At 40.5% G+C, this 227,194-nt stretch overlaps 3 protein-coding genes across 4 annotated transcripts; 1 reads left to right on the top strand and 2 right to left on the bottom strand.

Annotated features, from left to right (window-relative positions):
- Positions 1 to 2,433: 2,433 nt before the first annotated feature.
- LOC132823396 (electrogenic sodium bicarbonate cotransporter 1-like) lies at positions 2,434 to 119,681 on the bottom strand. Of its 2 annotated transcripts, XM_060837174.1 has the most exons (22): positions 119,226 to 119,679; positions 116,715 to 116,875; positions 114,690 to 114,842; positions 112,254 to 112,330; positions 109,524 to 109,681; positions 106,762 to 106,849; positions 98,726 to 98,880; positions 92,229 to 92,345; positions 88,234 to 88,408; positions 86,491 to 86,624; positions 79,439 to 79,710; positions 79,266 to 79,339; positions 77,897 to 78,088; positions 70,942 to 71,055; positions 61,837 to 61,998; positions 57,401 to 57,579; positions 44,472 to 44,544; positions 44,291 to 44,359; positions 28,876 to 29,049; positions 23,723 to 23,875; positions 13,192 to 13,256; positions 2,434 to 4,358 (listed from the first exon to the last, which is right to left on the bottom strand). In XM_060837174.1, the coding sequence occupies exons 1-21, from the start codon at positions 119,501 to 119,503 to the stop codon at positions 13,203 to 13,205; spliced, it is 3,012 nt and encodes a 1,003-aa protein (XP_060693157.1). In that variant the 5' UTR covers positions 119,504 to 119,679; the 3' UTR covers positions 2,434 to 4,358; positions 13,192 to 13,202. The 2 variants fall into 2 exon arrangements, with proteins under 2 accessions (XP_060693157.1, XP_060693158.1); XM_060837175.1 differs by lacking the exon at positions 28,876 to 29,049 and having other exon boundaries at positions 119,226 to 119,681.
- A 26,033-nt stretch (positions 119,682 to 145,714) lies between these two features.
- zgc:110540 (deoxynucleoside kinase) lies at positions 145,715 to 150,873 on the bottom strand. Its single transcript, XM_060836798.1, has 7 exons — positions 150,220 to 150,873; positions 149,135 to 149,250; positions 148,202 to 148,395; positions 147,462 to 147,609; positions 147,227 to 147,342; positions 146,957 to 147,056; positions 145,715 to 146,483 (listed from the first exon to the last, which is right to left on the bottom strand). The coding sequence occupies exons 1-7, from the start codon at positions 150,311 to 150,313 to the stop codon at positions 146,457 to 146,459; spliced, it is 795 nt and encodes a 264-aa protein (XP_060692781.1). The 5' UTR covers positions 150,314 to 150,873; the 3' UTR covers positions 145,715 to 146,456.
- Positions 150,874 to 163,174: 12,301 nt separating this feature from the next.
- hnrnph1l (heterogeneous nuclear ribonucleoprotein H1, like) lies at positions 163,175 to 179,821 on the top strand. Its single transcript, XM_060837172.1, has 12 exons — positions 163,175 to 163,313; positions 165,355 to 165,487; positions 167,845 to 168,000; positions 170,899 to 171,042; positions 173,370 to 173,508; positions 176,141 to 176,313; positions 176,693 to 176,773; positions 176,854 to 176,966; positions 177,517 to 177,652; positions 177,727 to 177,807; positions 178,696 to 178,800; positions 178,910 to 179,821. Exons 2-12 carry the CDS (start codon positions 165,397 to 165,399, stop codon positions 179,017 to 179,019), a joined length of 1,329 nt encoding a protein of 442 aa, XP_060693155.1. The 5' UTR covers positions 163,175 to 163,313; positions 165,355 to 165,396; the 3' UTR covers positions 179,020 to 179,821.
- Positions 179,822 to 227,194: the final 47,373 nt, after the last annotated feature.

The raw sequence follows: 227,194 nt of genomic DNA, 5'->3' as shown, positions 1-227,194 counted from the left end.
ATGGTTGTTATTAATTAAATTTCTAAGTGGCTCATGGTCAGCATTGCTGCCTCACAGCACCAGATACGCGGATTTGATTCCAGACTCGGGCGAATGTCTGTGTGGAGTTTGCACATTGTCCCTGTGTCTGCGTAGGTTTCCTCCAGGTGCTCCGGTTTCCTCCCACAGTCAAAAGATGTGCAGGTTGGGTGAATTGGCCATGCTAAATTGCCCATTGTGCACTAGTCAGAGGGAAATAGGTCTGGGTGGGTTACTCTTCAGCGGGTCGGTGTGGAATGGTTGGGCCGAAGGACCTGTTTCCACACTGTAGGGAATCTAATCTAAACTCTCAGTCGGTCTTACAAATGGCATATGCAGGACTTTTAAACCTGCAGGAACTGTCCTCAGTTGGATGATACTGCCCCTGTCAATGAGCTGAAAAACTGGTTGAACAACCCATATCCAAGGATGCAAAATTATTAATCTCTAATTCCAATCTGTTACCTAATACAGTAAAGCAACTTCCACAGGTTACTCTGTGTTGGTAAAGTTACTGGTATGCAGATGGTCTTCCCCCACCGAAGGGCTTATGCTCGAAACGTCGAATTCTCTATTCCTGAGATGCTGCCTGGCCTGCTGTGCTTTGACCAGCAACACATTTGCAGCTGTGATCTCCAGCATCTGCAGACCTCATTTTTTACTCGAAGATTCCCCCACCCCCACCACCACCTTAAAGTTTTGTTACAGAGCCATTAACACAGGCAGAAAGAACATGGGAAGAGAACCAAATACTAACTCAATTTCTTTGTAAAGGGACAATGTTAAAAATCACACAACACCAGGTTATAGTCCAGTGCTCTGAAAGCTAGTACTTCCAAATAAACAGACTCAGAGATGTACAGCATGGAAACAGACCCTTCGGTCCAACATGTCCATGCTGACCAGATATCCCAACCCAATCTAGTCGCACCTGCCAGCACCCAGCCCATACCCCTCCAAATCTTTCCTATTCATACACCCATCCAAATGCCTCTTAAATGTTGCAATTGTACCAGCCTCCACCACTTCCTCAGGCAGCTCATTCCATACACGTACCACCCTCTGCATGAAAAAGTTGCCCCTTAGATCCCTTTTATATCTTTCCCCTCTCACCCTCTAGTTCTGGACTCCTGACCCCAGGGAAAAGACTTTGCCTATTTACCCTATCCATGCCCCTCATAATTTTGTAAACCTCTAAGATCACCCCTCAGCCTCCGACGCTCCCTGGAAAACAGCCCCAGCCTATTCAATCTCTCCCTATAGCTCAAATCCTCCAATCCTGGCAACATCCTTGTAAATCTTTTCTGAACCTTTTCAAGTTTCACAACATCTTTCCAATAGGAAGGAGACCAGAATTGCATATAATATTCCAACAGTGGCCTAACCAATGTCCTGTACAGCTGCAACATGACCTCCCAACTATAACCTGGTATTGTGTGATTTGTAACATTGTCCACCCTAGTCCAAAAGCAGCATCTCCACATGTTTGTAAAAATAAATAGCAGCACAGTGGCTCAGCGGTAAGTGCTGCTGCCTCACAGTGCCAGAGATCTGTGTTCAATTTCAGCCTCAGGCACATTCTCCCCATGTCTGTGTGGATTTCCTCCGGGTGTTCTGGTTTCCTCCCACAGTCCAAAAGATGTGCAAGTTAGATGTTTAGCCATGCTAAATTGCCCATAGTGTCCAGTGATGTGTGGGCTAGGTGGATTAGCCATGGGAAATACAGGGATGGGGTGGATCTGAGTAGGCTGCTCTTTGGAAGGTCGGTGTGGACTCAATGGGATTAATGGCCTGCTTCCACACTACAGGGATTCAATGAATTTATGAAAAGCTACCTAAAAGTGTATGCTTGAAGTAACTACTTGTATCACTCTGAGGTTGACCTAGGTGTTATTTGAATATAGATGCCACAGAATTGTTGCAAACCAGCTGCAGTGAATTACGCGAGGACGATACAAGACAGGTGAGTGTGGTAATCCATGATAGCAGATCTCTGGCAGGAATAGGTACAAGCAACAGTAGTATAAAATTGAGTTATGTGTTAATATTTAAATGCCAGATTTGATTCCAAAAACTTTATAATTTATTCTTAGGATAGGAACATCATCGGCTAGGATAGCAGTTGTTGCCTATCATTAATTGATCTTGAGAAGCTGATGGGGAGATTCTGTATTGAACTCTTGCAGTCCATGTGATACAGGCACATCCATTGTGCTATTGAGTCCATTCAAAAGAATTATGGAGACTTGCAACCATACGTTTTGTGGATGGTACATACTGTTGCTGCTGTGCATTTGTAGTGGAAGGAGTGAATGTTCGAGATGGTGAATGGTGAGTCAATCAAGTGGACGACTTTGTCTTAGATACTGCTAAGCTTCTTGAGTATTATTAAGCACATCAGACGAAAGCGTAATAACAAGTTAATAATAGCCTTTTTTTATTAATTTGATTAAATCAACAATGTAAAAATCATGAAGAAAAGGGCATTCATTCTACATATGTCATCCACACACAGGTCCATACAAGGTCATGTTAACCAGCTTTCTCATGCTTTCCAACAGAAGCACTCAGTGACTGACAGTAACTCAAGGAGGTGAAAGTGGGTACTGCAGACACTGAAGATTAGAGTCAAGATTAGAGTAGTGCTGGAAAAGCACAGCAGGTCAGACAGCATCCAAGGAGCAGGAAAATTGACAGTTAACCGTCATAAATGAATGATTCTGTTCACACAATTGCAAGTCAATATGTTTAGGTTAATGAAACTGAAAATCAATGCATAAATGTAAATGTAAACAACCATGCTTCATCAAAAACATGCCAAACAATTCAAAAAATAATTTCAGAGTGCTTTAAAGATGTATCAATAATTTGGGAGTAGATTAGTTTAGGATATCTGGTCAGCATGGATGAGTCGGACCAAAGCGTTTCCATGCTATGTATTTCTGTGACTCTATGGCTCTATATAGCTGACGAAACATTCAGACCAGTAAATCTATAAATGTACTTATCAATATATATTGAATCCAATTCGAGACATCTGATTTCCAAATACCCATAAGTAAAATACAAAAGGCTAAAATTACATTACGCATTCTACACAGCATGATACAACACGGAAGTAAGCCAAAGGATCCATATAATCCGTAAATTACATTTGCTGCACGCACCCCCTACCCACCCACTGTGCAAAGGTACTTTTTTCCCTAGCTCCACTTCCAATTATTTTATTGTTACCTTAAGTTTGTACTCTTGCATAGCTATATTACTGAAAACAACATTTTTGTTTTAATCCTGAAGACCATTATCAGGTCACCCATAACCTCTGAGCTAACGGGGGTAGTAATGTTAAATTCTCAACTACGTGTTCACACATGCACATTCTCATCCCTGGCAACATCATAATAAATTTATAATGACAACAGCTATATTTATACAGCGCCTTTAATGTGATGAGATATCTCAAGAACTTCATGATACTATTACAAAACAAGACATAAAACCAAACTACATTGGTAATATTAGTTCAGACAACCAACAGCTTGGTCAAAGATATTAAGGATTGTCTTAAAAGTTGTAAAGTGAGGTAGAGAATAGGCAAAGCTTAAGGAGGAAATGGCAAAACTTCAGACAACTAAAAGACACAGCCATCATGAGTGAACCAATTGAAATCAAGGTTATACAGAGGCTAAAACAAAGAAGATTTCAAATAACTTGAAGGTTATAATTGGAGGAGGTTACAGAGATAGGGAAGGGCAAGGCCACAGATGACTTTAAAAGCAAAGATAAGAACTGTAAAATCAAGACAATACTAAACAGGAGTCAATGTAGGTCAGCGAGCACTGGGTGATGGGTGAATAGGACTTTGGTGCACATCAGGAAAAATGTAGGAAAGCTTTGGATGACTTAAATCATGAAAAAAAGTTCTCAGTAAGTCATGCTTCGTCTTGCTCATTAAAATCCTAGGGATTCCCTTGTATTGAAATGGCATCTAAATTATAATGCAAACCAAAATATTTCACTTCTGTAATATTTCATTGTCAGTAATTGAGTCCAACAAGAAGTTGTAATTATTTCAGTACAAGAATATACCTGACCACATAAAGATGACACTAACTTAAAACATCAAAATTAACTCTTTATTATGAATATGAACTTGTTCATGTTTGCTTTTCAATTCAAAAGAATAATGAAGGGTAATTTTGTTCTGTGCAGTGTAAAGAGAAGTTAGTTTTTGTTTTTAGACCAGAATAATCCTGTTTTACTTCTTCCATAGTTTTCTTTCCAATATCAGCATTCAGTTTGCCTTTCACTGTAGCCTTTACTTTCCACAGAGTAAATACCTATTAAAATGAAAACAGACAATTGCTTAGCCATGGAAAATATGTGATAAATTGTAAGCAGCAGTTAATCTAACTTTACACAAATTTAACATATTAGCATTTTGTTGACATTTGTTTATATTTTATCACTTGATAACTTTGAGAAATTTTGTTTTAGAGAGGGGGGAATAAAGCATATGTGTGTTATCCATTGAGATGTCCAATACAAACCATTTTGCCCTCCCGGAATTAGACCTAGAAGCTATACTGATAATATCAGAATCATTCACACAAGTATTGGTGATGATTCTCAGAAAACAACTGATTTTTTATTAAAACCAATCTCTCTACTTCACTAATGTCCTTCAAGGAATGAAATCTGCCATCCTTGCCCAGACTATACTATTTGAGACACCAGACCCAAAATAAAGAAGCTAACTTTCAATTGTCTGCTAAAATAACTCAGTTCACCACTTAGTTCTACCCAGCTGCTACAAGGAAGCATAACAAGGATAAATATCATGGATGGATTAGGCTCTTGTGGCACAGTGATAGTGTCCCTAAGCCTGGGCCAAGAGACCTGGGTTCAAGTCCCATCTGCTCTAGAGGTGTGAGATAGCAACTATGGACAGTTTGATTAGAAAAATAGGTAAAGAACCATAGATGGATTGTGCTCTTGTGGCACACTGGTACCATCCTTTCCTCTGAATTAAGAGGCCCAAGTACAAGTCCTACCTGCTCTAGAGGTGTGAGATAACAGCACTGAATAGGTTGACTAGAAAATAAAACCAGGGACTGGAGTGTTCTTGTGGTGCAGCAATAGTGTCCCTTCCTCTGAACCAGGAAGCGGGAGTTCAAGTCCCAGCTGCTCCAGAGATATATAATAACATTCCTAAACAGGGTGATCAGAAAATATCCAAAACTACAATAGTGCACTGCCACTTTCCTAAAGCCTGTAGCCCCTTCCCACAGAGTGCTACAGCAGAACAGCCCCAAAGCTTCAGGGAAGCTTACAAGATGGTTTTTCTCCCTATGCAATGGTGAACCATCCACCAATGGTAAAATGCCAGAGGTTGTTGGAAAAGGTTCTTAAGTGGTGTAATTGGTTTCTGGGGAGGACATCTGTCATCTACCTTTCCCACTATTGGTAAAATACTTTGGGCTGCAAAAAGATAACAGCGCTCCATTCCCTACCTTTCTTTACTATTCCACCACAGAACATTACAGATGGCCTCCTTCTTCAAAGATCACAATTATCCTTCCCACATTGTTGATGATGCCCTCCAGCACATCTCATCCACTTCCCGTACCTCCACCCTTGAACTCCACTCCTCCAATCGCAACAAGGACAGAAATCCCTGGTCCTCACCTTCCACCCCATCGACGTCCGGATACAATCGCATTATCCTTCACCATTTTCGCAATCTACAAACAGACCCCATCACCAGGGTATATTTCTCTCCCCACCCTTACACGAGCTCAGTAAAGACCATTCCCTCTGCTACTCCCTTGTTAGGTCCATGCCCCCACCCACCCCAATCCCCTCACCAACCAACCCACCCTCCCCTTCTGGTACCTTCCCTGCCACTGCAAGAATTGCAAAACCTGCACCCACACCTCCCCCCTTACTTCTATCTAAGAGCCCAATGAAGCATTTCACATCCATCAAAGTTTTACCTGCACTTCCACATGTCGTTTACTGTATCTGTTGCTCCTGATGTGTGGTCTCCTCTACACAGGGGAGACCGGACACCTATTTGCGAAATGCTTCAGAGAACGTCTCCAGGATGCAGCAAAAAAAACAACCCCACTACCCCGTGGCTGAACACTTTAACCCCCCTCCACTCCACCAAGGACATGCAGGTCCTGGGCCTCCTCCACTGCCAAACCCTTACCACCTAACGTCTGGAGGAAGAACTCCTCATCTTCAACCTTGGGACCCTCCAACCATACGGGATATATACCAGTCTCCTCATTTCCCCTCCTCCCACCTTATCTGAGATCCAACCTTCCAACTCGGCAATGCCCTTATAACCTGTCCATCTTCCTTCCCACCCATTCGCAACCCCCCCCCCCCCCCCCCCCCCCCCCCCCACTTCCAAATATCATCTTCACCCTCAACTTCATCTACCTACTACATCCTCAATTACCTTCCCCCCCAGCCCCACCCCCTCCCATTTATCTCTCAGCCCCCTTGGGTCACCCCCTTATTCCTGATGAAGAGCTGATGCTCGAAACATTGATTCTCCTGCTCCTCAGGTGCTGCATGACTGGCTGTGCTTTTCCAGCACCACACTCTTTGACTCTAATCTCCAGCATCTGCAGTTCTCACTTTCTCCCATTCACCTCCCACCATATCCCTAAGAAGGCTGGAAAAAATCTAGTTCATGGAATCAGGGCAACAGATGGACAAGAGCACACCAGCACTGTTTCCCCAGTCCACCTTCATTGAAAATGGTAACAGTGTTGGTTCAAAGCCATAGCAAAGACTATTGAGGTTATGAGGAACCAGGTGTGTTCCTAATCTGTATATCACTAAGGACAAATGCAATGAGGTACAAGCTTGACCAAAAATGTTCACATTCATGGGATTTTGAAGAAATGATGGAGGATCACATAACCAAAAAACTATCGGAAAGGTCCCAATAAAATCTTATATTTCAGAGAATAACTGAAATACTGAGGTAAATGATAATAAATTCTTAAGAGCTGTGATGTGCTTAAGAGCTGTGAAGTCCAACAGAAGACATGAATCAATTTTTGATATTTTGTAACACATAAAAAGAACTTCTGAGAAGATGTTAGGAGATAAAAAGGGAACTGAATTTATACTCCAAGTCTTGACAAACTATACTATTAACTCTAGAAGTGCTTAATTTGTTTGACATTTTTTGTTTAAAAATGTGAAATCTTGTCAAATTTCTGGAGTGAAAAAACAGCTATATCTTTGCTCTAGGAATAGCGAGTCTACATGTGCAGAAAGAGTTTTGTTATAATAATGTCAGCTTGCATGGAACTGGGACCTGATTCTAGGGTACCACAGATGTTGTCTCTCAGTATTGCTTGTATGTAGCCTTATAATTCCACATGATGAAAAAACTGCGTGAATCAGAATCCAGGGTGAAAAATGGCTTGACAGACCATAAGTTTTATTTTTGCTACTGTTTACTATTGTTGTCAATCAGAATATCTTTGCAAGTGCCTGCTAATGTGATTTTAACAAAAAAAAGACCAAAGTTTATTATGCACGAAAGAAAAAAGCTATTTTATACTTTGGTAGAAATATTTGAAATGGTCTTATGACACATATTACTATTAGAGATACAACTGTTTTATCCTCAGCTATAACCTTACATATATGCAAACCTCAGGGAATGGTCATTCTGTTTCCAGTTTAAAGTTCCTTGTTCAGCACATATCGACACAGACATCAAGTTTCTACACTTCTGTTATAAATTCTGTGTCTTACAATTGTGTACTTCACAACCACCTGATGAAGGAGCAGTGCTTCCAATTAAACCTGTTGGACTATAACCTGGTGTTGTGTGATTTTTAACTTTGTTCAGTGGGCACAGTGGTATTTGGTTTCTTCCACAAATCTTGACATTTCACTTTGGTCAGTGTCTGTTCCAAATTACCTTAAACAAACTGCTAACATAGCTCATTTATTTCTTAATTTGGATTCTTAAGACTCCTCTTCCACAGCCCTTTGATTCTGGAGATGTTCTATTGCTGACTTATAAGACTTCTTTTCAACCCAAACAGCATTAGAGAATACTAAGCTGACAGCATCTTTGTTGCCATAGACCTGTTCTCTTTGACAAAAGCATGCATACTGTCTAATCACCAACTTTCTGGATGGTTCTCTTTTTCCAAAAAGAAACTTGTTCCTGTATCTGTATCTGTCTCTGTCTATGGGGTGAATTTACATTTGCAGAATTGTATGTGCAGATACATTCTATTTTGTTCAAAAAGCACACTATCTGTAGGCAGTCAATATTTTTTATGATCCATTTGACATTTTATAAATTCGTACTTTGGAAATAGAAACAGTCTGACTCAAGATTGGAATACAGACAGACGCTAACTTCACACTTTAATGCATTGTCTGAACTGAGATATCACCTTTTTTGATAAAGCCTTAAGTTATCTCAGGAATGTGACTTGAAATAAGTTCTGGGATTTACATATTAATGATTCAAAACCGGCAACCCATTCTAAAAGATGAAAGACCGAACAGCAATCTAGGTTTGTTCAATATATCGCATCAGTTGTATGACACTATGATCTTTTGCTATAACTTCTGTGTCCTATGATCCTACTCCACTAGCTACCTGACGAAGGAGCAGTGCTCAGAAAGCTTATACTTCCAAATAAATCTGTTGGACTATACCTGGCGTTGTGTGATTTTTAACTTTGTCCAACCCAGACTGACACCGGTACCTCTACATCACTGTTTCCTTTTGTTATAGGACACCTTACTGCTAGGCAAGGATCCATTTTTGTCCTCCCTTCTACTCTTGCTTTCTAAAGTGTTGAAGTATTTTCCTCAAGGTAATTTTTTTTAAAAGTCTCAATTAAATGGATCTCATCTATTTTTCTGCAATCTTGCACAACCCACAGAACTAATCAAAAATGAAACTAAAAGCATATCTTCCCTTCTGAAGGCATGTAGCAAAGAAATAAAAATCAAACTTAAAGCTATACATGGTTCTGTCCATTTTAGAACACAAATTTCCAAATAATAATACTATCCTGTGAAACCTTATCACAACGGTTATGTTAAATAAAGCCTGTTAATGTTCTCACCTAAGTGCAGATCTTACTATGGTTTCTTCCAGGTAATAACTAGCTGTCAAATTTCCCTTTAAAGTTAATCATCTCTACAGATATCATGAGGACGAAGGTAACTAGATGCCATTGATTTAAAAAAAATTACCAAGAAATCCAGCAGGGAATTCATAAGAAATGTCTTTACTAAAGAAATGGTAAAAATGTTAACCTGACCACCACACGGAATGGGTTGAAGTAAATAATACGGATACTTTTAAGGAGGAATTAGACAAGCAACTGAGGGAAAAGGGGACAGACACAGTCACCGTCACCATGGTCAATCAAAAAAGATGGCAAGAGGCTCAAGCGAAGCATAGACAATAGTATGGACTTTTCTGGGCTGAATAGCCTGTTTCGGTGACATACATATTACATGGATGTGCTTTCCATCTTTTTTTACTATCTTCTATTGTGGCTTTCAGTCTCTCACACAAGAATAACTGTCAAACCTCTACTTGCTGCTGTTCTCTAATGTACTTGTATGAGTGCTGAAATATAATTTCGGGTGGACCTCTTCAGTTGTTCTGCTGTCAGACTCACATATTGCCTGAGCTCCATGCTTTGCCTGGGGTTCTCACAAATCTCTACATCTTGCTGACTGTGGAAGCTTTAAAACAAAAATCAGCTGACAGGGAGTCCAAGTTTAATTTCAAACGTACCAATGTTACAGTTCCTTCTACAGCCCCATGTCCCAGGTATATCTAAAAATGATTTGTTCTTGATTCTAATGACAACACTGGGAAATCGATTCTCACTCAAATTTACTTTCTCCATTTACTTTGATTGAACAAAAATATCTCCAATAGTTTCCATTTGAGTTGGAATGTTGCTTTCCTTATTCTTACCAGATAACATATTCAATTTATAAAGTACTCCCCACAAAGCATAATTTGTGTTAAAGGGATAAGCAATAGAGACAGCCATTGTAAATGAGTTAAGCAAGATCACAAAAGCTTGTCAAATGGAAACTTGAGTGGAAAAGAATGTATGTTGTACAGAAATAAGTGTATATTGGTACAAGTACAACTACAGCACAGCTACTTGGTCCTATGACCCTGCTAGTGGATTTCATGAGGCAACAATAATGTGTTTTTCACTCCAATGGAGTAACTTGTCTCTGGTGATCTTTCCTTCATAATGAGAAATCTGATCTTTGCTCCAAACTGACTCTTAAATGATTTGGCAAAGACCAGGAATTTGAATGGGGACTCAGTGTGATACAAATTAGAATTGCAACAGCATAAATGCTTGTGGAAAGAGCTGTAAATGATGAAAGGAGCCTGGTATGTTAATATATTTCTTAAGGTATTATTAATTACACTCATTACTAATTATTTTTTTCAATTAATATTCTAAGTGCAGAAGTAGACCATATAGCTCCATGAGCCTGTTCCACAATTCCAGTACATCATGGTTGATCCATTTGCTTGTCCTTGCTCTATATCACTTGATAGCTTCACCTCACAAAAATCTATCAATCTCTGTCTTGAAGACGTCTGCCAATCCAGTCATAATCTTTTGTAAATGTGATTTCCAAATTTTCATTTCCTTTTCTATCAACAAATGTTCCCTGATTTTAGTTCTATTTTAATTTAAGAATGATTCCTCTTTAGTTCAGGATCTTCTGAAATTGATTTTCTGCATGTACTCTATTGAAACCAGTTATTGCATAATTTTAACTGTTTCAATGAAGTAATTCCTGAACTTTCTCAATTGGCTTGGGTAGTGTTGTAAAACAGAGACCTAGGGGTTCAGGTACATAATTCTTTGAAATTTGTGTCACATGCTGGCAGGGTGGTGAAGAAGGTGTTTAGCATGCTTGCCTTCGTTGCTCAGACTTTTGAGTATAGGAGTTGGGACATCATGTTGAGGTTGTTACAGGACATTGGCGAGGCGTCTTCTGGAATACGGTGTTCAGTTCTGGTTCCCCTGTTTTAGGAAGGATGTTATTAAATTGGAGAGGGATCAAGAAAGATTTACCAGAATATTTCCACAAATGGCGAGTTTGAGATATAAGAATAGACTGGAAAGGCTGGAAAATTTTTCACTGGAATGTAGGAGGTTGAGGGGTGATATTATTGAGGTTTATAAAATCATGAGGACAGAGAAGATAAATGACAAGGGTCTTTTCCCTAGGGGGCAAAGTTTTAAAGTGAGGAGAAAGATTTAAAAAGGACATAAGAGGCAACGTTTTTACACAGAGAGGGGTTCACGTGTGAAATGAACTACTAGAGAAAGTGCTGGATGCAGGTACAGTCATAATGTTCAAAAGACATTTGGATAAGTTCATGAACAGGAAACATTTGGTGGGATATGGATCAAACGCAAGCAGGTGTGGCTAGTTTAGTTTGAGAACATGTTCGTTGTGGACTGGTTGGACGAAAGAGTCTGTTTCTGTTATATGACGCCATGATTTTAAATGTAAAGACAATGTCTTTTTATTTTTCTGTGTTTTTAATTGTGGACAAAAATAAGAAAGGAAATGCATAAACACCAATGATTGCTGAATATTTTGAATGGACGTAACCTGATATTCATTGTCAGCACTGTTTATATAGCTGCTGTTTCCAACAGTGTTTGGAATGTAGTTTGCAAATGAACTGAAGCTGTAAGGTTATATAAAAATTGAGCTTTGGTTGCCAGCAAGTCGTTGATTGGTCTGTGGACAAGTGATCAATTATCGATGATTCTGTCTCCCAACAGCTATATGATTGGTTTTCAGGTATCTGAAGAGTTTGGGGACTATGAACAAGATCATAAAAAGCCTTTAGATGACCACCAGTTCAGACATTCCTACTCCTCCCTGCAATAAAAGCGATTTTAAGCCTGAAGAAAACCAATTTATCTTCCCTCCAGCAGTTGTTGTAAGCTGTGACTTTTAACTAATAAATGTGAATCCGCCCATTTGCCTCTTGTAAACAAATAAAAACATCCGCACAAGACAAGGAAGCATGTTTTGATCAGCACAAGAATCATCTCAGCAGATGCTTGTGAGCAGAGACAATTGAACGTTTTTCCCTCTGTCCATAATGTACCTGTGCACATCTGTGTGTGCATGTTGTGCATGTGCGTGTATGTGTGTATGGCAGGAGCATTGGCTGAGGTGATTAGCATTTTAATTAGTAAAGTTACATGCTAATAGTTAATTACCTGTAGCTCAAGTCAATTTACTTATAATAAAGTTATTCTTGTTGCGTTCAAAAACCTGGTCCATACTTTTTGTACCCCTCGGAATAAAAGCAAGTGAATGAGGGAATTTTGCATGCTTCTATGGAATCCTTCACTTTGGAGACAACTCTGAGAATAGCAGGGTTTGATTTCCAGCAAGTTCACCCAGTCAAGCATAAGACAAGGGAGCACAAATCAAGTTTATGCAATTCATTCTGACTGTTATGCTGTGGCTTGTCTAAGAATATTGTACCTTTCCTGAGGCACATCATCCCAACCAAAACAAAATACTTAAATGGGGTCTGCAATTACTGAGTGAAAATGTACACTCTATTGTGGATTAGCAGTGTGAAGGTAAAAGATAATCAAAAGAAGATCAATTGCTATTGCCACACATTGAATTCACATGGATTTCTGCAAAACAGAATCATAATCCTTTTCACATGCCTGATCAATTTCCCTGTCTTGCCTTCTTGGAGCTTACACGCATGCATTTCTCTCTGCCTTTGCATTGTTGTTATTGAAAGATGGCACAGAAATTTCATTGAAAGCAAGAAACTCAAGTTCTAAGAACGCATGGTGATACAAATGCAATTAGAAACTTCCATCACTACATATGAAAATGTGAATGAAGTATTTTATAAAAATAAATGGATAGATTTTTGAAACATAGTTAGATTTATTTAATGACATGGCATACATCTGAATTTCAATTCAAAACTTCATTTACGTTAAGAAATGTTTTTCAGTGATTCAATATGATTTATTTTACTGTGAGACATAGTTTCATAGTTAAAAGGTTACGTGCACAAGGTATGCAGGTGGTGATGAACTGGATTGGTTGTTTACTTACCATCTTTTTCTTCAATTCACAGAGATATTTATATCACAACCTTTTTGTAAGTATAGATATTCAGACTAAAAAGGAAGAAAATAATTCACACTCAGTTCAACTTTAAACCACAATTTCATTTGTTTAGAAATGTTAATGTAATTCATACAGACTACTAATTCTTTTGATGCAGTTTTGTGTTTCATGCATTCCTCTGCAGTTCTGACAGCATTGATTTATACCAAAACATAGATCTATGGCATTTTTGTGAATTTATAAACCTTCACATGCAAGTTTACAAAGCCTACACATATCGCAGAATGATATGGTAACCTATGGGCAATTTTCAGATGGGAGTGGAACAATATTTTCATTCGTGGGATGTGGGCCTCATTGGCTAGATCCAAATTTATGTTCCATCACTATTTATCCTCATGACAGTGATTGTGAGCTGCATTCTTGAATAACTGAATAAATACATTCAAAATGCTGTCAGGGATTTCCAAGATTTTGATCCTGCAAATGTGAAGGAAAGGCAATACAGTTTCAAATAAGTTGGCCTGTGGCTTAGGGGGAACTGGTGGGTGATTGTGTTCTCAGGCATCTGCTGCCATTCTCCTTAAAGATGATGAAGGTCATATGTTTGGAAGGTGCTGTCCAAGGAGCCTTGGTGAGTTGGTGAAGAACTCCCTTAAGTGCCAGGGGCTTGGATGGGGGGAGTTTCTTAGGTGTGTCCAAGCTGGTTTCTCCAAATAATGTGTAAATAATCCAACTAGGGAAGGGGCCATACTTGACCTGGTAATGGGGAATGAGCCTGGCCAGATGGTTGAAGTTTCAGTGGAGGATCATTTTGGGAACAGTGATCATAATTCAGTAAGTTTTAAGTTACTTATGGATAAGGACAAGAATAGTTCTCAGATGAAAGCACTAAATTTGGGGAAGGCTAACTACTACAATACTTGGCAAGAACTGGGGAAAGTAGTTTGAGGGTAAATCCATATCTGGCATGTTGGAAGTTTTTAAAGGAGAAACTAGACAATTATGAGGGATTTCAATGAGAAGGATAGTAGATTGACATGGGCAGCTGGATGGAGAGAAAAAAAGAGCAAAAGAAGCAAAATGACCCACACAGATGGTCTTGGTTTTACAGTCAAAATATGTCATATTATCTTGATATCATTTTGAAATTTGTGGTTTGAACACTTAGTGTCACAAATTAAAAGCACAGGGTTGATCTTGTGGTATAGGATAATGGAATAATGGGTGGCTTGGCAAAAATTGGATAAAGACTTGTGGGACAAATTCAAAACAGTATTGCTCCTTCAAAAGGAAAATATTTCTTCACGTACTGGAGAAATTGACTATTTTAGCAACAGATATTGTGATTAAGTGTATACTCATCTAAAACTCATTAATTACATCAAAAATATTATATTTTTAAATACATGATATCAATTAATTTCTGGCTTCAACTTCATGATCTATTACTGACTTAAGTACATCAAACCTAAACTTGTAATAATCTGAATCATACCTATAAATTGAACTACAGTTATTTAACATTGTCGCAGAGTTACATCATTATTACAGCTCAGAAAGCCAATTGGCCCATTACGTTGCGCTAGCTCCTCAAATGAACAAATCAGCTAGTGCCAATCCCCCACCTTCCTTTTCAGATCATAATCCAATTCATTCTTGAATACCTTAATTGAGTCTCAGGCAGCAAATTCCAGAGTTTAACCACACATTTCATGAAAAGGATTCTCATCACGTCTCCACTGTTGCTTTGTCAATTAAGTTTTAAGTTTTTAAGTATGCCTTAAACTTGCTTTTCATATTATAACATGAAATATTTTCTTGTGAAAAACAAAATACAGAATATTTTATATGATTTGTTCTAAATTGATTTAGTTCTCAGGCATGTAATTTTCTTGAATGTTGTCTCTTGCCATCTGTTTTGACAGTTACCCCTTGGATCTAAACAAGCAGATCGACTGCTCTCAGGCCTTAAGTAAGCTCGCAATTCCATGTGTGAATACATTGGCTGCTGAGTGCGCATGTGACTGAACTTAATGCATCCACTTACACATCTGTCTGCATACCAGTGGACTGGCTGCTGTCTAACTCTGCCTGTAACTAGTCCATCTGCTGTCTGCACTTTCTCCAGTTGGCTGGTTGCTCAGTCAGGCTGTCGATTGGATATGTTTGACAGTCAAGTGTGTTTGACAGGCTGAATACAACTGGGTTGATTCTATCTTTGATTAGACAGAGTGGATCTCTCAGATCAGGTTGGCTGCATGTGACTATTTGCTGTACATAGTTGTGATGACAGTGTGCAACGTGGCTGGCCGTGTGACTGAGTTGTCTGCAAACTGAATGCAATTAAACTATGTAAAAGAGTGCTCTGTATTAGTTACATTCAATTTATATGTAGCTCTGTTTATTAAGGCCAAAGCCTGTTAATTTCGGGGAGAGATTTGCATGTAGATTCACGATCAAAGAAAGACAGATTGCGCATGTAATTAAATTCATGATTTTCTTTTAGCGAGGTTTAATTTCAAGAGAAATGAGTAAGCATTGACAAGGATTACAGAGGCTGTGCTGTTAACATTTTCTAGCAAGGATATGCTATTTTCCAGCGACACACTGTGAATAAAAATCTGACACCAGAGATTGTCAAACACAATGAGCTGCATTGCAACTAGGAACTCAGCTGTGAAACTGAGCTGACTGTCTGACACACATTCAGTTCAGGATTTAAGGGATCAGCTCTGTCGAGAGCTTAAATTTTTCTCAATTAAAATGTTGAAAAATATAAAAGCCTATTTGAATATAAATAGAAAATATTTCAATTGTAACTCGGAATACTGTGTTGTGTTCTTTTAACTGCGAGATGTGCTGTATTTTTAGGCCAGCCCAGTGCGAAATGAGCCAGAAGGGAGGGTGACGAGAATGGTTGTGCATTGCACTTCCCCCGTGCACCTCAGCAGGGTGGAAGCTGCCTGCAGATCAGAGCTACCCTATTTTATTTAGGCTTTCCTATTTTAATTAGATGTCTCTTTGGAATCGAATTCCAAAACTGGAACAATGCTTCTTGTGGTTTGCCTTAGCCATGTCATAAGGCAGTTACTGCAGTCACCTTACGGCCACTTCAATAAAGACCAAGTACAAGCAAGACTATTATCTCATGAGCCCACAACATGGTGTCAGGAGTGGGATGTGAGCCCATTCCCCTATAAATTTGTCAGAATCGAGCTGAGATTGAGTGTTAAAGACCTTAATAGAAGCACAGCTACTAAGGACGGGACCATAGGATTATTCAGACGCACAGAAGGCAACTAAAATCCAGAGGAAACAAAAAAGTAAGCTACAGAAGAAAGTACTGGATAAGAAATAAATGGCTGAAAATCTTCCTCTTCCAATGCCAACCAATAGGAAAGGTCATATGAAGCAGAACTGGCAGTTTTTCCACATACAAGATCAGAAAAACAAAATTGTAACACATTTAGTTTACACACTAGAGCACCTACAAGGAGCTACTCTTCCATCGTTGCTAGCGAGAGACTGTTACAAAGCGTATTCCACCCTTGGGCGGCACGGTGGCACAGTGGTTAGCACTGCTGCCTCACAGCGCCAGGGACCTGGGTTCAATTCCCGCCTCAGGTGACTGACTGTGTGGAGTTTGCACGTTCTCCCCGTGTCTGCGTGGGTTTCCTCCGGGTGTTCCGGTTTCCTCCCACAGTCACAAAGATGTGTGGGTCAGGTGAATTGGCCATGCTAAATTGCCCGTAGTGTTAAGTAAGGGGTAAATGTAGGGGTATGGGTGGGTGGCGCTTCGGCGGGTCGGTGTGGACTTGTTGGGCCGAAGGGCCTGTTTCCACACTGTAAGTAATCTAATCTAATCTTAATCTGTCCAAAAAACAAATCAGTAACTTTGAAAGCCTCTAAGGCATGCTTTGAACCGGAACTGATCACAACTTATGAAGGGTATCTGGAGTCACAGAGTCATCGAGACATACAGCATGGAAACAGAGCCTTTGGTCCAACTCATCCATTCCGACCAGCTATCCCAACCCAATCTAGTCCCACCTGCCAGCACCCATCCATATCCCTCCAAACCCTTCCTATTCATATACCCATCCAAATGCCTCTTAAATGTTGCAATTGTACCAGCCTCCACCACTTCCTCTGGCAGCTCATTCCATACACGTACCACCCTCTGCGTAAAAAAGTTGCCCCTTCGGTCTCTTTTAATTCTTTCCCCTCTCACCCTAAACCTATGCCCACTTGTTCTGGACTCCCCCACCCCAAGGGAAAAGACTTTCTCTATTTATCCTATCCATGCCCCTCATAATTTTGTAAACCTCTATAAGGTCACTCCTCAGCCTCAGACGCTCCAGGGAAAACAGCCCCAGCCTGTTCAGCTTCTCCCTACAGCTCTAATCTTCCAACCCTGGCAACATCCTTGTAAATCTTTTCTGAACCCTTTCAAGTTCCACAACATCTTTCCAATGGAAAGGAGACCAGAATTGCACGCAATATTCAAACAGTGGCCTAACCAATGTCCTGTACAGCCGCAACATGACCTCCAAACTCCTGTAGTCAATACCCTGACCAATAAAGAAAAGCATACCAAATGCCTTCTTCACTATCCTATCTACCTGTAACTCTACTTTCAAGGAGCTATGAACCTGCACTCCAAGGTCTCTTTGTTCAGCAACATTCAGCACCATTAAGTGTATAAGTCCTGCTAAGATTTGCTTTCCCAAAATGCAGCATCTCGTATTTATCTAAATTAAACTCCATCTGCCACTTCTCAGTCCATTGGTGCATCTGGTCAAGATCCTGTTGTATCCTTCTTCTCTGTCCACTACACCTCCAGTTGTGGTGTCATCTGCAAACTTACTGACTATACCTCTTGTAAGACCATAAGACATAGGAGTGGAAGTAAGGCTTTTCGGCCCATCGAGTCCACTCCGCCATTCAATCATGGCTGATGGGCATTTCAACTCCACTTACCAGCATTCTCCCCATAGCCCTTAATTCCTTGTGACATCAAGAATTTATGCTCGCATCCAAATCATTTACATAAATAACAAAAAGTAGAGGACCCAGCATCGATCCTTGTGGCACTCCATTAGTCACTGGCCTCCATTCTGAAAAACAACCCTCCACCACCACCCTCTGTCTTCTACCTTTGAGCATTCTGTATCCAAATGGCTAGTTCTCCCTGTATTCCATGAGACCTAACCTTGCTAACCAGTCTCCCATGGAGAACCTTGTTGAATGCCTTACTGAAGTACATATAGATCATATCTACCACTCTGCTGTCATCAGTCCTCTTTGTTACTTCTTCAAAAAGCTCAATCAAGTTTGTGAGACATGATTTCACACACACAAAGCCATGTTGACTATCCCTAGTCAGTGCTTGCCTTTCCAAAAATATTTACATCCTACCCCTTAGGATTCCCTCCAACAACATGCCCACCACCGACATCAGGCTCACTAGTCTATAGTTCCCTGGCTTGTCCTTACCATCCTTCTTAAACAGTGACACCACATTAGCCAACCTTCAGTCTTCCGGCACCTCACCTGTGACTATCGATGATACAAATATCTCAGCAAGAGGCCCAGCAATCACTTCCCTAGCTTCCCACAGAGTTCTAGCATACACCTGATCAGGTCCTGGGGATTTATTCACCTTTAAGTGTTCCAAGACATCCAGCACTTCCTCCACTGGAATATGGACATTTTGCAAGGTCTCACCACCTATTTCCCGACTGTATATATCTTCCATATCCTTTTCCACAATAAATACTGATGCAAAATACTCATTTAGTATCTCCCCCATTTTCTGTGGCTCCACACAAAGGCCGCCTTGCTGATCTTTGAGGGGCCCCATTCTCTCCCTAATTACACTTTTGTCCTTAATGTGTTTGTAAAAACCCTTTGGATTCTCCTTAATTCTATTTGCCAAAACTATCTCATGTCTCCTTTTTGCCTTCCTGATTTCCCTCTTAAGTATACTCCTACTGCCTTTATACTCTTCTAAGGGTTCACTTGATCTATCCTGTCTTTACCTGATATATGCTTCCTTCTTCTTCTTAAACAAATCCTCAATTTCTTTAGTCATCCAGCATTCCCTATACCTACCAGCCTTTCCTTTCACCCTAACAGGAATATACTTTCTCTGGATTCTTGTTATCTCATTTCTGAAAGCTTCCCATTTATCAGCCGTCCCTTTACCTGTGAACATCTCCCCCCATTAGCTTTTGAAAGTTCTTGCCTAATACCGCCAAAATTGGCCTTTCTCCAATTTAGAACTTCAACTTTTAGATCTGGTCCATCCTTTTCTATCACTATTTTAAATCTAATAGAATTATTGTCGCTGGCCCCAAAGTGCTCCCCCACTGATACCTCAGTCACCTGCCCTGCCTTATTTCCCAAGAGTTGGTCAGGTTTTGCACCTTCTCTAGTAGGTATATCCACATACTGAATCAGGGAATTTTCTTGTACACACTTAACAAATTGCTCTCCATCTAAACCCTTAACACTATGGCAGTCCCAGTCTATGTTCGGAAAGTTAAAATCCCCTACCATAACCACCCTATTATCATTACAGGTAGCTGAGATCTCCTCACAAGTTTGTTTCTCAATTTCCCTCTGACTATAATGGGGTCTATAATACAATCCCAATAAGGTGATCATCCCTTCCTTATTTCTCAGTTCCAACCAAATAACTTCTCTGTATGTATTTATCCTTCCTCAGTACAACTGTAATGCTATCCCATATCAAAAATGCCACCCCCCCTCCTCTCTTGCCTCCCTTTCTATCCTTCCTGTAGCATTTGTATCCTGGAACATTAAGCTGCCAGTCCTGCCCATCCCTGAGCCATGTTTCTGTATTTGCTATGATATCCCAGTCCCATCTTCCTAACCATGCCCTGAGTTCATCTGCCTTCCCTATTAGGTCCCTTGCATTAAAATAAATGCAGTTTAATTTATTAGTCCAATCTTGTCCCTACCTGCCCTGACTGTCTGACTCGCTTCTATTCTCAACTGTACCAGTCTCAGATTGATCTCTTGCCTCACTATCTCCCTGAGTCCCACCCCCCCACCCCCACCTTACTAGTTTAAATCCTCCCAAGCAGCAAGCAGCTCTAGCAAATCTCCCTGCCAATTTGTTAGTCCCTTCCAATTTAGGTGCAATCCGTCCTTCTTGTACAGATCACTTCTACCCCAAAAGAAATTCCAATGATCCAAAAATGTGAATCCTTCTCCCATACACCAGCTCCTCAGCTGTGCATTCATCTGCTCTATCCTCCTATTCCTGCCCTCACTAACTCAAAGCACTGGGAGTAATCCAGATTCTACTACTCTCGAGGACCTTTTTAAATTCCTGTCTAACTCTCTGTAAACTCCCTTCAGAATCTCAACCTTTTCCCTTCCTATGTCATTCGTTCCAATGTGGACAATGACCTCTTGCTGGCTCCTCTCCCCCTTGAGAACATTCTGCACCCTCTCCGAGACATCCTTGATCCTGACACCAGGGACGCAACACACCATTTTGATTTTTCACTGCTGGCCACAGAAACATCTGTCTGTACCTTGGACTAGAGAGTCCTCTAACAGAATTGATCTCTTGGAACCCAAAGTACCCCTTGTTGCATTAGGGCCAGTCTCAATATCAGAAACTTGGCTGTCCGTGCCACGTTCCCCAGTGATTGTGAATTGATGATGCCATTTGACCAGCTAGCTTGTTTTTTCTTTAAAAAAAGGGAAAGAATAAACACATGTATAAAATGAACTGGCCTAGGAAATTAATTGCAGGTTGATTATTGTTCAAAAGAAGACTGTAGATGTTTTAGTTCTGAAGATGCACTATGCTCAAAAGTTAGCAAATGTTTGAGAGTTAAAAGGGGCGATCACAGGAAGGCCTATGCCAACCATTCTAATAAAGAGAACATTGGAAAAAACATAAAAAGGAACCAAAGTTTGAATTGGCTTTAACTGTGTTTTCAGGCATAAAGGCTGTGACTGTGAAAGCTGCTGGAAGGAGGAGTTTTGGCTACTATCTAGCTATCCTCTCATTATCAATTTATTGAAAGTATGAAGATTAGAATACTAGTTATAAGAAAGAAATGAATATTCCTTGGAGCTTACTGGAAGCTATTTGCATTGACCAGTGCCATCACAATGTGCCTATGATACAATGCATCATTGAAAATGCTGAAGTGAACTGTCCAGTTACATCTCCTTTCGGTTTCTTTTAACTTATCCCTTAACTATATGTCTGTTTATTTGTGTGGGGGCTACATTCAAGGAAGTTTGGGTTTAGATCATGGACAGGAATTAGATTATCTTGTTTCGTATTGCACTGTTAAAGTTACTGTACTTATAATAAATTGTTAATATGTGTTTGAGCTATAAACCTGGTGTCAGATATCTTTCATTCTTTAAGTCTGGTTAGGAAACATTGGGCTAATTTTGAGAGACTTTGCATGCTTTAGTTTTACTGTGTTGTGAATATCGAGATAGAGAAGCTGATTTGATTTGTCTTACTACCCCCATATCATAACAATATTAGGACAGTATTAGAAGCAAAAAAATGTCCTTATCAAAATGTGACTGTATTAGCATAGCTTGCAGAATATCATGAATTTGCACAAGTTAAGGATGATCTAATTAAAGACAGGTTTGTGTTAGGCATATGAGATCCTACAGTGAGAGCATGTCTACAGAGAAGGCATGGAAAGCAACCCATTGTGAAGGCTAATGTTATGCCAATTCCCAAACTACACTTTCAATCGTAAAAAATGCTACTGAAGCCAGAGCAAGCATTCCCAAACTCGGTCCAGATCAACTATTAGTCCCATAGTTCAACAGCATTCCAACAACATAAGTTAACAGTTACCTCAGCAACAAGCAATTCGGAATTACACTTTCTGATTGTATCAGTTAGATGAATAGGCAATGATAATACACACAAACACCATTAAGAAACTGACGTGATTTAAAGACGATTAGACATCTGCAGAAACTGATGAGAAGAATGAATTATGAATACATAAGTACCGTTGTGTGCATAATGGGTAACTTAGATGACTTGTAGTGTGAATGATAATGCATGTTTTATGTCTTAGAAAGGGGATTGAAATGTGATGCTGTACAAATATGCCTCCTGGTTTACCACAGTTATGTGACCTTGACTACAAGGCTCTCACTGCAAACATCCACCTTACACTCAGTTCAATGAATGTTCACGACAAGCAAGACTATGAGCTCTCAGAAGTATTGACAGCCTTATCTGTACTGAGGTAGGATGCAATACAATTTAACTTCTGGAATTTTATCATACATGGGATGTGAAAAAGTTGGTGGCAGCATTAGGCCAGCGGAAGCCATTTTTGCACTTTCTTAAGGCATTTTGTGGACCGGAGGAGCAAGAGCACCAAAAATAGAAGCCTTGGTCTTCCTCCTCTCTGGCATTCTGTTTCCTTAGTCCCCATGTGTAACCTAAACATTTCCACCCCCTCCCTCCCCAAATTTACGCTGCTATCAGTTTTGATTAGCGTCAATTTCCCACTCAATTTCCCATCACTGGTTCTTATATCATTCCCACTGCATTCTGGCAGGATCGAGCACAGAGAAATATAAAGTGGATCTGGGCAACAGAATGACCTGATCCTCACATTCAAATACTCAAAGAGGTTTATTTGATGCCCTTCCCTGAACACAAACAAAGTTAAATTTGAGGCTCATGTTGCAAATATCTGCCATGTTCTCCTACATACACCTCACAATAAGATCTCTGCAACGCAAACATCAAATTTCACATAGAATTTTCTTACAAAGGTGGTTATTACTAGCTTTTCAAAGAGACAAAATTCTGCACAAACCTTTCCAGCACAGGTTGTAAGCACAAGGGAATTACACTTGGTCAATGTCCCTGTAGAAGAACAGTGCCAGTTCACTACTGAACAGAACTGCAGTGCTTAATCCTGGAATTTTTCTCATCACATATGATTGTCATCCAGAGCAATTAGCAGACATTTCTCTTGTGAATTTACCATAACAATTTCAACTTCAAAAATAGGCAAAATTACCTTCTATGTTCTGGAATAGTGCAGCGGTATACATATACATATAATATTTATCTTTACAAGTAATTTAGGTGTTGACATGAGAGATTCACAATAATTAGTATGATTTTTTTTTGGATAAGAAACATTTTCATGATACTGTGGCAAAGATGCTTTTAAATGATCATTTTTATATTGGAGCTACAGTGTGTTGTCAGATCACAACATGCAGATGGCAGAACTGTTCTCAGACACTAGAGAAGAGCCATGATTTAAATGAAATTCTAAGTTAGTGCTTGATACTTGAAGTAGCGATAAAATACATGTTGAAGGGAGATAATTGCTCAATTTAATCATCTCCTACTTCCAGAATGAGGGGGATTAAACTGCCACTAGATGGCTGCAAAGATCTCATGTTTCACATCTGTAAAATTTCTGTATTATGGTAAAATGAACAGAAAAATACTCACATCTTCACATTCATTGTTTGATGCTGCTTTCTCTGCTTTTTTATCCTCTAATACTTTGTTCTCTTTCTCAGGCATTGTGTCATCAAGCCAGCTTAGGTCATGTTTTGAGAAGATGCATTCCATTGCCTTTCGTACCCATACTAATGCCAGGAGCTATAAAACACAACATTGTTATTCAATAAAATTCTAATTAAACTAAAGAAACAACATTTTCATTTATTCTGTCAGAGGAAGTATTCAGTCAACTTATTGAAATGCAAAAGAAATCTTTGCAATAATAATTTTGACTCATAATATTAAGTGTAATTTTTAACCTTGATAATCATCAGAAGAGGAGCAGTAGGAATGTTCTTTTCAGCTAACAGGGTTTCAGTTCCTCGTTAGCTGCAAAACTTAAATATTTAATGGATGGCCAGATCATTTTATTCATCTGCTCAAAAATGAAATGAAACAAAACAGGCTTCTAGTTTCTAAGATTCAAAGAATTGTTAAATATGGGGAACAATTAAGTACCAGGAGTGATTTTGTTTTGTTATTACCTTGTTCTAGAACATGAATTACAGATTGGTTGCAAACATGTGGCATTCATGCTGCTGCAACTTTTACCCCTCTTTGGATGAATTTCCCTAATGTTCAGCTCACTCTGTGCTGCATAGGTATAGCTGCCAAAGAGTTCCCCAACAGTGGCTGTACCAGGGAGGTGCCATCGACAGAGAGGGTCAGTGCTGGAAGATGGCAAAGGAGTTGGCAACCTGTGTGCCGGACCTTTAAGGTCAGTGTTTTATGTTAACCTGAGTTCATCGGACAGGAGAATTGAGGACCTCTAATAACTTGATTAAATATGTACCATTTGTTGTGTCCCCAAGAGTAGAAGTGCTCAAGTATTAGCAAACTCTCATAACATGTTGTCCCCTTTAAAAACCCTCTGAATGGTGTGTGCAGCAGCCCCCTCCCTCACAGGTCAAGCATTGTCACAGCCATTTTCTTCCCATTGATTTCCAGCTCAATGTGAGCTCTTTGCCAGTGATTCCAAGCGTCATCTTTACTGTGAGTTCCTAAATATCCATATCCCTTTCCTAGTTGCCCATCCTGTAATCTCGTAGGAATCACATGTCCACAAGACCCCTCTCAACCCATTGAACCCATTGACTTTTGGCAACACCTGCCTACTCTTCTCACCAACAGCCTGGAATATAAGGTGATTGTGTCTTGTGTGATTGTTCATCTTGACCTCTGCCCTACTTGAAGCCAGGTTCCCCCCGAATGTGGATAAACACCCCAACCCATCAATTACACCGTTCCCAGCCATTTTGGTCTGGCCTCCTTCATCATCTTGCTGCCTTCCTTCACAATTGCTCTCTGTTTTGCCCAGAACCAGCATCCCCAGTCCTGAAGGTTGAAACACACCCCTCAGTGCCACAGCTGTGGCTGCTATTTCACTCCCATCACCTTCCCCCCCAAACCCCTTTCCATTTTACCCCGGTTTTTGAGGATGGACGACATGAAACTGAAAAATGACAAAAAACATTAGTGACAGGCAATGACCATCTCCAACAAGAGAGAATCTAACTATCGTCCTTCAACATTCAATGGCACTACTAATGCTGAATCCCTCACTATCGTCGTCCTGATTGCTACCAGTGAACTGAACTGGACTAGCCAGGTAAACACTTTGGCTACAAGAGCATGTCAGCGGGTCTGAACCTTGCAATAAATAACTCACCTGACTCCCCAAAGCCTGACCACCATCTACAAGGCACAAGTCAGGAGTGTGGTGGAACACTCGTCACTTGCCTGGATGAATACAGCTCCAACAACCTTCAGAAAGTTTGATACCACCCAGGACAAAGTAGCCCGCTAGATTGGCATCATATCCACAAACATCCACTCACTCCACCACTGACACTCAGCAGAAATGGTGTGTACCACCTACAAGATGCACTCTAGGAAATAACCAAGGCTCCTTCGATAGCATCTTCCAAATCCACAACTATGACTTTCTAAAAGGATGAGGGCTGCAAGTAAATGGAAATATCTACAGCAAGTTCCACTCCAAGCCACTCAGCATCCTGACTTGGAAATATTTTGTCGTTCCTTCAGTGTTGCTGGGTCAAATCCTGGGAATTCCCTCCCTAAATGCATTATGGGGTGACCTAAAACACATGAAATGCAGCAGTTCACCACCATCTTCTCTAGGGCAACTAGAGATGGGTAATATATCCCATGACTGAATATTTTTAAAAACCCTACTCATCTACAGCCTAAGCCTCAAGGCGAAAAAGCCTACAATTCAGCAGGGAGGCACTGATCTAGCAGTATTACTACTAGCCTATTAACCCATAGAAGCAGGTAATGTTCCGAGGACACTGATAATAACCCTGTAACTTCCTGTGTTGAATAAAAGAGTAACTTCACTACCTTCCAATCTAATGGACCATTCTTGAATCAAGTGAGTTTTGGAAAATTAAAACCAATGCAAACATCGTCTCACTAGCCACTCATTTGAAGACACTAAGGCTGTAGGCCATCAGGATCCAAACCCTTGTCAGCCTGAAGTTCCACCTTTTACCCAGCAAAGAAAGAAAGGAAACAAATTTTAAATAGACTGTGCAAAATTGCTCTGAGGTAGAGGGATCATGACTGAAGCTTTCTACATTCTTCAGCCTCACAAACGTATCAACCCCACCTTCTTCAGTTGCTTTTGCTGGCAGTTCCAATTTACCCAGAATACTTGGAGTACAAAACCTAAAATTCTGGAGGTGTAATGCAAACCATGTCGGGTCATCCTTGTCACCCTTAGCAGGTGAATTGTAGAGAGGCTAACAACATAAGGAGATAAAGCAAACCATTAAATTTGGTTGAGGTAATTCTACCCAAATGACATCCAGCCCACTTAGATGCAGGGAAAAGTTCTTGATCTTGACAATATGATAAAAAAGTGTGGAAATTTAGATTGAGGCCTTTACCTTATGGTTGATCCTAAGTATAATGTCCTTTGGACAGCAAGGCAATCAACTACATGGCTAGCTAATGTGCTTAACATGCCCATACAGGCGACTAATGTTGACACTTCCTACTTCTTCTTCCTTTCCTATTTCTCATCTACATGATGCCTCTCAGTATCACCAGAAATATATATTCACCTATATATTGGTAGCACCCAATTGTACATCAAGAACACCTTTCTCAATACCTCCATTGTCTCGAAGTGGTCTGCTTATCTGACACCAAGTCACAGAAATTTCTTCCAACTAAAGAGTAATGAGATTGACATCACTGTGTTTGGTCTTCATAACAAACTCTTTTCCCAAGCCATCAACTCCATCCTTCTCAGCACCCACTGTCTGAGATAGAACTAGACTGTTTACAACTTCGATGCTGTACGTGACTCAGTTACAAGCTTCTGAACATATTCTGTACCATTAGTAAGACCACAGGCAGAATTGTTTGGATTGACAAGGTCAGTGAAGAATGCACTTGAAGCTCCTGATGACCAATATGTAGCTGCAGACAGGCCTTGTGCCTTAAACTGGGAAGGAAGGTCCTTGTCAGAGAGTCTCTAACGCAGGCAGGAACGATAGCCACTGTGAGGATTACCACAAATCACACAGTGCAAAGTGATGGATGTTCAAAATGGAGATAGGCCCAGGGATCTCTGTCGGGGGGCTGACACAGGAGGTGCTGGAGATTCAAGTGGATGGGAGCACTCAGGACCTGAACAGGAAAGGAGTCCCATGAGGGAAATGCTTCCTGTAGGCTAACCTCCTGGAAATTCACTTCCATCCTTGACCTCCTTCCACAAGCCTAAAATTATAAAACACTTTGAAAGCAGCCAATAATTGACTTTTTACAAGTTTCTGTTACTGCAAAGGCAGAAAGGTTGCCCTTGTCCCATCTTTATCCATAAAAGTCAAGAATGGTTGGGAAAGATGTGCTTAGGCTGTTCTGTGGCAGCCATCATTTGCACTATACAAGTGCTAGCCAATGACCATCTCTACCATTGGAGAATATAGCAATCTCCCCTTAACATTCAATAGGATTACAATTGCTGAATCCCCAGTCATCAACATTTTGTGGTTTACCATTGACCAGAAACTGAAATGGAGCAGACACAAAAAAAACTAAAGTTACAAGTGCAGGCCAGACGCTGGGAATTCCATGGCAAAGACATGTGTATGGTGACACACTAAGTGATAATGATCCTGGAACATGCTCCCTCTAAGGGTAATGGAAGCAAAGATGATGAATGATTTGAAAAGGAAATTGGATAAGCACTTGGAGGAATAAAAACAAATTTTGCAGTGTTACAGGAATAAAGAACGGAATGGGACCGACTTGATTGCCCTACAGAAAGCTAGCATGGACTCAAAGGCCAAATGGTGTCCTTTTATGCTATGATGACTCTATGCTTAATTTCCCTTTTGACTCTTCCAAGTCTATCCCCCATCTCTAAAGCACAACTTAGGTGTATAATAGAATATCCTCCAATAAATTAGACAAGTGCAACAACACACAAGAAAGCTGACACCATCCAGGTTAAAGCAGCATGCTTTACTGACGTCCTAGCCACCTCCTTATTTACTTCTTTCATCATTGATGCACCATGTTCAAGATTCATTGCTGCAAATTCTAAAGGCTCATTCATCAGCACCTCTCAAACTCAATCTCTATTGCCAAGAAGAATAGCTGTAACAGGCATATGGGAACGCCACCAAGTTGCCCTCCAAATAAAACTTCATCCTCACTTGGAATTATATCACAGTTTCTCCAATCTTGATGGATCAAACTTCTGAAACTTCCTACCTCAAGGCATGCTACCAAAGGTATCCTACAATAAAAAGACCACAACAGTTCATCATCGTCACATTCTCGAGGACAATTACAGATGAGTAATAAATGCTGGCCTGATAGCAATGTCCAAATCCTATAATCAAATATAAGGATAATTGGTTCACTTTCTAGATAGGACAGCTGACTATTGTGAAGAGGATAGTTGAATAAAGAAAAAATTACATGATAATGAGTAAGTACTTTAGCATTCTGTCTCTGTAATTAAAATTACAGATGATTTTCCTGGCTAATTTTACAAATACTAAGTTCAAATTGGCTTAATGCATATTTATGTTGAAATTGTCTATGAAGTTGTTACTTACCATAACTGGAAATATGATTGCAGCAACTGTTGATTTCAAAACCCACAGCAGAACCAAGCACAAGATCTGAAGCAATGTGAAAAGGTGGACTCGGCGCAGTGGAACATGACGTAAGTAAATTAAGTCAGGCTGGTGTTTAGCTGGTGTCAACAGCAACTTCAACCTATCCATGAACTATCAAAAAAAGAGGAATTGCAGACACAGTTTTCTGATTATTACCATTTTTCAGCATTCCTTTCATTCATGCTTATTCTCAATTGCAACTTTTCTTATTTTTGCCAATGTTATCCCTTACAATCAATCCCCTGATTTTCTAACAATATTCTATTTGGTTGGATCGAATTTTCTTTCAAAATTCTTACATTTCAATGCTCACTTACCAAAGAAACCTTTAGTCTGCTGTCAACACAAATTAATTCACAGCAAACAAAATTATGTTTAATATTGAAATCTCTTCAGCAAGGCAGCAACATTAAAGTTATTGATAATATCATTCAATTGTGAATGATTTTCTCAAATGTAAAAATCTCAAAAAAATAATGTATATTATAGTATAGCAAACGTTCTGTGGGGCATAATCCTTGTGACAAATCTGTTGTTGCCCTCCAATGTTGATCTTGAAGTCAGTGAGAGGTCACCTAAATTAAATACTGATGACAGGCATTCCACCATGACAGTGCACCTTCCCATCCAAGGATGCTGGAAAATATGGCCTTCAAGTCCAGCCTGGGATAAACAAAGAGAGAAAGAGAAAGAGACTGTGTGTGTGTGTGTGTGTGTGTGTGCGCGCGCGCGCATATGTGAGAGAGAGGAAGGCTTCGCAAACCTAATGTGCTCCAAAAACAAGTAATTTTGACAGAAGAGAGCATATCATAAAAGTGGATCAGAGTGCTGCCCACTGCCTTTCTCCTAAGCTCATTGCAAGCACTTTAAACACAGCAAGTATGACCAGAGAGGAAAAAAGGGTAAAAGGAAATTACTGTGAAAGCATCCTTAAAACAGAAAACAGGTCGGAACTGCAAAACAAATGGTTGGACTGTGCAACACTATACTTATAATATATAAGATCAGAGTGTGACAGTATTGTTAAAGATAAGATGAAAACAAAACATGCCACACATTCAGAACAAATCTCTCAATGCAGTATAATTTGTGTGCAGTTTCTTTGCCTCCCCCAGGCCACAGGTTCTGAGTGAAACAGAAGTTGAATTATTTTATGGCAGTGTCTCCTGAAGCAGCTACTTCTGCTTCCAGAGAAATCCAGAAATAATTCCACCTTCCATTGCAAGAGGGAAGGTAAAATCACAGCTTTATTTTCACCAAAACGCTTTCATTGCAAATTGGAAACTGCACATTTACTAAATGTGTGTTTTTACAAAACTTCAGGTGGTTGTAAAAGCTGACTGCAGTAAACGGAATTCTTTCAGATGGATTAGCATTGAAACAGAATTTCCAACTGAATGTGCTTGTTAATGCATTGTGAGAATAACTTACCAACTGTGCTAAACTTAAAATTGAAGTTGTGGACAGAATTTGAGGAAGTTCTTTAGCTCAAAACTATTCATAACATTATTGTGAAGTATACTAAGTGGGAGATTCTGATTGCCATGATCCTATTACCATCCAGAGTTAAAGATGAATGAACAAGATTTTTAGTCTCTAAATATTTAGTGATATTTAGTAATTAGTTCCTGATGAAGGGCTAATGTCCGAAATGTCAATTCTCCTACTCCTTGGATGCTGTCTGACCTGCTGTGCTTTTCCAGCACCATACTCTCAACAACTATTTATAATGTTGAATCCCCTATATCAACATCCAGAGGGAAGCTTCTTCAGACTGGTCACATAAATAATGTGGCTATAATAGGTAAGAAGCTGGGAATTCTGCAGTGAGTAGCCCACCTGTCTCCCTAAAGCCTCTCCATTATTGGCACAAGTGACCAATGTGATGAAATATTCTCCATTTACTTGGAGCAAGCTCTAGCAACATCTAAGAAATGTGCCACTTTCCAGGACAATTGCAGCCCAATGGTTGGTAGCCCATCAGTCACCTTCAACATTTACTCCCCACACGGTGGACACACGATGGCAGCACTGTGCACCATTGAAACATATACAGCAGCAACTCATCAAGCTTCTGTCAATAACATCTTCCAGATATCCAGAAGACAAAGGTAGCAGAATACCACAACCTGCAAGTCCCACTCCAAGCTACACACCTGACTTAGAAACTATTCCTTAAGTACTGCTAGTTAAAATCCTGGAACTCTCTTTGTGTGAGCATTGTGAACATACTTCAGCAGTTCAAGGTGGCGGACCATTTAAGAACAATTTGGAAAAGGCAACAAATGCTGGCAACAAAAGCTAGTGATGCTCAGAGCTGATAAAAGAATAAAATGTTTTTAAAACATTAATTTGCATTTCCTGTCAGTTATCTGCCCTTCACAAAGGTCAAGTGTCAGTTCGCATTGTATGGTTCATGAATCTATGCCCTTCTGAAGCGAGAAATGTGATGTCATCAGTACATGAGTTTGACAGTACATCAATATAAACAGGTTATGGAAGAGATTTTCAAACTGCCAAGAATTGCTATCTGGCCTTAAAGTCGTCTTTCAGATCTTGCCCAAGTGTACAGCAAGGCTCAAAACAGATTGGCATCAAGAACTGGAAGGCAGTCTCAATTTGGATGCAGTGGCCACGCTGCAGTAATGAGTAAAGTTCAAGCAGCGTGTGTAGATGTGACAGGGCATGTGAATGTAGCCACTCTCATGGCTAAATCATGATGACACCAACTGTTAGACCAAAGCACATTTGGAAAGTGAAGCATGCAAATAATGTACATTCTGATCTGATCCTTTTGTTAAGTTGCTGTTTTCTTCATCACAGTAAACTTCGCCTGTCATACAGGAAACCTTGCCAATTACTGATATATCTGAACACAAAATATGCACTTGTGATTTTTGAGAAGATTTGGTAGCTCAGGTTGATGATGAGTATGTAAGTTAGCTCACTGAGCTGGAAGGTTTGTTTTCAGACGTTTTGTCACCATGACTAGGTTATATCATCAGTGAGCCTCTGGTGAAGTGCTGGTGGTATGTCCCGCCTGTCTATTTACAGGTCTTGGTTTTTTAAGGTGGATGATGTCATTTCCATTTTTTTTCAAGGGAAGATAGATAAGATCTAAATCAATGTGTTTATTGATGGAGTTCTGGTTAGAATGCCATGCCCCTAAGAATTCTCACGTATGCCTTTGTTTTGCTTCTCCTCGGATGTGAGTGATGTCCCAGTAAAAATGGTGTCGTTTGTCTGTATGTTTGGAAACTAGTGATAGTGGGTCATGTCTTTTGATGGCTAGTTGCTGTTCGTGTATCCTGGTGGCAAATTTCCTGCTAGTTTGTCCAATATCGTGTTTTTTTAACAGTTCTTGCATGGTATCTTGTCAATGGTATTAGTTTTGCTGGTAGTATCTAATGGATCCTTTAGGTTCATTAGTCGCTATTTAAGTGTGTTAGTAGGTTTGTGGCTATCATTATGCCAAGTGGTCTGCGTAGGCTAGAAGTCATTTCTGATATGTCTTTGATGTAAGGTAACGTGGCTATAGTTTTTGGTTGCTTTATGTATGCTTGTTTGGGTTTGTTTCTGAGGAATAAAACATGCATACTGTGATTGGGGTGCTTCTAAAGAAAGATCCAACAAACACTTCCCCAGTCATTCACATTTCAAAGCAATCCCTCTTGGGGATCAGTTTGTGCTGCATTTTTCAGGAGGGTGGCCTCCTCGCTTCTTCAGGCAGTATTTTTCCTCTTTTGTTGGCTGCATCATCTGCTTCAGTTACTTGCAGCCTTTCCTTGGCCTGGCTCCTCCATTTGTAGGTTGGTCTTCTGAAGGGCACAGCAGGCAACTATAATTTTACAGGCTTTGACTATTAGTTGAATCAAATTATTTTCACAATCCCAGGTGAATATCTGGGTCACACTGACCATGGTTGAGTCCAGTTGTATTGATGATGATGTGTTCTGCAGTGTTGGATTGTGTACAGGGTGGAGACTGAAAACCATGCTCATGCAAACTAATGAGCATTTGTTAAATACTTATATAATTTACAGAATCAAGGTTCAACAGGACTCTATTAGAACAATAATAACTCCATTTGTAGGCTGCTCTTTTGGAGGGCTATTTTACTCGCCTTAACTATTACTTGAAGCAAAGACATTTCCAATTCAGGATGTTAAGTGTGAATTTCACTTCATCCCAGGTGAATGTCTGGGTCACATTAGATTCCCTCTGAGCTGTTCTCCTTCTAGATGACACAGCTATCCTGATTTATAGTTGTGGAACATACCCTTGGTCTCCAAAAAATTTATCCCTGAGATCTTCCTTGTCCTTCAAATAATATTGGAAGGATAATACTGGATAAATAAAAGATGAAAGTTGTTTTTAAAGTGAAGATGATTCTGACCCTGTGGTCAAGGACCATGTGCAAACTGGTGGGACATCAATAGTTTCTGTTCACGAATGGTGGTACATTTGGGAAAAGGATAGGTATGAACACAAATGCTCTTTTTGGAATCCATTCATACGATAAAGTAGGAAAATTCCTTAAAGCTGCTAATTGCTTTTCACAGGAAATGTGTTGAAATCTCTGGTTTTGGTAATACCTGCTAGATACAATTATGCATTGATGTACAAAGTGTACAGAAATTTCTCCTGCATTTATCCAGAAGGTGATCTCTGCATTGAAGTTCAAGTCAGCAGCAACAGTTATAGTCAGTGACACAGCCGTCTCTGCTCTGGAAAAAAAACTTAGCTCTCTATTAACAAATGTGAGCATGTGGATGAATGTGAATGAAGTACCTGAAGATGTCGTGTCCTCTGCAGTCCTTTTTCCAGACTGAGCTAATGGAGAGCTACACTCGAGAATGTGCATTGTTTCATACTCTGGTTTTCTCCAGAACTATAGCAATACAAACTGCTAAGCTTTAACAAGCTATAAGAAAGACAAGCTCAATACTTTCCTTTGCCCAAGATTGAAACAGTGTAGAAAGAGCTATTAAGCAATGTAGCAAGAACTGCACAGTAATTTGAAAGGTAACAACTGAACTTTGTATATCAGGTAACTCTCACTCTCGCTCTCATATCATGTGGATGGGCCTTCAAGTGAAATGGAGTTGTATTAATGCAGGGACTCATCCAAAGCATTATCTGACGCACAGTGTCACAGGCAGCTCCCTTCATGTTTCACTTCCAAGAGAGATTCAACAACAAAAAAGAAATATTTTTGGGAACACATAATATCAGAATTCAGTTTAGGTCAAATTGGATACTTGTGAAAGACACACTCCCTGAATTCAGATCTACATACTTTCAATGTCCTACTCTCTCACCTTTTACAGATTCCTAAGTAACTGTTCCCAAAATAAGAAATAGTAAATGTCGGCAAAAAATTAAGTTAAGCCAACAGATGAAAAGCAAACACTTTAAAACAGGACAAAAATATAGTGGGAAATTTTTGAAAGCATAAGCAAGAAACTGGAAGTGGTGGTAGCATGGTAGTAATTTAAAATGCTGTGTAATGGAGTCAGGGACATTGGGTTGTGTACAAGTTTATGACTGGGTAAGACCAGAAACAATACTATGCAAATTAATGAACATATATTAAATATTTACATAATCTACTGAGTCAAGGGATTCAACAGGACTCTGTTAGAACATCTTTAGCCTTCCGTCACAGTTTCATGTGATTTAGCATAATCTGACTACGTGATGGTGAATTCTAACTATTAGCAGAAGAGCTGTTAAACCCTTAAACTTCAGCTTGCACCACAATTATCATGTTTTGAATTTCCCATCTCAACTGTGCTGAGTGGAGTTCAGGCAATTTTCACCAAAGTGGAACTTGGTAACTCAGCATTCCCAACATCTTACAGACTATCAAATGATCAGATGCGCTGCCCAAGATCTGAGAATAGTTTTGTTGCCTGGTTTCTTGAGCTGAAGAATGCAGAGTTGTACAAGGACGTCTCAAAGTGGGACAAAAAAAAATGTCTGGGGGTGGAGTGGGATGTTGGAGGGGAAAGAAAATAAATGATGTGTAAAGGAAGCCCTACTCAGAAAGTTGCTTCATTGAAGTTTTCCATATGAGATAAAACGTTACAACCTTTTCTTCAAAACAGTTGAAACTACTTAGTGAAAAACATATCACCACATTGCTAAATATTTTAAAAAGAAGTTGAGTGCAGAGAAGATAAATTCTCGGTTGCATAATGAACTGCAATTTTCAGTTTAATTCTACTGTTCTTACTAACAATTGTCATTTAAAGGGCTATACCAGGAATCTGAGCACACATTTAACATTCAGTTTGAAAGCACAAAAATAGGGCAAGTCTCTGATTGCTTCAGAGGGATAAGTATTCTATGTCTCTGCCAAGTGATAGCCCAGAGACATTCACTATATACATTCAAAGCAGTGTTTAATGGGGATGGCAGGAGTCTTTCCTCAAGGAAAGCCAGCCATATTATATGAAACTCAGACAGTTAACTGGGCAGTGGTAGACCTTCACTGGAGTCAAGGACACCAGTGATAGAGGTCCTGTCTGCCAAGAGTTGCTGATTAACAAAGGCTGATGGTTCTATGAATGGCAGCATCATCTGCAAGGTGGTGGTAGCTGCTGGTACAATACCTATCAGAGACCTAAGGGCATCACCATGGAAGAGAGAGGATGGGTTACAGGGTCAGCAGCAAAGGAAAGGGTGTAGGTCTCAGTGTGTGCCCCTCCCTTAGGCACTAAGACCCTTTGAATTAGGAGAATCTCCCCCCTTGGGCTTACTTGCCATGCTCCCCAAAAGGTAGGTACCCGCCCGATGTTGGGTTAATATCAATGCTATCAAAATGACGCCCAATTGTATTCCTGTACTCCACCAAATTCACCACAGAACTGGGCATTATATTTCCTCCTCATTTTCCAAAATTTTATAAATTAGTATAGTTTAAAGTAATGAAAATGACTGATAAGCTGAGGTGAAGCTGAGTGTCTAAATTGGAAGCATCTATCAATAACATTGTTGTGCTTAAAAGGATCTCTCCTATGAAAATAAATAAGCTTCAGTCCAATGTTTGGTTTATAATTCAGTTCTAGTTTGGAATAGGCTGTGAGCAGTCTTTTATATTTTTAGCAATAATACTTCATTATTTCCTGATCTGAATCATAAGACCACGACTGTACATGTACAGTAAGTTAACAACATAGCAAGATTTCAAGCATGAATGAAATGTGCACAAAAATCTTGATAACCATGACCTTTTTGAAAATTGACTGGAGAATCACCTAAAGGTATACATAAGGTTCTTGTGGGCGTACGTTTAGAAATATCATGTTTGGTAGAAACCTGTGGAAGTAGCTCAGATTATTATTATTTCCCTCAAATCTCCTTTCATTTGAGAAACAATAGACGGGCTATTCCTACAATGGTGGGTTCGCAGCTGACTGGGAATACCTTTGTGTATATACACCACTTTTTCCTATCCAATATACTCTTCCATGAAAATCTTTACTCTCTAGGTATTTGTTATGTATTTCTGACTGTGTTTAAATATATTTGAGATTAATCACAACTAACTCACATGTTCCTGGGTGTCAGCAAGCACAGTCATTTTGCTATTCTACAAGCTCCAACCTGCACAGTCAGCTCCATGTGTTTGGCCTTCACTTGGTTCATAGGCAGCCCCTCAGGATTAAGGATGACTTGCTTCCACTCTAGAGTTGTGGATGTGAGGTTCTAAACAGTCCAACGCTGGGTCTGTACACCCAGCCACAGGTGGGGCAGCTAAGTGGGATGTTCAGGTTTTCTGCTGTTTATGCTTAGCCTCCATCTGGGCCTGTCAGTGACACTGAAAAATGGTTAACACCTTTGCAGCTGATTCTTCTCCAGTTTGAGATGCCCAAATCTCATTTGGAATGAAATTTCCACAATTTGGCAGAAATATTACATTTTTCAGGGAGTCTCTAAGGATGGCCTGTTAGTGTATCCTCTGGTCTCCCATTAACCACTTGTAGTGATAAAGCTCAGAGAGTGACTTTCTGTGGGTCTTATGTCAGGCCTGCAAACAATGTAGTCCACTCAATGCAACGAGAAGTTTGCAATCCTACTGGTACATGGACAGTGTCGGGGAGATAATCCGAGTCCAGGTCCATCTTCCTGTGACATTACTCTCACCTGGGCTCAGCTACTATTATCCTGGAGCCAAGGTTCACTCAGTCCCAGCAGCACACAGGAGGAACTCAGTGGTCTTTGCTATACACCGACAAATAACAGACCTGAAATCCAATGCCCAGTTGTATTAAATTAATGCAAAATAACTGACACTAAAATAATAAAAATCAGAGATAAACACCCACAAATAACATTCCCACCCACTCACACACTTGTATGTAAGATACAGTCACTGGTTAATCAGCAAGGCCTCATCCAGTCTCACAAAGTCTCAGGGAAACATGAGTTAGACTGACAGCACCAGGAGAAAACTGTCCAAGTTGATGGAGTGCTCAAGGGAAGGTCATCCTCCACAAAGTAGAATCAATATCATACAGCACAGAAGCTTTGATTCTGCACTGACCAATCTACATAATCCCATTTTCCAGCACTTGGCCCATAGTCTTGATTGTTATGACATTGCAAGTGCTCATCTATGTACTTTTTAACAAGGTTGTGAGATATCCCATCTCTACTACCCTCCGAGGCAGTGCATTCCAGATTCACACCGCCCTCGAGGTGAGAACCATAATCCTAAAATCCCCTCTAAACTTCCTGTCCATTCACCGTTATGCCAAAGTTATGCCCCCTTGTGTTAACCCTTCAACAATGAGCAACAGCTGCTTTGGCCCTTTGGAAGAGCTATCAACTTTGTCCATGCCCCTCAATCTTATACTTCTCAATCAGGTTCCCCCTCAGTCTTCTCTGCTCCAAAGAAAACCACCTGAGCACATCAGCCTTTCCATAACTAAACGGCTCCATCCAAGAAATGTTCTAGTGAATCTCCTCTCACCCTCTCCAGTACAAATTATATCCTTCCTATAGTGTGAGGACCAGAATGGCACACAGTACTCCAGCTGTGGCCTAACCAAAGTTTTATATTGCTCCAACATAACCTCTCTGCTCTTACATTCTGTGCTAAGACAGATAAAGGCAAGTGACCATATGCCTCCTTAACTGCTTTACTAATCTATCCTACCATTTTGACAAGCACGCCAAGATCCCTCTGTTCTTCTGTGCTTTCTAGTGGCCTGCCATTCATTGGTGGCAAGGTGGCTCAGTGGTTAGCATTGCTGCCTTGCAATGCTAGGGACCTGGGTTCAATTCTAGCTCAGATGACTGCTTGTGTGAAGTTTGCACATTCTCCCCATGTCTGGTTTCTCCAGATGCTCCAGTTTCATCCCACAGTCCAAAGATGTGCAGGTTAGATGGATTGAACATACTAAGTTGTCCCTTGCTACAGGGATGTGCAGGCTAGATGGATTAGCCATGAGAAATACAGGGCCAGGGTAAGGTTTGGGTGGGCTGCTGTTCAGAGGGTTGCAGTAGACTCGATGGGCTGAATGGTCTGCTTCCACACATAGGGATTCTATGAGTACTTCTGTTTCATGTTACATATACCAACTCACAATTATTAGGGTTAAATTCCATTTGCCAGTAATTTGCCCATCCGACCAATCCATCTAGATCCTCCTGAACCTAAGACCTTCATCCTCACCCATCTGGCCAATCCTCATGTAATCTGCAAATTTCCACATACCCTTCAATCTCACCAATATCATGTGTACATCACAAATAATAAAGAACCCATCACTGATTCCTGTGGTAAGCCACTGTATACCAGTTCCAGTCATACAAGACAGTCTTGTACTACTAGCCTCTCTCTCCTACCACTGAGCCAATGTGCCCAGGTCACCTTGGTTCCCAAGTGCATTTACTTTTTTTTAATCAGTCTCCCATGTGGGACCTTGTCAAAGGCACAAAAACCATATTAACTGAACTACGCTCACCTACCTACCTCCTTGAAAGATTATGCCAAATTTGTTAGGCGTGACCTCCTTCTGAAAAAGCCATGCTGATTATCTCTGATCAAATCTTGCTTCTTCAAGTAGAAATTACTTCTCTCCTGCCGAATTTTCTGCAATAGTTTCTTTACCAATGATGTAAGCCTCACTGGTCTGTACTTCCCTCTTTACCACCCTTCTTGATAAATAGAATCATATTAGTTGTCTTCCAGTCTTCTGGCACTTCTACTGTGACCAGCGAGGAATTGAAAATTTGGATGAGAATCCCTATAATTTCTCTCTTGACTCCCACAGCAACCTGGGATGCAATTCATCTAGATCTGGGAAATTGTACACTTTTAAACTTGCCAAAATTTCCAATGCCTTCTCACTGTCTGTCAGTCTAGTCAAGGACCTCACGGTCCCTCCCTGCAAACCCTTTACCTCCATCCTCTTTCCCCAAAGAGGATAATTATGAAGTACTCATTTAACACCCAATCAATGTTCTCTGGCTTCACACACAGATTGTTCCCTTGGTTCCTAATAGGTTCTACTCTTTTGTTCCTGATTATCCTTTTCCCCTTAATATATGGTTACACAATCTCTCGAAACTATCTAGAGGCAGACTTGATAAGGGAGCTGAAGGTAAAGGAAACCTTAAGAGGCAGTAATCATAATATGATATAATTTACTCTGAGGGAGAAGGTGGAATCAGATGTAAAGGTATAAGAGTTGAATAAAGGCAACTACAGAGTCATGAGGGAGGAGCTGACCAGAATTGGCTGGGTAAGGAGCATAGCAGGAAAGGCAGTGGACCAGCAATAGCAGGAATTCTGGCAGTAATTCCAGAGACACAGTAAAAATTCATCCTGAGGAAAAAGAAGCATACTAAAGGGAAAATGTGGCAACCATGGCTGACTAGGGAAGTCAGGGACATCATAAAAGTAAAAGAGAAAGCATATAATGTGGGAAAGGGCAGTGGGAAGTCAGAGGATTGGGAAACTACAAAGACCAAAACAGGACAACGAAGAAAGAAATAAGGAGGAAGAAGATTAAATATGAGGGCTAGCTAATAGTATCAGGAAAGATTGCAAGAGTTTCTTTGGATATATACAGGGCAAAAGACAGGCAAAAGGGGACATTGAGCAGCTGGAAAACGATGCTGAAGAAATAGTAATGGAGAACAAAGAAATGGATGAGGAACTGAATAAGAACTTTGCTTCAGTCTCCATGATGGGATACACAAGTAATATCACAAAAATGTAACATAGTTGGGCGACAAATATGAGTACGGTGGCCATCCCCAAGGAGAAGGTGCTAGAAAAATTGAAAAGTCTGAAAATGGATAAATCACCTGGACCAGATGGGGTAGAGTTCTGAAGGAGATCATTGAAGAGGAAGTGAAGGTTTTAGTCGTCATCTTTCAGATATCCCTGGAGTCAAGGAGGGTCCAAGAGGACTGGACAATCACTAATGTAACCCTCCTATTTAAGAGGGGAGCAAGGCAAACGACAGGAAATGATTGGCCAATTAGCCTGACCGCAGTCGTCAGTAAGATTTTGAAGTCCATTGTGAACTATGAGATTTCTGAATACTTGGAAGTGCATGATAAAATAGGGCAAAGTCAGCATAGTTTCATCAAGGGGAGGTCATGCCTGAAGAATCTGTTAGAATTCTTTGAGGAAGTAATAAGTAGGTTAGACCAAAGAAAGCCAATGGATGTTATCTATTTGGACTTCCAGAAGGCCTTTGATAAGGTGCTACACAGGAGGCTGCTGAGTAAGATAAGGGTCCAAGGTGTTAGAGGCAAGATGCAAGCATGGATAAAGGTTGACTGTCTGGCAGAAAGCAGAGAGTGGGGATAGAAGGGTCCATGTCAGGATGGCAGCTGGAGACTCGTGGTGTTCCACAAGGGTCAGTGTTGGGATCACAAGTTTTCACTTTCTACATGAATTATCTAGATGAAGGAACTGAGGACATTCTGGCTAATTTTGGAGATGATACAAAGATAGGTGGAGGGGCAGGTAGTATTGAGGAAGTGGGGAGGCTGCAGAAAGATTTAGACAGGTTAGGAGAGTGGGTGAAGAAGTGGCAGATAAAATACCACATGGGAAAGTGTGAGATCATGCACTTTGATATGAAGAATAGAGGGATTGATTATTTTCTAAAAGGGGAGAAAATTCAGAAATCTGAAGTGCAAAGGGACTTGGGAGTCCTAGTCCAGGTTTCTCTTCAAGTAAACATGCAGGTTGAGTCGTAGTCAAGAATGCACATACAATGTTGTCATTCATCTTGAGAGGACTAAAATGTAAAAGCAGGAATGTACTTCTGAGGCTTTATAAGGCTCTGGTTAGACCACATTTAGAATATTGTGTGCAATCTTTGGGCCCCATAACTCAGGAAAGTTGTGTTGGCCCTGGAGCGGGTCTAGAAGAGATTCATGAGAATGTTTCCAGGAATGAAAGGCTTAACATATGAGTAATGTTTGAGGACTCTGAGATTATACTTGAAGGAGATTAGAAGGATGAAGGAGTATCTGATTGAAACTTTCAGAATACTGAATGGCCTGGACAGGGTGGAAGTTGGAAAGATGTTGGAAAGGAGAGACTAGGACCCGAGGGCAAAACCTTAGAGTAAAGGGAAGACCTTTTAGAATGGAAATAAGGAGAAACATCTTGAGCCAGAGTGTGGTGAATCTGCGGAATTCATTGTGGAAACCAGGTCACTGAGTATATTTAAAACAGGGATAGATAAGTTCTTGATTGCCATTGGGCTCAAAGGTTAGGGAAGAAAATGGGAAAATGGGGTTGACTGAATGGCAAAGCAGACTCAATTGGCTGAGTGGCCTAAATTATGTTCCCGTGTCTTATGGTCCTACTCCAAATTTTGCCTGCCAGTATTTTTTATGCCCCTCCTATTTTGCTCTCCTGTGTGATTTCTAAAGGTTTCCCCCCTGCATTTTCTATCCTCCTCTCAGGCCTCCATTGATTTGCTCCTTTTGTACTTTTTAAAACTCTTTCTCCTTCTTGTCCAGTCCTGAATATTCCTTGACATTCAGGCCTGCCTGGGCGTGTTTCTTCGACATTTCACCCTAAAGGAATAATTTACTCTCCCCATTCCCTTTTTGAACACACCTCACAGTTCAGCTGTGGATTTACCCACAAGTAGCTGTTCCAGTCTACTTTGGTCAGATCCTTCTTTATATTTTTAAAAATCTGCCTTCTCACAATCCAAAACCCCTTATTTTTGTTGCAGATCATCACTTTCCTTCTCTATAACAAACTCAAATAGAACGTTGTTGTGGTAACTTTCACTAAAATGTGGCCCCACTGACAGCTTGACCCCTGCCTGGCTTTGTTTTCCTAAGACCAGCACAGAGTCATCCCTAATTGGTTCTTTTATATGTTGACATGAAAAGATCTCTTCAAATCATTTCAAGAGTCTGCATACTATAAACTCTTTGCACTGTGCTATCCCGAGTAATGTTGGGAAAGTTGAAATCCCTGAACATGATCTTTCTATTACTGTTTCTGCATATCTCAGTGAATTGTCTATTATCTGCTCCTATTGACTATTACCTATTGACCATTTGGGAATCTATAATACACTTCTAGCAATGTGTCTGTCCCCTTTATATTCCTTCATTCCAGCCACAAAGCTTCATTTGAAAACCCTTCCAAGATATCATCCCTTTTTACTATAGTAACCAACTCCTTGATTAATAATCCTCTATTACACCATGCCCTGTCTCACCTGAAATGTGAGTTGAGTTGTCAGTCCTGTCTGTCTCTCAACCATGTCTCTGTGCTGACAACAATATCACAATTCCACTTGAGAGTGTGTTGCTGGAAAAGCCTCAGATGTGGGGCTCCCAATCTCATCTTGGTGAAGGGCTCCAGCCCAAAACGTTGATTTTCCTGCTCCTTGGGCTGCCTGACCTGCTGTACTTTTCCAACAACACACTCTCAACTCTGATCTCCACAATTCCACTTGCCAATCCATGGCCTTAACTCATCTTGCTTACCTGTGAAATACTCTCGACATTAAAGCATATACCATCTAACTTGCTTTATTCCTTTGAATTGCAACACGGCTGAGCTCTCTGTCCTAGCTCCTTTGCTATGTTATGCTGTGCCTCTACTGTACTAATTCTCTGTATCTCTCCCTTCACTGAATCATTTTTAACTCCTCCCAACAACACTGGCAAACTTATCTGTGAGGATGTTATTTCAGGTACAGACCATCCCACTTGTACACGTTCCACATTCCCCAAAAAGAGTTCCAGTCGTCCAAGAAAACACAATCTCAGTGATTTTGAATGAGTCTCCATGCCAGACCCCATGGCTTCCAGTTAGCCCCATTTTGTCACTGTGTCAATAACTGGCATTTTTGTCTTAGACTCATCAAATGCACTTTAGACTCTGAAGCCAGATATTCACAGTTAGTAACATATATATTCTGCCAACCAATTGGAAGTTAATACTGCAAACATCCTGAGAATTAAAAGTGTATTTCAAGTAAAAATAAAAAAACACAATTTGCAGACAAACTGCCTTCTTCCTTTGCATTAACTGTTCAATATAGTCCCACTTCCAATGTCTATCTTTCCTCCTAGTCTCTCTGCTCTCCGTACATTAGCAAATTACACACATTTCCTGTATCATATGTGGGAAATTCATTCTTCACATCTCTCATTGAATAGAACCTCCCCTTTTCTCAGCTCATCTTCCTCTTTATTATCTTCATGGGATATGGAAATCATAGGCAACATTAGAATTTTTTTTTTGGTCAAGGTGGTGGTGAATCACGTGCTTAGATATACTTTGGAGCTCAATCAAGTTACGTATCGGCCATTCTGAGGAAGATGGCAGTTTGTCCTTTCAGAGGGGTTTTGTGAAACAGATGGGTATTTGCAATAGTTCAGTTGTTTCACAATCATTATTGATTCTAGCTTTTTAATTCCAGATTTATTACAGTAAATTTAAATTCCCCAGCAATCATGGTGGGGTTTGAATTTATGTCTCTAGATTAGTAGATCCTGCATCTGGATGACTCATCCAGTAATCCTATAAATTCGTCATGACCTGAATTGATCTACAGAAGAAATGTACTCCCTGCCACTGGAAAAATGGCAGGGGACACCGATAAGATAATGGGCAAAGCACACTGCCATAGTACCCATTTTTACAGCCACCTCAGCAACCCTCTTGCCCCTAGAGACAACAAAAATTCATTCAAGATTCCAGTCAATCATAAAATGCAGATGCAAGTGTTTGTGGGTTTTAGTTTTCATTACAAAAAAACAGCATGCTGAATGGTTTAGTCACATTTTCCACTGGAGATAAAATTAATGCCTAGAAACAAAAGCTAAATTTGCTTACCTGAACACTGCTGAGAGCAGACATACCCATATACAGAAAGATTCCAAACAGGACTGGCAATGGGATATACTAAGAAGCAACAGAAATTAATTATTGATTGCATTTTTTAAAAACACTCTCAAAATTTAATTTTAATATTATTTATAAAGTTTAAATGTAAATGCTGTGGAATTATCATCACCTTAAGAATTGGAGCCAAACAGAGGGATACGCCAATGAGGATGAAAACAAGCAGCCCAGTCACTCTTTGCTCTCTACAAACATACAAAGGAATGAAGTAATACATTTAAACTTTTCCATTTAAATAGGAACAAACCTTTTCTAATCCTGGAATTTTATTTTTTTTTAGATTACTTACAGTATGGAAACAGGCCCTTCAGCCCAACAAGTCCACACAGACCCTCCGAAGAGCAACCCACCCAGATCCATTCCTCTACATTTACCCTTTCACCTAACACTAAGGACAATTTAGCATGGCCAATTCACCTAACCTGCGCATTTTTAGACTGTGGGAGGAAACCAGAGCACCCGGAGGAAACCCACGCAGACATGGGGAGAATGTGCAAACTCCACACGAGCAGTTGCCTGAGGCAGGAATTCAACCTGGGTCTCTGGCGCTGTGAGGCAGCAGTGCTAACCAGAATAGATTTATACAAATGAGAAATTACATTGATTTACATAAAACAGTGTCAATGATGCTATCTAAAACAAATTTGGCAAACCTTTGACCGTATAATTATCAACAAAATAATGGGGAGCAAAGGATTCCATTTGAAGTATCGAATGATGCATCTGCACTGGGTATGTTTTGCAAGTAATATTGACAATGAAGTTCTATTCCTGTCTACGGCATCCACTTGAAACTGTGATTAAGTCTATACGAATTGAGGGTCTAATACCTAATTCAGATCTTTTCCTAAAAGATCATCAAACTGAGAGTACCATGCACCATGTGCACTGTAGTCACTTTTTTTCCGATGAAAATAAATTGTGTTCAAACAAGATTAATAGAGCTTCCAGCAACATAGCACAAAAGTAAAAACTTGAGTGTGAAGCGAGAAAGAGAAATGCTTATCCCATCCTCAATTTAAAATTGTGGGCTGCAGATACCCTGTCACTCTCATTATTACCTCCTCTCACCCAAACCTATCAGAAGACAGCCTCTGAAATCTTGCTCCCAACTGTGGCCAGTAAGCTGTCTCCCAGCTATGATTTATGTTTACAGTTCACTGCCATATCCCTAGGCCAATTTATCATGATCTAATTTGTAAGCCATTATTCCTTACATTGATAATTCCCTTAACATTATTATAGAACTGGCTTATGAGCCCCACCCGTGGGACCTACAAAAAGGATTAATGAATTATTTAAAGTAAGAGCTGTCATAGTCTTGATACGTCAGAGCCTTCAACTTTCATGCGGTATTCACTGAACTTTTTCTTTGGTTGTCTCCATGAAGGCAGAGGTTTATGCTGGATGCAATTCTGTCAATAAAGGCATTTAATTTGAATCTTACTGGACTGAATTTTCTTTTCAACAGACTATTTGGTCCAAGCTCTGGGGTCCTGTGGTCAAATGTAGTGCCCTACTGCTACCGTATTTGAAACAGATACAGGGGAACAAGAGTAGGCCATCCACGTGTCTCCCCATCTAATTAAATCTTGACTGTTAAATCATGACTCAATTTCACCTGATATGCTAATGAACAAATATCTATTGTTGAAAATTCCACTGGTCCCAGTATCCACAGCTTTTGTGGGAGAATTCTAAATCCCTATTACTTTCTGCGTGAAGTCAAGAGCAGCACTTCAACTCGCCCTTAGGCATATTTTTTAAAACTTAATCACGTATGGAATTTTATAGGAGTCTGAGCAACATGGGCTATGGTGAGATTTTTAGCAGAATCAGGCAAGGGGTCTGGCAAAAGGCATGGACATTGGGAATAACTCGCTTTCTGTTATGTTTTGCTGAGCAATGAAGCAAGTTTCTCCCTGAGTAGCGGCAAATTGCCAAGTCAGGAAGATTATTGCTTTTTAAGTACCTTATTAATGCTCCAACTCACTTCATTAATATTCAGCTTCCTATCTTACTAAATGTGCTGAACAAACTACACATTGAGAAATCTTGAAATGGAAGTCAAAGCAGATACCTGGCACCATCAGCTCACTGCCTGCAGTGAACAGCCTCCATGTTGGTCAGCATGAACCAGCATAGAACATAGAAAAGTACAGCACAAAACAGGCCCTTTGGCCCATGATGTTATGCCGAGATTTAATCCTAATATAAATAACTTAACCTAAGCATCCCTCAACTCACTGCTATCCATGTACATGTCCAGCAGTTGCTTAAATGTTCCTAATGACTCTGCTTCCACCACCACAGCTGGCAACGCATTCCATGCATTCACAACTCTCTGCATAAAGAACCTACCTCTGACGTCTCCTTTATACCTTCCTTCTAATATCTTCAAACTATGACTTCTCGTACCAGTCAGTCCTGCCTTGGGGAAAAGTCTCTGGCTATTGACTCTATCTATTCTCCAGATAGAAAAGTCCGAGCTTATTCAACCTTTCTTCAGAAGGCAAGCCCTCCAGTCTAGGCAGCATCCTGGTAAACCCTATTTCTACCCTCTCCAAAGCTTCTGTATCTTTCCTATAGTAAGGCGACAAGAACTGTACACAATATTCTTGAAAAGAGGAACAACATTCGCCTCTTTCCAATCCTCCGGTACAACTCCTGTAGAGAGTGAGGAGGCAAATATCCTCGCCAGCGGCTTAGCAAACTCCTTTCTCACTTCCTGGAGCAGCCTAGGATATATCTCGTCTGGCCTGGGGTCTTATCAATCTTAATGTTTTCCAAAATTTCCAGCACATCAATTTCATCAATCTTGATCAGGTCAAGACTGTATCCCAGCTCCTCAAAGTTTTCAATCACAACAAGGTCCCTTTCCTTGGTGAAAAGCAAAGCAAAAAACTCATTTAGGGATTCCATGCACAAGTTCCCTCCTCTATTCCTGATCGGCCTAGCTTCTCCCTGATCATTCTCTTATTCCTCACATATGAGTAAAACGCCTTTGGGTTGTCCCTAATCCTTCTTGCCAAGCCTTTTTTGTGCCCCGTCCTGGGTCTCCTCAGTCCATTTCTGAGCTCCTTTCTAGCAAGCCTGTAATCTTCTAAAGCTGTGCTAGATCCTTGCTTCCTCCACCTTATGTAAGCTGCCTTCTTCATTTTGACGAGAAGCTCCTCTGTTCTCGTCATCCAAGGTTCCTTAATCTTACCTGTCTCAGAGGAACAAATTCGTGCATCATTTGCAACAACTGCTCCTTAAACAGTCTCCACATGTCTGCTGTGCCCTTTCTGTGGAACAATTGCTCCCAATCTGTACTTCCCAACTCCTGTCTGATAGCGTCATAATTTCCTTTTCCCCAATTAAATATCTTCCCTCAGTAACTGCTCCTTTCCGTCTCCAAGGCTATGGTAAATGTGAGGCAGTTGTGATCACTGTCACCAAAGTGTTCTCCCACCGCGAGATCTGGCACCTGTGCTGGCTCATTGCCAAGCACCAAATCCAAAATGGCCTCTCCCCTCGTCAGTCTGTCTACATACTGAGTAAGGAAACCCTCCTGAACACACCTGACAAAAACGGTTCCATCTGCACTTAGGAGGTTCCAGTCGATATTGGGAAAGGTGAAATCACCCATAACAACAACCCTGCTACTTCTGCATTTTTCCAGAATCTGCTCGCCTATAAGTTCTTCAATCTCTCTACTGCTATTAGGTGGTCTATAGAAAACCCCCATGGCGGTGGCTGTTCCCTTGCTGTTCCTAACTTCCACCCATACTGACTCAGTGGACAAGCCTTCCCCTATAACCTTCCTTTCTGTAGCTGTGATGCACTCTCTGATTAGCAATGCTACACCCTCACCTCCTTTTCCATCCTCCCTGTTTTTTTTAAATGTTCTAAATCCTGGAACATCACGCAACCATTCCTGCCCTTGTGAAACCTACGTCTCTGTTATGGCACAACATCGTAGCCCCAAGTATCTCAAGGCACAATCCATGGGCACCACCCACATGCACCCCATGTCCACAGACATTGACATCTGACATTTGACAGCCGTCATGACCATCATGGCACCTCTCTGATCCACCTGCTGGCCACTTAGAAAGTACAGGCTCACATTGTAGGACAGCTGCAAATGTGTTGCTGGTCAAAGCACAGCAGGCCAGGCAGCATCTCAGGAATAGAGAATTCGACGTTTCGAGCATAAGCCCTTCATCAGGAATAAGAACAGGGACACTGTATGGACAGATACTTGGCTCATGCAATGAGCCAGGCTGTCTCTCAGCACTTTGTCAATGTTTGCTCCCTAAGCATATACAGTACCTGCATGTTTGCAACATCCATGCCCTGCCTTGCCAGTTAGCACAGCCATACATCCAGGCAACTTGCCTTTCTAGTTAACAGTCCTCAGTCAGGGACATACACATCTCGGTATACAGCAGTGTGCTAAGTCAATTTCACTCCTTGACTGTGCACTAGCATATGCAGCAAGCAGGTAGCCATGTCTCAGTGTCTTAGGGGTGTAGTCTTCATTAAAGTCAATGGAGATACCCATTAGTCATGGGCTCCTGACATATTACATCAAGGACAGTCTCTGATCCCAGACCAGGGGATTAGTCAAGGTCAGCCACCCAGTCAGGGTGATTCATTCAGAGGGTCCATCCCTCTCCAGGCCAGGAAATGGGTTACTGTCAGTCCTGTGGCTCTACAGCAGCCAGTCTGGGAGGGTAGGGCTAATGCAGTCTGGGAATTTCTCATCCAGGGCTGTCCAAGAACGTCACTCAGAGAAGGTGAAGCATGGTCAGGACCATCCACAAAAGCTGATGCCACGGGAAGGAGACTTGGGAGCCTAGTTTTCAGGAATGGAGGCTGCAGGTTGGGTTGGGAGGATTGTGGGAAGACCAGAAGAGAGGTTGACAATAATGAAGGGGGCAATAGTTTGCAAGGGAGTATCTGATAAAGCATGGAAAGGTAGGGGTGCCATAAGGAAGGTTGAAATGTTCATGGTCGGGGCATTCTGGCTTTAAGGGAGACATAGTTGAGGCCTGGTCTCCTTACTTGCCAGGCAGTAGAAAGTTGTAGGTCCATGTAAATTGGTTGTGTAAGTACCTGGGGAGGTATAAAGCTTATTGTGTCTATGGGAAGGGATAACAGGAAGGGGGAACTAGGTGTTTCAATGTTTGGGATCTCATGGGTATACAATGAATAAGTGGAGTAGATAACTGAAAATTGATCCTTGAGGCTCTCTGTGTGCTGTATATCTTTCTATTTCAGACATCACTGACCACCTCAGTCAAACCAATGCTTTTGGAAACAGAGGTCATGGAAATGATGGCAATGTTGTAAGACAAGAATCAATGGTGTAATCAGCACCCATTGTCCTGTTTGCACCTTGTTCATCTGTGGTAGGTAAGTTACTTGAGAAAATTCTAAGAGATAAAATATACATGCATTTGGAAAGACAAGGTTTGATTGGGAGTGGTTAGCATGGCTTTGTGTGTGGGAGATTATGCCTCACAAATTTGTTAGAGTTCTTTGATGAAGTGACCAGGAAGGTTGATGTTGGGAGGGCAGTAGACATAGTCTACATGGATTTCAGTAAGGCCTTTGATAAGGTTCTGCATGATAAGCTGCTCTGGAAGATTAGATCGCATGGAATCCAGGAGGAGCTGGAAAATTGGATACACAATTGGTTTTTTGGTAGGAAGCAGAGGGTAATAATGAAAGGATGCTTGTTGGACTAGTTGGTGCTGGGCCCATCGCTATTTCTTATTTATATCAATGATTTGGATGAGAATGTACAAGGATGATCAGTAAGTTTGCTGATGACACTAAAGTAGGCCATATCATTGACAGTGAGGAAGGTGATCAGAAATTGCAGCAGGACCTTGATCAGCTAGGAAAGTGGGACAAGAAATGGCAAATGGAGCTTAATATAGATATCTGAGGTCCTGCATTTTGGAAAGTCAAATCAAGGTAGGAGTTTTATGATGAATGGTTGGGCCTTAAGGAATGTCGTGGAACAAAGGGACCTTGGAGTTCAGGTGCATGGTTCTCTGAAAGTGGAGTCACAGGTAAACAGGGCAGTGAAGAAGGCTTTTGGCACACTGGCCTTCATCAGTCAGGGCACTGAGTATAAAAGTTGGGAAGTTATGTTGCAGTTGCACAGAATGTTTGTGATGCCACATTTGGGGTATTGTATTCAGTTTAGTTCATCTTGCTATAGGAAGAATGTTATTAAACTGGAAAGAGTGCAGAAAAAATTTACATGGAGTTTGCCAGGATTCAAGGGTCTGAGTTAGAGGGAGAGGTTGGACAAGGTAGAACGTTTTCCTTAGAGCAGAGTAGACTGAGGGGGATCTTATAGAAGTGTATAAGATCTTGAGAGGCATGGATGGGGTGAATGCACTCAGTCTTTTTCCTAGGGTTGGGGAATCAAAGACTAGAAGGCATCGGTTTAAGAGTACAGGGAATAGAATAAAAGGAAACCTGAGGGGCAACTGTTTTACACAGAGGTTGGTACATATATGAAGTGAGCTGCCAGTAGAAGTAGTTAAGGTGGGTGCATTAACAACATTTAAAAAGCATTTGGACAAATACATGGATAGGAAAGGTTTAGAAGGGTATGGGCTGAGTGAATGAAGTGGGATTAGTGTGGATGGACAATTTGGTCAGCATGGACCAGTTTGGGCTGAAGGGCCTGTCTTTCTGCTGTTGGACTCTATAACTCTATCTTGTTTCCACACGCTGCAGCACTAACGCTGATCCATTGTACATCCAGTAGGTATCATTCTGGCACTGTTACATTCAGGACCACGCAGAGACTTAAACAAACAGATATAAAGTCAAAACAGTAGCATTTATACAAATGTGAGAATTGAAGTACACAATGTAATGTCACCCGTATCATCATAGTGCCCTCAATAAGTTTTAAGGACATGAGACTAGAAGTAGGCCATTCAATTCTGTAAACCTACCCCGCCATTCGAGAAGCTCATGGCTGACCTGCCCCAAGCCTCAACTCCTCTTTTAAACCAGCCCCTCATAGCCCTCAACTCCTCGATACTTCAAAAATGAGCTCTTCTTTTAAACACTTCCAGCGATCCAGCATTCACAACTCTCTAGGACAGAGAATTAAAGACACTGACTACCCTGAGAGAAGAAATTCCCTCACATCTCAGTTTGAATTGAGTATCCCCTTACTCTTTACTATGTCCCTAGTTTAAGACTCCCCCACCAGTGGAACCATCTTCTCACATCTAAGCTGCCAACACCCCTTGGAATCTTGGAAGTTTCACTCCTCATTCTTCCAAACTATAATGAATAAAGTCATACTCTGTTTAACCATTCCCAATAAGTCAACATCTTCATCTCAGAAATCAGCCTGGTGAATCTATTTTAAACTATCCCCAGTGGCAATATATTCTTTCTTAAATACAGGAATCAAAACTGCACCCAGTGCTTCAATTTGTTTGTAACAAGACTTCCTTATCTTTAAACTCCAACCTCTTACCAATAAAGGCCAAAATTCCTTTTATGTTCTTAATTATTTATTGCACCTCATGTTATCATTTTCTAAATGCCTCTGTACATGCACTTCAGAGTCCCTCTCATTCCATTAACTTAGTTAAGGGTGGCGGGGAGATTAGTAGTACTCACCAGAAGTTATTAAATCTTCCAGAACAAATAATAGGACAGAGTGTAGAGAACATCATGAACCCAACTTCAACCACTGCAGGTAAGGGAAGAATTTCAGGGTTGCAGCAGGGAGCATTGACTCAGGACTGAGGGTGTTGTAATTAATTGCACAAAGTATATGAAACAAGATAGATGAATTTGTAGCATAGGTTGAAATTGGTGGGTACGATGTTGTGGGTACCACAGAGATGCAGCTGCAAGGGGATCAGGGCTGGGAACAAAATATCCAAGGACATAAATCCTATCAAAAGGACAGGTAGATGGGCAAAGGGAGCAAGGTAACCTTGTTAGTAAGAAATGAAATTAAATCAATAGCAAGAAGTGGTATAGGGTTGGAAGGTGTTGAATCTGTGTGGGGAAAGTTGAGGAACCTGCAAGGGAAAAAATCCTAGGCCTCCTAGCAGGAGTCAAAATGTGGGGGAGAAAATAAAATCAGGAAGTAGAAAAGGCAGATAGGAAAGACATTATTACAATAATCATGGGAGACTTTAGGATACAGATGGACTGACAAAATCATGTTGGCAATGAATCCCAATAAAATGGGGATTTGTGGAATGGCTACCAGATAGTTTCTTGGAGCAACTTGCGGTGGAGCCCATTGTGGAACAGTCAACACTGGACTTTGTGATATGTGTGAGGTAGATTTGATTCGGAAGTTTAAAGTGAGACTTAAGAGGGTAGTGATCATAATACATCAGAATTTGCTCTGCAGTTTGAGAAGGAGAACTTTGAATCGATTGTAACTGAATTACAAATGAGTAAAGCAAACTACAAAGACAAAAGGGAGGAATTGGCTTGAATTGATTGGAAGGGGAGCTGAGCAGGATATTCTGGGGATGATTTGGGAGACACAGCAGATATTCATCCTAAAGAATAAGAAACATACTAAGCCGAGGATAAAGCAACCATGGTTGACAAGGGAAGTCAGGAACAGCATAAAATAAAAGAAAAAACATACAATGTGGTGATGTTTAGTAGACGATAAGGATTGGGAAGCCTTTAAAAATCAGCAGAGTACAACTGAAAAAAAGGGTAAGCTAGTTAGTATTACAAAAGAAGATTGTAAGAGGTTTTTAGATATGTAAAAGATATAAGAGGCAAGAGTAAACATTGGACCACTGGAAAATGAAGCTAGAGAACTAGAAATGGTGAACAAAGAAATGACAAGGAACTGAATAAGCATTTGCATCAGTTTTCAAAGTGGAAGACACCAGCAGCATACCAGCAGCAGTAGAATCGGTGGAGAGGTAAGTGTAGTGGCTATCATTACAGAGGTAGTGCTGGGAAGCTGAAAGTCCTGAAGGTGGATACATCACCCAGACCAGATGGACTACACCTAGAGTTGTGAAGGAGATAGCTGAGGAGTTTGTGAAGGCACTGGTGGTGATTTTTCAGGAATCACTGAAGTCAGGGAGGGTCACAGAGGACTGTAAAATGGCTAACGTAACACCCCTGTTTAAAAAGATGGGAAATTATTGATGACTTAGTCTGATCTTGGTTGATTGTAAGATTTTAGAGTCTATTATTAAGGATTAGATTACAGAGTACTTGGAAGTGTATGGTGTAATATGGTTGAAACAGCATGGCTTTGGCAAGGGGACATGATGCCTGACAAATCTGTTAGAATTCTTTGAGAAGGCAATCAGTAAGTTAGACAGTAGAAAGCCAGTGAACATGACTGGCAGTATTTGGATTTCCAGAAGGCCTTTGACAAGGTGCCACACAGGAGGCTGCTAAATAAGACAAGAACACGTGGTGTTCGCGGCAAGTTACTGGCATGGATGAATGATTAAAATGTCTTTTTCAGGATGACAGCCAGTGACTAGTGGGAGTTCCGCAGGGTTCAATGTTGTGACCACAACTATTCACGTTACACATTAATGATCTGGACAAAGGAACTGAAGGTAGTGTGACTAAGTTTGCAGAATACATAAAGATAGATGGATGGATAGGTAGTGTGGAGGAAGTGAGGAGGCTGCAGAAGGCCTTGGAGAAGCTAGGAGAGCGGGCAAAAAAGTGGCTGATGGAATATAATGTGGGAACGTGTGGGGTTATGCAATTTTGTAGGAAGATTAGAGGCTAGACTATTTTCTAAATAGGGAATGACTTTGGAAACCTGAAGCACAAAAGGAACTTAAGACAATCCTTAACTAGGATTCTCCTCCCTTGCACCAGCTCCTCCACTAGGACCTCTGTGTCCCTGTCAGGGTACAGCAGTGCCATTTTCCCCTTTCTCTGACATGTTCAGATTCTGTCCGGCAATAAGCAAGGCAGCTTGGAATACGCATCTGGGTCCATAGAAGATTTTTAAATAATCGCACGTTGGCCAAGGATGCTTGTTATTTGGCCAATGTCTGGTGAGTGGCAAATTGTTTTGGGAACAGTGAGTAGTAAGAAGGGGAGAAGTGGAGTGTGAGGGTTACTATACTGACAGGTAGGTGGTTAATGAGGTGAGTTTGGTAAGGCACAGCAAGAAACCTCACTGGGTCTGTCAGTGAGGATCCCTCCAACAAAACTCAATGTGACTCACATTTAATCAGAGATTCATTTGTTTCAGCCCTTTGTTTTTAATTTCACCCTTGAATGACCTTGTTATTATTCCAAGTTTATTCTACAAAAGAAAATGGATTCTCTGAGTCCTTTTATATTTTAAACACCTTGATCAGAGTAGTTGATTTAAATTCCAAAATCTCTACTTATCTACAATCTCTCATTTCTCACATACAGGAAGCAATCTGATTTATCTTTCTTGAGGCCAATGTGAATGGTCTCATACCTATTCACAATCAAATTCACTTCTCATAGTTTTACACAGTTGTTTAATCTGTCCCCATGCATTTGCAACTTCTTATTTTTATTCCTTACTTTTAATCCTAATTTATTGTCATCTGCAACAAGATAAAAACAATAATTATCACATAATAAATATAGAGTGAAAAATTGAAGCTCAAGAGCAGATCTCTCCAATCAGACTGCCTTTTCTTCTCATTTACTTTTCCAATTGGTTTCCAATTTAAGTCAATAACCTCTTTGCAATTTCATAAACATTTATTTTTGCTCATAATCTCATACGTGGAATGATACCAAATACCTTTTGGAAGCCCTTGTAAATATAGGATAACATCCATAATTCTCCCTTACAGGCCTTATTGACAACATCCTCAAAAAAATCAACTAAATTTGATTTTAACAAACTAACTACTGTTATATAGATGAGGCATCTAACCCCAGATGTCTTGTGTTGTATTATCCACCTGGATCACTATGTGTGATTCCTCTAAAGCCTTTATTTCACTATTCTACCTCCCTCAGCTCTTGAGGGGATATCTGGATACATTTCCACAGCGTGGCCCAAATGCCCAGTTTTCAGATCAATGCAGTCAATGTTTGACACATTTCACCTCCAAGACCAATCATGACTTCACTGAAAGGTCTTCAAGAAAAAAAGAGACAAATCAGACTGGCAAGTAAAGAATCTCTCACTTGTCAAACTAGTACAAAAACAACATTTTTTCAGAAAAGGTTATATTAAGGCCAAGTGAACCCATTACATTTTTTAAAAATGCTGTGCTATTTACTAACATTAGGTGTCTTTTTGCTTATAGAATCATAGAGTCATAGGGTTATACAGCACAGAAACAAACCCTTGGGTCCAACGCAACCACGCCAACCAGATATCCTAAACAGTCTAGTTTCATTTTCCAGCATTTGGCCCATATCCCTCTCAACCTTTCCTATTCATGTACCCATCCCAATGCCTTTTAAATGCTGTAATTGTACCCATTTCCAACACCTCCTCTGGCAGCTCATTCCATACACGCACCACCCTCAGCATGAAAATGTTGTCTCTCAGATCTGTTTTAAATCTTTCTGCTGTCACCTTATGCCTATGCCCTCTAATTTTGAACTCTCCTACACTAGGAAAAAGACTTTGGCTATTCACCTTATCCATGCCCCTCCTGATTTTATAAATCTCTCTAACATAACCCTTTGGCCCCCAAAGCCCCAGCCTATCCAGCCCCTTCCCATTGCTCAAACCCTCCAGTCCTGACAACATTCTTGTAAATCTTTTCTGAACCCTTTCAAGTTTCACAACATCCTTCCTCTAGCAGCAAAACCAGAACTGAATACAGTATTCTAAAATTGGCCTCACTAATGTCCTGTACAGCCACAACATGACCTCCCAACTCCTACACTCAGTGCATTGACAGATGCAGATAAGCATGCCAAACACCATCTTCGCTACCCTGTCTATTTGCGACTCCAATTTTAAGGAACTATACACCAGCAACTCAAGTTCTCTTTGTTCGACAACATTTCCCAGGGCCCTACTATTAACTGTATATGTCCTGCCCTGATTTGCCTTACCAAAATGCCTCATATTACACCTCACATTTATCTAAATTTATCTCCATCTGCTACTCCTTGAGAAATTGGCCCACCTGATCAAAGTCCCATTGTATGCTTTTTTGACATGAACTTTCTTCACTGTCCACTACACCACCCAGTTTGGTGTCATCTGCAAACCTACCAACAATATCTCCTATATTCACACCCAAATCATTTATATAAATGAAAAGCAGCAGACCCAGCATCAAGCCTTGCAGTACATCGGTCACAGGCCTCCAGTCCGAAAAATGACACTCCACTATCACCCTCTGTCTCCTATCTGCCAGCCCATTTTATATGCAATTGGCTAGCTCCTCATGAAGCTCAAGTAATGTCACCTTGGTAACCAGTCTAACATGCAGAACATTGTCAAATGCCTTGCTGAAGTCTATATAGACAATGTGTACCCTGCTCTGCCTTCACCAATCTTCTTTGTTATCTCTTCAAAAAACTCAATGCATTGTCCAAATTATATTAGCATGTCATTTTAATTTGTGATAGTCAATCAATTTACCAAGTAATCCAAGTCTGTGTACATTACTCCATCATTAGTTTATTGCTTTCAAACATGATTGGGAATTATTCTTCACATATTCTCTCACAATAAGATTACAATCACAGAATAATTGTTAAATCTGCTTGTATTAATCCATATATTGTGCTGAATGTGAGATTGAATTCATAACAGTCTAGGTCTGCTCATGGAAAATACTGTGTAGCCATGAAACAACAGCATGTGCTGAAAAGAGAAAGATTAAGTACATTGATTATACTTAGACTAAGAATCTGAGATAATAACTGATACATGTCCATGGATATGTTGGATGAGAATACAGCTCAGTCAATTACATGAAGAACACAATTATGCTCTAAGTAAATGCATCCAATTTAAAAAGAACTCTAATTATATTATTTCCATCAACAATCTATTAAAAATCCTCAGAATATTGCTCAACATACCTCACTCCCATAAATGTGGGCTCTACACCTGGGGCAGATTTTGCAGTCTCCATTTTCAAGCTGTCTATGTGTGCAAGGGATATTACAGTTGTGGACACGTACCAGGGCAGACCCATGAATGAAGTAAGGATCATAATGATAGCTATCCAGAACAGGTCTAGGTGAAAGCCAGCACCTTTCTGTGGGGTAATTGTCACAGTTTGAATTGGGAAAAGAAAACACATGCTAAATAGAAATTGCATCCGTCCAAAATATTACTTACCCTGATTGCCATTTCTCTAAAACTTCAAGAAAGGTCTTCTGTTAGAGTTGTACAATGGAGTCCCTTTCAGATGTTATAAAATAACATTGTTTCCCTCACAAAAGTCATTTCAGTTTTCAGATTTCAGCCACTATTCCATGTAAAGTATTCATATTTCACTTTCATATATTAAATTAAGTTACAAACATTTATTTAGAAAAGTCTCCTATTTTGCTTAGTGAACAAGGGATTGAAGCTAAGTGATTCACTTTAAATGGACTTGTTTTTCAATATTCTATATTGCAGTCAGTAGGTGATCTCTTAGGACTGTAGCAATTATTTGATTATGTAGGGTTTAATCAGTAAATATATTAAAATGAAAATGAATTAATAAATGGTCCATAGTTATGTGAAATTGAATGATTTTAATAATTTAAATTTATTTTAAAATTTAAACAATTAAAATCCCTTCTGTTTATGGAAGGAAGGTAATGTGGCAACTTGGAATTCGATTTTTCTGCCCTCATTTGGCCTTGAAATTTTTCCCCTTGTTCTCTCTTGAAACTCATTGCCATTTGCTGAGACAAGGTTTCCATTTTCCAATATCTCAAAGTAATGAGTCGTAATGTTTGTATCTGGAGAATTGGTAAGGGGAAGTTATTTAATAATGTGGACTGTTAATCTGAGTCTGTGCTGTTCCATGTGTGAACATAAAGACTTCAAGAGATCATTGTCAAATTACTTCCTTTGTCAAACACTGAACAGGTTAATGGAAGAGGGATAAGTAAGGACAGTATGTGGCTATTGCAGATGGGCAGGGCTCTCATTACCAAGACATTAGAGTAACTTGTAGGTCTGGAGAAGGCTGTACAGTAAAGTAATGCATCTATATAGCACTTTTAAGTTGAAAATGCTCCATGACACAGAGGTATCATCAGACAAAAATAGATGCTGAGACAGTTAGTGAGATAATAGAAGCGGTAGCCAATGGGAATTAAAAGAGAATCTTAAAGGTGGAGAGGGAGCAGGTAATTTGAAGGTTTGGTGGCTGGGGGTTCAGTGTCTGGGTTGGGGAGGGAGGGGAAATATTGGAATCACAGTGGTAAAACAAAACTGAAACTTGAAACAGTCTTATGATAATGAAGAACAAGACAGTGCTAAAGCTGATCTTGAGGCACACCTAAAGTGTAGGAGGGAAATGAAAATGAGGCTTTAAAGAGCAAAACAGAATATTCAAGGTCAAGGAAGAATATTCAAGGAAGACCAATGAATAACATAGAAGAGGATATACAGTGCATTTTGGGGAGAGGCGTTCAAATCCTGCCATGGTAGATAGTGGAATTTGAATTTTTAAAAATTGTGCAATTAAGAGTCTAATGATGACCATGAGACCATTGTTGATGATCAGAAATACCCTTCTGGTTCATTGATGTCTTTTAGGGAAGGAAACTGCCATTCTTACCTGGCCTGGCCTACATGCAACACAGACCCACAGCAACATGGTTGACTCTTAACTGCTGTCTGGGCAATTAGGGATAGGCAATAAATAGTGGCTTAGCCAGTGATGCTCTCACCCCATAAATGAATACAGAATTTTCATGAACATATCAAAAAGGAAAAGAACAAACAAAAAGGGTCAAGCAACTCCAGGATGTAGGAAGAAATCTTAATTGTGTCAACTGAAAATGGCACATATATTAAATATCCATAACCTGGAACTTCCTTGGAGTTGTCCATGCTGCACCATCATAACTTCCCGTGAAGTTATGTCAGCAAATTGGGAGCAGCTCTGAAGAAATTATCAGTCAATATTTTGCATTTACAAAATGAGAGAGCTTTTGTATAGTAGCAGAACTTTTGAAACAACCAATCAATAAAACAATTGATATCGGACAACTCAAATTGAAACAGAAAATACTGGATAAACTCAGCAGGTTTGGCAGCATCTGTGGAGAGAGAAACAGCGTCAACATTTCAAGTCCAATGTAATTTTTTTTTGAGAACTGATGATTCAGAAAATATCCAAGGTACTCAGTACGTCACTCAACATTAACTTACAGATTTCTATAGTGTGAAAACAGGCCCTTCGGCCTAACAAGTCCACACCGACCCGCTGAAGCGCAACCCACCCATTCCCCTACATTTACCCCTTTACCTAACACTACGGGCAATTTAGCATGGCCAATTCACCTGACCTGCACATCACTGTCACTGTGGGAGGAAACCAGAGCAAGCCCACGCAGACACGGGGAGAACGTGCAAACTCCACACAGTCAATCGCCTGAGTCAGGAATTGAACCCGGGTCTCTGGTGCTGTGAGGCAGCAGTGCTAACCACTGTGCCACCATGCCGTGCCACAAGGTAATTGACCTTGTTTCTTTCTCCATTGAAGCTACCTGAACTGCTCTGCATTTCTTTTTTCAACTTCAGATTTCCAGCATCTGCAGTATTTTGCTTTTACCTAACATGCTGTTCAGGGTTGATAAGTTAGAAGACTCTAACACATGTACCCAGGCTACATAAAGGAATCAAAAGTTGGACAATAGATTCTCTGATCACAATTTGCGAATCCTGATTAAACATGAAAGTTGTGCCCTGGAACCAGAGGCAAGCAGATATCACATCATTGTTTAGGAAATGGTAAGTGGTTAGTCACATAACTATAGATCTGTCTGTCTAATAGCAGATGCAATTAACAGTTAGATATTCTAAGCAACTTAACAATCGATTTTGCTGAAAAACACATTGTGTTTTACAAGTATAATACCTTTTTGAAGAAGTGATGAACTAGATAAACATTGTATGTCAGATAGATTTTAGAAGATACTCAAAAGATGCCACACAAGAGATCTGTTAGAAATTTTGTTGCATTGGAAATGAGTAGGGAGAGATAGAACATTGTTTAATAGCCAAGACAAAAAGTGGGCTAAAAGTGTCCCACATGTATTCATACAAAAGATTTAGATGAATGTTGTCAATTTAAAAATAGAATGAGCAATGTAAAGACATAAAGACAACAAAAGTAGGCAAATGGAATGTGTCAGATGCAATTTAATATAACTAAGTCATTAAGGAATACGTTTTGAAGAAAAAGGAAATAAAAAGGATCTTTCATTTATGGAAAGACACTGAAGGGAGTGGGTGAAAGGACTTAGGAATTCAATTCCATGATTTTATAAAAATGCAACTGTAATTAGATGAGGCCATTAAAAAGGTCAATAGAATTTTGCATTTTATGAATATAGATTTGGATGTGAATGAAGAGTTGATGAAGAATTTATATAAATACAGGCTCAGATACAGTCGTACTGAATCTCATCTCACACATCACTAATGGCATACAGAGCATGAGCTGAGAGCACTAAATGACGTAGTTACAGGAGGAGAAATGAAATCTTGCAATTCTTTCCATATAGCAGAGAAAGCTAAGGAGATGAAATTGAGATTTTTAAAATTCTAAGAAATTTAATTGGAAAACATTGTTTGTGCTGATTTGAGAGCATGAGAAAGTGAGGATTGCAGATGCTGTAGATCAGAGTCGAAAGTGGTGCTGGAAAAGCACAGCAGGTCAGGCAGCATCTGAGGAGCAGGAGAATCGACGTTTTGGGCATAAGCCCTTCATCAGGAGTGTGTGTGTGTGTGTGTGTGAGAGAGAGATGAAGGGCTTATGCCCGAAACGTTGATTCTCCTGCTTCTCAGATGCTGCCTGACCTGATTTGAGAGACAGCAAAGAGTAATCAGTTTAAGACTGGAGAGTGAGAAGTGTTCGGAAATATCTCTTAACACAGACATTGTTAGCATATGGAATGCTTTGCCACTGAGAATGGTTAGAATAGATACCACACTCTCTTCAAAGAATTTGATGCAGCAAGAGACACGAAGTAATATTAAAAAGCATGGGATTATGAGATTAGGTTTGAATTGCTCTGCTGAAGAATCAGAATAGATAGGATAGGTTGTCTGACTTTCTTTATCATAAACTTATATGTTTGTAATGCTAATATTACTAGATGGCATAGTTTCAGCAAATACATGGATTGTTAATTATAGCTAAATTTTAAAAATAATTTTGGAATAAAGTTAGAACTGTCATGTGGTTTTGCAAATATTTAAAGAAACAAACCAACATGCAATTGTTTTCCAACTGACAGTGCAGTGAAAAAATTTTTTCAAACAGGAGAAATTAATGACAGACCTTGAGTTTATGTTCCTTGCGATTCAGGATGAGAGCAGTAATCTGCTGGTCCATAAAGATAAGTATGGTGACCAGTAAAGCTGGTGCAATTGCAATGAGGCACATCCACCATTCATTCCCACCAAATGGATACACAAACCACCCTCTGTGTGGGTTCGTTGGCTTTAATAAAAAAAAACCAATTATATTGCATTTCCTCAAAGCATTAAAAAGTGAAAAGCTCCATTTATCTTCCACGCATCTTTCCTCATCCAACGATCTATTTAACCCTTTATTCCTGTTTCTCTCATCTGTCTATTTAGCTTCTGCCGAGAAGTTTGTATAGAATTCATTTCTATAAATCCATGTGGTAGTGAGTTCTCAACACTTATGAGTAAGGGTGTTTCTTGAAAATTCCCTCATGGATTTAATGACTTACTCTATTGCAGAGAAAATTGGACACTTTCTGTAACTCTGACAATTCATAAGCTGATAAATGTAAGTTTATTGTTTAAACATAAAAAATAAATGCATTTAAATGAGTGTTTGTGTGATGGAAGAATTCAATATCAGTGTAGATTAATTTATAATCAGCAGCTTAAACAAAATTGCCTACATTAAAAAGTGTTCAAAGAACTGTTGTATTTTGAAAGTTAAAGACCCTGAAGAGCTGTTACGATGTCATTTGGATAACCATGCTTAAAACCCATGAGTTCATATAATTCAGGAATATTTGAGTTGATAAACAAATACAAAAAGGTTTACCCAATCTCTTTATTACGGCAACAATGTCATCTTTAAGTTCATACTGTTGCATGTGTTGGTCATAAACAAACCAAAAAATTTACTAAAGTATTAATTATGCAGAGGTATTATGTTTAAATATTATTGTATGATCTTCCCACAAATAAAAAATTAATGCTGCTGCTTTGTTTAACACTGAATCAGAATTAGTTCAATGTTTTGGTGTTTCTGTGTCGATGCAATAATTAAAAATAGTATTTTAGCCTTCTAAAAGTCCAGAAAAGCGGCTTAAATATTTTGCAATCCTGTGTGACAATAAAAACCTTGATTTGTGATTATAGTGGCAAAATGAGAGTACACAAAATTGGTGGGGTTAGCTTCCTATAACAGGGTAACTTTCGAGAACAGGCAATTGTAGTTTACAGTACTGACTGGAATATCCTTGAGACTGCTTTTCTTCTTTTTCATTAAGGTCTTTTACAAAGTAAATTTGCCCAGTTATTATTTTAAAACTTCTACTATCCTTAATAATCGCAAATGCAAATATAGCAATGTAATGACATCATGCCATCTTAAGGCAGTAAGAGAAAGTCCATAGAACATTCATGTTAGATGTGACAAAGCATCAAATTTTACCTCATTACAGTTTTATTAACACAATCCAGAGACAAATATAACAAATGTTTTGCCAGAAGCAGATGATAAGCAATGACACAAATTGCTAATTTCATAATTGGACGTCTTGAATTCACCAAATTGTCTGAAGGAAGTGCACTAATAATGAATCCCACTGCCTCGATTTTACATTCATTCAGTGGCACTTTGCTGCAGGATGTGGCAGCTGTGTGTTTAAAATAAATCCTCGTCCTTATTCAGATTTGTTAATTATATCTAGACTGGCCTTCAAAACTTTCTACCTGGGGAAATGGATGGGAAAAGACAAAAGTCCAATCTCTGGCCCCTTGCTTGAGATATTTGTATCATTGATAGTCACAGGTGAGGTGACGGAAGACTGGAGATTGGCAAACGTGGTGCCACTGTTTAAGAAGGCTGATAAAGACATACCAGGGAACTACAGACCAATGAGTCTGACGTCGGTGGTGGGCAAGTTATAGGAGGGAATCTTGAGGGACAGAATGTACATGTATTTGGATAGGCAAGGACTGATTAAGGATAGTCAACATGGCTTTGTGCGTGGGAAATCAAGTCTTACAAACTTGATTGAGTTTTTTGAAGAAGTAACAAAGAAGATTGATGAGGGCAGAGCGGTAGACGTGATCCATATGGACTTCAGTAAGGCGTTCGACAAGGTTCCCCATGGGAGACTGATTAGCAAGGTTAGATCTCACAGAATACAGAGAGAACTAGCCATTTGGATACAGAACTGACATAAAGGTAGAAGACAGAGAGTGGTGGTGGAGGGTTGTTTTTCAGACTGGAGGCCTGTGACCAGTGGAGTTCCACAAGGATTGGTGCTGGGTCCACTACTTTTCATCATTTATATAAATGATTTGGATGTGAGCATAAAAGGTATAGTTACTAAGTTTGCAGATGACACCAAAATTGGAGGTGCAGTGAACAGTGAAGAAGGTTACCTCAGATTACAATGGGATCTTGATCAGATGGGCCAATGAGCTGAGAAGTGGCAAATGGAGTTTAATTTAGATAAATGTGAGGTGCTGCATTTTGGGAAAGCAAATCTTAGCAGGACTTATACACTTAATGGTAAGGTCCTAGGGAGTGTTGCTAAACAAAGAAACCTTGGAGTGTAGGTTCATAGCTCCTCTAAAGTGTAGTCGCAGGTAGATAGGATAGTGAAGAAGGCATTTGATATGCTCTCCTTTGTTGGTCAGAGTATTGAGTACAGGAATTGGGAGGTCATGTTGCAGCTTTACAGGATATTGGTTAGGCCACTGTTGGAATATTGCGTGTAATTCTGGTCTCCTTCTTATCGTAAGGGTGTTGTGAAACTTGAAAGGGTTCAGAAAAGATTTTCAAGGGTGTTGTCTATGTTCACAACATCACTGCCTTGACTTGGTTTTTTGTTCTTTGCTCCCTCAGAGCTTAAAGGCTTCAGCCTTCTGTCCAGCATTGCTGTTCGTACAGACACAAAGCTATGCAGCTTGTCATGGCTGTCAGCAGTCAGACAAGTGAGTGGATATGTTGCTGTACAGCACTCTGTTACTTCAGTATTACAGCTGCAGCTGACAGAGCACACACACTGCATTTGCGTCAACAAAATGGCCAGGTCTCAAAGTAGTCCTCAGATCAAGGGAGACCATCTTCAGCCAGGTGTCCCAACACGGTTAGAATAAGGGCATCAATCATTATTAGCTCAAAGGCTTAGATACAAGCCAACTGCCTAGGACAGTCAGCGTAGGGGTCCATATCAGATTTGTAGGGAGTGTGCTATGATCAGTCCTGCATGCCCAGTGCAACCAGTTCAGGGGGTTGTGGGAAGTCAGGCAGAGGAGCTCTGTAGAGATCAGTCAGGGATCTACTCAGTCAAAAGTATAACTCTGGAAAAGCACAGCAGATCAGGCAGCATCTGAGGAGCAGGAGAGTCAATGTTTCGGGCATAAGCCCTACATCAGGTGTGTGTGTGTGTGTGTGTGTGCTGTGAGAATGGGAGAGAAGGTAGCTGGGAATGCAATATGTGGATGAAGGTGTGGGGTGATGGTGCTAGGTTGGAGCTAAGGGTGGAGCAGACTTGTGGGAAGGAAGATTGACAGGTCGGACAGGTCAAGACTGCAGTGCTGAATTAGAGAGTTGGATCTGAGATAAGCTGAGGGCATGTGAGATGAGGAAACTGGTAAAATCAACATTGATCCCACGTGGTTGGAGGGTCCCAAGGCAGAAGATGAGGCGTTCTTCCTCCAGGCATTGGGTGGCTAGGATTTGACGGTGGAGGAGGCCCAGGACTTGCATGTTCTTGGGGGAGTGGGAGGGGGAGTTGAAGTGATTGGCCACAGGCTGGTAGGGTTGTTTAGTGCGTGTGTCCCAGAGATGTCCTCTGAAATGTTCTGCAGGTTAGCGTCCTGTGTCCCCAGTGAAGAGGAGACCACATCGAGAGCAATGGACACAGTAGATGAGGTGTTGGATGTGCAGGAAGATCATTGTCAGACGTGGAAGGATACTTTGGGGCCTTGGATGGAGGTGAGTTGGGGGAGGTGTGGGCGCAGATTTTAAACGTCTTGCGGTGGCAAGGGAAGGTGTCAGGAGTTGAGGATGGGTTGGTGTGGGGGGCATGGACCTAATAAGCGAGCCGTGAAGGGAATGGGATGTGGAATGCTGATAGGGGTGAAGAGGGAAATATATCTCTGGTGGTGGGGTCTGACTGTAGGTGGTGGAAATGATGGAGGATGATCCATTGTATCTGGAGATTGGTAGGGTGGAAGGTGACCACCAGGGCATTTCTATCCTTGTTGCGGTTGGAGGGGTGGGGTTCAAGGGTGGAGGTGCGGGATGTGGAGAAGATGCGCTGGAAGGCATTGTTGACCACGTGGGAGGGGAAGTTGCGGTCCTTGAAGTTGGAGGCCATCTGGGATGTTTTGGAGTGAAATTGATCCTCCTGGGAGCAGATGCAGTTGAGGCAGAGGAATTGGGAGTAAGGGATAGCATTTTTATAGGAGGTGGAGTGGGAGGAGGTGTAGTCCAGGTAGCTGTGGGAGTTGGTGGGTTTGAAGTAGGTGTCCATGTTGAGTCAGTCACTGGAAATGGAAACGGAGAGATCCATGATATAGTGGAGGAAAAGGTGTGGAATGGTGCTGGTGTAACTGCGGATGATGGACTGTTCCTTGTACCCGACGAAGAGGCAGGCACAGCTCGAGCCCATTCAGGTGCCCATGGCTACCCCTTTGGTCTGAAATTGGCGATGGTGGCAATGTAATGGGGCAGCGGGGGCAGAAATGACATCACCATTTACCGCAGTGGTGGCTGTAGCAGCCGATTGGCTAATGGTGTCTGAGTGGTCAGTCAGTCAAGTTGTCAGAGGGTCGCAGATCATGGTCAGTCTTAAGGATCAGCTCAATGAAAGTCAATGGGATTTATCAGGGGCCAATGCTGTGGTAGTGAAGTTAGTGAAGTCAATTCTGGGGACTTATGGCAGCATGCTGGGATGCAGACTGGACAGTAATTGTAAAAGGAGCAACTCAACATGCAAGGGGGTGAAATGATTGTGCATTGGCGACAGGAGCTACTGCAGGGGCTCAACAATGGTCACTGCTACACTGACTCTGATCATTGGGAGCTCACTATTGCACCCATTGTGATTGGTATGATTAAGCTGTATGCTGCACCAGGGATGGGGGGGGATAAGTAGCATTCCTCTAGATAGAATTCTGAGATTGATGACTTTCAGCCCTTTGTAACTTTTCATTTGAAAATATTGTGACCTGCAATCATGTTGTTGATTTCTGTCATTGCTTTTGTTTTTTCAAAATGTCATTTTTCTCCACTGTGCTTTTCTACATTTCACAGTTAAATACATGTAACTGTTTTTAGGTGTCTACCATCTTGTTTTCAAGAAGATTTAGATAGAGCTCTTTTGCTGAAGAGTATGGTGAGAAAGTGGGAACACGCTACTGAGTTGAATGATCAGCCCTGATCATATTTAATGGTGGAGACAGCTCAAAAGACTTATTGCTCAAATGGCTTATTGCTGCTCCTATTTCTGCCGCAGGGAGAATAGGAACTTATTAAGGTGGTGATGGCAGGGTACTTATAAAATCTCAATGCAGTGAGGCAGAGTCAACATGGTTTGTAAAAGGAAATCATATTTGACTATTAGCATTCTTTGAGGAAGTAACCAGCAAAGTGGCTCAAGGGGAACCTGCAAACATGACTTACCTTGATTTGCAAAAAGCATCTTACAAGATATCACACAGGTTACTACATAAAATAAGAGCCCATGATGTACAGAGTAACACATTAGCATGGATACAAGATCGGTTCGCTAAGGCAGGTAAAAGTGGGTCATTTTTAGGTTGACAAGATGTAACAACTGAAGTACCACAGGGATCAACGCTGTGTCCTCTTCCACTATTAATAATTTATTTCAGTTTAAGTGAGAGCTTAGGTGCATGGTAACTAAATTTCCTGATGACATAGATATAACTGTGAAGGCAAGTTTCAGACAGTGTGTATAGAGTCTGCAAAGGAATAGATAACTTAAGTGAATGGAGTATAATGTGGGAACATGTGAAACGTGTCCACTTGGGAAGGAAGAATAGAAAAGCAACATAATATTTAAATAAAGGAGAGACTGCAGACCTCTGAGACAAAGATGGATCTTGGTGTCTGAGTGCATGAATCATAGCAAGTCACAGTGCAGGTACAACAAGGGATTAGGAAGGCAAATGGCAAGGTAAGTAAAATGTAACAATATAAGTGGTCTGTAATATTTGTACAAGTCTTTGAAGAGACCATCACTAGCTAATTCCTGGGATGAAAGGGTTATTTATCATGAACAGCTGAACAGGTGAGGCCTTTATTCATTATCACTTTGAAGAACGAGGGGTGAGCTAAGAAAAACATAAGATTCCGAGAGATCTCAAAAGTTTGAGAAACTGTTTTCCACTAATGGGGGAGTTTCAAATTCGGGAACATAGTTACAGAATAAGGGAACATTCCTTGAAAACAGATATGAAGGAATTTATTCTTTCAGAGGAAGTGAACATCTGGAATTCTTAGTGGGTTGTGGAGGCTAGATTAATGAAAGAAATTTAAAAAGTAGTTAGGTTTTTGAAATTAATCGAGGAGCTCAGGACTACGAGGAGTTGGTACAAAAGAGGAATTTAGACCTGAGATAGATTAGCCATGATCTTGTTGAATGATGAGGTTACCATGAGAGGCCAATGGCCTATTACTGGTCCTATGTTCATATAACTATATTAGTGCATATAGTTTCTTCTCCTTATTTAAGGAGAGACATAATTGCATTAGAAGCAGTTCAGAGAAGGTTTACTTGACTGATTCCCAACAGGAGGGAGTTACCTTTGAAGGAAAGGTTGGAGAGACTGTGGGTCTCTATCCATGTGCATTTAAGAAGTAAAAGATCCTGAGAGGATTTCACAGGGTGAATGCCGAATGGACATTTGTGTGGGAAAGACTAGAATTAGGGGTCACAGTTTAAAATAAAGGAGTCTTCCATTTAAGATGGAAATGAAACAATTTTTTTTCCCTCAGAAGATCCCAATTCTATGGAATGATCTGTCCAAGAGAATGGTGGAAGACACTGAATGTCTCTAAGGTAGAGGTCGATGGACGTTTGGCTAACAATGGAATCAGAGAACAAGGGACAAGCAGGAAAACGTGGTGGTTACAGTTAAATCAGCCAGAATATGATTGAATGGTGGAATAGGTTTGAAGGTCCAAATGACCTAGGAGAAAGTGAGGACTGCAGATGCTGGAGATCTGAGTCGAGAATGTGGTGCTGGAAAATCACAGCATCCGAGGAGCAGGAGAATCAACGTTTCAGGCAAGAACCCTTCATCAGGAATGACCTTCCACTATTCAGAGTTTGCATGATTAGGAGCATGTACAGACCCCTGCCAATACATCTTTTCACCAGAAGCTTGCTTGGTACTTCTGCATCCATTCACTCATTTGTAGGATTTTAATACCATATTCAATTTTCCTTTTCTTTATCCTTCTCACTGTAAATATACACACTCTGTGTATAAAGGTTTTTAGGTTTTCCTCTTTTATTTTAACTATTTCAAATATTATTCAACTGTTTCTCCACTGTCTCATACTTCAATCCCTCTGTTTATTAATCTCATGCTTTTAATTCCTTCACAAACTACAAGTTTTACTGATTGTTAAATAACTGTGTATTTTAAAATAAATCATGAAGTATATAGTTTCATTAATGCCTTTATTGGCTAAGTGTAATGATGTCTGAGAATTACGTATGGAAAGAGGTGAATAATATCTGTAACACATGATCAAAGATCATAGAATATTTAGTGGAGAAAGAGGCCATTTATTCTATCGTGTCCACACTGCCTTGTTGAATAAACAACTTGCCCTGTGAATTCTCTCACCTTCTCCTTGTAATTAGATCACTTACAGTGTGGAAACAGGCCCTTCGGCCCAACAAGTCCACACCGACCCGCCGAAGCGCAACCCACCCATACCCCTACATTTACCCCTTACCTAACACTACGGGCAATTTAGCATGGCCAATTCACCTGACACGCACATCTTTGGACTGGGAGGAAACCGGAGCACCCGGAGGAAACCCACGCAGACACGGGGAGAACGTGCAAACTCCACACAGTCAGTCGCCTGAGTCGGGAATTGAACCCGGGTCTCAGGCGCTAAGAGGCAGCAGTGCTAACCACTGTGCCACCGTGCCGCCCATTAATGTGTGCACTTTTCCTTTCTAGTTAGTGGTCTTAATGGAAACTGGGCAGTGCATTCCAGTTCCTAACTGCTGACTACATGTAAGAAGGTTTTGCTTATATTACCTTGGTTTGTTTTACTTGTTACTTCAAATTTATGTTGAAAGGGTGGTACTGGAAAAGCACAGCTAGTCAGGCAGCATCTGAGGAGCAGAAGAGTCAATGTTTTGAGCATGAGCTTTTCACCTTCCAAATAAAACATCGACTCTCCTGCTCCTTGGATGCTGCCTGACCAGCTGTGCTTTTCCAGCACCACACTTTTCGACTCTGATCTGCAGTCCTCACTTTCTCTTACTTCAAATTTATACCCACTCACTCATGACACTTTTACAAGTAGGAAAGGTTTCATGCTAACCTTTTTATTCAAACCCTTCATGATTTTGAATACCGCTGTCAAATCTCTCAGCCATTTACTTCCTCCAAGCAAAACAGTTCTAACTTCTCCACTCTACCTTCATGACTGAAGATCATCATCCCTGGAACCATTCTTGTGAATCTTCCCTCCACTCTCTCTAATGGCTACCCAAGCTTCCTAAAATGCACTGATCAGAACTGGATGCAATTTTTCAGCTGAAATAGAACTAATGACTAATACAAGTTCAACGTAACCTCATTGCTCTTGTACTTTATTTCACTGTTAATAAAGCCCAAGATACTGTACACTTTATTAGCCACACTCTTATCCTGTCCTGTCACCTTCAATGATTTCATAAACAGATGTACACAAACATCCTATTCCTGTAAGTCCTTTAAAAGTTTTACCCTTCATATGATCTCTCCATTTTTTTTTCCAAACTGCATCACTTCATATCTCTCTGCATTGAAAATCATCTGTCCACTTATTCCATCAGTTTGCTGGTGTTGACAATGTTTCCACATAATAGAAATGGTTTATGGCAAAGTAGCCTTCACTTCCAAGAAAAATCAATGCATTAATTAGACAGAGCAAACAATCTTCATATTCAGTGACACAAACCTTAAGCTCACTTGGCACAATGAGTTTTGGGGTATCCACACCAATGAGGATATCAACTCCACAGAAGATCAGTATTGACAGGATGATGGAAAAATCACTAATTAGTTTCCTGACCTAAGGAAGAAATCAGTAAGTTGTAAAACAATCATCATACAAAACAATTTAAATGGTTTCATGTGCAAAAATTGGAGTGTTGAACTTTAATTGTTAAACTTGAGTCAACTATAATTATGGAATGAATTGAGAGAGCCAATCTAAATGTAATCCATTTCTGATTATTTACAAGATCATTCTAGAACAAATGTGCTCTGACAGGTTTTACAGAATAGAATATGTCTGTCACAAGAGTAATGGGCAATGGATGAGTTGGTCAATGTTGAGGCCCAGCTCACAAATTCTGGCCGATTAGGCACATGTTTCTTGTTCTAATGCTAACGTCTTACTTCTGTGCACTGGAAGTACTGCTTCTTAAGCCTTTCTGGCCATTAGTTATGTACATGAACAACAGCAGGCCGATTAGCCTAACCTCAGTCATGGGTAAGGGTTTGGAATCCATTTAGAAGGATGAGTTTTCTGAGTACTTGGAAGTGAATGCTTGAGATGGGTAAAATAGGGTAAAGTCAGCATGATTTCATCAAGGGAGGTCATGTCTGACAAATCTGCTAGAATTCTTTGAGGAGGTAATGAGCAGGCGAGACCAAGGAGAGCCAATGGATGTTATCTATCTGGACTTCCAGAAGGCCTGTGAGAAGGTGCCATACAGGAGGCTGTTGAGTAAGATAAGGGCCCATGGTATTAGAGGCAAGGTGCTGGCATAGATAGAAGGTTGGCTATCTGGCAGAAAGCAAAAATTTGGGATAAAAGGGTCTTTCTCAGAATGGCAGCCAATGACACACAGTGTTCTGCAAGGGTCAGTGTTGGGACCACAACTTTTCATTTTATATATTAATTATCTAGATGAAGGAACTGAGGACATTCTGGCTAAGCTTGCAGATGATACAAAGATAAGTAGCGAGACCGGTAGTATTGAGGAAGCAGGGAGAATGCAAAAGGATTTGGACAGGTTAGGAGAGTGGGCAAAGAAGTGGCAGATGGAGTACAATGTGGGAAAGTGTGAGGTCATGCACTTTGGTAGGAAGAATAGAAGCATGGACTGTTTTCTAAATGGAGAGAAAATACAGAAGTCCGAAGTGCAAAGAGACTTGGAAATTCTAGTCCAGGATTCTCTTAAGGTAAACCTGCAGGTTGAGTCAGTAGTTAAGAAGGCAAATTCAATGATAGCATTTATTTTGAGAGGACATTAATATGAAAGCAGGGATGTACTTCTAAGGCTTTATAAGGCTTTGGTCAGACCATATTTAGAGTACTGTGTACAGTTTTGGGCCCCATATCTCAGGAAGGATGGATTGGCCCTGGAGCGCATTCAGGGGAGGTTCACAAGAATCGTCCCAGGAATGAAAAGCTTAACATATGAGGAACCTTTGAAAACTCTGGGCCTATACTCAATGGAGTTTTGAAGGATGAGGGGGGATGTGATTGAAACTTACGGAATACTGAATGGCCTGGACAGAATGGATGTTGGGAAGATGTTTCCATTGATAGCAGAGACTAGGGCCCAAGGGCACAGACTTAGAGTAAAGGGAAAACCATTTATAAAGGAGATAAAGAGAAACTTGTTTAGCCAGAGTGTGGTGAATCTAAGGAATTCACTGCCACTGAAGGCTGTGGAGGCCAGGTCATTGAGTATATTTAAGACAGAGATAGATAGGTTTTTGATTGTCAAGGGGATCACGGGTACAGGGAGAAAGCGGGAGAATGGAGTTGAGAAACTTATCGGCCATGATTGAATGGTGGTGCAGAGTCAACAGGCTGAATGGCCTAATTTCTGTTCCTATGTGTTATGTCTTATAGCATTCCTGAGCTTTAATGTGCTACCAATCAGTCTCAGATTGGCTAGGTAGCCATCTCAATTTATGATTGGTTTCTTAAAAGTGATAGTCATCTTACTGATATAACTTCCAAACATCTTCTGACTGGTTCCCAAAGGTATCAGTCAATTTTGGAATGAATTATTTCATTACAGCTTTTCCTTGTTAGGGTATTATCTGTATGGCTCCTTACTGAAGATGAAAATTCACTATGAAAGTGCTTTGTGTATGCTTAGAGGATATATAGTTAATTGATACTGCTAAATGTTCAAAGCCGACCAATACTTTTTAGATAAAAATAACTCTTTGTTTATGTACTACTGCACAGTAATTGCTGCTGACTGCAACAAGCTAACTTACAAGACTTTTCTTTTAATTTTCCTAAGATGTAGGGGTCATATTAACAAGCATTAAACCTTAAGATCACACTTTATCTAAGTCAAGATTGACTTAAGAAATCAATATGTAGCAATAGAATTAATTACAGAACTTAGATTTCATATACTTACATTGAAATTAAAGGCCTGTCTCTTACATTGGATGCTTTAAGGAGAAAGTTACAACTTTTAAGTTAAAATAACTAAGCCAATTTCAAACAAAAGCCGTTTCACTTCAAAGTATCTTCACGAACATTTGTTCTGTCACAAACATCTATCTTTTTTATTTTGTTTGTTTACTTGTTTATTTTGAACTGAGGCGATGTGACACGTTTCACTAAAATAGGTAACGTCACCATAATCCCAGAGGCCTATAAGGCTGCTCTCTAATACATATGCAAGTTATAGAAAAAGGCCATATCATATTGCACTGACCATAGCTCAACAAAATATAAAATCTAATGTCTGCTTGCTTGCACATACCAAATTATAACTAATTATTGAATAATAATCTTAATCCTACATTTGGACTAGCTAATTCCAATGTAATAAAAAAACATAAAGCAAGCATAAACTGCAATTAAAGCAGCAGTACCCATTTTTAAATGGACACTTGCATGACTGCATTTGTGAACATGTTATGATTCATGATAAATAAGAATATCTATGGACAAAGATATATAATTTCAAAACTGATAAAAAAAACAGATTTAAAAATAATACCGAGAAGTTCATCTTGATGTAGGCAGTGTTTAGAAGCAAACAGGAGTAGAAGCAAAACGTTTGGAATTATTTAAGAGATAGTTTGATGCCCTAATGGGAAGTCAAGTCTTTTTTTTCCTGAAAGGATGAGCTCATGTCGTTTGAATGCCCTCTCAATCCCATGTTCATCTTGTGATCTTTCCAATCTGAGACAAAAGTGATAACTATTTTCAGCATGGGAACTGAACAGTCATGCTTTGTCCTAAGTTTGAGGGTAATTTAACCCAATTTGTTGCTAGACTTGACTCTGCATGGTTATTTCAAACAGATGTCTCTTGTCAAACCACAACAAAGCTAAGTTGCACTCATGAAATAATTTCAATGCCTTTTCAGGGGAAATATAAAATATGGCCAAATATTATGACAATACAAATCTCTACAATGTATCTGCTGGTACATTGCTGAGGGACAAAAATAGGCTTTCACCTCCTTTTATTTTCTTGGACCAGTCACAAGTTTAGTTCTTCTTTCAGTAACATCTTAACTTCATGCCAAAGCTAACCAGAGATAGTAGCATCACAGAAGAGGGGAGTGCCATCATCAGAAGGCAAATCTGGCATGCAATGAGTTCAGAACAATTTTATTCTGATCTGACGATCACACACACTAGTTTACGATAGTTGATGAATACTAATCAGAAATGGGAACATTGGGTGACTTCCCCTCTTCTCACTGAACTCCTCGGGATGTTTGGCATTTCTCACACTATCAACCTCCTGCAAAGGTGGGTTGCCAAATTAGAATCACCAAAACCTAAACATTTAAATTTAACAACATGCCAGCAATATGATGATTTATTTATTGTCACAATGATTTATTTATTGTCACTTGCATTTTACAGTGAATAATAAAGTAAAACACAGTGAAAAGTTTCAACAGTTGCCGCAATTTGGCACCATTTTGAATAGTCTCAGAATAAAAGGAATAAAAGACATTACTGAAAGAAATTGCTGAGCCCTGAGAGAGCTCACCAATGACACCTACGCCATCACCCCTCCTCCACCACCTTGCCACCATCTGTGCTGGTCCCACCAACATAGGAGTTGCCACTCTTCAGGTGCCATCTCTTCACCACTGGGGTCACCTGATTGCCAATGCCAGGTCCCATGCTGAACCCACATTTGCTCCACACCCAACAGCCTGCAAGCAGCCCTGCAACTCTGCTGCCATCTTGAATATACATTGAACATATGAATTTGACTTAGTTTCCAACATCACTAAGATTATTCGCAAGTCTTGGTCATCCAGACCAGGAAGGTATGATTGCAAAATTCACTGATAACACAAAGATAGGTAGGAAAGTAAATTATGAAGTGAACATAAAGAGGCTACAAAGAGATATAGATAGTTTAACTAAATGGGCAAAGATGTGGAAATAGATTATAATATGGAAAAAATTGAAATTGTCCTATTGGAAGAAAGAATTTAAAAATAAGAATTTTATCAAATGGTGGGAAATTGCAGCGCTCTGCCATGCAGAGGGATATGGGTGTCTTTGTGCTTAAGTTGCAATTTATTAGTATGCAGATAATTATGAAAGCTTATAAAATATTAACATTTATCATGAGTGGGTTGATTATATAAGTATGTGATTATACCTCAATTATACAGGAACTCCCAAGATCTCATCTGGAATACTATATCTAGTATGTGTTACCTTACTTATTGAAGGATGTAAATCATCAGAGACAGTTCAGAGATGAGGTGAAATGTTTTGCCTCAGAAGATAATAAGGCTTTGGAACTCTTCCTTAAAAAGGTAGAGGTAGATAGATTATTTTTAGTAAGGGGCTGAAAGCTTATTAGGGATATGAGAGAATGTGGATAGAAGGTTACCACTGGATCAGCAGTGATTAATATTGAATGGTGGAACAGGCTTGATGAATTGAATGGCCTACAACTGGTCCTAGTTCACATGTTTATATGTAAGCTTTCATCACTAGCTAACTAAACTTCTGTATTAAGATCTACCTTACCATTACAGATGGATTTGGGGATGCCAAACCCTAAAGGAAAATCATCTTCAACCTGCCAACCAGATATATGGTCATTTTTATAGTGTATAACAAGATGTACAAGTCTCTTGCCTTAAGGAACCTGGAGACTTCACTATAATATTTAAATCAGGCTTAGACAGTATAATGATGAGTCTGATTTAAAAGTGCTTTCAACCAGGTTCCTGAGAGTTTGAGGAATCAGGCAGCAAAATAAACTGCTCTGAGAAGGTGCTTTTTACAGCACTCCATGTATTCAGAAGAAGCAGAAATGCTCCCTCCAAACCATTGGAGCAGCCTTTCGCATCACATCCACCAATCAGAACTGCTCTGCTATAGCCACAGACCTCCAGTTCACCATTCCTACCCTGATCTGTAACCTATCCTGTAATTTGATACAATCTGCCCCACCTCCCACCATAACGTCATCTGTCCCACCTCCTACCATGATCTAAAGCCTGCCCTACAATTCGCGAGATCTCTTTCCAAGAGGGCATGCTGTGGCTTCTTGCCCAGAGTTTTCCCATCCAACAGCTGGTCAGCCTATCAATCTGTCCGACAGCTGGGCAAAAAATAGAAACAAGGTTAGAGGTTGTGTCTTCTCATTCACCAAGGACACCTGTCCCAGGTGTAATCTCTTACGTTACTAAGCAAGCCTGCACCCAACCTATAAATATCAGTTCACTGATCATATGCAATGCTGCAATTACAATCAAAGGAACATATCCAGTGTTCCTACTCCAGGTCACCCTACAGTGACCCCTGCTGGGTGTGAGCATGTGTAGTTGTAAAATGAGCAGACTAACAAACTCTGCTGATACTCAACATCAAATGCAGGAACAAAATTGAATATAAGAGATGTATAAAAAGAGGACAAGAGAAACTATTTTATACAGAGTATTTTGAGGCTGTGGTGTTCATTTCCAGGTATTGACACATGCTGTGTGAGGAATTTTAATCCACTGATGGAAATTGGAGAGCGCTGGAGAGAATGGTAACAGGTAAGATGAATTCAGGATTCATTTCTTCTGATTCAGTCACCTTCCCATTGGTTAGCTTTTAAAATTTTACCTGAATTTATTTTAAAATGTTAACAGATAGATTGTAAAGTTTTATGTCAGGATTCCTTATATATCAAGAGGTGGAGTGTTTCCCCCTCTTCTTCCTGATCATCTGAAGGAATGCCCCCTCCAGTGACCACCACAAATAAAATCTCATGGTTACATTCTGTTGCTACCAAATTCCCTATATTGCTTGCAGGTCAGATTTTGGATCTGGCTGAATTGAGGCAGAACACTGGAAACTTTTATGTAAATGAAGATCAGCCAGATCCACATGTGTCCGACTCCCTGGGGACACCCCTGATAACTTCAAGCATTGGCAGACATGGTACCCCATCTGCCTCCTCCCCTCGATTATGTTTCAACCAAGACCAATAAGTTTTGTTTTCTGTCTGCCAACTGATTGCCCTTGATGAAACATAAACTCTGCTATCCACAACCTTTCAGTTTTCATTGCTAATATTAGCTTTGTGACAGTTAAGTGACTGGTGTTTTGGTATTTTTAGTTTTCAGAGCTGCCTGGAGGCATGTTGCTTTCAACAACATCTAGAATGCGTGTTCTCAGCAGTGGTTCTTAAAGCAGCTTTTTAAGCAGCTCCAATTGATCATTCATTGGGCAACTGGCTCTCACTTTATCTCAAATACCAGAAGTTGAGATATAATTTTCAATTATTTGATAATATTACATTTGACAAAGCTCAATAACGTTGACTCATTGTAAACTGGTTTTCAACTAGGCTCATTTAGAAATTAAACGGGGTTGTAAACTAAGCTTGTGATTACTTGCTGTTTTGAGAAAGCAACTATAAAAAAATTTTAAAATATTATACTTACTGAAAATGGGAAGTATCTGCTTGTTTTAAAGTTCTTCAGCGACATGGAACAAACAAATGTACCAAAGAAAAGAATAAAGGAAATGAGTGTGATGTCTGGAATATAATCACAGGTTTTGCCCACAAGCTGTCCTCCATGCTTCAAACAGTCTTGCTTTGTGAGTGCAGGCCAATTGACAGACTCTATATTGGGCTGAAATAAAACACACACTCAAGTAAGATTATTATAATTTCTTACAGATATTTAAGAAATATACAATCATGTGCAAGTCATAAAGATAAAGATCTTATTTTCAAAAAATCCTGTATTGCATAATTGCATATAAAAATCAGGCGAAATTGCACATGATATATTTCTACCTAAAAGAAGCAAAACATTATGCTGAACTGGTCATGTGACTTATCTCTCAAAAACACCACAACTGGAATCCTGCTGAAGGCTCAATAAGTAAATGCAGCATCCAGTATAACACAAACAGATAGATTTGATTTGGGGTCTGTACTGATCTCACCAGAAACTGGTTTGTGGCTACTTTAGTGATTCTGGAAGTGTTTTCAAAACCATTGGGTTAATGGAGGAAAGTCAATCTTCTGATTTTTGTTCAGTAATATCCAAGGGACATGTGCATGTATTAACATCTGGTCAGAACAGCTTCTGACCCAGATATGTTGCTACATTTTGGTGAATAGCCAGGGCAAAGAAACCCAACTGGCAAATCTTACTACTCAGGCTCCATTCCTGCAGACTGCTACTTTAACTGGACTCTGTTGTAAGTGCGAGCATGGTTAGTTAAGAAAATCAGATGTCTACGACCTAATTAACACTCAATCGACATTTTAATTACTTAGTAACTTGGACTCCTATTGCAACTGCCCCATTTCTCTTGGGAGAGGTGCATGGGCTTAAACACTATGTCATACAGGGTGTGGAAGACAAGAGTTATTTCAAACCCCACCTAAAACATCTGCTCTTCAGGCCTCTTCCTTTTAGTTTTTAAAGAGATCATGACAAAACTTCCATTACAACTTAACTGAGTGCAATCACTAGTCTAGCAGCTCTTTGTTTAGCTTTCAGCAAAACTCTTTATACCCATTTTTGCAAGTAACTGGCCAGCAAGATATAAATGAGGTCACAGTGAAAATCGCACAGGTTTCTAGTGGATACGATCCAAAAGTGAGCATTGATTTCACACTAACTCACTGAAACTGGCCTTTAAGACTTTCTCCATGGCAACCAAGGCTCACATGTGAAACCAAGGCCTTGGAAGGGCTGCTGTGCATTTACCAACATCTTCATGAAAATAAAGGAGAAAGTTTAAATAAGAGTTAATTTCAGAACCTGACAACATTTACTTAAAGCCAAAACTTACAGTTGTATTATAGGTGGCAGTGTTGAGTTTAAAGTGTGTCTCAGTTGTTTCGTTAAACAGACTTGAAACATTTTCTAAAAGAAAGAAATGAACTTGATGAATTCTCTAAATCTTCTTCCAATAGTTTGTCTAAAATTGTGGAATCAAAGATTTCTCTAGCAGGAGAATCTTACTTGTTTCAGAAGGAAGACATAAGCAATGTTCGAGAGTAACGTGGTCAATGTTAAAATCAGAATTAATTGGATAATTCTTAGCCAGGTTAAACATTTTCTGAAAAGCATCATGGATGAAAATGAAGCTGATCAGTGTGCAGAAGCCTTCCTCAGTGAAACGTGTAAAATATTGAATGAGATAGCTGGCATCTGTGGCGACCAGAACGAGACAAAAGAATGCTGTCCATATTCCAATCCAAAGGCGGAATTCCAAATAGTCAAGTTGATAGTCACTGTGAATTTATATTTAGAGAATCAAGAATGAATACTGATTGTGCATGAGATAAAACATGACATTTTTCCATCATTCTTACTTTAGACAGCTCGAATTACAGTTGATCAGCTTAGAAGTTTATAGAAATTAATGTAAGGTTTCTAGATAAATACAGGTATAAAGATACAAACTATACACCAGAATTTACACAACTGATAGTGAAATCACTCTAAGAAGTGTTTTGAATTATGAATGTATTTAAACTTCATCTGACTTTTTACCCCAAGATACAGTTCAAGAACAAACTACATTTCCAATTATTGTACAGGGTCTTTCTAGACAACATAGAAAGTGAAACCACATAGAACTTTTGTATTATTCTTTTATGGGGTGTAGACATCGTTAGCAAGGCCAGCATTAGTTCTCAATCTGAAGAACCCTTGAACTGAATGGTTTTCTAGGCCATTTCAGATAGCAGTTAATGAACGGCCACTATAGCGTGGGCTTTATCTCCAGCAAGGTATTAATACCAAATGCAGCTATACTTAAGTTACCTCCTGTAACACAAGAACTAAACATGGGTAACATGGTATTGAAAGAGTCAACAGATATTCATTACAGCTCCTGGTATTTACTAATGTTACAGTCACGGCACTTCAATGTCTGGTCTAATATTAAACTGTTTGATCTCAAAGAATAACATGCTTTCAAAAAGTATCATGCCTCAAGTGATCCAAGTTAAGATGGAGTATGAGACCTTAATACTGTGAGATGACATGCAATGATACAATTTTGATATGATAATGCCATGAACCTGTCTCTTAAAATGTACTAGCTGGGACACATAATACAGCAGTTGAGTGCCACTCATATTACTGTGGGTCTGGAGTCACATGTTGGCCAGACCAGGCAAGGATGACAGATTTTCTTCCCCAAACGAAAACACACATGAGTGTTTATAACAATTAAAGTTGTCATAGTCACCATTACTAAAACTAACAATATTCCAGATTTTTAAAAACAATTGAATTTAATTCCACCAATTACTATGATGGGATTTGACCCTATATCCCCAATTTATATTGTTGTTTGGTACCTCTCCTACAAACCCTTTATACACATTTTATTCAGGCAAGTGGCCAGCAGGACGTAAATTAAGTCAACAGTGAAAGCCACAAAGGCTCCAATCTTCAGAAGAGCTCTGAAGAAGAGTCATATTGGATTCAAAATTTTCATTCAGTTTCTCTATCCATAGATGCTACCAGTTCTGCTGAGTTTGTCCAGAGTTGTCTGCTTTTAATTCAGATTTTCAGCATAGGTGGTGCTTTATTTTTATTACCACAGTGTTAACCTGGATCACTGGATTACCAATCCAGAGATATTACCATTTCATCACCATCCCTCAAGTATAATATCCGTGCTGAGCTAGCAGATTGCAACTGGGGAGATAGAATTGGTATCAGCATGCCTAGGTTAGGGAGCAATCAGATAAGGTTCTAAAATTATGGCTATATTGCCTGCTTCAAAGTGCACTTAAGTGAAAAAAATGCCCTAACAACACTGAAAGTAAACCAACATACCTTGCTTTACATGTGGAGAGTTTCTCTGGTTATGAGACCATAATGAAAGCATCAATGGAGTGACATTCAAAAAGTTGCACCTCATAATCCCTCACCACTTTTTTCATCTATTTTGAAAAAGGTGGAATGTATATAATGGGTAACTGATTACCACTGGCTATCTTATGATCTCACCAATATCTGTCTGATTCTTCAATGCTGTAGTATCTATATCCAGTTTCTTGGAAAGCCAAACAGCTCAGATACAAACCCTACAGTCCAATCAATCCTTGCCAAACATAGTCACAAACTCCATATCTCCAAATCTTTCCTTTTCATGTACTTAGCCAAATGTCCACATCCACCATTTCCTCAGGAAGTTAATTCCTTCATTCCACACGCTCTGTGTAAAACAGTTACGCCTCATAACTTTTTAAAATCTCTCTCCTCTCACTTCTAAATGTGTCCCCATCTTGAAATCGCCCATCCTCGGGAAAAGATACCTCCCATTAACTCTATCCATACTCCACATTATTTTTTAAACTTCGGGAAAAACATCCTAAACTTCAGATGAAACATGTCCCAGCCTATCCAGCCTTTCTTTATAACTCAAACCTTCCATACCTGGCACCATCCTTCTGAGCCCTCTCCAGCTCAATAATATCCTTCCTATGACTGGGTGACCAGAACTGGACACAGTCGTCCAGAAGACACCTTACCAATGTCCTGTACAAACTCAACATGACTTCCCAACTCCTGTACTCAAAGGTCTGAGCAATGATGGCAAGCGTGCCAAATGCCTTTTTAACCACCCTGTCTATATGTGACACAAACTTCAAAGAATTATATATCTGCATCCCTAGGTCCCTCTGTTCTACAACACTACCCAAGGCCCTACCATTCATTGTATAAGCCCTACCATTGTTTGTTATATCAAAATGCAATGCCTCCTATTTATCCAGGTTGAACTCCATCTGCCATATTTAGCCCATTGACCTATTTGATCAAGATTCCTTTGTAATCTTAGAAAACCTTCTTCACTGTCTACCATGCCCCCAACTTTCTTGTCATCCACAAACTTACTATGTCTTCTATATTCTCATCCAAATGTTGCAGGAAATAACATAAGTATTGCCAAATGATGAAAAACATACTAATGGAGGTAATCTGACAACAAACAATACAACTAGGAGAAAGTGAGGACTGTAGATGCTGGAGATCAGAGTCAAGAGTGTGGTGCTGGAAAAGCACAGCAGGTCTGGCAGCATCCAAGGAGCAGGAGAATCAACATTTCAGGCAAAAGTCCTTCAACAGAAATGAGGCTTGTGAGCCAGGGGGCTGAGAGATAAGTGACATTGGGGTGGGGGAGGGAAGGTAGCTGAGGGTGTGAAAGGTAAATTAAGGTGGGGGATAATGGTAATAGTATGGAGAGGAGGGTGGCGGGGATAAGTGGGAAGGAAAATGGACAGGTAGGGGCAGGTCATGAGTTGGAAGGTTGGATCTGGGATAAGGTGGGGGAGGGGAAATGAGGAAAGTGGTGAAATCCACTTCAATCCCATGTGGTTGGAGGGTTCCATGACAGAAGATGAGGCATTCTTCCTCAAGGCATCAGGTGGTTAGGTTTGGCGATGGAGGATGCCCAGCACCTGTGTGTTCTTGGCAGGGGGGGAGGGGGAGTTAAAGTGTGCTGGGGTTGGTTCGGGCGTGTGTCCTGGAGATGTTCTCTGAAGTGTTCTGCAAGTAGGCGTCCTGTCTCCCCAGTGTCGAGAAGACGGCATCGGGAGCAACAGATACAGTTTCTGACATGTGTGAAAGTGCGGGTTATATCTCTGACGGTTGTGGAAGATTCCTTTGGAGACATGGACGGAGGTGTGAGGGGAAGTGTGGGCGCAGGTTTTGCAATTCTTGCTGTGGCATGAGAAGGTGCTGGGAGGGAGTGGATGGTTTGTTGGTGGCGTGGACCTGACAAGAGAGTTTTGGAGGGAATGGTCTTTATGAAAAGCAGATAGCAATGGGGAGGGAAATATATCTCTAGTGGTGGGGTCCATTTGTAGGTGTGGAAATAGCGGAGGATGATGTGATGTGTCTGGAGGTTGGTGGGGTTAAAGGTGAGGACCAGGGGTTTCTATCCTTGTTGTGGTTGGGGAGATGGGGTTCGAGGATGGAGGTGCAGCAAGTGGCTGAGATGTGCTGGAGGGCATCATCGACCAAGTGGGAGGGGAAATTGCAGCCTTTGAAGAAGGAGTTCTGCAGTGGAACTAGTTCTCCTTGGAGCAGATGTGGCAGAGGCGGAGGAATTGGGAATAAGGTGATAGCATTTTTACAGGAGGCAGAGTGGGAGAAGGTGTAGTCAAGGTAGTTGTGTGAGTCGGTGGGTTTGTAGAAGATTTCCGTGTTGATTCGGTCACTGTTGATGGAGATGAAGAGGTCCAGGAAGGGGAGGGAGGTGTCTGAGATGGTCCAGGTGAAATTAAGGTCGGGTGGAATGTGTTGGTGAAGTTGAAGTGTTCAACCTCCTTGTTGGAGCGCGCAGTGGCGCCGATGCAGTTATCAATGTAGCGGTGGAAAAGGTGGGGAATGGTGCCGGTATAACTGCAGAAGATGGACTGTTCCACATAACCGATAAAGAGACAGGCATAGCTGGGGCCCATGCGGGTACCCATGGACACCCCTTGGTCTGGAGGAATGGGAGGATTCAAAGGAGAAATGGTAGAGGGTGAGAACCAGCTTCAGCCAAATGAATGAGAGTGTCGATGGAAGGCTACTGGTGGGGACCCTGGGAGAAGAAGAAACAGAGGGCTTGGAGACCTTGGTCATGGAGGACAGAGGTTTATAGGGACTGGATGTCCATGGTGAAGATGAGGCATTGGGGACCGGGGAAACAAAAGTGATGGAGGTGGTGTCCCTAACGTATGTGGGGAGTTCCTGGACTGGGGGGATAGGACAGCATCAAGGTATGTGGAGATGAGTTCAGTGGGGCAGGAACAAGCTGAGACGATAGGTCGGCCAGGGCAGTCAGGTTTGTGAATCTTGGGTAGGAGGTAGAACTGTGCGGGTTCCCTGACTATGAGGTTGGAAGCTGTGGGTGGGATATGAGTTGAGTATGGTCTGGAAGATGATGGTTTGGTGATAGGAGTTGAGGTCATTGTGAAGGGGGCAGTAAGAGGAGGTGCCCGTGAGTTGTTGCCTGGCTTCAACAGTGTAGAGGTCAGTGCGCCAAACTACCAGTGTGCCCCCCCTTCCCCCCACCTCCCTTTGTCCACAGATTTGATGGTGAGGTTGGGGTTGGAATGGAGGGAGTGGAGGGCTGCACGTTGCGAGGGTTCCCAAGTATTAAGGGGGGGTATTGACTCGGGAACACTTTCGAATACAACTAGCCAATTTTAGGAACATGATTACAAAATATGTTTTACATTAAAAGGGAGAAAACAGCCAAATAGAAAGCAAGAGAATTATAAAGATTTTAAATATTAACAAGATGGAGTTTTGAAACATTCTTTAAAAGATCACAGTTTGTCACTTTTCTTTTGTAAGGAAGAATGAAGGAAAATTAAGTTTTCTAATATTCTTTATCAATTCTGAACAGATGTTTGTTTCTTGTAGAGTTGGGAAAACATCAACTAATGGGTGCAACTGCTCAAAAGAAAAATAATTCATATAAAAAGGATTCCTCTGTATTTTGAAAGACCTTAAAGAACTACAGTGTCCCAGTGGCTCAACTGTTTCAAGCAAAGCATAACCAAACCTTACTGATCAAAAAGATCTCATGTTTGATTTCCAAGATAGGATTTTAATTTTGAGTCAGGTTACGAACATTGGCAAAAAATGGAGGCACCGATCTGCAAACTGACAGGAGTGGTAATTGGGCATCAACTTTTATTGAATTGATTAGTTAGCAGCTTGAAGACAATAGGAAATACCTTCAAGAGGAAGATAAATCAATAGAGATATTTCCCTCTTGCCCATTGCTGGGGACCTCCTGAAAAGGAATCTCCTGTACTTGAGATTGCCTCCTCAGAGAACCCAGTCCAGATTCTTGTCGAGTCAGCCTCATCTGGTGTCAACTAAATATGGTTTTTTTCTAAGATTAGATTCCCTATAGTGTGGAAATAGGCCCTTCGGCCCATCAAGTCCACACCAACCCTCCAAAGAGTCACCCACCCAGTCCCATTTCCCTCTAACTAATGCACCTAACAGTATGGGCAATTTAGCATGGCCAATTCACCTGGCCTGCACATCTTTGGACTGTGGGAGGAAACCCACACAGACACAGGGAGAACATGTAAACTCCACACAGACAGTCACCTGAGGCTGGAATCGAATCTGGGACCCTAGTGCTGTGAGGCAGCAGTGCTAACCATTGAGCCATCGTGCCACTGGTGGGGCTGAATTCAGGGGTATCCATTAGAATTCCAAATGACAGCTGTTTTTACCAGCATGGAATAAGCAATCTCACAACCCAACTTGGCTACCTCCATTTCTGAGTTATGCAACTCATAGTCCCTGCAATTTTAATTTAGGTATATTGAAGTAGCTTCTAGGTGGGTCATAGTTCACTCATTCCCCTTTCATGATCCTTGTGCTTCCTAGGCCATCACCATTCTCATCTATTCCCATGAACTGTGCAGAGAACAGTGACCTATTTAGTAAATGATGGCAAGTTTTGAGATGCTGAGAAAAAGACACCCATTCAGAAATCTGCTTTATATAACCCGATAAAAATATGAATCAGACAGGATCAGTAATAGAAGCTTTAACAACTTCACACATCCGAGTCATAGCTAAAATTAACACTATTACAAAAGCGTTCACAGGAAGAAGAACATTTTATAACCATATAAGGTTGTCAATCAAGCAAGCAAACATTCCATTTCAACTTGTCCAATAAAACCCAGCTGAAGTCATGCAGTTCGAGGTCTTTAGAGATCAGCATTTAATATAAACTGCTCTGGGAATGTATCAGAATGTATTTGATTCTCAACTTGGGCTTATTTGTCTGCTATTTCATATGTTTCATATAAGAGAGAACATTCTGCCACAGCTTCTATAACAACTTCAATCTCTTACTTCAGCTAAAGAGCTAATATTCCCAGTCAAATGTGACGATTGATTATTTGCAGTCATTAACGTGGCATTTTCAGATTCAGGACTAGGAAACCAGTTGGCATTTCACAAAAAAAATTCGCCAGAATCAAACTTTACACCAAAATTTAAGTAACATCCAATCACAATTACTGTACCTGCTAATATTGTAGAGGAGTCGCTCAAATACCAACACAGGGCCAGTGCTACCAAGAACTGTTAATGGTTGGCCAGCAAAGAGACAAAATATTGTTCCAGCAATAGCAGTTCCAAGGAAACTTTCTAGGACTCCCTAGAATACGTACACACAGACAACAAGTGCTGACTATAATATGATTTTTTTTGGTCTACAACAACACAGTAGAAGAAGATTAGAAAGAAATAAAGAAGCAAAAAACTAGAAGAGAAACTAAGCGGAGAACAAAGAAACAGAAAAGCAGGAAAGGAATACAAGTATTAATTGTAAATTATTGAAATTGTAATATAAAACAGAGCTTAAAATATTCACATATGTACAGCGCATGAACAGGGATAAAAATAGCACGTAGAAAGCAGTGTAAGTGTTTTGCCTTTTGATTAGTCAAGCTTTACGGACTTCAGTAAGATGTTCAACAAGATTCCTCATGGGAGACTGGCTAGCAACGTTAGATCTCATGGAATATTGGGAGAACTAGCCTTTGGATACAGAACTGGCTTGAAGACAGAAGGTGGTGGTGGAGGGTTGTTTTTCAGACTGGAGGCCTGTGACCCTGTGTGCCATAAGGATCGGTGCTGGGTCCACGGCTTTTCGTCATTTATATAAATGATTTGGATGTAAACATGTAAAGTCTAATTAGTAAGTTTGCAGATGATACCAAAATTGGAGGTGTAGTGAACAGCAAAAAGGATTATCTCAGAGTACAACAGGATCTTGATCAGATGGTCAATGGTCAGCGGAGTGGCAGATAGAGTTTAATTTAGATAAATATGAGGTGCTGCATTTTGGAAAAGCATATTAGAGCAGGACTTATACACTTAATGGTAAGGTCCTAGGGGGTGTTACTGAACAAAGAGTGCAGGTTCATAGCTCCTTGAAAGTAGAGTTGCAAGTAGATGGTATAGTGAAGAAGGCATTTAGTATGCTTTCCTTTATTGGTCAGAGTATTGAGTACAGGAGTTGGGAGATCATGTTGTGGCTGTAGAGGACATTGGTTAGGCCACTGTTGGAATATTGCATGCAATTCTGATCTCCTTTCTATCAGAAGAATGTTGTGGAACTTGAAAGGGTTCAGAAACGATTTACAAGGATGTTGCCAGGGTTGCAGGGTTTGAGCTATAGGGAGGGCTGAATAGGCTGGGCTGTTTTCCTTGGAACATCAGAGGCTGAGGGGTGACCTTATAGATGTTTATAAAATGTTGAGGTGCACAGGATAAATAGACAAGGTCATTTCCCCGGGGAGGGGGAAATCCAGAAATGGTGGGCGTAGGTTTAGGGTGAGAGGGAAAAGATATAAAAGGGACCTAAGGGGCAATCTTTTCACACAGAGGGTGTTACATGTATGGAATGAGCTGCCAGAGGAAGTGGTGGAATCTTGTACAATTACAGCATTTAAAAGGCATCTGGATGGGTATATGAATAGGAAGGATTTAGAGGGATATGGGCCAAGTGCTGGCAAATGGGACTAAATTAGGTTAGGATATCTAGTCGGCATGGACAAGTTGGACTGAGGGGTCTTTTTCTGTGCTGTACATCTCTCTGACTCTAAGCTGACTATCCAACTAGGATAAAGAGCATTATTATGTGTAATTACTGTGACTAAAGAAGTCTTTTATGGTGCAGATGCTGTGCACTTACATTCTAAATGAAAATTGCAACATCATGCTCCTAAAATAAATAACATCCAAGTAATTAGCATACAAACCTGCATGTTGTCAGTTGCATCACCCAAGATTCCTCCAAATGTAATTGCATTTGTTACACTGGCCAAATAAATAAACAGGACGGCTGACAGACACTGAAGGTTCAGAGCATCATAAAAATCACTGGCAAACCAAGGTGCTTTTCTTTTGATGTCATTAACCAATCCGCCAAATAACCTAGAGATAAGACAAAAATTATTTTTTTATTGTAACAGATTTTAATGGTTTACATTATCAAAGTAATTTTCTGCAACTGTATTTAATTTTAAAGGAATTCTCCAGTTCCATCGAATTGAATTACTTGGTAACTATACAGTTCTATTTGATTTTGAGCAAGATTTTCAGCTTCAAACCATGATGTAATTCTCAACTGGACTGTTTTTTAATTCAACTAGGAGATGTGGATGTCACTGGCTGGACTAGCATTTATTGCCATCCCAAGTTGCTCTTGGAAACATGACAGTGAGCTGCCTTCTTGAATTGCTGCAGACCAGTAGGTGTAGATGCACCAACAATTATATTAGGAAAGGAATGCCAGGATTTTGATCCAGCGACACTGAAGGAGTGGTGATAAATTTCAGTCAGAATGGTGAGAGGCTTGGAGAGAAACTTACAGGCAATGGTGTTCACATATACCTGCTGCCCTTGTTCTTTGAGGTGGAAGTGGTCATGCAAGCGCTAGTTTGGAAGATGCTGTCTAGGGAGACTTGATGAATTTCTGCAGTGCTGCTTGTAGAATAGTATACACCATTACTGCTGACTGTCAGTGGTGGAGGAAATGATTGCTGTGGATATGGTGCCAGTCAAACGGGCTAGATGGTGTCAAGCTTCTTGAGTGTTGTTGGAGTGGCACACATCCAGGCTATTGGGGAGTATTCCATCACACTCTTGACTTGTGTCTTGTAGATGGTGAACAGGCTTTGAGGAATCAGGAATCGAGTTACTTACTGCAGGATTCATAGCTTTTGACCTGCCTTTGTAGCCACTGCATTTATGTGACAAGTCCAGTTGAGTTTCTAGTCAATGTACTCTCAGATTGTTGATAGTAGGGGAATTCAGTCATGTTAATGCCATTGAATGTGAAGGGGCAATGTTTAGATTCTCTCTTGTTGGAAGTAGTCATTGCCTAACTCTGAAGTGGCACAAATGTTACTTGCACTCATCAGTCCAAGCCTGGATATTGTTCAGGTCTTGATACATTTGAACATGGATTGCTTCAATGTCTGAGGAGTCATGAATGGTGCTGAACATTGTGCAATCATCAGTGAAAATCCCTACTTCTAACCTTATTCTGGGGGAAAGGTCATTCCTGAAGCAGCTGAACATGTTTGGGCCTAGGACATTACCCTGAGGAACTTGGGGATATCCTGGAGCTGAAATGACTACCCTCCAACAATCACAACCATCTTCCTATGTGCCAGTTTATGCTCCAACCAAAGGAGAGTTTGCCCCGACCTCCATCGATTCCAATTTTGCTAGGACTCCTTGATGCCATACTCAATCACATGCAGCTTTGATATCAAGGGCAGTCACTCTCACCTTACCTCTGGAATTCAGTTCTTTTGACTATGTATGAATTAAGGCAGTAATGTTGCCAGAGCTGAGTGGCCCTGGTGGAACCAAAATTGAGTGTCAGTGAGCAGATTATTCCTTTAAAAGTATTGTTTGATGATACCTTCATCACTTTACAGATGATCAAAAGGAGACTGCTTGGGTGGTGATTGACTGGGTTGGATTTGTCCTGCTGTTCTGGAGAAGATGTAACTGGATAATTTCTCAAGTCAGGTAGCTGCCAGTGTTGGACCTGTACTTGCTTATGTGTGATAACTTTTACGTGGGTGAAAGTTCCATCACCCAACTTTCCGGGGGGGGTGATGGAAAGTTCATACTCCTGCTGAAATGTTGTCAGGGCCCCCAATCTCTGTCTTCAACAAATTCTTGATGTCATACGGCTTGAACTGAATTGGTTGAAGACCGACATCTGTGATGCAGGATATCTAGGAAGGAGGCCAAAATGAATCATTTACTTGGCACTTCCAGCTGAAGCTTGTTACAAATGCTTCAGCCTTGTCCTTTGAACAGATGTATTGGGTTCTTCCATTAGGGATGGTGGAACCCCCTTCCTCCAGTGTGTTGTTTAATTGTCCACCACCATTCACAATTTGATGTGGCAGGACTGTAGAACTTAGATCTGATCCATTGGTTGTGGGATCACTTAGCTCTGTCTGTCACTTACTGCTTATGCAGTTTACTGTATCAGCAGTCCTGTGTTGTAGCTTCACTAGGTTTATATCTCATTTTCAAGTGTGCTTGGTGCTGCTCCTGGCATGCTATCCTGCACTCTCCATTGAACCAAGGCTTGATGGTAATGGTTAAGGGGGGGTAATGCCAGGCCATGAGGTTGCAGATTGTGTTGGAGTATAATTCTGCAGCTGCTGATGGCCCACAGCTTGTGGATGGCCAGTCTTTAGTTGATAGATAGTCCAAAGCTCATCCCATTTATGAAGGGGTGATAACTTGGTGTTGTTATCGTGAGGTTATTAATCACAGGTAATGTTCTAGCGACCCAGGTTTGATTCCAGCTATGGCAGATGGTGGAACTTAATTCAAACGTCTGAAGCTAAGAGTCTGACGATGACCATGAAACTGTTGTCAATTGTTGGAAATATCCATCTGGTTCATTATTGTCCTTTACCGAGGGAAACTACCATCCTTAACTAGCCGACGTGACTTCAGATCCACAGCAAATGTGGTTAATTCTGACCTGCCTTTTGGGCAATTAGGGATTGGCAATAAATGTTGGCCTGGCCAGCAATGGCCACATCCTGTGACTGAATAAAATCAACAAAGTACAGTGGAAATGTCACACACTCAATAGAAGGTATTTTCGATGTGAAGGCACAACTTTGTCTCCCCAAAGTCTCTGCAGTGGTCATTCTTACAGATGATGAACCCTTATGGTAATGGACAGATGCATCTGCAGCTAGTAGATTGGTAAGAACGAGGTCAAATATGTTTTTCCCTCTTGTTGGTTCCCTCACCAGCTGCCATAGATCCGGTCTGGTAGTTATGTCCTTTAGGATCCGATCAGGTTACAGTAGTGCTGCTGCTGAGCCAGTCTTGGTTGTGGACATTGAAATCCCCTCTCCAGAGTACATTCTGTGTGCTTTTCACCCTTAGTATTGTTCAACATGGAGGAGTACTAATGCATCAGCCCCTGTTGGGGGGGGTGGGGGCGTGGGGGTGGGGGATGGGGGGGTGGGGAGGGGGAGGTGATATTGGATTGCGATACATGGTAATCATGGGAGGTTTCCTTGCCCATGTTTAACCTGAAGCCATGGAACTTTATGGAGTCCTGAGTTTATGTTGAATACTCCCAGGGAAATTCCTTGCTGATTATATATCACTGTGCTGCCATCTCTACAGAACACAGTCTCTACAGTCTGGAATGATCATGGTGTTTTCTAGGATAGTGTGTATGACTGTGTCAAGCTGTTGCTTTATTCATCTGTGAGACAGTTCTTCCAGTTTTGATGCTCATCCCCAAGGTGCAGATGATTGGTTTCATTCCTTTATCAAGACCGTCGAGCAGTTTGGATACAACTGAGTGGATTGCTAGACATTTCAGAGGGCAGATTTGAGTCAATCACATTACTGTGGGTGTGCAATCATGTACAAGTCAGTCCAAGTAAGGATGGCAGATTCCTTCCTTAAAAGGATATTAGTGAACCACATGACTGATAGATTTGATATATTTGTCTTGTTTGGATATTTATTCTTCTTTGTAAAAAATATATTTTATCTATAAAGCTTGTAAAAGCACATGACATAACAATTGATCTTGGCTGTAAATAAATAAAATGGAATAAATTTCTTTCAACAAAATATATGACAATCTGAATTTACAATTATGGGTTATATGCATCATATACATTTCATGTCAAATATGCTTTTCCTTCAGTATTGTAAATAAGCCAAAAAGTATGTAGATACTCACTTTCCTGTTCTTTTCAAATCTTCAGCAACATGCAGGTTACTCCCATACCTCTCTTCATGCTGAATATGATTTCCTTTATACATGTGAACTTTAGAACCAAGAGAATACATAGATTTCCTATAAGATAAAATGTTAATAGGAATAATGATTTCACTAAGATGTAATTTTAATATTGTGCCAAGATAATGTGTTGTACAGATTGTTATACTATCAACGTGAATGGAGAACAATTTACTTTCGTAATTTATTTCAGGGCTACAAAAACTAAAAAAGTGACTAATGCATAAGATATCTTCTGATAGAGCTCACATTACAAGATAGTAACAGAAAATGTGATTAAGAAATGGACCAAATACAAGACTATGTGAATAGGTTGAGAAAAAGTAGACTGTGGAATGACAATATGGCATTTCATGAGGACAGAATCTGACCACATTTTTTGAGAACTGGGCCAACTGATCCCTTACCTCCTTCACCATCAGAGCAGATCACCTGAAAATGCTGCAAATATGGTTTGGCGGGGCCAAGGTGAGGCAGGAACTGATCTTTTGGGAACACTGCTCTGTCTTCATTTCAGGTAAGAACACAATCATCAGGTGTGAGTCACTCTCTCTGAAGTGGTATGTGGCACAGATCTGGCTCATTCCCCAAAACTTTGTCATTACGGTCACCCAAACCATCTTCCACTTCATCTGGAGATCTAAAATAGACTGTGTGCACAGAGTCCACATTCCTGATGAAGGGTTCTGGCCCGAAATGTCGATTTTCCTGCTCCTCGGCTGCTGCTTGACCTGCTGTGCTTTTCCAGCAACACACACTCAGCTGTGTCCACAGAGACACCGATGTACAAAGTTCTGGATAATGGGGAGGTGGGCAAGTGAGGTGGGGGACATTCCAACGCTGTCATTATCCTGATGGCCATCTTAGTCTGCGGCTGCATCAAGCTGTGCGTAGACCCTAGGTATGCAAACGCTAAGAGTCACAACGTACTGACATTCTATCTGTTCCTGGTGTTGCAAAGGATGGGACTGGCTCCAAGGACTTCGACTGTTCTGTATTATCTGTCATTCGTGGAGAAATTTGCAAAGAAAATGTAACTTGAGACCCTGCAGGTAAAAGAAAGGATGAAACCTGTCAAGTGATTCCCTGCGCAGACTGCCAAAGTAATTTGGCAGAATGCCTCATCACCAGAACTTTCCCAAAAGTGGCAAGACATTGCTTGGCTGATGATGAAAAGGGCACTATCTGTGAGATCCTTCTTGTACACCGGTCAGTCTGCACCACTGCACGCTGCCCTCGAAGTGGCTGGGTTGGGGAAGTGGAGTGTTGAAACTGTCATACATCTCCTTATGGAATGTGCCTTTGCAAAGGACGTCTCAAAAAAGGTGGAATGGTTTTTGTTGAGGTTCATCCTGAGCAGATCTGTGACACTGGACTCTGTGCTCTCGAGTCTGTTCCCCAGGATGCATACCAGGACAAACATCAACTCCGCCTACAGGACTATCAACTTGGTGAAAGACCCTCTATGGTCTGCCTGAGATTTGTTGATCCTCCAGAGCAAGGAGTTGACTTTGACTGCGTGTTGCAGACTGGCACATTCCAAGTTCCAGGACTATGTGCTGAGGGATGCATTAAAGCTTTGGGCAGCTGCTGCCAAGACGCAGTGGGAATGACCACTGTCTGAGGTCTTCCTGCTGAAGACAAATGGGGATCCATTCAGTTATCGGACTGGTGACCCAAATGCCTATAAATATAGTCTGGTTCAAATACGAGATTCCAGTGTTTATTTGTTTCTTTGATATGCTACTGTACAGAACCGAACTGCATTTGTGATTATGTGTGTGTTATTTTTTAATCAATAAAGTATATTTTGAAATTTAAAAAAAAATAGAATCTAACACTTATTAAATGCCCCTGATGTCATCACTGTCACAAGGCTCTTCACAGGAGCATTGTCAAACAAATCTGATGTGAGAATAAAAATCCAGATGTTTGAGGAGATGTGTATGTGTGTGTTTTAAGTAGTACCTTAGAGGATGAAAAAGTCTCAGAGAGATTTGGTCAGGAAATTCTAAAGCTTTGGGATTAACATCTGAAGACTTGGCCAGCGAATGAAGAAAACCAGAGCTTCACAAAAAGCGAAATATGAGAAGCACAGGGTTTTTTAAAAATTCATTTACAGGGTGATGGTGTGGCTGGCTAGGCCAGCATTTACTGCCCATCCCCAATTGCCCAGAGGGCAATTTAAGATTCGATCATATTGCTGTGTGTCTGGGGTCACATGTAGGCCAGGCTAGGTAAGGATAGTCAATTCCTTCTCTAAAGGACATTAGTGAACCAGATGGGCTTTTCCCAACAATTGACATTGAATTACTGGCCATTGTTAGACTTCTTATTCCAGATTTCTGTTAAATTCAAATTCCACTATCTGCCATGGCAAGATTCAGACTTTGGTTCCCAGAACATTATCTGGGTCTCTACATTAATAGTCCAGGGATAATACCACGAGGCCATCACCTGAGCATTGTGAATATGGTGCAAGTTCCAGAATTGAAGAGGTGAGGTCATGGATAAATTTAAGAACAAGATTATGATTTATAAAATCAAGATATTGCCAAACCAGGAGTCAACTTATGCTTGGACCCCAAATATTTACGATAATCTATGAATTACTTGGATGAGGGGACCAAATGCAATATTTCAAATTTGTTTACAACTGAAAACTGGGTGTGATTGAGAGTGGTGAGGGGAACGCGAGGAGGCTTTAAGGTGATTTAGATAAGTTGAGTGTGTGGGCAGATGCAGTATAATATTGATAAATGTGGTTATACATTTCTGTGTAAACAGAAATGCAGTGTATTATTTAGATGATTATATATTGGGAAGTGTGGATACACAATAGAGATCTGGTGTCCTTGAACACCAGTCAGTGTAAGAAAACAGGCAGGTTCAGCAAGCAATGAAGAAGGCCAGCTATATAGTATGTTGGTTTTTATTACAAGAGGATTTGAGTTTAGAAGTTGAGATGACTTATTGTACCTATACAGGACCTTGCTGAAACCACAACTGGAGTATTACACTGCACCACATGTGCAGTTTTGGTCTTCTTATCAAAAAGAGGATTTTATGCCAAAGACAGAGTACAGCAAATGTTCACTTGGTTGATAACTGAGTTAGCAGCACTCTAGTATGGAGAGAGATTGGTTTGATTGTGCCTGTATTCATAAGAGATTAGAAGAATGAGAGGGGATCTGATTGAAACATACGAAATTCTAACAGAGCTGGACACATTAGATACAAGTAGGATGTTGCTCTGGAGTCTAGAGCCAGGGGCATAGGAGATGGGTTAATCCATTAGGACTGAGATAAGTCAACATTTCTTCACTCACAGGGTGGTTATTCCAGGGAATTTCTTATCACAGAAGGCTATGAGTATAGTCAAGAAAAAGTTTAATAACTTGATAGATATTCAAGGTATTAAGGAGTATAAAGAAAAAGCAGAAATATGGTATTAAGGTACAGGATCAGCCTTTCATATTGACCGGTGGAACAGGTTCATAGGGCTAAAAGGCCTACTCCTGTTTCTTGGTTTCATGCTTATATATATCCACACTTTGGATGCAGAATAGAGCAATGAAATATCATAAAATATCCTTTTGTTTCAAAAAGTGCTAAAAATAAGTCATAATTAAAAGAGAATGGACTCATGGACAAGTGACGCCTGAAGGAACCAATCATGAGTTAGCTGGATACCTGACAGCAGTCAATATCCATCAATGGGGTGGCACGGTGGTTAGCACTGCTGCCTCACAGTACCAGGGTTCCAGGTTCAATTTCAACCTCGGGCAATTGTCTGTGTGGAATTTGCACGTTCTCCCTGTGTCTGTGTGGGTTTCCTCCGGGTGCTCCGGTTTCCTCCCACTGTCACATAGATGTGCAGGCCAAGTGAATTGGCCATGTTAAATTACCCATAGTGTTAGGTGCATTAGTCAGAGGATAATGGGTCTGGGTGAGTTACTTTTTGGAGGGTCTGTGTGGACTTGTTGGGACGAAGGACCTGTTTTCATACCGTAGGGAATCTAACCTAACCTCAAAAGCGAATCACAGATTGATCATGCACCCTTGAGCTAATTACAAATAAATCTGGCCTCATCCAGGCTAATCTGAATGTAATAATGTTATTGATCCTGCAGTGCATGGAAAGAGTTAACAAGAACCAGCTTTCATTGACAAGAGTACAACCCAAGTTTGAAAGTGAAATTAGAATACTTTGCTGTCCTGTGGATAGTTGAAAATGACAGAGGTATTGGAAGGAGATTGGAGACCAAGCATCAACCCTTGCCCTCATCTAAACTGGAAAATAAGAAATGTAGTAAGCCTGTAAAGATACTGTCCTGCTTTATTAAATATTACTTTATAACATAAGTTCCCTGAGTTACTGTCTCCTGTTGCCTGAATGTTCAAAGTAGATAGATATTGAGGTTTAGATTTAAACTAAAAGTTTACCTGTCCAATGATACATCTTTGGAAGCTCCTGAACTCATGGTGCAGGCTGGGAAGCTAAACCATTGCAGGAGCTATTTTGGTTATAATGATAGATGGGCATTAACCTTGTTGAGAATAGTCCTATCAAACTAGATAGCAGAGTAGAGGTGTTAGAGGAGGATAGGGTGGTCATCTGTGTCAAAGGGTGGCACACCTTTCAAGATGCATAAAGAGTGATAACTTACCACAGACAGACAGACACAAACGTGCACCAGTCATATGATATGTCACTTGTGATTTTTAGAAATGAGTCATTTCAGTGCCCATGGATGGAAACCAAATTAGAGGAGTTCAAACAAAGAACGGCAGGAAAGATGGCACAGATTTGCAAGTGACACACTTTTGGGAACTTTAGAGAATAAGAAAGTTTGAAAGGAAGCTAATAGTTTGCAAGAACAGAGAAGTGAAGGAAAATGATGTAAAGATCAGGATAATTTCTTGCAGAACAACATTTGAAAGCAGTAACATTTAGAAATTGGTTTACAAATGAGGATGATCACAAAGTTCAAAATATTCTGAATGAACATATATCCTTCAGGTATCGTAAGGAAAAACATGGACAAAAATTTGTTATCGGTGGGACAGAATGTGAGAAAGGATGTTAGAAAAGGACAAGCATTAGATACTGACTTTCATAGCCTCAGCATGTCCCAAAACACTTCACAGTCAATGAAGTACTTTTCAATTATAATTGTAGTTAGGTTGTGAGGCGATGCGGCACCTAATGTTGCAGGGTCCCGCACATAGCAGTGACATAAATGGTTACATTTTCAAGTTGGTTAAGGGAATAAATATTATCCAATGTGCTGGAGAATTCCCACAATTAGTGCTTTCTCACTGAAATCACTATTATAGATTTTCAATTACTTGCAAATGTGCATAAGGAGGCCATTCAGTCCATAGTGTCTGTGCTATAGCTGGAATGGGACTTGAGCCCACAGTATTCTAGGTCCGATGTCAGTCTGTATCAAATCATTGCCAGCCTCAGTTTGGCTGGCAGCAATCAGGAGACAGCGTTCTTCTCCCAGTGTCCTTGATTCCCAGAAAAGGCTTGCCTGATTGGTAAGTACAGAGGTGGGCCATCCCGACAAAGTGGCCTGGGGCTTTCACCAGTCCTTCACTCATGTCACCTCAATGAAATTCCACTCAAAACATTTATTCTACCCAAGTCCTACTTCTTTGTTGTTCTTTCTCGAGGAAACCAAATACAATACAATACAGCACAGCACAGATTCCTATCCTTATTTAGACCTGCTACTTGTTGCCCATGCGAAGTAGCTGTCATTCTGTTTGCCTCACATTCGTATGTCTATCAAGATACGCCTTAGATATCACTGATGTCTGATATGTGCTTCCACCATGCCACTGGCAGTGCATTCCAGGCACATTACCCTCTGTGTGAAAACTTGTCCCCACATTTTTTCCCTAAGTTTTCTCCTTTTCACTTTAAACCTGTGCCCTTTTGTAGTTGACCTTTTCACCATGGGAAAAAAGCCTCTGACTCTCCACCTATGCCCTTCATAATCTTGTCAATGGCTGTCAGGTCGCTCCTCAGTCTCCGTCTTTCCAATAAAAACAATCCAAGTTTATTCAACCTCTCCTCACAACTAAACCCCTCCAGACCAGGCAACATTCTGGTAAACCTTTTCTTCACCGTCTCCAAAGTATTCATGTCCTTCTGCTATTTTGAAAGAATAGCTTTAAGAAATTACTTAAATATTGATCTCAACTTGCTGTTAGAGGTTTATAGAGATGACAGCAATGCCTTTTAGAAAGAAAAGGTCTATTCTTCTGTAAAATACCATCTCAGACCAATTTCATGGCTTCTCTGGTGATCGGTGCATTCTTTTCCTATTGTGAGATTAGGAAGAATCCAGTGGTTAAAATGTTCCAGCATAATTGGTGGATTTATGTGTGTGATGAGGAAAAAAAACAATTCATTTGGCACTTACCGTTTGTGTGGCGACGGAAGTATCTTTGGTGGTGCTATTCGTAAAGTGGGATCCCATTTCCCTGGAGGCAGCACAGTTACCTCATCAAGGAACTCATCAATTCCAGCCAGTAGGTCTTCCCTCAATTTTGCCTTGAATGCCACAATGTGGAATAACTGCAAAATAATATTACCGGCAATCATTAATCAACTAATTAAAAGAATGAATAATTCATTGCAAGTAAATTCCAACTATAACTAAAACTCTTTTAGATTATTTGCTGAAGATCTGGAAGGAAATAAATATTAATTGAAAGTTGGAGAATATCTTTAGTTCTAAAGTTGTAAAAATTATGAATTTCTATTCCCCTCTCTGCTAAGCTGATCGCAGCATACAGACGGCTCGTCAGAGTGTCAAACCGGTTCTGAAGCAGTTGAAAACCTGGCTGGCAGGAGCCATTTCTGCTCTTCAAGACTGTTTTGAGCACACTCACTGACACGTGTTAAGAGAGGCAGCTAACGATGGCGTTTCCACCAACTTAGAGGAGTACATGGTGTCAGCGATTTGCTACATTAACAAGTGTCCAAGATCATCACTTCTCACCCCAACCCGAAGCCGAGGATGACTGCAAAGGTGTGTGCACTGCTGAGGACCCGTGATTCCACCTTCAGAGCAGATGACAAGGCGGCCCTAACAACAGCGAGGGCCGACCAGACCCAGGCCGTCAAAGAGGTAAAGCGTGCACACGCACAGAGAACACACAGCCACTTTCAGGACAGCGGCGATACGCGGAGCATGCGGAAGGGCATCCAGGCCATCACCAAACACAGAACAGCATCACATGCTTGTGCTGGTGACGTCTCCCTCCCGGATGAGTTGAACAACTTCCATGTACAGTTGGAGGCACAAAGTGACGTGGCAGTGAGGAAGCCCATCCCCCTCCCAATGACCAGGTGCTGTGTCTTACCACTGCCAATGTGAGGAAAACCCTATGCAGAATCTACCCACGTAAGGCTGCTGGACCAGATAACATCCCTGGCAGTGTGCTCAGAGAATGCTCTGACGTACTAGCTGATGTTCTCACAGACATCTTCAACATCTCCCTGAGCTGTGCCATAGTTTCAATTTGCTTCAAAGCCGCTACCATCCTCCTCGTGCCGAGGAACACTTCAACATCATGTCTCAATGACTTACACCCCGTTGCACTAACACCCATCATCATGAAGTGTTTCGAGGGGCTCATAATAAAGCAAATTAAGACTTTGCTGCCCCCTTCACTGGACACCCTGTAGTTCACGTACCATCCCAACCACTCAACTGATGATGACATTTCCACCACCCTCCATCTGGCCCTTACCCACTTGGAGAAGAACACCTAAGTCAAATTACTGTTCATAGACTTCAGTTCTGCATTTAATACTATCAATCCTCTCCATCTGATTGGAAAGCTGAGTTTGCAGGGCCTAAATACTTCCCTTTGTAACTGGATCCTGGACTTCCTGACTGGGAGATGCCAGTCAGTGCAGATTGGGAACAGAATCTCCAACACCATCACACTGAGCATGGAGGCACCCCCCACACCGTGTGCTCAGTTCACTGCTGTTCACCATGCTGACACATGACTGTGCAGCGATGCACAGGTCGAATCACATCATTAAGTTTGCTGATGACATGACTGTAGTGGGTCTCTTCAGCAGGAACAAGAAGTCAGTATACAGAGAGGAGGCGCAGTGGATAATGGACTGGTGCAGAGACAACAACCTGTCTCTGAGTGTGGACAAAACGATAGAGATGGTTGTTGACTTCAGGATGGCACGGAGCAACAATCTCTATTGGACATCGATGGCTCCCCCATGGGGATCGTGAAGAGCACCGAATGTCTTGGTGGCCACCTAGCGGAGAATCTCACCTGGTTCCTCAACATCAGCTCCATAGCCAAGAAAGCCCACCAGCATCTCTACTTTCCGTACAGACTGAGGAAAGCCCATCTCCCACCCCCATCCTCACCACATTCTACATAGGGATCATTGAGCGTACCCTGAGCTGATGCATCACTACCTGGTTCAGTAATTGCACCGTCTCGGATCGTCAGACCCTACAATGGATAGTGAGGACAGCTGCGAAGATCATCGAGGTCTCTCTTCCCTCCATTACAGACATTTACACTACACACTGAATCCAAAAGGTTAAGAGCATTGTGGAAGACACCACACACCCCTCACTCAAACTCTTCCCCCTCCTGCCCATCTGGCAGAAGATACCGAAGCATTTGGTCTTCACAACCAGATTGTGCCAAAGCATCAGGCTCCCTAACACTGTATGATCGAACTCTTTTCCATCTGAAACTCTTTGCATAACTTTGAATTACTGCTTGTACGAAGCCTATTAATTATCATTCTTTTATTACACTTGAATTTATGATGTTTTGCACTTTATGTCCCTCTTTGTATGGTCATGTAGTTTGTGCTGTCCATGTAGCACCTTGGTCCTGTAGGAATGCTGTCTCATTTTTAACTGTATCAGCTGCATATGGTAGAAATGACAAATAAAAACCTACTTTCTCTCAAAAGTAAGTGATAAAGCTTGCACCAAATTGAAAGCTCAAGGCTCAAAAACTGCCAACAAAATAACTCTGAATTTCACGTACATGCTGTTCCTAGTGTGTAAATTGTCCAGCAACTTGTGAGAAGGTAAAGATTCTTCATAATTCATAAATAGTCAAATGTCGCAAGAAGAATTATACCAATCCACTGCTAATCTCAGTTAAACAGCACCAACTATCCCATGAATTCCATGTAGTTGCTGCATTTGCACATTAATTGCCCACTTAACGCTGCTCAGAAAGTTAAGGCTGATAAATAATGATGTAAATATCCTTAATAAGAAGGTTAATGTACCTAAAGAACAATCATTTTCTCTAGCCCAGCAAGCAAACAATTTAAATTGTGGAGTCTCATTTCAATAGTTACTATGAGCTCTCTTGTGGTGCAATGGTAATGTCCCTACCCTTGAACTGCAGAAGCCTGGGTTCAGGTTTCACCTGCTCTAAAGGTGTGTAATAATATTGATGAACAGGTTCGGGAAAAAATTCGGTAATTAAAAAAAGTCTATACTTTTGTTTTACTGAATCTTTGTTTTTTTCCCTTTCTGATTCTTATCTCTCTCTTAATTCAATTTTTTACCATCTTATTTTTCTTTCTAAAACTGATTTGACTTTAATTTACCCATTCAATTCAACCTTTCTTTCCTTTGTTAAAAATCACACAACACCAGGTTATGAAGGAGCGGCGCTCCGAAAACTAGTGTGCTTCCAATTAAACCCATTGGACTATAATTTGGTGTTGTGTGATTTTTAACTTTGTACACCCCAGTCCAACACCGGCATCTTCAAATCATGACTTTTTTTCCCTTGTTCCTCTGTTTCTTAATGGAGTTACATTGTTTTATGATTCTAGATGCCTCATTGTCTTTACCAGGTGGTCATCGTTTTTAAATTTTTAAAATATTTATATATTTTTTATTTTTATTTGTTTTATATTTTATTTACATGGTTATCAGCTCACATTTCCAGCTACATACACCCTAACCCTAACCCAACACTGCACAGTGAACTGCTGCTTCTCCAGATACCTGGCCTCAAGCAATTTGCCCTGTAAACTGTCTTCGGAATCTACTCTCCAGCCACCAAATAAGATTTAGGGTCCCAGACATCCTGAATCTTATTCAAACCCCTGATATTTCAATTTTAGAGGAATGTCCTTGTACTAACTGGAAGATCGGTCAAGTCAGTCTTATAGTTGTTCATTATCTTCCTCTTGTGTGATGCTCAGTTATACATAAAACATAAAACAGTACAGCACAGTACAGGCCCTTCAGCCCTCAATGTTGTGCCAATCTTATATCCTACTCTAAGATCAAATTAACCTGCATACCCTTCATTGTACTATCTTCCATGTGCCTATCCAAGAGTCACTTAAATGTCCCTAATGTATCTGACTCTACTACCACTGCCCGCAGTGCATTCCACATACCCACCACTCTGTGTAAAGAACCAACTACTGACATCTCCCCTAAACCTTCCTTCAGTCACCTTAAAATTATGACCCCTCGTGATAGCCATTTCCACCCTGGGAAAAGGTCTCTAGCTATCCACTCTGTCCATGCCTCTTATCATCTTGTACAACTCTATCAAGTCACTTCTCATCTTTCTTGCTCCAATGAGAAAAGCCCTAGCTCCCTCAACCTTTCTTCATATGACATACCCTCCAGTCCAGACACCATTCTGGTAAATCTCATCTACACCCTCTCTGAAGCTTCCACATCCTTCCTATAATAAGGACTGAACACAATATTCCAAGTGTGATCTAATCAGGGCTTTGCAGAGCTGCAGCACAACCTCACGGCTCTAAAACTCAATACTCCTGCTAATGAAAACCGACACACTATATGCCTTAGAGTCATAGAGATGTACAGCATGGAAACAGACCCTTCGGTCCAACTTGTCCATGACAATCAGATATCCCAACTCAATCGATTCCCACCTGCCAGCACTTGGCCCATAGCACTCCAAACCCTTTCTATTCATATACCCATCTAGATGCCTTTAAAATTTTGCAATTGTACTAGCTTCCACCACTTCCTCTGGCAGCTCTTTCCAGACACAGACCACCCTCTGTGTGAAAATGTTGCCCCATAGGTCTCTTTTATACCTTTCACCTCTCACCCTAAACCTAAGCCCTCTAGTTCTAGACTCTTCCATCCCAGGGAAAAGACTTTGTCTATTTATCCTATCCATGTCTCTCATGATTTTATAAACCTCTGTGAGGTCACCCCTCAGCTTCTGACGCTCCAGGGAAAACAGCCCCAACCTCTTCAACCTCTCCCTATAGATCAAATCCTCCAACCCTGGGAACATCCTTGTGATTCTTTTCTGAACCATTTCAAGTTTCACAACATCTTTCTGATAGAAAGGAGACCAGAATTGTACACAATATTCAAACAGTGGCCTAACCAGTGTCCTGTATAGCCGCAACATGACCTCCCAACTCCTGTACTCAATACTCTGACCAATAAAGGAAAGCATACCAAACGCCTTCTTCACTATCATATCTACCTGCAACTCTACTTTCAAGGAGCTCTGAACCTGCACTCCAAGGTCTCTTTGTTCAGCAATACTCCCTAGGACCTTACCATTAAGACCATAAGACATAGGAGTGGAAGTAAGGCCATTCGGCCCATTGAGTCCACTCCACCATTCAATCATGGCTGATGGGCATTTCAACTCCACTTACCCGCATTCTCCCCATAGCCCTTAATTCCCTGTGACATCAAGAATTTATCAATCTCTGCCTTGAAGACATTTAGCGTCCCGGCCTCCACTGCACTCTGCGGCAATGAATTCCACGGGCCCACTTAAGTGTATAAGTCCTGCTAAGATTTTCTTTCCCAAAATGCAGCACCTCACATTTATCTAAACTAAACTCCAGCTGTCACTTCTCAGTCCATTGGCCCAGCTGATCAAGATCCTGTTGTAACCTGAGGCAACCTTCTTGCTGTCCACTACACCTCCAATTTTAGTGTCATCTGCAAACTTATAACTATAACCTCTTATGCTCACATCCAAGTCATTTACATAAATGATAAAAGGTAGTGGACCCAGTACCGATCCTTGTGGCACTCCACTGGTCATCGGCCTCCAGTCTGAAAAACAACCCTCCACCACCACCCTCTGTCTTCTACCTTTGAGCCAGTTCTGTATCCAAATGGCTAGTTCTCACTGTATTCCTTGAGATCTAACCTTGCTAACCAGTCTCTCGTAGGGAACCTTGTTGAACGCCATACTGAAGTCCACATAGATCACATGTACCACTCTGTCCTCATCAATCCTCTTTTGTTACTTCTTCAAAAAACTCAAACAAGTTTGTGAGACATGATTTCCCACACATAAAACCATGTTGACTATCTCTAATCAATCCTTGCCTTTCCAAATATATGTACATCCTGTCCCTCAGGATTCCCTCCAACAGCTTGCCCACCACTGACGTCAGGCTCAACGGTCTGTAGTTCCCAGACTTGTCCTTACCACCTTTCTTAAACAGTGGCACCACATTAGCCAACCTCCAGTTTTCCGGCACCTCACCTGTGACTATCGATGATACAAATATTCTTAACAACCCTGTCAAATTGTGTGGCAACTTTGAGGGATCTATGGATGTGGACACCAAAACCCTCTGTTCCTCCATACTGCCAAGAATCCTGCCTTTAACCCTGTAATCTGCATTCAAATTTTACCTTCCAAGATGAATCACTTCACACTTTTCCAGGTTGAAGTCCATCTGCCATTTCTCAGCCCAGCTCTGCATTCTGTCAATGTCCCATTACAACCTCAAACAGGTCTCCACACTATCCACAATTTCACTGACTTTCATGTCATCGGCAAATGTACTAACCCACTCTTCTACTTCCTCATTTAAATCATTTATAAAAATCACAGACAGGCTAAATACTTTCCATCTACTACCACTTCTGTCTTCTATGGGACAACCAATTCTGTATCCAGACAGTCAAATTTCTCTGCATTTCATGTCTCCCTACTTTCTGAATGAGCCTACCATGGGGAACCATGGGCCTCGTGTATCCTTTCCCAAGTAGTCCTTCAGTATTTGCTCATTTCCTCAGGAAATCTTGGAGTGAGCACAGTTTGGCACAAACCTTCAGCAAGTAACCAGCTTAATTCCTAACACATGCAGCTCCAGTGAACAGAACCTGTAACATTATCATAGTGCCCACAACAGCAGGTCAGAAGCTGGGAATTCTGAGACCTATAACATACCACCCGACTCCAAAACATCATTCCAGCATCTACTAGACATAAGTCAAGAACGTGATTGAACACTCTCCACTTGCCTGGATGTGCACCGCTCCAACAGCACTCAAAAAGCTCAATGCCATCCAGAACAAAACAGCCAGCTTCATTGGCATTCCATTCACCACCTTTACCATCAACGCATTGTTGCAGCAGTGTCTACCATTTAAAAGATGCACTGCTGCCATTCCTGATGACTCCTTTGAAAGCACCTTTCAACCCCCTGATCTTTATTACCTAGAAAGACAAGGGTGATAGGTGCACAGCAGGTTTCCCTGCCAGCCACCCCCCATCCTAACTTGGAACTGTATGACTGTTCTTTCAGTGTCCACCTAATAGCTGTTATGGGTATACATATACTACCATGGACAGCAGGAGTTCAACTGGACACCTCACCATCATCTTCCCAAAGTCATTTAAGGTCGGGCTATAAGTGTTAGCCTAGCCAGCAACACCCACGAACTATGATCAAATCAAAAACTCTAAAACATAACAAAAAGCAAATCTAGACATTAATTTCAGATTATATTAAAGATTTCTCCAGATCGGAGGTGGTAGTGAAACCTTTTCTAGTTACACTTGTTTTCTTTTCCATGAGAGCTTGGTTCTCATCTTTCATTGAATGCCCTCCATCACCATGAGAACCATGCAGTGGAAAGTAAACGGTCAAAGATTAAGATGACTCATTGATATAAGGGACAGTATACGAATACCAATCAAACTGACAGCAGGATTGTGCACACAGCTGTCTACTCCCAAGCAAATAGATATTACTTAAAGAGAAGGGAGTGTCAGGTATCAAAGGAATTTGACCATAGTGTCAGGGAGAAAATGGCCGCCTAGCAGCTCCAGTTCCGTAGATAGTGCTGTGTAATCACAGGAGACTTGCAGAGGTTTGAACCAAGATCATGCAATCAGTTAAAAGAGGGTGCATAATAACAAGTTACACAGCACAGAGAAGGAAACTACACATCTCAGAAAAGAAAGTGTGTAATGTTTTCTGCTTACAAACTTGGGTGAGACAAAGTATTAATATGTGAAAGACTCAATCCCCTTTTCTATCATATGTTTCTACTGAAGATATTAAATTTTAAATGCTATATAAAGTTAACATTGTAGCTTTTATACTTGTTTTTATGCAGTTAACAAATTACTCCAAAAGCTGTAATTTTATAATTGATTCCTGTCTTGCCTCATCAGTAAGCAGAGTTGCAACAGCTCTCCCAATGTGATGATAAGCCGTTGTCTTAGTTTTTGGCCCGAGGAGAATGAATAGAAACCTGAGAAAAGAAGACAAAAAGCACATTATTTCTGTGTAGAACTATTCCAGACTAGCTTCCTGTTTCAGGGTATATTTGTGAAGTCTCAAACACCTATATGAATATCAGAAGCATGCTGCGTGTGTGACCAGGGAGTCTCGCAAATTTATACTTTTTATAAAATTAGCCAAGAAACACTTTAAACGTAATAAAAAATAATTTATACTATACTTCTTTGCTAGATATACAAATTATACAAAATGTAGAACAAAAAGGAACCACCTGGTTCATACCAGGGAATGGAGCCATGGTAATGTCACTGGACAATAATATACAGGTCCAGGCTATTTCTCTGGGATTCAGGTTTGAATCCCACCAGGGTCAAGTAGTGAAATTTGAATTCAACAAAAAGTTTGGAATTCAAAAGTTAGCTCAATGGTGGTCATGTCGATTGTCTTGAAAATCCATCTGGTTCACTGAAGTCCTTTAACAAAGGAAATCTGCTGTCCTTACCTGGTCTGGCCTATATGTGACTTCAGAGCACAGTCATGTGGTTGACTCGGAACTATACTCTATAACTGAGGGATTATATTAAATTAGATCTACCTACACTGTGGAAACCAGTCCACACCAACCCTCCGAAGAGTAACCACCCAGACCCATTTCCCTCTGACTAATGCATCTAACACTGTGGGCAATATAGCATGGCTAATTCACCTGGCCTGCACATCTTTGGATTGTGGGAGGAAACTGGAATACCCGGAGGAAACCCACGCAGACACAAGAAGAATGTGCAAACTCCACACAGACAGTCACCCGAGGCTGGAATTGAACCTAGAACCCTAGTGCTGTGAGGCAGCAGTGCTAACCACTGAGCCACCATGCCTTGAAGGATGGACAATAAGTGCTGGCTGAGCCAGCAATAACCAAAGTGAAACAAAATTATACGAAATTTGTATAATAAAATTAAATCAAGTTCAGTTTGGGTAAAAGTTTGAACAAGAGCAGGGGCACATGACAACAAAATTAAAGCATAGCTTTACAAAGAAAAATGATGCCAATACAAGTTTACTTTCCCTAGATTTTGGGCATATCCTAATTCATTGTTTTTAGCATTTTCAATCATGTGTTGAGACAGAACTCTGCAAAGTAGAACAAATTTTGACCAGGAGCTGTCAAAATGAGCAGAGTGACCAATCAGAAATCATTATTAGATTAGATTCCCTACAGTGTGGAAACAGGCCCTTCGGCCCAGCAAGTTCACACCGACCCTCCAAAGAGCAATCTACCCAAAAACATGCCCCTACATTTACCCCTGACTAGTGCGCCGAACACTATGGGCAATTTAGTAGGGCCAATTCACCTAACCTGCACATCTTTGGACTGTGGGTGGAAACCTGCACAGACACAGGGAGAATGTGCAAACTCCACACAGACAGTTGCCCAAGGTAGGAATTGAACCCAGGTCTCTGGTCCTGTGAAGCAACAGCACTAACCATTGAGCCATCATGCCACCGCATTTTAAGCATAAGCATAAAATTGATAAGCCTAAACGTTCTAATCGAAAAATCGTTGTCCCTGCAGCATATATAGGTGTGCACAGGAACCGAGCAGAAGTCCCAAAACAACTGACTCTGCCTGTATTGCTCAGGAAGTGGAAGATTCTGCCTAAAATAAAGGCCCCCAACTCTGAGATTTATTGAAGACTTCAAGTGCTTCTGACACATTTAGTTACTCAGGAAAATCTAGGAAAATCAAAAGCTGCTCTAATTCCTGAATAACTACAAAAGTACCCCTTACAACTTTGCACTGCCCTCTCCCATTGATTAAGTGCTCCCAAACTCTTTTAACACACTGCTACTTCCTCAAACCTGGCACCCCACCCTGCCTGTGCCAACCTGTGAGCCCTTCCAATCTCTGCCCCACCACAAGGACCTCACCCCAGTTAAACCCCTCAGCATCCCTGACAAAAAAGGATCCTCACAACCCAACAGCACTTGCCCACACGAAACCCCAGAACATGGCCTGGCCTGACCCCCTGACACATTCCACAATATGACACGTGACATCCCTTAATCCAATGCCCCCCAATTTGTCACCTCCCCCAGCCTGACACTACCCCAATTTGACCAGCAGCATTCCTCCCACCAACTCCTCAGCTGACATCACCCCTGATAGCCTCCAACCTGTCATCTCCTCCTACCTAACATCCCCCCAGCTTGACCGCCAATCCTCATCAGCTCTGACTCAACCCCTGACACCCCAATGTCTATGATGCTTTGGTTTACTCTGAAACCACCACTGGCTCTTGGGAAAGTTTCCTCTGCAAGGCACAAGCATAGTCAGAATCCTTCCAGCCAGGATCTTCCCAGCTAAATGTGCGATGATCCCACGTCACTTGACTATTTTTCCTTCTTCTTGTACAAGGTTATGAAACCAGCATCCCGTAGGATCCTGCCCTGTTCCCAACTGACCTTGAAAAACTCATGGAGCATGGTACGTAGGGCATAATCACCATGCCTTAAATAGCTTTGCCACAACCACTGCTCAGACTCATACTGGCAGAATGCCATTCAGGAAGATACAGAGAACTAACAGAGAACCACATCCCAATCCAAGTCAAAAGGAAATGGTGATTTCATTTGTAATTAAAATAATATTTGTAACAATAACTGACATAACACAATATCCTTACCTGGTTGGCAATGGAACCTCCGTAAGAGCCCCTAAGACCATAGCCTGCTTTAATCGTACAAAGGCAACAAATGGCTTCTCCAAAAAATTTACTTCACCCACAAGCACATTTGCAGCTTCAGCACCTTCAGGGATCTGCTTCTTGAATTTATTTTTCAACTGAAATAATAAATTCAGAAATGTGCATGTAACTTTGGTGAAATTATAACAGAATTTAGTTTTCAACTCATATAAATAATAATAGTTAAATACAGTAAACTTATTTCTCTTTCAACAATCAACAGAAAATAATTAAGTTGTACAAGTTCTTCCATTGAACAGTTAACAAAGTAGGTACAGCTGCCTTGTCTCTTGCAAGCAAATGACAGAGGCCGGGGCTGGAATCTTCCCAGATCTCAAACGATATGAACATTGTGAAAATGTTGGCAAAATCAAGAGAGACCATCAGTCATGAGATAGTTGATGTCAAGAGCAAAATGTCCCATTACCTAAGTAGTAGATAACAGATTTAAATAATTGTTGAACTATGAGATAAGACTCTCACTTATCAGCAGTGATAGGCTTATTTACAACCACTTACATAATTAACATAATTCATATTATTAGTTAATCTCACTTTATTTATATACAGTTTCCCATAGAAACTAGACAGTGACAATTTCTGACTCAAATGTCTGAGCAGGTAATTGCTGATTCCAGCTCACCGCTTACTCCTCTGGGCCCTGCATGTTGCACATCAATCACCAACATCTTAGGGCACACTCCATGGGCAGCAACCACAAGCTCTCACCACCACCTGTATCCATGGACATTGGCATCAGACAGGAACCAGTCTAACACACCCTCTTGGCACACCTATGATCTACTTGCAAGATAATTCTGCACTTTAGTGATGCATTTTGCTGCACCTTTCATTGGAATGCTGCTGCTAATGTACACAGTGACAGTCACACACTTCTGATTTGACCAGGGTGCATCTTGGGGTACCTCATTTCCTCCACAGGTTGGGTAGCAGTTTGGGAATTTTAAGACTCCATTCACAGAGGTGATAATGAGAAAGCAACAGACCAATGGACAATGACTCTAACTCAGTTACCAGTGGCATCACCACAGGAAAGGTCACTAGCCAGAACCAGAATTCTTTCTTCGTAGTAGGTGAGGAGCCAAACACTGAACGCCCCACCACCTATTCTGGTCCTCTTAACTCTATTGTGGGCTGTTTTCTCCTGGAATGAAACCAGGAGAGATTGAGGGCGATGAAAGTGGTTGGGACAACTATTGGTTGGTAAAGGTGGGGGAATGGTGGCAAGTTTTCCCAAGTGAATGAGTAGGTAACATAGAGACGAAGCCAGGTTAATAGTGTAGAAGGATTGGGTGGGTGAGACTGGGGGAGGGAACATGTTGCAGGTAATGGCGAGAGTGGCAGACCATAAGCCTTGGTGGGAAGTGGGTACAATAGCTGAGATAAAGTAAGTGGGAGGTAATAAAGGGAAAATAGGGGTACTTATCTCACAGAGCAAAGAAGGGCATTCACATTCTTATGGCATTACTGGGCATTCTTCTGGATCATTGACACTGGTGGTAACTTTAGATTGAGCTGGCAGTGTTGTGGTTCCGTCTACCAATCCTGAGGGAAGAGTGAAGCCTGCTCTGAACCATCCTGTCCACCAGAACCTCTAGATCTCTATCAACAAAGCCTGTGCCAATTTTTCTCAATCACCATCTCCAGGGCAATTCATACAAACCATGCAGAGCAGCTCTGAACTGGCAGGACATTATATATGGAGCTGCCGCAGGAAATCCTGGGAGTTGCCAGGATTCTTCAGTCTGCGGCAAGGGGAGAGATATACTGAGCAGCTCTCCATTGGGTTTTTTGGAGGCAAGTTTTGGAAAGTATCGTGAGAAATCCTGCTTGGCCTCAGACAGAAGCCCTCCACAAAATTCACCAAAATTGACAGCTGATTTCTGGTAAAATTCAGTTCTAGAAGAGTGAAACTTTCCGTGAGCTATGGCTCAATGGGATCAACATTGTCTCTCTATCATTGGGTTGAGAGGTTAAATTCCATATCAGAGATCTAGGTACAAAAGTCAGGTAACTCTTCAGTGCTCAATGCTGAGCTGTTGGAGATGCTGTCTTTCACATTAAAAACTGAATCTTATTAGAACAATGCAACTTAAGGGCAAGATGTTTATATAATGGAATCCAACAGAGCGAACAGACTGATTGGTTCATATGGTGGATATGTCAAGAAAGTTAATGAGAAATAGGATGAACGGTCATGCAGAGGACTCAGAGCCATGAGCATGCCGCAGGACTTGTCTGTGGGATTTGTTTCCAGCTGTAGTGGTTAAGTCAAAAAACCATGTTAATATTCAAGATTAAATTGCACAGGTGCACGAAGGGGCAGGACAGTTGGGAGTAAAAGCCAAAGGACTTGTGGGCCAAATGGCTATTTCTGTGTTGTAATTTCTATGTATTCCTGCAGCCTATCTGAGTCTTTGTTTTCTGACTGTGAGACTTTCTTACCCTATCAAGGGAGCTGTTATCTAGCAAAGTTACTATAATCGTTATGATGCGATATTACATTAAAATTATTACACTTTGTGGATTAGTTTGTTGACGCGAATAATATCTTAGAAACTTCTAAAATAACCAGTTTCCACTGAGAGAGGCTTGAGAAAACAAGAACTAGTGAGCAAACATAACATCATGTGAAAAATAACCACTTACCTGTTCCTGGAGAGGTTTATCTGAGATTTCATTGGTGAAGTCTGCAGTTGTGTTAGAATTCAAGGAAGCAGATTTATCTGACCAGAAAGGTAAAATGTTTTACCAAGAGATAATTTTAATTACTTTCTCAAACTTGGAAACATCATAATTGACTGACACATGAGCCCCAACTGAACTATTCACAGTAACTGAGATATTGATGGTGGAAAAAAGGTTATCTGTTGGTCAGTATTGAATAATATATGCAAGTGTTCAGATATTTAGCTTTTATTTTACATATATTTCTCTACACTTACGTAGCCTTCTTTTTACCATAATCATAAAGGATTATCAGATAGGTATAACTAGTTGCTCAAACCTACAGCAAAGAATCAGTTTTGGACATTTGCCACTGTATTATGAGACATGGAAAACTTACTCTGGATAGGAACATATAAATAGGAGTCGGACATTTCGTCTCTTGATCCTGTTCCACCGTACAATGAGATTAGGACTGATCTGTGGCCTGACTTCACACACATGCCTTTAGCCTATATCTTTAATATCTTTGCTTAACAAAAATTTATTTATCTCAGATTTAAAAGTAACAACTGCATTTATGGAACCGAGGTCCAAATATCTATCATCCTTTGTGTTGGATTGTATCAAAACCTTTAATGCTGCAGCACGTGGGTAACATCAAGACAAAGACTGTGCACCAACCATTATTGTTATTCTATTCCACAGACACAGTATCACCAAACATGGATATATAACTGTTCTTTTTATCTCTAGCATACATGTAAATGTTGTTTAAGTATATTTAGCAGAAAAAAGCGATTAGAACACTAATATCACATACATATGTTACACACATCCAGAATAATGATACGCTATTTCCTCAGACTTATTCTGACATAGTATGATATATCAGTTCAGTCTTACTTGGAAAACAATATGCAATCCTGGTCACCACACAAAATAAATTGAAGGAAGAAGAGAGAACCAACAAAAAAAAACCTTCAGTGCGAAAGTGATAAGGAAAATGAAGGATTTTAAATGTTAGCATTTAGTGACAGAGCAGACACTACTGAGAGATATAAAATATTGCATTTCAAAAATAGGGCAAATTCTATTCATGGCATCCTCACAACTAAGTCCAATCCTCTATGCGTTTTCAGCAGAATGATGATCCAGAGTGAGATGTTAACCCAACAGTCACCTTTAAAAGCCATAGAGCTATCTCGGGCTGAAATTACTTTGAAGAAGAGTAATTAGGAATTAAGTCAAAGATAGTTTTAGTCAATATTGTTCAGACAATAATATTCTCAATCAATTGAGGCATAGCAAACCATAAAACTGAATTCTTTAGTTTATCATCATTCCAGCACATTAATTCAAGTGTGCATAAATAATTTTTACATGCTCAACAATGATCAGTTATGCTGGTGTTACAGAATGACATCATGTCTAAACCCAGCAATTTAAATTGTGAAATATATTTCCAGTTTACAGTATAGTGCAGGGACAATGTAACCTTCTTAAATCCAAAGATTTAAAACAAATTGGACTCTGTTTCCTGACAATGAACTTGTGAAAGCTAGTTCCAAACAATGAACTTGGGTATCATGCAGGGTTTGGCAGCTGTTATGCATAAACATAAATTTAGAAATGCATACTTATATCAAAAAACATACAGATGTTGGAATTTGCTTTCTGGTGACCCAACTGATTATATTCTTAACTAGGTCATTTGCTGGAGAGTGGCAAATATCAGGCTTCAGCCGCCTAAATCTGCCATCTCGATGGCAGAACCAGTTGAGATTTCTGTATCCTTCAGAGTTGTAACTGTTCTTAGCCAGAAAGATGCTACAGATAGTAAATTATATGACCCCATAACAAGAGATGAAATGACCGGAATGTGAAGTAGCAGGATGGAATGGAGTCAGTTGGAATACCAAAAATACAGTAATAGTGCATTGTCTTCTATCATTGGATCAATGGTAAATACTAGTCTTGCCAAACTATTTATAGGCTGTTCCGTTGAGCTGCAGAATTCATGTTAACAATTTCCTAATGACCAAGTTCTTTATCTTTAATGTGTTATTAGTGAAGTGCTAGGTGCTAAGCCCAAGATAACAACCCACCCCACCTCCCCTAAACCTCCAGTAGGGAGGGAAGTATTTTAAGCATTCAGGACCACATGAAAAACATACCAAAAGCCAACAGTGTGTATTAAATAACACATTAAAATGTTATTGCTGTTGAAAAAGAAGAAAAATAATGTCAACGAATTGAAATAAAAACAATCTCAACCTTCTGGGTACAGTAATTTGTACTGCTTGGACTGCATTGGCTGGAATAAGTTGCCTTGCTGCCTTCATGATAGGTGTTAAAGGCTACAAAGAGTCAAAAATGAAAGTTAAGAAATCTTAACTGCTTAAAGAAATGACTTACTTGCATAGGAAGCACCCCTCAACAGATCAAGCATGGTCTGCATTCTGGACGTCTTTATGTGATGCTTGTGAGTTCTAAGAAGGACGTGCATGACCTTTTCCTTGAGCACACTTTTCTGATTGCCAGTTGGAATTTCATTGTTGACTATTATCTCTGAAATATTTGAAAGACTTGGTACAGAACTTGACACTAAATGAATGGGCATATCAAGTATCAAAAATTGTTTTATTTTCTCTGATATCAGTCCTGTAACTTGATATTTATCAAGGTATGATTTAATATGGATTAGCAGTCTGACAGCTTATCTGTGTAGCTTTTTTTATCCACGGAAGCCAAAAAAGTTAGTGTTCACGAGTAAGTCAGCGTCACATCAGAGCCCATTGTTCTCCCATTCCATTTTCTCACACAGACCAAGCAGAATTTAAACACTTTCCCCAAGGCAAGTTTGGAAGACAGGTGGAGGAGTAATTTACTCAAGGGAAGGCTGGCAGATGAGGAGCCTGCTGTCTTCCCCACTCTATTTCAATTAAGGTCAGGCTAGGAAAATACATTTTGTTTTTTGATTTGAACTATTTTTCTAAGCAATCTGTTCAGAGATGTTAATACACACATCTAAAGCATACAGGACATAAACCCAGGCCTTCAGGTCCAGGGGTAGGGACTCTACCATTGCACCACAAAGAGGGCCCTTTAAAACACACCCTTACTTGTATACTGCACAGCTCAGGTATACCCTGTACCACACAAACCCCATTGGGGAATTGAACACTGGTCTCCTGCATGACAGGCGGGGATACTGATGACCTTCCTGTTTCACTGCTATTTGAGAATTTAAGTCGGTAATGGAGTGGAACCCAAATTTAAGATGATTTACAAAAGAAGCAAAAGTAGCAGAAGGATGAACTTTTTTACATAATGGATGGTTAGAATTTGGATTGCTCTGCCTGAGTGTATACTCAATCAAGATGTTCAGAAGAAAATTGAAAATTATCTGAAGAGATAAGTTAAAAATCACACAACACCAGGTTATAGTCCAACAGGTTTAATTGGAAGCACTAACTTTCAGAATGCCGCTCCTACATCACAACCACCTGACGAAGGAGCGGCGCTCCAAAAGCTAGTGCTTCCAATTAAACCTGTTGGACTATAACCTGGTGTTGTGTGATTTTTAACTTTGTACATCCCAGTCCAACCCCGGCATCTCCAAATCCAGAAGAGAAAACGTTTGCAGGGCTACAGGGAAAAGGCAGGGTTGTGGTATAGGTGAGTTGACCTTTCAAAACATGAGCATGAACACAGTTGGGTGAAGGGGCTTCTTTTGTGCTGTCACCATTCTGTTATTCTTGGGTCATCACGTCACATTTTAATCTGATGACATTAAAATCCTGAAATTTCATTTTCGATCAAAAATAGAATAATACTGTTGTTCAATGTAATTAACAACTTGCTAATGAATTTATTGAAACTCAATTTCTGATGGTGCGATTTTGTTGGCAATGCTGGTTATTAGACAAAAATATAGATGCTCTGCTGTAGATTATCTTATGAGCTCAGGCACTGAGGCCAGTGAGAGCAGCCGAACAATTTCCTCAGCTGATTCAGAGTGTCAACTAAGAATCAAAACTATGATGTTTTGGCTTGTATATCTTAATATTTAATGGTTATTCATAAGACAATTATGTAAGAAAAGTAGCCACAATTAAACTAATATTGATTTACATTCCTGCAGGCTACCTAACTGTGGCAATGACAAGGTCAGCTACCTGAACCTGATCTTAACCTCAAAAAAAATTCACAGTTAAATGTTCTGCAGCCAGCAACTGTTCTCACCTAACAGAAAATATTTCTTCTCTGGAAGGTCTGAAAGTGCATTTTTATTTCTGAACATCATGAGATAGTCTAATTAAGATAACTTTGCATTTTACACTTACAAAAGTCAAACTTCATAAAACGTTTCGTGTGCTATATTGATTTGTGTCAATATAAGTTAATCCTCAGTTGCTTACAGTACTTATTCATAATTACCTAATATTTCTTTAAAATTGTTTGCTTCTAAATCAAACAGAAGTGTTCCCCTTTCAATGCATGTACGTAGCTCAAATAAACTGTGTAAAGGCAAGGTGGTCACATGAGGTTTGCTCCATCTTTCAGCTCTTTCTTCGATTTTTTCCTCAAACTTTATCCACCTGTGAATGGAAAACAGAATAGGAATTAGAAAATGCATGGATGTTATTCAATTCAAGAACTGTATTTTTGTTCAGGAAATTACACATAACACACAAATTATAACCAACTGCCACTTATAAAATGTCATTATTTTAAAGTCATTCTGGGGCAATTCAGAAGCAAATGAGGAAAATGATCCCGAGGTCAAAGGAAGAGCTATTATGAAGATATAAGAAGCTATGTCAAGGACATAGGTTTTAGGGAAATGCTTGAAGGAGGAGAGGAAATTAGCAGTGTCTACGGGAAGAAATGCCAAAGTTTGAGATCAACCATGACCATTAATGGTGGGACTAAGGGAGAGGAACCAAGAAGCCACATTGAGAAGCATGCCCAATTTGTAGGGAAAGTTTATTTTAAATTGATCTTAGAACATGGGCAATACTGGCTTGTTATTGCCCATCCCTAATTGGCAATAGGGTGAAAATGTGGTAGTGAATTGCATTCTTGAGCCGCTGCAATTCTGAGGTGTTGATGTTTGGAAGGATGCTGTGTAATGTTGACCCAGTGACAGTGAAACAGTGACACAATTGTTCCGAAATAAAATAAGTGCAGCTTGGAATGAAATTTTGTTCAAAAGATGGAGAAGTCCAAACTGTAGCAAAATCTAAACATGACAAATTTTAGGTTTGAGCTGCTGTAGCTTTAGGACACAATGATAGCCATGAAATTATTTGAATAGTGAAACTTGGATATGACAAGGCTGTAACGGAAGGGTTTCAGAAAGAAATGGGCTAAAGTAGGAACAGAAGTGAATGATCTTACATGCAGCCCTTATAATGTGGAGGATATGGATTGGAAACTCAACCTTAGATTGAACAATATAAAGGATATGTACCTCTGGTTTAGATTGTTACTGCCTGGGATGGGCATATGGAATGGGTCTAGGAGGAGATAACAACCAAGGTATCAAGTGCAACACAACAGTTTACTTACTTAGATTACCTACTTACAGTGTGGAAACAGGCCCTTCGGCCCAACAAGTCCACACCGGCCCACCGAAACACAACCCCTACATTTATCCCTTTACCTAACACTACGGGCAATTTAGCATGGCCAATTCACCTGACCTGCACATCTTTGGACATTCCTTCTTAGGTGGGAGGAAACCGGAGCACCCGGAGGAAACCCACACAGACACAGGGAGAATGTGCAAACTCCACACAGTCAGTCGCCTGAGTCAGGAATTGAACCCGGGTCTCTGGCGCTGTGAGGCAGCAGTACTAACCACTGTGCCACCATTGTTTAATACCACTAAAGAAAGGACAGAAATTATCAGTCAGGTGAGAACAGGATCAGTCTGTGAAAATAAATAACCAACAGATGCATGCTCCTTAGACTCTAGGGAGAAATTATCCAGTGAAGGAAGTGTTGGAGGATGCCTTGTCACCATGGAGCCACACTATGACTAATGTCAGCAACACTGAAAAAGTTTAGGAAAAATCTCAAATAAAATCAGGTATAATTGCCCACCATTCATAACAATTACTCTTAGATTCTCCATTAACAATTAGAGCTTTAATTTTATCCTAACATATTTTTATCTCTGAGGAAATACTGAAATTGAACAGAAATAGCATTAGCAATCAAAGTGTATAACTTTCTGCGAGACTTTTTAATTATAAGATTATCTCATCTCCAAAGATCCTTTGAGTTCAAAATCTAATCATTTCTTATTTAAAGAATGTGGCATGCCCTTAATTTAGCTTAAGTTAATTAAGCTGTTATGCTTATTCAGATGTGCTGGAGAGCTTTTAATTGTTAGAGCTGATTTAATCCCTTAGCGTTTATTTAAATCATATTTAAATATGGATCACAAGGGCTGTCCTGAAGGCTCAGCAGGTTTAACTTGTGAACTAATGAGCCATTAAAACATTCTAGATTCCAGATTCTCTCCCATTTGATGCCAAATTACTTAATTTTAGCTGTTACTATGGCACTGTTATTACAATTGATCTATATACTGTCATGATAAACAAAAGCAAGTCAGGCAAAGGCAGACATGACAAATTTTCCTGATTGTAAATTGACAAGAGTGAGATGAGAACAAGATTGAGCTCAGCTGCAAAGCATCTACAGATCAATTTTCTGTCAAGGCACACACACAAAATTAAGAAATTCAGATGGCGAAACTGTTTTCACAGAGTTGATGTATATTTTATCTGAAAATAGTTATTTATCACTTATGGTATTTTGCGTTCTTTACTTACATAATTTCTTTGAGATTTTTTTAACAAAATCTTTTGCATACTTCCAGTCTTGTTTAAAATGAACTTCAAATATATGCAAAATAAATAAACAAACAATCCTTACCTTGCTGTTTCCTTCCATTGCAATTGTTTCTTATTGTCGAGAATAAGTTCATCTAGTTCAGTGAAGAGTTGTGGGGTTTGGGGTTCATCCTCTTCACCCAACATCATGGAGATTCTCTTGGTAGCAGGTGAAAGATTTGCAGTAAATATACCTCTATTTACTGCTTGTGAGACAATAAGAGAATTGCGGTTCTGCAGGTCTGTTTTGCAGACACAGTCAGTACAGGCTTCATTTGCCCTATTGTGCAGAAGCAGTTCTTTTGTTTCTTCAGGTATCATTATTCAAATAGCAAAGTTCAGACTGGATCTGAAATGACTTGCTCCTGCGACAAGTGTGAATTACTACTGAAGTCTTGTTCCTTAAATGCAGTGACCTAACAATTCTCAGTAGCTTACAATATCATTGAATACAATTCTGACAACAGTGGAACGTTACCAGTATATCACAGAAAAAGCTTGTCCTGTCCAGACTGATGTAGGTTTTGCTACTAAATCATGATGTACCACTGCAAAAACAACAGCTTCTCTTCCTGGACTTCTGAATTTTTCAAAACACCTAACAAATATAGTCACTACATATTTTCAGAGATAATATTTGTAAAATAATATTTGCTGATCAAACTGAGAGCTTAGAATTTTGATTGTGTTGATTAGGTTTCTTTAACAAGGTTTTGTTTCCCAATTAAGATATAGATGGATGCTGGGTTCTGCAAGTTGCCTACAGGTCTTTCCTACACGTATTGTCCACGTATCTGTTGTGCACAATCAGTACTAGTCAGGTATTTGACCACAGGGGAAAGAGAATGAAGGTGTACCTGAGTCGGTTCAAGTGTCTGACTCAAAGACCTTGAAAATACATGTTTCAGAAGCCCCACCAACCAGTGATTGGAAATGGAAATCTTCTCTTTTTCCCTTTGCAAACACAACCGTTTGGTTTTCCAATTGAGATCCTCAAATGTATTTAACTGAACATGAACCCTTTTAATCTGTATGACTGAGATCCAGACCAAGCAATTATGGAAATGACCTATCTCCAGTATAGATATAATCAAAGCAAGCTCCTTGATATTTTTTTAAAAATTGTGTTGGTGGTCTAGTGTTGTTTTTTCTTAGAATTCATGCCTACCATTAATAAAAAAGCGAGTCACTATTATTTGCACATTTGAGATGATTAGTTTTATGATTAAAAAATGTTATTCCTTCGATACCAAAGTGACATTGGCTAGAGTCCAATAAAAGGATTACAGAAACTGCAAAACAAAGTTTTCTTTGTCTTACAGAAATTTCTACAAACAAAAAGCTATGTTTACAGTGTAAAGAGTATAACATATATAAAAACAAATTTCACCATCCACAGTATTATTATATAAACAGCATTGTAACATAGCACGTTTTTTTTACAAAAACTTAAAGAAGAAATGTCAGCAAATAAAGTAATTTTGTAAAAATGTGCTATTCGCTAGTGCCAGTTCTGATACAATGAATCATATTTGGTTTGTTTTCCAGCCATTCTCAGATACAGAGCTAAAGCAGCTATTATTCATACCTGAGGCCAGACGACAACATTACTGAATTATTTAACCTGACAAGATGTCAAATGCCATTTATAATCAGCCAATATCTACACTTCCATGGAAAGCTGGCAAATCTTTTCTTCTCCTCTCAGACCCTTTGTTGGGTATTTGAGGGAATAAATGCCCTATGCCGCTGCTATGGCTAATTCAACATCATCTTGGAAATAATTCTGAGAACTTCCTGAAAATTATGTGTCACATTGTGCATTTCCTTCTTCCATTAATATGTGTGTTCTATAATTCTTCTTATATTTTGTTATCAAGTGTCTTCTCTCGTCTACTTCTGGAAAAAACTCTAAATTTTTGATTAGATTCCCTACAGTTTGGAAACAAGCCCTTCAGCCCAACAAGTCCACACCAACCCTCCGAAGAGTAACCCACCCAGACCCATTTCCCTCTAACTAATGCACCTAACACTATGGGCAATTTAGAATGGCCAATTCACCTGGCCTGCACATCTTTGGACTGTGAGGAAACTGGAGTACCTGGAGGAAACCCATGCAGACACGGGGAGAATGTGCAAAATTCACACAGACAGCCGCCCAAGGCTGGAACTGACCTGGGTCTCTGGTGCTGTGAGGCAGCAGTGCTAACCACTGAGCCACCATACAGCTCATAATGGATGCAATTAGACAATACCTTACACAAACAACAATCTTCATTAAAAAACACAAAGAACTGCAGATGTTAGATCTCAGAAACAAAACAGATATTGCTGGGAAAACTCAGCAGTTCTGGACCTGAAATATTGATGTTGCTTTCTCTCCACTGATGCTGACAGACCTGCTGAGTTTTTCAAGTCAATCTTCACGCCTGAGTTGAGGCACTGAGGAGCTAAATATGCCTGTATAAAATTAGCTGGCTTCAACAAATTTACTTTCTTCATTCATGGGATGTGGGCTTAGTTGTCGGGGCCAGTATTTATAAGTCTTCCCTAATTGCCTCTCAGGCATGTTAGGACCACTTCAGAGGGCAGCTAAGAGTTAACTACATAGTTGTGGGTCTGGAATCACATGTAGACCAGTCCAGGTAAGGACGACAGATTTCCTTCCCTACAGAACTTTAGTGACCCTGATGGGATTTTACAACAATCGACACTGGTTACATGGTTGGAATTAGGCAAGCATTCAATTCCAGATTTTTACTGAATTTAAGTGTCACCATGGTATGATTTGAGAGCATTATCCTGGTGTTCTGAGTTACTAGTCAACTATCATTACCACTACACCACTGCATCCCCACTCTGTTCACTTCAAGTTCTACATTGTATTTACAGTTTACAATGCTTCCAGGTTTTGTATCATGCGCAAATTTTGAAATTGATCCCTGCACACCAGGATTTAGGTAGTAGTATTTATCAGGAAAAGCAAGGGTCCAAATACTGATCCCTAGAAAACTTCACAACAAACCTTCCTCCAGCCCAAAAAAAACCTATTAACTATTACTCTCTTTTTCTATCAATGAAATGAAATCAGTCTATTCATGTCATTTTCAGGTAGTTCAGGCACATCTTTCAAAGATGATCACTTGATGATTGGGAATGGCCATTTTGATTTGCTTTATCCCATTTCAGTCATAGCGCCAAAATTAATGACAGCACCTTCACCATTATGATTGAGACATACAAGATTATTAAAGGATTGGACACTCTGGAGGCAGGAAACATGGTTCTGCTGATGGGTGAATGCCGAACCAGAGGACACAGCTTAAAAATACGGGGTAGACCATTTAGGACAGAGATGAGGAGAAATTTCTTCACCCAGAGAGTGGTGGCTGTGTGGAATGCTCTGCCCCAGAGGGCAGTGGAGGCCCAGTCTCTGGATTCATTAAAGGAAGAGTTGGATAAAGCTCTCAAGGATTGTGGAATCAAGGGTTATGGAGATAAGGCAGGAACAAGATACTGATTAAGGATGATCAGCCATGATCATGTTGAATGGTGGTGCAGGCTCGAAGTGCAGAATGGCCTACTCCTGCACCTATTGTCTATTGTCTATTGACTATTGCCTATCTGAGAATGGCAAATGTATACTAGGTATGATTGTACATGATCTACAATTCTAATCATATGGCTGAGTTCTGGACGAAGCAATTCACTAAGTAATTTACCTAGCTCCAATAAACTTTGTGATTTTGATTTTGATTTGCATCAATAATTTTGTTTTGTATCATTTTCATTGTTAAAAATTATGCTTAAACATAAAAAATGAGAAATCATTCTAAAAGGTTTACACATGTGATTATACAGGGAGCACTGGAGGTACAATGGTAGGTCGAAGTGGGTACTGCAGATGCTGGAGATTAAAGTCAAGATTAGAGGGGTGCTGGAAAAGCACAGCAGGTCAGGCAGCATCCGAGGAGCAGGAAAATCAACATTTCGGGCAAATGCCCTCCTGGAAGGAACCAATGAACCAGTGAAAAACTGTTCATTGCCTGTATCCTCTTATTTCAGTCAAATAAAGATAAAAAAAATTGCGGATACTGTAAAGCAGGAGCAAGGGCAGAGGATGCTCATGGGTCTGGCGGCACCTGCGAAGAAAAATCAGGATTTGGAGGAGCCGGTGTTGGACTGGGGTGGACAAAGTTAAACATCACACAACACCAGGTTATAGTCCAACAGGTTTATTTGGAAGCACTAACTTTCAGAGAGCTGCCCCTTCATCAAGTAGCTGGGAGCAAGAGTTTATAGCAAAAGATTACAGGGTCATGCAACTGAAATGATATTTTGAACAAACCTAGATCGCTGTTAAGTTCTTCATCTTTTAGAATGGGTTACAGGTTTCGGCTCATTAATATGTAAATCCCAGAATTTCTTTTAAGTCACATTCTCGACATAAAAAAAGGTGACATCGCAGCTCAAACAGTGCATTAAAGGTGTGAGGGTTACAGTCTGTCTGTACCTCAATCTTGAGTCAGACTGGTTCTATTTCCAAAGTGGAATTTATAAAATATTACATAGATTGACTGCTTGCATTGATTGCCTGCAGATTGTGTGCTTTTTGAGCAAAATAGAATGCATCAGCAAACTGTGTGTGTGTGTGTGTGTGTGTGTGTGTGTGTGTGTGTGTGTGTGTGTGTGAGAGAGAGAGAGAGAGAGTGTGAGTGTCTGCATGTGAGCGTGCGCATCTGAATGTGAGTGCATTGGGAGATTGTGTGTTTGCATGTGTGCATGCTCGGTAAAGTGTGTTTTTGAGTGTGATGAAGTATAAGCCTGTGAAAGGGTGTGTGCATGGGTGTGAGTGTGGGGGCTGTATATGTGTGTGTCTGAGTGAGATTGTGTGTATGAGAGAGGGTCTGTGTGAGTTTGTGAGTATATAAGAGTGCGTGTGCATGTGTGCTTGCATGTGTGTGAGAGAGTGTATAGTGTAGTGGGGTCACCTGTTGTGTGACATGAACCCAAGGTCCTGGTCGAGGCCATCCTCATAGGTACCAAACTTGGCTATCAGCCTCTGCTCAGCAACTCTGCGTTGTTGCGTGTCTCAAGGTCTGCCTTGGAGGATGGTCACTGATGATCCAAGACCAAATGTCCTTGACCGCTGAAGTATTTCCCAAGAGGGAACACCCCTGTGTTGTGTGGTGTCCTTCAACCGTTGTTGGAGCGTCTGCCTGGTCTCACCAATATAGGATGCCTTGGGGCATCCTTACCAACAGCATATGAGATAGACAACATTTGCTGAATCACGTGAGGACCTGCAGTTGTTTAAAGGCGAGAAGTAGAGGAGTAGGGAAGGTCTCGGCATCCTTAACCACCTTCCTCTGAACCCATGGCGAGAAGTCCCAGAAACAACTATACAATGATATCAACAAGTTTCATCCCATAACCAAACTTACCATTCTTTAGTATCTGTCTCATTCTTGGACACATGTATCTTCATCAAGGATGCGTACCTCAGTATCTCACTCTACCACAAACCCAAGATAACCTTACGATGCTACACTTCTCTAGCTTCCATCCGAAGCATATTCAAACAGCCTTCCCCTACAGATAAGCCCTACGCATACACAGGATCTGTTCAGATGAGGAGGAATGTGATGGGCACCTAAATGTGATGTGCTCAAGAATGCCCTCATAAGAACAGAGTACAATGCTCAACTCTTTGATTGCCAATTTCGATGTACCACAGTAAGAAACCATAGTGACCTCAGTACTTCCTGGGAGCAGAGAAATGTTCTTCACCGCCTGCATCTCGCCAAGACCTTCCCTACGCCTCCATTTCTCACCTTTAAGCAACTGCCAAACCGTAAACAGACCTTTGTTCTCAGCAAACTGCCCAACCTTCAAGACAACATCGCCCACAACACCGTACATCCCTGTCAAGGCAACCACTGCAAGACTTGTCAGAGTGTCAACATGGATACCACCATTACATTTGGGGATATCATCCACCATGTACGCTGCATGTACTCATGTTACTCAGCCAAAGTTGTCTACATCATATGCTGCAGGCAAGGATTCCCCGAGGCATAGTACATTGGTGAGACAAGGCAGACACTACAACAACGGATGAATGGACACCGTGTAACAATCAACAAACAGGGGTGTTCCCTCCCAGTTAGGGAACACTTCAGCGGTCAGGGACATTCGACCTCGGATCTCCAGGTGACAATCCTCCAAGGCAGACTTCGGGATACGGAACATCACAAAGTGGCCGAGCAGAGGCTGATAGCCAAGTTTGGCACCCATGGGAATGGCCTCAACTGGGACCTTAGGTTCATGTCGCATGACAGGTGACCTCATTACATTCTACACTGTCTCACACACATTCTTTCTTATTGTAAATATTTTTATTGAGAAAAAGATCTTGAATTTTTTTACAAAATTGTAAAACTACTACAAGGTAGTATAACAATCTTATAACAACAAATACAGTTAAAAACAACTACTACTCTATTCCACAAACAGTTTAAAAGAAAATATAGAAAAGAAAAAGAAAACCCATACCCATATAATTCAATAAATACATTACATTTCAAGAACTAAATGAAATCGAATTGAACCAAGGCAAATGAAGCTAAATTAAGTTACAACACTCAGCACAACCCCACCAAAGCTCCTCATCACTGGGAGCATCAGTTGGCATACCTCAGGGGTCCCCTGCCCACCAGACATAGCTCTCGCGGCTACACAAAGGCCCTGACCAATATAGCCGACAACTCTGTGTCTATATAGTTCAAAAAAGGCCGCCATGTCCTATAAAAACATTCCGTTTTCTGGTGCACCATACTTGTAAGGAAGTCTGGGGGATATGTTCCATACCTAACCTATGCCACCCTGAAAGCCCTAGCGTATTTTTCGATATCCAGTTCAACATTTTCTTCACGTGCGCATCCAAAGAGGGGACATTCGGCAAACCCAAGAGGGGGGATACCAGATCTATCTTGATCTCAGTTCCCAAGACCCCTTCCAAGACACTCGCTCTGGGGACCCAACACCTACGAAGCTAGTGGCATGACCACAAGCAATGAGTAAGAGTGCCAACATCTTTTCGGTCATATTAGAGACGCTCCTGTCTTAAATTTCGCAAGCCGCTCCGATGCCAAATAAACCTTGTGGAGTACCTTCAGTTACATAGCCTGCGTGCTATTGCAAATTGAAACCTAATTTACATTCTCCCAAATATCCTCCCATGCCTCTGACGAGATCTCCACCCCCAGTTCCTGAGTCTACATCCCACACAGCCACTCAATATCCTTCAAGACATTACTTCCTAATAAATGATAGAGGGTGCTAACCATAAGTGTACCTGTGGACTGAAGTATCCTCCTCTCCATCTCAGACTTATAGAGATTAACCAGTAATATAGTCTTTTTCTGTACAAAGTCCCTAATCTGAAAATAATGAAAGAGGTCCCTTCTAGATACTTCATATTTCTGCTCGAAAGACATCATGACCTTCCCTCAAATTAATCTCCCAAACAGGAAACTCCTCTAGACTCCCAGAGCCTAAAGCCAAAATCCATCCATCCTGGCCGAAATCCTGGCATTCCTACCAAGGGAATAAAAGGGGAAGTTTTTTGTAAATTGCCCTCACTTTGTCACATCATTCTCCATGCTTTAACTGTGTTAAGGACAATCACATTTCTACAATTCTCCATAACAGTCCTTATCTTGTCCATAAACAACAAATTAATGAGGGGGCACTCTGCCTGGGAGGCCTCGATGTCCAGTCAAATTGACCTCGGGTCCTGGCAACCCCAATCAGTCACATAGGATAATATGGAATTCATTGATATTTCTTAAAATCTGGAAGTCCACACCCCCATCCCCTGCAGAAACTGCAATTTGCTAAGCTTAATAAGAGATCGCCTGTGACGCTCAGGCCCAACTGTTAAGCCTCTGTAACACTTGCCTTGGTATTCACATGGGATATAACAAACGAGGAAGAACATTCATTTTAACCAGAGCTATTCTACCCAACCAGGAAATCAGAAGATCCTCCCAGGGCTGGAGGTCCTGTCTTATTTTGTCTTGCAACTGCACAAAATTAGCTTTATATAATTGATCAAAGACCGAGGTAATAAAAATGCCTAAATACAGGAAACCTCCCCGTGACTACCTGAAAGGGCATCGGATTCCATCCCCAAGGTCAGGCACTCTATCAAAAACCCCCAAAGGCATGGCCTCTGACTTCATAAAATTGATTTTATACCCCGAGAAAGAATCAAATAAATTAATCACTTGTATTAAACGAGGCACAGATATTGTTGGGCTAGTTAGAAAAAGAAGAGCATAAAGGGTGATGTTATGCCCCCCTGATCTGACCTCCAGGGCAATTATATTGGGTTCCGTCTGGATAGGCTCTGCTAACAGCTCAATCACAAACATAAACAGCCTCTATCAATACTAAAATTGTCAGACCTTATATCATTAAGTGAGAACTGCTGTTTTAGGGTCACTATATAATACTGCCACTCACCTGGCAAAGACCCTTCCAAGACCAAACCATTCCAGGACATAGAAGATGCCACTCCACTTGGTCAAACACTTTCTCTGCATCCAGGGAACTACCAGGCCCGGAATTGACCCTTGCTGACATACCTGAACCATATTCAGTATTCTTCTAATATTGTTAGAAGAACTGTGACCCTTAATAAAACCTGTCTGGTCCTCCATTATAATGGAAGGCAAGACCTCCTCCAACCTAAACGCCAGCATTTTCGACAATATTTTAACACCACATTTAATAGCAATATGGGCCTGTACAAAGTACAATCCTCCGGGGCTTTCCCTCTCTTGAGAATAAAGGAGATATTTGCTTCTTTCGGAAAGGATGGGAGGGAGTCTGACTGTAGGAATAATTATAAATATCAGACATTGGCCAGGCCAGCAAGTTTATGTTTATAAACTCTTCATAAAACTCACTCTGAAATCCATTTGGGCCGAGCACTTTACCGCTCTGGAGCTGCCTCTCCTCCTGTATCTCTTAGATTGTCGGGGGGCATTCAAAGGAGACGCCTGCTCCGAAGTTACACGTGGGAGGTCCAAGGTCTTAAAAAAGGACTCCATCTTCACCAATCTGTCCTACAGCTCTCTGACTGGTACAACTCAGTGTAGAATTTCCTGAATTCCACGTTAATCTTTTTGGAATCGCAAGTGAGAGTACCAGCACACTCTCTGACAGATGTGATAGATTGGGGGGCACTCTTCTTTCTGTCCAGATACGCCAAATAGCTACCTGGCTATCACCATACTTGAATAACTTCTGTTTCACCAAGGAGGTCTCCCTCTTTGCTGTTTGGGTGAACGCAGAGTTCAGTGTAGCCCTGAGGGTTGTAATCTGCTGCAACTTGGTCACAGGAGAAAGTGAGGACTGCAGATGCTGGAGATCAGAGCAGAAAATGTGTTGCTGGAAAAGTGCACCGATGGGTTACTGGCCATACTCGAATTAATATCTCAAAAAATTTTAAATTCCCGCGCAAAATACTCAGTAAACTTACTGCCCTTCAAGAGGAAAGGATCCATGTGCTAATGCCACGAGCCTATCCCATTACAACCAGCCTTAACTTACATGTACACTGCTGCATGATCAGAAATGGCTATGTTCTCAATTCTACACAACAGCACCAAATTCAAAAAGGCCGATGGAGCAAAAAACATGTCAATCCTAGTGTAGCACTTGTGTGGGTTAGACAAAAAGGTGAAGTCCCTACCCTCAGGGGAAGACATCTCCACACATCCACCAGCCCCAGCTTCCCACTCAAATCCATAGTTGCCTGGATTGCGGGGATAGGCCCATGAGACCCCGGGCATCCTATTTACCTCTGGGTCCGTAAGATATTTAAAGTCTCTCCCATACTCATATAGTGCACTCCAAGGGCCACCAACCTGGAAAGAGGGGGTGTGCCAGGGGAACAATATACATTCGAGATCCCATACTCCTCTCCATGTATTAAAGCTTTAAGGATCACAAACCGCCCATATTTGTCCTTAATTTGGTCTAACAGCTGAAATGGGAGACTCTTCTGGTTGAGTACAGCAACCCCTCTGCTTTTAGAATTAAAGGACAAGAAAAACACCCGGCTGAACCCTCCTTGCTTAAGTTTAAATGCTCTTTATTGGTTAAATGTGTTTCTTGCAGCAAGGCTTCATCGAATGTTTCTTTTCTAAGACTTGAAAGTATCTTCTTTCTCTTAAACGGTGAATGACTCCCCTTAATATTCCAGGTGCACCACTTAAACGAACTATTAGCCATAGCCATCCAAGAAAGCCTGTGATTCCCCCCACCCCCCACCCGGGAGGAAGAACCCTGCTCATAACGCACCGAGTGCAACCAGTAAACATTCATATAAACTAGAAAATACAACTCCAGAAACTACCAAATCAAAACTTCTAATAACTACTTCTAAAATGAACCAACACATAAAACAAATAAGAGGAGACTTTCCCCCTTGTCCACAGGGGGTACTCACTCAATGCACTAACCCCTCCATCGTGCCTTCCAGATAAAGCTGTGCTCAAACCCCGATAAAACAAAGTAAAACAAATATTCCATGCATCCTATAACAAGAAAATTAAAAGTGGGCATTCAGCCTATCTCATCCATACTTTGACCCTCAGCAATCCTGGGAGATAATCCATCCCCAGACTCACCCTCCGCATTATATACCAAAACAGAGAAAAGGAAACAGAATGATCAAAAAAGGATAATGGGAGGGGAGAAAGAAGGAAGAATAGAGAGAAAAACAAAAAGAACAAATCCAGGTAAACCAGGCAAACCACAGAGAAAAAAACAAAGTAAACACTATTGTCCGTATTATTTGAGCCGGCCAGTCTATTTTAAAGTATCCTGGAAGTCCTTTGCCTTTCCCAATGAGTCACTCCGTGGCTGAAACGTAATATTGCCGGATACCTGAAAGAGTACTGAATATTCAAGTCCTTCAGCCTCCTCTTGCCATCACAGCCACAGAAAACTGTTGGAAGAACATTATTCTTGATCCCTTCTAAATCAGGGTCTGTGGATCCTTCCACAGTGCTATGGAAGCTTCCAACACTATTTTCTTATCTCTATAGTGCTGGAGTTGCACCAGGACCGGGTGGGGGCGCTGGTCCAATCTGGGCCTGCACACTGTGACCCAGTGGGTCTGCTCGAACTGCACCTGGCCTGCTCTGACTTGGAACCTCAAAACCTGCAGGAGCCATTGCTCCAAAAAACCAACTCACTGGCCTTCTTCCTCCCATTCCGGCAGCCCAACCAGGTGGATGTTCTTCCAACAGCCTTGATTTTCGAGATCGTCAACCTGCTCCACCAAGACCCGAACCTGCCATTCCAAGACCTGGACCTGACCACCGAGGCTTCTGCCATGGTTTCGGAAGCCACTGTCCGCTCCTCCACGAACTGCCCGAGACGCTGGAACTCCTGGTCATGCTTCTTCAGCATGGCCAAGATCGATTCCAGCCTGGTCTGAGTCTCCTCCATCACTGATTCAATCTTCTCTCTGAGTTTCACAAAATCCGAGACCAGGCTCTGCTGCACAGATAAGTCCCTGGGATGTTCGCAGAGGCCGACATTGTAGCAGAGAGCGGCGGGAGCTGGGCGGAAGTAAAGTCGGAGCACAAAGCCGGTAGGGAAGGTAAGTGATTGTTATTAAAAGTCCACAGACTTGCCCCAAAAAGAGGGTCCAAGGAAGTTCCTGTGGATTGAAGAGTGAGGCTTTAGCTAAGGAGTCTTTGTCAAGGAGGTTGAGTGAAGTGGTTATGCCACAGTTGAAGAGGGTGAAGACATGACTGCCAAGCTGGTTCAGTGTGCTACATGCTTGATGTGGGAGGTCAACGCCTCTGGTGTGCCTGGCTCGTATATGTGTGGAAAGTGTGAGCACGTTCAGCTACTGACAGAGCATATTGCAGCACTGATGAAAGAACTTGAGGACCTTAGGTTCATCCGAGAGAATGAGATCTTTCTGGACAGGACCTTCAGCGAGGTTATTACACCGACCATACCAGAAGAGAGCAGAAGAGAGCAGACGATGAGGAAGGCAGAGAGGAGACAGGTGCAAGAGACGCCAGGGAAAGTACCTGTCAGGAACAAGTTGAATCTTTTGGAAACAGTAGAGACAAATTACACTGCCAGTCTGCGAGGCGACCAGGTCTGTCAATCAAAAGTTGGCGTGGAGGCGGAGTGGAAGAATCGGACATCGCACAGAGCCATGGTAATAGGGGACTCCATAGTGAGAGGAACTGACCGGGGCTTTTGTGGCAGCAGGCGGGACTTAAGGATGGTGTGTTGCCTTCCTGGTGCCAGGGTTAAAGACATCACAGACAGAGTGCAGGAAATCCTCAAGGACGAAGGTGAAGAGACAGAGATGGTGGTACATGTCGGCACAAGTGATGTCGGGAAGAAGAGGAAGAACATACTACAGCGGGACTTCGGAGAACTAGGAAGAAGGCTGAAAAGCAGGACGTCCAGGGTGGTTATCTCCGGTTTGCTTCCAGTTTCTCGGGCTGGTGAGGTCAGAAACAGGGAGATAATGGACTTGAATGTGTGGCTGGGGAACTGGTGCAGGAAGCAAGGATTTAAATTCTTGGATCACTGAGGGATGTTTGTGGTAAGCATAAATTATACAAGAGAGACGGTTTGCACCTTAATAGGTTAGGGGCCAGCATTCTGGCAGGCAGGTTTGCTACTGCAACACAGCTACCTTTAAACTAACTAGCAGAGGGGAAGGGGACAAACTGGATGTTTAAAGAAGGAAATTGAAGGGAAAGTGAGAACAAGGGAAGTCAAGAAAGACAACTGTATCAATGAGGCAGAAAACTCAAAAAGGGATCATGCTGTAAGGTTGAGTGAAATAGGAGTTGATGGGAAGGGTGATGGCAGTAACAAATTAAAAATACTATACGTGAATGCATGAAGCATGCATAAAATGGATAAGCTTGGAAATAAGATGGATGAGCTTGAGGCTCTTTTGGAAATTGGCAGATACGATAATGTGGGGATAACTGAGACGTGGCTTCAGTGGACAGGGCCTGGGAAATGAATATTCAAGGCTACACGTACTATCATAAGGACAGACTGACGGGCAGAAGGGGTGGGGTGGCCATGTTGGTAAGGGATGATATTCAGTCCCTTGCGCAGGGGGACTTAGAATCAGGGGATGTAGAGTCAGTGTGGATAGAGCTGAGAAATTCTAAGGGTAAAAAGACTCTTTTGGGAGTTATCAACAGGCCCCCAAACAGTAGTCTGGATGTCGGATATAAGTTGAATCAGGAGCTGAAATTGGCTTGTCGCAAAAATGTCACTACAGTTGTTATGGGGATTTCAACATGCAGGTAGACTGGGAGAATCAGGATGGTATTGAACCTCAAGAAAGAGACTTTGTGGAATGCCCCTGAGATGGATTCTTAGAACAGCTGGTGCTGAAGCCTACCAGAGAGAAGGCAATTCTGGATCTGGTATTGTGCAACGAACCAGAATTGATCAGGGACCTCGAAGTGAAGGAGTAATTGGGAAGTAGTGACCATAATACAATAAGCTTCAATCTGAGAGGGCGAGGGTAAAATCAGAAGTGACAATATTTCTGTTGAATAAAGGGAACTATGGAGCTATGAGGAAGGAGCTGGCCAAGGTTCAATGGCGCAATATCTTAGCAGGGATGACAGTGGAGGAACAATGGCGGATATTTCTGTGTATAGTGCAGAAGACATAGGATCAGTTCATTCCAAAAAGGAAGAAAGTTCCTAGGAGGAGGCATGGGTGGCCTTGGCTGATGAGGGAAGTTAAGAAAAATATAAAGTTAAAAGAGAAAAAGTATAACATAGCAAAGATAAGTGGGTAAACGGAGGACTGGGAAGCTTTTAAAGAATAACAGAGGATTACTAAGAAGGAAATACACAGAGAAAAAAATGAGGTACGAAGGTAAACTGGCCAATAATATAAAGGAAGATAGTAAAAGCTTTTTTAGGTATGTGAAAGGCAAAAAAATGGTTAAGACTAAATTTGGGCCCTCGAAGATAGAAACAGGGGAATATATTTCGGGGAACAAAGAAATGGCAGAATGATACTTCAGATCTGTGTGCACTGAGGAAGAGAAAAGCAATCTCCTTGAGGTAACAGTGGCTGAAGGACCTGCACTTAAGGGAATTTATATTTGCCAGAAATTGGTGTTGGAGAGACTCTTAGGTCTGCAGGTTGATAAATCCCCGGGGCCTGGTGGTCTACATCTCAGGGTACTGAAGGAGGTGGCTCAAGAAATCGTGGATATGTTGGTGATTATTTTCCAGAGTTCATTAGATTCGGGATCAGTTCCTGCGGATTGGAGGGTGGCTAATGTTGTACCACTTTTTAAGAAAGGCGGGAGAGAGAAAGCAGGAAATTATAGACCAGTTAGTCTGACTTCAGTGGTGGGAAAGATGCTGGAGTGAATTATAAAGGATGAAAATATGACACATCTGGATAGTAGTAACAGGATAGGTCAGAGTTAGCATGGATTTATGAAGGGGAAATCATGCTTGACTAATCTTCTGGAATGTTTTGAGGATGTAACTCTGAAGATGGATGAGGGAGATTCAGTAGATGTAGTGTACCTGGACTTTCAGAAAGCTTTTGATTAAAGTCCCACATAGGAGGTTAGTGAGCAAAATTAGGGCGCATCGTATTGGGGTCAAAGTACTAACTTGGATTGAAAGTTGGTTGATAGGAAACAAAGAGTAGTGATGAACGGCTCCATTTCGGAATGGCAGGCAGTGACCGGGGGGTACCGCAGGGATCAGTGCTGGGACCGCAGCTTTTTACAATATATGTTAATGATATATATTAATGATTACTAATGGTATTAGTAATAACATTAGCAAATTTGCTGATGGTACTAAGCTGGGTGGCAGGGTGAAATGTGAGGAGGATGTTAGGAGATTACAGGGTGACCTGGACAGGTTAGGTGAGTGGTCAGATGCATGGCAGATGCAGTTTACTGTGGATAAATGTACGGTTATCCACTTTGGTGGCAAGAATAGGAAGGCAGATTACTACCTAAATGGAATCAATTTAGGTAAAGGGGCAGTACAAAGAGATCTGGGTGTTCTTGTACACCAGTCAATGAAGGTAAGCATACAGGTACAGCTGATAATGAAGAAGGCAAAAGCATGCTGGCCTTCATAACAAGAGGGATTGAGTATAGAAGCGAAGAGGTTCTTCTGCTGCTGTACAGGGTCCTGGTGAGACCACATCTGGAGTACTGTGTGCAATTCTGGTCTCCAAATTTGAGGAAAGACATTCTGGTTATTGAGGGAGTGCAGCGTAGGTTCACGAGGTCAATTCCTGGAATGGCGGGACTACCTTATGCTGAAAGACTGGAGTGACTGGGCTTTTATACCCTTGAGTTTAGAAGACTGAGAGGGGATCTGATTGAGACATCTAAGATTATTAAAGGATTGGACACTCTGGAGGCAGGAAACATGTTTCCGCTGATGGGTGAGTGCCGAACCAGAGGACACAGCTTAAAAATACGGGGTAGACCATTTAGGACAGAGATGAGGAGAAACTTCTTCACCCAGAGAGTGGTGGCTGTGTGGAATGCTCTGCCCCAGAGGGCAGCGGAGGCCCAGTCTCTGGATTCACTTAAGAAAAAATTGGATAGAGCTCTCAAGGATTGTGGAATCAAGGGTTATGGAGATAAGGCAGGAACAGGATACTGATTTAGGATGATCAGCCATGATCATATTGAATGGTTGTGCAGGCTCGAAGGGCAGAATGGCCTACTCCTGCACCTATTGTCTATTGTGATTGTGGGTGTGTCCATTGCTGCAGGGGAGCGGCCTGCTTGTTGTAACCCTCGCTGTCCTTTTCCCTTAGTCATCTTCCTTAAACAACAAAACTCACACACAGCAATTCTGGGGATCTAAACCTGCTGACTTTTACCACAATAACTAAGAAAGGGAGGGTAAATGCACCAGTTTGCCTGGGTTATGGTGCAGAGCCCAGCAGGGCAGACCTACTGGATCGCCACCATCTTGGATATCCTCACACATATTCTTACATACTCACACTCACGCATACCCTCTCTCATACACACAATCTCTCTCATACATACACACATGCATCGCCCACACTCACACCCGTGCGCACACCCTCTCAGGCTTATACTCCATCACACTCACACACTTTACCAAGCATGCATACGTGCACACAATCTCTCAATGCGCACTCACACTCACATACATACACTAACACGCAGACATTCACACTCTCTCTCGCTCACACACACACATATAAGTCTCTGGGGTGAATTTGCATTTACAGAATTCTATTTGCAGATACATTCTATTTTGCTCAAAAAGCGGACAATCTGGAGGCAGTCAAAAGAGTCAATGTCTGTAATATTTTATAAATTCCATTTTCAAAATAGGACCAGCCTGACTTAAGATTGGGATTGACAGACTCTAACCTCACATCTTTAATGCAGTGTCTGAGTTACGGACTCTAAGTTCACACCTTTAATGTATTTCTGAGCTGAGATTCACCCTTTTTATATATAAAAGCTTAGGTTATCTCGAGAATATGACTTAAAAAAAGTTCTGGGATGTACATATTAATAAACTGAAACCTGCAACCCATTCTAAGGTGAAAGACTTAACAGCAATCTAGGTTTGTTCAATATATCATTTCAGTTGCATGACACTAGAATCTTTTGCTATAAATTTGGTGTCTATGGTCCTGCTCCACAGCTGCCTGACTAAGGAGCAGCACTCCGAAAGCTAGTGTTTCCAAATAAACCTGTTGGACTATAACCTGCTGTTATGTGAATAAACATCAGTTTTAACCTTACAGGTCCGGCGACCCTTCCCCCAGTTTTCCTTTACAGATGTTGCCAGACCTGCTGGGTTTCTCCAGCAGGTTCTGTTTTTGTTCCATGTTACTCCAGCCATTTGGTTTGTCTCCAGCACCACCTTATTTTTAATTTTTTGAAAATATCTTTCAGCCTCATTTAATCAGATTATCGGGCATCCCTTCGGTTGTTATTCAGCTAATGACACTTTACTCACACCGTCTAACACCCTTGGTCACATGCAGAGACTTACTATTCAACACTTCACTCACATCATTTGTGTGATCTTTTGATCTCTCTGCTCTTGATCTCTTTGTCCATAAGTGCAGTATTCTGTGTGCTTCCCTCTCACTTCACCTGACAAAGAGGCTACGCTCTGACCGCTTGTGATGTAAATAAATCTGTTGGACTATAACCTGTTGTCGCCTGATATCTGACTTTGCCCACCCCCAATGCAACACTGCCTGTTTTACATTGGACAGTTGTCTGGGAAGGGTTCAAAATTGATAAGGAAGAAATTTTGGATATACTATTGGTACCTAAAGTTCACAAAGCTCTGGGACCAGCCAAGATGCAGTCAAGGAAATTAGAAAGAAGTGAGAGTGAGATTTGCGGAGCACTGACCATATCTTTCAGTCTTCCCTCGACTCAGGTGTGAGAAGACTGGAGAATTGCAAAACTCACACCTTTGTTCAAATAGGCTTGGGGTGGCACGGTGGCACAGTGCTTAGCACTGCTGCCTCACAGCACCAGAGACCCGGGTTTCATTCCTGCCTCAGGCAACTGTCAGTGTGGAGTTTGCACATTCTCCTTGGTATGTGTGGGTTTCCTCCGGGTGCTCCGGTTTCCTCCCACAGTCCAAAAATGTGCAGGTTAGGTGAGTTAGCCATGCTAAATTGCCCATAGTGTTTGGTGAAGAGGTAAATGTAGGGGATGGGTTGCTCTTCGGAGGGTCAGTGTGGACTTGTTGGGCTGAAGGGCCTGTTTCCACACTGAAAGTAATCTAATCTAATCTAATCTAAAAGGTAAACCCAGCAATTACAGACTAGTTTGTTGGCTTTTCAAACAAGAATGGCTTGCATTTGTATAGTGCTTTTTACAAACAACATTTACTTAAAAACTGCTTTACAGTGAATTACATTTTTTGCCATGTAATGACTATATTGGAGTGGTACAGTGAATAGCAACCCTGCCTCTGAGTTGGAGGCACTGGGTTCAAAGCCCACTCCAGGACATAATAGCCACAGAAGGTGCATTCATAATATAGACAAAAATATTGAATATTGACTTGTAAATTCTAACAACTTATGCCAATGACAGGTGGTAAGAGCAAGACAGATTCCTGATCAGATCAGATGTGCGATTGCTAGAAAATGGAACCTCTGTCATAGCTCCAGGCAATGACATACATGTGAAAGTGTATGATGTCATTGCAACTCAAACTCCATGAGGGATTGGTTGGCTCAGTCGGCTGTTGTAGATCAGATTGGAGTCAATAGAATGGGTTCAATGCCCATTCCAACTGGAGTGAACACAGGACTCTTGTGGTGGAAATTGTGGCATTGTGGGTCAGACCTTCCTTCAGGCAGAGAACTCAAGAAGGAGAAAGTGAGGACTGGAGATCAGAGTCGAGAGTGTGGGTACAACAAAAGTAAGTCAGGCAGCATCTGAGGAGCAGGAGAATCAATGTTTAGGGCATTGAGAAGCCTCATCCTGATGCCCAAAATGTCGGTTCTCCAGCTCCTGGGATGCTACCTAACCTGCTGTGCTTTGCCAGCACCACCCTCTCGACTCTGATCTCCAGATTCTGCAGCCCTCACTCTCTCCTAGTTGATTCTAACTCTACTGCAAGGCCTCTTTCAAGGATGCCTACCTTGAAGAAGTTCGCCTCTCTCAACAAGCCTCATTCCTGATGAAAGGCTTATGCCCGAAAGGTCGATTCTCCTGCTTCTCGGATGCTGACTGACCTGCTGTGCTTTTCCAGCACTACACTCACGACAGAGATCCTAAGAAGAAAATTTACTGTTTTGGTGCTTACTCGCTAGAACATAAAACAGTGGGGTATTACAGGCAGCAAATTCACCACTGTCTGTATTACATCCAATGCAAAAATTAAAAATCTACCCCAAGTTAAACTACACTTCAGTCAAAGCCAGATATATATGAAATCAACCACAACATGGCGTTGGATATTAAAGCACATTCTTGAGTTAAATACAGAAAGGGGTATTGGTCCTTGATCCGGAGTCCAAGATGACAGCTGTCTGTTGAGAGATGGCGGATGAAGAAGATTGACAAGTTTGAGAAGCAGTTTAGGGCTATGACAGATAAATCAGAATCAGTCAAATTTGGATAACCCGAAGCTCCAGGTGTAACAAAGTGGTCAGCCATTCCTACCGGCAAAATAGGAAATACAGGAGGATGTCTGTGTCAAGCTGACGTTCCGAACTGACAACAGTGGATTCACTAACTTCATCCATGCCTGCCGTATGATCCCACCATCCAGTCTGCAAGGAGTTACATCCCATTAAAATGCAAAATCATCGACAAGGATGCAGTAATGGCATGCACATCCTCAATATATATGCTCCAAAATGCATTTTTAACATCACTGAAACTGGACTGTTTTAGTGTGATTTTGCAAATCGCTTTTTAATGTTTAATGCTCAAATGTGTAATGGTGGAAAACAAAGCAAGTGCTATGGCCAACACCAACATTAATGGCACCAAAAAGCTGCCACATCTGGTGTTAACAAAGTCCGAAAGGCTACATTGCTTTGTGAATGTTAAGATACAACCAGTGCGGTATGAGACTCATAAAACCATTTGGATGGCCTCCAGCATTTTGGAGATGCAGGTCAGGAAAGTGGCAATGGAAGATTCTGATGATGATCCTGAAGAATCCAGTGAACACACACACCCGCTCACCAACCTGTTGCCCTGGTTGCAGCTGGTAAGGCCATTGAGATAATCCAGGATTTCACGCCACAGCACGAAAACACACAAAAAAGTTTGACTTCATGGCAGATTCACCAGAAGGGAGTAAGCTAAGGAGAAAAAGGCCATTGAGATTTTTTTCAGAGTTTAGCACAACATTTGACAATGTCTTTTACTGCACAGGATAAAGCCAATGTCAGGCGCATAAATATAAAGGCGTTTTTCAAAGCTTTTGCTGCATTGCTATGTTCTCATTTTGACTTAACATAGAGCATGACTGTAGATAAATAAGGTTACATGGGGCTTTCGCAGCTATCTCAAGACTCCGAGTAACCTGTATTTGAGGGCAGGACCAGTGCAATCATAATATTACGTCTTGTAAAGAAGTAGTGACAGTGCCTTAATGGACTCTTTGAAGAAAGCGAAGAGAGGCACAAAGGATAGGCATGAGCTTAAAATCATAGAACCATGCAGTTCAGGAGAGGTCCTTCAGGCCTCAGAATCTGCACCAGTAAAAACTCCTCTAAGTCTACTCTAGTCTCATTTTCTGGTACTTGACCCACAAACTTGAATGTGAAAAGAATGTGGCTGTAAGAATGGCTCCCTTTTTGAGGGATCTTAAGTGTGGGAGGTGATTTCCTCGAATTCCAAAAGCAGTAATTACTGTCTTATAAACTGTTGCATTGTTTTGGAACTTGGGGGGAAAAAAGATCAAAGCAACGGTGCTTTAAAAAGGAGGAAGACAGACAAAGGCAGTGACCACATGGTCACAGACAGAAACCTATACTGCTGTCTGATACAAATGTGAATCTGCACAGCTACTGGCTTTGCTATTTGAGTTCAAGTATCTCTGGACATCGGAGTGCATCTAAGAAAAATTCACAGCTGACTGTGGAGAAACATGTGTGCAAGATCTTACAACACAGGAGCAGATAAATGATAGCTTTTAAGTGTAACCTTGCTGTCTTTTCTAAATAGTGAATAGAGTGAGTTATTTTTGGTTGTATGTTTTATTGAGATCTGTCTCTTGAATTAGAAGGGGAGCAAAGTACTGGCAGGGAGATTTGCTAGAGCTGCTTGGGAGGATGTAAACTAGTACGGTTGGGGGCTGGGGTGGGAGTGTGTGGTGAACTCAGGCAGATAGTGAGGAAAAAGATCAATCTGAGATTGGTAGTTGGGAAAAGAAGCAAGTCAAACATTCAGGGCAGTCAGGGACAAAGCAGAGAACAAGGTAAGGCTGATAAATTAAACTGCATTTATATCAATACAAGAGGCCTAACAGGGAAGGCAGATGAACTCAGGGCATGGTTGGGAACATGGGACTGGGATATCATAGCAATTACAGGAATGTAGCTCAGGGATAGACAGTACTGGCAGCTTAATGTTCCAGGATACAATTGCTATAAGAAGGGCAGGGTGGGGGAAAAAAGGAGGGGGAATTGTGTTTTTGATAAGGAATAGCATTACAGCTGTACTGAGGGAGGATATTTCTGGAAATACATCCAGGGTGAAATGAAAAATAAGAAAGGGATGATCACCTTATTGGGATTGTATTATAGACCCCTTTATAGTCAGCGGGAAATTGAGAAACAAATTTGTAAGGAGATTTCAGTTATCTTTTAGAATTATAGGATGGTTATGGTAGGGGAGTTTAACTTTCCAAACATAGATTGGTTAAGGTTTAGATGGAGAGGAATTTGTTAAGAGTGTACAAGAAATTTTTTTGAGTCAGCATGTGCATGTACTCAATAGGGAATGTGCAAAACTTGACCTACTCTTGGGAATTAAGGCAGGGCAGGTGACTGAGGTGTCAGTGATGGAGCACTTTGGGACCAGCGACCATAATTCTGTTGGTTTTAAAATAGTGATGGAAAAGGATAGACCAGATCTAACAGTTGGAGTTCTAAATTGGAGGAAGGCTAATTTTGGCGGTATAAGGCAAGAACTTTCGAAAACTGGTTGGGTGCAGATGTTTGCAGATAAAGGGACAGCTGGAAAATGGGAAACCTTCAGAAATGAGATAATGAGAGTCCAGAGACAGTATATTCTTGTTAGGGTGAAAGGAAAGGCTGGTAGGTATAGGTAATGCTGGATGACCAGAGGAATTGAGGGTTTGGTTAAGAAAAACAAGAAAGCTTATTTCAGGTATAGATGGGATAGATCGAGTAAGTCCTTACAAAAGTATAAATGCAGTAGGAGTATACTTGAGAGGGAAATGAGGAGGCCAAAAAGGGGATATGACATAGCTTTGGCAAATAGGGTTAAGAGAGTCCAAAGTGCTTTTACAAATACATTAAGGTCAAAAGGGTAAGTTCCCTCAAAGATCAGCAAGGAGGCCTTTGTGTGGAGACACAGAAGATGGGGAAAGATACTAAACGAGCATTTTGCATCTGGATTTACTGTGGAAAAGAACATGGAAAATATAGAATGTGGGGAAATAGACAATGACAACTTGAAAATTGTCCATATTACAGAGGAGGAAGTGTTAAATTTCTTGAAACACATAAATGTGGATAAATTCCCAGGACCTGCTCAGGTATACCCTAGAACTCTCTGGGAAGCTCGGGCTGGGCCCCTTGCTGAGATATTTGTATCATTGATAGTCACAGGTAAGGCGCTTGAAGACTGGAGGTTGACTAACATTATACCATTCTTTAAGAAAGGGGGTAAGGACAAGCCAGGGACCTATAGACCGGTGAGCCTGATGTCAGTGGTAAGCAAGTTGTTGCAGGGAATCCTGAGGGACAGGATTTATACATACTTGGAAAGGCAAGGACTGATTAGAGATAGTCAGCGTTGATTTGTGCATGGTGAAATCATGCCTCACGAAATTGAGTTTTTTTGAAAAAGTAACCAAGAGGATTGATGAGGGTAGAGCAGTGGATGTGATCTATATGGGCTTCAATAAGAGGTTTGACAAGATTCTACATGGGAGACTGTTTAGCAAGGTTAGATCTCATGGAATACAGGGAGAACAAGCCATTTGGATACAGAACTGGCTCAAAGATATAAGACAGAGGGTTGTTTTTTCAGACTGGAGGCCTGTGACCAGTGGAGTGCCACAAGGATTGGTGCTGAGTCCTCTACTTGCCGTCATTTATATAAATGATTTGGATGTGAGCTTGAGATGCATAGTTAGTAAGTTTGTAGATGACACCAAAATTGGAGGTGTAGTGGACAGCGAGGAAGATTACTTCCGATTGCAACAGGATCTTGATCAAATGGGCCAAGGAGTGGCAAACGGTGTTGAATTTAGATAAATGCGAGGTGCTGCATTTTGAGAAAACAAATCTTATCAGGACTTATACATTTAATGGTAAGGTTCTAGGGAGTGTTGCTGAACAAAGAGACCTTGGAGTGCAGATTCATAGCTCCTTGAAAGTAGAGTCACAGGTAGAAAGGATAGTGAAGAAGGCGTTTGGTGTACATTCCTTTATTGATCAGCATTGAGAATAGGAGTTAGGAGGTCATGTTGCGGCTGTACAAGATGTTGGTTAGACAACTTTTGGAATATTGCGTGTGGGATGCTGTGAAACTTGAAAGGGTTCAGAAAAGATTTACAAGGATGTTGCCAGGGTTGGAGAATTTGAGTATTGGGAAAGCCTGAATAAACTGAGGCTGTTTTCCCTGGAGTGTCAGAGGAGGAGGGATGACCTCATTGAGGTTTATAAAATCATGAGGGGCACAGGTAGGATAAATAAACAAAGTCTTTTGCCTGTGGGGGTGGGGGAGTCCAGAACTAGAAGGCAAAGGGTGAAAGGTGAAAGATATAAAAAGGGACCAAAGGGGCAACCTTTTCATGAAGAAGGTGGCGTGTGTATGGATTGAACTGCCAGAGAAATTGCAACATTTAAAAGGCATGTTAATGGGTATATGAATAGGAAGGCTTTAGAGGGATACAGGTCAAGTGCTGGTAAATGGGAGTAAATTATATTAGGATATCTGGTCGGCGTAGACAAGTTGGACCAAAGGGTCTGTTTCCATGCTGACTCTATGTTGGGCATTATGACAAATCGGAAATCAAGTAAAGGAAACCAGTCTACAAAAGTGTGTTACTTACAGCACTTCTACACCTGAAGTTTTGCTGTTTTTTGCCCACTTCATGATGTAGTTTATCTTCTAATGACTCTGTTTTGGACTAAAAAAAAACTATACATGGGAGTTTTCTACAATTAAGCTGGTTTAACATCAATGGAAAATGAAACAAATTTAAAGGTACATTAAGGGATATAACAAATTTTCTGGAGTTTTGTTACAACTTTTGAACAATTGCGCCTCACTGTATCTTCAGATAGTATTAATTTGAAAAATGTATCAGAGCAAGGTGCAACAAAAATTGAAAAATGTCAAGGTAGATATTTACTAATCAATGTGTTCAGAGATGTCATGACAAGTCTGGAGGAAGTAAGATTGAACCATGGCCTCCTCGTCAGAGGTTGGGACAGTACCATCATGCCACTAATAACCTTTTTTTTTGCCTGTATCATTGACATGTGCTCAACTACTTCTGGGACCTCTGGAAGACTTTTCCTCTTAGCTGGAATCAATGTTCATGTAATATATTTGTTGGAAACCCCGACAAAGGCCTTTCTTTGACTATATTTTAGGCCACTTTTGTAGAGGGTAGCGGTTTAGCCAATACAGCATCCTGAGAATCTGCCCTTTTGTTCTATACATTCCAAACGAGAAAACATCCTGAAAATATCAATTCTGTCAAGCCCTCCAAGAATGCTATACTTTTCAATAGGTTATCTTATTCATCTCAAAGGTCCAGAGAATAAGCTCATTCTATTCAATCTCTCAGCATTGAAGTCAATCTTGCAAATCTTAATTATAGCCTAAATGCCAGAACTGTAAAAATGGTGTGGTCTCATCAGAACCCAGTTATAATTGCAGTTAGATAAACATATGATTCGCTTTCCTAGTAGCTTACTGTACTTGTGTTGACTTTATTATTTGTGTACAATAACACAAATCTTTTGGTCTTTCAATATTTAACTGTAATCTCATCCGTTTAAAAATAATTCTCTAGTCTTATTAACAAAGCAAGAATATGACATTTCCCCAAATGTGCAATCACAATATTGTTACAGCACAAGAGATCCATTCAGCCCCTCATGCCTGCACCAGTTCTATTTCCTCGTGCCAATCTCCGTTGATTTCCCCCATCCCAAAGTACCATTTCTTTCAAAATCATCCAACGCCTCTTGAATGCCTCAATTGAACCTGCCTCCATATTTTCAGGCAGTGCATTCCAGATATTAACTACTCATTGCATGCAATTTTTTGCCCCTTGCTTTATTTGCGCATTACTTTAAATCTATTAACTATCCCATTCATTGTTTAACTCATTAGCTTTGCAGAAACCTGCACTAATAAGATCCTATAAGCTATTATTTGCCAGAAGATTAACTGGACCATCCAAGTAAATATTGTAGCAATCAAAGTAGAGCTGAAGTTGGAAATTCCACATCTAACTTACTACTGACACCCCAAAAATCTAAATCTGCAAGGTACAAATCTGGAGTGTGATGAAATACTCAATTTGCAGGTTCAAGAAAGTAGACATAACCTGGTCTTACTCATCTCTCATCAAGAAAAGATTAAAAAGCTAAATTAATATGGAGTGGAATCTGAAAAGAACAAAAATAAAATACTGGATAAACTCAGTAGGTCTGGTAGCTCCTGTAAAATGCAAGAGTGTGCTAACAGAGTCCAATATGTCTCTTATTCATAAGAACTATACTAGACTCAATGTTAACTATTTCTCTCCACAATGCAGTCAAACCTGCTGAGTTTCTCCAGAATTGTTCAGATTTCCAACATTCACGATATTTTGTTTTTAAGCAGAAAGCACAGAAGAGGCCCTACTCTAGAATCTAAGCAAGTCCCACTTTCCAGGACTTGGACCATACCTTAAATGAGATTACATTTCAAAGTGCTTATCCAACACTTTTTGCCACCTCAACTACCTTCCCAGACAGACATTTTCTCCCTTTCCATTTACATCAGTGTTATATTTAATACCCTCCAATCTATAAGAACCAATGAAGAATCCAGGGAATTCCTGAAGAATAAAACCATGTAACTATCATCTTAAATGCCACTCTTAAAAAAAAACACCAAGATTTAGAGACTTGCAACTTATTATTGTTAGCTTTAGCAGACTACACATTAGCCAAACCAACCCACTTTCTCCCACTTGCTACTGATGGTGTGTAGTTGACAGTCATCAGGAACTTACAATAATGCACTCACTTAGAAAAGGACCGAATATTAAGAACAGGTGCAATGTTTTTTTTCAAAGGATATCCTATTCGACAAACTTAAGTATGAGGAAGTACCTCTAGGTAGTTAAAAAGAGGAACTTATAGATGCAACAATGGAATTGAATTTAAGGCATTCAAGATGATGCCACACAAGCTTAATATAAAAGATAAGGGCTCCTGTTTGCAAAAAAAATGTAGACAAGTTGTGTGAACAAGGGGCAGTTGGGGAGTCATGTGGAATGGAGGGTATTCATTCATTAGTAAGAATAAGATTAGGCATGCACATCTGGTTACACCTTATGTCCCCTTTCTCAAATTTGAGATCATATTATAAAGACCAGAACCAGATTAATATTTTTATTTTAAAATACAGAGCAAATACAATAACAGATGAAAACAAATCCAATGCATTTGGATTTTATACTGAAAAACAAAACTCAAAATAGAAAAAGCTCAATTCACGTTAATAAAAATCTATAATTCACATCTATTTACACAATTGCACACATACAAGTCTAACCTTGAAAAAGGGTGTTACAAAATGGTTGGAAGCAATGAAAAAAAAACACAAGCCACAGAATAACATGCTAAAAAAAAGTGTAGAGAACTGCATGGAACAACTTCTAAAATACTCAAGTTATTTTATCTGGAGAACATTTTGACAGAAGTAGAAATAGATAAAATAGTGGCAATACACAACAGGGGCACTGATAGTTAACATTACATACTTGCACCAAAACTGAAGGAATACACAGAGGCATGAGGAACGCAACCAGATTAGCACATTGTCTTTAGTTTACTGTTATCATTTATATTCACAATATTGTAACATTCACTTACGAATTGATTCATCAAGAACATAGTAGCACACTTGACTATGGTTTATGCAGGACCATCTTATTACATTCTTAACCAGAAATTGTTGAGATCAGCAGCACATTTGGACAAAGACAGACCATCAAGATAGTTTGGATGCAGGAAAACAAAGCAGGCGGGAAGTACAACGAATGCCCATGCAAAATTACAGACCTGTTTGCATACTTAGTAACTAGATACGTTCCTCTTATATTACCCCTCCAGAATAGTTAAAACTTTTGATAAATATTTAAATCACATACAGGTGTATGCTTTTTAAAATCGACACAGGTTTTTAAAAAGTCAGTGCAAACCTGGTCAAGGTTTGTTGCTAGTTGATGTACTATAAAGTCTGCAGGAATGTCTTCACCTGTTAATGAGAAGTAATGTTACGGTGAGATTACCTGCTACAGATATCCTATTTAACTATTAAGTATATCACTTATCAATTGAGTAACAAGATTAACTTGCAGGAATTTTTTCAGTTAATTTTAAAATACTGAAGCAAATCAGTTGTAGGAAGTAAACAAATAAAATTTGCAGAATTCAGAAAACCCCAGATTAAGAATAAAACAGATGGTTAAAAACAAAACAGATAAAAAGAACTCAAATATTTGAAAATATTGGCTAGACCCACCCAAGCAATAAAAATCTTATATATTAAAGACATATTCTGACTAAATATCTTTAAGAATACATCAATTTTTTTCTCTATTTGCTTGGTTAGTTAGCATTTTGCTGGGACAACACCATGAGGAAATTACTTTATCCAGTTAGCCATTCTTCAGATTTGAGAGACACAATAAGGACTTAGGTTCTTGAAACTGAAATTTAAAACAGTACCTTTTCTAAAATGTCCTCTTGTTTGATCTTATCATCTTTAAAATCTTCATTGACATCAAGCACCAAAATAGGAACGTCTTTCAAGTATTCGAAGTCAAGCCTGAAAGAGGTTAAAAAATTATCAAATTATAGTAGTTTTGTTTTCTGGAGCTGGGTTATAGAAAAAAAAAGGACAGTGACATTACTACGAGATATAATCTACTAGGATTAGGATATCACTTCCTCCAAAAAAAAGGACAAAAATCTCAAGTTCAAATGGGTCCTACATACCTCATTGTTCGGTTATAAAGCCAACATTCATGTTTGTAATGCAGCTTTTCTAGGTACTCCAACTCAATCCCCTGTTCCTCCTCCCTACCTCTCAAGTGAAGGCGTTCCATACATTTCTGTCAGATACAGATGACAGATTTTTACCATGATGGAATGTTGTTGACATTGCTACAGTTATATTTTAAAAAAAAGAGAAAAGCACAAAATGAATCAAAGAAACCAGATTTTTACTTACTTCAGGGGTTGCTCGGAGGTAGATCAGGGCATCCAGTTCAATTTGAGCGCCAAACTGGTTTAGTATCCAACCATGCCAATCTTGGTAAATTGCCCATTCAGTTTCATTCAGCTTGCCAGATTCAAACAAATGTGAGGCAAATATATACCTGTTTGGACAGAAAAAAAGCTAATAAACATTTCAGAAGCAAAGCATTCTAAATAACTACGAGAAAACAAAAACAGAACCAATTTCTTGACAGTTCTTTACCTCAGGCCAGAGCTGTATCACAGGCAGGCCAAGGAAGCAGATCCCAAATGAACAAAGATTGGTGCCAGCAGCATACAATTCAATCTGATCCACACAGCATACCAGTCAATGAAATCAACTAACCCACCTAAGATGTCAGAGGTGCTTTAACAAAATACATTTTATATTCATATTGGGGTTTGGAGAAAAGGATAGTGACGTTGGGAAATCTCCCAACCAGGAATCTTGCTTGCTCTTGCAAAGTGTTACGACTTGATGACCAACCCATTCAGCCCCTACAGGAATGCACTTTACTGTCCACCAAATTAGAGAGTGAATCTTGAATTTGGAGCTTAGAGTTCAAATGCAGCAATGACACAGTCAAGACAACAGGAGACACCCCAGAATACGTTTTAAAATGATAATGAATTAAAATAGTTTAATCTTAAGATAATTTGGTCATTTTCTCTCATCTACCCAGAAAAAAAACCCATAACAACTAATAGTCTCACCTGTCACTGTATACTGATCTTTCAAAGAACTGTACAGGATGTTCAGCCTCTTGAAGTTTGGAGGAGAATGGTTTCAGCTGTGCCCGAACCCTGCTCAGGCAAGCATAGGTTTGAAATGTGTACGCCCATCTACTTGGCTTGTCATAGAGCATCTGGAGGAGATTGCCACCACTCTTCTGGGATGTTGTAAGTTCCTTTTAGGAAATAAAGTTAGAAACAAAAGAAAAAAAAAGTTAGGACAAATTTCACCAAAATCTAGATACAAAACATTCCAATAAGCAGAATCCAATAGCGTGATTGTAAAGTAAATTTGAGCCGTAATCTCACAACCAGACACTTCCCTTCCAGTAATCAGATACTGAACTGAGCAATACAAGACTTGCAACCTAAACAATTAAGCTAGCAGAGCCTGAAAATCAAAAGTTTGTAACTGAAAATATAGCAGTTTTGTTCCTAACTGAAAAAGCAAGTTATTTCACAAGAACTTTCAAAGCAGGGATTGAAAACACCTGCAGCCATTTTGTGAGATATTCATAAAATCCATAGTGTAGATGCAGACCATTCTGCCAATGAGTCCACATAGACCCTCAAGAGCATCCCACCCTATCCCTGTAACCCTGCATTTCCCATGGCTAATCCATCTAGCCTGAACATCCCTGGATACTATGAGCAATTTAGCATTGTCAATCCACCTAACCTGCACATATTTTGGACTAAGGAAGGAAACCAGAGCCCCTGGAAGAAATCCTGCACAGACAATTACTAGAGGCTGGAATTGAACCCAGGATCTTGCCAATTCCTCCATTTTCAAAAAATATTGCAACTTAGTTTCCTCAAATGATAGAGAACAATTTCTACAAAAGATAGCAATTCAATATCTTATCAAAATTTGAAGGATACCACTGGACATTATCACAAATGGAATTCAGTTACCTGGAATTCATCATCCACTGTTTGAACATTACACCATTTTCCAATAGGTTCAGGAACAACTTCCCACTCATCACTGGCTCTTGACAGCATGTGAACAAAAGTAGATTTCCCTGCAGCTGTTAAAAACAAGGTAAGTTAAAATGGATAACTTTCCACTAGAGTAGAACATCATTGTCTCAAATATTTGTAAATGTTTAATCCTTCACACCAACATGTAATGAACCTTTTATTGAAGTGTTCATTGTATAAAGACTTCATTCACATCAACTCCAAAATGTTTAGCAGTCTAATTTATTTCTGGATCAGCACTGGATCCATATTTTATTGGAAAACATCTATTTATTAGATAGAAAAGATAAATAGTGCAATGGAATTAAATTGAAATTACAACGTCTTAAAATTCTAAATTCATCCATCTACTCGCTGGCAAATCGAGGCAATCAATGCTTATTTCAAATAAACAAAATGAGTGCAAAATGTATGGAAAGAGAACGTTTTTGTAATACTAATACCCAACAGGTTACGGTAAAGTTTCAATATAGTTAACTTGAGCAAAAAAAAACTGGACAGAGAAATTACAGAATATGAAAGCTGAATGCATCTGCAACTGAAATTTAATTACAATAGTTCCCTATGCAAAAAGGTTAGACAGCAAGGGGAACGTAGGATGGTCATTTTTATTTATACGGCCATCAAAAATACCGAATGTTCTACTAATTAAAATCATCAAGGCTGTAAAAGAAATCTATTTGGCAGGTTAAAATGAAGTAAGATGGCTGAAATGTGTTCAGGAGAAGCAGGAAACCATCCGCGTAACTGACAAAAGCTTTCCTGCGCAATCACTGAGCTGGATAAAGTAACAAAAAGTAAACACTAAATTCCACATTCTCAGCCCAGAAACAACTCACCTGGCCCCACTTTAATACTGCAGAACAGAAGAAATGCATTACTTCAAAGAGTTTCCTCTTGACTAGTAAAGATTTAGAAACATCCAGCCCGCCAAAACACATTGGCGCCAACCTCACAATCCGCTTGCACCATGAAACAAAAACGAACCTCAAGCATGAACTGTTGCTATCACTTACCAATATTTCCTTCAATTGAGATCTTCCTCACTCTCTTCTCAAAGCTGTCGTCGAAAGTGGGACTGACACACATTCTTTTTGGCGGAGTGGCCATGGTCTTTGTGCGAGATCCTGCAAACTCGAGCGAGCAGCGCTAGAAATGTTTGAATGTGGCGGGCTCGGTTTGTATTTGTAGCGTTGGGGAAGTCGTGGCCGCGCCTCTCTGCGGGCGTAGCTCTAGCTCAGTGCGGAAGAGCCGCGGCGCTGTCCATTCATCACCGTCAATCCACTGCGAACCCTGTAACAATGGCGAGCACACTATTGTCGCAGCATCTCCAACCTACACAACCCAGCAAAAACGTCCCTTTCCAAAGGTGCACAGATATATCACATCAAAGAAAAAGTGAATATATCTGATTGAGAGTCTGCTAGGTTTTGCCAGCATTTCTTTTCCATTTCAGTTTCCGCAGTATTTTCCGCCTCAGTCAGGCATTTCGGTTGCTAGAGCTTCGCGATCCAGTCGAAAAACGCCACGTAATGTGACGGTCAGGAGAAAACTACAATTCCGCCGTGTAATTCCTGTTGTATCTGAGTCACATTCTGAAGGCAGTCTTTCTGCTAAGTGTAGGAGGTTGGAAGCTGTGCAGGGAAGATCTCCGCAGAACGTGAGGTTCGTGACAATCCTGGAGACAATGGCTTGGTGCCGGGGAGGTAGAATCTCGATCCAGGGGGAGCTAGAGGGAAGTATCAGAGAGACGTGGCATTCAACCTCTGGCGAGGGGATCAGTTAGGAGAAAACCACAGCTCCATCCCTGAAAGAGGCTTGAAAAGAGGAGATAGGTTAGAGTGAGTGAGAAGCGTGGATAACTTGGCAGGCACAGTCAATGAAATTATCAAGAGAGACCAGAAGACCGAAAGGAAGAATGGAGTTGAAAAGAATACTGGAGACAGATTAAAATGTTTCACTCAGAACTTGGGGGGTTGGGGGATGTTCTTGGCTATAGGAGTGAGGCTGACGGAAGAACTCAGCATTGTTCCAGTCTTGAAATTCACTCTGGTACAGGGGAAGACCCTTGCTTAGAACGCCAAAAGAGAAAATGCTGGAAAATCTCAGCAGGTCTGGCAGCATCTGTAAGCATCTTTGTCAAAGGGTCAAGTGGACTCGAAACGTCAGCTCTTTTTTCTCCTTACAGATGCTGCCAGACCTGCTGAGATTTTCCAGCATTTTCTCTTTTGGTTTCAGATTCCAGCATCCGCAGTAATTTGCTTTTATCCTTGCTTAGAACATTTAAGGTAAAGTGTATACAGGGTGAGGGATATGGGTTAGGGGAAAGTGAAGGGAGAACTGGAATTGGTACCCACGAATTTTTGGAGTTTGTGATCATACCTAGGAAGAAAGGGATGTGAGATGAAGGATGAAATGAGACAGTGGACCAGGACAGCTTTAAAATAATGAGTGCTGTTGATCAGAAAGATCAAAGTGTTCATCTGATGACAACTGATATCAGGCACTGATCTCAGGGTGTACCTTGAACAAAATCTCAAGGAACATAACTGAGTCAGGAATATCCGTAATTGTGGTGGATCCAGAAAATAATGGCGAGAATTTTAGATGGAAGCTGAAATATGTCAAAAGTATACACTGTTGTTGAATTAGGTTACAGATCAGTCCGGATAATTTTGGTAATGGGAAAGTTCTACAAACAATTATTTGGGATAGAATTAGCAGTCACATGCTAAAAGGTGAGTTTATTAGGAAGGATCAACATGGAAATTTGTAGGGGAAATCAAGTTCAACTGACATGCTGGAATATTTCAGAAGAGGTAACACAGATTCAATGAAGCAAACACTGTTGATGTTTTATAAAAACCTCACTACAGACTTGAACGTTAGAGTTCATGGTATAAAAGGGGCAGTCACAACATGAATATAAATTGTCTGATCGATAGATAACAGAGAGTAATGGGAAGCATTCTTTTAATCTCTCCACCCTGGAGGCACCCTGCCTCTTTTCCTGATGAAGGCCTTTTGCCCGAAACGTCGATTTTCCTGTTCCTCGGATGCTGCCTGACCTGCTGTGCTTTTCCAGCACCACTCTGATCTAAACAGAGAGTACTGGTCAATAGATGTTTTTCAGACTGAAGCATGATTTGTATTGAGGTTTCCCTGGAGTTGGCATTGGGACCTTTGTTTTTCCTGATATATATTAATGATCTGGATCTTGATGTGAAGGAGAAAATTTCAAAGTTTGTAGCTGACAAAAAACTAGAAGAATTGAGGAGGTTATCAAGTTGGTGGAGTGGGCAGATAGATAGCAAATAAGATTCAATGCAGAAAGTTGGGAGGTGATGTACTTTGGTCAAAAGGACATTGAAAGGCAATGTAAACTAAGGGCACAATTCTAAATGAGTTGCATTATATATGCATGGATTATTATAATTATGCATGGATAATTGAAGCTGCAGGAGAAGTGGAGAGAGCAGTTATCAAAGCCTACATTGTCCTCAGCTTTATTAATACCTGTGTAGAGTACAAAGGCAAGAAGATAACATTGCATTTGTACAAGACATTTCTTACACTTCACCTGGAGTATTGTGTATAGTTGTGAACACCACATTATTGAAAAGATGTGAATGCACTGGAGAGAGTGTAGAAATGATTTACTACAAGAATGATTCCATTAGAATGTCATGCCCCTAGGAATCCTCATGTGTGTCTTTGTTTCGTTTGTCCTAGGATGTGTGTGTTGTCCTAGTCAACGTGGTGTCCTTCTTTGTCTGTATGTATGGAAACTAGTGATAGTAGGTCATGCCTTTTGGTGGCTAGTTGGCGTTCGTGTATCCTGGTGGCAAGTTTCCTGCTTGTTTGTCCAATGTAGTTTTTTTTTACAGTTCTTCATGATATATTGTAAATGATGTTAGTTTTCCTGGTAGTAACTAAGGGATCCTTTAGGTTCATTCGTCGTTGTTTAAAAGTGATTGTAGATTTATCGGCTACCATGATGCCAAGGAGTCTGAGTAGTCTGGAAGTCCTTTCTGATATGTCTTTGATGTAAGGTAATGTGGCAATAGTTTTTGTTTGCGTTGTGTCTACTTGTTTGGATTTGTGACTACATGTTTGGGTTTGTTTCTGAGAAATTGGCAGATTGTGTTTATTGGGTAACCTTTTTTCTTGAAAATGTATAGGTAATTTTCTTCTGCTGTTTGTAGTTCTTGGGTGCTGCAGTGCGATGTAGCTCATTGAAGTAGTGTCTTGATGAAGTTCTGTTTGTGGGTGTTGAGATGATTGTCTCTGAAGTATTTGGTCTGTGTTTGTTGTTTTCTGAAGATGTTGGTTTGAAGCTCTCCATTAACTCTACATTCAACTGTCACGTCAAGGAATGGGAGCCTATTGTCGTTCTCATCTTTTGTGAATTTTATGCCTGTCAGGATATTGCTGATAGTGTTGTATATTTCCATGAAAACAATTAGCCACCAAAAGACACGACCCATTTTCGCTAGTTTCCATACATACAAAGAAGGACACCATTTTGACTGGGACAACAAACACTTCCTAGGACAAGCGAAACAAAGACATGCATGAGAGGCCTGGCATTCTAATGAAACTCCATCTGTAAACACATTGATTTAGACTCCATCTACCTTCCCTTGAAAAAAAGTACTGGAAATGACATCATCCACCTTAAGAAACCAAGATCTATAAATAAAGAAGTGGGACATACCACCAGAGATTCACCGGAGGCTCTCACTGATGATGTTACCTAGTCATGCTGATGAAACATCTGAAAACAAATCTTCCAGCTCACTTACATCCAGATTATTTGGATAGAAATAGTGAGTGACAGTATGGGGAAAAAGCACAAGATTGGAACTAGATAATGATATTTGTTTGAATAGTTGGTACAGGCATGATAGTCTGAATGGCCCTCTTCAACACTAACCATTCTGTGATTCAGTGAGATGTAAAAGTGAATTTTGGGTAATACCTGATCACTTGCTATCTCCCTTCTCAAATTTAATGATGGTGAATCAGGGAGAAAACAAACGAAAATCCCATTGGAGACAAGATCTTCAGGGTGAACATTTCTGGATGAGAAGTAGGAGTCAATTAATTACCAATCAAAAATAAAACTCTTTGCTGCTGTAAATCTGAAATAAAACCAGAAAATGCAGGAAATATTCAGCATTTCAGTTAATGTTTCAGATCAAAGTTTTTCTCTCCCCAGATGCTGCTTGACCTGCTTGGCAATTCCAACATTTTCTAATTCTATTAAACAGAACTCTTTTCTTCTTCTCTTGTCCCATTAGAGCTGGACAGGACTGGCAGCTTAATGAGGACTCTTTAAGGAACACCATTGGAACACCCGCACCAATCAACCACACCGCCCTGTGGCCCAACATTTCAACTCCCCTTCCCACTCAGCCGAGGACATGGAGGTCCTGGGCCTCCTTCACCGCCGCTCCCTCACCACCTAACGCATGGAGGAAGAACGCCTAATCTTCCACCTCGAACACTTCAACCCCAGGGCATCAATGTGGACTTCACCTGTTTCCTCATTTCCCTTTCCCCCACCTCACCCCAGTTCCAAACTTCCAGCTCAGCACTGCCCCCATGACTTGTCCTACCTGCCTATCTTCCTTTCCACCTATCCACTCCACCCTCCTGTCTGACCAATCACCTTCATCCCACCCCCATTCACCCATTGTATTCTTTGCTACCTTCCCCCACCCTCCTCCCTGACCTATCACCTTCATCCCCACTCCCACTCACCTATTGTACTCTATGCTACCTTCTCCCCACCCCACCCTCCTCTCATTTATCTCTCCACTCTTCAGGCACTCTGCCTCTTTCCTGATGAAGGGCTTTTGCCCGAAACGTCGATTTCCCTGCTCCTCGGATGCTGCCTGAATTGCTGTGCTTTTCCAGCACCACTCTAATCCAGAATCTGACAGCTTAATGTTCCAGGTTACAAAAGGTAAAGGAAAGACAGAAAGAGGGGTGAGAGAGGATGAGGTGTCATGTTTTTGATAAGGGATATTACTGCTGTACTTCGGGAAGATATTCCTGGGAATACGTCCAGGAAAGTTATTCGGGTGGAACTGAGAAATAAGAAAGGGAAATCACCTTATTGGGATTGTGTTATACACCTCCAATAGTCAGTGGGAAATTGAGAACAACTTTGTAAGGAGATTTCTATTATCTTTTAGAATAATAGGACGGTTATTAGATTAGATTAGATTACTTACAGTGTGGAAACAGGCCCTTCAGCCCGACAAGTCCACACCAACCCACCGAAGCGCAACCCATCCATTCCCCTACATTTACCCCTTTACCTAACACTACGGGCAAGTTAGCATGGCCAATTCACCTAACCTGCACATCTTTGGTCTGTGGGAGTAAACCCATGCAGACACGGGGAGAATATGCAAACTCCACACAGTCAGTCGCCTGAGTCGGGAAATGAACCCGGGTCTCTGGCGCTGTGAGGCAGCAGTGCTAACCACTGTGCCACCCACCAGGGGATTTTACCTTTTCAAACATAGATTGGGACTGGCATAGTGTTAAGTGTTTAGATGGAGAGGAATTTGTTTCTGATTCAGTATGTGGATGTTCCTATGAGAGAATGTGCAAAACTTGACCTACTCTTGGGAAATAAGGCAGGGCAGGTGACTGAGGTGTCAGTGTGGAAGCACTGGGGCCAGTGACCATAATTCTACTAGTTTTAAAATAGTGATTGGAAAGAATAGACTGGATCCAAAAGTTGAAGTTCTAAATTGAAGGAAGGTGATTTTGATGATATTAGGCAAGAATTTTCAAAAGGTGATTGGGGACAGATGTTTGCAGGTAAAGGGATTGCTGGAAAATGGAAAGCCTTCAAAAATGAAATAACGAGAGTCCAGAGACAATATGTTCCTGTTAGGGTAAAAGGTAAGGCTGGTAGGTGTAGGGAATGCTGGATGATTAGAGTAATTGAGGTTTTGGTTAAGAAAAAGAAGGAAGCATATGTCAGGTATAGACAGAAGAAATAGAATGAATCCTTAAAAGAGTATAAAAGCAATAGGAGTATACTTAAGAGGGAAATCAGGAGGGCAAAAGGGGACATGAGATAGTTTTAGTAAATAGGGTTAAGGAGATTCCAAATGGTTTTTAGAAATACATTAAGGACAAAAGGGTAACTGGGGAGAGAATAGGGCCCCTCAAAGATCAGCAAGGCAGCCAATGTTTGGAACTGCAGGAAATGGAGAATATAGCAAACTAGTATTTACCGTGGAGAAGGACATGGAAGATATAGAATGTAGGGAAATAGATGGTGACATCTTGCAAAATATCCATATTACAGAGGAGGAGGTGTTGGATGTCCTGAAATGCATAACAATGGATAAATCCCGAGGACCTGATCAGGTATATCCTAGAACTCTGTGGGAAGTGAGGGAAGTGATTGCTGGCCCCTTTGCTGAGATATTTGTATCATCGATAGTCACAGGTGAGGTGCCGGAAGACTGGAGGTTGGCAAATGTGGTGCCACTATTTAAGAAAGGTAAGGAAAAGTCAGGAAACTATAGACCAGTAAGCCTGACATCAGTGGTGGTCAAGTTGTTGGAGATAATCCTGAAGGACAGGATGTACATGTATTTGGAAAGGCAAGGACTGATTAGAGATAGTCAGCATGGCTTTGTGCGTGGGAAATCATATCTCACAAACTTGATCGAGTTTTTTGAAGAAGTAACAAAGAGGATTGATGAGGGCAGAACAGTCGACGCATTCTATATGGACTTCAGTAATGTGATTAACAAGGTTCATCATGTGACTGATTAGCAAAGTTAGATCTCATGGAATACACGGAGAACTAGCCATTTGGATCCAAAACTGGCTCAAAGGTAGAAGACAGAGGGTGGTGGTGGAGGGTTGCTTTTCAGACTGGAGGCCTGTGACCAATGGTGTGCCACAAGGTGCTTGGTCCACTACTTTTCGTCATTTATATAAATGATTTGGATGCGAACGTAGGAGGTATAGATAGTATGTTTGCAATAGACACCAAAATTGGAGGTAGTGGACAGCGAAGAAGATTATCTCAGAGTACAATGGGATCATGATCAAAGTTTGTGAGAAGATTTCTAGCTCGGGTGCTCGTTGTTGTGGTTCTGTTCACCGAGCTGGGAATTTGTGTTGGAGACGTTTCGTCCCCTGTCGAGGTGACATTCTCAGTGTTTGGGAGCCTCCTGTGAAGCGCTTCTGTGATCTTTCCTCCGGCATTTGTAGTGGTTTGAATCTGCCGCTTCCGGTTGTCAGTTCCAGCTGTCCGCTGCAGTGCAACAACCAAATAGATGAACAAATCAACGGCACACCCATGGGCTCACCCATCTCTGGACTCATAGCAGAAGCGGTAATGCAAAGATTAGAACAAACAGTCTTACCGCAAATTCAACCCAAACTCTGGGTCAGATGACGCCTTTGTAATCATTAAAAACACAGAAATAGGGAACACACACTGGATCATCAACGCCACACTCTCAGGAATCCGATTCACTAGAGAGGAAGAAAAAGACAACCAATTCCCATTCCTAGACGTGATGGTACAGAGAACACCGAACGGAGAATTCACCACAAAAGTAAACAGTAAAGCCACACACACAGACCGAGTCCTGAACTACGAAAGCAACCACCCCAACACTCACAAAAGAAGTTGCATCAAGACACTATTCAAAAGGGCCACATCACACTGCAGTACACCAGAACTGCAAAGTGGAAGAAGAATACCTATACAATGTATTCGCCAAAAACGGATACCCGCGCAATTTCATCAACAGATGCCTAAGGGAAAGACAACGGAACGAGGACATGCTGCAAACCCAAAGGACTAGCCACACTACCATACATCAAGAGCATTTCTGAACTGACAGCCAGACTACTGTGACCACTAGGACTCATAACAGCACACACACCGACAGCCACTCTCAGACAACAACTCACCAGAATGAAGGACCCAATACCCAGCATGAGCAAAACCAATGTAGTGTACAAAATCCAAAGCAAGGACTGCACAAAACACTACATAGGACAAACAGGAAAACAGCTAACCATCCGCATCCATGAACACCAAATAGCCACGACACGACACGATCAGCTATCTTTAGTAGCCACACACTCAGATGACAAGCAACATGAATTTGACTGGGACAACACTACTATTATAGGACAAGCCAAACAGAGAACAGCCAGGGAATTCCTAGAGGCGTGGCACTCATCAACAGATTCAATCAATAAGCACATCGACCTGGACCCAATATACCAGCCACTGCAGTAGACAACTGGAACTGACAACCGGAAGCGGCAGATTCAAATCACTACAAATGCCGGAGGAAAGATCACAGAAGCGCTTCACAGGAGGCTCCCAAGCACTGAGGGTGTCACCTAGATAGGGGACGAAACGTCTGCAACACAAATTCCCAGCTCGGCAAACAGAACCACAACAGAGATCTTGATCAGATGGGCCTAATGAACCATTTCAAAACTTTTAATGACTTTCCTTTCAGTAAATGAACCTGAATCTGTCCTGAACCTTTGATCTTAATTTGATTACAGTGGGTACTTCATAATTAATTACCATAGTGTCCTCAATTGTATCAAGTTTTGTTCTGCTGTCTTCTGCCAAAACATCTTGTAGCAGAACTTTAAGCCATCTCAACCTTTGTCTGTGGAGCTGATGGACCTACTACAACCCCACCCATCATTGATCTGCTTCTAGCTTTTTTCCTCAAATTACATCATCCCTCCTATGCTCTGCAGACTTTGAACACTGCTCCTTTTATCATTATTACTACTGTGAGATATTTTGTATGTAAAAGATGTTGTCTACATGCATATTGATGTTAACCACTTCCATTTCAGAGGTAAATTAGGTCCGAAAAGGAACAATCCTCATGTACCTTTTCCTAACTTTCAAGTTTTTTTTCCCCATTATCTACTGGTTATCATCATCAGAATCTACTTAATTTTATCAATAAACAAATTTTAGAAGTCTCTAACTGGCTCACAAAAGTAAAACAGGTGACACTTCAAAGCAAATATCCAATTTTAGATATAATCATAGATATTATAAACCAGGCAAACAAAGTTTGTGGCAGGAATGTTTTTTAGAAAGGGGTAGATTTTGGCAGCAAGTTGAGCATTATCAAATCTGCCGTGATCACATTGAATGGCAGAGGACACTCAATTGGCCAAATGGCCTACTTCAGCTCCAATATCTTATGATTTTACATAATGCCATTAGATCACACTGCAGATCTGAACTGATTCCGATATTGCTCCATCATAGCCGACTTTACCTATCATGTTGTCATGGAAGGAACAGATGATGTCGAACAGCCCTGGTGGCCAGCTTATTTTCTCCAATATAGGCTGTTATTGTGCCGGTTTTGCTCACTGACAATATCATGGTGAGGTTGATGAAGACAATACATATAGAAAGCAGAGCTGAAGTTGTGACTCTGGTGACTCTTCATCAGTACTCTGAGTCAGAGTCACCAACCTCAAAATGTTAACTCTGCTTTTTCCTCACTGATGCTGCCAGACCTGCTTGAGTTTTGCCAGCAATTTCACGTCTCCACCATCTGCAATTATTTGTTTTATTTTAGTCATTCCAGTCCCTATACATATGCTGCATAAAAATGATTTTCCTTAGTTTTTTTAAATCATTCACAATAAGTCCGGTTCTCACTATCTTGCTAGATAGTTTCTTGCTATCAACTCTGATTTGAATGAAAGGAAACATGGAGACTTGGAAAGGATTAGGGAAGAAATTCCAGACTTAGGTCTTGGGCAGCTCGATAATTTCTTGCTATCAACTCTGATTTGAACAAAAGGAAACATGGAGAGTTGCAAAGGATTACAGAAGAAATTCCAGAGCTTAGGTCCTGGGCAGCTGAAGATAAAGCCTCCTATAGTGATGCTAAAATGGTAGACTCGCAGTTTAGTTTTTAGCTTCCTGCCCTATTCCAATAAGGGATGCCCTTGTGTTGAGTATTTTGAAGTTTGGAAAATCTCTGTGGTCTTGTGAGGGATGGGTCCTTTATTCACTGTCAATCACTGCCAATTGTCAGCCAAACATGCTGATTTCAGATTTTTATTTAATCAAAATCAACCAATGAAGCAAAAGTGGTGGTTCTTGGTGATTCCGAATGACAGACTTATAGTTTTGATGGCTAATGTTAATGTCAGTGATTTAAATCACTTTCACATTGGCAACCATCCTGAAAAAAAATCTTTCAGCCTGTTCTATATCCTTATGATGCTGCTCTCAATGTTATGTGATGAGGTCTAAATGATTGCCCCACCAGCCTCCTTGCCTAATATCAATATCAGTCATTTGAAGTTATATTCAAGTCACCATGCCCCTTGAGGAAAGATGCTATCTTATTGTCCTCTTCACCATCAATTATTAACTAAGAATGCCTAAGGGAAAGATGTTCAATCGAGAATGGTCAAAATGTAGTTTCATAGCAAAGAGCAGAAAGAGCATTATACATTCTGCAATTTGTGCTGAAATTATATCAATGTCAGTCACTTTGGAAAGGGAGACATGAATCATCATGTTTTGTCAGAAAACATAATCTAACGCCCAAAGTTCATTCATTTATATCACCTATGTTCCCGTAAAATAATGAAGTGATGACTGTTGAACTATGTAAAGCCTACTATATTATGAGGCACCAACAGTCTTACAATCTTATTGTCTGTGGTGTAGAAGTTGATAAAGAAACATACGTGACTCCTCCACAGCAGGCATGGGTGAACAAAGCCAAAACATTGAAGAGGAATGATCTAACACAATATTCTATCCAGAAGCCCTTCGATTACAGAAAGCAAAATAATTTTTTTTACTTTGGAAACCAATGTCTGAAACAAGGGTACAGCAAAGTTTGGTTTTAAGATTTCATAATTTTGAGATGGAGATTCAGTATTTAAATTTTTATAATGATGGACAGGGAACCATAGAAAACATCACAATCAAGCTATTATCCAAACCCACATTTCCATTGATCTTTCACATAATCAACTGATAAACGCAGGTGTTCATGACAGAAAGTATAATAGTAGTTACCAAAAATTGAAAAGTGCTCAAAAGGACATTGTTGTAACCAATTTTTGATTCGCCTTTTAAACAAAGGCAACAAAGTATGCCTTAAGACACAAAAGATCATTCTCACTATATTATTTCTGCATGCAGAACACCATGATTGAGGGAGATCTGTTTCTTACTTGAAGTGGAAGAATGCAATCTATTGAGGCATGTCATGTCCAGCTGGTTTCCTTTATTGCTGTGTTATTGACAGATTACTGAAATGCTGAAAACTTATGACAAACTACATTCATTATTCAGTGAGGAGGTATGCCCAAAATATTGTCAGGATGCTTCAGAACAAGGGGATGCAAAAGAAATGACTGAGGTTTACTTTCTCTTTCTCGGCAATGCGCTGCAACTATTTAAGAACTGTACTAAAACGTTAGGGCCTAATTTGATCAGTGTATGAACCGACGAGTAACCTTTACAGGAACCTAGACAAAAGGATTTGGTAATTTATTTTGCATTCACTGCTAATGATAGACTGAAATAATTGACCCTAGATTTGGTCTCAAAATGTGAGTGAGACATTATTGATTACAAAAAAGTTATAAACAACAGTAGTGGCAGAAATGAAAACAGATTTCATAGTTGATTATCCTTTGAACAATTTTGCAATAGTGTTTAAATGTGCAATTTTTGTGCTTTGAAATAATTTAGCATTATGTAAAGTGATACATCCTCATTGAAGTTGAAGCATGAGTAGAATAGTGAAGTGACAACGCTGAAATTTTTCAACAAAGCCCAGGGGAAAAATATCATGAACATGAACAATATACCTTTTATATATATATTCCGCATAGCATGTCTCAAAAGGACTTTTCTCCAAGGTGACCACGGCTTTGAGAAATGAGTAGAACCAGCTGGAAGTGCACAGTATGAAAACAGACCTCCAGACTGCGTCAATTTCTCAGAAGAATGCAACGACATATGCCCTGAGTTCGGAGGGAGCAAAAAAACTTCTGTTAACAGAAATGGTCCAAGTATCAATATTAGCACAAGCTCCCATAGTGGGGAGATTGGTTTTCAATTTTGATACTAATGATTGTTACACTATATGGCATTATAATATATACAGTGTAGTTATTAGCAATTACCATTTACATTTAATCAATAAAATAATTCAGTGTAAATGCAATTTCAATTCTAATTTTAATTATATTAGCAGACCTTAAACGCCTGGCCATTTTTGCATGTGTGCATGGATGAAAGTGGTGACCAGGGGCACAGGGTATTCTATAGTTAGTGTGCAGATATCTTGGATAGTTGTGACTGGAGAAGTTTATAGATGTAAGGCAAGATAATCAAGGAATTTGAAAACAATGAGAATTTAAAAATTGGGGTGATGGAGATCCAGCAAAGATTGCTTACAATGGATAAAGGCAAACGAGGCTCAGTCTGATATTAGCATGTAGCCGGTTTACCAACTGAATTGACGTTTATTCAAAATCATTAAATTTGTTAAGAACCTTCTCATAAAGATTTCAGCATTATCCTTTCCATTAATCAAATGTATCTGGTTTCCTTATTTTGCTCCACAACATTGAGAGCTGATGGGGTAGGCATGCCAGATAGCTTTACTTATAATCTATTAAATCATACATTTCCTTGAAATTATTTCCAAGCAGTCTGTATCTAAAAAATACAAAAACATCGTTGCCATTGTTTGCACCCTAATCCCCACAGCCTGGTAATTAATAAAAGTCTCTGAAAGTGAGTTATGATTGACATTGGAGTGGGGGAGGGGAAGGGAAGGAGGCCGCAATGAGGTCTGCGCAGGCGCCATCGGCGTCTTTGCTGCGGACACAGCCCCACGCAGGCGCAGTGGTGGCACGTGACTTTGAACTTCCGGTCCACTGGGGCGATCTCCACGCTTTGAAAAGAAAAGAAACGGAAGGAGACGCGCTGTTAACGGGCGTTCTGTGGTCGTTAACGTATCAGAGTTAGTGCTTAGTTGAGGTGTTTTTTCAAGTCGCTATCGCCTTGTTTTCGGTAAGTAGTCTTGCGCAAGGCTTCATTATTATTTTTTTGAATCGTTTTCGCTTGAAAAAGGCGAATGCGCGGCCGCTTGATGCGTGCGCGCGGCCTCTGCGCCGTCGAGGCCTCGTTTTCCCGGTGGCGCCTCGCTCGACCTTTTGTTTCTTTTAATCGACGGCTCTGTCCCATCCGGGTCTAGTCGCGGCTCCTCAGCGCGAGCAGTTTGCTGGAGGTTGCTCTGGAGAGCTTTTGTTTTTGCTCAATTCTGTCAAACGTTGGATTCCGCTCGGTGCCGATTTGAGGCCTAATGACCCACCCCTCCCCCACCACCTGCCGCCCACATCCTCCTGGGGTTTCCACAAAGCTGGGACTTGCCCGCTTTGTATTTTTATTACACTAAAGAGAGTGAAAAGGGCCGGAAAGAGACAGTGTGCTTCTCGTCGACACTGCGAGTTTTATATTAACTAGTAACTTGCAAATGGTTGTGTCTGATGTTTGTATAGTTTTCATATTGAGTGTAGATGGAAAATAATTGGTTCGCGTCTCAGCAGTACCTGAGGCACTAAAATGGTAAACATCATTCCGAAGAAGTGATCAGAAAATGATGACGAAACAGAATCGACGTCGATGTCCTTTTCCTTTGGCCGCTTGTTTGTTATAATGCATTCTGCGGTTACATTGATTTAGTAGACAACTTTTGGTTGTCTAGTCTCTGTCAAACTACTCATGTTACAAAATTTAAAAAGTCTATCCAATTCACAGCCCTTTTCTTACCCTTTTTATCTGTACTTTATTGGACTTGCACCTTGTACTCAATTGTGGATATATGCATGCTGGTTTCAAGTGTGCTTATTAGAATAACAGTTTCTCATTCTGGTTGGAAGTATGTTCTAACTAAGTTTGGATCCATCTGACTGGGACTGCTGCTGTTTCAATCACTGGTCTGTACATCACAGGTTTGGTACATCTCTTCCTTAGTAATTAATGATATACCTCTACTTCCTCTGAAAATGCTTGTATTATATTTGTTCTATGATTGTGTCTTTTTCCCTTGTTGTTTTCTTACTTTAAGTGGGTTAAAGTTCACACTGACATCAGTTGATTCTCAAACCTAGGTTAGTACTTGAGGAAAATTCAAGGTCATTGTGGGTTAATGTAGAATTATCGGTGCAAATTTACTTTTTCTAATTAAGTCCAAAGAAAAGGAAAGAAATTTCAACTACCAGATTATTGTGATGCATCTTTGAATATGTCACAGAAATTACAGCTGTCTTTTCTTTGTGGAAGAGAAAATAATGAATTTTGATTACAACCCAATGTTGAATTTGTGCCTTGAGTTCAAATTACAATGTACCAGTCTGTCTCAAAAAAGTCTGTTAGTCAATAACTGTACTGACCTGGACCAGTTCTGCATACTCAGAGGTACTCCGTTTGAACTACTGTGGATATGTGACCATTGCCACATCTACATGATGATCCAACCAAGTTCTAAAAGCAATTTGATTTTCAGATCTTGGTAAAACTTTAGTTGATTACTAGCTTTCTACATACCTTTCTACAGTTCATTTGATTATGTCAGTATAATAATACCTCTCTGCACTGGCGGAGAAAAAATGATGTGGCTCAGTGGATATCACTCTTGGACCATGGCATGATGGATTCAAGTCCCACGGGCTAGATTTTGTAATTTGATTTAACAAAATTTAAACTGTAGCTCTACTGTCATATTGTGGAGTACTGCATGGTCAAAGATGCTGTCTTAAAGTATTACTTGTCAATCAACTTTTTTTTATATTTAAAAAGCTGGTTATCAGGGGAGCTTGAGTTCAGATGGCAATGTTTCCTGCACTGTGAAATAACGATTCTTTCAAATTTTTTCATTGGTTGGGTAGTATTTTGGGGGCATTTGAAATTGTGAAAGGATCTATGTGAATGACTGTTTGTTATGCAAAGCATATCCTGGATAACTTCTGAATGATTCACTGCAAATAAAGTTTGTTCTGTCTGATGTATTGACTGCTTGAATGTAAAAATATGTTGAAATTGTCTGATTCAGGATTTTTAAAAGGAAAACTTGTTACATCGTTGGAAAGAAGTCATGTCTAGTTCAGAAACTGATGGATTTGTTATCCGGGTCCGTGGATTACCCTGGTCATCTGCTGCTGAGGAAGTGTCACGCTTTTTTTCAGGTATGCAAGATGAAAAAGCGATCGAGGTGTTCCATATTTTTGTAAGCTTAAAAATGGGCAATGAAAATGTTATTTGTGTAAACATATCAAGAATCAGTTTGCCATATGTATTCCACAAGAATAATGTTGTGAAGTGCATGTTACTAACTTGTTTTGTTTTGTTAGCTTTGGAGACATTTTCAAAGATGGAGCAGAAACTTTGAAACAATTAATGTAACTTTGTCTTTCAGTAATGAACTAAATATGGAATCTGGTGCGATGCAATTCTCAGTTAGCGGTGACCAGTTTGCATTCCTCATGATTAAAGTTTCAAGTTCACTGTATTTGAAATAAGTTTTAAACTTGGTTTTCAAAAGCAGTCAAAAGTCCTGACATGGAGCTTTTAGGCTATTTATTATTAACAGGTATACACTTTCTGAAAAGTGAAACTTCTTTAAAATGAGTATGCTAAAGTTTAAGTGGCAGTCACATTCACTTCGAGATCATTTAATGATTGGGTTAAGTTTAAATAATGCTCTAATTGCATTGTCATAGTTCCAAAACTTTGCCAATCCATTCTTTTTTTCTCTGAAGAAATATTACTAATAGCATTGCTTTCCCCATAGGTGTCTTGGCAACTACAGTGCAGCTCAAGTAGTTAATGTTCAAGTCTTCCTGAATGTTTTCAGGCGTGCAGTGCTTCATCCTGTCCTCACTGTAATTTTCCCTGGTCATGTCCAACTGAATCATGTTAAAATGGGACATCAAAGTCTAGATTGGCAGAGTGAATGTAAACAAATGAAAAGGGCTATTGTTTGGTACGTCCTAACACTTTTTAAAGTAAAATCTAGATTTGGTAAAGTAGAAACCTCAATGCGGTGGCACTGAATTCAAGCCTATGGAATAGATGCAGTGGCATGATTTGAGGGTCGTTCAATGAAAGCATGAATAATTGGGATATGTTGGTAGTTTGTAACTTGCAAGTTGAGATAGATTACAGTCCATGCTTGTTCCAATTATTTTGTCAGTGACTTGATGGTTTATTATATTCGTATAGTTCATTGACAAAGTAAAGTTAGATGGAAGGGTGGAGTGGGCAAAAGTGACTGAAATGTAAAGATCAGCAAAATTAGACTAGACTAGACTTAGTGTGGAAACAGGCCCTTCGGCCCAACAAGTCCACACCGACCCACTGAAGCGCAACCACCCATACCCCTACACTTACCCCTACCTAACACCTATGGGCAATTTAGCATGGCCAATTCACCTGACCCGCACATCTTTGGACTGTGGGAGGAAACCGGAGCACCCGGAGGAAACCCACGTAGACACGGGGCGAATGTGCAAACTCCACACAGTCAGTCGCCTGAGTCGGGAAATCCTAGTGGGGGAGGATTTTTAAAAACTAGATGGGTAATTTCTATATGCAGAGGGAACTTATTGAAAATGAATTGTTAAATGAAGAGCACGGTTCTGCTCTTCACTAAAATGTGACTGCTTGTGAGGTTACAGAGCAGATTCCCCTGATTATTACTTGGACTGTGTAGAATTTTAATGAAAAAGATGGTAGAAGGCCCTATCCTTTTTGAGGACCCCATAATCACACTGTAGATAGTGGGGACTGAGGGGACTCTCTTTTTGAGTTCTGGTATTCTTGAAACGAACATTGAAGTGAAATCTGCAATATTTAGGTACTGCATATGCACTTAGTCATAGCCTTCAAGATTACTACACTACTAAGAGCTGGAAAATGGGTTACTTTTGGCTTCTAAATTGTAAATATCCATAATTGAGATTAATTGCGACTTGAAAAAATGTAATAATACAGTATAATTGCTGAGATTAGCCAAGCTCCCTAAATATCTGATTTCTGGTATCTTTGGGGTCTTTGTGTCTCTGTTTAATGTAGAGAGTGCCAAAGTAAGTAGGGTGTAAAGGAAGATTCTGTAATGTCAGAAATTGAATGGACCTAGCATTTCAGAACCTTCATGTATAAGGAGAGCAGTATCCTGAAGATGAAAGTCAAGGTTATTAAGTCACATTTCAAATGATTCAAAATTAGAAATGACCCACCGGTTGAGGTAACCTTTTTTTTTAAGCAAAATGTCTCTAACATTGGGCAAATTTACTAGCCATTTGGATACCTTGATGTCTAACCATGTATATGTACTAGAAGGCCTGGGTTGAAGTACCACTTTCTCCATAGGTGTATCATGAAATGACCTGATTTTTAAAATGACGTGATCTTTATCCTATTGAGGTGCCTTGTGGCTTTACTTCAGATATTGAGATTCCTGGATTAAGTTTTAGACAAATTCTGAAATCTTTAATGGAATTTAGTATGAGTGATTATAGATATTGTAACTTTTACATTCCAGATTGCAAAATCTTAAATGGGAATTCTGGAATTCATTTTACGTATACTAGAGAAGGCCGCCCAAGTGGGGAAGCATTCATACAACTGGAAACTGAAGATGATGTCAAAATTGCACTGAAAAAAGACAAAGAAAGTATGGGTCATAGATATGTAGAAGGTAAGTTCATGCTTGAGCCTCACTAAAAGGCGATCAGTTAAACCGTTTCAACTTGCACTCATCAGATCCAGAAGAAGAAACTTATGACTTTAGTGAAGGGACTCTGTTTTGTTCAAAATGAGAAAAGGGTGCTGATTGAGCCATAATTGGTAACCAGGCTGACATTCTGCAGATACAAAAACAGAAAGCCCTAGAGAAATTCAGGTCTAGCAGCATCTGTGGAGAGAAAACAAGTTCATGTTTCGGTTCAGTGACTCTTACTTACACCATATATTGGGCAGCTGCTTTACAGAAGACCTACACTATTTGTAAAAACCATCCTGAGCTTCTGGTTGCCTGCCACTTCAGCACACTGTGTTCCCTGGCCAACATCTGTCTTGGGCTTGCTGCAGTTTTCCAGTGAAGCTCAGCATACACTGTGTCATTTCCACTGCCTTCCAGTGCTCAATATAAAGGCCAAGTAATTTTGGGGCTGAGCACTTCGTGTGTTCCCCCCCACATGCATATGCACGCACCAGACCGCTTCATACAAGGGCTGCTTTCGCCACATGGATTTTTGACTGGTTAATGGTCCCCACCAGTAGCTTTTCTTTCTCCCTTGCTCATGATTAGACCGGAGTTGCTCCAGCTATTTTTTGTTTTATTTTTAGATTTCCTGCATCTACAATTTTTTATTATTGTTTAATATTCTGCAGGTATTTGTTTGAATACCATCATGGTAGATAGTGAAATTTGATTTAATTAAAATCAGGAATTACCTAATTACCACCACCTACCTACTTGGCTGATGAGTGCATGCCAAGGGCACAGACTGTTCTTTGGATGGAGGATTTAAATGTTCATCAACAAGAGTAGCTTATTAGCACTACAGTTAGTCACAGATGTGCAGCATGGACGCAGACCCTTCAGTCCAATTTGTCCATGCCAACTAGATGTCCTAAACTAATCTCGTCCCATTTGCTAGCATTTGGCCCATAACCCTCTAAACCCTTCCTATTCATATACCCATCCCGATGCCTTTAAATGCTGTAATTATGTCAGCCTCCACCACTTCTGGCAGCTCACTTCCATACACTCATCACCCTCTGTGTGGAAGAAGTTGTCTATGTTGTCCCTTCTAAATGTTTCACCTCACTGTAAACCTATACCTTCTAGTTGTGGGCTCCCCCAACTCGGAAAAGACTTATGATTTCATAAACCCCTAACTAATTGACCAAGCTGCTGAATCATTAAGGTCCGAGACTATGTATGCAGCACATCCATGGAGACTAGTGAAAAACTACTCTAACTCCTCCTCACCAGTGTATCTGATGCAAATATATCTGTCAGTGAGATTATTGTTTGAAGGCATTGACTGCATTTTGGCAATAGCATTGAAGACCTCTAATTCCAGATTTGGGCACTCTTATTCCAGTACAGTTACAACAGTAGTGCATAACTGGTAGTATGGAAAATTTCCCAGGTGTGTGCTATGCTTGGAAAGTAAGACCAATTCAGCCTGGCAATTACTGCCTTATCAGCATATTCGCAACAATGTAATGGAAGGTATTATTGACATCCTTATGTGGCAGTACTTAACAATAACCATCTCAGTTACGCATAGTTTGTGTTCCTCAAGAATTGTTTGGCTGTTGACCTCAATCTGGCCTTGGTCCATTCATGGACCAGAGCTGAACTCAGAATGAGGTGAGTATTTGACCAACAATGACTTTGAAGAGCTTGAAAATTGCAGTTAGGAGGCACAAGGGAATACTCTGGAGTCGTATTTACCGCAGAGGTGTGGTTGTGACTATTGGATGTTAGTCGTCATTGAATTCATTGTATGGTCAGTGGGAATTTTCATTGATTCCACAATGTTCAACATAGTTTGCCATCAGTCTTCACTGCCTTTACTATAATATCAATAGTGCGTACCGTCTGTAAGATGCACTGCAGTAACTTTAAAAGGCTGTTTTGACAGCAATATCCAAACCTGTCTCTTACAAAGATAAAGGAGGATCGATGTACCAGCGTGTTCCCCTCCAATTTCATGTCATCTTGACTTAGGATTATATTGCCATTTCTTCAGCACCACTGGGTCAAAATCCCACGTCTCAATCCTGAAAGACAGTAGGTGTCCTTGCACCTCAGCTTACCACAAGCTTCTTGAGAACAATTTGAGATGAGTAATAAGTGTTGGGCTAGCTAATGATGCCATGTCTTATGAAAGAATAAAAAATTGCCTTTTGATGAGGTGTTCCATTCAAAAGTGATTTTATTTTGTCCTGTTTCTCTTGAGAGACATTGTAAATCTGGTGCTGAAGGGTTTACTCCATGGAAAATTGTAAATAACTTTTGGATTTTTTTTTAAAAAGTAGACAAAAGAATGAGAGATGGAGTCAGGCTCTCAGACCCAAGGGTTTGGTTTTGCTTTGTTATTGAAACCGGGGTTGTGGAATGAAACTGCCAAGTACAGCTTTGCTGCAAAAGCTTGTTCTCTTTCTGCTGCTAAATTCATTCTCAGTGTTTCTCCTTCTGGACTGGAGAAGATTGCAAGTGAGGGAAATCAGTTTTGTTGAATTTGTTGATGTGATAAAATTATCAATTTTCCATTTTTTTGTTTATATTTTGGTGTACGGGTGAGCTATTTTGCTTAAAGCCTTGTAATTTAATCAATTGAATCGCATCTGGAACAGTGTCTTACCTTTGCCTATTAAATAAGTTAAAATTATTATCCAGACTACCTTGGCATGTTTGAGGAGGTTTAGTCTGTTTGATAGCATAGTGAACGATGCTGAGTTAACACATGATTAAGCAATGATTCATCTACTTGATTTTGGGATTCCTATTTCTCAAACATTTCAGATTTGATTGCTTGCTTTTCTAAAATGATTTCTTAAACATTTTTTTTAAATCTAGTATTTAAATCTAACAACATTGAAATGGACTGGGTTTTGAAGCACACTGGCCCCAATAGTCCTGATTCCTCAAACGATGGCTGTGTTCGACTTAGGGGGCTGCCGTTTGGCTGTAGCAAGGAGGAAATAGTACAGTTTTTTACAGGTACAAAAAGCAGCTTTTTTAAACATTCATTTTAGTAAATTGGCTGTATTAAGTGGTTTTGTTAAATTAATCACTTTCTATGTCTAATCTACAAATTTAGTTTTAAGATTAAATAAGTTGATTTGTATTCACTTCCAGTTGATAAGGTAATCTTTTCTATATTTTACTCATCTGAATTTTATAACATTATTTAAATGCGATGTAATGCATTAACTATGCAGTCAAGTAATTAATACTCAAATTCCTGCCCCAGTACAATTTTTCTGGGTTTTTTGCACTTAATGTAGTAATTTACTCTAGTGGTGATCTCTCACTGGTTCAGATCAAGATTAGAGTTGTTGTTAAAATTGTTTTCAAAATGTTTTATCCAGGAGAATTCACCCTTAATTCTTGCTCTGTTCGACATCTAACTTGTGACTTGCCATCTATTCTGTCACACAGATCTGATTTCTGAAATCTGTTCAGAGAAACTAAGAATTAATCTTTTCATACTCTTTTTTTTATTCTTAATCTTTCCTTCGTTGTTGTCAAAATCCCGCCAATTCTTCCTAGCATTTTAGAAACCGCAGCTTTGTTAAATAAGACAGTAATTAATGGATATTTGTTGAAATGCGAAGCTAAACGTGTCTGGATTATAACTTCGTTTTCTCAATTGGCAACAATCAGATGTGCATCAAGACACGTTTAAAACAGACTTCCAGAAGTGCTTTTAAAGTAGCTTCCACACAGTTTATTCATTTATTTAATAATTCCTTTTGTTCATCTTAATGAGACTAGTCTAATCATTTGCTTTGGTTCTGTAGCTCTCCATTTTTTTTTAAGCGGAAAAACTCCCAATATGCCACTGAAGTTTCAGTTTCTGAAGGCTTCTGAATAACAATTTGAATAAAACTGTATGAGTTTAAGTGGATTGATGGTCTGTGCACTGACCTGTTTTCACTCTTTCTTTCCCTAATCATTCCCTCTCACCCCTTCCAAAATTGTGTGGGTGTCCACTCACTCCATCTCTTTTTTTTCCTTTCATGTCAAGGACTTCTGTTTTTAAAAAAAACAAGAAAATCCTACAGTTGGTTTATTCTTGGTCTGATCTAGTGTTTGTAGATTTATGTAGTATACTTAAATCTATGAAGGTATCAATTTTTTCCATTATTTAATTGCTAAGTTTGTTTTATTAGAAATTTAATGATATTTAAATGTGGGTAACAAAAGACATGCTGCTAATATGTGCCAAAGTGGTACAACAAGCAAGTTTATATCGGTATATTAAATACTGATCGGAGCTTCTGGAGGCAACAAGTGAAGGCTGATTGCTTACCAGTAAGTGGGTGAAGACATCATAGGGGGAGCACTGACTCAGCTTCTGAAGGCTGTAAGCAGTAGCTTCACTGACCATCTCACAGGAGCAGATGGTGTGCTTGGCTGCCATGTGTTAGGTTAGTAAGAAACTTGCCAAGCCTTTTGTTTTTAAACTAAATGTTTTATTTCTGGACTAGGTGAAAGGTAGGAAGTCATTGTTGACAGCTGTTTGAGACATTCCAACATGTGCAAGGCAAAATGTAGCCTGATCATTTTTCCCACTGGTTGTTCAGGTAATTGTATTATATCATGCAACTTGGAACACTGCAGCCCAGAAAAGCTGTTCATTCAAAGCATGGTGTCATAAGCCAAGAGCTGCTGAGCTGACTGAATGTGGTCTCAGTACTGTAGAGTGGATGCAATTAAAACTGAGGATTTCCACTCCTGGTATTGCATGTGTGAACATCAGGTGAGAACAGGTTGTACTTGGCTGTGATGGCCCCACAGTCCAAAAGTGCACACCGATTTGCACATGGCAAAATGACCACTTGGGTGAGGCATGTAACATTGATGGAACTGATGAGTTCCTGAAATTGAGGGTGGGAGAATGTGCTTTGACTTTAGTTGCTATATTTTGACCTCTTGAGTCAATCTAATGCAGCTGCTTTCAATTTACTGGGGAGGAAAGAAAACTTGACTGTTTAGTTAACATTGTGTTATTTTGAATTCTTTTTTTTTCCTGACACTAAAATTTGGGAAGTATTTTAATTGTATTTTTAAATAATAATTGCTTTGTTCTAAGATGTTATGTGACACGTGGCTGTGCTGCAACCCAGGAATTCCCTCTGGTTGTTTAGGTTCTGACATATTTTTACACAGCATGATTGTCACACAACACTTTAGTGCATTTTAATTTTGAGCTGTAACTTGCAGTAGTTTACATTTTATAAATGCAACGTCATAAGTAATAATTAGGCATGTGCACCCTTTAATGCTATCCCCTACTGGGGTTATTTGTCCTTGGGTTGAAGGGTTGGAAATCGTGCCAAATGGGATAACATTGCCGATGGACTACCAGGGGAGGAGCACGGGGGAGGCCTTCGTGCAGTTTGCCACACAGGAAATAGCTGAAAAGGCTCTAAAGAAACACAAGGAAAGAATAGGGCACAGGTGGGGATGGATGGATGAGTCACTTTTCTTATGGTATATGATTGATTTGTTATCTAGTACAACTGTTTTGGTATGGCAAATGTTTCACCTGGATGCATTGTTGTTTAGGTTTTAAGTACTGTTATCACAATTCGCAGCTTTTGATACCATAAGAAAATGTGATAAAGCACAATTTAAAAGCTCTTTAAACACATTGTGTAACACTAATTTTTGCTGTAATTGTCACGTTGAGTATTTGTAAAATGAAACTGAAATACTGGTAATCTGAACCTGAAAAGCTACTTGCCATCATAGCTGATGCTTTTGCTGTGTTATACAAGTAATGTACAACCTATTGGATGTTTTGAATGTCGAAATAATTATCTGCTTTTCCACATTTGAAATTATTAATTGCTCGTGGCTTAATATGTAATTAAGTTTCATGACCAGTTTGTTGCTAATAAAATAACTAAGGCAAATAGCTTTTCAACATAGTTGTCATTTAAGTTTACTGTTCAAAGAAGCATGTCCAACTTGGTTCTGTGATTGGGCAGTTGAGTATCCAAGTATTCTTTGCAGTGTTTTGCAGCAATTACCTTTCATTCCTGAGACCTTTTTTTTTATAATTTAATCTTTTAATAAGTTGGGATGAAGGTCTCCCTTTCTGGCTATGAAAGGAATTGTTTTCCTGTTTGTATTAAATTTCCTAAAATTAACCACTGCTTTGAGGATAATATACTTGTTGTTTGCTTACCTGAATATTAACTAAGAATTATTAGTAATGATGGAAAAGATTTGTCAATGTGTAGTTTGGGGGTGTTGTGGTTGTATTTCAGGCAGATTGCCACAGTGATGTGAGCATTACATTGCTCCTGCCCTGTAACAGACCAAACACAAGAAGTAAATGTGAGATTGTAATTACTTTCTCATTTTGGAAGATTGCTGTGTACAGAAACCTAATGTCCCCAAATTGACCCTAGTCTGTTTAGTCTCCAGAATACAAATAGGATCATGGTAGGACAGTTGCTGCACATCTTTGTTTTCCATTTTAGCAGAGGGTTTCGTTGTACACTGCAGTCTACACTTGTTTGCACAAGTCTTAATTATAGAAGTCTTGGGGAAAGCTGTTAACTTGATGTTCTGCACATTTTGAAAAATGTCCACATGTGACTGTTATGCAATCTTCTGTCTCAACTGATTGGATCCAGTTTTGATGCCACGTTGTAGATCTTTTCCGTTAGCCAAGAGGGAAAAGGATTTCACCTGAAGGATAGTGTCTGAGTCTATTAGGATCTCTCAGCAATTGTAAATGCACCAGAAAGTTGACTTTAAAGTCAATGTGCTGGAAATAGATTTTGTATTTCATTTTTTTTATTAAAAGTTCAAATTGAATCTAAAACAGTATCATTGGTAGGCTTAGTTGGTTTTTTTTTGCTTAGCACACCATTTTGAAGATGTGATTAGGAAGAAAAAACACATTGCCCAGCATGGTAAATATTCTACTAGAGCAGTTTGAAGGCTTTCAGAGCTTCTGTAAGAACACTTATTTGTAGCAAGTCCCTCTAAGATGCAGCACATCTTAAGTCTCAGCAGTTAGTTCTTAGCACAGCTTTACATTGCTAAAGAACTGTTTAGAGGTTAGGTTGAAATGAGATGCGCAGCATTGTTTGGATGTGTAACGCTGCTGGTTAGCAAATGGGTTTTGCTATGTCCTTTTTGGATAGCTTAAAATTAATGCGGTGCTTTACTAGTCATTTATGAGGCACAGAATTGGCATTATCTTGATTTGACAACTGGAAGACAATTGGGTGTTCCTTTGTTCCAAGATTGTTGCTACTTTAGTTCTCCAATGCCCACTCAATAAACTGTATCCTATTTTTACATCGAGTTTGAACAAAAGTTCACTAATGTCATTTCCTGTAGATGAAATGTCTTTATTCTTTGAAATAAATTATCTCCACATAAAAAGCCTCTGTGGCACTGCTTTATGATTACCATGTTTGACTACTTGTAAAAGAACAAAAGCTGTAATTCGACTGAGGGTTTGTACCTTATCAGAAAGTAAAATTGATCAAAATGGCTAGTTGAGAGTCTCTTAAAAAGGACAGTGTCATGATTTTTCAACCCATCTCTTTTGATCCTGTGTTGCATTTTTATGTGGACATTGGAAGTCATTCAAAGAGCAAAGAATATTTTCTTCATAAAGGTTACTTATTGGTTTAAGCCCTTCTAAATAGCAGCTTAGGTCAGAATTGCTATGTCGTTGGTTCTGTTTGAATGTTTAAAAACCATTTTAAGTTGCATTTTAAGAATGCTTCATGATTACCCAATTGCCAAAGTATGGACTCCAGTTGCATGATTTAAAATTTTGGTTAAAGTAAAAGTTTCTATGCTTTTGTTCCAGTATTTGAACTTGCAACTTGGGGATTTTTAAGTGTGGAATGCCCTTTGTAAATTACTTGATGATTCAGTTGTAATGGGGCTATTCTTAAAATGTCAGTAGATGAAGGATTTGGTCCTTGGCTCAAATTTTCTTGAGTGGGCAATACGTGGTTAGGATACTTCAAATTAGTGTATAATTAGCAATGTTCTTGTAACTAGTTTGCATACAAGCAAAGACTGAAATGTTTAAATACAATGTATAATCCTTTAGGTACATTGAAATTTTCAAGAGCAGCCGGGCTGAAGTGCGCACCCACTATGATCCTCCCCGGAAGTTGATGTCTAGTTTAAGACCAGGTCCTTACGACAGACCGATGACTGGGAGAACTTATGGTATTCCTAGAGGATCTTATGAGAAGATGAGACGTGGAGTGTATGGTGGTGGTGAGTCAACTCATGAATATTGACCATGTTTTGAGTATTTTAATGTTCAAGCAGTTTTAAAAGGGATCAGGAACTACTTTCCAGAATAACATTGAGAACTGAATTGATTTAAACGATCAAGCAGGGAATCCTGATGCTTTGATGTATGTCTTATTGATAATGAAATAGCTAAAGTGCCTTTAGTTTTGTCACTGAATTGTTTTGTGGTCACTAACAGACACTTGATGAATTTGATTGTTTAAAACTCTGCTTCGAAATGCTATAGTGTAAATTTCTCAGTTTTAGTAACTGTTTCAATCCACATCTGGTCCATTTGCAGTTGTATTAGCAGGCTCTGCATCAATTCAGGATTTTTAACATAAACACACTTTCTGTTCAGGTTATGCATCTTATGATGATTACAATGGATATAGTGATGCATATGGCTATGGGACAGATCATGGATATGGACGAGATCGGGGTGAGTTTTTCTAAGCTGCATTTTGTAGAGAATGTGTGAAAATATGTTCTATTATTCCATAACACTACTTTTATTAACAGGAATAACTGCGCAAGCATATGCCAACAGTGATTCGACCTTCCAGAGCACAACAGGGCATTGTGTACATATGAGGGGCCTGCCATTTAGGGCTACAGAGAATGACATATATAATGTAAGTACTTCAAAATTTTCATTTGTGGCTTAGGTGTTGGTAAAGTATGAAAGCAAAGCTCCCAGCTAAGTATTAATTCCTTTTTTAAGACCTGGGAGCTCCTGAACAAAATAAACTCATAACCAAGTTGCAGAGAATATTTTGGATTGGTTCTACATATGAGACCGCATGCAACTAATATTATCCTAAGGAGTTGTAGCTAAGATTCCAGGAAGGGGAGAAGGAAAAAACACTTCCATGCCTGCCCTGTTATGACACTGGTTTGTGTTTCAACATTTCACGCGAACTGATTTGTTACCCAAAAATTTTGTACTTGAATTTATTAGTGGTTGATTCAGAGAATTTATGCATCTCACTGAGGGTGGAATTAATCTAATTTGTAGACCCCAGGTTTGAAAACTTGGGCAACTTGTTTTTGCTCCCATGTCAAATTTAAATTATGCACCCAGGAAGTCTAGAAAGCATTGTCATAACAGTGGTGCAACAGATTTTTCTAAGAATCCACTTGTGTAAAATTGCTTGAAACTCCTTTTATTGTTTTCTATTTCAGTTTTTCTCGCCCCTCAACCCAGTCCGTGTCCACATAGAGATTGGATCTGATGGTAGAGTGACAGGAGAAGCTGATGTAGAGTTTGCTACTCATGAGGATGCTGTGGCAGCTATGTCAAAAGATAAAGCTCACATGCGTAAGTTGATGAAAACTTTATATTAAATTGGAATGTTGCTATAACATTCTCTGAAATTTTTTTTTGCTTTTTAGAACATAGATATGTGGAACTTTTCCTGAACTCTACCTCTGGAGGCACTGCTAGCGCCTATGCAACTCAGTTGTCAGCAATAGGTAAGTGAATATCAAATTCATTTGCAGCTCAACATTTTTCTTGGTAATTCTTTCAATGGTTCAGGCCAGTGTGTGTGAATGTTGGTTCACAAGATCAGCATGTATCTTAATATTTTTGGAAGTTGGAGTGTCTTGCAAATAAACCTGTAAAGAAATCTTATTTTAAAGGTTTGAGTGCAAAGAACACCAGTAATTTTTGGATACTGGGTAAGGAACAGAATGTTACTATGGGTTTTTTATTTGTAGCTTGTGGTATTCTGGATGTAAGTTTGCTAGCTGAGCTGGAAGGTTTGTTTTTAAAATAAGCCTTCCGTCTCAGCAAGCAAACTTAAATCCAGAACCTCAGCCTGAGCTACAACTCTTCTCAACTTGTATTCAAGTTATTTGCAGCATCTGTTAGAAGCACTGAATGCATGCAAAGAATATATATTCAGAATAGTATAATTTTGTGCTTGAATGACCTTCTAGCACTTCTGATATTTTGAGCACAGTATTCTATTACTATGATTTTCTCAGCAGAATTTGCCTTTTTCACTTGCGCCTAAGTTTGTTTGGTTAATTTTAATACATGGAAATTGATTATCAGTCATTCTGAATAATAAAAAGCAGAATATGGCTGCAGCTACCATATTTTAATAGAATTTTAAAATCTGTTAACTGTATTTATTAATAGCGAAAACTAATTTTACATTAATTATAGGCTCTGCATGTTAAAAGAACATCTATCCTGAGGTCTGAAATAAAACTAGGTTGCATTCATAGAAGTTGTTAGTAAACTTGTAACCGTGTTTCACTGAGAGCAGTAAGTGGAGCATGAGTCGCACCTGTGATGACATTGGAGATATTATTGTATCAAGACATGTTACGAGAATGTCTGTCTGTTTTTAGGAAGCCAATCAAGCTATGCAAGTCCAAGCTATGGTAGTCCTAACAGTCAACAACTAAGCACTGCATATGGAGTTTATGGAAGTCAAGCAAGCTTGAGTGCATATGGTAAGTGACCAGTTATATTACTGAGCTTTTATACACAGGAATCTTGTGTCCTCGCAGTAGTTTTCCCAAGTTTCAAAAAAAAACAATTTTTCGTGAAACTGTTTTCCAGGCAGCCAAGCCGGGATGAATGGAAGTTACTATGGAACTGGAAGTAGAGGATCCATGGGGCTGAATGGCATGGGTGCAATGTCAAACATGAGTGGAGGATGGGGAATGTAACTTTTTTCACTATTTAACAGATACCAATTACCAGCTTAAACTTGGTTATGCTTATGAAATGTGAATTCAGTATACGCATTCCTTTCATTATGACTAGAATTCAGCATAAGCCCTTTCCTAGGTTGAGGAAAATTCTAGGGTGGCACCAGTGTGTTCATCACATGATTTTAGTTTGAGACCCAAGTTTCATTATGTAAGGTATTTTGGCACTAGTTATTGAACTTTTCATGCCTCTGACTTGTTGCGCATGTGCAGTGTACTGCTTCTGCAGGCTTGATTTGAATGCAAGAGCATTGTCAAGCGCACAAAGAAGGTTGGTGCAAGCAACATCAAGACACAATCTGGATGGCTTAACTGTAATAAATCTTGTACCCATTTAAATTCCCAGAATGTTTGAGATTGAAACCCTAAATTGTTAACTAATTGGCAGTGTCTTCTGGTTTATTGTATAAAAAATGTAAAGTGTGGTAGTGCATTCATATTCATCAAAATTCTTTGAAACTTAAAATGACAAAACTATAAACACTGGTGAGTGTAAACTGAACAATTATGTGCTTATATTTGTTGCTTGACTTCTTTTTTTATATTTGTCTAAAACAAGTCTCTGGTTTAATTTTTTTAGGAAGTGAAAATGATGAGAAGCATCTTTGGATGCTCTATGGCAAAATAAAAATTTTAATGTAGAATTTTTCTTTAGACCGTTATTGTAGGGTTTAATCTTGGTCTTCAATATCAGAGACCTGACAAGTCACTTTTGTTCATATTTGTAAGGTGCGAAGTGAAAATAAACTCACTCAATAAAGCTTTGCCATTTTTAATTGTTGTGATATTTTTTAAAGTTGTGAATTTGTCCTTCATTATAGTACATCTTGTTAAATTTTTGATGTTTTCTGAACAGATATAACTATTGTTTTCACATCTTTTGTCGGAACCCTTGTTAAATAATTTAAAAGTTATTAGGGCTCGTTGCTCCTGTTTTTGTTAAATCAGTAGTGTATCTTGTGCATTTAATGGCATTCAGTGCATTTGATTAAATTCATAGAGCACTCTTTTTTTTCTTTCCTGATTTGTCAATCTCTGAATTTTATTTCAGTGCATACCAAGGGTTATTTCCTTGCCAAGTTTTTTTTTAAATCCATGTCTCTCCATGTACAGACATCATGCTTGTGTTATCTGCCTGCTGTCTGTTGTATTACCCAGTTTACAAATTGTTACACTTCTAGCTTGGCTGAAGTTGTTTTCAAAAGCTGGAAATCAGTCAGTTGCCAGATTAGCGTTAGTTATAACTTATAAGCCACGACCCTCTTTTGCATATTTTTTTGTTTTCCCAACTATTTCCTTGTTTTCAGAGCAACGATCAGGATCTTTTCAGATCAGCATGGAGGCATTTTCATGGATGAAGCATTTGTATCTCATGAACATGCATACTTGGATTGAGCAACTGACTATTGCTATTGTATGTGGTTCAACTTAAAGACCAATAGCAATCATCTGTATTGTGGGCAAATAAAGAAACCAATTGATCCTTGCCTTTTCTAACCCTACCATTTAAGGACGGAGGAAAACAGATCAGTTAACCTGACAGTGTTAGGGGAAATGCTAAAGTGTATAAAATGCTTGATAACAGCAATTACAAAGTATTAAAGTTAGTAAGGGTTTAATGAAAGAAATCTACTGTATCTAATCTACTGTAGTTTCGAAAGAATGTAACTAGATAAATGAGAGGCAATGGATGGTGGTGTATTTGGATTTCAAGTAGGCATTTGATAAGATCCCACTAGGTTAGTGGACAAAATTTAAAGCAGGTGGAATTGGAGGCAACATGTTGTCATAGATTGAGTTAAAAATCTGAACACCAGGTTATAGTTCAACAGGTTTAATTGGAAGCACTAGCTTTTCGGAGCGACGCTCCTTCAGGTGATTGTGGAGGGCTCGATCGTAACACAGAATTTATAACAAAAATTTGCAGTGTGATGTAACTGAAATTATACATTGAAAAATTGATTGTCTGTTAAGCCTTTCATCTGTTAGAATACAGTGATAGTTTCACTTTCATATGTAAATCACAAAACCCTTCTTTTGAAAGTTGTATTCTCGGGTTAGCTGCTAACAATGGTGATAGCTAGACAATATGTTGAAGGTGTTAGCCCTCTGTGTTCTCTGTCTATGACCTGATGTTTAGATTGATTCTAATATAATAAGTGAGAAGTGTTTTACATAAATTCCTGCAGTTTTTGAGCTCAGTTCTACATGAATATATGCAATGTACCTCTGCAATACAAATTCACCACACAGTGTGCGCGCATGTGGGTCTTTGTCTGTCTGTGGGGGGGGGGGGGGGGGGGGGTTTGTGTGTGAGTGAGTGAATGAACGAACAGTGTCTTAAGTCACACACACACTTTGTGGGGTGAATTTGTATTGCAAAGTGTGTGTGTGTGTGTGACTTAAGACACTGTTCGTTCACTCACTCACACACTCACTCTCTCACCCCCCCCCCCCACCACCACCACCACTGACAGACAAAGACCCACATGCGCGCACACTGTGTGGTGAATTTGTATTGCAGAGGTACATTGCATATATTCATGTAGAACTGAGCTCAAAAACTGCAGGAATTTATGTAAAACACTTATCTCACTTATTAGATTAGAATCCATCTAAACATCAGGTCATAGACATAAAACGCAGAGGGCTAACACCTTCAACATATTGTCTAGCTATCACCATTGTTAAGTTAACCCAAGAATGCAACTTTCAAAAGAAGGGTTTTGTGATTTACACAGAATACAGTCATAGTTTCACTTCTTTTAACAGATGAAAGGCTTAATAGACAATCAATTTTTCAATATATAATTTCAGTTACATCACACTACAAATTTTTGCTATAAATTGTTACAATCAAGCCCTCCACAATCACCTGACGAAGGAGCATTGCTCTGAAAGCTTCTAATTAAACCTGTTGGACTATAACCTGATGTTGTGAGATCTTAACTTTGTATACCCCAGTCCAACACCGGCATCTCCAAGTCGTGGATTGAGACTTCATTGGGAATAGATGGGTTTTCTCCAAATATGTAGTAAACAAAACTAGGATAATGGAAGCCAATGTAATACTTCTATTATGACTAAATTCAATGGGATTGATGATTGTGGAGGCTGGGTCACTAATTCAAGAAAAAAGATTTCTAGATACTAAATGCATCTAGATGAAAGGGAGAAATGAGAGATATGGTGTTGAGCAACAGCATGCAAAAGAGATTAGTTAAGGTTGGCATGGATGATTTGGACTGAAGGGTCTGTTTCTATGCCGTATGACTCAATAATTGACCGAGCAGGTTCTGGCTGGATGATCTACTGTTGGTTGTCAAAAGCCTCATGAACTGGCTGTTTGTAATTAGTTTTGCCATGAGTGTATTTAAAAACTCACCATATTTTTGAAAGAATTAAGTGGACAGGGGTCAAATAAAAGAATCCCTTCCCTTTACCAGCAGCCAGCATAAGCCCAACACTCATTATAGCTTTGCAATTTCACTAATTTTATTAGTGAAAGCCATGATAAAACTTTAAACAGACTTGGTGAATTTACAAGAAAGCAATCAAAAGTAATCAATGTTTTTATGGAAAACTTGATCATATATTTGGCCTACCAAGTAGAATTGACATAGTGCTGGCTTAAATTCATGACTTGGTCCTGCAGAACACCAGAAATCAATAGATTGTGAAGATTCTGTATGAATCCTGAGCCTTGTACTTCATGGTTTAGTTAAACTACCTGTGCCCCATTGATGTCTTGCCACTAATTCATTAGACAAACAAGCCTGAAGGTCAGCTTGACTCTGCCTGCATATTATCATAAAAGAATTGCTCATCAGAAACTGACTGTAAAGATTGCATCTTTCATTTCTTTTAGATAATGGATTAAATTGGAAAGTGGTTTAAATTAAGGACCTTTTAGATGGATTTAGTGGAACTCGAGTTGTGTTTACACTCCTTTGTTCAAGCAGGGAAGTGGGGCTGTGGGCACAGTAAACTTCACCTAGCAACAGATTGATTATTCAGATGCAAGAAGTCAGCATGCACCGCTTGTGAAGAAATTAGTCCTCATTTACTTGAATCAATTTGTTAGTAAAGACTGCCCCTCTGTTCTAGTTCCCCACAGCTAGGGGAACTGACTGTTTGTTTGTTTCGTGACTGTGAAGCCCCTTTGGATTGGGGCAAATTTACTCAGCCACTCAATAAGACTCCAGTGGATGTACTTCAGTACCTTTGGTAACATTGTCTTACCTAGCCAGAGGTCAACACTTACTAGTGAGAAGTGACTTGAGCTTAACCTAAAGGTCACCAACCCCAAGACGAGTGGAGCGGCTGAGAAGGTGGGATCTTCATGGTACTTTTAGCTGGTGCAGACATTAAACCAGTGCTCATGTCACTTGGTTTGGCAGACCAGCTGTCGGGCAAATGATTAACTGAATGTATGTCTGCTTGATTTCTCCAGACACCTGGCTGCAGCATTTTTGTTTTTTGGTCATCGATCCAGTTTCAAATTGAAACCGATCACAGCACTGATTTGTGCTAAGTATCTGTCCTTTTCCTGTAGTTAAAAGTTCATTCAGTTTTGATCCTGTCTGTAAGGAAGCTGAAGTCAAGCAACAAAAGTCTTGACAGCTTGTACACTTGATTTCAGGCATCGGAGCTAAAAATCTTTACAGAGCTTTATCTCAACCCCTTCACATCAGCGTGGAGGATTCGTTCATAGTAGTATTTAGTATGTCACGTAAGGATTTATAACATGTTGAAGGGCTGTTGCTCAAATCAAGTTTGCAGTCTGAGCAAAAGCTTCCATGTCATGAGCAAACTCTTAAGTTCACTCGTTAATACTTGCTAGTTGATTCACAGTAGTAATTGACATGAAGGAACATCAAAATAAATTCTTCAAAAAGCAACAGTATATTTGGCAACAGAGAATCAACCAATCATTTGTGCCTTGCATGGCTAATGCACCATCACTTGTGGAAATTAGTTCTGACTGCTATGGTTTTCTCAAGCATGTACCTTTTTTAAAAAAAAATTGTCAATATCTAAGACCAAAGGGTGAGAAGTTCCTTTTTGGTTGTGCAATGTTTTTGAAAATGATGTAACAATGTCAACCACCAACATATTGATGGATTCATTGAACTGTGTTGAGAAGCATTCAAAGTCCTTTTGGTTACCACTGTAGTTGCTGAAAGATACCTTTGGACAAAGGTTCAAATCATCTTGCTAATTGAGAAACACCAAGTGTCATGCTCTGGATTTCATTATTTTTTTCTTTTGTTTTTAAAGACATTGAAGCTACTGCCTCATTCATTTGATTCTTTAATAATTTCACTACCTGTAAATGATTTCCTGTGTAATGCTGGAAGATACATTCTTGACATAATATTTTGGTATATGGCTTGTCAGTTTTTTCTAAACTGCAGCAAAAGGTAAGTTTTCAGAACAATCTTCAAAATTCTTTACCAGTGTGCTGATCAAGGGAAAGCTTTCCTTCCATTTAATGTAATCATTGTGTGGAGTCATTCCAAATTCCTTTTTTTTTTACTTATTACACTTCAGTAATGTGGAAGAGAAATGTTCTTCAATTGTGCACAAACTTCATTTTCCCATTTCACCTGAAGTTGTACACTTTTCAGTTTGTTTTTTCTCTATGTTCCAGGTTCATCAGTAATTTTAATCACTGGCCAAAGATGAGTTTTTATCTTAGCAGTTAGTGCTACCTTTATTATTAGCTAATCTACAACTGAGAATGCAGCTTGGGCTAGAGATGTACACTGTATGATAAGCAACCAAGTTTTTCAAATTTGTTGAACTCAAACATAAATTCAGCACTTGTAACCAATTGTGAATTTTTAAATGTGGACGTGGAAGCTGCTTTTCCCTTCCCTTCCCTTCACTTCACTTCATCTTCTGTTTTTGGATGTCAGTACCCCCCCTGCTACACTGCAGGTAAACGTCTGCAATGTTGGTAGCAGCTTGCACCGGTTTGAAGGCATCGGATTTTACTTGTGATCACTGTTTCTGTTGCTCTGATATTGCATGCTCATCCAACATGAATCTCTGAGCTCATTGCATGCCTATAGCTTTCAGAAGCCATACAATGGTATAACAATTGATATGCATGTAAAAGGGAAAATAGGCAGTGGGTAAGATTTGAGATCAGCTGAAATTGGTGGATCACATTCTGAATTGGAAATTATGGCTAATGCTTATACGTGATAATATCATGGAAAGTTAATGTGAAGAAAGTAGCCACTACAATGAAGGTATGGTCCAACTAGGTCTTGAAATTAACAAGTGTCAGCTGAAGTGCATCCATGCTTTGGAGATCTTTGAAGTGCAAAACCATGTCATAGTGTCCCACTGAGAACTGTAATGCAGTATGTTATAGGAACCCTCAAGCAAATTGTCCTGGCTTCTCATACTATCACATGTAGTTACGTCGTCTGTTTTGCTTTAGTGCCACCAGCCTCTAGGAATTCTAGAAAATTAATAGAAACTATATTTCAGAATCTCAACAGTTTCACTCAATACTTTTGGTCCCATACTGTTTACATTTGAGAAACCAACTTCCAAATGCTGCTGAAGAAGCTTGAAAAGTTGACTAAACTTCATCTGAAGTTACAATCATGCATGAAGCTTAGGGCAATCTTAAATCAATCGCATGGAACAATGCTGCTAAGCCTGAGACATCAGATACTTTCAGGCGGCTAAGTCATAATTAGCAAAGTGTAAGTCAATAGCCATTGCTTTTAATCAGCCTTTATTTGTTCTTCAGCTTCTCTATTGAATTTCAACCTTCAAAATGCTCTAGATTGAGAGCTCCACTTATGGCTGAACATATGCAAGTATTACCTGCATCACCACTGGCCCATCTGCCTACCTTAATCATTTAAAAACTGTTTGCATGGCATTTTTAACGAACTAATCACATGCAAAAATCATTTTTGATGTTGGTGTATGACTAAACACATGTTAAATAGGTGATCTGAAGGAGCAAATTAAAATAGTGAAGTTTAGAGAAGAAATGCCAGAGCTTGGGGATCAGGCATCCAACACCAACGCCTGGATAATGGGAGTACGGTCAGCATAAGTCAGAATTGAAGAAATTTTTAAGGAACAAGTTTTTAAAGTAGTGAGGGCAAAGAATCCAATTTGGAAATGTGGTAAATCAAAGAATAGAGTTGAGGCCAAAGAGAAAGGTGTTGATACGGGTAATTTAAAAACAGACAGTCACTATCTCTTGCTGCCACAATGAATCTAAAAGTCAACCAAAAGACAAAACTAGAGTTTACAAAGCGGGTAAGCAGTTCCAACTAAAGCCTCATGTAGCATTCAAAACACAACAGATGTGGAAACAGTTTGGGTGGAAATGGTAAATGATAAAGGTTTAATACATTGTTGTGGTTCTGTTCGCTGAGCTGGCAATTTGTGTTGCAGACGTTTCATCCCCTGTCGAGGTGACATCCTCAGTGCTTGGGAGCCTCGTCTGTAGTGCTTCTGTGATCTTTCCTCTGGCATTTGTAGTGGTTTGAATCTGCCGCTTCCGGTTGTCACTTCCAGCAGTCTGCTGCAGTGGCTGTTATATTGGGTCCAGGTCGATGTGCTTGTTGATTGAATCAGTGGATGAGTGCCATGCCTCTAGGAATTCCCTGGCTATAGGGCATGCCAAACACAACAGACAGGGCATTCCTAGAGGCATGTCACTCATCCACAGATTCAATCAATAAGCACGTCGACCTGGACCCAATATACCGACCACTCCAATGGACAGCTGGAACTGACAACTGGGAGCGGCAGATTCAAACCACTACAAATGCCGGAGGAAATATCATAGAAGCGCTTCACAGGAGGCTCCTAAGCACTGACGATGTCACCTAGCAGGGGATGAAATGTCTGCACCACACATTCCCAGCTAACCGAACCACACTAACGAGCACCCGAACTACAAATCTTCGCACAAAGTTTAATACACTTCTGGGGCTGGTATTCAGGCTCTTGCTAGTAAGCACTGTATAGGTTAGACTAGGAAGAAGTAATGAGAGCTTGTCAGAAAGACCTAGCTGATAATATGGGAGATTTTAATCTATGTATAAACTGGAAAAGTTAGGTGGGTAAAGGTAGCCTCGATCAAGAATTTGTCGAATGTTTTTGGATTAGTTTCTTAAAATAGCATATTCTGGAACCAAACGGAGAGCAGGCTATACATGACGTATTGCGTAGTAGATTAATGATTTATCCCATAGTGAAGGTAGTAGTGGCCATAATATTGAATTTTTCTTTAAGTTGAAGGAGTGGATATGAGACTTTTTAAAGAAATTAAATTAAAGTAATTATGGGTAGTACAGTAAAGCTCTCGAGAATGGATTGGAAAATTAGGTTAAAGGTTGAGTTAACATGCAGTGGAAGATGTCGAAGAGAGAGGCATTACAACAAGAAAGAAAAATTCCAAGACTCAGCCATAATCCATGGTTAGCTGAATTTGTTAAAGATGGTATCAAACTAAAAGTAAAAGCTTATAATTGTGTCAGGACTCAGGGCAGCTTAGATTGGAAGGAAGATGAAAAGGATAGTCAAAAGTTTAAGGGCTAAAAAAAAGAGAAAGCTGGCCAGAAGTATAAAAACAGATTTTATGAATATTTTAAAAGGGTCAAGTTGTGTATTTGTTCTTTAGAAAGTGCGACTGGAGAATTAAGAATGAAAAATAAGGAAGTAGTAGTCTTCAATATAGAGGATATGACTAACAAAGCAGAAGCAGTGACAAACCAGGAAATAGAAGGGAGACTCAGGTGACTGTGTGGAGTTTATACATTCTCTCTATATGTGGGAGGAAACTCATGCAGATACAAAGATGTGCAGGTTAGAGAGATTGGCCATTCTAAACATTATCCGCAGTGTTCAAGGACGTGTTGGCTTGGTGGATTAGCTATCGTAAGTATGGGGTTACACATAAGGTAGGATGCTCTTTGGACATAAGTGCTCTTCTGCACTGCTGGGATTCTATATAACTTCGATGAAACAAGTTCCTGGTCAACTTCATGCTTGGAACAAGTGACCAGTGAGATTGTATATGCATGGATTTTTAATTTCTTCAAAACATCCTTGATGCAGGCATGGTCCTGTTAGATTGAAAGGTAGTGAATGAAACTCTTATTCATACAAGAAGGGGAGAGGCAATGCAGAAAACTCAAGACTTAGCTTAAAATCTGCTATGGGGAAATGTTAGAAATTATTATTAAAGATGTAGCACTTGTTGAAGCTCAAGGTAATTGGGCAGAGGTAATGTTATTTTGTAACAGGGAAATCATGTTTGACTAATCTATCAAAATTCTTTGAGGAGGTAACATAAACTGTGGATAAAGCAAAACTTGTGAATATATTTTGATTTCCAGAAGGCATTTGATAAGGAACATCAGTGTGAAAAACTGGGGTTTATAGTGTTTGGAATCATCTGAAATGAAAATACAGGTGATTAATGAAAGTGTTGAAAAGCAAATAAACTCACAGTGAAACAAAGGAAAGTAATACTTTTGTAAGAGTGAAAAAGCTGGCAGAGGACACTTTTTTTAAAAAAAAAGGTGGGGAGAGATGTTTTCTTAACTAAGAGACAATCACTTGCTAGAACAGATTTAGACAAAGCTTGAACTCTGGGTTGACAAAAAGCAAAAGGCGGACAAAAAATAATTTGGGAATTGAATTAAAGGGAATGCTAAGCATCAAAATAATGTGAACAACATTCTTATAGCAGTTAAGATCCAGTTTACTCAACAGAAGAATTCACTGCTTACACAGGAGGAGGAGTGTTGCATCTGTCTTTCTTGGAAAGGAAAACCAAAGTATGAGATTATGGGAAAACATTTGGAATTAAAAGTGGTCCTGAATAAAAAATGGGATCGGGTGAATTCAGTTGTCAGATGAAGGTACTTAGTTGTTGGAATCTTTTCAATAGCAAACACACTACATGTGCATCGACCAAATAGCCTTGTCACACAGCTGAAGGGAAGTAGTGCCCAGTACAGTGAGGTTGCTGTAAGGTGGTCCCTGGTGCAGTTAGTCAAAGGTAGTGCTCACTCACAGTCCAGGAGTCTGGACTGCAGATTGAGTGCAAGTGATCAGGTGACAAGAAGATCATAAGCCGGGAAGATGCACAGAAATCAGTCAGAGGTCTGGTCAGTCCTCAGTTTCAGGCTGTCTGTTCAAGTAATTTTGAAGGTTTGGGCGCAGTCAGTTTTGAATGTTAATGGAACGAATGTCAGAGGTGAGTAGGGATACTGTTGCATTGCAAGGTGGGGGGGACTCTGCTGGGGATTTGAGGCAGCAATGTGTGACGTGGAGGGTACAAAAACAGTTAAGGGGGAAATTTGGTGTTGTATGGGTGCTGTGGGACAGGAGGGTGTTAGATGGAGACCATCACTGTGGCCTTGACCAGAGGACTATGCAGCACAAAGGTGAATATGATCAAACTGTAACAACTGAGCTCCGGGGTTAAGGATGAAATTTGGAATTGTAGTTTGAAGTAGCGGGTGGAATGTGTGATTATAATCGAGAAGGGCTACCCACTGAGCGCAAGATAAGAGATAAGGTGATTCAAGGTAACAGTGTATCCGATGACCTGGCCAAGCCTAGTATTTACAACGTCGAATGCAACATATATTGCTTTCCATTATCTGTCAAGTGTTAAATGTGACCAACAAATGGAAAATGGCTGAGAGTATGCTGGCTTACTAGTTGATGTCCAAAAAACCGAGTTCCACTTCTAAGCTACAAGAGGCCCTTCAACAGCAATTACATCAATCAGGCACTTGCAGAATGCTGGTTAAAATCATGTGCCATCACGTTGTTATAGATATGACATACATACTGTGTGGGGTACAGATGTTGGTCACAGGCTACATTAATCACACCACTGATACTTGCAAATTGAAGATAGATATCTCAGTGATACAGAAGTAATCAGAGGTGACCACAATGCACGCAGCTCATTCAAGGTCTGCTAGGGTATGTAGGGGCACTGAACTGAATTCCTCTCAAGCTGAACTGCAAGTGTTATGCAGGACTTTCTTCATGCAATGGCATCTTTCTTCAGTGAAATAGGACTGGGAGAAGAAGGATTCAGTTCTCATGCAGAATTTACCTACTTTTACTATATCTTTGTCTTTGGTGGTGATGCATTCATCAGAATAAGGTCCAATATCAAAGTGTCATGATGAGTCATTTCATGGCCTTTCTTGATGAATACTCCATGTCTCAATTTGGAGGATTATATATATCAGCTGTTTTTAAGTGCTTTGAATGGTGCCTTCTTACATTGATAAGGGCCAGTTCAGTGTTTTTTCTGCTCCCCAAACAGGATCATTGCAAGTGCGACCCTTGGATCCAGCCACAGCAGGTGTTATCATCACTATTACTGTGATGCAATAAAGGTGCACAGAAATGGAAGAGGAATGGATGTGCCATCAAACCCAGAACTAGCAACAAGCTTCCACAAAGCAGTCACAGCTGAAGAGCAGCTCAAGAGGCACAAAACTGAGTCTTTTGTACTTTATATCGTTTCTTCTGGATGAGCAGTGTCATCTCAGGCTGAGGATATCCTGTTACTGAACTGTGCCAACTGCTGGATTGTGACCTGTGACCTTGAAGGAGTTGGTTGCCTTCTTTTCCCAGTTGCCGTGAATGTGACAGCTAAGTTGAGTGTTTATGCACTGGCTCCTTCCACTGGGGGCCTATGTGGGATTTTTTGATGCTTCACCCAAAAACACATCAAAACTGTGACTGATGCCATTTGTTCCAGATCATACTCTTTCTCTCATTTTCCTATAAAGATATCAGACATGCAGCTTAGGCAATAAGCTTGGACAATTTGGCTGGATTCCCCAAATGCAGAGTCTGAAAGATGAAAGGGCTATATCATAGTGTAGCTGGAAATATCATGAGGAGAGTGTTCCATTCCATAAATGCGCAAGTTATCTGTGACCATCAGAACAACTTCTTAGGGATGTTCACCTGCTACCCTGGGACCTGCCGCAATGCTTGTATTCTTGACAACTCTCATGTTCCTGCTGCATTTAAAGGTGCAGATGGTTCATAAAGATGGTTTCTGGGAGACTACGACTATGTCCAGGAGCAGCCTGTTTTATATGCTGTTGCATTGTTTTGGAACTTTTGGGAAAAAAAAGTCAAAACAACAGCAGTTTTAATAGGGTGAAAACAGACAAAGGAAGCACATGGTGAAGCCAGTGCAGGAGAGATATAAAGAAATGACACAGCAGTGAACCTGCACAGTTACTGCCTTTGCTGTTTGAATTCATGTATCACTGGACATCGGAGTGCATCTGGGAAAATTAACAAATAGTGAAATTCACAAATGATCTTGGAGGAACTATTTGGGCAAAGTTCACAGCACAGAAGCAGAAAAGTGTAGTCTGACCTACAGAAAGTCTGCAGTAGTGAGTAGAGTGAGTTCTTTCTTGATTATATTTTTGTTGAGATATGTCTCTTGAGTAAACTTAAAATATAAGCCATAACTATTAATTTAACCTGGTCAGTGTTTTGTAGAGGAATAAGATGGTGTTATTTTCTGGGTCTGTAGATTGTGAAGGAGCAAATGTGATATGTGATAGTAGAGTGATATGTGCTTCTTGTCAGATGTGGGAGGTTAAAGAGAGTTTAAGGGTTACTGCGGATTATATCTGTAATGAATGCTGTTGGTTGTGAATCTTATCAGATTGAATGGATCGGTTGGAGAGACAGGCAATGATGAATTTGCAACAGCAACAGTATGTGATGGATGGTAGTTACAGGAAGGGGGGAAAGTCTCAGGTACAGTCACGTAGATGGGTTAACTCCAGGAAAGGTAAGAGAGGTAGGCAGCTAGTGCAGGAGCCTTCTGTGGCTATACCCATTTCAAACAAGTATGCTGTTTTGGAAAACGTAGGGGTGATAGATTCTTAGGGGAACGTAGCAGAAACAGCCAACTTTCTGGTATTGAGACTGGCTCTAATGCAACGAGGGGTTCGTTGGGTTCCAAGAGATCAATTGTGTTAGGGGACTCTCCAGTCAGAGGTGTAGACAGAAGTTTCTTGGCCAGCAGTGAAAAGTCAGAATGGTGTGTTTCCCTGGTGCCAGGATCAAGGATGTCTCTGAGAGGATGCAGAATGTTCTCAAGGGGGAGAGGGGCCAGCAAGAGGTCATTATCCACATTGGAACCAACAACATTGGAAGGGAAAGGGTTGAGATTCTGAAGGGACATTACAGAGAGGCAGGAATTTAAAAAGGGGCTCCCCGAGAGCAGTAATATCTGGATTACTCCCAGTGCTTCGAGCTAGTGAGGGCAGGAATAGGAGGATAGAGCAGATGAATGCATGGCTGAGGAGCTGGTGTATGGGAGAAGGATTCACTTTTTGGATCATTGGAATTTCTTGGGGTAGAAGTGACTTGTACAAGAAGAACAGTTTGCACCTAAATTGGAAGGGACTAACAAATTGGCAGGGAGATTTGCTAGAGCTGCTCGGGAGGAGTTAAACTAGTAAGGTGGGGGGTGGGACCCAGGGAGATAGTGAGGAAAGAGATTGATCTGAGACTGGTACAGTCGAGAACAGAAACGAGTCAAACAGTCAGGACAGGCAAGGACAAGGTAGGACTAATAAATTAAACTGTATTTATTTCAATGCAAGGGACCTAACAGGGAAGGCAGATGAACTTGGCATGGTCAGGAAGATGGGACTGGGATATCGTAGCAATTACAGAAACATCGCACAGGGATAGTCAGGACTGCCAGCTTTAATGTTCCAGGATACAAATGCTACGGGAAGGATGAAAGGGAGGCAAGAGAAATGGGGAAGTGGCGTTTTTGATAAGGGATAGCATTGCAGCTGTGCTGAAGGAGGATATTTCTGGAAATACATCCAGGGAAGTTATTTGGGTGGAACTGAGAAATAAGGAAGGGATGATCACCTTATTGGGATTGTATTATAGACCCCCTAATAGTCAGAGGGAAATTGAGAAACAAACTTGTAAGGAGATCTCAGCTATCTATAAGAATAATAGCATGGTTATGGTAGGGGATTTTAACTTTTCCAACACAAACTGGGACTGCCATAGTGTTAAGGGTTTGGATGGAGAGGAATTTATTAGGTGTGTACAAGAAAAGTTTCTGATTCACTAGGTGGATGTAGCTACTAGAGAAGGTGCAAAACATGACCTACTCTTGGGAAATAAGGCAGAGCAGGTGACTGGGGTGTCAGTGGGGGAGCATTTTGGGGCCAGCGACCATAATTCTATTAGATTTAAAATAGTGATGGAAAAGGATAGACCAAATCTAAAAGTTGAAGTTCTAAATTGGAGAAAGGCCAATTTTGACTATATTGGGTAAGAACTTTCAAAAGCTGATTGGGGGCAGATGTTCGCAGGTAAAAGGGTGGCCGGTAAATGGAAAGCCTTCAGAAATGAGATAACGAGAATCCAGAGAAAGTATATTCCTGTCAGGATGAAAGGAAAGGCTGGTAGGTATAGGGAATGCTGGATGACTAAAGAAATTGAGGATTTGGTTAAGAAAAAGAAGGACGCATATGAAAGGTATAGACAGGATAGATTGAGTGAATCCTTAGAAGAGTATAAAGGCAGTAGGAATACACTTAAGAGGGAAATCAGGAGGGCAAAAGGGGACATGAGATAGCTTTGGCAAATAGAATTAAGGAGAATCCAAAGAGTTTTACAAATACATTAAGGACAAAAGGATATGTAGGGAGAGAATAAGGCCCCTCAAAGATCGGCAAGGCAGCCTTTGTGTGGAGCCACAGAAAATGGGGGAGATACTAAATGAGTATTTTGCATCAGTCCTTACTGTGGAAAAGGATATGGAAGATATAGAATGTAGCGAAGTAGATGGTGAGACCTTGCAAAATGTCCATATTATAGAGGAGGAAGTGCCGGCTGTCTTGAACCGCATAAAGTTGGATAAATCCCCAGGACCTGATCAGGTGTACCCTAGGACTTTGTGGGAAGCTAGAGAAGCGATTGCTGGGCCTCTTGCTGAGATATTTGTATGATCGATAGTCACAGGTGAGGTGCCAGCAGACTGAAGGTTGGCTAACATGTTGCAACTGTTTAAGAAGGATGGTAAGGACAAGGCAGGGAACTATAGACCAGTGAGCCTGACATCAGTGTTGTTGGAGGGAATCCTGAGGGATAGGATGTACTTGTTTTTGGAAAGGCAGGGACTGTTTAGGGATAGTCAACATGGCTTTGTGCGTGGGAAATCATGTCTCTCAAACTTGATTGAGTTTTTTGAAGAAGTAACAAAGAGGATTGATGAGGGCAGAGTTGTAGATGTGATCTATATGGACTTCAGTAAGGCATTCGACAAGGGTCCCCATGAGAGACTGGTCAGCAAGGTTAGATCTCATGGACTAAAGGGAGAACTAGCCATTTGGATACAAAACTGGCTCAAAGGTAGAAGACAGAGGGTGGTGGTGGAGGGTTGTTTTTCAGACTGGAGGCCTATGACCAGTGGAGTGCCACAAGGATCGGTGCTGGGTCCTCTACTTTTTGTCATTTACATAAATGATTTGGATGCGAGCATAAGAGATGCAGTTAGTAAGTTTGCAGATGGCACCAAAATTGGAGGTGTAGTGGACAGCGAAGAAGGTTACCTCAGAATACAACAGGATCTTGATCAGATGGGCCAATGGGCCGAGAAGTGACAGATGGAGTTTAATTCAGATAAATGAGAGGTGCTGCATTTTGGGAAAGCAAATCTTAGCAGGACTTATACACTTAATGGTAAGGTCCTAGAGAGTGTTGCTGAACAAAGAGACCCTGGAGTGCAGGTTCATAGCTTCTTGAAAGTGGAGTTGCAGGTAGATAGGATAGTGAAGAAGGCATTTGGTATGCTTTCCTTTGTTGGTCAGAATATTGAGTACAGGAATTGGGAGGTCATGTTGCGGCTGTACAGGACATTGGTTGGGCCACTGTTGGAATATTGCATGCAATTCTGACCTTCTTCCTATCAGAAAGATGTGAAACTTAAAAGGGTCCAGAAAAGACTTAAATGGATGTTGCCAGGTTTGGAGGATTTGAGCTATGGGTAGAGGCTGAACAGGCTGGGGCTGTTTTCCTTGGAGCGTCAGAGGCTGAGGGGTGACCTTATAGAGGTTTACAAAATTATGAGAGGCATGGATAGGATAAATAGACAATGTATTTTCCCTGGGGTGGGGGAGTCCAGGACTAAAGGGTATAGGTTTAGGGTGAGGGGCAATGTTTTCACACAGAGGGTGGTATGTGTACGGAATGAGCTGCCAGAGGAAGCGGTGGAGGCTGATTTAATTGCATCATTTAAAAGGGATTTGGATGGGTATATGAATAGGACGGGTTTGGAGAGATATGGACTCATGCTGGCAGGTGGGACTCGATTGGGTTGGGATATCTGGTCGGCATGGACGGGTTGGACCGAAGGTTCTATTTCCATGCTGTATATCTCTATGACTATAATGACTTTGTTACCCCCGACTGAAGCCAATCATTGGTACAATGCAGCCCAGTCTTCAACTATGGCTATGGTAGAGCAGACAATAGGCTGTCTGAAGCTGAGGTTCAGCTACCTGGACCAGTTTTGCTAGGTTTTGCACGCTACTGGATATGGCTTGTGCTGCATTATCCTAGCATGCTGCATTCTGCACACTGGAACAGATGTAGAGGAGATGGAATGGATACTAATAAACTAGGAGAGTGGGAATAGTCTTCTGAGTGGAAGGTTGAGAACTTTGGTGAGGAGGAGCACCACCTTGTGCCTGATAAATTCTCACTTCACTGTGCATTGTAAGCCAGACAGAACTGACACCCTGCTTTAGTAAGTAAGGGCTGGTTACAGAGTCTGTAAAATCTTTGGTGTTTGACATGCGAATTTTTTTTTTGTTTTGAGAGGCAAATATTGCTTCTGTTTGACACATTTCTATTGGCTTTTTGTGTTTGTAAGGAAAAGTGACTGAAGCTTTCCTTGTATTTGTTGTTTCCACACTTAACGATATTTAGGGCTACAGTGGGTATTGGGATAAGAGTAGAGGTGCCTTAGAGAGGGTTGTAAGTTTGGATGTGCCTAAGGAAGGTCAACTGTATATCTCGGTGCATAACAGCGCTATGTGAGGAATGTGCCGTTATATGGGCAAGGCCTTTGTGATTTGAGAAATGTTTGTTTGTTGCTGCTGTGCCACTGTGTTGACAGTGAAGGGCAACTCTGGACTGCCAACACTTGACTGGCTGGATAACTAGGGATCCAAGCTGGCACCAGTGCCAGGGCTACTGGTACACCCCAAGTTATATCAGCAGTGTTGAATAGCTGTAGCTGTGGTAAGTGGGAAAATCAGGCAAGCATCAGACAAGAGGGGTACCACAGAGACATAGTAGATAGTTATGAGGCAAGTTTGGGACTACAACATGAGAAAACTCACTAGGCCTCACAGAGAGAAACTCTCCATGAATCTTGACAAAAAAGACACTTTGTCACAATATGGTATGATTCATACTCCAGTAACCTGGAGACTCAAGCTAATGGTCTGGGAAGAATGACTCTCATTATAACATGGCAACTTTTGGAATTTAAATTCCATTAATAAAACAATGAAATATAAAGCTAGTCTCAGTTATGATGTCCATGAAAGCTACAATCAATTGTCGTAAAAAATGCCCTTTTGATTCATGAATATCCTCCTGGTCCACAGCAATGTGGTTGACTCTTAACTGCTCTCTGAAACAACCTAGCATGCCACTTTGTTCCAGCAATTAGGATGGACAAATATTCTGACCTTTCAATACTGCTTGCATCCCAATAATTCATAAAGAAAAAGAAAGACTGGTTTTAAAGATGAACAAAAAAATTGCTGTAACCAGAGGGTAATGGGCAATTTTGCTTGGATCCCAATTCATGGCCATCAGTATTCAGAAGCTGGGTGGATTGCCAGAAATCAGCACTGTTCTTCCCAAGGTTAACCAGGCTAAAAGAATTGTAAAACATTTGGACCCATCGCAACCAATCAGGTCCAAACTGTGCACAGTCCAATACTGCTTTTGAAAAACTACATAAGAAGTACTAACCCAAGATGTAATCTTTTCACCAAATGGAAAAATTGCAAAGACATATACAAAATGAGAAAGGAGACCTTTTTATGGTATTGAGGGTGAGTTAACCAGCTGCGATCGACAGTCTTGTATGAGAAACATTGGCACTCTCACAAACTTTATGCAAGCTGAGCTTTAAATATTGTCAAATGCTTTACCATAGTTGTTGCAGTTAATTTTTATGATGCTTATTGCCTCAACAAGATTTTAAATGGTGAAATATGGCAAACGTGGAATGGATGTAACCTGTACTGTGTAATAAGTTGTTAACATGTTCATAAAATTAAAATTTGTTGTATTTTGGTAGTGCTATACAAAAAAATCACCATGATAATATTTTTAAACAAGTGTAACCTAAAGGGAAGATTGTTTTATAATGTCTCTTTTAACTTAAGGTAAAGCAGATCATTCTGAAAAGGATGATGGTGAAGTTTTGATAAAATACCTCAGTTTAAGGAAATAGCCATGCTATCCAGTTGTCATGGGATAGATACCTGAATAGAAATGCATCGAGGTGTACGGTGATAGTTTTATCACCTTTCAGAGTATCTTAGAGTACTAGAAACAGCTGCTGTTATGATAAAACCAGAAACTGCAGGAAATATACAGGGGAGGAGGTCAGGTAACATTTGATTTGATTTGCTTTATTGTCACATGTATTTATTACAAATGTAGTGAAAAGTTTTGTTTAGTGTCGCCACTCTCTGGAGCCGTCATAAAACACAGAAAATAAACCAAAACATAGAATGTAAACTCAGAAAAATAAAAGTTCATCTTTTGGGACAAGATTTGTAGCTCGGGTGCTACAAAAAAAAATCCCATGCAAGGACTGCACAAAACACTACATAGGACAAACAGGAAGACTAATGATCCGCATCCATGAACTCCAACTAGCCACGAAACAACATGACCAGCTATCCTTAGTAGCCACACATGCAGATGACAAGCAACATGACTTCAACTGGGACAACATGATTATTATAGGACAAGCCAAACAGAGAACAGCCAGGGAATTCCTAGAGGCATGGCACACATCCACAGATTCAATCAACAAGCACATCGACCTGGACCCAATATAACAGCCACTGCAGCGGACAGCTGAAGCTGACAACCGGACGCGGCAGATTCAAACCACTACAAATGCCGGAGGAAAGATCACAGAAGCACTTCACAGGAGGCTCCCAAGCACTGAGGATGTCACCTAGACAGGGGACGAAACGTCTGCAACACAAATTCCCAGCTCGGCGAACAGAGCCACAACAAAAGTTCATCTTATTGTCTTACCTCAGTAAAGTTAGGTGGTCTTTTGGAACAGCTCCCACTTCTAACTCAGCCATGGGCCTGGATCCAGGCTCCTCCACCCTGATGCCTTGAGTTCTTGTGGCTAAACCAACTACATTGCGGTAACCGCGCTTCATCACACTGCCACCGCTGTAATGAAGAGTCGCCATTCTCCACCAATGCCACTGCTGGTGCCCTTCGTGATGCAGCCGGTGCTGCAAGGCCCTGCACTGGGACCAAACTTGCTACCATTACTGCCTCTGCCATCAGTGCCTAGGCCTAGTCACAGACCTGGAGCCTCAGCACAGCCTGCAAGTCTGGACCAGGGGATTAAGCCTGGGACCTGATCCTCGCTAGGTGGGAGACTTTGGGCTGGGGTGGAGCTGCATCCATCTTGACTTGACATTGCTGCCACCACCAATGGACGCCTTCTCCTTCGTCATTTACTTGACCTAACAGCTTTCAGGCCCATGTTGCCATCCTCACCCGCTGTTCCAAACAGGGCCCACTCCCACCCATACCACACTGATGCCAATTCAAAGGCCAATAATATCCAGATCCTGATCAATCAAGTGTCACTGTTAGATCGTGATAGGGTCTTTTTAGCAAAGCATCCACTTGCAATGTCCTGCTCCGAGTATGGGAAGGGATTCACTCAGTCACCCCACCTTTTGAGATACCAACATGTTCATACTGGGGAGAGATCATTCCCTGCTCCAAGTGTGGGAAAGGATCACTCGATTACCCAATCTTCTTAATCTTTCCGGATGCAGTAACTAGTGATATTTAGATCTTGATGAATCAAGTGACTCTGTCAGATCTTGATCTAATGTTTGTTTTAGATGGTCCAGTCTACGAAAACTTATGATTGTTTATGAAACCTCCTGTAGTACCCTGGCTCCCATTCTCTTTTGCCTTCCGCTGGTTGCTCCCACGTTACGTTCTCCTTCACTAACACTCTTACCAAACCTTAGCCACAACTCTACTGTGGAGAGAGAAATAGTTGGTGTTTCTAGCCAAGGACATTTCTTCAGAACTGTAGGAAGATAGAAATGTAATAGGTTTTTTGCACCTTGAAGTGTGTGATAATGATTGTAATATAGGGACTAGAAGATTTCACCGGAGTGGGTTTGAATGGCAGAATAATTAACAACTATGTCTAATGAATATTTCTAGTTCCAGTCCTGCTTGGAACCTGTTTCCTTATTAATTTCTTCAATACAGTTTCTTCAATACCTTTTCCTTAATTTGCTTTCAATTTCGACCTGTCACTCACTTCGTACGATCTATCTTTCTCAGTTCTTTGCTTTTTTAGGGACAGGCTATTGACAAATATTATTAGTTAATAATAAGCGCTTCGGACTCCCATAGTTACCTCAACTACATATCCTCATGCTCTGGACTCCATTCCAGTCTCCCATTTACATAGTCTTCATAACATTTATTCTGGTGATACAACTTCACAAAAAAGAACTTCTGATGTGTCTTTCCTGTTCCTCAGCCAAGGGTTCCTCACCCCATTGTTGATAGGATTTCCCACACCCATTTCCCACACTTCTGCTCTTACCACTTCCTCACTCTCCCGGAGCCTCAATAGAGTTCCCCTTACCTTCACTTTGTACCCCGCCAAACTTTGCACTCAATGAATCATCCTCTACAATCTCACCATCTTTAACATAAAACGTATTGCTCTTCCTACCCCATCAACTTTGCAAAAGGGCTGTTCATCTGCTACATCCTGCTCCACTCCTCAATCACTCCTAATACCTTGATCCCATCTGATGGCACACTCCCATGCAAACAAACAAAATGTAACAGTTGCCTTTTTACCTCCACACTTTTCATCATCAAAGATGCTGCAAACCCTCTTTCCTGGTTAGGAATAGTTTCAATATTTTTAAATTGAACTTCTTGTTTGCACTGGGGAGACAATGTTCAAATTGGACAACTACTTTGCAAAACAACTCTGCTTTATCATAAACATGATCACCAGCTTTGGGTTGCCTTCTATTTTAATTCTCTGTCTTATTCTCACATAAAGATCTCCGCCCTTGGACTGCTGCAGTATTCCCAGAAATCTCAGTGCAGCCATGAGCAAAAGAGCCTTAACTTCTCGATTAGGCACTCCATAGCCTTCTGGACTGAACATTGAGTTCAACTATTTTAGACTATGGATTGCTTTTTTTGTGCACTTGCTCTTTTTTGCTTTTCAACATTGCTACTGACTATTCTGCCATTCACACCCACTCTGGCCAAACCTTTTGATCCCTTACTAGAACCATTGCCACTCACTTTGTCTTTTATAACAAGATCTTATGTCACTGTAATCTCTTCTACCTTCCATCATATCACCGACCTTTCATTTTGTACTTCCTGCTCTCTTCCCCACTTTAACCTGGACAAAACTTATTACATTTCTATCTTCCTTCCATTCTAAAGAAAGTTCCTTGAACTCATTTGTGAACTTTGTTTCTTTCTGCACAGGTTTTTCCAGATCTGCTGGATACTTCCAGCATTTCTCTTTTTATTTTGGATTTCCAGCATTCACAGTATGATGCTTTCGTTCTAGCTACTGTTGAGACACAGTCGGGATAATAATTGAGACTGTCTTAAAAACAGGTGTATTCATTACTGTATGAGAAAGGATGAGAGAAGATGAAAACTATCTGTGGAAAACCATTTTACAGGAGCCAACTGATGTATCAGTTGCTTTCCAAAAAGGTTTAGATGCAAGAATCTGTGGAATTCAGGATTGTTGTGTTCCGAAAATGATGATTCGATGAGATTTACATTTCTGGTGATTCTCCTGTCTGGAAAAACTCAGGCACATTGGAATGTTTGCCGAAGTTTCAACCTGGTGAAATGGGGAGAGTTGATTCTGTCTGGGGAGCTGGGAATAACTTTGGGAATTTGTAATGTTAGATATCTGCCAGAAATGTGGCATAGAACAAAAGCATTTTATAAGAGGTTTTTGTTGTTTGTAACTTAATGTGAAACTTGCTATAGTTAGGTGTATCAGTTGCCAGTTAATTAGTGTTCCATTGATTTCAGTTTGTTAAAAAAAGTGAAATGTTGTGCATTAGTTTGGGGTTCCATTAGTGCTTTGGGAAATTCATTACTTTTAAAAGGTTATCATTAAATGTTGCAACTGGTGTGAAGGATGAGAGATTTGCATACAGATGTAAATTGTGGCTTTAGATTTGTGATATCTTGTGCCTGCAGTAGGAACCAGATAGACAAATTTGGGTGGTGTCAGTTGATCCATGGTGATCCATGTCATTTTTTTCCAATTGTAAATTGTTGGAATGTTTCTAGGACATTAGAGGCAATTTTGGGCGGCACGATGGCACAGTGGTTAGCACTGCTGCCTCACAGCGCCTGAGACCTGGGTTCAATTCCCGACTCAGGTGACTGACTGTGCGGAGTTTGCACGTTCTCCCCGTGTCTGCGTGGGTTTCCTCCGGGTGCTCCGGTTTCTTCCCACAGTCCAAAGATGTGCGGGTCAGGTGAATTGGCCATACTAAATTGCCCGTAGTGTTAGGTAAGGGGTAAATGTAGGGGTATGGGTGGGATGCGCTTCGGCGGGTCGGTGTGGACTTGTTGGGCCGAAGGGCCTGTTTCCACACTGTAAGTAATCTAATCTAATTAGTTGCTAATTTGTAGGCCTGTTTCCACACTGTAAGTAATCTAATCTAATCTTATAAAGGTAGGTACTTAGTGGTGGCAGAATTGAAAAAGAAAGGATTATTCATGAGGGTTGAGTGATCATGAGATAGAGACAAAGATGCAAGTTCTTGGCAAGGAAGGATGAAGCTGGAAGACACTCTGGCTTGGTGGGGAAGGCAGAGGCAGCTGAACAAATCTTCTGAAATTTAGTAAGAAAGAGGTAAACAAGAAGAGAAATGTTGTATAATTTACTTGTATTTCAGATGATGCTAGCATATGATATAGTTTTCAGAAAATGAGAACTCAACCGTTATTCTGATCACATACAAGTAAGTGACCAAGGCTTTCTGTGCAGTGGAGAGCATAGTTGATGGAACATATGTGAATATAGGTAGGATAATTTAAATGCTGAAAGAAAGCCAGTGAAGCAAATTTATAAGAAAGGTTGTGCTGTAATCATTACTAATTTTAATCTTCATATTGAATGGACAAACTAAATTGGTAAAGGTAGCCTGAGAATGAATTCATGGAGTGTGTTGAGGATAGTTTATTTGAAATATGTTCTGGAACCAACAAGTGAACAAGCAATTTTAGACCTGGTAATCTGTAATGAAATAGGATTATTTCATTACCTCATAATATAGCATCCTTTAGGAAAGTGTGATTGTAATATGCTAGTATTATAACGTGGAGACAGAGAGTTGAATCAAATCAGCTTTCTACTTCTATAATTGCAACATAGTAAAATTAAAACCTTCAAAGATCCTCAAAATTGACACCAATGGATCCTCACCAGACTTTTTGAATAATCAATCCTAGACACTGGATTTGTAGCTTAAACAAAAGACTAAGCAATTTATTAGCAATTCAGTAACCTTAGCACAACAAAATTAGATGACAAATTAATCAAATCGATGTTTATGAATTAAACCCAATTACAGTTGTTATCAGCTCCATTCATACAAATGGCAGACAAACAGTCAATGGGTAAATAAAAGAAAATAATAAGACTCGACAGATTACTTAAGCAGTTTTCACAATGCACAGGTATATGTGATTCTTTCTTGGGTTGATTTTTATTTGAATCAGGGTCACCTTTTCAGTTCACGCATAGGAAGTCAGTAATACTTCTAAATTAGTTTCTATTCTTTAAACTTCCAACAGCTTTTAAGGGAGCTTAGGCAAAGAGCTTTCAATCTTCACATTGTAGCATCAAGAGCCAAACTCTCTCTCACAAAAATACAGTCCCAAAAAACAGTTCAAACTCTGTCCCCTCCCTTGTTTTGATCATCAACTTTCCTTGCAGACTTGTTGGCACTAATTCCCAGGTACTGATGTCTGCTGTCTGGTTAAATCTGCTCTCTGCACCAGTATTTAAAAAGTCTATGCAATCCTTTTGATTAAGAACCAAACTGCAATTAACTTTCAGGCCTGGCCTCACAAACAAAGATCAGATTTCTTTTTCTCTTTTTTTTAAAAACAAGCTCCTGCTCATAGTCCAAAGGTCACCCTCAGCTCACAGTTCTCAGTTCAAAGCTCCAAAGCAAAAATTGATAGAAGAATGAAATAAAAATAATGAAAAATCAGTGAGGGTTCTAGCATTAGAATTTCATATTTGATTTTGACGGTGAGAAATGTAGGCCTGAAACTAATTTTAAAATTAATGAAAGGAAGCACCAGGGTCTGAAGACAGAGTCGATGAATATGAAAAATAGATTAAGAGGTAAGACAGTTGAGAAGTTTTGGCAGACGTTTAAGGAAATATTTCATAACTGTGATCAAGATAGAACACCTTGACAAAGATAGACTTTACAAGAAGGATGCACCATCCCTGACTAACTAAGGGAGTTAAGGATGATGTCAGATTGAAAGGCTTAGAGTGCTGCAATAATTAAAGATTATGAGTAACCCAGAAGTTTGAGAAGATGTTAGAAAATAGAAATGAGAGAAAATTAGCAAGAAACTTGATGTCATTGGTATCTAGTAATGTCAGTCTTGAACATACTCAATGACTGAGCTTCCAGAACCCTCAGGATTGAGAATTCAAAAGATTCACTACTTTCTTAGTGAAAAAGTTCCTTCTCAACTCATTCCTAAATGGCTTGTTGTTATTCTGAAATAATGTTACTAGGTTCCAGAGTCCAGTCAGTGGAAAGATCCTTCATGCATCTACCCTGAAGAATTTTGTAAGTTTAAATGAGTTCATCTCATCTAAACTTAAGTTTATAACAAAAAAAATAAAAAGGGGGCTGTGAATACCTCTGAGAATCAACCTGGCCAAGATAACTGACAGGTCTCCTGTCATACAATATTTCAAGTCTTTAGGTGTCACTTTTTCCATTTGTTAGAACAAGTTAAGTCGGGTTTTTTTCTGGTTGTTCTACTGTAGGTATTATTAAACTAGAAACAGTATGAGGATATTATTTGGAAAGGAAGGTTTGTGTTGTAAAGAGAGGTTGGATAACCTGGGACTATTTTTCCCTGGAGCATAGGGGGACTGAGGGGTGACCTTACAGAGGCCTATAAAATCATGAAAGGCATAGATAAAGTAGATAACCAACAGATTTTCCTCATGGTAGGGAAGTCTAAAACTAGATGGTGTATGTTTAAGGTGAGGTGGGGGATAGGGGGGCGAGATACAAGAGGACATCCTTCCACATCCAACAGAAATTTACCTATACCTTCACCAATGTCATCTACTGTATCCATTGCACCCGATGTGGTCTCCTCTACATCAGGTGACAGAATGCCAACTTGCGGATTGTTTCAGAGAAACAATCTCTGGGACACCCACACCAACCAATCTCATGGCCCCGTGGCTGAACATTTCAATTACCCCTCCCGCTCTGCCAATGACAAGCAGGTCCTGGGCGTCCTGCATTGCCAAACCCTTACCACCTGACGCCTAAAGGAAGAATGCCTCATGTTCTGCCTTGGGACCTTGCAGCTACGTGGGATTAATGTGGATTTCACCAGTTGCCTCATTTCCCCTTCCCCCACATTAACCTAGTCCCAAGCACCGCACCGTCCTGCTGACCTGTTCATCACATTCCCACGTATCCCCTCCACCCTCCTCTCCAACCTATCACCTTCTCCCCCACCTTCATTTACCTATCAGCTACCTTCCCCCCCAGATCCACCCCCTCCCATTTATCTCTCAGCCCCCCGGCCCACAGCCTATTCCTGATGAAGGGCTCTGCCCAAAATGTTGATTCTCCTGCTCCTTGGATGCTGCCTGACCTGTTGTACTTTTGCAGCACCACTCTTGACTCCGATCCCCAGCATCTGCAGTCCTCACTTTTTCCCAAAAAGAATCTTTGCCAATATTTCAGGCTGTGGTTGCCATTTTTACTCACAAGAAGGGGATACTGATCAGCCTGAAAATCTCAGAACCTTGCTGATATGAAGTTGCTCGCATGTGTTTGTCAGACATTCTGTCTGCTTTGAAGTATAAATGTAATATAGCTTGTGGCATTATTTGAAAGTGACAGAAGAGATTGCTGTTGCTTCTCAGTTCCAAAGTGGTGAAAACAGTGATGCAGTGGTCAGGAGAGTTGTGCAATGTGCTTGTTATGATTGTCTTGGACTAATCACTACAAGATCCTGATACTTGATCTACAGAGCTCAATGTCTTCACTTCTGAGAATCAGTAGTAGTGGCATCACCAGTGAGTGAGAGCAAAAATGAACTCATGGTTAGAGTGGTGCACTGTGGGGAACTGCAATTCTTCACAATTGAACACATTTCAAAACAATATGTTGTAAGAAATTTCTTAGTGTACCGTGTGGATACATTGTTCTGTTCTAGCCGTTATCGCCTGACATGTAGCAGGATCCGTAATAGAATATTACTAAGAACGCTTTTTCAGTAGAACTGGGGACTGTAATTGAGAATGGACACAATGGTGTCCTGGTACATTTTCACTCTAAAGACAAGATGAGACATTATGAATTATTTGCCATTTTAGCACAGTGATAAGATGCCCCACTTATAGGTACTGATCAGTCATTTACATTGCCTGAGTTTGTAATATTACAGAAAAGTCAAAAAACTCAGTCAGTGCAAATTTGCAAAGGCGTGCTCCCTCAAATAGCATTGTTTGCTGATAATAGCTAATCAACTTTGACTTAATCTATGTCCTTGCAGCAGCAGAGATTCCGTGATAAGGATGAACAACTCTTAAGAAAAAATAAGACAGACCTCATCCATGCAAGGGAGAGCAGTGACCAAGCCTACCTGAGGAAGTAAAACAGTTGAAGCGGTTTGGGAGAGTATCAGAGAGCTGTGAACCTCCTTCCACGGTGAGGAGTCATAGCATTTTTCATTTTGAAATAGTGCTGTCTGCTGTGTTGTTTTTTCACCATTTTCATGAAAACAGATATTCAGTCAATCCTTGGATAATATGTGAAAAATACCTTTTCTCCAAAAAATGTTGCCTACATTGTTCAAGGGTACTGAAATAATGTTGGTTTATTTATGTGACCTGAATTCATGAACTTACTTTTAACTGTGTAACTTCACCTGTGAATTGAATCTGAATATTATTTACCACTGTTTTCAATGTGAACCAAATTTTGATTACCTTTTCATGTTGTTATATCATTTTGTGTGATTCATACAATTCATCCCATTGCTAATCTCATTAAAAGGTGATGTAAATGTGAATAATTGCAGTCAATGTTCCTTTATTGTGATCTTTTGAGTTTGGTGTGACTTATTATATATTTGATTATAATAATTTGGAAATGTCTAGTCTCACAGTGAACTCACTTACTAAGATACTTGTCTTTTAACGCTACAGCTTTAGCAGATTACAGTTAAATCATTCATAGGTTATACATTCGCTGCATGACTGAGATTTTGGAGAAGATTTGTAGCTTAGGTTGTGGATCAGGATATAAGGTTGCTCGCTGAGCTGGTACATTTGTTCTCAGATGTTTCATCACCATGCTAGGTAACATCATCAGTGAGCCTCCGGTGAAGCATTCGTGTTCTGTCCCACTTGTTATTTATGTGTCTCAGTTTGTTTTGGTAGGTGATATCATTTCCGGTTCCGTTTCTAAAAGGTTGGTAAATGGAGTCCATATCTATATGTTTGTTAATGGAGTTCCGGTTTAAATGCCAGGTCTCTAGGAATTCCTGTGCGTGTCTTTGTTTAGCCTGACCCGGGATGGATCTATTGTCCCAGTCGAACTGGTGTCCCTCCTCGTTCTGTGTGTATGGACACCAGTTGGTCATGTCTTTTGGTGGCTAGTTGGTGCTCATGTACTGTATCCTGGTGGCTAGTTTCTTGCCTGTCTGTCCAATGTAATGTTTGTTGTACTCCTTGCAGAGTATTTTGTATTTGACGTTCATTCTGCTGGTTGTTGGTACTGGATCTTTTAAGTTTATCAGGAGCTGTTTCAGTGCAGTGGCAGGTTTGTGGGCTACCATGATGCCTATGGGCTGGAGTAGTCTGGTCGTCATCTCCGAGATATCTTTAATGTATAGCAGGGTGGTTAGAGTCTCTGGACATGTGTCGTCTTGTTTAGGTCTGTTGTGCAGGGATCGGCGGACTGCGCTTATCGAGTTGAGACTGTGGTGCTAGGAAAGCATAGCCAGTCAGGCAGCATCCAAGAAGCAGGAGGATCGACGTTTCAGGCATAAGCTGTTCCTGAATACTCTGTATAGATGTTTTTCTTCGGCTTTTTGTAGTTCATGGGTGCTGCAGTATGTTGTGGCTTGTTTAAATAATGTCCTGATGCAGCTCCGTTTGTGAGTGTTGGGATGATTGCTCCTGTCGTTACGTACCTACAGCTGGTCTGTAGCTCTCCACTGGCTTTTTGTTCTACTGTTGTGCTGTTGTTCTCTTCCTGTTTGGTGAACTTTATACCGGTGAGGATGATGTTTATGTATTTGTGAGTTTCTTCCAATTTTGTTGCATTAAATGATGCCAGAGGTGTCATCCACATAGTGGACCCAAAACTTGGGCTGGATTGTGGGAAGGGCTGTTCGTTCTAACCTCTGCATAACTGCTTCTGCTAAGAGTCCTGATATTGGTGATCCCTTAGATGTCCCATTGATTTGTTTGTAGATTTTGTCGTTGAAGGTGAAGTGGGTTGTGAGGCACAGGTCTACTAGCTTGAGGATGCTGTCCTTGCTGATGGAGTTGGTGCTGTAAGGCATTTGTGTCCTTGGTTCATCTAGCAATGGAATTACCAAATTTTTACAGATTACCAAGGTACATAAACAAGCACCCCCACCCCCAACACACACACACACAGACACCCTCCCCAACCCCGTCAGACTCATAGTCTCCCTACTTGGTGCATCGATGTACACACTAGCAAAAGAACTGCAATGCAAACTGAAACTCCCAGTAGAAAACTCAACCCACTTCATCCACTCCACGCAGGAATTCCTTAACATAATCAAAAACATCAAGGTAGAGGGCGATGAGGTCGTGGTTTCCTTCAATGAGACAGCTCTATAAACATTACCCTTGCCAAAGAAACACTAGACTCACTGTGAGACGAACCAAGGACACAAATGCTTGACAACACCAACTCCATCAGCAAGGACAGCATCCTCAAGCTAGTAGGCCTGAGCCTCACAACCCACTTAGAGTCATAGAGATGTACAGCATGGAAACAGACCCTTCGGTCCAACCCGTCCATGCTGACCAGATATCCTAACCCAATCTAGTCCCACCTGCCAGCACCCGGCCCATATCCCTCCAAACCCTTCCAAATGCCTTTTAAATGTTGCAATTGTACCAGCCTCCACCACTTCCTCTGGCAGCCCGTTCCTTACACTTCACCCTTCAATGACACGATCTACAAACAAATCAATGGGACTTCTATGGGATCACCACTATCAGGACTTTTAGCAGAAGCAGTTATGCAGAGATTAGAACAAACAGTCCTTCCCACAATCCAGCCCAAACTTTGTGAATGACATCTTTGCCATCATGAAATGCAACAAATTATAAGAAACCCACAAACACATAAGCAACATCCTTACTGGTATAAAGTTCACCAAGCAGGAAGAGAACAACAGACTCCCCTTCATAGACGTCATAGTAGAACGAAAAGCCAATGGAGAGCTGCAGACCAGCGTCTACAGGAAAGCCACACATACTGACCAGATGCTCAATTACAGGAGCAATCATCCTAACACCCACAAATGGAGCTGCATCAGGACATTATTTCAATGAGCCTCAACACACTGCAACACCCAGGAACTATGAGAAGCTGAGGAAGAACACCTATACAACATATTCAGGAACAACGGGTACTCGATAAACGCAGTCAGCTGATTCCTGCACAACAGACCTAAACAAGACGACACATGCCCAGATACTCTAGCCACCCTGCCATATATTAAAGACATCTCTGAGAAGATGACCAGACTACTCCCCCCACCCCCCCACCCCCAAGGCATCATGATGGCCCACAAACCTACCAACACACCGAAAGAGTTCTTGATGAATTTAAAGGACCCCATACCAACAACCAGCAGAACAAACGTCATATACAAAATATCCCAGAAGGTCTGCAACAAACATTATGTTGAACAGACGGGCAGGAAACCAGCCACCAGGGTACATGAGCACCAACTGGACCCCAAAAGACACGACCAATTATCATGATAATCATACATACAAATGAAGAGGGACACCAGTTCGACTGGAACAATACATCCATTCTGGGACAACCTAAGCAAAGACACACACAGGAATTTCTAGAGGCCTGGCATTCAAACCAGAACTCCATTAACAAACATATAGATTTAGACCCTATTTACCAACTGCTCAGAAACAGAACTAGAAGTGATATATCACCTACCACAACAAACTGAGACACATAAGTAGCAAGCAGGACAGAACACTGGAGGCTCACTGATGATGTTACCTGGCATAGTGATGAAACCTCTGAGAGCAAATCTACCAGCTCAGCGAGCAAATTTACAACCTGATCCACAATCTCACTACATAACAGTCGGTAGTTACTCTTAGCTCTTATGCGATCAACACCATGCCTAATTGTATAAACAGCTCACCTTTGTCTCAAAATTGTAGAAACAGATGCTTAAAGTTTGTTAGGAGAGTCCTCGAAGTTTTGTCATTTGATAACCCATCTCTAGCTGTCTCTCCTCTCCTGTCCTATCTCTACTGATGTTGCTATTACCTGCTTGTGTCTATTCATGTCTCTGTTATTGCAACCATACTCCCCAACTCATCTTGGTTTGGCTCTGTTCCTTTCACGGGGCAAGGGGACCTGGCCCAATGTGCCTGGGGAAAGAGCTGAAGGCAGCAGTCAAAGGAGAGACTGCCATATTGCTACCTTTGAATCCAGGACTTCTCAGCCTTTACGACAACATCACATTTCAGAGCACAGATGGAAATTTGAGACAAATGGCATCCGGGAGAGTTTTCCCATAGAATACAGGGCAAACACTTTTTTTTATGGACATCGTTTGACCATCAGCAAATATCCTTCTGATGGCTTTATAATGGAGGAAATGTCATTGATGAAGAAGTTGAAGGTAATTTGACCTATGACAATACATTGAAAAACTCCTGCAGTTGAGATGGTTAGCATCCACCAAATACTACCACCTTCCTTTGTGCTAGGTTTCCTTGATGCTACACTCAGTCAAATAGTGCCTTGATAGCAAGGCGAGTCAAATCACCTTATCTCTGGAATTCAGCTCTGATGTCCATGTTTAAATCAAGGTTGTAATGAGGTTAGGAGCCAAGTGGCCCTGGTGAGCAATTTGTTGTTTAATAGCTGATAGAACTGTCAATGCCACCTTCTGTCAATTTACTGAGAGTAAACAGATGATATTATATTAAGATAGATTGAATTTGTATTAGTTTTGAGAACAGGGCATGCCAGGGTGATTTTCTATATTGTTGGATAGATGCCAGTATTATAGCTGTACTGGAAGAGCTTGGCTGAGGAAAGGGCCAGTTCTGGAGTACAAATCTTCAGTTATACTGCTGGGATGTTGGCAGGGCCCATAGCATTTGCAGTAACCCATTCCTTCAATTGTTCCCTAATCTCATGTGGCATGAGTTGAATTGGCAGACGTCTGGCTTCTTGGGGATCTTGGGATGAAGCCAAAATGGATCAGCTTGTGCAAAAGATTATTGCAAGCACTTGAGCCTTATTCTGCAACTACCTATCTTGAGCAAATAACTTTATAGAAAAAGAAAAGTTCTGCAATGTTTAATTCTCGTGGAAAAGTCTATACAGGTGTTTGACAAATTGCACAGGTTAGTACACTACTTGATTTCTGAAAATACAGGAAGAGAGAAATGGAATAACATTGACAATCATCCTGTGTAACCTCAAGCATCTTTTGGAGGTCATGGAATTTTGCTGCAAAATATCCAGAATTTGTCTGCTTTTTTATTGCTCCGCAAAACAGTATAGGCACCCAAGGCATACTTACATGTTTTAATGACTTGGAGATGCCGGTGCTGGACTGGGGTGGACAACGTTAAAAATCACACAATACCAGGTTATAATCCAACAGGTTTATTTGGAAGCACTAGCTTTTGGAGTGCTGTTCCTTCATCAGATGGTTGAGGCCACAGCTACTTGATGAAAGAGTGGTGCTCTGAAAGCTGGTGCTTCCAAATAAACCTGTTGGAATATAACCTGGTGTTGTGTGATTTTCAACTCCACATTTTAAACAGTTGTTTCTCCTATAGCTTCTACTATAGCTTAAGCCTTACTTTTGAGAGCTTCATTTTTGAGTCACCATCTCGAGCCCCTTTGCACAGTTCTGTGAAACTCAAGATATTGCACCAAGTACTTGTGTTAGTCTGTCACTGTTAGACCTGATGATACTAATCTGTTGTATGATGCAAAGTGATATTAGAATTATTACCTGTTATCTTTGAAGTAGCCACCTTAAAGCCTTGTTCTGTTTATTTCTCACTTATCATTTGTGTAAAAGTTATTCAGCTTCTTGCATTTAGAGCATGGTGTCCCCCATACTGAACATGTTTCCTATTATGTGATGCCTTCCACAATATTTACAGCCTAAACTCTGGCTTTGATCTTTCTGGAAGCTCTTCTGCAAATATTTATTTATTTCCCCCCCCCCATCTATTGTTTTTATTTAGCTTGGAATATCCCTCAGCATAATGAAAAGCCTTATACTATAGTAGATGATTAGCAATCTCGGAGATCTTGGACCAGTCAATACTTCCCTTAAAAGTAGGGTTCTCCTCTCTCAGGAGATGTGCTCTCACTTTGGGATCTCTTATACCGGAGAAAACCTTATCTCTGTTGAGTCAATCTTTCAGTTGTCCAAATTCTCAGGGTCCAGCTGGATTCATCAGTGATCAGTACTGATCAATAGCCTACCTCTCCCTTTGAACTCTGAGTTTGAATAAATACCATTCACAAGCAATATTAATGAGGTTTAACCTGTATCTTCAAAACTTGCGAAATCTCTCCTGTTTGTTCTGCTCCTCATGGATTCTAGGCTGCATTCAGCTTGTAGTATATCTCCCCAGCATTGATAATGGGTTGCAACTCAGACCTCTAAAAATTAATTTTGCAGCTATTTCATAGTTTTGTAGCTAAGAATGGAAAACAAAATCCAAGTCTGTCTCATATTTCCTTTTATTTCCAAAGCAGTAGAGTAGAAAATGCACAGCATTTTTACTCACCCAATAATTCAATGCTATAGATTGTTGTTTTTGTATTTGTTCCTCATTCTTTCAGTATTTGGCTCTCTTGCAGCTCTAAAAGTCCACACGGTTTCAGTTGGATATGCCTTGTCACCTTTTTTCCAGTTTCTGGCTGGTATAGCTTTGAAAGTCATCATATTTTAAGCTGTACCTCTCTGAAATGGCAGAGTGACTCAGTATTTAGCACTGCTGCCTTGCAGTGCTAGGGACCTGGGTTTGATTCCAGCCTTGAGTGATTATGTGGTGTTTGCCCATTCTCCATGGGTGTTCTGATTTTATCCCACAATCCAAAGATGTGCAGGGTAGGTGAATTGACCTTGCTAAATTGCCCACAGTGTTCAGAGCCTTTTTCATTTCATTGAAGAAAGTGGCTGAAAAATGAAATGGCGATTTGTTGATTCAGACAAAATTGGTAAGTAGAGCTAGTGAGGTGTTTGATTCACAATCAGGGGAGTATGATGAGGTGAATAAAGCTGTTTAAATACATTTGATCTAGTGCCAGTGTAATATGAGCAATGTTTTGGGAATCTAAGGACAGAACATGGTCAAATGTACATTGGGTTTGAAAGGATCAAACAAAGTAACTTCGGTAGGTGGATTAGAGCACTGAAATTTGTTCAAACATATGATGCTCTTAGAGAGACTGTCTTTTTGGAGGAGTTCAAAAATTCACTTCCTGAAGAACACATGAAGAGCAGAGAGGTAAAACTGCAAGATTGGCAGCAAAATGACAGATAATTGTGAATTAGTTTGTAAGTCAAAATTTGGCTTCTGACATCAATTTCAGTCTGTGAGTGATAGAAATTGTGAAAAGGAGAAATCCTCAGATGATAAAGGGGAAAAGGAAATCTCATTGAAGATAATAAAAACAGTTTACCACAGGGTAAGAAGGAAACTCATGAGAGGGAAAGAGAAGTAGATAATTTTAGGTGTTTCACTGTAATAAAGTAGGACTCATAAAGTTGCAATGTTGGTGGTTTAAAAAAAAGTACAGGGCAGATGGATATGGGAGGCAGGATAAGCCAATGAGTTCTGTCAAAATGTTAAAGGAAAACACAACTGAAGCAAGAGAGCTGCAAAATAATGCTCAGCCTGGTCAGAGGTTGGTTAGGAAGAAAGTGCCAGATCTCTTTAAAGAATTTACTTCTGTGGGTAAGATGTGCTCATGTGGCAGGAAGAGCAGGTAAAGGAATACCGATTTTGAGATATTGAAGCAAGCCAATTTTTGATGGTGAGAGATGAGATATGGATTTCAGAAGGCGTATTGACAGTGATAATATGTGGAATTCATGATGAGAACAGTAGTGTTCCATTACATAAAGTGAGGTTGGAGAATCCAGTGAAAAGTGGAACAGTGGTAGTAGGAGTAATAGAGAAATTCCCTGTTCCAGAAATACAGTTTATCCTTGGTAATGGTCACAGGTGGGAGAAATGTCTACTGTGTTTGAAAAGCCAGTGGAAAATCAGACAACTGAGGTGTTACAGGGAGTACATCCAGGGATTCTTCCAGGAGTGTATCCCAGAATGTTAATATCTTAAAAATGAAGTCTTGATGAGGAAATGAAGACCATCACAGATTAAGGCAGATGAAAAATGGCCAGAAGTTCATCAAGTTATTTTTTTGGTGGATTATAGAAAGGAGGTGTTGAAGGTGGTACGTGAGTTACCAGCAGGAGGTCATTTGGGACTAAGGAAAATTCAAGCCAAAGCACAATAACAGTTTTATTAGCCCGGACTGCACAAAAATATAATTGAATTTTGCTGGATATATCACAAATGTCATGAAAACCTCAGTCAGTGATAATTCCAGCACCCTTAATACCTATTCTAGCATTTCAGGAACCTTTTATGAGAGTATTAATTGAGTGCACAGGACCCTTCCTAAAGCAAAATATGGAAATCAGTATTTGTTGGTTGTGATGATTCTATGGCTTTAAGAAATGTCCTAGTCATTTTTATGAAGAAAGGTTGAGAGACAGATGTCGAACAATCTACTCAAAGCACATAAACAGCTTGTGAGACCTTGGGTTTTTTTTAAAAGTTGGAACAGTAGAAGCAGCCTGAATGGGTGGGGTCAAACTCCCGAATGATTTTTAGTTTTAGTTTTTCAGTTGTAGTTGCTGGAGTCTTGAAGTTGCGTTTGGAAACTGCAGTATAATTATCCCTGCTACTCTCTCTCTCCCAGAATTTTTTTTTGTTGTTTTTCCTCCTGGATTGCTGAATCACATATGAGACAACCTATTTTACTGAATTTGCCTTTGCCAAGGGTGTGTTTATGGGATGCTGCTCTCTTGGAACTGTTACTGTTTAGTAGTTACATAATCTATTATTCTGTTAAGTTATTCCAATTTCTTCTTTTGTTGTATTTTAATTATTGTGTATTAATAAAATCTGTTTGGCTTTAAATCTGGTAGCTTGACCAATCAAATTGCATCCGGAATGCTATGCCTGATACTTAGCTTTAAAATAAGAAAAAAATCAGGGTCTAGGCTATTTTCTTAAAATATTTTGAGGGGGTTTGGTCTGGTCCATAACATTGACCATAATGTATGCGTCCATGAAAATTTCCAGAGGACATTCCATTATGCAATGTCATGGCTAAAAGAATTGTAGAATAGTTACCAATTTTGTTTTACTAGACACGGCTTACCCACAGAGATACAATCAGATCAAGGGTCAAGTTTTACATTAAAGTTATTCAAGGAAATTATGGATTTGTTTAGGAGTAGAACAATATAAATCCATTGCGCATCATGCAGAATTGCAGGGATCATTATGTGGTGGTATCAAACTTTAAAGACCATGTTGACGGCCTATAGTCAATACTATCCAGATGATTGGGATAAAGGAATTCCAATTATACTTTTTGCGATTAGCGATACCCATAATGAATCAACTAAATTCAGTTCATTTGAATTAGTTTTCAGACATGCAGTAAGAGGACCACTGAAATCCAGGAAAGGTTGGTGAGTCAAAGTTCGAAGGTTACATATTTGAACTATTTCGCAAATTTTTGGGAGATTAAATAGAGCAGGTGAGTTAACTAGAAAGCTTTTAAAGGTAGCACAGCATATGATGAAGCTGGAAGCAGACAAGTGATCAAAAATTCATAACTTTACTAGTGGAGATAAAGTGTTAGCGTTACTACCAGTGATAGGTAAACCGTTAAAGGCAAGGTTTAGTGGATCTTACTAAATCGAAAGGAAATTGAATAATTTGATAAGAAGGGTAGATAGAAGGAAAACTCACAGAGTTGTCATGTGAATATGCTCAATTGATAGGGAAAGAAAGCAAAAGGAAAATGTGTTTCTGTTTACAACAAAGAGTGAATAGTCAAATTCAGATGATTCTGAATTTGATACTTCTCAAGTTAAATTGGACAATGGGGAAGTTCTCAAAAATTGTGATAAATTCCAGAGGAAAATCAAAATGACCTAAAAGAGTAATGACAATCACATGGAGAGATATGCTGGGAAGATATAAGCTGGGAAGCATTAAACTGACTATGCATGATGTAGATATAGGAAATACAGATCCAATTAAGCAATATCCTATGGGCCTAACCCTCTAAAATTGGTGCAGGTTCAAGGAGATTGAAAGCATGCACAGAGATGACATAATCATTGTGAGTTGTAGTGAATGGAGCTCATGCATAGTGATGGTCCAAAACCAGATGATACCCAACAATTACATGTGGACTATCATAATATCAATGCAGTTATGACATCGTATCTTATTTCATATTTAAAACACTATATTGAGAAGGTGGGACAAGAAACATATGTTTCTAAACTAGACTTACTCAGGGGATACTGGCAGATGCTTTTATCCAAAAGAGTGAAGGAAATTTTGGCTTTTGTGACACCGAATGGACTTTACCTGTTTCAAGTCCTGCCATTTGGTATGAAATATGTACCAGTTATATATCCAAGGCTAACCAATGAAGACATTTCAAACTACCCAATATGTGGTATACATAGATGATTTGGTGATTTTTAGTTACATGGAAGGAACCATCTATTGGAATTGTTTTACTGACTTCAGATAAACCTGGCTAAGAGTGAGTTTGCAGAAGCCCAAATCACAATCCTTGGCCATATCATTGGATATAGACAGATGGCCCCATGGGATGTGAGAAAAATGGTTATTGCAATTTCCCATTCTAGTGATGAACACGGAAATGCCATTATTCCTGGGACTGAATGGTTTTTATTGAAAGTTTGTGTAACTATGATTAATCATAAGATGGAGGATGGGGAAAAATGGTGGCCATAAGAGCTGCTCCTCTTTTGAGGTATTTTCAGTGTTGAAGCTAATTTCCTTAAATTCTAAGAGCGGTAATTACTGTTTTATAAGCTATTGCGTTGTTTTGGAACATTGGGGAAAAAAAATCAAAACAATGGCATTTTAAAAAGGATGAAAAGAGAACAATATTTAAAAGGCATCTGGATGATATGTGAATAAGAAGGGTTTAGAGGGAAATGGGCCAAATGCTGGCTAATGGGACTAGATTAATTTAGGACTATCTGGTCAGCAGAGATGAGTTGGACTGAAGAGTCTGTTTCCATGCTGTACAGCTCTAAGACTCTGACCAAACTTTCACAGTGTAGCTGCTTGACTGATTGACTTGTCAAAGTGCAGAAAATTTCAGTGGATGTAGAAGTGTCAGAAGGCATTTGATAGTCTGAAAGTTACATTGGCCACTGCACCAGTGCTGGCAACAGGCAAAGCCAATTAAGATGGCTGTCAAGGCAAGGTATTTGAGTATTGGGGCTGTACTCTTACAAGAAGGTGATGAGAGTATAGAGACACTATTAGGTATTTCACCCAAAAGTTAATATTCATCAAATGAACTATTCCACCATTGAGAAAGAGATTTTGAGTTTGGTGTTGGCTTTGCAACATTTCAACATAAATGTTGCTAGTAAATTATCTGAGACTTTGTGTATACTATATATACCTTAAACATTTTTGGAAAAAAATAAGTATAGAAGTACCAGACTGTTGAAATGGAGTTCATTGTTACTGCCATACAATTTGAAAATTATAAGTGGTAGAATGAGAGAATGTAATTGGTGATGCATTGTCACAACTTTAATGAAGGAAGATGGAAGTGTTTGGTGGCAAAAGAAAGGCACTGAGATGGACTGTAGTATTGAATATTTGCATGCTTAGGTTTGGTGTAATGTAGAGTAATAATACCGTGAGACTGAAGTCTTTGAAAACGAAGCCATCCTTGTGTATTGATGTTTCTTTTGGAGAAGAGGTGGGTGTGGTGATACTGTGCCTCTAAGGGGGATTTGTTCTGTGTTGGTCCTCTTGCACAGAGGTGTTGCTAGTGGTACCGGAATGTCTGTTTCAAAAGCAGTGGGTATACTCCTTTTTATTAAGTGTTTTAAATTAGACAAAGGAAGCATGAGTGGGTGGAGTCAGGCTCACACAGAACCAGAGTTTTAGTTTTGTTATCAGTTGAAGTTGGTATAGCTCCCTCTCCACTGCTGGATTGGGTCTGTTAGTATTCCTTTCTCCTGGACTGGAGGAGGTAGCTAGTGAGGAAAATCTGTTTTGCTGTATTCTCCTTTGCAAAGGATGTGTTCATGAGATCCTGCTATATTAGAATAGTTGATGAGTAGTAGTTAAGATATATATCATTTCAACAGAATTATAGTTATGCCAATTCTGCTTTCTGTATTTTAAATGTGTCGTATTAATAGTGTTTTGCTTAAAGCCTCATAGTGGGCCACTCAAATCACAGTGCCTTACACTTACCTTGAAAAAAGATAAAAGTTAGGGTCTAGGCTATCTCCTTAACATATTTCGAGGGGGTATGTCTGGTCCATAACACTTCTAAAGCATTTGACAAAATTCCTCATGGTAAAATCCATGTTGACTACACCTCCTGCACTACCCTTATAAATCATTATCACTTCCTCAATAAACTCAATCAAGTTTGTGAGACAAGATTCCCCCACGTAAAGCAATGCCAACTGCACCTATCAAGTCCATTCATCTCCAAATGTGAGTAAGTCCTGTCCCTTAGAATCTTCTCCAATAATTTCACTACCACTGATCTAAGGCTCACTGGCTAACAATTTCCTGAGTTATTTTAAACAAAGAACATTGACTATTGTCCAGTTTTCTGTGGCCTCATCTGTAGCTAAAGAGGATATGAAGATCTTTGCGCAGTTTTTGGCCCCATATCTAAAGAAGGATCTGCTGGCATTGGAAGGGGTCCACAGAAAGTTCATAAGAATGCTCCCAGGGTCCATGAGTAGTGTTGAGGACTCTGGGTCTGTACTTGAAGAAGTTTAGAAGGACAAGTGGGGATTGCATGGAAATTTACAGAATATTGAGGGGCCTGGTTACAGTGGACTTGGAAAAGATGTTTCCACTGGATGGAGAAACTAAGACTCACAGGCACAGCTTCAGAGTGAAAGAGAATCCTTTGGAATGGAGATGAGGAGGAATTCCTTCAGCCAGAGATTTATTAATCTGTGGAACTCATTGCCGCAAAAGGCAATGGAGATAAATCATTGAAAGTATTTAAGACAAATATAGGTTCTCGATTGCTAAGGGGACCAAGTATTAGGTAGAAGAAGGCAGGAGAACGGGGTCGCAAAACGTGTCAGCCATGATCGAATGGCGAAGTACTCGATAGGTCGAATGGCCTAATTCTGCACCAAATAACCCCATCATCCTATGGCCAACCACTTCAACTCGCCCTCCCAGTCCACCAAGGACATGCAAGTCCTGGGACAACTCCACCTCCAAATCCTAGCCACCCGACACCTGGAGGAAGAATGCCTCGTCTTCGACCTTGGGACCCTCCAGCCACAGGGCATCAACATCGATTTCGCCAATTTCCTCATCTCCCCTCCCCACAACTTATCTCAGATCCAACCCTCCAACTTGGCACTGCCCTCTTGAACTCTCCCATACGTGCATCTTCCTTCCCACCTATCCGCTCCACCCTCTGCTCCGACCTATTATCATCACCCCCACCTGCATCTACCTAACATCTTCTCAGTTATATTCCCCCAGCCCCACCTCCTGTTTATCTCTGAGCCCCCTTGCCCCCCTTCCATTCCTGTTGAAGAGCTTATGCCCAAAACATTGATTCTCTTGCTCCTCAGATGCTGCCTGACCTCCTGTGCTTTTCCAGTGCCACACTTTTCGACTCTGATCACCAGCATTCGCAGTCCTCACTTTCTCCTTTACCTTACGGTTAATGCCCCAGTAATCTTCTCCCTTGCCTCCTGCAGTATCCTGGGATAGATCCCACCAAGCCCTGCAACCTATCTACCTTAATGTTTTTCAACACATCAAGCACCTCTCTCTTTTGTCTTGTAAATACATTTATTAGCAAATTTTTTTAACTTTACAAACATATTAAATTATTGAAAAATACAATCAATAACAAATATCAGTATAATAAAAAGAAATAAAACCCACAAATTACAATATAGCTACTGTTCTACTAACTACTAACCTATCTTATAATACAAAACAAACCCTAACACTGTGGAAAGCAACACCAATAAATAAGTAAATAAATAATAGATTAAAAAAAAGCAAAAAAAACCCCCAAAAAACAGAGTACAGAACAGCTATACTTGGCGCAAAGCTCCCAAAGGAACAGGAGCATTGTATATATACCCGTATTAACTCAGGAGACTCCCTCCAGGGCCCAGGGCTTAACAAATCTAACCATCCTGGTTAAACAAATGCCCTAGTTAAGATAACTGACAAATCTAGATCTAAATAACTCAATTAGGGCTGCCATGTCTAATAAAAATGGTCTGTTGTGTGGTGCACCATGTATGTAAAAAAAGTCCAAGGGAATGTGCTCCATTATTAATTTCTGCCATCCCAGCAAGCCTGGCGGGTTCTCAGACACCCAGTTCATCAGAATATTCTTCCGTGCACAGTATACAAGAATATTAAATAGTTTCTTCCCATGCCCGTCTAAAAATGGTAAATTTGGTAGATCTAAGAGGAAAGATATCGGGTCTACTTTGACTTCAGTCCTCAATACCCTCCCTATCTCTCCCGCCACAGCGCTCCAATAAACACGGAGCCTGTCCAAGGCATGTCCAAAAGCAATGGGTAAGAGTATCTACACTTATTTTACATTTGGGGCACACTGAAGATGCCCCTTTTTTAAACTTCGCCAGATGAACCCTGTGCAGAACTTTTAACTGCGTAGCACATGTCCTATTACAGATTTAGATCTTTCAAGCATTCTCCCATATGTTCTCCCATGTTTCAGAAGAGATCTCCACTCCTAGCTCTTGCTCGCAGACCTGTCCTGTCAGGCCCTGCCACCTACCAGGCGATATAGGGCACTAACCGAAAGGGTGCTTGTGGAATGTAGCAACAACCTCTCTGTATCGGGCTTATAGAGCTTAGTGAGAAGCGTAGGCTTCTTCTGAATGAAATCCCTAACCGGAAAAAACAGAAAAGATCTCTGCTGGGTAACCCATATTTGTGGCTCAGTTGCTCAAAAGAATCAAAACCTCCCCCTCAAACAAGTCTCCCAAACTAGAAACCCCTCTCGCTGCCCATAGTTTGAACCCTGAGTCCATCATCCCTGATCGAAACCCTGGCATGCCAACTCTAGGTGTAAGTGGTGAAGTTTTGGATAAGCAACCCTCACTCTGACACATCGCTCTCCATGCCTTAATTGTATGAATGACAATGGGGTTCTGGCAGTGGTCCCTAACTGTCCTCCTCTTATCCATGAACAACAGGTTAATAAGAGGGCACTTTGCCTGGGAGGCGTCAATATCCAGCAATATTGAGTTGGGATTGTTACCTACCCAATCGCAGACAAAGGACAGCAGGGAACTCAACTGATACCTCCTGATGTCGGGAAATCAATTCTTCCCCCTCCTTGAGGCAACTGCAATTTAGGAAGTTTGATGAGGGGAACCATCCACGATGCCAAAGAAACCAAACCATCCCATAAGTTTCCGCAACGGTGACCTGAGAAACATTATAGAGAGCATAGACATGGGATAAAGCAAATGAGGAAGAACATTCATCTTAATGAGAGATATTCGATCCAGCCATGAAATTGGAAGACCCTCCCATCTCTGGAGATCTCGCCGAATATTATCAAGCTAGTGAGCAAAGTTAGTCCAAAATAACAGATCAAACTTGGGGGTAATAAAAACGCCTAGGTATCGGAACCCTGCCTGTGACCACTTAAAAGGGAACTTAGGACCACCTTCAACTTCTGGCATAGCCTCTGATTTTGCAAATTGATCTTATATCCTGAAATAGCCCCAAATGAATTGGTATATTGTATCAGATGGGGTATGGAGGTCATCAGGTTCGATAAAAACAGAAGGACATCATCCGCATACAATGTAATCTTGTGTGCCCTCGACCCCACTTCCGGAGCGGTTATGTGGACGTTCTGACGAATGGCCTCTGCCAGCGGCTCTATCACCAACGTAAACAACAACGGTGAGAGGGGTCAGTCTTGCCGACTACCACTACCAATCATAAAATTCCCAGACTTCACCCCATTGGTGATGACCGCGGCCAGAGAGTGGTGATATAAACCCTCCACCCAACCCAAACTGTTCTAACACATAAAAATGATACAGCCGTTCCACCCGGTCAAATGCTTTCTTTGCATTGAAGGAAATCACCAACCCCTGGATCGATTATTGTTAACAAACTTGGATCATATTCAGCAACCTTCTAATATTATTAGAGAACCTATGGCCATATAAAGCCTGTCTGGTCCTCTTTAACAATATGGGGCAACACCTTTTCCAATCTCAGCGCCAAGATCTTGGACAGAATCTTGAAATCTGAGTTTAATAGAGAGATGGGCCTGTATGAGGCACAATCCTCAGGAATCTTCCTCTTCTTAAGAATTAAGGAAATATTAGCTTCTTTCAAAGATGGTGGTAGGCATTCATGCATATAGGAGTGATTGTACATCTCCAACATCAGCCCTCACAGAATCCCTATAAACTCCTTATAAAACTCACCCGGGAGACCATCATGGCCAGGTGCTTTCCCACTCCGAAGTTGCTTAGTTGCCTCCCGTATTTCCTGAACTGTCATGGGGATATTAAGGTGCGAGGCCTGTGCCAAGGTTACCCCTGGGAGGTCCAAGTTCTTAACAAAGGTCTCTAATTTAGCCCTCCTGTTCTCGCAACTTTCAGGCCGATACAATTTAGAGTAAAAGCTCCGAAAAGCCTCATTAATTTTTTTAGGATTGTATGTCAGGACCCCGGCACTATCTCTAATTGCAGAAATGGATTGGGGAGCACGCCTTTTCCTAGTCAGGTACTTGTCTGGCCTATCCCCGTATTCAAACAGCCTTTATCTAGCAAAAACAAGTTCTTTCTTTGCTTTTTGTGTCAGTATTGAATTCAGGGCAACCCAGAGAGCTGTGATCCGCTGTAGCTTAGTCACCGAAGGCCGCGCAAAATGTGCCACCTCGGCGGCTTTCAACCACGTCCCAAGTAGACGCTGCTGTTCCTCCTTCTGTCGTTTCCAGTTAGCCGAATAGGAAATAGCTAATCCCCTAGCAAAGGCCTTAGCGGTCTCCCATAGCATAGATGGAATACTAGCCTTGCCTGAGTTGATAGTCAAGAATTCCTGAAACTCCTTCAAAACGTATTCCACAAATTTGGAATCCTTAAGAAGAAGAGTCCAAACGGCAGTGTCGCAAATCTAGCCCTTTACTCTTGGCCTTAATGTCCAAATATATCACCGTGTGATCAGAGATAGCTATATTCCCAATTTTACAACCCATAATTGAATCGAGAAGGGCCGAGATAACCAGAAAAAGATCAATCCTCGTGTGACATTTATGTGGTTTTGAAAAAAACTTGAAGTTCTTGCCGGTAGAGTGAAGGCCCCAACTCCTCGCATAAGTCACCATCTGCTTGGCCTGCGAAGAAATAGTTGGGGGCCCACAAGGCATCCTGTCCACTGTCGGAGCCAAAAGATAATTAAAATCCTCCCCCCCCGCGTAATAATGTGCCGTGTTCCAAAAGCACTCAACTTACAGAAAGCACTAATCAAAGATTTGAGGGGATGCACCGGAGGACAGTAAACATTTAAAATGCCATATTCCTCCCCATGAATCAAGGCTTCCAGTATCACAAACCATCCCTGCTCATCTTTCACCTGTTCTAATAATGTGAACGGAAGATTTTTCTGGATAAGTACTGCCACTCCCCTACTTTTAGCAGTAAACAATGAAAAGAGTACCCGGTCATAACCCCCCTGTTGTAATTTCAGGTGTTCCCCATCATCAAGATGGGTTTCCTGCAACAAAGCGATATCAACCCTTCCCCTCTTAAGGCTAGAAAGCACTTCTTTCCTTTTAATAGGCGAATGACTTACCTTGATGTTCCAGGTGCACCATTTAATAAGACACTTAGCCATGTCCTCTTTCAGAGACCCTTTATCTCCTAGGAGGGAGAACCCTCCTTACAAAGCGCTGAGCACAAGTAAATAAAGACTCATAGAGTCAAAGAATTTTATATATACAAAAAACTACTCTATCATAACTATAAACAACTATTACTACCAAAAAACTACAAAGAAAACCAACGATTAAATCTTGAACAGAAGACTTCCCCCTACCCATAGGCAGCACTTACCCTACCCATCTCCTCCTTCAAACACGGACCGTGCCCCAGCCTTAGGCCAGAAAAAACAAGGAGATGATCCTTAAATCAACAGAAAAAAGACAAAGTCAGGATGAACACTCTACCCAACCCTGGCTGCATGTCACCCAACTTGTGACTAAAAGAGAAACAGAACAAACAAGAAAAAAGGGGAAGACAACAAAGACCATCCACAAAATTTCCCATCAGAAACTCCAGTTATTAAAAAAAAGGACCAACTTATTCCAAGGTTTTTCCCCTTTTCCAAAAAAAAAATATTAGAGAGAAAGGAATAAAAAAAGGAAGGGAAAACATAGGGAAAGAAGGAAAAGAAAACAAATATTAATCGTATTCTTCAGGCCAGTCCGTCTATTTTGAAGCGTCTACAAAATTTTTAGCTTTATTGCTGAGTCAAATGTATAAACTGAGTCCTCATGGCTGGAATGGAGCACTGCGGGGTATCTCATGGAGTACTGGATGCCCAGGTTCCCTCTCAGCCTCTTTTTAACTTCATTCAAGGACTTCCTCTTTCGAATTAAAGCTGCCGAGAAATCTTGGAAAAACATGATTTTTGACCCCTTGTACAGCAGTGCCTTCAGATCATTTCCCAGTAATCTAGAAGCTTCCATCACTTTTTGCTTGTGTGGAAGTGCACTAGGACCAGGCGGCGACGCTGTACAGGCCCTGACCTGTGCACTGTAACCCGATAAAGCCCTTTCAACCTGTAACCTGTTGGACTCGATGTGGAGGCCCAAATACTTCGGCAGCCAGCTTTCAAAGAAGCTTACTGGCTGCTCACCTTCCGGGAGCCCGACAATTCGGAGATTTATCCTCCTACTCCAATTTTTGAGGTCATCGATATGGTTTCACAAGACCCGCACCGCTCGTTCTAGCACCTGAATCCAACTGGATGAGGACTCCATTGCAGCTTCCGAGACCTTAGTTCGACCCTCCACCTCCTACAGCCGCTCCCCAAGGCCCTGAATCTCCTGCCCATGCTTCTGCAGCATGGATGCAATAGGTTGGACCTGGGCATGAATCACAATCGCAGCCTCAACTTTCAAGGTAAGTCTCTCCACCGCCGCAGCCAATTTCTGAGAGTCTGTCAGGTCCTCAGGGGGTTCAGGACGGGCTGCTGCTGCAATCTCTAGTATGGTAGGTGCTACGGGGGAGTGTCTTTCCTACTGCTGCTTGCTCACTCCTTTTCCCTTTGGCATCCTTCCCACTCCCAAATAGATGTTCTGTGAGGTTTTAAACTAATAATTCCAACACAAGTTGGCCAGGGATGGTAAAATAAACACCTGTATGCCTCGGCTGTTAGGCAGAGCTGTCCACAGCAGTTATACAGAATTGCTGCCATCTTACCGAGTCACCTCTCCATTTTTTATATCAATACACCTAAGATATTCTGCTCCAGTACCTAATCTTACCATCTGTCATGTACTTCTAGTTAGTGAATAATAATGCAAAGTATTGATTAAGGACATCCCTCAATTCCTCTGGTTCCACCCATAAATTCCCCTTTTCCTTGAGTGAGCCTACCCTTTCCCTCTTGCTCTCAATATCTATGAAATGCCTTGGGATTCTCCTGAATTCTACTTGCCAGGGGCATTTCATAGCCCCTCCCAATTTCTTAAATACTTTTCTGCTGTTTTTACATTCCTCGGGGGTCTTGTTTTCAAAACCTCACACATGCTTTCTTTTTCTTTTTGACTAAACTCTCAATATCTCTTTAATCCAAGGTTCAGAATCTTGCATCCTTATTGTTCATCCTCACACGAACATGCTGGTCCTGAACTCTGGATCAATTGGCTTTTAAAAGACTCCCATCCACATCTCAGATGTGAATTTACCCTCAAATAGCAACCCCCAATCCATTTAATTTCTCCAGTTCCTGCCTAATACGATTGTAGCTTTCCTCTAATTTAGCACTTTTACCCAAGGATCTTATCTCTAACTACCTTAAACGTATGGACACTCTTCCTGAAAAACGTACCCCTGCTGCAACTTCAATCACCTGGCCAGCCTCAATCTCATATAGCCCCTTCCCGAGTTGGATTATCTACTTATTTCAAGACAGCCTCGTGGATACACCTAACATATTCTGTTCCAGTTAAGCCCCTGGCACTAACTCCCAGATACAATCAACACTGGGGAAGTTAAAATCACCTTTTTTTTAAATAAATCTTTCCATGATCTAGTTACATATCACTTCCTTCATCTCATGCTGGTTATTGGAAGGCCTAAAACACTATCATTGTGATTATACCTTTCTTACTCTTGAATTCTACCAGATGAAGGAACCCATCAAGATGTCCTCTCTAAATGCAACTATGACATTGTCCTTAATCAATAATGGACCTCCCCCATTTACTTTCCTTTCTATTTCCTTTAAATCATGGCAATGTTGAGCTGTCAATTGTCTTTTTTCATCTAAGTTTCTGTAGCTACCATATCATTGTCTGATGTACTAATGCTCATCTGTCTTACTGATTATAGTCCTTACATTAAAATTAATACACTTCAGACTGCTAGTCCCATCCATGTCTATTAACCTGGCCCTGCTGTTTTTTCTTGTTAGATTTAACATTGCCTTTCCCCTCAATCACACCACATCTAACCTACTGCTCTAGTTCCACCTCCCCCCACCATCTACTACTCCCATACAAACCAAAGACTAATTTGTCTTTTTCAAACTAAAAATCACACCACCAGGTTATAGTCCAACAGGTTTAGCTGGGAGCACACC

Source organism: Hemiscyllium ocellatum, chromosome 16 (genome assembly GCF_020745735.1).
Source record: "Hemiscyllium ocellatum isolate sHemOce1 chromosome 16, sHemOce1.pat.X.cur, whole genome shotgun sequence".
Lineage (NCBI taxonomy): Eukaryota > Metazoa > Chordata > Chondrichthyes > Orectolobiformes > Hemiscylliidae > Hemiscyllium > Hemiscyllium ocellatum.
Note: the sequence above shows the minus strand (reverse complement) of the source record. Positions and strands in the feature narration are given on the sequence as shown.

Coding starts and splice junctions, on each gene's coding strand:
- zgc:110540 (XM_060836798.1), bottom strand. CDS start 150,313: ATGGCCACTCCGCCAAAAAGAATGTGTGTCAGTCCCACTTTCGACGAC. Junction 147,610..148,201: donor AGATCAGTATACAGTGACAG/GTGAGACTATTA, acceptor CTGTCCAAACAG/GTATATATTTGCCTCACATT. Junction 147,343..147,461: donor ACCTCCGAGCAACCCCTGAA/GTAAGTAAAAAT, acceptor TGTATCTGACAG/AAATGTATGGAACGCCTTCA.
- LOC132823396 (XM_060837174.1), bottom strand. CDS start 119,503: ATGATACCTGAAGAAACAAAAGAACTGCTTCTGCACAATAGGGCAAAT. Junction 116,876..119,225: donor CAATGGAAGGAAACAGCAAG/GTAAGGATTGTT, acceptor TTCCATTCACAG/GTGGATAAAGTTTGAGGAAA. Junction 109,682..112,253: donor ATAAACCTCTCCAGGAACAG/GTAAGTGGTTAT, acceptor TTATTATTTCAG/TTGAAAAATAAATTCAAGAA.
- hnrnph1l (XM_060837172.1), top strand. CDS start 165,397: ATGTCTAGTTCAGAAACTGATGGATTTGTTATCCGGGTCCGTGGATTA. Junction 165,488..167,844: donor AGTGTCACGCTTTTTTTCAG/GTATGCAAGATG, acceptor TTTACATTCCAG/ATTGCAAAATCTTAAATGGG. Junction 176,967..177,516: donor CAGAGAATGACATATATAAT/GTAAGTACTTCA, acceptor TTTCTATTTCAG/TTTTTCTCGCCCCTCAACCC.